Consider the following 282,360-nt stretch of genomic DNA (forward strand, 5'->3'; position numbering starts at 1 on the left):
AATTTTCAAGCTAATACTGTTTCTGTTGTTCATATCTCTGCATTCTCTATAGAACACATCGCACTCTACTTGAAGGACCTTATCTAAAATATTCCTGGCAACGCTGGACTAAACAGCTAAAATCTGAGTCTGAGCCACATGCATACTTACCAGCAGCTGTTCTTGCCAATCAAATTCCGAATTTCTCTACGGCTACTGGCATTCCCATTCAAAGGAAACTATGCCATTGTGCCTGTCAATATAATCATAGAATTTACAATGTAATGAAACATTCAAACGAGCCTACACAAATCATTTATGTAACAAATAATATTTGTTTAATTGTATGATAAACTACTATATACGACACAGTAAAATACTGTTACGGTAACATAACAGTTTGTTCATTGGCAAGTGAATGGCATAGACTGCTGTGTCGACACATATTTTATTAATACATTTTGTGTAATACAAAGGCAAAGTAAAATAAATGTACCTTTATATTTAGTATATATCCATTATTGTATTACACTGGGGAAGGGCATAACAACAGACAAACATGTCATTGCAATAGAAATGGGGGGGGGGGGGGGGTCTCGCGTAAAGGTTGATTAACCTAGGGCAAAATAGGTGGTATCACAGCTGCTATGGATCTAGTAGGGGGTCCAGACCTTAATAATCTAGAAAGATTAGGGTAGATCCAGCGCTTTATAAATTGCATAGTGTTAGAGTTCTTCACAGTGTAAATGCGTAAACCATAAGTGGAAAACAAATCCTCAAATAGGGTATATGCAGACAAATAATTATGTAAATGCCTTACAATATCCCACATGGTCTAGATGCTGTCCAGTGGTGGAATAGTTGTCCGCCTATCTGTCCCAAGGAAACTAATATAGGTGGAATATTACTAGTAAATGTATCCAGATTACGGCAAAAATAAGGAAGTATCATGTACTCCAGGGATCATTATTTTTGCCATATTCAGGATACATCTACTAAGAATATCACCTACAGTGACTTATGATATTAGTGTCCTTGGGACAGATAGGCAGACACCTCTCCACCACTAGAGAGCATCCTACATTCTAGTTTGTATTGGGAATCCCAACACTTTATGGTGCAAATAATATGGTATATGTATGAACAGCTTCTTATTATGCCATTGGTTAGGTTGGGTTCCATTACTTAGTGCACAGAGTTCTGACTCTGCAATGAGAGAGAGAGGTTTTAGGTGCAAAAATGAAATGCTTAGCAGGTTATTGAAAATTGTAGACTAATTTTTAGCAGTGTAAAATTATAATCGGTAGGCCTAGACCGGACCATTGATTTAGACCATAATTGCCTACAACCCTGAAATATCTGTGAGACTCACAAGTTAAGGGGAGACCTCCTGTGCTCCCAAGAGATCTAACAATTCTTTGGGAAGGTGGTCATGGATATGCCTTGATGAATCACAAATCACATTATCAAGCTCCATCCAACTCAGTGAACACTAGAGATGTTCACTGACCCCCGTGTTTTGGTTTTGGATTTACTTCGTGTTTTGGTTTTGGCAAAACCGCCATTGTATGTTTTGGTTTTGGATTCCAATTTTTTTTTCTAAAATCCCTGTTTTTTTCTAAAATGACATAATTTGGCTCTTTTCTTGTTTCTACATTATTATTAACCTCAATAACATTAATTTCCAGTCATTTCCAGTCAATTTCTTTCAAGTGACAAGAACACTGCTACCCCTCCTTTTTCTGTATGAGCAATGGCACTGAGCAATGGCACTGGAAACAGGAGAGTGACAAGAACACTTCTACCCCTGGTTCTGTGTGAGCAATGGCACTGAGCAATGTCACTGGAGACTGGAGAGAGACAAGAACACTGCTACCCATGTTTCTGTGTGAGCAATGGCACTGGATCTCCTGGGAAGGGAGGTACTTATGGAATCCAAAACCCGCGAGATCCGACAATGCAACAATGACGTTTTGCCTCGATTCAGGTCCGAGGACACTCGAAAGTACCGAGCCAGCTTGCGAGCCTTTTCAGATCCTCTAAGTTCGGGTGGGTTTGGTTTTCAGAAAACCGAGCCCAAGCATCTCTAGTGAACACCTAGTGAACAAGGGTGGTATGAGACAAATAATGTCCTCATAGGCTTTGTCCCCTCTACCTGATAAAATAAATTCCATCATCAAGCTCTAGCTCATATTCGTGAACTGAGCTGATGCATCACCATATGCATTGACTTTCCCACTTGACCAAAACTGCATCATCAAGCCCCAGCCATTGTCTCTGCAGAGGAAACTGCAAAAAAGTGCTGTAACTCTTCTCAATCAGATGCAATTTAAGTGTATAATTGTTAGTAAATATAGTGAAACAATCAGATACAGTAAGGAATAAACGAAATCCCTGTAGGGACTATGGCTTACAGCCAGGGCCGGTGCTAGGGTCCATGGCGCCCTAGGCATTTTGTCAAAATCGGCGCCCCCCCCCCCGCAAAAATCGGTGGCCCTCCTCCCTCTTCACCCCGTCTTTCCTTACCTTGCCTCACCACCGCCGCCTCTCTGCTCCGTCTCCTCCCCTCCACTCACTGACACTGTCGGGCCGTGATGATGCTGTCACGGCCCGACAGTCAGTGAGTGGAGGGGAGGAGACGGAGCAGAGAGGTGGCGGAGGTGAGCAATAGCCTCTTCCCCCCTCCCCGTGGATGTATCTGAATGCTGTGCGGCAGCCGTGACAGGTATGGTCAGCGGTCGCCTCACAGTTTTAAAGTAATTTTCATTCTGTGGCGCCCTTCAGAGCCCGGCGCCCTAGGCAAGTGCCTAACCTTGCCTAATGGGAGCGCCGGGCCTGCTTACAGCACGTTTTGCACAGTTTATTGTATAACAGTTTTCATAATTGCCCCCATTGTTTAACTATGGGAAGAAAGGACACCCTCCTGCAATGCTTTTGTGGGCTTTCACTTATGAACAGACTGTTTAATGACATCCCCTAGAGAAATGAAATTTGAACATATTTCATTAACCATATACATTTTTTTCTAGCGTATTGTAGATTCTATTATAACTATGTAGAAAAATCAGTGTTCAGTGTTTCTTTATATCTATACGTAGTTGATGCCCCCCAAACTTTTTGCCAGTAGCAGCTTCCTAATTTTGCCTCTAGGTACATCCCTGATTTGCGCCAGGCACTCGGATAATAGCAGCCAGCAGGACACTGAGCCGCATGACGGTAATGCAGCATGCATTACTGGTGTTACCACTGACTGACTGCAATCCAGACAGCGCGCCCTATGCAGGACAGACGTGTGAAGTCATATCGTCTGTGACATCAGCGCTATCTTGTAAGGAGCTCTGATGACTACTTGGAAGTGACACCAGTGAGGAGGTGGGAGTCGGCTCCCGTGTCTTCATCCACCTGCTCCATCCTCACCCCCCTCCTCTGCCTGGAATCCTCTGCTCTGGCACACAAGGGGGTTTGTCCTGCTTGAAAGCAGCGCTCCGCCTGGTCACAACTTCACTCCCTGCCTTATCTCCGTGTCTGTGTGACAGCAGCGGGCAAGACTTGGGAGGTGCAGTTGTCCAAGTGACCTTGCACAGGACTCTGCCGGTGTTGGAAGGAAGGGAAGCCCTGTTCTTGTCCATCTACTACCTCCACACCCTCAGCAGAATCTGCAGCATGCCTGCAGCATGGGGAGCGCTGATCTGCCTCTCCTATCTAAGCTTTATTTCTAGGGACAGAGTCAGTGGCTTTAATCTGGATGTGACACACACGTTGATCAAGGATGGAGACAAAGGCAGTTTATTTGGATTCTCCGTAGCCCTTCACAAGCAGCTCAATCCGGAACCCATGAGCTGGTGAGTACATCAACCTGTCTTCTTTGGCACATCAAAGTTTTTCAATTACAAAAGGGTCAGTTGGATCTTTTTTTTTTTACTATTGGATATGTCACTGGGACAGTAATTAATCATTACCACAAGAGACGCAACACAGCCTGTGTAATCACCCCGTTCTATGGTACATATAGAAGCTGCAAGAACAAATACATTCTCAGTGTGACATGACACAGTTCCGTTAATGTCGTTATTACTTTAGGCAAGTATGTTCAGAAAATTCCCTTTCTCACCAAAATATACCCTTTATCAGTGCCAAAAACTGCTCACCTTCTCCCCTTCTCTGGTTTATTTTAGTGCTGTGGTGTTTAGAAATAGAGTTTCAGTCAAATGCACAAGAGAATAATTTGAACTTATCAACTTAATTTTAACATGTATGATTTTCACTGGTAAATTAACAATTGATTGTGGGACAAGGGATTATTGGCATGGTTCTCAGGAAACTATTAATTATTTAGTTTCTGAAGGATTGTGATGTAAGAGTAATGATCTGGCTAAAGGAGCTCTGATCTTGGTATGTATTGGTCTATGTGAGAGATGGAGTGTATTGTACAATAGATATATTCACATAGGAGGAAGGTCTCTGAAGATAACCGTAAAAATGGAAAAAATGCGTTAGCTTTCCTTTATTTTGGCCACGTTGGAAAGTCCACAGAAATTATGTCTGGGTCACTGTGAGGCCACTTGTTCAAAAACCAGTTGCGTTTTTGTACTGCAAAGGTTCTTAGTCATTTTTCTTCCGGGGTCCAGATTATGGACATGAATAAGTTTTGCAACCTATGGTTCATTTTTAATAGAAACATAAATGCTTTGTTTGCTATGTACAATTTAGGTGTATAATTGTTAGTAAATATAGTGAAACAATAATTTTAAAATATGATTAATAACCAGCTTGCATAGAGAGTGTTTGACCATATGTACGGTAAAAACAGGTACCACTCAGTGTTTTTAAAAATGGGTACCAGACACTCACAATATAGGTAAAGCCTGCTGTGGTCCTATCTTTCTCTTTTCACAAGTAATAAAGGAATAAGGTCCAGTGAGTATATGTATGGTAGCACCTTGTTTTTTTTTAAGTGTATGTTCACTGTAAATGTGTTCTATGTCATGTGTTCCATTCCTCAGCAGTTACTGTGTATGTCCTGTTCCCAAGGAGAGCTTTCAGTAGCCAGAGAGGGATGAGGGTTCCTTTACACCAAGGGGTTTAGACAAAGGCTTTTATGGATTCATCTGATTTCCAACCATTAACTGTGCTATTGTCCCAGTTTTTACCCCTGTTTATCTTTATGGTTCTACTCCCAGACTTAGCAGAGCAGATAAGGGGAGTCAGGGTGGGCACATAGCCCTCAGCACATCCCCTAGCGATAAGGGTGCCCAATAGCGGCCCTAACTTCGGAAACTTGAATCTAGCTGGACCAATGGAGGTGTGGGAAATGCCCCCCCTCTATAAAGTGATACATTGGACACAAGCGAGATTCTGTCTGGAGTTTTTGGTTCCCAGAAACCCATGTTAGGGGTGGGCTAGCGTAAGCCTAAAACAGACCAAGCTTGCTGGAGTGAGCATGCCAAATGCACAAAGTCTTGGCTTTACATCTGATTGGCTGGTAGGAAAACAATACAGTTGGGAAGAGAAAGAATATGTGAACTGGGGCACTCAGAGAGCAAAAGGAACAAATATTCATAAAACTTTCATCCTCTATTAGATATCAAGACAATTAGCGAAATATTAAAACAAAAACACAAAATGAAATAATGAATGTACTGGAATTAATGTACACATACTGTTAAAACTAGCAACAAAATGCTAGACTGTGCCATTTTTGGGTTACAATCTTAAAAGTCAGTGAATATTGTGTTGGTTGTAATAGATTTTATTTAATATATAGGTAACGAATTTGTAACAGCCAATCATCTATTTTCATAACGTAGATTGATGCCTCTTTTCAAATGCAAGTCATCTCTTTTACTTGCAAAGTAATGAGATCTAATTAGTGGGGAAGATCTTATAAAGTGTTAACTAATGATGTCACTGCAATGTGAATAAAGAGGTATTGTGCCACATTAGCTACTAATGTCAATAAAAAACCCCACTATTGCTTAAAGTCTCCCTCTCAAAAAATTGCCTATTCAGTTTGGATAATAATATTGTTACACTCAGAAAATATTATGCTGATTATACCGCTGTTGCATCTGATGTCTGACATGCGGAATCATAGCTGAGAATGTCTATATCATTAGTGAGTGATATCATACTTAGAGACTTGTAGTGGATTAATACGATGACTACAAGTCTAGTTAGGCATCTCAAGCCTATCTCGTGAGGTAACTTAAGGTAGTGCCAAGTTAGTATCTATAAACCACTATGCTACTTAAAGTCTCCCTCTCAATAACTTTCCTATTCATTTAAGATAATAATCTTGTTACGCTTGGAAAATATAGCGCTGATTACACCGTTGTAGCATCTGATGCCTGACATGCGGAATCATAGCTGAGAATATCTATATCATTAGTGAGTAATATCATGCTCAGAGACTTGAAATGGATGAATACGCTAACTACAAGTTTGGTTAGGCATCTCAAGCATATCTCGCGAGATAACTTAAGGTAATACTGAATTTGTATCTAGTTATTTAAATCGCTAATCTGATCTGTAGCTAAATATTCAATTAGAGTAGAGGCACCCAGGCACAGAAACGCCAACGCGCGTTTCGCTAATGAGCTTTTTCACAGGCAAAAGGCTGGTAGGAAAGCAGGGGAGGTGTGAGCCCCAGATTCATTGGGCCTGAATACTGGAAGAAAGTGCCTGCTGGTGTTCACAGATCCAGCAGCACAATTTTGTGGTGGGCAGATACTGCCTGAATAAACTCTTTATTTTTACTTAGCTTCTGCCTGAGCTGTGATTTCATAATTGTACAGAGGAACCAAGATCCCCTATCTTCACAGTCCCTAGCAAGAGGTGTAGCCGGGCTGGGTGGCCAGTCAATAATATACTTAGAGGACATCTGCCTAGTTAAGACCTGGAACAATCCTCTCCCCCTGGATATCATCACACTCACTTACAAAACATTATTGGGGAATGAATAACATACCCAAGTTCCGTAGTGGAATGCATAACATAACCATTGAAGGCAAAGCACTTCTTGATATCAGAATCAAAGTGTACAACTATCTTGCTCTGACAAGATATGGCATGTAAACCATATGGATGGACAGTGTGCTGAAACAATGACTTATCTTCAAAACAATGTGCAGTATGCTTGATTAGTGTTCTTAGGTTTGAGTTTGCAATCCTTACAAAGATACATGGCCAAACGTTATTTTAATAAAATAACCTGCTCAGCAGCAAAGACTGATTCATTATTATTTTCAAAGCAAAAAAATTGTACTTTGGAAAAACCATGTTGCACTGCAGAAGGGGAACACATTTAAAATGTTTGGACAATTTAGATTAGTTTGATGTAGGACCTTTGCAATTATCACTATAGATGATATAAATGGTTTACCTGAAAGCTCCATTTGAATAAGTGATTGTCAGGTTCACCAGTTCATCATTCATTTCCACTGTGAGGATTGTTTAGATGTGAATCCACACTGACTTAACCTGATCACGTTTTTAGCATTTTTCCAACAAGAATTAAGTATTTGCTACTCCAGGTCTAAGCAGCCTGTACTCCTTGCATGTTGATATTTCAAAAATCTGTTGCAACCATATGATAAATAGATGCACGTAACACATATACGTAATGTATACTGCTTATAGAGTGACAGATATCAGGCTAGTGATGTCAGAATATTTAAAGTAAACTTATTGAAGTTTAACTTTTTACATAGCAGTCACTATGAGTTGACGCTATGATTCTCTATAAACATTTATCTTCCAGCTATTCAGTGTAGTGCAGGGTGAGGAGATTGTTATAATGGGACCAGGCAAAAGATATGTGTGGAGAGGACAGGATATGGTGCTAGTCATATAATTCCGTTGTTGGTTTGTTCACTTTGCCTGATCCATTCATTCACATGCAAGTTATGTATAGTACATATGTGAGAGTATATACATCAGCGGTTCCCAAAGTGTGCGCCGCGGCTCCCTGGGGTGCCGAGGCACTGTCACAAGGGTGCCGCGAACGCCCTCCAAAAAAAGAAGGAAAGAAAAAAAACAAAAAACAAACTTACCCATCCAGTGCCTGGATCCTCCTCACTGCTCTCACTGACTGCCGGGCGTGACGTCATCACGTCCGACAGTGTCAGTGAGAAGCAGCAGCAGAGAGGACAGAAGACAGCGGAACATGAAGAAAGAAGGTAAGTAAAGGGACAGAGAGAGACATGCTGAAGAACGGTCAACGAGAACTCAAGACTGATTGTTTGATAATCTATTTAGATGCACCTATAACCTGTAGCAGCCATTTAGTGTAGTGATTCAACAACCATGAAACTGTAGCCTATCAATGTACGGTCAACTGTTTTACTTGTGAATATTTTGCCGTCTCGTGCTTCAGTAGTGTCAAAACTTCCTAGTAAAATCGACAGGCGGCAGTCTCATAAATCAACCAATAAAACGATTGCCTCCACTGTTCATAGGAGTCATATGAAATCTACTGTACATGTGCCTATCACAAACAATGTCAGAACCATGTTCAACAGAGTGCAATGGGTGGACCAAACATACACTACAGTCTTTAAAGGCTTACTTAACATTTGAAATAAAAAAGAAACAGGATTGTGGAAAAAGAAAGCAACAGCCGCTACAAGATGGCACTTCCCATGTAATGTGAAGGAGCTAGCAATAATACCTGCTGAAGAATCTGTGCAGAGGGGGAAGGTTTTAAAAACAAAACAAAAAAAAGTGCACTTTTGCAACAGTTACAATTATTGTGCTGGAGGAAGACGTTAAATTAAGTTTGTTTCATGTTTGAACTGAGGTGATCTGGTGCTCAATTTTGTCTGCACTGCACCACACACTAGTGTCAATTACACATCACGTCTGTGGTAAACACCTGTGTATTCAAGGGGGGGGGGGGCAGTAGACCTCTGGTGTTGGTTGCCCGTCCCCACCAGTAAACCCGGGCACCAATGAGCACTTGAAAGGGGGGACAGAGAGATGCTGAAGGGGGGGGACAGAAAGAGATGCTGAAGGGGGGGACAGAAAGAGATGCTGAAGGGGGGGGGGGGGGCAGTGAGATGCTGAAGGGGGGGACAGTGAGATGTTGAAGGGGGGGAACAGAGTGAGAGCAGGCGAAGAGGGGGCACAGAGTGAGAGCAGACGAAGAGGGGGATACAGGGTGTGAGATGGCGAAGAGGGGGACACAGGGTGTGAGATGGCGAAGGGGATACAGAGTGATATGATGAAGGGGTACAATGTGATGGTGAAGGGGTCTAAATACATCTTACGTCATTTTGACGTAACTACTTAAAAAACGTGACTATCGGGGAATTATTTTTGCTTAGAGGTGCCGTGGAAAAATTATGGTGACCCTAGGGGTGCCTCGAACTGAGAAAGTTTGGGAACCACTGATATACATCTCAAAGTCGTTTTTATGAAAGTAAGTTCTATCTAGATGAGACTCTGAAATAAACTGTAGTAACTTTTTCAAATAATACCAACACGTTTGATGTATGAATGTTTGTTTCATATGGAGGTGATTTTTTTTGGAGGACCTTGTTCCCACTGGCCTCTACTCTCCGCACATCACATGCAGCCCTGTCTTCACTTACACAGTCACAAAATTGGATGGGTCATTGTCTCTCACAAGATGAGATAATCTACTGAAATACTCTGTGTTGCTGTGCACGTTCCAACGAGCTAACCGGTTAGAGAATGCTTTTCACCTACACACTTCAAAACTTGGGGCACAGACAGATAAGGGATGAAGAATGATAACACAAATATGCTATAATCCTAGTGAAGCCATAAAACAGTACATGTAAGAAAGCATGGCTGTATCAGCCAAGTTTCTGTAATGTTCCATTTGCTTACCCTGGCCTATGTAATCTACAGTAAATTCTCAGACAAGAATCAAGTAGATGAAATGGGAGCTGCCCTTTTAAAGGAAAGTGTTTTCCACATGTCTTTTACTGAATGCAGCAATAGAGCTTTGGATTTATCGAAAATGGCAACATATTTGAAATGCTGAGCGCATAGAGAATACCAAGTTCCTGGTAAGGGTGAATATCTTGTTTTAGTCTATACTATAAACCATTGAGCTTTGTTAACATACTGTACGCTATCTATATATATATAGTGCACCAGGAACCTCCCCTGCCGGTATGAAAACCTATAAACTATGTAGTCATACTGATAAGACAGTTGTTTAATGTCTATAAAGAGGATTAGGTGTATCAGAATAAATGAAATCATTTGCAAAACATCTTTATTTTAGAACATTGTTAGTGTGGTGTATTGTCAGACTCAGTGGTTTAACAACAGGAGTAGCAGCAGTAGCAATCTCATGGGGATTGATGGGGTTGGTTGTGACCCCAGTATGTTACACAAGGTTAGAGCTGGTTGCATTTTTCCCTCTTTGGCAACTGAGGACTCGCCAGCAAAGTCTGTTTAGCAGTTATATTAGGCTTTCTAAAGGGTATCCTCTGTGCGATGACATCACTGCTCAGCACTCCTGGAGGTATATTTACTAAACTGCGGGTGTGAAAAAGTGGAGATGTTACCTATAGGAACCAATCAGATTCTAGCTGTTATTTTGTAGAATGTACTAAATGATAGCTAGAATCTGATTGGTTGCTATAGGCAACATCTCCACTTGTCCAAATGCGCAGTTTAGTAAATATACCCCCTGGAATTCAGAACTAGAGTGTCTCTTATACCTATTAAAGAGGCCGTGCTTCCATATAACCAAGGGACCCAAGCTTAGATTCTGTACCAATTGCCTATAGCTACGTCACTGATCAAAATAATACATCTGTAGATATGGCAATTTTTTTCGTGAAGAACATTGATTTGGTTTCATCTGTACATATATTACAGTCATAATAGTTCCTGGCCCACTTCAAGCTTCTGATTTCAAGAACAACTCTCTGATGCATTGATTTAGCAACATCCCGGAACCAATTAGCTGCTAAACAGTTACTCATGTACAGTGTATACTGAATAGGAAGCCAGGGGTAAGATCAGAGGGTACAAGCCGGTTATAATTTCGTACAAAGACTCCTGGTGATGAACATGCACTTCAGTAAATTAAGTAAAAGCCAAATGTAGTCAATAGTGCAGACAGTGTTTTCCATTAATATTACTCATGGTGACATGAGCGAAACTGTATGTGCTGCATGCTGACTTCAGTATACCTTTTAGTCTAACAATATAAATATCATTAGTGGAAATGGAACCCAGAATAGGTCAGCACGCTGACTATGTTACTATGTCTGTACTGGCGACACAGTGTGTTGCTGTCCAGCTGTCTGAAAGTGAGCTCTGAAAAAATGCACCTTTAATATGCTTCTCTATTGAAAGCCACAGAAAGGTTAAAGAGCATTAATATTAAAGGGCATCTTGCTAAATCTTTGCTCATATTGCTGTAAATACACTACAGTATATTTTGTACAACTCTCCTTGCTTAAGAAACCAAAGGTCATTCTTCTTCACGTCTGAGAGATAATTAATAAAGCCAAGCATGTGTAATAGTATTTTTCATGATAAATTGACCACTGAGGGTTCTGTTCTATTGGAATGTATGACTGATATTTAATTTAACATTGCCCATGGAAGCTACAAGGCAGCTCTGATACATGTTAAATCATGCAAACAGGCAGCAAAATAAGGCTCCCTGCGAATAGAAATTCTGAATTGTATGTTGTATGGAGCAATTATAGACAAGAATAATTTAAACAAACCCTGCATATAAATAATGCATATGTTCCTTCTAAATGTGTGTATTCATAATATTATGTCTTGAGATTATAAAGGCAAACCATAAACATTGATTAGCTTCATGACATAGAATTGTTTTGTCTTCAGCATGGAAGGTTCTTTTAAACAGCTTGCCTGTTGAAACATTATCATTGTCTGTTCTCTGGTATTTTGTTGTTGAATGTGCAGATCATTTTGGGGTTGATTTATTAAAGGGTGAAAAATCCTGTTTTTTCCAGTTCACTATATACAACAAAAGGTTGCTGTCAGTGATGTATATATATATATATTTACCTTCTTTTACGGGAGGTGATGTGACAGGTTCATAGGGGGGCGTAGTGATGCCATTGTGATATTCATGGCATTGCATAGTGGGCAGCGAGGCTTTTTGACACAATCACGTCATTACACCCTGCCTCCACCAAGATCCGGGATGATGCGTACTCTTCCTGGAGTCCGGGATGACTCCCCAAAATTCGTGAACTTCCCAAAAAATATGGGAGAGCAAACAAGTATGATATATATATGTGTGTGACGTTTTCTACTGTAAAATACTAGTAATAGTGTAGGTTGTTCTTTTGAACAAAATTTAAAAATAGAAAGCCATCGTAATTATGTATTCCTTAACGCTAATAAGTGGTTGAAGTGGGCTTTTATACAGTGGTATTCCATACCGCCATTTCTCCTACTGCCTTCATTGTAAACCTATCAAATTATATTCACTCATATTTTCCATACTGCCACTTCTAAATTGCCACTTCCACCACTGATGCTAATCATGAAGTTAAGCAGGGGCTCCCTGGCAAATGTTACCCTGGGAGGGGCTATTGGTGGGGGCTACTAGGAACATTTTAAAAGGCAAAAATGAAGGCAGTTCAGTGATTCCCCAAACCTATCCTGTAACTGCAAAACACTGTTTCAGCAAACTATCAATATAATTGCTAGTTTGTTGAAGTTCCCAAATAATATTTATAGCTACTGCAAGAAAGATACAGCACAATTAGCATTATCATTAAAGTTTAATGTTCATATAGGTGATTGCCAAAATTGTAATTATTTATTTACATGGACTGGACTACAGTGCAGAAAATGCATTATTATGTATAGTGGTATTGGCTCACACTGTGGGGTTGTACACTGGTGGGCGCCACAGAATTAAAATTACTTTAAAACTGCGGCGGCCGCTCACCATACCTTCCATGCCGCCGCACAGCTTCAGATAAATCCACGGGGAGGGGGGAGGAGGGGCTATGAATCGTCACCGCCGCCCTCCCCTCCAACAGCTGATGGGGCGCTCCGTCTCCTCCCCGTCTCCTCCCCTCCACTCACTGACTGTCGGGCGTGACATCATCATCACGGCCCGACAGTGTCAGTAAGGGACGGGACCCGGCAGAGAGGAGCAGCTTTATGGAGCCAAGTTAAGGTAAGACGGGGTGGGGGGGGGGGGGCAGATTTTGAATGTGTGCCTAGGGCGCCAAGGACCCTAGCACCGGCCCTGGTTGTACAGCATATTCTGTGTATAATGAAGTGACCAGTAAATGTATTTGTGCAGAGATCATGGGATGGATTTCACATGTTTGGTTTGATGAGGAGTTATACTTATCTTTATTGTAATAATAAGGGTTGCGGTAATGTTATCTGTTTAGTCAACTTTGTTCCTGTCTAGCTTTGGGAATGTTATAATAAAACATAACCATTACATTCTGTATACCATTCCTTAACGCCACAAGTACTAGATACAGCGATATCACCTTCCTGTAATTGATAAAAATGAATTCTTTTCCATTATATTTCTAAACCCAATATCCAGGATTGTGCATGCAACTAAAGTTAAAGAAATGTACAAATTGGTTGTAAGTACAGCTTTGTTCACTCATTAAACATTGAGGGCCTGATTCATCTTCACATGCTTTCCGCATGCTCAGAAACGGACCTTACGCCAATGAACACAATTGCATACAGTTCATGTCCGCATGCAAATGACACCACTGCCTTTGACTTGGAGGGCGGAACGGGAATGGAAAGGGCAAATAAATGTAGGCAATGTACAGTGGGTGTGCCGAGGGCATGCAGTACAGTACGCATCAAGAACATCCTGATTTACATACTTATGTGTAAGGGAAACAGTGCGCATCAAGGTATCTTTAACACGCAGCCAACTGGCAGAAACTTGGCTGCATGTTAAAGATACCTTGATGCGCACTGTTTCCCTTACTAAATTCAAGTGAATTTTATCTGTTGTTCATTAAATGTTTTATACTGGAATACTACACTATTGGGGAACCTTTGTCTTTTCTTGTCTTCCACATCTATATGAATTACATGTTGGATCCTGTGAAAACATATGAGAATATACCGAACGATCACTTGGATTTTCTCAGACGATCTAGAGAGACTGAACATTGGGACTGTTAGCATTTTACACTGTGACTATGAACAATTTTATTATGCTCCGTATGCTGTGATTCATGCATGTTTAATTTATGTTTTGATACTCAGAAACCTATGATTCCACTACCTCCCCTTTTGCGCCTTATTCTAATTTTCTGTGTTATTTATTGCAATTTTGGAAGTTAAGTAAGTATTTCCAAGAGAATTGGGCTGCATTCCCTACCCCCTTCCCCCCTCACATTGGAGCGCAGGAAGGACACTTTATCTCATTGTATACATAGTAACATAGTTGATGAGGTTGAAAAAAGACACCTGTCCATCAAGTTCAACCTAGTTTGGATCTACTGCGATCCATCACTTATATTTGAAATTGATCCAGAGTAAGCAATCGCCAATCTGTTTCAATTATGAAAATCCCCCCAGACTCAATATTGCAGTCCTATTTTTACCCTATATTCACTACTATCCTTCATTTTAATTAATGGTCGTATCCCTGGGTACACTTTTCCGCTAAAAATTTGTCTAACTCTTTATTAAACATATCTATTGAATCTGCCTTCACAACCTTCCCTGGCAGTGAATTCCATATCTTTACTGCCCTTACTGTAAAGAACCCCTTCCTTTGCTGGTTGTGAAACATCTTCTCCTCTAACCTAAGGGGGTGATCGCGAGTCTTGTGTATAGTCCTTGGGGTAAAAAGTTCCCATGAAAGTTTTCTGTATAGATTCTTGTTTGGGCTTGCAGAAGAGTACAGAGAGGGCCTTGGGAGCTAATGGACTGGCATTCAACGGTCTTCCTCAACTCCAGCCTTCATGGCTGGTGCACCCCCTGCACCTGCAGTAGTTCCACCACTACTAGTAAACTTTGTGTTTGCCGGTAGCCGCTTTTAGTAAATAAAGTTTTAGAATGGCGGTGGTGAGAGGGGTGGAGGCCCATCAATATTTTGCTATGTGCCCATTATTTTCTAGTTACACCCCTGCCAGTTACACACCAACTAACGTGTACTTAATATGTATCCACATTTGCATGGCTGATCCGGCAGCACTAGATCTTGCAGAATTAAGAACATCCACTCCTATCCAATATGTGTTTTTTGCCAGGAGGTCTTTCGTGCAGACTCCCCCAGGCTGCGACTATCCCTACTTGGGGTCCCTGAGGCATCATACCCCCTCCCACTAAACATTTATTATTCCCAGCAGGATGGAAGTATGACATGCACTACGCTCTGTCACAAATATCTCTAAGAGAGGACTGTGTCAGTGTGTGAGAACGCCTGTATGCCTGAGAAACTAGCTGTGCATGTAATGTGATACGTGGGATAGTGATATAGAAAATGATTTGCGACTGTCCAGTGTATTAGTAGTTCCATGTTTTGCTTCTCTCATTTACACAGAGTACAGAACATAATGTCACACCACTGCCACTGTGCAATCTGCCTGTCATGGATAATGGAACAACATGCAATGTGCACCGTATGATACGGGTCATTAAACTTAGTGGTTTGTACGGTTACTGATTGCCCAGTTCTGTCTGCTGGCAGAATAAAGCTCTTTTCAGATGGCATTGCTCTTTGTCTGTAGTATAAGAACTTTTAGCTGCATTAATCAGCTGATTCAGCTCATACATAGGCCCCTATTTATGTAGCACCGCATAATATGAAAGATACTCAATACTTTCAATACTTACCACAAAGATAAGGATTTATCAATCTTTCATATTTATCAAAAAACCTACACAGTAACAGCAGTTCCGATAAACTGCTATTCCTGTGAAGTAAAAACCGTACTTATCACTTCCTCTTCATGCAAGCATTCGGGATTGCGATCTTGTTTCCTCTTTTCATCCCCTGTGTGCATGCGTCGACCGAAAAGCTTGGGCATGTGCACAGAGAACCTACTGTAGGGCACTAAATGAACTTGAATCATGTGAAAAGGAGGAATATTGTTTGATAAATAGGCCCCTTTAAGCTTTAAACTTATCGTTGTTTGTTGTGCGCTAAGAAACGCAAGTGGAAATACCGGTTAAATTTTACATTTGTTTATTAATTGCATTTGTACTCAGATTTCGCAGGCATGCTGTCTGCTCTCCTGGAACATTCAGGAGTACTCTCCGAAATTTGGGAGAGACAGGCCAGCTTCCCAGATCCCACTTCACTTCCTTGTGGTGGGTGGGGCCTTGATGATGCCAATCACGTCATTAGGACCCACCACTGCTACTTATGGACGCGATTATCGCACAGCGGCAGACGTGGCCTCATGATGCGAATCCCCCCCCCCCCCCTGAAGGGGAGATCAAAAAAGTTAGCATGTATTTTTGTATTCAGTAGGTAATTGGAGATCAAACATGTTTCTGGGATTTACTTGGGCTTGGGATTCACAGATGGATTCTATAGTTACTTGCCAAACAGGGCCTGTTAGCATCTCACACATTTTCTATTGTTTTGAGCATGATTTTATCAGCACATTGGTAGATCACACTATCATGTATATTCATACCCAGTGAAGCGCTGGCAGTGATTTACACGGGAGGCAGACACAACTAAGTGGCCGTGATCCACTAACTAAATTGATATCTATGTTCTTTTTATCCAGCTGAATTTAAATGTACTATTTTGGCACAGTTCTCCTATCTGCATTGATAGTATATTGGGTTTCCCCTATTTATAATGTAGCATGTTACATTTTTGTTCAGTTAAACATAATGAAAGCAAAAAAATAAAAAACACATCTTCTTTTTGGATACATTTTTCATGCTCTGATGAGAATATATGTGAAATGCAGCATCCGAGTTGTCTGCTCCCAAGCCTTCAGTATAAAGTACAACCCCCATGCTTATTGTATATACTATATACTTGCCTACTTTTGGCAAATGTAGTCTGGGTGAGGGGCGTGACTAGAGGGCGGGAGGGGGTGGGGCGTGGCCAAACGTGCCCCACAACGGAAATGCCGTTTTGTCGCGGGGGGTGGGGGGTGGGGCGGGGCCAAAATGACACGATTCACCGCGAATCGCGTCATTTGGGCTAGGCAGTTGCGGGATGCGGGAGACTTGCCTGCTTTCCCGGGAGTCCGTGAGACTGACCCGAATTTCGTGAGTCTCCCGGACATTCCAGGAGAGTTGGCAAGTATGATATACTACTACACTCCTGTCCACAGTACAGCTCTCATGCTGACAGTCAGGGCCGTGAGGCCCCCAATGTGAGCCACCCGCCGCCCCCCCAAGCGCTTACCTGTCAGTTCAGTCCTCCGTCCCCGGCGCGCTGTAAGCTCCTTACTGAGGAGATCTCGCGAGAGTTCACTCGCGAGATCTCCGCAGTAAACAGATTACTGATTACTAAGCGCCGGGGACGGAGGACTGAACTGACTGTGCTCAGCAGCATTGATTGGGCTGGGGGCGCCCCCGCCCCCGGACCGATCAATAATGCTGCTGAAAACTTTGAAGGGCCCCCTGGATGCCCGAGGCCCCTGTGCTATAGCCCAGTTAGACCTCGGGTTAATCTGGCCCTGCTGACAGTATACTGTTACTGCACCTATGCCCACACTTCCGTTCAGCAATAGTGCCAAGACAGAGGGCCCATTATTACACAATCCCACACAGCACTGCACACATACAACATGCATATATATCATCTACTTTTGCCTCAGTCATTTCTCCTACAATGCCTTTACTTTCCAGAATGAAGGTTGCTCTGTCTTCTCTTCTAGAGTAATAACAGGAAAATAAACCAGACTGAAAAAAGTAGGTATTGAAGACCCTGCTTCTAAAATGCATAGTACAGTATAACACCAGGACAAAGCCTCTCTCTAGCTCCTGAGCCAATCTTTAATACTGTGTCTTTGTTTTAAAATATACGTGGGATTGAATTTACATTGTGGCTTTTGTTTAATATGCCTAAGGGTACCATAGAAGAGGCACTGTGTATTTCACATGATCTTCTACAGGTGAGGAAATCTCTAAAATCTATAAGTCAATACCTGCTCACATGTAAATGCAAAACTACATGTACACATTGTGGGCCTAATTCATTAAGGCACGCAAAACGAACGTAAATTGCGTTTCTTTTAAGCGCCCATAAATCGGCATATGCACGCCCGTATCCAACAAGGAGCAGGTCTAAAGAAACATCTGTTGTTTAAAACGGGTCTAGGTCTGCTCTGCTCTAACAGACAATACACTGCAGGAGACCTTCAAGATATATGTGGAAAAAGAACACTCAGGGAAAAAATTATATTAATGTCACTTGTTAATAATATAGGGCCTGATTCATTAAGGAACTTAAATTAAGAAGTTTCTTATTTAAGTCCCCTGGACAAAACCATGTTACAATGCAAGGGGTGAAAATTAGTTTTCTGTTTTGCACATAAGTTAAATACTGACTGTTTTTTCATGTAGCACACAAATATCAACTTTAAATTTCAGTGTACAAATAAGCTATCAAGTATTTGTGTGCTACATGAAAAAACAGTCAGTATATAACTTATGTGCAAAACAGAAAGCTAGTTTGCACCCCTTGCATTGTAACATGGTTTTGTCCAGGAGGCTGAAATAAGAAACTTCTTAATTTAATTTCCTTAATGAATCAGGCCAATAGTCATTAATTTCAAACCATTGAAAAAAATAAATAAATCTATTTTTCCCCCCATAAAATACATTTATTAGGATGTTATGAATGTCTACTGTACATTACAGTTGCTCCTGATTGCATATACCTGTTCTAGCATACATACACCGCCGTCATCACTAGTAATCAGCACTTACACCCGACCTGTAGCTGGTGGAAGTGATACGACCGAACGACACGTATTTATAGATGCCCAAAGCTTGAATCAGACATTTCTGAGTGCGCTAGAGCTTGGCACACTCTTACTGTACATTAACTACATGAATACGCCCATTCCACCCCTGAAAGCGTAGGCTGCCGTAAGTATTAATGATGTACAGTAGAGGTAATGGTTTTCAGTGCATTATAATTTATGAACATCACTGGAGATTAAGAGCCTCATTTAGAGACGGACGCAATGTGCGTCTAAGACATGGAGGAGTGGGAGTGTGCCGCAGCTTGGTAGGATATTACGAGTAGCATGTAACCCCAGTTGCATCCCACTCGTAATACCCTACCAAGCTGCGAGCAGTTCCTGCAGCTAGCCAACTGCTTCCACCACCTAATTCCTGCCGCACAGTTTTAGCCCTTTTTTGACGTGTGTTGCGTGTGTGCCTTACTGCGACTAGGATTTATTTACATGGTCACACCTTCACAATTCCGCGTTATACCCTTTCTCTCGTAGTAAGCCGCAAACTGTCGCAAGTGTTAATTGCGTCCAAGATGCAGGCGGATATGGTGCTTGCTGCACATGCGTGATAGTGTTTTTTTGGTGGATGCGCCTAAAACGGACTTTGTGTCCGACTCTAAATGAGGCCATAAGTCAGTGCTGCAGCAGGGAACAAATTACGCTACACTAAACATTAATATAGTATTTCATTTATCTAGTGCATACTGACAGCCACATTCTGATCTCTATCTTGTGGTACTTGCTTTTATTCATTCAGGCTAAATCAGAAATATATACAGATAGCCCAGTGACAAAGTTTAAGGTACTGCTTCATCGGGCCGGTCTCAAGGGATCTGCACAATGCATGACCTGGCTGGCTGGTTCACTCATGCACAGTGGCATTCAGTCCTACTCTGTAAAATAAATAAATAAAAAAGTAGATGAAAAAAAATTGTAAAAAAATAGATTGAAAATATATAAAAAAAATAAAGATTTCTTTTAATTTATTTTCTTCTGTTATCACCATCCCGATATGGCAATAACAGAAGTAGGATTGTGGCGGCACTTGTGAAATAGGCTGCCCCGTGCAAAGAATACGGAACATGTCGTTGAAGAGATTTTGCAAATCTTGGTTGGGCTATCACTGCTGATAACACTGCTTCTGCCTGTAGTGACCACTTGAATTTAGAGTAAAACACCAACCATTTTCGTCAGAGATAGGGCTTTTACCCTATAATAAATAGACCCCTTAGTAACCAGATATTCTTATTTACTATTAGTGATGTGTCACAGCTCCATATTGTTTGCCTATTTATTCACTGTCAGTCAGTGTTAGAGTATGCGTTTGTGTTCTGTCTGACTGTACTTAATATACGATTGTATTGCTATATAGATATAAAGTCATGGGGAAGCCATCACCAGCGAAATCTGGCAAGTGTCACTACCGGCGATAACTGTGGGCCTGATTCATTAAGGAACTTAAATTAAGAAGTTTCTTATTTAAGTCCCCTGGACAAAACCATGTTACAATGCAAGGGGTGAAAATTAGTTTTCTGTTTTGCACATAAGTTAAATACTGGCTGTTTTTGCATGTAGCACACAAATATCAACTTTAAATTTCAGTGTACAAATAAGCTATCAAGTATTTGTGTGTTACATGAAAAAACAGACAGTATTTAACTTATGTACAATACAGAATACTAATTTTCACCCCTTGCATTGTAACATGGTTTTGTCCAGGAGACTTATATAAGAAACTTCTTAATTTAAGTTCCCTAATGAATCGCGCCCCGTGTTATGATCTGCTGTAACACTTTGTTTTATATAGCAAAGTGACAATTCTTTTATTCTATAGTTCCCAATGTACATGAGTATTAATACAATGAGTTAAGTCTCCTGTAGATAAAGAATTAAAATAAAAAATAAAGAAAACACAGGTGCTTGCAGGGCGTGGGAGTCCGACAGTTAGTTTAATGCATCTTTTTAATTGAAATAATTTCCAGAAACATTCTTTTGGGGGAGCGGCTTTGACTCTCCCCTATTTGGGTTGAGCCGAGGCCTTGCTGTGGTTTCACTCCTCTTAGAATGCAAGATCCTTGCAGACAATGAATGGAAAAAAATTAAGTGTTTAACCCATTTTAAGATGATTTATGGTTTAGCCAGAAGACAACTCCTGCTTCTGTATGGAAGATTATTTTAGCATTTCATGGATAGAATAGACAGAAACATGTTTATGTTGATTTACTAAAGACTTTTACATTCCTATTCTGTAAAATTGTCAAAATAAATAAAAATATAGTGCAAACCTAACCCGGTGTTTAAAGTTACCAGCGCATCCACCTGGGGGCTATAAAATGAATCAATGGATTTCTTTTCATGGTATTTCAGCTCCACTCCATAATGGTAAATCTAAGTATGTGCAAATATGTTAGTATAGATCTAATTGTACCAATACAGTGATCTTTGTTTTATAAAACATGCACAATGTGTATTGTTTTTTTTAAATGTTATATGTTCTTGTTTGATCCCATTTTTATTATTTATCTTGAAAAAGAACCACGTAAGAACCTAGCTGTCACACAGGGAAGAACAATTGGTAGTGCAGTGACCTTTCCCCTCTCGGCCCCCATGAGAGCACAGTGAGCTGCTGGTACTTAATATTTATGCATGAAAACGTTCCTGTTTCCTTTCACCCCACTAAGAGATGCCTGGTGGCTCTTTAGAAAGCTGGCAGTGTGAAACATGATTCAGGTTGTTAGATTATCCTTGTGATGGCCGAGTAAATCAACATGTAGTTGAAAAGGTGTGGTAAACAGCAAAATAGCAGAATAAAGCCGAAATATACCATGATGACAATAGCAACTATAAAGGCTGGGGGCACAAGTGGTACATGTATTACAATGTAAAGAAGTAAGTGTATACACATATACATGACACATATCGAACACCTGAAACGATAAACGAGTATCTAACAATGTTGGAAGAGAACATCTTGGTGGTCCATGGTGGATGGATAGGTTCCATTAGATTCCACAGATTGATTCCATGTCAGAGTGAAGAAGATACATAATTTTTTCATATGGAAAATACAAATAATGTTATCAAGTATCTTTGGTGATGCTCCAACGACACCTTTCTGAGCCAGTGCCAGGGCCGTCTTTCCCATTGGGCACAATGGGCAGGTGCCCGGGGGCCCTGCAGCCCAGGGGGGCCCGTCGGAGGCAGCACAAAAAAAAAACCTGAAAAAAAAGAAGAAGAAAATATTTACCTTGCTGTCAGCTGGCGATCCGGTCCCTCCCTGGTCTCCTCCTCCGTGCGGCGCTGGCAGTGCATGTCGGGCGTGACATCATCACGCCCGCCCGACATCCATTGCGGAGCGCGACGGAGGAGGAGACCAGGGAGGGAGCTGGATCGCCAGCTGACAGCAAGGTAAATATTTTCTTCTTCTTTTTTTTCAGGTTTTTGTTTGTGCTGCCTCCGACGGGCCCCCCTGGGCTGCAGGGCCCATATATATAGCCACTTTTTTATATATATATATATATATATATATATATATATATATATATGTATATATAGGGGCCCCGGTGCACTGCTTTGCCCGGGGGCCCAAAAGGTTGTTAAGAGGGCCCTGGCCAGTGCTCAGGTTTGTAGTAAGCCTGTTAATTACTCTTCCCACCTCCTTCTTTAGCCTCCTGCCCACCGACTCCGCTCCTGCTTTTCACTGCTTCTTTGCTAAGCTCTTACCTGTTGCTGTGCCCACACTCCTGGGCACACCATGCTTCCCGCTGTCCTGACTTTCCCTCACCCTCACCCTTTCCTTAGCTGTGCTCTGAGCTCCCTGAGTTATTGTGATGCTTGTTTATTATACTGTATGTCATACCTTGTACTGTCCTATTGTTTGTTCCTGTACGGCGCTGCAGACACTTTGTGGCGCCTTACAAATAAAAATATTTTTAATAACAATAATAATAATAATAATATTATCTGCTTCAGTGTAAATAGTCCCAGTTTGAACATGTAACAAGTTAAAGTGTTAAAATTATGGCATCTCTGATCTAGAAGCCCACTATCCAGAAAGTCCAAAAACTAAAAAGGAAAAGAAAAGTAAATCATTGCCGCTGTTCAGTGAGAAAGTTATGTAAGCATATGTGATCATGAATTGCCTCCTCTGACTCACTGCTAAACAATGTAATGAGGATAGGAATGGTCCAGGCAGTGCGGGGAAAAACAAAGGGAAATTTTTAAATGCAATTTAGTAGAGTTCAGGCATGGTGCTTCAAATTAAGGAACATAACCTATCTGGAAAACTGCAACTCACAAGGATCCCATACCCTGTATCTGTATGTAATGTAATAAACTTTACATGATAATAAAACTGTAAATTTTGCTGATGCCACAGGTAAAGAAACTTGTGTTGTAAAGGCAGTAGACACAGTCTGGATAGTGTGGCCTCATTCAGAGTTAAGCATACTTGCCAACTTTTGGCAAGCTAATTCCGGGAGATCCCAGGCAGGGGGGCGTGGTTGGAGGGCGGGAGGGGCAGAGCGCCGTAATTCGCGTCATTTTGGCTCCGCCCACTCTACAAAATTACCTTTTTTCCGCATGGATGGGGCCAAAATGTGGCGATTCACCGCAAATTGCGACATTTTGAGGAGCATGTTGCCATATGCGGGATATTTGCCTGCTCTCTCGGGAGACTTATCCGAATTTCGGGAGTCTCCCAGACATTCCGGGAGAGTTGGCAAGTATGGCGTTAAGAGTAAATGCAGCTAGATGGTGCCATTATGTACCTTGGCAAAACTAAGTTGCGCTGCAAAGGAGGGGGGTGCTTTATAATGTGCGGACATATTTAGAGATGGGAGGGGGCGCACCATAGCTCAATTATAAATCAGTGTGTGAAAATAAAGCTGCTCATTTATTTGTTACATGCAAAAGCAGGCACCATTTTCCCTGCATGTAAGGAATGGCATCTGCACCCCTTACATCGCAACATGGTCTGTCCAGGTGCAAGGTTGTAACTTTCAATTGTTTTTGTTCCTAACTGTAAGGGATCTATTTATTATAGGGAGAGAAGCCCTATCTGCCCAGATGGAACCAAAACTGGTCAGCGAAGGGGTAAGATTACCCTTACCACTGCCAGCCAGTATCCTTCCGGTGCTATGACAATATGTTATATAATAAGAAAATTGCTGTGATAAACAGTGGTAGAAAATCCTTGTTATCTCCACATCATGGTAAATAAGGCCGTAAACGAGATCCTGTATATTTAGGAGGTGTGAAATATTTCTAGACGCAGAACTGTAGTACAGTTAGGTGCTTATTGACTTATCGATCACTGGATTGGAGTAGAAGGATATGTATCTATCATAGGACTGGACTGTAAATGGAGGAGTAACCAGCAAGAAGAGGTGAAAAGGGTCTATTTGTAATATATAGGTTTAATTGTACATGTATCTAGGTTGCCCTTAATTCTATTCTACGAATTGTTGATGACTCGTTGGAGGTATAATACTTTTGGGACTAACCGATTTAGTGTGAAAATATTTATTAACATAATCTCATTAAAATCAATATACAACAATAACAATATCTGATTAATCAACACATCATATTTTATTTCTGGATATTGGTCAAGGTTAATCAAGGCAATTCCCTATTTTAGAGCGTTAGATATAAGAGATTAAAACGGAATATAAGTGATTAAAACATAAATACCCCAATTCTCTAAAATTTAGTCCACAATGATAAAACGTTTTTCCATGAAATCCATATAGTGTATAAAATCCAAGTGGTATTGTCCACAATCTCAACTCACTAAGCCAGTCTTTGAAGATAATGGACAATACTGCCTAGCTGTATTGCTTTGTTTTGGACTCAAGGGAGGGAAAAGAGTGCAGTCCTACAATCCTGCAATCTGTAGACGCAAAACTGCCCATCCCACATCCAATCTGTATGCAAAGCCTGTTGCATACATTTAAAAACATCTCCATAATATGCACATGTATCACACAAGACACTGCAAAAGCTTTAATTCATGCTCTCATCATCTCCTGCACTGACTGCTGCAATTCCCCGCTTACTGGATTTCTCCTAACCAGACGTTCATCCCTACAGTCTGTCTTGAATATAGCAGCTGGACTCATTTTACTCACAAAACATTCTGCTATTACTGCTCTCCCAGTCTTTACATTGGTTGTCTATATTGTAATCCAGAGTAAAATATTTCTACTAATATACAAGGGCATTAACAAAACTGCACAAACATACATCTCTTCACCTGTCCCAAAATATCTCCTAACTTCACCCCTCCTCTCTGCCCAACATATGCACCTCTCATCCAAACTCGTTACCTGCTGCCATTCCCTGTACAAGACTTTTCAGGCTGCACCTATTCCCTCTCTCGTACAAGACCGTCCCGTAGCGGCCAAGCCTTCAAGTGTCCAATAAAACCTCTCCTTTCTACGTAAGCTTGTCACATTCCTTCAGGAGTCACCAACCTCCCTGGGTTACTTTACCAGATTACCCCCCACCCCTCTACACAGTTTAACATACATTTATTTCTATACTCATCCTGCTGGCTCCCAAAGCAACATTGCTGTGTGACTGAATCTTGTAGCCACAATAAGCACCTTTTCCCATTGCAATCTGGCTGGTCCAATATGTAATTTGTGGCACTTAATCTCATGTACTAAACGTCTGTTTTTCTTCAGACTGTAAGCAGGGCCCCTTACCGCTTTGTTTATTAATAACCAATCTAATTTTATTAGTGTTGTTACTGTTTATTACATATAAAGAACAGTAGAGTGTGCAGGTGGTATATAAATAAATATTCATAAAGATGTAGCTATGTAAATAAAAGGTTAATTGCTTTGATTAGTGGGGATTCCCGTTCACCACTAACCAAAGCTGGTCTCATACATAATAGATGATTCATGATTTGCTGAAACTGGAAACCCATCAATAAGAGATGTTTAATAAACAGAAGTGTTCATGAGGAAAAAGCAGCGTAATCTGTGCTCCTCATCCATCCATTAAACACCATCTGGTAATGCCCCAGCTAGATAATATCCCAGGTGCAGACAGAAGCAAATCCTGCTTAATTACCATTTTCATGTGGCATACATCATACTCTGTCAGCATTGTGGTATTGATAACAGAAGTAGCAGGAGCATTTCATTTTCCAGCAGTGCAACAGTGCAGCCGTCTCTACATGATGAGCGGTCGTCGGAGCCCTATAATGAGCTCTGCTATGGCCATCTCACTAGTTATAGGGGCCCATTTATGAAAAGCCCCTTCTCTGGCCATAACTGGTGTTTTTGCCAGAGATAGGGCTTCTCCCTATACATGAAGGGCTACCGCTCTCCTGTACCCTCCGCCAGTAAGGAGATTCACCGGCTATCTCCAGCGATAGCCTTCCCTGTGCAAATCATTGGGAAGCCTTTTTAACAAGGATAGCAGCGGTACAAGTACCATTGAGTGAAATATTTTTAAATATTTATTTTTTTTATCATTTTTTTCAGTAGAACTGAAAGCACAAGTCAGGGCTTCCCGTTGACTGAGCACTGACCGCTGGCACAGGGCAGCTGGGTATCATTCAGCTGCTTCAGTGATATTTCATAATAAATTTCGGATAATAGATTTACTATCGCTGGTGATAGAAAATCTATGTTATTGCCGCACATTGATAAACAGGGGCCATAGGCACTTTAATCAACAGTCAGCATCTAATCAGGAAATTAGCTGGATGCTCAATTTCATTTATGTTGCTAAACCACAAACAATGTGACTGCCAGGTGACATATATGGGAGCTTTGAGCTAGCTCCTTGGGTACCTATATGTGGGGGAGGAGGTCAATCTAGCGCTGAGCTGACGTTGTCACACGTTGGTCAGGAGGTTGGAGATCGTGTTAGAATGCAGAGTCTACTGCAGAAAATGGGATAGTTGGCAAGTCTGTGTACTGTAACTGCCTGGGAACCTCATCTACATACCATATATTAACTGTATGGGAATCCACCTATATGCCATTTACTGTAACTGCCAGGGAACCATCTGTATGTCATATACTGTAACTGCCAGGGAAGCTCATCAGTATGCCATATACTGTAACTACCAGGGAACCCATCTGTATGTCATATACTGTAACTACCAGGGAACCCATCTGTATGTCATATACTGTAGCTGCCAGGGAAGCTCATCTACATACCATATATTAACTGTATGGGAATGCACCTATATGTCATTTACTGTAACTGCCAGGGAACCATCTGTATGTCATATACTGTAACTATCAGGGAACCTCATCAGTATGTCATATACTGTAACTGCCTGGGAACCCAGCTGTATGTCATATACTGTAACTACCAGGGAACCCATCTGTATGTCATATGCTGTAACTGCCAGGGAACCTCATCAGTATGTCATATACTATAACCGCCAGGGAACACCCTGTGTGTTCTTATGTACTGTAACTGCATGGAAACCCCACCTGTATGCCATATACTATAACTACCTGCTAACCCCACCTGTATGCCATATACTATAACTACCTGCTAACCCCACCTGTATGCCATATACTATAACTACCTGCTAACCCCACCTGTATGCCATATACTATAACTACCTGCTAACCCCACCTGTATGCCATATACTATAACTACCTGCTAACCCCATCTGTATGTCATATACTATAACTACCTGCTAACCCCACCTGTATGCCATATACTATAACTACCTGCTAACCCCACCTGTATGTCATATACTATAACTACCTGCTAACCCCATCTGTATGTCATATACTATAACTACCTGCTAACCCCACCTGTATGCCATATACTATAACTACCTGCTAACCCCATCTGTATGTCATATACTATAACTACCTGCTAACCCCACCTGTATGCCATATACTATAACTACCTGCTAACCCCATCTGTATGTCATATACTGGAACTGCCAGCGAACCTCATCTGTAAATGCCTAGGAACCCCATCCGTACATTTATGTACTGTAGCCTCCTGGAAGTTTTATATATATATATATATATATATATATATATATATATATATATATAGTATTCCTCCCACACTCTGAAAACATGCTGGTAGGTTAATTGGCTGCTAACAAATTGACCTTAGTCTGTGTCTGTCTGTGTGCGTTAGGGAATTTATACTGTAAGCCCCAATGGGGCAGGGACTGATGTGAGTGAGTTCTCTGTACAGCGCTGCGGAATTGGTGGTGCTATATAAATAAATGATGATGATGATAGTATTCAGGTGCTTGAAACTCATAAATAACATGTGTACATTACCCTGTTGCCTTCCTCGGTACTTCACTTGTATGGATAGTACAATAAATAGATACCAGGTGAGGCGGCACTCAAGGAGTTAAGACAAATAGTAGTTTGTATCAAAAGGGTGTATTTAATCCATTCCAACACTGGAATGGATTAAATACACCCTCATATATATATATATATATATATATATATATATATATATATATATATATATTTGTGTGTATATGCCATACAATGTAAATGCCTGATGTGTTGAACAGGTTAAGGTAGATATACTGTTTATGCATGACCTGCAGCTAGACACTATGGCTAAGAATAAAGAGCTGCCAATTATGTCTGGGTTCTAGATCACAGGTTTTTAAGATCTGTCTCTGGAAGTTTTTATCTCTCTTTTATACTTGACAGCATCGGTTATCTTCAGTGAGCTGGAGGTAAATTTCAGTCCATTATTTAATTATATGGGCTGCATTCAGTTGGAATTTTTCGAAGATGAATTATAAAAATACAATGGTGCTGAATTATAATTTCACCCAGTTCTCTTGCAATTGTGTCAGTTTTAGTTTCTTAGAAATCCAATATACAGTGTATACAGTGCCGAGCTATAATGGAATATATTATTAACATTGGCAATGCAATTCATTCCAGATGTTATTTATTGGTTTCCCTTAGGCATGACAGCCGTATAAGTTCTCCTGTATATAATAGGGGTAAAGTAGATCGGAAGAGGTATTCTGTCACTGTCAGCAGTGAAGTCTCCTCAGCTGTGTCTGTGCCAAGTGGTCTATAGAAAAGCAGAGATCTCAAAACTTATCGTAGACAGAAGACTTCTCCAGGGATCCTGTAAAAAAATACCCTATTTAATTATGGACTACACCCCCACACACACACCTCCTCCCTACGCATTGTATTCCAGTCTCTCTCTACAAGCAGCCCTTGAGGGTGTACAGATATGAAGCTGGCAGCACAAAGAATTTGGGGAATCTGTGGCACTGTAGTGCTGTGGCATTTGTTTGGCAGAAAACACTGAGGCTTTCAGAATAATTCTTTTGTTGAGTTTCAGAATAATTCTTTTGTTATGTGAGACACCTACACTAGGATTGTTTCCAGTGAGATCTGCCAGAAGCAAGTGTGAACGTGTACACTTGCTGAAACTCTAAAACCGTAACTGCCACATCAAAATACAGTATGTAAAATGAATATTTTTTTCTTGAAAATCATTTAAATGAAAACTAAATCTAAAATGTAAGTTGATTTATATAATCTCTTGTTTATATTTCATACCATCACTTTCCGGAGATGTGGGGGGGGGGTCTGTAAAGAAGAGGTGACTGCAACTTTTTGACGCGGGCGTTATGATGATGATGCTGACAGACGATGAGATAGCAGGGGTTTCAAAATGCACTTCCCTAAGCCTTTAGGACACTGTCCCAACCTGGTTCTCCCTCTACTTATCAAACCGCTCCTTCACTTTGTTTTTCTGCATCCACGTCCTCTCTGCTTCCTCAGTTGGATTACCACATGGCTCAGTCTTAGGCCCTTTGCTCTTCTATCTATCCCTTGAAGAACTAATAAGCTATTTTGGGTTTAAATATCACTATGTGGGTCACACCCAAATTTATATATCATCTCCAGATCTTTCTCCATCTTTGTTGACCCACATTAATGAATCTGTTTCAACCATTTCATCTTAGTTGTTTTCACCTAAACCACCTCAACCTCAGTCTTTCACAAACTGAGTTAATAATCTTCCACGAGTCAACAAAAGCTCTTCTGTTCTCTATTTCTGTAGCTAACACAACAATAGACATTAATCCTCAAGCTTGCTGCCCAGGTGTCATCCTTCACTGTCCCTTGTTCTCCGCATCCAATCTGTTTCCAAATTCTGCTACATACATTTAAGAAATGGCTCCAGAGGATGCATATTTCTCACTCAAGAAACTGCAAAAACTTTAATTCTTGGAATCACAATCTCCAAGGGGCAGACCTAGACTTTATTTTTAGGGGTGGGGGACAATTTAGCATAGTCACGCCCCCTTCTTTCTGATTGGCTGGTCCCAATTTGCCCAGCCCCTAGCCCCGATTGTCCACGCCCCTTTGATCGACATCTTGCCAATTTAAAATGTATGTTTGTGCTGCTAGGTTACATGATTTTCAGGCCACACTCACTCTGTTGAATTTCCTCCTTTTGTGGCAAAGTTATACGTAAATAGATTTGCATCACAATAAGCCATTGATATAGGTGCAAAGATCCATTCATACATCCTTGGAGTTAGTTACATTGTTCCATGGAATGCCATTCTGCTCTATATTTGAATATTTGCATTGCATGGAATTTTTAGTTTATATGTATAGAGCTGAGATGACAGCGTTTAATTCACTGACCAGGAAGACGTCCAAATACCAATTCTCCTCATCAAAACACACAATATTTTTTTTAACAAATGCAGAATGATGCGAATTTTCCTTGGAAAGTTTTAAAATTCTGCTCATTACTAATCATAAGCCTAAATAGCAGTGTCCATTACCCAGAACATTATTATTATTATCATTTATTTGTTAGGCGCCACAAGATTTCCGCAGCGCCGTACACAGTACAAACAGTAGACTATACAGGGTGAAACAGTACAGAACAAGAAACAAAAATACCAATACTTCAGAAACTCCAGGCAGGCTGCTGCAATAAGCATGGAGCAGAAGAACAGGTGAGGAGACAGGAGGGAAGAGGGCCCTGCTCATTCGAGCTTACATCCTAAGGGAGGGTTGACAGACCAGGCACAAGAGGAGCCGGTTGAGGCAATGGGAGAGAGGGGAGAATGAGCGGAGGAAATAGGGGTTAAGTGGATGGGGGGTAGGCTTTGAGAAAGAGGTGAGTTTTAAATGCACGTTTGAAGGAGCAGTGCACGTTTGAAGGAGCAAACGTACAAAGAACATGCCACAACTATAACTCCACAGGAGCCCAGGCTTTGTTGGATTTTCTATACTAAAGCTGATATGTATCAAATTGCATTGGCAAGTTAGTATGTTTAGGTCAGATATTTTTAATGGAAGCAAATTGTTTAAACGGAGAATGCATAATTTATGGCTACTAAATTAACACCATTTAAGTTACTTAGGGCTAGATTTACTATTGTCATTTTGTAGAATGTACTAAATAAATGAAAGCTAGAATCTGATTGGTTGCTATAGGCAACATCCCCACATTTTTAAACCCGCAGCTTAGTAAATCTAGCCCTTAGAGTCTTTGCTAAGAACAGCACAACAACATTGATTACATGATTAGCTATCAATAATACACAATAATAATTTAATTTGACATTTTATTATCTGTTTAGATTGACCAGCTTATCTAATATTAATACATTCATTCAAGTACATGATCATTAACCAGTGCTGAGCAACTTTATATAATCAAGGTAAACAGAAGTGGACCTTGTTCGCTTAACAGTGCTGATTAGCATTTTCAGAGAAAAGCCAAATATAACTGCTTCTCCTACAAATATCCGTAACTACCAAATTTCCCTGTTTTGGAGAGACGGACTCAATTCACCAGTAAACTTTCCCTACATAGTAACCTTTGTTATGGATCTGATGTATTATTATTGTTATTATTATTATTATTATTATTATTATCTTTTATTCATAAGGCCACAAAAGGTCCACAGCGCCGTACATGACATATACAGAAGACAGTGATCCATAGCACATTATGTGACAAACAAAATACAAAGACCATATATTATGAATAAACAAATATACATATAAGACGGTAATGCAGATCAAATTATTTACGGGACAGTGAGTGAGAGTGCTGGTAGTGACCAGCGTGAAGTAGGCCTGAGCTTAAGAAAACAGGGGTAGGGAAGCAGCCTAAGAGGTACAGAGAGAGTGATGGAATAGTAGAAGGAGAACACAAGGAGAGCCTACATTCTAAAGGAAAGAGGAAGACACAAATAGCGGTGTATAGATTGGGGGAGTGGGGGTGAAAGCCATGATAAGGGAGTTAGGAGGAAGGCTGATAGGCTTGAATAAAGAAATGAGTCTTAAGAACACGCTTGTATAGATCTATATGATTAAACACTAACTATGGAGGTTATTGATAACGTGCAACTGCTGCCCACTGCAAACCGTGTATTACAATTTTAACTACAACAAACTTCAAGGTACATACTCGGCTTTTAGGAGACGCCTCTGCAACCTAGAATTGTGCCTGAAACTGTCTAAATAAAAGTGTAGCACGAGACTCGAATACCAGCTCTGAGTTGGTGCTCCTCCTCGTTATCTAATGTCATCTCACTCCAAAACGGAAAGCTCATGTCTACACTGGGTGTACCTACACTATACTTTTTTTTAGGAATATCTTCACTTCACCCAACTCTTTACCTCTACCTGTGAAAACTTCTGTCCCTCTGCACGCACACTCTCCTTCTCCACAAGCCCATTTGCTGGGCACAAATCTAGGCACTCTTGCATGCCTTTATCTGTGCAAGAAATGGTTTATCTATTGCAGCTTCTTCAGCCTTGTGCCCCATACCTGGATATCTTTATTCTTTCCTGTTCACATTCCCATCAATTTATCTCCACCCAGTGTTGCTTACATTATTTAATTGTGCCTTTGCCACAAATAAAATTCTCACTCTTAAACATAGTTGCCTACTCTCACGGAATGTCCGGAAGAGTCCCAAATGTCTGGGAGTTCTCCCGGGTGAGCGGGGCAACCTCCTGAATCCTTTCACTTTCTTAGTGACTTGAGCCAGGGGCCAGTCCTTAGTGACACGATTCAACAGATAATCGCCTCCTCCTGGCCCTGTTGCAATAGCCCGAAAAATGTGTCATTTTGGAGAGGGAGTGGGGCCTAATGCGCTATTAAGTTAGACCCACCCCCATACCATGTCACTGAGATCTCCCCTTATGGAGGGGGGATCTCAAAACTAGGCAAATATGTTCTTAAAGGAAAAGTCAATTTTTTTTTAAATATATTTCTCTACCCAGTTATTGGTGCTTAACTGTTTTAAACCTTTGTTCATTCCTATGTCGTGATATCTAAAGGCAACAAAACTATACTAGGATGCTTGAAAGATAAATAGACTGAAAATTTCCCATATAAAATAACATTTCACAGAGGTGGGCAGATGGACTTTACTTTACACACTAGAATAGTTATTTTGATTATGAGTTCTCCAGAACTGATTCACCTGCCCAATCTAAATAAGAGAACATATGTTGTATTTAAAACCATGTAGCCATGTTGTACATTAAATACATGTATTGTGTGTGAGATCAATTTGATATGTAAGGTCACATTCCTTTTCTCTCTCTCTTCCATTGTTGTTCTGACTTGTATAGTTTGTCTCCAAGCTCTCTGTTTCCACAATTAAATCTCTGTGCATTTTGCCATGATACCCAATTAAATTGCAATGAGCCAGATATAGTAGATTGTGTGATTTGCTTGTCTGGTGTGCTAGACAGGAGCTTATGAGAAGTAACTTTCAGTTTTCCTTAAATGGTCAGTAGATTTCAGAAATAATTTTGTGCAAATAACCAAAATTTTCTGCATCTTTGCACTTGTACATTTGTATAACTCAGTAATACCAAATCTCAGTAGAACACAGAACAAAAACTTTGTATATGTTCTAATGACACTCTAGGTCAGTGGTGTCAAACTCGCGGCCTGCGGGCCGCATGCAATTCAAATCCCTATTTTTTCCGCCCCACCCGAGCTGCCGGGCCAGAAATAAAAAAAGTACCTGACACAGCGGCATCCTGCGCCCTCCTCCCTTCGCACTGAATGTCCGGAGTGATGACGTTTCCAGTGAGGAGTGCACAGAGAGGAGCTGCAACGGACGAGACGGGAGATAGAGACCTAAAAGTAGAAATCTGAAGAAAGATGGCAATAGAAAAGTAATTGAAGGGCAACAAAAGCATAACGGAGTGCACAGGGTGAAACAGGAGACTGATGTAGGAGAGCAAAATCAGCATAATGGAGGGCGCAGTGTGAAACGGGAGACAGTTGAAGGGGAGCAAAAGCAGCATGAAGGGTGCAGTGTGATGATAAAGGGGGCTCAGTGTAATGAAAGGGGGTGACAAAATTGCATATAAAACTTTTTCTTTTTCTTGCATCCCGCACAATATAAGACTTTGATTATTTGGCCAAATTGGGGTTTTGAGTTTGACATGCCAGATCTAAGTACCAGATGGTAATGATCACATGTGTCAGCAATATAGCCTCAAACATACCAGACAGATTCATTAAAGTACAGTGTAAGTGTCATAATGATTGTTTTAGGACTTGTGTGCTTTGTACAGTAGATTGCATAGTATGTTATTTATTAATTAACTTATTGTTGTGATAGGTGTCATTTTGACAGTTTTAGTTCACAGATGGGAACCTTGATCCCAAAATGCTTAGCAACCCAGATATGATATAACAGTGCTATCTGAATGACCCTCTTCTCTTCAAGTTATGCTAGGTGGTATTATATTTGCATGGTCTCTGCATTGCCCTCCTCTCCTGTCCTTGTATTATCCTGTCTGAGTACATTAGTGAGTAACATAAATACTCAGTGTCCTCCTTTTTTGGTAAAGTTCCCCACCAAGTTATTTGTAGTGAATTCCAGTTTATTTTTACCATCCCTCTATCTCTGTACATCTCCCTGCCCCCATACATTTATGGAATTGTCTGTTAACCACTAGACAGTCTGAGCACACAAAAACACAGGTATTCACAGGGCATGCTGGAAAATCAAGGGGATTGATAAGTCCAGGCAATATCATATATCTAGTATTTACAGTTATCAACATGATAAATGTGATGCAGATACTTTTGTATCATGTTGTTATGTCATTTGTTTCAAATATTATGTAAAGATACAAAGAAGGAATTATTCCTGAATATAACATTGTTTCTTCCAGAAGAGTCTAAGTAAAAAATAGATAGAACATTTCAGACAACATCTAGTATAATTGCTTTGCTGACTGAGATAAGGCCATTGTTATAGCCTGCACTTATTCCATTCAGAGGCTATTATCTATACTACAAAATAGCAATGATGTGGTATTCAAACCTATTAAGTGATGATATATATTTCACAAAAATCAGCATACAGTGAAACAACTGATATATTACTACCTGACCACAAGTAGCAAATTAGTTGTGGACTTATAAAAAATATAATATTATGATTACTGTGGGATAATACATGTACACGGACATATTAAGACAGACAGCATCATCTTTGATATTTTAACAATAAGAAGAAATTACTTATAGCTTCCCAGAATGCACTTATAACTGGACAAGCACTCCGGATCTATGTAAGAGCTTACAATGTTCAAGTCCGTTTGTAGTCCTGTTCCTGTAAGGGTTTCTCCACTTAAATTTAAAATGAACAATGCACTGCCTGTGCCAAGAGTACAGTAAAGTGATAGTGGTTAACTAGGACTGCTCCCGATACTGCATTCAACACCGATACCTCTCCTGGTGATTTTGTTATCTACAAAGAAAGCTACCAAAAACACACTTTTGTGGATTGCATTTACCCACCTTAAATCACCCTCAAAATCATTGCTTTTAATAAAGGATTTTTTCACTTGTTAATTTTGAATGTGAGAGTGCAGCCCTCTTTATTGATGACAAACTGTTTTTGGAGAAGCACCCAAGTCTGCACTTCATAAAGTGAGTGCATTGTCTCTCTCACTCTCTCTCTCTCTCTCTCTCTCTCTCTCTCTGCGGCTGAGGCAAATCAGCAAAGAGATGCAAATACATCTGCCATATGTTTTGAAAATACAGACGGATGATGATGACGGTAACTAGTACTAGATACCCACTTCTGATTGGCTGATTCTGATTGGCTGATAGGTACTTTCTTCCGGTGGTAGTCATATTTCTGATAGAAGAAATACTGACACTTATTCCGCCGACATGAAAACGCAGACAGGCTAATTGCCAATATTTCAATTTCCCTGGCACTGATAAAATACTAGCATTGTGATTGTCAATAGGGAAAATGCTGACAGTCACAATGCTGACATTAAATCGGCAATGCCACCACAGTAAACAGCCTTAAAAATAAATAAATAAATGTTAAAAAATGCGTTACCCCCCCCCCCCCCCCCCCCCATCCAGTCATATTAACCTTAGAGCTGGTTGGAGGAAAATTGAGGGGACAAACAGCGTGGGGTCCCCCCGATTCTCCTCCAACCAGTCCTAGTCTTAGCCAGGAGGGTTGGTGGCCATGATGCCAACCAGCCCCAGGCGAGTCTGCATGGGGCTGGATTCCCAAGGGAGTTGGGGTCTGCAAAAAAAATGCGGACCCCCTCCCTTGGGGTACCCAGCCCCGTGCTGATAGCACTAGGGCTCTTACCACACCCATGGGTAGTGGGTGTGTGGTAATAAATGGTTAATAATCTTAGTGCTGCCAACCTAGTGCTGGTTGGAGGAAAATGTGTGGGGGGCGACAAACAGAGTGGGGTCAGGATAAGTGTTGGTATATTTTCCGTCGGGATTTCGTACCCAACTTTCTTCATGTTTCTAGGAGTTTTGTGAGCATTTTTTTGTAAATTGTTAAAAAAAAATTTGGCTACATTTATTCACGTGAGAAGGATTATTATGTCTGCAGTAGTGAATGTGTTTTTCACTTTTAAAATAAATGTTAACAAACTTTTCTTGTGCTTATGACTGGTTATGTGCATGCGTATGTGGGTGTATTTATGCCTGATGTTAATCTGGAGCATATGCTACAAGTGTAGAGATGGATGCATCTTGTGATGCCTGAGGCTCAACATATAGATGTAAATACGGTATTTTTATAGGCAGCCTTCCCGAGCATAAATTACCAACATAACTTAATAAAACGGGCTGTAAACTAGTTAAACGTAGCTGTTGGACTGATGTGTGCCCTGTTCACTGCAGGAGAAGGCGATCCCATTGTGTTTACTCCCTCGCAGATGATGGAGATGGCTCTCTGGCTGTATTAATTTTATTTTAATGCGAAAAGTTCTGCTTTACACAGACTCTGCTTGTACAGGTGCAGTAGGCTAATACCATGCAGCATACTAGTGCCAGCTAATGACAAGCAGGAAACCAGCACCCATTGGAAGAAACAAGTAGAGCAGCCTTAAAAGAGCTGCTCTTACCTGCTGCTGCTCCATGTTGGTGATAGGCTGGGAGTGCAGAGTATGTCACACACAAGAGAAAAACATGCTGCCCTGCTCCTGCTCCACACAAGGCAAGAAGTGGTGGTGGGGAAGCCCCTGTGTTGTGCAGGGGCGGATCTAGAAAAGTATCCTACCCGGGGCGATTTAGGGGGGGGGCGATTTAGGCTCCGCCCCCTTTTTGAATTCAAGGCTGCCGGCGGCTGCACAATATGTGCAGGTCCGCTCGGCAGTGACAATGTGCTGCCCGGCTGCTCTGATTGTGTTTTAAACACAATCAGAGCAGCCGGGCAGCAGACTGTCACTGCCGAGCGGACCTGCACATATTGTGCAGCCGCCGGCAGCAAGCCCCTGCTAGGGGGGGCGATCGCCCCCCCCCCCCCTGGATCCGCCACTGGTGTTGTGGTGCTGACAGGAAAGGGGGTTGTCGTCTAGGGCGCCAAGAGAACATGCGCAAGTCCTACTGAGGGCTATGTGTGTTCTGTCCCTTATGTTGAATATTAAAAAGAGGGGCTGTATGTGACAGGAATAGTGGAAAATGATACAAGACATTCCTCCCATATTTCTCTCTTAATGCTTTTAGAGTTCCAGGACATATGTTTTGTCACTGCATTGAAAGGATGTTCTGTTCATTTTGACAACCTCAATAGCTGAAAATGGAGTCCTGGAGCGAGTGGATGTTTTGTGATGGCCAGCCACGCATTAGGTCAGTCCAGATTTTGGCTGTCAAACCAATTGCCTACAGTTGTCAGGCCCTGTAGAGATTGAGGCTTGAGGAAACTCTTTACTCTCAGCTTGGGTAGAAGAGTGTATTCTGACACAAAAGGTGAGAAGCAGGGTCTGATTAAGGGTTCTGGCCGCCCTAGGCTGATACGCCCGCAGCGCACCACTTCCCCCCGAGTATATAGATATACAGGAATACTCCTGAATATGAATGTTCAGGAATATTCTCCAGAATTCAAATTTAGACAGATTGTTGCGTTGTCTCTTACCCGTTCTTGCTCTTCTCTCTTGCAGCTTTGTTGTCCTCTCGCTTGCTTCTAGAAAGTTGGCGTCCTGTTTTGAAAATGCAAAGATTTATTATAATGGAAAATGTTAACATATCCTAAATGATTGGGACCTTTAGTTAAAACACTCTATTATGGCCAGCTAAAACTACCTCATTGTACAGGCATATATGAGCAGTATCTGAACATTTGTGGTCAATCAAATACAAACCTCTACCAGCCCCATCTCACTAATATGTAGTATTCTAGTGATCGCAGAGACCACAGAAAGCATCCACGTAACTGCCACACAATCCTGAGATTATGCCCCCTAAAGCTGCTCTATTTTTTTAAATACCCCCTGCAGCCATTTTCACTACCCCCCTGCAGCCATTACTTCCCCTGCAGCCATTTACATTAGCTCCCACAGTGCACCCATTCCCCTTGCAACCATTTTCCTTATCCCCTACCACAGCCATTTTCCTTAACCCCCCTGCAGCAAGTTTCCTTTCCTACCTTCATACTTTCCCCCTCTTGCTGCCATTTTCCTTACCTTTCCCCCCTGCAGTCATTTTCCTTAACATCCCCTGCAGCCATTTACCTTAAACCCCCCTGCAGCCATTTTCCTTACCTCCCACCCTGCATTCATACCCCCGTAGCCATTTTCTTTACCTCGCCCCAGCTATTTTCCTCACCTCCCACCTCTGCATCCATTTGCTTACCTCCCCCCTGCAGCTATGTTCCTCACCCCCTCTGCAGCTATTTCCCCCCCAGTCACATCACAACCCCCCAGTCACATATATCAGCCCCACTCTGTACTCCTTCACACATATCAACCTCTCTCCCTCCCTATAGATTTGTATGGCAGTCCCCCCCTCCCTCCCTATAGATTTGTATGGCAGTCCCCCCCTCCCTCCCTATAGATTTGTATGGCAGTCCACCCCTCCCTCCCTATAGATTTGTATGGCAGTCCCCCCTCCCTCCCTATAGATTTGTATGGCAGTCCCCCCCTCCCTCCCTATAGATTTTTAAGGCAGTCCCCCCCTCCCTTCCTATAGATTTGTATGGCAGCCACCTCACTTACCCCGCTCCTCAGACCAGCAGACAGGAAGTGAAGACTTCCTGCTTCCTGTCTGCTGCACAGTATTGTGGGAGCCCATACAGCATGACTGTGACTCTTGTGAACTTGCAGAAATGAGTCTTACATTTCTATGTCTCTATTTTTAAATCTAGCGTGTATATATACAGTACATATGATGCAAAAATGCATAAGTCAGTCATTATCAACTAGGAAACTTGCACCAGGCTATGGGTCCACAAAGATATGTTTCTTAAGAGGCGTATCTTAGAAATACATGTGACTCAAAATTGGGCACATCTCTAATTATTATATAATAAGTGTCAATTTTCATTAAATTACACATGGATCATTTCACTTAATAAGTATATTAACTGAAGAAAAATATACTGAGCATGCATAATTAATTTCGGCAGAATATAATACTGGATAATTAAACGAAAGTAAACAAGCCAGTACAAAACCATGGCACAAGACTAGTGAAAGCATTTGGCGTAAAATAAGGAATGAAATAGAGTAAGATTTTATATACTATATCAGCACATTAAACCCCCATATATAATTTATAAAATGAAAAGGCATAAAAAATAATCATGTAAGAAAAATAACATAATCACATATTCATCCAGGTTCAATAGAGAGGATCTCCTAGCCTACTTAGCCTTAGCTTCCTCAGGGAAACATATATATCCCACTTGTAAAAGGAGTATATCTGCAGCTCCTCCTGATGTGTAAGAAAACAGCACGGCGCCTTCACTGTGTAAATAATATACTGTAAGCAAGAGTGACACTCACTGCCTATAGGTTGGAACCAATGCCAGAGGTGATGCATGCAAAACAAAGCTAAGGTTTAGAGGCCACAATAATAAAAGTAGTTTTGTGTGTGTGTATATATATATATATACATATATATATATATATATATATATATATATATATATATATATACATCAATAATTGTGAATTGTGACTTTAATTATGGTGAAATTTTAAATTTATTTAGTTGTCCTGGTTGTTTTGTATTTATCTTTATATAATTGGTTATTTTATATTGCAAAACTAAACATGGTTTAATAATGTTTTAGCATACAGATAAAACTTTCTGCCAGTGTTCTGATGGACAGATGTGTTTAAAAAAGAAAAAAAAGTTTATTCTACCTGTATTCTTGAAAACCACTGAATACAGGTGTGTTTTACATTCATAATTTGACTTCATAAACTGGACATCAGATCTGTTGCTGGTAAATAAAAAACATGTGCTCATATATTTGTTTACTTCTGCCAAATTTATCCTACTATCATTCTGATTAAATTTGCGCATGACCTTGCTTCTTTCTCAGGACCTACTTGAAAATGAGATGCAGATGTCCAGAGTGTGTTTGTAGTAGTTACATGTTTTAAAATATCATAGATATATTTACTGCATTTACAATTGGCTACTTTCACTAAGAAACTTATATGTACTGTACATGACATATCCTATATGTTTTCTATTGTTATACCCCATTCATACTGCACCAAAAACCTGGGTTTTTGCAGAGGCACGCTGAAAAACCCGGGTCTTGGTGCAGTATGAATAGTCCAACCACAAAATCCCGGGTCTAAAATCCTGGGACTTAGACCCGGGATTTTGCGAGGGGTAATTCCCGGGTTGGACCCCGCTCGCCTGCAGTATGAATGGTGCAACCCGTGTAATTCCCGGGTCTCACCATTCATACTGTAAAAAAAAAAAAAAATGGCAAAGTGTAAAAAAATGATTTTAATTAATAAAAAATACATAACAAATGCTTACTTAACTTATTTTCAGCCAGCGGTGTCTCCGGGGGACCTCTGGGTACTAAAATGACGTCATTTCTAATGGACTAGAAATGATGTCATTTTAGTACCCAGAGGTCCCCCTGACAGCCGGCAACGCACCGGAGACACCGCTGGCATTTGTTATGTATTTTTTTTTAATTAAAACATTTTTTTACACTTTTTTTTTTTCTAAAACCCGGGTCGGGCAGGTGCAGTATGAACCCGCCCGACCCGGGAATCTTCTTATCTATACTGCCCAGTGCCCCGGCAATATCCCGGGTTAACAACCCGGGATATTGCCAGGGCGGCAGTATGAAAGTGGTATTACTGATATTGTTGTTGATATTTTATTTAAGTTGTTTGTGAAGGTGTACAATGTTACCATTTTACTTACTAATTCTACGGTGTTGTATTATATTGCATAAGAAATAAAAGTAACTAGCAATAGTTGTCATGTTTAAAAACATTGGCATTGAGTCACATGGCCGATTACCCAGAAGCCCTTACTTTGATAGGGGAGGTTTATTTATATATTAATATATGTCAGTGTAGCCTGGTGTCCTACCTGTATCTTTTCATTACTCTAGTGAGGATGCTCTAATGGCTGGACACATGATAACTAGTACAACTTATCCTGCACTGACAAAGCCAAACAAGGTCGCAATGTGTTTTGACATATACCTTCGGCCAGTGATGGGCCACCTGCTACAGTTTGGGGGCCGCATGATTGGCCCTCTAACTTTCAAAAGGGCCACACCTTACTCTTAGTAATAAATTGAAACTATACATTTAATCAAAGAAAGAGATACCTATCTGTACTAACATATCAGCAGGTGTTTTAATATAATCAAGTACTACGAGCTTTAGTAAACAAATCTAACAATTCAGTGTGACTTCTGCAGAAAGGTTTCCAACAATCTACCTGTTATTCTTGTTGTTATTACTGTGTCCCATGATAGATGTCTGTTCACATGTAGAACCAAAAATAGACAACAATTTTGCAGAACTTTGGTCTACATGTGAAACTGCCATCAGAATAGTAATGTTATTGCTGCATTACTGACTGGTGAGGCACATAAAGCTCCCTTGCAGCATGCAGTCTTTCTTCCTTATTCCAGGACAGGACAGATGGTTGAATGAAGCGTGATTTGCACATTCCACTTTCCATTTAATTCAGTCATATTTTGCATGCTTTTATTTCCAAGAACTACATACACACAAGACCTCTAAATTACTACCTTGTTCCCTCATCTCAGAGCATCCAGACACCAAATACTATTATGTTTTGGTCCTCTCTTTATGCACCTGAAACCATCTTAATATTGCATTGCATGATATAAAACTGCAATGTTTCAGGCTGGTCGGCACTCTTATTGTGTGTGTGTATATATATATATATATATATATCTACTATATGAAAGCCTAGTGGCGTGTGTCTGTGTGTGAAAAAACAAAACAAGCTGCAGCGCCACCTGCTGGGCGAAGTTATACACTGACCTACTAAGTTCTTAGTGTGTGTGGAAAAAAAACTCAGAAAGGGCAGAAATTTGCTGCAGCGCCACCTGCTGGACGGAGTTATTCACTGACCTACTAAATTCTTAGTGTGTGTGGAAAAAAAAAACTCTGAAAGGGCTGAAATTTGGTATACTAAGATGTTTTTAATTTGTTAATTTAATTTGTTAATTGTTAAAAGTGTTTATAAAGATTTAAAAAATATATATATATATATTTCTTGAAGAAGAAGTGACAGTTGGGAGTGGTTGGTGGTTGCCGGGGATGACAGTGGGGAGTGGTTGGTGGTTGCCGGGGGTGACAGTTGAGAGTGGTTGGTGGTTGCCGGGGGTGACAGTGGGAGTGGTTGGTGGTTGACGGGGGTGACAGAGCGAGAGGAGTGTTATACTCAGGACCGCTGAGAGAGATCCCTGTGTCTGGATAGACATCTGGATAGATGTGGCGATACAGATGAAGGATGAGGTGATGGAGAAAAATGATGAGGTGGTGACATGTGGACAAAACCACGTTAAAAAAGGGCGCTTGCGTCGGGAAGTAACGCTCTTCCCCTGAGGAGGCCTGGGCTATGGCCCAAATGCATGACAAGAACCTTTTTAACACCTTAAGTAGCTTGATTTGACTAGAATGCATGAGTATCATGCACGGGTTAACTTGTATATATATCTACTATATAAATGCCTAGTGGCGTGTGTGGAAAAAAAAAACCAAGCTGCAGAGCCACCTGCTGGGCAGAGTTATACACTGACCTATATATTTCTTGAAGGAGAAGTGACAGTTGGGAGTGGTTGGTGGTTGCCGGGGGTGACAGTGGGGAGTTTTTAACACCTTAAGTAGCTTGATGAAGTATGTGGCGATGAAGATGAAGAATGAGGTGATGGAGAAGAATGATGAGGTGGTGACATGTGGATAAAACCACGTTAAAAAAGGGCGCTTGCATCGGGAAGTAACGCTCTTCCCCTGAGGAGGCCTGGGCTAGGCCCAAATGCATGACAAGAACCTTTTTAACACCTTAAGTAGCTTGATTTGACTAGAATGCATGAGTATCATGCACCGGTTAACTTGTATATATATACTTGCCTACTCTCCCGGCCGGAATTTCCATCACCGGGATCTCCCAGAGTACAGATTTAAAAAGTAGGCAAGTATGTATAAATATAGAACATCTTATAAGATTTATGCTGGTTTATACCTGGGTATTGCTAACTATTGAAACATTGTTGCGATCAAAAAGTCAACAATGTGTGTATAGGTAGAGCTGACATTTTATAAACCTGTCTCTTATTAAACTAGAACTCCCAGCATGTAGTGCCTAGGGTTAAATGGTAACAATCAAATGTCATCTCATTATTAAAGTCTTGTAGTAATCCTTATAATATTGTGCGATCACTGTGAGAAAAGTTCTGCAGATGGGAAGCAGCATGTACTTCCCTGGTAGATCTTGAAACATCTGTGCAGGGATAGAGTATCTGGGAATAGAGTGTGTGTGCTGTGGAGGAAGTGCTCCCTGGCTGTCCCTAGAGGTGTCTTATTGAGCTGTTCTCATGCACAACTCTTTTTCATAGTAATAGAATATGTTAAGCTATTCATTTTGTTATCATTTCCAGAGAGTGGTAAGAGACTGCTCTGATCATTGTAGCAGCATATATAATTATTCTTGTGGCTTTTCTTGAATGCCCATGTAACTATGCCTCTATATCATGTTAGGTTCTATCTATGTGCCGTGGTGAGATTGAATTACAACCTACTATACAACCTATGCGCAACCAATATATGTGCTCAGTGCAAAGTCTTGCACTTCCTATCTAGGCTTATATGTTCCCAAGCCCCTCTCCACCGCAGGATTTCTACAGGTTTCCCCATGCTTGATTTCAGAAAAAGAGCAAAAAAACGAAAAAATTAGAAAAGTACAATTTATATAAATGTAATAACATATGTAATATATGTATATAATATAGTAAAAAGGGCACTCAACTCAATATTATATTATAGCAATATATAGTCCATAATGACCTCTTAAGACATCCTTTGTACAAGGCAGCTGCCTTCCTTCAAGATATCGGGTGATAAATCCGACCAAATAACATTATCTAGAAAACAGAAAAAGAAGTGTAGTATTTTCTGGGGAATTACACACAAAAAAAGGTGATATTATTCTGCGTATCAAATATATGAATAAAGAAGGCACATCTGTAGAGCAATCACAAATTCTTCAGGGTAGGTCATGTTCTTACACCACGGTCCAAAGTGGCAGTAGGGATATAGGGAGAAAACCAAAGATAGTTTAATATATTTTGTATGTATATAGTGAGAGGTTATTTCACCCAATAATATATGTGCGTACCAGCTATAAAAGAACAAATGTTTATCTGTACTGTATCACCTTGCTTGTAACACACTTGGTCCACTTTGTTGTTCTCCAAAACATAGAGATATAGGGCCTGATTCATTAAGGAAAGCAAAGCAAGAAAATCAGTAACTTTGAACCTTATTGTAATGCAAGGGGTGCTGTGACTGGATCATTTATAAGTAACTTATGGTATAAAGTTATTTAAAGGAAATAGAGCAGGGCTCTTATTTATATAATTGCAAATACACTTATTTTTGATATTGTGTATATATTGGTAAAGAAAATCTTTATTTCTGAGACTAGGGAAGAGACTCGTTTGTTTTAACCTTGCTAGAGGAAATGAATGATACTGAGGTATATATCTGATACAATAAGCCTTTGTGGAGGAAGTCTTTTGTGTATTGTGATGTGGGGAAATGACTTTTTGGTGGTTTTTTGACTTTCTTTGGGAATGTGTATTCTGCCACTGTCTGAAGAAAGGACCCATGTTAATCTCATGTTAATTAGACCTTTTGATGTGTGAGGGTCCAGCACCTGAAGGCACAGGAAGGTTTAATTAAGACTTGAGACTATATTTTCTACGTCTAAAACCGAGATGCAGGAAATCACAGCAAGTTTTAGAATATCACAGATTAGAGTAAATATTGTTAGCTTTGCGTTGCATGTAAATCCATGTTTGGGTAAACAAATTGCATCATGATTCTAAAAATTGCTTAGACCTCAGTGGGCTGGCTTACCCTGTTAGGCTGTGTTCAAATCTATATAAAAACAATGTCTTGTATTGAAAATTGTTCTTGTTACCGCCATCCAGAACATGGTTCTGGATGGCGGTAAAGGAGTCCAGTGGTGGCAGCATTTGTAAGCCTCTCCTACTGCAGTGAGAGGGCGCATTTGGGATAATGACAGGGAAAGGTGGCAAAGTAAGCCCAGCCGGTTCCCAGCAACAACAGACAGGGTGGCATAGGCGGACCATCCTGTCACAGGTGCAAATTAGTTTATCATTTTGCACATAAGGAAAATACTTACTGTTTTTTTTTTCCTGTAGGAAGCAAATACTTGATAGCTTTATTTTTACACTAATATTAAACGATGATCTAGGACACGCTCTATCTCAATTATACATCTGTCCTCACATTTTAAATTTACCTCCCCTCCAATACAACATGGTTTTGCCAAGGCCCAAAGTTACTCTTTTTTCTGCTTTCCTTTCCTTAATGAATAAAGCCCATAGAGACCATATAGTGTAGCATATTTTGTGCAAACACATTTTAATATAAATTTCACACTCACAATGTACAATAAATTAAAAAGCTGAAGACCTGACAGCCTTGTCAGGATTTATCCGGGTATCCCTATTGTCCCTTATTGTCCCTTTTCAAAAGGACAGGAAACATGCGATGGAAGCAATGATCTTCATAGGCAGAGAGAAGTGAGTAAATCCACTGGATAATGTAAGGTTAATGGCGAATGGCCTTATACAAAAATTGGAGTAATAGTTTGTTGTAGGCCGTCAACACAATTGCACCGACATATATTTCCTTACTTGTCTCAAAATATCTCCCTACTCGACACCTCCGTTCTGCACAAGATCTGCGTCTCTCTTCCACTCTCATCACATCCTCCCATTCTCAGTTACAGGACTTTTTTTGGGCTGCACCCACTTTGTGGAATTCCCTCCCTCGCACAGTAAGACTTTCCTCTAGTCTCCAAACATTCAAGCGTTCTCTGAAAACCCACCTCTTCAGACAAGCTTATGATATTCCTCAACCACCATCTTAATCTCCCCTATTACCACCCCTATTGTGTAGAACACAGCTAACACAAGACAACAAACCTCTGACCAACACTGGTACACACACAGCCCACTCAGTACTTTTACCTTTGCATTCTAGCTGGTCCAGTGTGCAATATGATGTAGCACATGCCCTTGTGTTTCAAACTCCCATTGTACCATAGATTGTAAGCTTGCGAGCAGGGTTCTCTTACCTCTCTGTCTGTATGTATTACCCAGTATTGTTTTATTAATGTTTGTTCCCAATTGTAAAGCGCTACAGAATTTGCTGGCGTTATATAAATAAATGATGATGATGATGATGATGATGTATTGGTGGGGTCCTCTCTCAACAACTTCTATGTGTCATTTTCTCCTAGTAGTCTGAGCGCTTCTTGTAAGTATTTATCTTTTTCCATGACCACTATACCACCCCATTATTTGCAGGCTTGATGACAATTTGTTTGTTGTCACTCAATTCGAGGAGTGCTTCCCTCTCATTCTTATTAAGAACATACATACATACATACAACAAACTATTACACTAATTTTTGAGTAAGGGTAAAGAGGAGGGGATTATCTCCAAAAAAGAACATGAATTTCTCTACACCACGAACCCAAGACTGCCAGTATTCTACTTTCTCCCCAAAGTCCATAATCACTTACCAATCCACCGGGGAGACCTATAGTATTGGGCATAGGATATTTAACATCCAATCTGTCTGAATACATTGATGCATTTTTACAACCATTAGTGGCTAACCAGAGGAGCTACCTAAGGGACACCACACAAGTACTCAATGTTTTGGACAATATACAATGGAAGGCTATATTATTATGATGTGCGATGTCACATCACTGTACAAGGTGATTCAGCATGATCAGGGATGCTCCCACATCACCAGCATATTGAGAACGGAATCACAAAAACTTAGACATGAACAATTTCACTTCCTAGTGGAAGCCATGAGATTTGTCTTGAACCGCAATTATTTTTGGGTCGAGGGGGTGTTCTACAGACAGGTTTGCGGGACTGCTATGGGAACAAAATTCGCTCCGAGTTACGCAAACCTGTTTGTGGCACACTGGGAGAACCTCAGAATCAACCTTAAGTTCACCACCTCCATTAGCAAAGAAAGGATTGAGTTTTTGGATTTGAAAATCACTATTCAAGACTGCAGTCTTCACACAAAGACTTTTATGAAGGAAGTGGATTGCAGTAATCACATTCTAGCAACTAGCAATCATCACCCCCAGTGGCTTAAGAGCATACCGGGGGGTCAATTCAAAAGACTATGAAGAAACTGTACAAATATTCAGGATTTTGAAGAACAGGCAGCTAATCTTAGTGCTAAGTTTGAGGAAAAAGACTACAATCCCTCTACAGTTATGGAAGCCATTAAAACAGCAAGGGAAACAGATAGGAACCTCCTACTCAAAACTAAAGGAAAGATTCCCCAGAATACACAGGAACAGGCCAACGAAAGATTTATTACACAATATAGTGTTCACGCCAAAAAAATCAGTAATATTATCTCTAAATATTGGCCAATGCTCTTAAAAGACGAAAAACTGACAGGTCTTATTCCAACTAGACCCAAAATTACTTTTAAAAGGTCACGTAACACCTGGATGAACAATAACATAGGAGGTTTCTGTTTCTGCAACAAATGTTCCACATATAAGAATACACATGTACACACTACTAAACCTGTTGTGGAATTTGTATCTAACCACAACGGCAAAAACTTTAGTATTAAGGAGAAGATCACGTGTGAAACTACTGGTGTCATTTATCTCCTACAATGCACTTGTAACAAGCAATACGTAGGGAGAACGACCAGGAGCTTAAAGATCAGACATTGTAAGAACATTAAAATTATTTTCTCTATTATCATCCATCTTTATTGTTTTATGGCTGTGAAATGGTATCCAGATTTGTCGCTTTCAACTGGAACATATACTAACAATGTAATACTCTTTGTGAGGAATATCATGATTTGAAAGCCTTAGTGTATCGGATATGCCCATATGATTGTGTATATGGTGGTTACTGAACAACATAAACATTAGTTGCAGCGGCACTTATCGGATCGCCACGCAGATTAACACTCCCTTTTTCTAACAAGCAATCAATCAGGGACCGGAAGGAGGGATATTTAAATCGACAATGCTGACCGAACATTCACACTTATTTATCCCTGAGGAAGCCTCTATTCCAGTGGTTCCCAAACTTTTGCAGTTCGCGGCACCCTTAGAGTCTCCATAAGTTTTTCAAGGCACCCCTCCAAAATAATTACTGAGCAGTTCTGTTTTAGAAGTAGTTGGGTCAAAAAAATTTAATAAATATTTAGGTCAGGACAGAAATACTTATTAAATTGTATGCAAAAATAATACACATAAATCCAAGGGAAAATAATATTTTTATATATTTTTTCAATTATATTTCTGTCAAAGAATAATTGACAGCTAACTCACACTGCACCCTCCTTCATCTCCATACACTCTATCCCTTCTGCATCCAGGGACACTGCCCCCTCTGCATCCAGTCACTCTGCCCCCTCTGCATCCTCTCACTCTGCCCCCTCTGCATCCTCTTACTCTGCCCCCTCTGCATCCACTCACTCTGCCCCCTCTGCATCCACTCACTCTGCCCCCTCTGCATCCACTCATGCTGCTCCTTTTGCATCCACTCACTCTGCCTCCTCTGCATCCACTCACTCTGCCCCCTCTGCATCAAGTCACTCTGCCCCCTCTGCATCCAGTCACGCTGCCCCTTCTCACGGTGCCCCCTCTGCCCTCTCTCACGCTGCCTCCTTTGCCCTCTCTCACGCTGCCTCCTCTGCCCTCTCTCATGCTGTCTCCTCTACCCTCTCTCACACTGCCTCCTCTGCCCTCTCTCACGCTGTCTCCTCTGCCCTCTCTCACGCTGCCCCCTCTGCCGCGGCCAGCCAAAGAAAAACCCCCCAAAAAAACTTACCAATCTGCGCGGCGCCCGGGACTGAGCATTCTCCTCCCTCCCGCAGCTGTCAGCTGTGGCAGAGAGGAGGATGCTGGGTCCCGGGTGTCGTGCGGATTGGTAAGTTTTTTTTTTTTCTTTTCTGGCTTGCCCGCAATACCCCTGTGACACGGCGCACACTTTGGGAACCGCTGCTCTATTTATTTAGGTGAAACGTGTTGCATATTATCCTGCATATACCCACATGCTCTATTTGTTTAATATGAACAAAAATATAATTAATATTACAGTTACTCACCCAATGTTTCACATCACTCTCAGCAGCTAAGTAGCACAGAAAACTAACTTTTATTGCGTTTTCTTTTTCCTAAGGTCACAGAAAAAACAACATGAAAAACTAGATTTTTCCAGCGGTTTTAAAAAAAGACTTAAAAAGACTTCTAAAAAGACTTACTAAAGGCCAAACTGTTGTTAAAGCGGCCAGAATGAACATTTTTTTAAAAAACCACCACTTTACAGATCGCCATCCCGATTTTAACAATGATGAATGTACAAACAGCTGGATTTACTAAACTGGGGAATGCAAAACTGCCATCCAAACAACCAAAACTAAAGAGGTGGTTGTGAGAGACGAGATTGCTCAAACTGCTGCTGTCAGAGCAAGGAGGAAGCACCACTGACATATATATTATGGGGGCAATCATTATTTATTGATTAAGGGGCAAAATTAATTTATAATTAACTTATGGGGCAAATTTTATTTTTCATTATGTTATGGAGACAACATAATTGTATTATATTATGGGGGAAATATGAGCATATAATTATATTAACTGGGCAATACTATTTGATTGCTAATGGGGACAATAATTATTTATGATGCACACATGTGACACTACATAGTGGCCCCATGATATAATAATAGTGCAGCTACTCAGATGGCAGGAGTTGTTGGAATGATAATTAATTATATAAATAATAATAGACGCCCTTCGATAGAGCAGAACACACCCCTTGGCCAGGACAGGAAACACCCACTTTGGTGATGCTTCATGCGGCTCAAAGGTGTCCATTACATAATCTCCCTGAAATAATTTTTCAAAAGTACGTAAGTATGGGACAAAGTGCTTTCGTTTTTTTAATGTATGCCCTAACTGGGAGGTACCTAGAAGCTTTTTCCTCCTTGTAACCGACAGTACTTTACTGATTCAAGTGTGTCTATTGGGGGTTTGTGGGCAATAAAAACACCACACTCATCTCATTAAAGAAATATTCCCAAATTACTGTCTTTCAATGGCTTGTTTCCCAGTCAACTGCTCAGGGAAGTAAGGGGAAAGGTCTGGAGACTCATTTATTTGTCTGGTCTCTCAGTTGTAATATTTCAGTTCCATTGTTTTCATTTACCCACATCTGCAGGCCAATCTTTATGTGTGTACCTTAAAATACACACAAATCAGTTTACATATCCCATGAACTGGCCAGAGTAAATGCTCTGTTGTTATGGAAATAGATTTGACCTGACTTGTTCTGGCTCAGTTATAAGACTATTTACACTGTCACACAAATCTTTATAGAGTGCATGTTTACTAAAAAGTACTGTTCTGTGCATATGCATCAGCCCATTTTCCAATGTTTGTGTTTCATCAAAGAAGATAAGAATAAATGGGAAAAACTAAACTGTTGTGAGATTAAAACGGCTGGTAATCAAAAGGTACAAACACAGAGAAAAAAATCCCCCAGCACACTGCTATAACCAGCAAAGGAGCTGCTATTTCTACTTGTACATAAAAATGCAGAATTCTTAGTTGCACACATTTGCAAATGTATGGTAAGCCACCCGCCACGTCACGGCGCTTCTGCTAATATATATATATATATATATATATATGTGTGTGTATGTGTGTGTGTGTTATAAATAAATAGCTAGCTTACCAAGAGGTACCCCTAACTCCTCCAAATGGCATCACAGCAACAGCACTCCCCATCAGCTACTGATGCCATTTTATGTACAACTAGAAATAGCAGCTCCTTTGCGGGTTACAGCAGTGTGTCTGTATTTTGTCTCTGTATTTGTTCCTGTCAAGCACCTGCTATGAACCTATAAATTGATTGAGCAACTTACACTTCTGTTTTGTTTGTTTGAGAGGCATGTTGATATCAGTAGCTGATGGAGAGTGCAGTTGCTGTGTTGCCATGTGGAGGAGTTTGGGGTACCTCTTGGTAAATTATCTCTCAATTTAAAAACACATATATGTATGGGCCAAAAATAGGGACTCTCACTGTTTAAAGTTAGGACCACTCTATTAGCAGAAGCGCCGTGACGTGGTGGGTGGCAAACGTGTGCAACTGAGAATTCTGCATTTTTATGTATAAGTAGAAATGGCAGCTCCTTTGCTGGTTATAGCAGTGCGCTGGGGGATTTTTGTCTCTGTATTTGTTCCTTTGTGGATAAGCCCACCCTTTCCAGCACCTGCTATGAACCTATAAATTAGTTGAGCAACTGTTTTGATAATCAAAAGGTGTAGGATCCTTTAAACCAGGAAGTCATAATGAGGAAAACATAAATTAGGAGTCTAATACTTTCTCTTTAAATGTAAATGTTTTCAATCTAATAATAAATGTGCACTGATCATGCCAGGAAGTCCCAATCTGCACCCATTTCCTTCCTTTAATTGCCATCAAGCACAGTTGTGTTTTGGGTAAATAGAAAACACAGTGAAAGATTTCTGGTTATGGACATTAGGTTCATATTACGAGCGGTTACTGTAGACTTTAGTTTTCAATTTAAAGAGTAAATAATCCTGACGAGTCTCCTTTATTTCAATCACTGTTATCATTAGTAAAGCCAGCTGAATATACAGTTGCCATGGTTGTATTTAGTTTAAGGGTCATCACTGAAACAGGGGCAGCAAAAACATAGCATTATATTTATGTCATTTACATTTGTTTTTGTCCTTTTTATTACATGATTTTCACCAACCACCTATAAGTAACAGTAGTGGAAGAGCCGGTTTTGGAAATAAAGATAAGAGCATGTTAATATGTATGTTACTACGCGTGTCTTGTGACTATAAGCTTATTGTGGCAACTACTGTATTGTATGTGTTTTGTTAAGTTATGAATAAAGTTTAGCATGAATTGTGGGTGCACAGTTACTAACCTGAGGCATGCCCATGGCACCGTCATCTCTAAGTGGTCCTGAGTCGGTGTCCAATTCATTTACTAACCATATGGTAAGATACATTTGTAATAACTTTGTTTATTTTTTCTAAAGAGCTTTTCATCCTTGAGAACAATTTTTCTGCAATTAATTTACTAAATATAATTTTTAAGATAATAAAACTTATCTCTTGTCAAAACGTACTATAATTGTGTTTTTAAGGCTATGACTGATGCATGTAAAACAATAACCTATAGTGTACAATTTCCTACTTATGTGGCTAATTGGCTCACTATCCTCATGGTATTACTAGATGCATGTGAATACCCAGATCTCCTGAATGCACAATGTATCAATCCTTGTTTTGCTGTAATTTGCCCCTGGGGCTGTCACTTTGGTGTTAGTGATTTCTTATTAACATGGGGATAAGCTGTTGTCAATCATAGTCATATACCATTGCCCCTGTGCGCTACATTACTAGACTGCGTATAGAGAGGAGTAAACTGAGGACCGGCTGATCACATAATATCCAATGGAGTAAACTTGACAATTAATAATTAATATAAACATAAACACTTTTGCATACACTCATCTACACACAGGCACAAGTTGGCAGACTTTCAAATATGAATGAACAGAAAGAAAATCTATACACAGCTGCAAACAACACAAAGCACTAAAACGCTGTAAAATAAATTATGCATTTTACAAGGTTGGATTTCGGAGTCAAGCAGATAATTTTGTGGAGCTAGTAGCAGAGATTGTTCATGTGTCAAACTGAAAGAAGTTTAGTTCAGTAAAAAGGGAGCTACAGTATGTGATTAAATTTGGGGGTCTTTTATGACCTTGTGGATGCACTTTACAGGCTTAAATCTATAAAAGATATACTTAAATGTTTTTTGTTGTAATAAGATGAATCTTAGTCATGTCACTTTGGACAGGTGTACATAGGATCGGATATAGATATAATAAAATTGTATTATGACTATGTCCAGTGGTCATGTTATGGTGAGTAATTATGTCCTGTGTCTGTATTGTGTTTCACACACAACAAGAACAGATGCAGAGTGTCATTAAAATTGTTGTAAATTCTGATAGCTAGCCCCTTACCCCTCAGCGCCATCACTCATTATTGATGAACTGAAGTTTGATGAATATTGATCACCCGCACAATTGCTGCCTCTGATGCATATAGGCAATGGGTATACATGATAGGAAATAGCAATAATGGAATAAGACAGGGTCAGACACAATATCATGCTATAGGTACAGAAATGTACAGCTGTCACATCCAGCATCACTTAGTAACTACCACAGCCCTGCTGTTCACATCTGTGTTGTAATGCTACAATTACAGCAATTTTAATTACTGGGATTTCCCCTCAGCAAGATCCTAAGTGGCTAATCACTGATGTTGTTCATTTGATTATCTTTAATTACTACATTTCTATTCCTAATGTGTATTCCCCCGGCAGTGTCCATATATCACTGTTTGTCTGCATCTTTGTTTCTCCACAGTTACAAACCTAAAGGCCTTTGCACAATGTTTCCCAGATTTTTGGTGCTTAAGGCACACCCACAAACAGCTATTTGAGAATTGGACACGGTCCTAAGTGCATAGCTAGCATATCAGGTAGTAGGGATAGCTATTATTTATTTTATCTCTGCCACATTATACTGTATACCTTCATGTTAAATAAAAAAAAATGTCTCCCTGTACCACAATTCTTTCCTGACATTCAGAATAATTAGCCTTATTCTTTCCGTGGCCTTCTCCTTCTGATAATAAAATAAATCCCTTCCCATATATGTGAACATTACAATGTTCTCTACGGAATTACTTGTCATTTAGCAATGATATGTTTGTCTTCCAAGCTGACTATGTGCTGTAGTAGTCCAGAGAGGATTCAAGTTTAATTTATTTCTCAGGCTACAGACACTAGCAGAATGGCACCTGGAGCCCACACTCAAAGACACTCTGCATACATTGATGCACGTCTATATTTTGCTGGAACTGGTCCAGTAAATTCCCTATTTTGACAGGATTCCGCATCCAGTTGGAAATGCGCAGAGTGAAAACTTCAGTTCTTTACTATCACTTTACAACCATCCCATTATGTATTTATACTTTGTGTATTATGCTAAAATACTGCTCGTTCTAAGCCAATTTATGTTTTAAATTAATCATGAATGTGAGTGGGCATCTGGGCTGTCTTACATTATTATTACATTGCTAATTATTGTACACCATCTGGGCTGACTTTATTGCATATGCTACTATTGACTGGCTTATATTACATTGTTAGTTTGAAATACTCCTAAAATATGCCTTTCCCATATAGAATGTGCCTGGATGACCTAAAATGTGATATAATATAGGTCATATTAATAAACATACTTATTAGACAAATATCACACTTTCTGTCTTTCTGTCTTTTTTTAAAAAAAATTATTTAGCTTTCAAATTACAGTCTGTATCTGAACTTGCGTCTGTTATTACATCGACATAGTGTTAAGTTGGCCTATTCCTCTTTGTTCCAACTCATTAATATTTTTACCTGTCTTACATGTACTGATCTCTTAACTTCATGGCACAACATATCTAATGGCTTAAGATTAGGGCTGTGAACTCAATTCAGTGCGAGGTCTCGTAGGAGTCTTGGTAATGTGTGTTTGTGTGTCCTTCTGTACCTAAAACATCTCTGAATTTTACTCACTCCTCAGAGAGGTAATACGCAAAAATCGGTGGTTTTAATTACCGTGCTACCAGGAGTGTATGCAGTCTACGATGGAACTTTGTACTGAATTGAATTTCCCCATGTAACTCTGAAATATGAAATTTCAGCCATTCTGCAGTAAATTTATTTGTGTGTTTTGGATTATTTAGGCCATTCTTCTTTAGAATTTGCTTGCACAATACAGAATTGATTGTTATCACAATAACTGGGAGCTGTCTCTGTCCTGAAACTGTTCAGCAACTCCAAACTATAATACTCTCACCTACATGCACAGTTAGCAAGAGGTTCTTTTGTTAATAAAACATTTACCATTAACAATCAAAGGTTCAAGTGTTGTCTCATGACAACAGAACATCATTCCTCTGTATACAGAGCCAGATTAAGTGGGGTTTCCATAAGTGGGTAGTAGCACAGGAGAAGCCTTATAGGAAGTACTGAGAGACGAGGTGAGACACAGGTCAGAGGTAGATCTAAGAGGGCGAGAGTATTTTGATATGAGATTTGAGATGTATGAAGGCGTGACGTAGTTGAGGACTTTGTAGGTAAGGGTGAGTAATTTGAATTGGATTCTGGAAGACACAGGGAGCCAGTGTAGGGATATGCAAAATGATGTGGCAAATATGGAGAAAGATCAACCTTGCAGCAGCAGTTAAGATGGATTGAAGTAGAGATAGAGGAAAAGATAGGTAGGGGGAATACCAGATAGCAGGAGGTTGCAGTAGTCAAAACGGGAGATGATGACAGAATGAATTAGATTTCTTGTAGCATATTTGGCAAGAAAAGCTCATATTTTGGCAATGTTCCTCTTCCTTTCTCCCCTTTATCACATATGGGGCAGGGGGCAGAACTACTCGTACCCACAAGTCCATTATACCTATAAAACTTCCCTAGCTGTAATCATTACCCTATGCTTCATAGATTAATTTTTATTGGATGAGAACTCCTGAGAAGAGACATTGGTATTGTATTTTATTTATTTGTGCTCTATCTACCTGAATTTGTATTGGTGGAAGCGTCTTTTTATAGTGGGTTGATAACCTTTCATCATGAGGCTTGACAAAGGTCTTCAGAAATCTTTTCATCAGGACAGTTGGCCCAAAATTGCAGCATATGTATATTTGCACCCAAAGGAGTGTGATGCTCAACAGTAATTTAATAGAAACTGATTATATTATCCATCATGCTGAAAAATGTGGCCGGTATAAGCTAGAATTGATGTGACCGCTCATCCCAAGTGCCAAAAAGCTGGATCTCTCTCCATAATGGCCACACACTCAGCTGCACAGGAAATGTAAATAGAATGTCCAATCTGAAGTTCTGTCAAGGTATGGAAACATTGACATGCATAACGTCAGATTGGGGGGGGATAGGGGGGGATCACGCTCCTGAATAAGGAGGGGCAGAGACAGCACCAGGAACTGAACAAAATGAAAACTGTTTCTACAATGCGATATCACCTAGTAATATTGCATTATCACAGGAAATCAGTGACCCCACATCACTAGAGATTTCATCCAGCCTGGGCCTAGCTCTTCCAGGAAAGGTATTACAGTTACGGCTATCTGCTATCCAGCTGGCATTGGATTATTTGGTAATAAAAAAAAAAAAGGGAAGACTAATTGGAATCTCTGACTCTGGCCTTATTAAAAATATCCATAGTGAATAAAAATAGGTAAAATTTAAAAAATAAATAAATCCATGTACCAATCCAATCCTTTTCCAATCTGAGACCTTTAAGTACACATATTTGATATCACTATACTAGGCAAATATATATAATGGTAATTATCAAGGGTTGTTCTGAATATGTAAAAGTAACAGTCGTTAAAAATGTTCAAATATATATTTTTATGAGATGCCTGCCTAGCTTATGGACGTAAAATTAAAAAACTTCTATTCTATGTCAATGTTACCTGCAATCCCCCCTCCCCACCCCAAATAAATAGATACAAAATAATTTGCCTTATTACAATAAAGAAAAAGTAACATCTGTTAAAAACGCAGCAGGGCAAGACCGTGAAAAATGGGTGTGGTCACAGAGGGGAAAACCACCTCCAGTCTTGAAGGGATTAATAGATGAGATTATTTTATCAGCTTTAATACTGTTTCTAAGAAAGGTGTGAATTTTAGATTGCGTTCAATAAAGACATGATTTTTTTTAATACAGTTTTAGGTCAATCTTATGCAGGAATACAGAACGTTTTTCTGGGCTTACAAACCTTATCTCAATACTGTATGAGGATCAGATCATATATATCTACATATATTTCACGTTTTCTCAGCTCCGTCCTTCCTCCTTGCTCTATCCCCCTCCGCTGTCATACATACTGACATTGTGTTACAGCTGTGCACCTGTACAGATCAGTCTCTGCTGCTCCCCTAATGAATTACCCCACCCTATTTTCCCATCTTCAAGTGACAGACGGGGCTGGGTTTCCAAGTCATTGTACCAATATTACTGTAATACTGCAGACAGTACTTTCCCTTCTGCAAGTGCATCCTCTGCTTCCTAGCTGTCTCTTTGAAGACTCTCCTGCTGTTTACTGTATCTAAGTGCCCACAAGTACAATACATGTGATTGATAATCTTTGTTAATTCATGCTAAAATGTTTGTTAGTTTAAGAAATGTAACCAGACGACTTCTATGTAAATATTACTTTAAAATGTCTGATGCGTTTTTGTTTTTATTGTAATGTGATAAATACTATTTCATGTATTTAAGACAAAATGGATCTGTGTAAAATTTTAATGTGCACCATTTTTCCCCTAAAAGCTCAGTACTGAGTTGTTAAATGTCTACTTATTGATTATGATAAACTCATTTTGGGATGTTTGAGGCCGCATCAGGAACAATTAAGTTTACTGTAGTTTGTGCCCAGGGATGTCATTATGAATATTATAACTTCATTGATATAATGTTTGGTAATATACTCAGACTAGCACACATTGAGTGCAAAAAAAGATAAAGTGAAGAAATTGTTCTAAGTTTTTAATATCTAATGAAGCCAATGTTCTTGTCTCCAGATAAATGACTAGATTATAGAAATAGAGCCCTGGTAATGTCATCGGGGTGACTAGTCCTAGCAACCAATCTTCTAGGTCTTTCGATCTTAATTATACCTAGTGGCAGAATTACCTCTTCATATTTATATAAAATTATATAAAATTATAGGAAGCCATGTATTGTGATATTGCTTGGGATAGAGGCCAGAGAAAAGCAGCATACGTGGGAGCCCTGACTTGAGATGTGATTATGAGGACTCTTGTAGATGAGAACAATCATATAACGAAGGGTTAATGCGATACCAGCATTCAACAAATAGAAGGTTGAAGTTGTAGCATCTGTTGTTGTGCTGCACAGCTGTTGGTAGCTGTCTTCATGTCAGCAGTCCAGCTCTGTGTGTCAGCACTCGCTCAGTACACTGGCATCCATGCCTAATGCGCCCCGTGACCATGGCACAAAGGTGCTGCTGTGTTCTGGAGATGTTGTCAGTGGGTGTCAGGCCTGAGTCACTTGGATGGTTAGTAATGGTCACACTTTCACATGCTCTTATTCATAGTTTTATATGCTTCTAAAATATTTAAATACCTCCCTTCTTAAATCTCAGGAGCACTCTGGATTACTGTAGACTGTTATGTTTTATTTTGATCCCTTACTTCCTAGGCATCTTCAGATTTTGCAGGAAAGTCTGTTCCTATGAACGCTTTCTCATGGGAGCAGCATACTCATTTTTTTTTTTTACACACCATTTAAAGACTTTTTTTTACATGGCTCGGAGAAAGCTTAAATGCATTATAAGTAGCCAAAGTCTGTTGGTAATGGTTCATTACCATTGGTTCAATTACCCTGTGTTGTAAATATGAATATGCAGCTCAGAACTTGTTTTTTAATCACTCAATTAACAACACTCTTTTTACACTGTTTTTGTATTTTACTTAGGAAATGTTGTTGTTTTTTTTCATTTCACCCTATGCAACAAAAGGGTCACTTCCGGCAATAACTTGGTTATTACAAGCAATAACCTCCGCTGGCGGTAACATTCGTCAGCTTTCATCGTAGATGACTTCCCAATGCCTTTGCCTGAGTGAGCCTATTTTAAAAGAATTGCAGCAGTACACTTACCTATTCTGGTGTCGATCTCAGGCAGGGCCCTCTTAAAAACATCTTGGGCCCCCGGGCACAGCAGTGCACCGGGGCCCCTATATATACAAATAACAAAAAAATGATTATATATATATATGGGCCCTGCAGCCCAGGGGGGCCCGTCGGAGGCAGCTAAAAAAAAAAAAACCTGTAAAAAAAGAAGAAAATATTTACCTTGTGGTCAGCTGGCGATCCGGCTCCCTCCCTGGTGTCCTACTCCGTCGCGCTCCGCAATGGATGTCGGGCAGGCGTGATGACGTCACGCCCGACATGCACTGCCAGTGCGACGGAGGAGGAGACCATGGAGGGAGCCGGATTGCCAGCAAGGTAAGTATTTTCTTTTTTTTTGTCAGGTTTTTTTTTTTTTTGCTGCCTCCGACGGGCCCCACTGGGCTACAGGGCCCCCGGGCACCTGCCCATTGTGCCCAATGGGAAAGACGGCCCAGGGTGGCAATAATAGATAAAAACAATTTAAAAATTGGTTAATGTGTTCAGTTTTTTAATAATATTTTTGTTTTTAAAAATAGTATCTATTTTTTTACATTAAAAAAATATTAATGTAACAGAAAACACAAATCTTTCAGTTCCACTGTGCATGTGCCAGACAGTCAGCCTCCTCATGTAGACCCCGGCAAATTAGCATTGTCTTGATGCAGGGTAATTTCCTGCCCCTTCATGTTGTGTGCTGATTCAGTTGAAACATTATAAAATAGCGATATAATATTATAGATTATGGAGTACAAAGCATACTTGCCAACTCTCCCGGAATGTCCGGAAGACTCCCGAAATTCGGGTCAGTCTCATGGACTCCCTGGAGAGCTGGCAAATCTCCCGCATCCTGCAATTGCGGGGCTAAAATTCCGCAATTTGGCCGTGCCCCGCCCCTATCGCCCTCTGGACACGCCCCTCTCCCGGATACACCTTGCCAAAAGTAGGCAAGTATGGTACAAAGTACTCCAAAGTATTATCCTAAAGACAGGTTAAGGCCAGATTTCCATTCCTCATATTTCATAGAATAGTCCCTTATATTCATATAAGTATTGTCCATACTTTCTTATTAAAAGTTAATTTTAATAAAACAACTGCAGAAGTAATGTAGAGTAATGGCATTACAACACGGGTGACAGTACAGAGCTGAGATCTGAAAATAGTAGCCTGCTATTTGTTACTTCAAGATTAATATTTGTCTTCTCCATTATATCCTGGCATGTCCCTAACATTGGCTGCTACTTTTAGGCAGCCCTGTGCTGACCCTGTCAGTTTTGAGGCAGCTCTTGTCTGCCCTACTGGGTGTGTGCCTAGTTGTAGCTGGCTTGTGTGTGAGACTCTTGAGTGAGTGTTACATGTGTAGCGTACAGGAACTGCTGGCAGACAAGTTATGGTGAAAATGTCATCTATTAGTGAAGCTTAGCTTGTGTATAGGAAATAGTCTGTTATTGCTCCTTGAATAATGTAGTAGAGTTGACTATTTAACCCTTCTGTATCTCAGTAGTTTTGCAGTACTTGTTTCCTTAGATGTACACAAAAAGCTTATGCTTGATTGCTAAATAATAATTATCCATGAAACATTGCAATGATTTAATGACATTTCGTGTTCTGGTCTTAGACTGGCTGACACATATCACATAATAAAACAGCATATTGCAGTAGGGGTGCTGGCAGCGGTTTAGTATAAAGTGTGTTTTTTCCCCCCATTACATAGGTACATGAGCTGCTAAAGTTAAACAAAATATTGAAGTCCCTCACCCTTATCAATATCACCCTACAATCCATTCCAACGTTCACTACTCACGAGGAGGTTAATGGGGCTCTAATTTTATATATTTTTTTTCTTCTTTGTATTCGTTTAATAGAAATATTAAGGGATAAAAAATATTTTGTTATAGGACTTCATCTAGCTTATTTGATGGTTCTAATAACAGTAAATATGTTTCTAAAGCTCACCATTCAGAACAGTTTCCATTGTGCCCTATCCCTTTATCACCTAGCAGAGCTCTCCTGAGCATTCTATTGATGTGTGATAGTCCTCTAATAATACAATTGGTGGTACGTGTGGCCTGTTGACAAGACATATGTGTTATATAATTGGGGGTGGGATATGACCTCATTGGGGCATTGTCTATTCCAAAAGGGACCAAAAATATGACAGAGCAAGGAAAGAGGTAGTAGATACAATATCCTGAGTTGGTTCATAATCTGCATAGAGGGATAACATGACTATATGTTTAACATATACTTCCATCTGTGCTAGATACAATTAAGCAAGTACAAGTATTAAATCTTGTTTAGGCTGCTTGAAGCTTCTTATAATAGGACAGCAATACATTTTCTGGATTTAAATTTTTCCCTAGACCAGGCCTGGCCAACCTGTGGCTCTCCAGATGAAACTACAAGCCCCAGGATGCTGGGACTTGTAGTTTTACAACACTTGAAGAGCCATAGGTTAGCCAGGCCTGCCCTAGACCACAAGGTGATAAATTACATGCTTACAACAAGTTTGATCATTGTGCTGTATGGAAATATAAGGGACCTGCTGAGCCATTTGTATGGTTGAATGAGACTTTAAATTATTTTACTAAATTCTTCATCAATAAATCTCTCTGCTCTCTTTTCACCTATCAAAATCCTCACTAGCTATTCACTTGGAAGTATCCACATCTATATTCAGAGATAGGTACTACAAATCTTTACATTCGTAGTCATATTGACACTGCCTAAATTATTTCAGCAAATCGCCCTTCCTTTTGTTTCGTCCTTATGTAAGTCTACATCCAGCAGAAGTTATAGACTGTAGAGGCAATAGTTTTCATTGCATTATGGGAAATAACGTCAATGCTGCTGTAGGGGACAATGGTTCCACACTGAACATTAATAATAATAATGTTACATTTGCCTAGTGCATACTGACAGCCACATTGTGATTTAAATATTTATCCTCTCAGTCCAAAGTAGCAATATTTACAGATTTCCCAGTATGTATGTAATGGTAATTAGATTAATAGTTATGGCTGACAATATTCATTGTAAGAAAGCATTTAGGCTGGTTACCCACTAGCATTAGGATAATACCAGTGACACAGGTGGCCTGATACATTAAGGCACGCAAAACGAAAATAAATTCTGTTGCTTAAAAAAAAACAAACGCATGTAAATCGTGCATACGCAGGTCTGTCCATATTCAACACGGAGTGGATGTAAAGACACATATATTGTTAAATATAGGTGTGCTCTGCTCTAACCGACAATACACTGCAGTATATGTCCAATATGTGTGTAGAATATATAGTCTCAAAAGAACGCACAGAAAAATAAATTCAATTAATGTCACCTGTTAATAATATAGTCATTAATGACAAAACATTACCCCCCCCCCCCCATAAAATACATTTATTAGGATGTTATGAATGTCTACTGTAAATGAAATGTATTTCAGCAGTTGCTCCTGAATGCAAACACATGTTCTAGCATACATACACAGCCGTCATCACTAGTTAGTAATCAGCACTTATACCCGACCTGTAGCTGGTGCAAGTGATACAACAGAAAAACGCATGCCTTTGAGATGCCCAAAGCTTGATTGGACGCTGATGTGTGTGCACTTGAGCTTAGCACGCCCTTACTGTACATTGACTATATGCATGCACCCAGTCCGCTCACTGTTTCATCCTTGAAATCGTAGGCTGTAGTGAGGGTCCTTTGGGATTGAAGATAACTTGGATGTTGATGCGTTCCCTGGCGTATCTTCCAGCTCTGGGCATGCGCAGAGTGATTGAACGCTAAATACGGCATATATCATCATTTACGTTCGTTAATGAGCCAGCATGTGAAATGCGGTTGTGGTAACCAGTGCTTGCACTTGTGGTCAATGAGGTGGTGTCAGTTGAGAACACTTCAGTGAACACAAGTAAGTAAAGCAGGCAGGGTCCAAACGACACTTCTGTACCGCTACTTCTCCTGTCTCCATGGGGGTATGAGGTCATTGGAACCAATAGATTCCATCACCATACACACATTTCCACGCTTTACAAAATGCTAGTGAAAGCATCATTTTCATACAGGGAGACTTAGGGAGCCATCAATTTTGGTGGCGTAGGGCAGCACAGCCTATGTGTAAATATCCCTAATTGCCAGACTTTACATTTTATATTACATTTGTGTAGCTACTTCCAGACGCAATGCAGTATGTTAAAATAAATATAACAAATATATAATATTACTAATATAAGTCCTTGTGCTTCCTTCTTTTCAGGCTTTTGGTTGGGGCTCCACAGGCATTAGCATTACCAAATCAGTTTTCAAATCGGACAGGTGGTTTATATGGATGTCCCTTGACTGCAGAGGCTAAAGACTGTGAACGACTTGACATCGATGATGGAGGTACAGAACATTAGACTTTATGCTCTTTTTACTGGTTTACCTGCATTTCTTTATCTTTAAATAAAGCTCTATTATCTTATATCTTCAACATTGTGTAACCATTGGGGTAATTTGCTAAGGGCAGCAGAGGGCAGATTAGTGGGATTACCTGCATAATTTAGTGATGTCCCTTGTGTTTTTCCCAGTTACAGGGTTTATTGTGCTTGATCTTGTTATGTGTAAGTATTTTCTACCTATCCCCCACATTAAATTAACCTTACTGTCATTAGCATATCTACAGGTCCGAGAGCACGAATACAGATTTTGGGCAAGGGCCCTTGACACTAGACTCCAATATTTCTACCCTGTGCATATCAATAGTTATCAATAGTTTCACTTTGTCTCCAGTATTTTATTATTTTCATATTTTCACTTTTCTATTTTACTACTTTCACCTTTTGATTTCGATTTTTTTTATCTACCCTAAACTAAAGTAAGTGATATCTCCCTAATTACCAGCACAATAGTAATAGTAATCTGACAATTCATTTACTACCAGATCCATTTTAATGGACCTGCTATGTCTGTCTATGATTTCATTCTCTGAGGGATTATGTCACAATGTGATGTCACAGGAATGACCTATGATAATGGTCAGTGCTTTTGCATTATGAGATAGACCTGAGAAAATATTTACTAAGGGATGATCAGCTCTCAGTGTGAGTTAATTCTACCCTCTTATCACTTTATTCTCACACACAACTAGTTTTTTTTTTAATCACGCTTATTATATTCAGATTTTGGGCACGGCAATGGGGAACAGATGCACCCCAAGCTTCGCCATCCTATACATGGCATTGCTTGAGGAGCAGCTCATATGGAGGTGAACCTGGTCCTGTATGAACACTATATAGAGGACCTATTTTTCATTTAGAATGGTGATGAACAATCTATTTAGATTTTGTTAGACACATTACTCTTATTTCCTTTAGTCTCACCTTCATTAGTTCACATCTCTCTACACAAATGAACTACCTGGATAAAACTCTAGAAGAATGTCAATACTAACAACTACCTACACTACCATAGTAACCATCACAAGAGTTGGTTAAATAATATACGTAAGGGACAACTGTGTCATTAGCAGACTTTGCACCACTCGGGATACTTTTTTTGGAGCAGGCTTCAGATTTGATTGAAGCATTTAGAAATAAACAATATCCAGAATTGATCCTAAATAACTTGAATCTTTGGACATAAATATAGATATTTTTTGGTAACTAATAGTAAAACCCCTAAAGATGAGGGTCTAACCTTGATAGATCAGTCTTCTTGAAGATGTGTCCTTTATCTCAAGGTACAACAATTTGTCCTGTATGGTGAAAAATATAATTAGGATAAATTATTTTACTCTGATTTTGGACCCTATACTTAGGTCTAGTTTGACTGTCCAACCTTCCATCATCTTCAAGAAGGCTAGGACTTTGCAAAGCCTATTAATAATGGACTGTATTGTAATGACATGTAAAGCTACCTGGCTCAAGAGAAGCCAGCAGGATGTTATAGATGCAGTCATTTGGCTGTATTACCTGCTCTTTTTTAAACAACATTGTGAATTAACTTTTGAATCACATATCGCAAAACAATATGGTAAATGCAAACTTACATTAACTTTAACACAAGATGTGTAATGTATATACTGCAATGCCCAAGTAATCAAAAGTATGTAGGACGTACTACTCAAGCCCTTAAGACACAGTTCTTGGAACATAGATGTAAGCTTTTGAACAAAAATGTTAACCATAGTGTCCCCCGACAGTGGGGATTGAGCACATCCCACTTACCCAGTGGGGAAGGGGGATACAATCTGCAAGCTCTGTATGACCAAGGCCTTTGGGATACATAGTCTGAGAAGTTTGTATCCAGAGGCCTCAATGAAACAATTGACTTGAATTTTGGATAGGGGTCATTAGTGCAATACAATTAGGGGTCTCTGGCCTATGTTCTCTCCACTATTTTGCAATTCTATAAATGTAGAGATACTATCAGCGTTTGATTCTTGTGTTTGCAGAACTTTTGCCAAGTGTCTGTATGTAGTACTATGTGACATTTACGATGTATGTATTAATCTGTATAAATGCAATATACAGTACTGTGCAAAAGTTTTAGGCAGGTGTGGAAAAAATGCAGCAAAGTAAGAATGCTTTCAAAAATAAAAGTATTAATTTTTATCAATTAACAAAATGCAAAGTGAATGAACAGAAGAGAAATCTAAATCAAATCAGTACTTGGTGTGAACTTCACAATGCTTCCATGTTGCCTGCAGACACTCATTATTATACCACTCTCCAGGCCTATGGCAAACAAACTGCCTTCTGTTAAAGCCAAATATTTAAAATTTTGACTCATAAGTCCAGAGCACCTGCTGCCATTTTTCTACACCCAAGTTCCTATGTTTTCGTGCTTAGTTGAGTTGCTTGGCCTTGTTTCCACGTCGAAGGTTGACTTTTTGGACGCAATTCTTCCATGAAGACTATGTCTAGTCAGACTTCTACGAACAGTAGATGGGTATACCTGGGTCTCACTGTTTTTTTTCTAGTTCTGAGCCGAAGGGCTGGAGAGTGGTACAACAATAAATGTCTGCAGGCAACAGCGAAGCATTGTGGAGGTTCCTTGCAAGTTTGGGGCTGCATTACAGCATATGGAGGTGGGGATTTGGTCAGGATTAATGGTGTCCTCAGTGCTGAGAAATAGGTGCTTATCCATCATGCAATACCATCAGGGAGGTGTCTGATTGGCTCCAAATTTATTCTGCAGCAGGAGAACAACCCCAAATATACGGCCAATCTCATTAAGAGCTATCTTCATTGTAAAGCAGAACAAAGAGTCCTGGAAGTGATGATATGGCCCCCACAGAGCCCTGGTCTCAATATCATCGAATCTGTCTTGGATTACATGAAGGATTTGAGCAAGCCTACATCCACGGAAGATCTGTGGTTAGTTCTCCATGATGTTTGGAACAATCTCCCTGCCAAGTTCCTTCAAAAACTGTGTGCAAGTGTACCTAGAAGAATTGATGCATTGATGCTGCTTTGAAAGAAAAGGGTGGTCACACCAAATATTGATTTGATTTACATTTCTCTTCTGTTTATTAACTTTGCATTTTGTTAATTGATAAAAATAAACTGTTAACACTTCTAATTTTTAAAGCATTTTTACTTTGCAGCATTTTTTTCACACCTGCCTAAAACATTTGCACAGTATTGTATATTTACATTACCCGGCACCCACCATTGATGGAAAGTGTTGTGCGGTTTCTCTTGCTTATATATATATTTATTCAATCTGTCTGTGATTTTCTGCAATAACTACTATTAACAGATAAAGGTATTGTGACAAGAATTTGCATAACAGTGCACCTAGTTTAAAGCTAAACAGGTGGAGGACATATGTGTGATTTATACTTACATGTTTTGTAGTGGTTTAGAGGAATCTTTTTTCACAGCTACCAGCTAGCTGTTAGGGTGTGTCTGCAGTGTGAGCACTCAAGCAGAGCACCTGATGAGAACTCCTTTTTAAAGGCAGGATGGGTGTGTCTATTAGGCTAGAGCTGTGGGAGGAGTATAAACTATTTAAACTTATCTTTTTCATTGTTTATGTGTAACAGGACAGATAATGGCCGGTGTCTAGGGAGCTGGTCTCTGTTTATTTAACATTAGGGTCACGAGAAAGTATGTTGAACTTTATATTGTTAATTACTTTGCCATCCTGACAATAAAGCAAACTATAAAGCAAGAAGTTGGTCGTGTGTGCATCACCAGAAGGATGCCATTGCCACAGTATATATTGATAATTGTACTGCTCAATGCGAGTTACTGTTCACTACTCTATGTTATAAACTATATTTTTTTCCCCCATAATTTTGCTCATCTTTCATCTTATGCAATCTACACTGGATTTGTTGTGGGACGCCTGGCGCGGTAGCCGATGCTTTAGTATGAAATATGCTTTGGAATGTTGGAGCTTTGCCATGAAATCTGCGGGAATTCTGTAAAACCCCTGTACTTTACAACAGACAGCAAAATAATGTGTGCAAGGATACCAAGTAGGGAATAATGCTTGCTGCTGTACATACCTTTTAATTCTATTTATATATAAATAATGTAAATGATGAAATATGAAGAAGCTCAAATGACTGGGTCCTACAGCTTCAGTTATGCTTCATCCCAAATCAGTCGCTGCAACAAACTTTGCAAATCTGACAATGGTGTCTAATTATTTGTAGATTCTTTTATCCCCTGCATCTGCCAAATCCAATTGCCTCTTGAAGAAATCAATATGCAGCCAGGCTAGGGAAACCTATCAGGTACTTTTTACTATTTAAGACCTTTCATTAGCTGCCTGGAAGCTGCAGCCTCACCACATTGATGACATTGCAGTATTTTTGTAATATTTAAAATTCTCCCCCACATACACTCAATTTGTTTACATTTCTTTTTAAAAATAAAGGCATTACTAATCATTAAATATAGTTAATTATGCAGTGATACCTAAGTAGATCCTTTCCCAGCAGCCTCGCTGAAACTGGGGCTCATACCAAACACAATGAAGCTGCTATTCCTACTTTATTAATGTTTTAAAATATATAACAAATGTGACACAGATGGTAAAAAAAAGAAAAATTGAAAGGAAAACATGATAATGATGATGATGATGATGATAATGAGGATTCAGCTGCAAGACCGCAGTGATAGAAAACCAGCCCTATCTGTCACAGCTGGATTAAGGCTTTGGGGGCAGGGGGCATGTAAGACAAGTGGGCCTCTATCCACATAAGGATAATGTTGCTCATATACAAACATTTCCCCCCTCATATATCTCACATTGCACCCTCATGCCCCTCTCATTGCCTAATTGCTCCACCCCTTCCCCCCATGTCTTGGGTCCCTGTTTGGAAAATATATAGTTACTATTCCCCTCCTGGAAAGCAGACCAATGACTAAACACTAGGCCACCCTAACCTCAACCAGACCGACATTAAAAAAATAGCACCCACCTTTAATAATTAAGCCTCCATCCCACCAAACTTAAATTAATAGTGTTTATGTTTAATACATAAGCCTTCTTCCCCCAACCCAGCCCCAACATTAAAAGCATTCACTGTACATATATCTCCCCCCCCCCACACACACACACAATGGCCCTGACATTAAACTAACAGCATTCCCATTTAATATGTAGATCTGTTTTCAACTCACCTGCCCCAACATTATATTAATAGAATCAATAAAATAAAATAAATAACTATCAGTCTCATATTTGTTAGATTGGGCATGCCCCCCACCCTATATTTGCCACCAGAATAGTCATGTCAAACCCATTTTTTACAGATCGGGCACCAGAATAGTCATATAAAACCCCGCTATATTATTTATAGATTAGGAGCCAGAATAGCCATTTCTACCCCCCCCCCCCTCCATATAGTTTTTGTAGACTAGGAGGTAGAATATACATGCGAACCCTCCAATCCCTTCTTATAGTTTTCATACATTTGACACAGGATTTTTTTGGACAACAGCTCCCCCCCATGCAATTTTACTGATAATGTGCTGAAAATATAATTTTTTTAATCGAAAAAAAAAGAAAAAATATGAATGGCTTTTAGGAAATTGCACCTATATCCCCGCCCAGTCCTCTTACCTGCTTTTTCTTCTTCCCTCTGCTTCTCTTCATCCTCTTCTCTGCTGTTGGCAGCAGTTAGCTTCTCTGCACTGACTGTGTGATGATGTCATGACATCACGTGCACAGCTTCGGAGACCGGTGCACCCGGGGCAGCCAGGTATGAGTGAGGCAAACAAAAGCCTTGCTACCTGAGCTGAGGCACTAGTTGCACCGCCCTTGGTGCCGACATGCATTGGGGGGCCCCCTAAGAGAAGGGGGCCTGGGGCATTTGCCCATGATGCTCCCCATTAATCCGGCTCTGCTATCAGCATTTTTTAATATATGGGCCCATTACAGTTGAATGTCAGTTTTTTGTGATGTGCTGTGCATGCACCATAAGTGATAAGTGCATGCACATATGTCCATATATAGATTATTAAATTCTGTTGACTTGCGCCTCCTCCTTACACTTGGAAAGGTGGAACATGGGCAGACATGGGCAGGCAATCATAAACTGAGTACAGGAAGGGCTGGTTCATGTAACTGCAACACAATTAGATGTGGACGCATCTGCAAGCGATATTGCATTTAGAAGCTTTATTTTTTGCAGGTATCGGAGACCTTGTGCAGTGGTACATAAAGACTATATTGGCTATCAGCAGCACTATTTAGCCGCTCCTGATTGGCTGATTGTATATTGATTCCTGATGCTGATTGTACTTAAAACATTATAATCGTAGCACAAATGCCATGTAATATTCATGGTGGCACTTCAGTTGTGCATTCTTAGTCCCTCCTTCATGTACTCATCTAAAACCATTCTTCTTTTGACAGCCAAATGTATGCTACGGGCGACAACCAGGTCTTTTTTGCTAGCACATTGCGCACAGAAGATGTTAATTGGACCATAGCAAATGTCCAATAGAGAGAACCTACAGAATCTAGCAATGGTCAGAGTGTTGTGTAGTTTTGTTGTTCAATACATTGATGTTTTGGTTGTTGTCATTTTCGTGTATGCTTTATTTTACTTTATGTAGAAACCAAAATTCAGTAAAAGTTTGTGAATGTCATAGAGTGCCTTTGGAATATGTAACTTTTCCCACAATTATGTTATAAAGTGCAAACAAACACATCCGTCTGATGCATTGCAGGAAAACATACTGAAAGTCACAAAGTGGAGTGAGAGCTGAGGATAAAATAATAAAATGATGTCCTTGATACATTATGCCTATTCACTTGTTTTCATAGGCCTACATTCACTGCCTTTCTAAATGAAATCTTTGTATCTCTAATCAGTGGACAGGAATCGGGAGAGTAAAGAAAACCAATGGCTCGGGGTCACCGTGAAGAGTCAGGGTCCTGGGGGAAAGATTGTGGTAAGTTGCATTGTTTTGTGCTATATTAGACAGATTAGATCATTTGAGAATCAACCAATCTTATTTTACAAACTGATGGAATTTATGATTTCTCGTACTGTACCTCACTACTCTGACTTTTTTGAAGGGACAAACACTTTTTTTGATTCTATATTTTTAGCTCCTCTTTTAGATCTGTTATATAGATCTAATAAGTAACTCCATCCACTGTGCCTCGAAAATATCTGATTACTTCTAAATATTTAATAGCATCCGTCCTGTATATTGAGCGCCTTGTGTTTGTAGTGGTGTGCATAGTGAGATGTGTTTTAAAATAATTTGTGTTTGAAAGTCAGCCAAGGTAAGCCTACTTGGCAATTTGAACTGTTTAGTATGAGACAGTAATCAATGAGCTTGTTAGAGAAGTTCAGCATACACAAACTAATGCTTCACTCTGTGATTATTCAGGTTAATTAGAAGAAAAGACAGAGAAATGTTTCAGGTAGAAATTCCAAGTCTGTTCTATTATCCCAAAACCTTCTGTTGTTTCCTGAGAATTAAAAAATGACCATTACACACTATACTGTCTCAGAGAACCTTGGAGCACTACAATACTCAAACATTCCATATTTACTAAATTTCATAATGGTGTAATTTTTTTTAATTTTAAATAATCCTTTCAATAAATCTCATCTTCTAAAACCTACAGAATAAGTCTAAATTCAAAAAATTGTATCTGACACGTAAAAAAAGATTTTATTATGTTGTTTTTTTATACTGGAAAACAGACAGCTTCTGGGACACAGAGTTCCCGGTAAAAAATCATTAAAATGTGGAATTGTCCCTGGAAATCTATAAATTATGCATAGCCCCATACTATAGTACAAATATAGGCTACGTGTGTGCTTCTAGCTTTGTTTTCTGTCTTTTACTAGAAAATAGAAATGAGGAAAATTTTAAAGACTGTTCAATCATTTCACATTTGGACACAAGTTTTGAATGTTGTTCTGGTGGAATTTGTCCTTGAGTATTCCCAATATTAACCCAACCACACAACAGATTGAATGGACCATTGTCATGCCAGCTCTATTCAGAAGCCATTAATTCTGTACAAATGCAGAGCAGAGCAGCACGGAATGGCAAGAAAAAGCAGAATTGAAATATTGCATGGCTGGAAGTACACACCTCTGCAAAACTTACTGTGCCACCACGGAACTCAACTTACATGACATTTCTCCATGATTCTTCTGATCTATACTTTTTAGCCATTGGTTTCTATTACCAGGCAGAGTTATTTGTTTCCATTGCCCTGGGTTACGGAATAGCCCCTCTGCGCTCTCTGGAGACAACAGCTTGCTGGATCCCACAGTGAAATAAACTCTGCTTGCTCTTAGATAGACATGCCAGAGAAGCAAAGAAGGAAGCTTAAATAAACCCAACGTATTCAGTAAAAGGAATGCACATACAATCCAGTAAATTAAAGTTATGAGAAAACCCTCTTTAACATTTTCTGATTAGTGCAAAAACTACCTGTCTAATTTTTTCCCCCTCCACCTCTCCCCTTTGCTGGCGCTGTTCTGGTGGCAATTTATGCAAATGAGAGTGAGAGTACCGTCTTCTGTAGAAGAGGAAAGAGGAAGTAACATGGTAACTTGTTCCTTTACGTTTTGAAAAGTCTACTATATACAACTTTTTGTTTGATGTAGTTTTTTTTTACTTTAGTAATAAAGCACTCATTTATATGAATAACATAAAATATGTGCTTGAATCCAAGTAGTCCAAGATTAGGACAACTTGATATAAAATCTATAAACGGTTTTGTCTTGATCAATTGTTTGCATTAGATCTTCCTACTAGCTGCTTATACTGGTCTGGATACTTGAACGTGTCGTTGTCAGTTTTTTGTACTCATACACTGTATGAACTAGGCTCAAATATGTTTTTTTAACTGGTACTCCACCTGCATAAAGTCATCTGTAGCACAGAGCAGTGACTCAGAATTACTGGTGTGGATGCCCATGCAGACAAACATGAGTCAGAATATCCGTTAACACTGAAATTCCAACCTAATTCTACATTCCAGGAAGGAGACACCATCCAACATTTACAAGGCTAGCTATACATGAATGCATGGTACTGCTGAGTGCCTGTACTAACTGTACTGCACAAACTGTAATGCTCTATTATGGTTCCATATGTTTTTTTATAAACTTGCACTTTAGTCTAGAAGAGGAACATGATTTATCTCCTCTTTGCACATACTCAGTAATCTTGTTTTGCTAAATGCAGGTACCTAACAGTGTCAGATGAGGCATTTGTTATTAGAATCATGTTGTCACACAACTGGAATACATTCTTATGTTTTGTTAGGATGATATCCATCTGTGGAAAGAGGAAGAATTGGTTGAGCTGTGATCTACTTTATTAAATGGATGCATATAACACACATACTCTCCTGTCTCCGTGGGAACCATGTATATAATTAATGCTTACACTGTTCAGAGTGAGGGGTGAGATGGAAGATGTTGGGATTCAGGTTGCCTTGGCAATGATGTGACCTTTGCGGTGTCAGCACAGCAGGAGAGTATTGGATGCTGTTTGAATTTTTAGATGTCATTAATATGTAGCTGCATGATGCTTAATAGTCTGTCCTCATGGTGTTCTGGAGAAAAGTATTGATCTGGTTACTGCTTAAAGTATTCTTTTACATTACAGCTAGGGATGAGCAGAATTTAACAAAAAGTTATGCAAAATATTCGCCATGTTCCACACTTGGCTGTGATTTGTCAAACGTTTCACTGGTGGAATCTGGTCTTAGATCTTCCCAGCCCCATCCCAAGTACACCAGACAGCAGAATAAAGTGACTGTCATCACCCCCGTTCTATTCGTTCTGAGGAATATCTGTAAATAAGAGCAGAATTGCGTTCCGTGGCATGTTGAAGTAAAAACGACACTCGGAGATTGTATCACTGGAACTTCACACCTCAGAGAAACTGCCTGTTCTGCTAGAAAATTCGATTTGCCCAAAATTTCTCTCATCTCTAATTACAATGTCTTCTTAAACTGTCAAGGTCCTGGAATACCACAGGCTGACACTGATAAGGCCACATTTAGTCTTGCTTATTTTTCATACCTCCCTTCCAGGAGATGCAGAGGGTGGGTATCATCATTATCATCACTATTTATTTATATAGCGCCACTAATTCCACAGCATTGTACAGAGAACTCATTCACATCAGTCCTTGTCCCATTGGAGCTTACAGTCTAAATTCTCTAACATACACAGAAAGAGACACTAGGGTCAATTTGATCGCAGCCAAATAACCGTTTAGTATTTTTTTGGAGTGTGGGAGGAAACCGGAGCACCCAGGGGAAACCCACGCAAACACAGGGAGAACATACAAACTCTACACAGATAAGGCCATGGTCGGGATTTGAACTCATGACCCCAGTGCTGTGAGGTAGAAATGCTAACCACTTAGTCACTGCGCTGCCCATTTGGAAATAAGAGGTGGGTATGACTTCATGACACATATCAAGTGGGCGTAGCAATGTGTATGATGTATTCCTTTAGTGCAGGGTATAGCCAAGATACTTATTTATTTCTATTATCACCAGGTACTTGCTTTCTGGGAGTAAAATTACGAATCTTCCATAAACGACAACAGAATCTTACCTCCTTTTGGTCATGAAAATGGTTGCCATTATTAAACTGCAGCAAATTATCATTTTTATTGAGTTTAACGTGTTATGCAAAATATATATTAGTAAAAGGAAAGTTTATTTTAGTGCAATGTAGGTGCTATGTCTACCTGAGGCTCATCATGCTTTAAAGAGCAGAAGGTGTGCATATAGATTAATTTAGAGAATGTCTTATTCTGGTCATACACATGTACATTTTGTCTAATGGTTTTTAAAAAAATTGTACCAGATTTGTACCATTACAAAGTGTATGGCCCCATACTAACCGATTGGATTAGATTTGTATAACCTCTTGCACTACATATGGATTTCTGATTTCTAGAGTGGGGAGTCATCAGTGTGTTCAGTACCATGAAGACCAGCAATCGCGAATATATTTATTATATACAATCAGTTTACATTGTAATCCGATTGTATTAAATTATTGCAACCAGATTGCTCAATACTCAGATTGGATTGCATCCGATTGGACGGTACCATCTGCTGCCATCATTAATCCTTCTGCTTCCTTACTACTCCAATATTCATTCTTTGAGGGAACCAAATTCATCACTAGTGACAAAGATGAGAATACTAATAATAAAATACAAATGTCATTATCCTTAGAGCCATTCCATTAATCTTTGTTCTTTCCGTTAAGTCAGTAATGTTATTGCTAAGAATTCCAGAGCTAAAGTAAAATTAATTAATATAAACAAACATCCCTGCCACACGCCTCATATAAGAGAAGAGGAGCTGCAGTTTATTACTGTATAAACATTTTGGCATTTTATTTCAGTATTATAATATTTATAGAAGGCAAGGCAAGCCAAACTAGTCTGAGATTTAAAAAGCATATTTCCATTCTCGTCCGTCAAACAGTTTTTCTCCATGTGAAGTCATAGCCAGGGCCCGGCCTGCGTTATTTTTAGATTGACCAACTGTATTGCATAGTTTACAAGTGCTGTCAGGTCTCAGGCTCCTTAACTAGATTTACTTGACCTGGATAAATAACCTCCCGAATTATTGTTTTTAATTGTATTACATGTGTCCCTGCCCAATATTTTGTAATTACGCTCCATTTAATGCTTGTTAGTGATATTTTGTAATTCTGTCAAGCAGCTACTGAATATAGTCTGGGAAAATATATTAGCATAGTTGCTAGAGAGTCATAAAGCAGATTAGATCTTGCAACATTTATTGAAAAGATTAATCTAGAAATAGCAATGCCCCATTCATCTAATCCAGCAGCTTCTTATGTCTGGTAGGGTACATTTATGTCTCCTGAACTGAAGTATTCTTCCTGACTGAAAGTGTAATATAGTATGCTCATAATTTGTAGACACATCGGGGTAGCTATATTTTTTTATATTTTTATTTATTGCTTTCTTTTATTACCCTGATGTCATTTATTTAGGGCGCTAGAAAGATCATTAAACCTAAAATGGATGTTAGCATTAAAAAGACAACTACTGTATTAGGAACAGTCCCATAAATACAGATGGGATGATGGTAGCCTTTTTGAAATAAATATTATTGACAGCGGAGAACAAATACCTTGTAATGCAATGTTGTAGTGCTTTAATGAAATCACCACTCACATTACCCTGGTTGTTATAATTGTGTTATTTATTCATTAAATATTTTATTAATTTAACCTCTCAATTCATGTTGATGTTGTTGTTCTTTGATTTGGGATGAGAGGGCAGGGAGGGTGGGGAAATTTCACCCAGGATCTCCTGAAAATACTACATTCTACAGACTAGTACTCAGTATTGTCAAGCCTACATATTTATAATGACTGTGTACTGTCAGTTCTCTCCCTCACTCACATAATGACATACATGTAACTCATTAAGAATTGACATCTAACTGACATATCCATTTTAACATTAATCTTACCTAAATTAAATATTTTCACTAACTGCCCCAAGTAAGTGGCGGTCCTGGAAGACTTTAACTACAACTGCCCCTATTTGTCTGTGTTGGAATTATGAGCAGCTAGATCATAATTGGCTACTCTCCCGGAATTTCCGTGAGGCACCCGATTTTTGGGGATTCCTCCCAGACTCCCAGGAGAGCAGGCATTCTCCTGGACATAATGTAGACGGGGGTTATTGACGTGAATTTTAGCATTTCTTAGCAGGGGTGGGGCTACGGTGATGAAATACCGTCGCCACAACCCCTACTAACCCTGTCACATGACCTCTGCTCCAGGATCTCCCAGAGCAGAGGTTTGAAAGTTGGCAGGTATGAGCTAGATATGAATTTATGAAATGTGATATCAGGGATGATTGTCCTTATTTTTCAACATTGACCAACTGTACAATAACATTCCTTATGTTTTATTCTTATATTTATTTTTTTTGTGTGGTCTATAAGTTGACATTTATTGAAGAAGAGTATTTAAAGCTCTGTTTTTTAAAATCAAGTTTTTGATGTCAATGAAAAAAGAACTAAATCTAACAATGGTTGTAGTGAACATATGGGACTTACAGTTATAAGGACTAACCAATAGCATAATTGTGGGGAATAAGGCCTGATCATAGCTGCATTGTAAATATGTAATATCGAATGAATCCATTGATAAATTGAGCTACTAAGGTGTAAAATGCGAAGTCAGAAGGTCTGGTGTGTGTTTACTTGGTGACTCTATGTTAAAAAATAACAGCACCACTTTCAGGGGAAGCTGAGCAGCCAAAGGCCCTTTGGTCAGCTACATCTTGACATAGGAGAGTTTTTTGACACCTAAAGAAACATTGGACAGACGGGAGGGAGACATTCACAGGTTGTGGCCTTACACAAGGAAACCACGTGATGAATTGATATTTTTTGTGTAAGCAAATATAGTTCAGTTTCCAAAATAAAACTTAAAATCAACAAAAGTAGTGATCAACCACATATTCATAAATAGCATGAGGAAGGGCAGCCCATAGAGATGACACTGAAATCCAAAAAAGCTTAATAGTTTTCCAAGAGAAGTGGTGTAGATAGAGAATTTAAGAGGACCTAGGACTGAACCTAGATATGTTGTTAGTAACGGAACTACTGCTGGAACTGCCCATGCAGCTGCTATGAAGCCCAGTGGTAGGGGGTGTACAGCTATACTGCTCTATCCACAAATGGAACATTTGAGCATTCCGTTTTAGAATTGAAAGTCTAGATATGATTTTACTGTGCCAACTCCTGCACATGCTTAGAAAATCAGTGTGGGGGCCTCTAAAGCACATGACACATGTCGCCAACCTCCCCCCAAAAGATTTTTTACTATGGGGCCTGGTGGTTTTGTGTTATGCCCCTTTATGCTTGTGAGCACACAACTGCAATTGTTGGTATAGCATAGTAGAAAAGTGCTATGTAGCAAAACCAAAAGTAAAAATATATTTTTATTATAATGTTCAGTAAAAATACATTTCTATTACTTTATAACATTAAACAGTCTTCACGCAAAATTCTCAAACTTCTGTGAAAAAGTAGCTATCTATCCAGAGCTCTGCTGAACCCCAGACAGTTCGGTATTCCAAGTGAGACTGCAGGGCCCTGTTTTGTGCACTAACTTGCGTTTTCCAGTAATATCCTAATACCTCAAGCAAAGATTTGTCATCAAGGTTGACAAAAATGTGCCTGACCTTTTAATATTAATATAGGCTATTTTACTAAATTTAGGTATAGTTTGGTACATTCACTAAAAGTCAGACACGGATGACTAAGATATGTAAAAAAAATGCACTTTTACTTGCATCCATAGCTGCACACCGCCTTAATCTGGGATTCAAATGATGATAAAACACAGTATATATTATATATATATATATATATATATATATATATAGATATATATATATATATATATACACACACAAAATATATATATATATATATATATATATATATATATACACAAGTTAACCCGTGCATTCTAGTCAAATCAAGCTACTTAAGGTGTTAAAAAGGTTCTTGTCATGCATTTGGGCCATAGCCATAGCCCAGGCCTCCTCAGGGGAAGAGCGTTACTTCCCGACGTAAGCGCCCTTTTTTAACGTGGTTTTGTCCACATGTCACCACCTCATCATTCTTCTCCATCACCTCATCCTTCATTTTCATCGCCACATCTATCCAGATGTCTATCCAGACACAGGGATCTCTCTCAGCGGTCCTGAGTATCACACTCCTCTCGCTCTGTCACCCCCGGCAACCACCAACCACTCCCCACTGTCACCCCCGGCAACCACCAACCACTCCCAACTGTCACTTCTCCTTTAAGAAATATATATATTTTTTTTTAAAATCTTTATAAACACTTTTAACAATTAACAAATTAAATTAACAAATTAAAAACATCTTAGTATACCAAATTTCAGCCCTTTCTGAATTTTTTTTTCCACACACACTAAGAATTTAGTAGGTCAGTGTATAACTCCGCCCAGCAGGTGGCGCTGCAGCTTGGTTTCATTTTTTACACACACTCACACACACACACAGACTAACACACGCCACTAGACATTTATATTATAGATATATATATATATATATATATATATATATATATATATATATATATATATATTATAGCTACAAACAACCCAAATGACTAGACTAATGATATAGAGTTTATGATATTGTAAATGAGGTCTAGCTTATCCATACAGATCTTTGCATGAAACATTAAAGGGGGACAGTTGGGAAGTCATAATGAACTGTGTACTTTTGGTCCAAAGGAGAGAGAGAGCTCAAATTAAACTCTTAAAAACTGATAATTAAACCATGTGATGATCACAAGGGTTGTTCACATAGTCACTTGGGACAACCGAGGCTTAATGCTTGCACACCATGGATGCAGCTCTCATTTTTATATCTGCCTGCAGGTTAACTGCAATAACAAGGGCAGGGGCTATGCGAAATGAACAGGATTCTCCCTTAGACACAAATCTGATTTTCTTCTGTTTCATTTCAGATTCTGAAGTTACCTTAATACATAAACTATATTTTTGTAGTTCATACATTAGGCATCTGAATTTAGGACTGTTTGAATTTCATTTTTTGTCTTATACAAGGTCTGATGAAGACAATCTACAACTAAAATCTATTCAGATAGCCAATAAGTGGTATCATTTTAATTATGCTTCTTTCTGTCTTCATCGGTGGTTTATATACTTGAATATTTCACAAACACGTTAACACAAACAGATATTTAGAGGAGACATGTTCTTTGCACAACGAATATGCATATATACATTTTACTGTTAATTTAAAGACAATTATGTGTTATCATTATTTACCGTATACAGGGAGCCTCCCTAGCTTCTCCACCTCTTATAATGCATCCTCTATCTTCTCTCTAATTAGACATGCGCTCATCTATATGAGTCCCGACAGAGGGTGAAGCAGATCTCGGAAACAAGAGACGTTATTGGCCGCTGCTTTGTGCTAAGTGAAGATCTGACCATCAGTGAAGACCTGGATGGAGGAGAGTGGAAATTCTGTGAGGGGCGACCACAAAGTCATGAGATGTTTGGGTTCTGCCAACAAGGGATGTCAGCTGGATTCACCTCAGACAACCATTACATCATGTTTGGGGCCCCTGGGACCTACAACTGGAAAGGTAACTATTGGACTGTTATTGGTCACACTTATGGACTTGTGAAGTTATATCTCATTGTAATGTTCAATTTACTGTTGAAGTAATGGATTTTCTTCAGGGTTATCTGTTTCTGAACTCCAGTCAGAATTTTATTACATTGTCATCAGTAATTGTGATGGGACACATAATTCATTTTGAAGGTCCCAGCAGTGCCCTTAACAAGTCAATCTATGTCTGTTCTAAAGGCAGAGCTTTAAAGTGGACTTGTCGGCTAAATTTGATATGCTTTATCAGTTTGTTTTTCTTTGGCCACATCCGTAGGAATAGAATTGTGTGTGATTGTGTATATAATACACATTACAGAAGGAGAAAATAAAATGTGGAACAGGGGAACGGTCATCACAAATATAGGAGACACATTCCAGGGGATTTTGGTAAACAGTTCCTCCATAAATAAGAGGTTGTTTTTAAATAAATAAGTAAAAGTAACAATGACATAAAGTATTTTGTAAAGCTGGGTACACACTACAGAAATTTCAACCAACATTTTATGCCGAGCGATTTTACATGCGACTGATGGTCCGATCGCTCGGTCCATGGACTGCATACACACTAGCCTTGTTTAGGACGATAAAGGGAAGAGCGGTCGTCCCTTTAGCGACTTTTTCAGCCATGTTGTCGCGAGCGATGACTGTAATTTCGTACTCACTGTTGTGGATCAGTCGGAAGTTTATACACACTACACAGCGGAAATGAGATTGGAACAAAAATATTAAACGGTACGACCAACCAAATGAGGCGACAATCGTCCATTTGGGCAGACTTTCAACCATCGTGTCACTGCACACACTGACCCGACTTTTGAACGAGCGGTCGTATGTCGGCTGATTTAGCCGATTATTGAATGAAAACTGTGTAGTGTGTACCCAGCTTGAGATATTATTACAAAAGATTTTTAGTTAAATCCTCAGGTTATCTCATTTTATAGCCTTCTTCATCTCCCCTCTCTCTGTATGGAAAACACATCCAAATAGGATCTCATTAACTGGAACTTCAAAGATGCCTTAATTATGTTAAATAGGTCAGATAAGCATATATAGTGTGACCCCGGCATTTTCTCTGAAATAAATGTGTAGACTATTGTCCTCTCAGTGTGAATGGGTACGGAAGGCTAAAGTTACAAGACATGTATAGAGTAAAACAATAGAAAAGCACAAAAATATATTTTACTTAATTGGAATTAACTTTAAATAAAAGGTCTCTCTAATTGCCAGTAAGTGTCATTTACAAAACCACGCCTGGTTTTTGGCAAAAACTTTTTGCACATGACTATAGGGGTGCAATATTTAGCAATTTCTGATGAGAGGAGTTGGGAATATGGATGGTTCATTACTCTAAGAGCATGAAAGAACCTTGTTATGTACCCACGCGCAAAAACAGGATTTAAATTTGTGAGACAGCAGAATGGTATGGGCCAACTAGTTCCTTGTCTGCCCTATTTTTTTATTCATTTTGGTCCAGGTAATGCTGTTTCTAAGACAAGGTATATTGCCTTTTAAAATTAATTTTGATAAATGCCCATTATTCATATTACTCTAAGAACAAGTATAGTAAAAATGTATCATTGTTAATATGTATTAAATATGAATACCTTAGGGGACAATTAAGTAAAGTGATTATTTCATCAATTGACATGATTGAACTGGCCTCAAAGGGTCTTGTTGAATCAGTACAAAAATTTGAAGATTCGTATGAATTTCTTGAAATTTAGACTGAAAATGTAGCTAAATTCAAGCAAATTAAACAGGTTTGCTCCGTTTCGACCATGTTTAAGCTGATTTACACATGTGTGAACTGACATGAAAACATTCCAGCTTAAATAGATAAATTTGAATTGTTTTCAAGTGCAAAATGCGAACTTTGAATAGTAGTGTTTCCTGTCCGAATGAAAAAAAAATGTAATAATTTTTTATTTTTTTTAACAATAAAAAAAATTTTTTTTTAAAAAAATGTATTTACAAATGTTATTTAAATAAATTTTCAAATAAAAAATATTTAAAAATACTAATCTTAATGTAAATAGGAGGACATAAATGACAAATGCGAATTGCTGAAATGAAAACCTCAAACGCAAACTGTGAATGAATAAATGAATGTTAGCTCAAAATCTGTAACCGCAAAATCATATTGAGGTCTGTTAAAGATTGTGGACAGCCAACTAGTGAAATTCAATCTAATTTTAAGCCAGTTAGAATGTTTTGAGCATCTCTACTAAATAAACTCAAATGCTGCTGGAGAATTGTAGCGTGTAGTTAATTTTATGCTATTTATCATTACACTAAAAAAAATTGCATTTTAACGTACCTCCCACCATTTGGAAATGTCGGGATAGGAGGCGTGGCCATGTCATGATGGGGGCATAGCCACACCTAGCACTTTTGCCTACTTCCTTTGAAGTGATAAGTTACCCTATACTTTCCTCCCCTGCCTCCAAACACCTTCATTGCCATGCACACCAGTGCACCCATTCACCAGGCAATACCTCCTAAATTTCCCACCTGCGAAACAAAGCTGCCCCGATCGGAATGGCAGATCAGAGCCATCAGATTGGGAATGTCCTGTCTAAATTGGGACTGAGTGCTGACAAGCTCCTCACGTCCCCCATAAGCACAGGGTCTGGGGCACGTTATTAAAGTGACGGCCCTGTCTACAGAGCTGGATTAAGGTTCTGGGGGGCCCGGGGCACTTAAGATAGGGGGGCCCCATATTGTCGAATATGATATTCATTTTAAACAAATAAACAGGCAATGCTATGTGCACTACTGTTAGATGCACACAACTCTGCCTTCACAAGCATAACAGTGTGAAGTAGGACATACCTCCCAACTGTCCTTGTAGTCAGACCAAATCCTGACTAAGTGAGACAGTCCCCCAAATTCTGGACAGTCCCACCATATTGAGAACAGTTGGAAGATGGTCCTGGTCTCTCCTACCTGCTGTTGTCACTTTCACTACCTGTGGCTGCTGGTGTCTTAAGCTCAGTTGCTGCTTGTGTAGATTCTGGGATGTCGGGGCCCTATTTTGAAACAAAAACAGGTACATAAAGTTTAGGAGTCCCCAAAGAGTCCTGTTAATAAATCAATAGCACCCCCTTTAATAATTAGGCCTCCCTCCCTGCAACCAGCCCCAAATTTGGAATTAAATTAAATTAATACTATTCACTTTTAATAATAGAACTATTTTCCCCAAGCAACCCCGACATTAAATTAATAGCGTACACATTTAATAAACTTATTTCCCTCCCCACCAAACAGCCTGGTATAAATGAATAGCATTTACATGTAATAAATAAACCTATTTTTCAAAACCATTGCCAACATTTTATAATTCATATTCACATTTAATAAATAGCACTCCTTCTCCCCAAACTCAAGCACACATTAAATACCTCAGAATCACTCCACAAATAATTAACAAAATAACCTTACTATATGTAAGTATATATTGGTTATCCCTAACAGCCTAGTCCAGCTAAGCACTAGCAGGCCTGATTTGTTGCAAGGCAACAGAGCTAGCATGGAGGCATATTACATTTTGTACATTATACGTTTCCATATAAAGTAAGTGTATATCCACTTTAGGAGAGCTAACAGAATGAGTGGCCATAATTTTGTCATTTTTCCCATAATGCCCACTTTTAGAAATGCTACTTCCCTGGGGCATGGAGAGAGGGTCCACAATAAATAGACAATCTAGGTCTGAGCACATCGTACTCCTCTGTTCTCCGCTTATATCCCCAACATCCCACTCCTCAATCCTCTTCTTCATCTTAATCCTCTATCTTCCCTCTCACTCCTCATTCTCCACCTACTTAGCATCTTCAATCCCCTTCTCATCAGCGTTGGTTTCCCTTCCTGGGTTGTCACTCTGCAACCCCCTCTATTTGTATAATCACCCCCTCTCCTTGTCCATAATCACCCCCTCTCCTTGTCCATAAATCACCCCCTCTCCTTGTCCATAAATCACCCCCTCTCCTTGTCCATAAATCACCCCCTCTCCTTGTCCATAAATCACCCCCTCCTTGTCCACAATTATCCCCTTCATTTTCATAATCACCTCCTCCTCTGGCTGAAACACACACAGTCACACACACACACAGAAAGTCTCACACACACAGTCACACACACAGAAAGTCTCACACACACACAGTCACACAAACACACACACACACAGAAAGTCTCACACACACACAGTCACACAAACACACACACACAGAAAGTCTCACACACACACAAAGTCTCTCACACACACACACAGCAGATCTTAACTTACCTTATCCCCCACAGACAGGCAGGGCAGCTCTTCTCTGCTCCTCCTCACACTGTCATCTACACGCAGCTAAGGAAGCCCAGAACACTCAAAAAAAAAAAAGCAAAAGCTTACCTGTGCTTATAGTGCCGACAGAGCACTTAAAAATGGAACCCTGTGCTGCCCCCTGTAGACTGACATTTGGGGGCAGCAAAAAGAGCTACAGCTGGTCCGGGGGGCCCCCTGAGAGAGGGGGGCCCGGGGCACGTGCCCCCCCCTTAATCCGGCCCTGCCTGTCTATATGTGAGACAAAGGCCAGAAGACAATTGTTCCTTTATGGATCAAAGTGTAGTACTAAACACCTTCATCATGTCCAGAGTCTGAAATTCTTTGTAAGTTTCTGTTATGTTCCATTCCATTAGTATTCTCTTGGTCTCCATTGGTACAAATGGCATTGTATATACATTAACTGATGTGGTATAATTATACAGTCATGATCACAGCTAACAATCATTCCAAATATGTTCCCATATTTATCCATGAAATATTATAGGATGACTTCACATCAGGAATTTTATTTTCCTCTATCAATACGCTGGCTGTCGCCACAACATGGATTTAGTCCTGCAGTTAAAACCATACTGGAAAATGCAGATGTATTGAAATCAATAGCATCTTATAGTTACCTAGCACAAAGAGCATCTTCATTTGTAGCTGTTTTTTTGCTGCATGTCAGTCCTCAAAATCACCATGTTCAGCATTGATTTTCAGCTAAGCAAATATTTCTTATAAATCGCTCATGTAAATAATAATAATAAACACTGTGGGGCATATTCAATTAAGTTTCCGGCTCACGGGAAAGCGCCAGAAAGGGACGCAAAGTCAATCCACGTTACCGCAATAACGTGGTTTTTCGTGCGCACCCCATAGGGTTGCGTAGGAGAATCCGCGCTATTGCGGTACTGTATTACCGGCAATACTGCGCAGGTTCCATGGTAACGCGCTTTACCGCGGACCGGGAACCTAATTGAATTTGCCTCTTTGATTTTTTACCTCTGTGGAAAATTGCAGCTGTAAAATCACCAATGCCATGGTTAATGTTCAATGGCCACTAAGAGCAAGTATGTACATTAATATTATTATTATTATTATTATTATTATCATCTTTAATTTAATATATTGCTTCATATACTGTTGCTTTGTATCTCATTAATGTAAATACCTTGTTGTTTTTACAGGATTGGTTCAGTATGACGTCTGTGCTGTGTGTATGTTCTACTGACGATTTAACATATGTATGAAGAAAAGTGAAAGGACATTATGATTGCAATTTTTGTACATGAAACTGAGTGTGTGTATAGAGATACTGTAAGTTTGTGTAAGTTTTTTTAATGTTTTCCACCCGCACAGAGCTATTGTTGTTGTCTGGTGCTAAGCTTTCATCTCACACTCACTTTACCTCCCAGGTGAGCTTCGGGTTGAGCTCTTTAATCAGAGTGCTCTGGATCTAGGTACTTACGATGACGGCCCATATGAAGTTGCTGGAGAGAACAGCCAGAAACCCGAGCTGATTCCACTGCCATACAACAGTTATCTGGGTACGGGGTCGTGGCTGGTTGCTGGAGAGAGAATGGGAGGGAAAGAGGATCAGCCCAAAAATAATGTCTTTTTAGCCCTGTGTGTACTAAAACTATTTTTTACTCTGCAAATATAGATAATTACTGCAGCAGTTCCTATACATGCACACTATATTTACACCCTCATTTCAAGTTTCTATCAATAAATATATAGGCATAGATTGCTGTGTGCAAATATTGTTATTATTTTATTTATTTTACTCTTATGTTTAATATGAATGGTAGTTGCTGTGCTGAGGTTACAATGAATTACTGTCAGTAAACTCATTGGAAGAATGCCCCTAGAAGACAAGTTATCATGAAATATGGTTCAAAAAACATCTGTCAGACATGATGACACCCATGTTTTATTGTACAAACAATTATAAAATGATTTTAGAATATTCTGTCCCTTACATTTTGATTAACTAACTCTAGAGTTGTCTAAAATATTGGTATAACATCTCTTTGCTGGCAATGAGATGTTACTGCACTCTGTTGTTTTTTTAAGGTGGTGGATTCAATTGGCCGCTTTACTCATGAAAGTAACGCGGCCCACACTCTAGTACCATTACTACGATGATGATGATGATAGTGTAAAAGTGTTCATTATAACCATTAGTATGGTAATTTCAATGCTGAATTTTTTGCTTGCAGCTCTGAGAGCTGCGAGTAGAAACCCACATTAAAATGATAGTACTATCGGTAATAGTGAGCGGGCCGCATTACTTTCACTAGTAACGCGGCCAATTGAATTCCCCCCCTTAGTGTCCATTGGTGTGCTGGAGGGAATTGCTGAATTAATGTATAATTTTTGCAGTAGAACCTGCAGGACAATTCACTAAACCAGGGCTACAGTGACTATAAGAGGTCAATAATTTGGCATAATATATATTACGGTCTCTTCCTCTTTCATCTTTTCTCTCTCAGCTTCTTGGGCCATGACGCAATTTTCCTTTGTACTTTCTAACTTGTTCTCCCTTCTCTTTCTCTCCCTCCCCCCCCCCCCCACCCTCTGTCTCTCTTGCTGGGGGATTCATGGTCACGGCACAGGACTCTTGTTTGTCACAAACATTGATAGTTCAGACCCGGATCAGCTGGTGTATAAAACGCTGGAGCCCAGGGAAGAGGGAGCCAGGCTGGGCTCTGATGTAGCTCTCAATAGCTATTTAGGTTTGTAATCTGCATACCTGTGTGTGGGCCAGGTTCAGCTCCTCCCTCCTGCATGTTCCTGTCATCCATCACTGTATGTCCTACCATCTGGCTGTGGTGACCTGCATATCATACGCTCTGCACGTGCATGTTATTGTTGCCTGGAAATCTTAGGCATGGTTTATCTTTTTGCTTTATTATTTCTGATTGGTTGCTCTTTGCTGTTTTATTGACATTTCAAATATTTTGTGGAAGCATGTCTGTAGATAGTCATAAATCATTATGTAACACAATGGGAGGGGGAGATATTTAGGAAGACTGGTAAACTGTGCAAAAAATGCAGCCGCTTCTACATTTGCTGTAAATTTTCAAACAGTTTTTCGAAAAATAATTCAAATTTGATTGGTTGCTATGGGTCACGGTGCATGTTTAGCTGTGTTCCAGTTTTCACTAATGTCCCCTAACTATATTTAGTTTACTAATTGCATTTATGTGGAAACATATAATGTATAATAGTGGTATAAATCTCTACCATTCCTTGATTTAGTTCATTCTGAAACATAATTATCTAATCTGTGTAGTATAACTGTACATTTGTCATCTGTGTGGCTCTGTCTTGTCTGTGCATCTGCTATCTGAACTTTGCCAGTCATCTATCTTGGCTGTCACTATTGCATGTGCCTAAACCAAAACAATATAAGTCTTTATATATATGCCACTGTGTCCTATGTCCCAGTGATACTCAAAGTTTCTCTATTTTCACAAACATTTAATGAAAAGGAAATTAAAAAGCTAATAATAATGCATATTGTAAATTCTGTGCTTTAAAATGTTACATTTTGTCTGTACTTGGAAAATATATTTAAGCTGTACTGCGTTCTCATAATCATTATTATTGTTATTATTAGTAGTAGAAGTAGTGATAATATAATAAGTAGTACTACTAGTAATATTTGCAATTGACTTTGAGTATCACAGGCAGCCGGTATGAAATCTGAACATTTATAATCTGCTCTTCCTACTCTTGAGATTGCATAGGTTTTGCTACTCTGTGCTAACCCTATACCCTTGGCACTATACTTTTCCGCTATATATCCCTGCTGGCTGTTGCTTTGCAAATGACAACACTGCACATGCTGTACAATAAACATCATCCACCTTTATAGGAGCCCTCCGGGATTTAGAAGTATCATTAGGAGTATTATTTACTCCTAAAGCGTACACATTCTTTGCAGCAGACATATGTAAAAAAACGTTAAAAAACTTGAACACAGGTCACCAGTAATACAAGATGCTTTGAATGAGATCCAACATGTAAGACATAAAATGTATTATCTTTTTGTCACTAGGAGATTTATAAACACTAGAGATGCATAGGCTCTGATCCCCGAGAACCGAACCCACCCGAACGCTTGGTACTTTCGCGCGCCCTCGGAATTGAAAATGAGGCAAAACATCATTGTTACGTCATCGGATCCCGCAAGTTTTGGATTCTATAAGTACCGCCCTCCGCGGCGATCCAGCGCCTTTTCAAAAAGGGGACACAGAAAGGGTAGCACAGTTCTTGGCAGTCTCTAGTGCAGTTGGGCAGCATCATAGGTAGAAAAGAAAGAGGAGGGGTAGCAGTGTTCTTCAAAGTCTCCAGTGACATTTAGGAGAGCTCCATTGCTCCATTGCTAATTATCATTGCTGAAATAGAAATAATAAGGCTTCCAGGCTTGGTCTTCTAAATCTGCAGTCACATTGTACTGTGTTATATAGGTAACACACAAAGAGGAGAGCCATAAAATACAGAATGGTATGAGAGGCAAGTTCTGGGCACAATGTCCTTAAGTTCATGTTCCAAGGCCTACCAAGCGGTAAATTAGAGTGCAGGGAGGAGGAGGAGGAGGCTACTGTCAACACACGCGATTATGAAGTAGAAAATATTTTTTTTGAATTTAGAAGGAGCCTGAAATGGGAAAATTATGAAAAGAGTAGCATGGTTCCCAGATATTTTGGAAACTATCAACATGGTCATGGAGTAAGCTGGTAATATACTCCATGGAGACTATATACCAAATACGTGACCTAGCATGGATTCTTCCATTCTTTAGATATCTGGAGTGACACTGCAATGCAAATGTGTTGAATTGACTTGTCATTTGGCTAGGAGAGTGTTTTTATGGGATAGCAAAGTAACATAACAAGGGAATCTAGAGCTATATGAAAGCCTACAACCCTTTTTTATCAAGTCAACAACTTGGTTCCAGAAAGCGGAGATGTCGGGACATTGCCACCATATATGATAGAAGAATCTCACATTCCTGCATTGTCTCCACCAGGTTGTAGGGAATATCTTGTGAAGTTTTGATGGGACCATGTACCACCTAGGTGTTTATTGCAGTCTTAGCAATGTGTTGTTTGATGAGCGACTATCCCTCCCAATACAAAGTCCAAATTCTCCCATGCTACTTCAAATGGTTCCAAAGGCTGATCCGTGGGAGTAAAATTATATAACAGGGAAACAAATACCTTTAATTTGGATATACTGAAAATAAGGGAGTGAGGGATCCAATAGTTCTTACACAGATCAGGAAACGAGGTGGGACCAAATTCTGATATGAGAATTGAGTGATTATCAGGATAAGGCAAATTTTGTGGTGTTCCCCATTGGGAAAAGAGGGTGCTTCCAGATTGAAGTGAGGGAGAAGGGATGTATGCCTTAGCCATTTTATCCAATAAATCTAATGTAAACTGTATGCTGGGGAAGGAATATCCTGAGACTGGTCTATCACCCCTGGGTAGCCATGGGAGGAAATTTAGAGCATGCGTCAGAATATCTAAGTAATCTTGCCAGGAAATTATGTGGCTTAGTTGAACCACATGATAGTATTGCGCAAAGATGGTGGTGGATATGGGGAGGCAAGACCACTTGACCCTACGTTTCTTGCCATTTTATATAAATTTGCTGAAATGTGTGAGCAACGGGGTGAGCAATGACCCAGGGACCAACAGAGGAAGGGTTTGAAGTGAATATAGAATCTTAGGGAGGACGTTCATTTTAATAACGCTAGTCCTGCAGAACTGAGGGCTCCAAGTGACAGTATCCTGTTTGATTGAGTTTAAAAGCTAGGAGGTAATTTGCTTGGAATAATTTATTATAATCTTTTGTGATTTGGATTCTCAGATATCGGAGTAATAAGGGTCTCCATTGAAAATTGAAACTCTAGGGTCTTAGCAGCATTGATAGGTATGTTGAGGGCCAGGGCTTCAGATTTTGAATTGTTAATTTTGTAACCTGATAATTTATCAAAGGTTTCCAGACATTTGACAGGATTAGGAAGGGACATCTGGGGTTTGGAGAGAGTCAGTAAAATGTCCTTGGCAAATAATGACAGTTTATATTGAGTGGGTCCAATTTGTGTCCCTTTCACATATGGATTCAGCCAGATTGTAGCAGCAAAGGGTTCGATGCATAATGCTTATAATAGTGGAGAGAGAGGACATCGCTGCCTGTGGCCATTGTTTAATGTAAATACAGATGAAATAAGTCAAAACCATTGACGAAGGGTTGTAGTAGAGTGCCTGAATGGGACATAAAAAAATTGTCATCAAAGCCTACATGTTTTAACGTTTGAAACATAAAAGTCCAAAAAAGCCTGTCAAAGGCCTTATCAGCATCAAAGGCAAAATGATAGAGGGAATTTTACATATCTTGATATATGTTATGAGAGTATCGTTCTCCTGGTGTTATCTAAAGATTGTCTAGTGGGTCAAATAATTGTTAAAACGTTAATCAGTGTTTAAAAGCGGTATAGGTCTATAACGTGTGCAATTTGGATGAGTCCTTGTTCGGTTTAAGGATAACTATTCCAGTGAACCTTGTAGAGTCTTGGTGAAATTTGCCCGATTTATAACATACATTTTTTATGTCTTCTGATGTGAACTTATATTGTACATATGGTTGTGCGTATACTGCAGTCTGTTCTCTGTCTACATATGGCAAGTAACATTTAGGCAGAGTGTATTTACACACAGATTCAAATGGAAACATTGTTTGAGTTACTTCTGGATTTGAATACAGACGGAACTATGCACAAGTTCCATTATTTCTTTCTTAAAAAGCAACTGACATGCAAGTTGCATTCAGACTTAAATCAGGCCCATAGTGTCATGTATTGCATTCAGTGCACATCAAAAGTACAAGGCTGATAGGAGTGATGTGCAAATATTATCTAACAGGGGAGGTAACTAGGTAATATTGAAGACCTCTAGTTTAACACTGTTAAGATAGAATATTCTGTAGCTCAATTTCCATTTTTCATTCCTTAAGCTGTATACTAAATATTTTAGCTAAAGCTATAAGGAGCATATTTATTTTTTTATGAATAATGGTCCTATTTATCAGTGTGTGGTGATAGGCTGATTCACCTATTGCTGCAATCAATAATCAATAAATTATCACCGGCGCAGCTGAGCGATACTCCACTGCCTCCGAAATTCTGGCCTGCAATAGTAAGAGTTAACTTACTGCTTCATCAAGCCAGTCTCCATGGATATGTGCATGCGTGACCCAGCTAGCCGGGTTCATGCATTCGCAGTGGAAATGAAACACCAGACTCAGTGAACGGGAAAAAAAGACACAAAATATAAGTAAATAAAAATGTATTTTAAAGTTTTCAATATAGAAAAATACTTTATTCAAAAAATAAAGCATTTGTCTTTTGTTATCGGCATCTTGAATTAGTGTTTCACTGAACATTTAGCCACTCTTTGGGGGGTTTAGCCTGCAGCTATTGCTGAATTAGCTGTCTCACAACAAATACAAAATGGTTCAGAGGATACCTTCTAAGTGGCAATGTACAAGACTTCCAGGCATTATCCGTTCATTGACAGGGATAGAAAACAAGTAAACAAAGGTAGGGAAGGAAATTTAGATTTCCTATGCCTGGCCGAATCAAATATTGTGGTGAGTTTCTCTTGACTAAAAGAGCTTTGCTTAAATGTTCAACAACAATTAGGACTTGGTTCAAAGGAAGACCATAACCCAACTAGCAATACCACAGATACCCCAAACACCAATAATTTCTATTAGAAACTAAAATAGAGGTCTTGATTAGTTCTCACGGTATCCTCCAGGAGACTGTTCAAACTAAAGACATGGAAATACAGATTATGCATAAAAACATTTCTGCCTTAGAAGAAAGACCAACGTACAATAAGCTGCTTATTGGGAGAGTTACAGACTCTCTTCTACAGGGAGGTCTTTCCTGTGTATCTGCAACAACTTTTACAATCTCTTACAGAGCCGTAACTTAGAATGCTAGCGCCCTGGGCGAGAAAGACAAATGCCGCCCCCTAACCCTCAATATTAACCGAATTAACCTAAAATATTCCTAAACTGCGCCCCCCCCTTCAGCGTTGCGCCCTGGGCGGTCGCCCCTGTCGCACAGCCCTAGTTACGGCCCTGATCTCTTATACCTAATGCATCTTCATTGGATCTGACAACTTTAACTTCCTTAAACTAGGGACATGCCAGAAAAACTGATAAGGGATGTTGTTTTGAGATTACACTACTATAACGCTATACAAAGGCAACTAATAGGAACCCATCAGTTTTCACAAGAAAACATAAGGACATTAAGGTCTTTACTGAACTGTCACCAGCTTTGCTTGTATGTTGGCACAGTGCATTATGTTCAATAGCATCCTGCACCAGAACTCTGTCCCATACAGGGCTTCCCACTTCATTTTTTATTAACAGGATCAGGATCTCATATGTTATCTCTACACTGAAATTTGGTTTCCAGATTTTGAAATTATGAAATCTAGTAACTAATTTTACATTGCACTTCAGGAGATCTTAACAGGATGGAAACTTAAATGTACACAGACTACAGCAAAACACGACAATCAAGTGAAGATAGATATAATCAAAGCCACGTGCCTTGATGCAAAAAATGGCAGCTACAGCTGTTTTACAAGTACCCAAGAAGTTATGCCTTATCCTATAACTCTTGCAGCTCATTCATATTCTAATCACCTACCTAATTAGAAAATAGGCCCTGCATTGTGCTATCTTTGTTGCTGGCTATAACCTAATCCTATAACATGGATGGATTTACCCTCAGCTTACGTGGGGCTTGATTGAGGAAGGTAGATCAGGTAGACATAGATATATCTCTTAACTAGAGGTATTGTGCAGTATAATTTAACTAGTTCAATCATTGTTAAGACAATATATAAAATGTATTGTGAAGAGTTGACATATTTTACCTACTGCTTGACGTATTTGGTGGTCAGGGAAGCTTACTTTTGCTTGCAATAATATCTTAGGTCTCCAGGACAACCCACCAATCTCTCCACCCATTATGGTTTGGCCATCAGCTATGGTTCTGTTTGGTAGTCAGAGAAGCTGTTCTTGCATGTGAGAAGCTCCCGGGTCTCCTGTGTAACCACCTCTACTCTTCTGGTTAGGCCATCATCTATGGTTCACGTTGAGGCAATGTGGGACAATGACCCTACCTCCTGTATACTTTTTTGATCTTGTCTCTCCTCTTTTCTTTACTTCCTACTCATCTTATTTTGTTATTATTCTAGCTCCTCCAGGCTGGGCTGTATTTTTTTTCAGATTTACTTACAAGCAGAACATTTGCGAAACTCCCCCTGTAAGAAAGATATACACAAATGTAACTGAGTAGTATTTAAGACATGTTGCTTAAATTAATATCCCTCAATACTCAATTCATGTATATACATTTTACTGACTTCTTCCTATGCTAGCTGGAGCCCTTGGAACTCAGGACTCCTCCAATTGTACTCACAGCCCCATCCTCCCCACCCCATAGGCCAAAAGCAAAGGGGGGTGGGGGAGCAAGCGGGAGAGCAAGCGGGAGAACCAATCACATCTAACACATTCTTTCACCAGCATTTTAAAGTGGGTCATGGAACTAATTTGCTAGTTCTGTATTAAAGAACCCGAAAAGTCCTGAGAAAAGTGGCTGCATAGAGCAACCGCAAGGGCTCCAGCTAGTTTAGTTTGATTGCAGCTTTAAATGGTCAGACCAAATTTCCCATAGCTGTCTCTGGCCTTCCTGAGTATTCTGATATCCAGCTCCATGGACACTACAAGACTCCCACACTCTGAGACACCAAACAACAAAAATGATACATAAACACTTCTTAATGAGCATATCCAAGGGCATGAGGTCAAGTTCACTATGGTGCGCACATCAAGCTGTCCTCTATGACCATTTTCTATATTAGCTTAGCTCAAAAAGAGAAATACTTGACTACATTACCCTCTTGTAACCAAATATATGAGTTAGAAACACTTAATAAAAAGAAAAGTAAAGTATAGCTTGTACTAAACGACCGGGGGATCTATAATGGAAACTATTTATTATAGCATGCAAGAAGCAAAGCAGAGGAAATTACAATTTAAAAGGTAATTAAGTTGACAGATTTGTTTGTTAGTAATCAGCAGAGTGCGGAAACCCAACTCCAGTATATCCTAGATTCCTCTGTATATAAAATGAAATTATTAATCCTAAGAAAATAGCAAACACTATTGCTAAGTATTATGAACAAATGTAAGTCTCAGAGATGATGGAAACACTCTTCAATCTATCCCAGAACTCTTATGAAATGTCCTAGCCCCATTTAAGCTGAAGGTACTCTTACATCCAGAAGCCCTGAACGTCCCATGTACCACTCAAAAGATAATTGGGGCCATTGGAAGCTTGAAAAAGCACCTTACCCATACTGCTACTTTAACTTATATTATAAAACCTTTCCATCTATATTAATAGAATGTATTCTAAGTATGCATTACTACATGAGAAAATGCATTACCCTCTGAAATGCTAGAAGAACGTATATTGGCCGTACCCAAGCCCGGTAAAGATTAATCTGATTGTACTAACTATAGGTCAATTGCAATATTAACACAGATCTAAAAATAAAGTCAGCTACAAAACGTGATCAATTTATTATACATCTACCAACTAAACCAAACTTTTATTACTATTGGTTTTCATCTGAAGGTTTGCATATGATAACACCAGAACACTGAATTTATTTTGGCATATCAAAAAACTTCATTGGAAATATATGGAAATGTCTGCAGGTTTGGGTTTTCTAGTTCCTTACTTACATCTATCCTATCACTGGACTCTTACCCATGTGCCACAGTAGCAAACTCCTTTTAAATCACAAATGTGCCCTATACCCCATTATCTTTGCAATAACCCTTAGCTGAAGTAATCAGGACCCAACAAAGCAAAACTAGGATTCAATTTGGCAACTTCCAACACAAAGGCATCCTTTTACCAGTACTCTCATGTCTGTCTTAATAATTCTAAAATATCTTACTATAAATTGAATACAAACGAAATGTAGGCCCTTCCCATTAACCTAGGATCTGAGTTATTGGACTCACTAAAAAAAACTTTCCTACTTATGGAAACATGATTTTCTTCAATATCAAGGAAACAATTACCTCAATTATATTACATTTTACCTTAACTTTCCACAACTTCTTAAAATTTTGAAAGACCTTCCAACATGTGCTTACCTCAGTTCTTGCACTTGAACGCAATGCCAGTTTGCATACCTAATGTATACCTATATAGCTGCTCAAAAACCTCTTACTAAATGTATTAGTTTAAATACCGAGCCGAGAGTTTCTGTACATGTTATGCAAAAGAGTAAGCAAACAGACAGTTCCAAACTTGAAAGCCTATCATACGGCGGTTATACCAGACCAAATTTCTGAGTGGAATAAGGCCGGGTAACATAAGCAAATGGTAAAGATGGAACAAGAGATGTTCCAGAGATGTAAACTACTTGGCACACTTTGGTTTGCAAAAAACAAAACCAACACCATTAGCTATCTTCATTCTGGTTTTGCCCTGTAAGGTCTGGGTTAACTATGCAAGATCTATATGACACATCTCGCTCCATCCCCTCTATTGCCAGTTACATTTATTTCAACTAATCCCTAATTTCTCTTTCATTAACTGAATAGCTAATCAAGCAACAATTCTTAGACCTGTTCACTAATGAAAAGCGCCATAGTTTTATAAATTTAAAGTTTATATACATAATATTCCAAGATAAGATTATATACATTGTTATGTGCGTATTATCGCTAACCAATAACGATTGTCGAACCTTGAGTTGTGTTTCCAAAGCACAAAGATTTATTCGCAGATAAAAGAATAAATATGCTCAAGCGAAGTAATAGTAAATACAGCCGTTACTTATCGCAGGCGCTCTGGATCCAGTGCAGTCATTCAATCCTGAAGTCTGGGGACAAGATGTCTGCACTCTGGATCACAAGCTGCTGCTTATATACACAATCAAATACAGTAATACAATGAAGATGGTATAGCTTGCATCTATTGGTCCGGGTCTCAGGAATGTCCAAGGGGTCGTCAATCATTGGCTGGTTCATCCTAAGGAATCCAGAGGAGGGGGTCATCTCTGCAGGGGGTATGCTCTGCTCTTCCCGCCAGGATTCCTTAGTCTTAAGTAGTTCATAATTCCCTATCATTCATAACTTGCATATGCACTCTGCGATTCCCTCGCAGAGTGAACCAAACAGTAGGATATGTAACAAGGTTCATTATGATACCACTCATGAGGTTATTCCTTTAACCCGTTCCGTGTATTTCACTAATAGACATGTAACTCTGATATAACATATAAATACTACTATATTTCGACATAACTGACTATGTGTTGCAACTACCATTAATGTGTACTATTTTATAAGTATGCGTGTTTGTGCGAATGTATGGTAAAAGACCAATTACTGTTGCTGCCACATGCAGTGGATGCGTACACCCTTTCACGCCGTAGCGTGCCCTTGTATGTCATAGCGTACCGTACGCATCTTTTCAGACAAAGACAACCAAGTTTGCTCGACTTTAATTGAAATGACTTTATCCAATTTGCTGACTTCGACAACATGTTTACAGAATTGTACATATTCTTACATATTTGCAACTTTTCAGCTTAGGTATCTAACTTTAATTAAAGGTGATAATGCTTTGGGGCAACGAAAGCACGTGGTGGGCAACAATAGTCTGTTAACACAAGTAAGATATCCAAATGTATGAATTAAGTTGCAACTTTGTATAAACTCATACTATTGGTTTATGGGAGCGGTTAAACTGCATAAGATGTATCCTGCTTTATGACCGTAATATTGAAGGAATCATGGTCGGTTGGCAGAGCTATGTCATATTGTATAGGAATGTCCAAAAATTAAATGGACAAATTTCTTTACTTTTTTTCAAATATGTTTTCATTCAAGTACATTTATTTATTTTTCCAGAATATAGAGTCCTAAACATGACCTAGGATTACATATCTTCAGGTGACCAATATCTCATGAACCAAACATTGATAGTCACCATATATGTCATTTTAAGAAATTGGAAGCAAACTCCGCTTGATATGAGTTTAGTTAAGGAAATACTGAGTCAGACCAGCTGGAACATTTACATGCAGGGACGCCAAGAGGAATTTTAGGCCCCAGTGCAGCCTGTTCTAGCCCCCCTCCATCCCACAGGCTGCGTGCGCTATCCAGGGGCTGTGACTGAATGTACCCTCCCTAGGCTGCACATAAAGCTTTGAAAGATAATGGCGCTGCTCACACAACCATGAAGGGATGGGACCATTGAGATGAATAGAAAGAAATGGGTCTGTGCAGTCATTTTGCCCTGATCCTGCTAAGTCGAGGCCATGGATCGGCAATTGTACTAGAGCCAAATCCGTCTCTACCACTATCCGCACACCACTGGACCCACAAGGGAGAACCAGGCCCAAATACTTTGTACCCGCTCCTTTTCTCTCTGTATCCCTGATCACATGCATTGGTGTCAATTATCTTACCGGAGCTTGAAGATCAGTGGGATAAATGTATAATATTGAATTGTGAATAAGATAAAGTAGGCTAAAACTGGTACAGCTAATATGTGGTCTCAGTCCTTCTCTTGGATCTATTTATACAAGACTGCGGCTTCCCAGCTTAGAAGGAGACGTTTTTCTTTATATCTTCTTTTTCACTACTTTGTATAGCTTATTTTCCAACTCTTCTTACATTTCCCTGCTCTACTGTAGGAACTGTTTCCCGATCTATACTGTCCAGTTGTTCCTATAATCTTGGTCCTATTTCCCAAAAAATACAAAAAGAAAAATCTGTCGGCATGGAGGTGCAAATATACTCATATGCTCTAGAGTTAGATGTCTAAATCTCTGCACTTGTTTTATACAACTGCAATTGTCCTGTTTTTAGTGTATTTTCGGTGTGTTTATTCTTGACAATAATAAGATTTAAACCAAATAGGAATTCATAGCCACTGTTGTTGGTTTTTGAATAGAATCTTTATTTTTATGCAATGAAATACTTGATCTAGATCAGGACTGTCCAACTGGCAGTACCTGGGCCAGATGAAGTCCTTGAACGTTTTTTGCTCTCCCAGCCAACAACCTCCAGAGACTTCATGGCGTGACATGATGTATATAATAGTGCATAGTTTTAACCTAAATCTAGCTCCGAGCCTGGAAGTAGTAAGACAGCACTAATCTTCAAGATCTCATTTACCATCGGTTACATGGCTCTCAGTTCCACCACTATAATGACTTGGACAGAATATACAACTGCTGTTCACTCTGCCGTGATCAGGCATTCTAGAAAATGTCATTGTGTGTAAGGTGTAAGTACACAACAAATGTAATGCCAAGGGCTTCTAATTCTCCCAGTTTCTCCAGGACAGTGTTAGGATATCCTTATATTCGATAATTTAACCTCAAGTTCAGATTCCGGATGTTCCTTACTTACAGGAAAAGTGGGAATACATTCCTGCAACTGTGGCTTTATTTGGAAAACAAAAGAAAGCATAATGTAACCTTTGTGGCCTAAACAAATGTTGTGTCACATGGGGATCTCAGTTCTTAATTTCAAAATCACAGATATAGTTTTGCCCAATAACTTTTTTCGCAGCAGTCTGGCTGAAAGGAATTTGTCGAGGGATGAAAATTCAGTCCTTTGGGAAGCAGTTCTTGCCATTTCACAATGGTGGGAGCTCATTGTAATGTGGCTCATTATTGACTAGACTCCAATGCCCCCTACAGAACACTGCTCCTTCTTATGAAATTCTTCCCAACTTAAATACTATAAAAACAACAATTGGCATATTGTATTTATTAGGAAGATGTAATTTGTGATAATGGTAATCGACCTACATGTCTGCTACATGCGGTTTTAAGAGCATATATAAATAAAGCTAAATGAGAAGGGACTGTCATTCATTGTACATTTAACATTAAGATGAAACATTACCTCCTGCATACAGTATATAGTTACTTATATTATCCTTTGTTTAGAAAGCATCAACATATTAAGCAATACTTTATATTGAAGGCACAAACAAATGACATGCCATGATATAAAATGGAAAATAAAGATGACCCTGCTTACAATCTATGAGGTGGGGAATACTTGGTGCATTTCTACATTCAGCTTTATCTCTCAATTTGATTTAATGTTTTATTAACACCTCTGGAAATATATTAGTTATCTTATTGCTAAGAAAGGTGGATGAAGTAATTAATAATTTCATGTCTATCATCACTGTTTAACTATGTGCACAGGTTCAACCAGTACTGGCTGTAAGCATCCCATCATGTCACTTGTGGACTGCATTCATACATACAACAAACGTGATGGGACTATACAACCAGAACCAGAGGAGCCTGGTGATTGTGTCCTAGTATCCCAGTCTAACACTTCATTCCATCCACTCACCTCCGCTGCATCACCTGCTTTCTAGTCAGTGGGCCAGACAGTGAGGGGAAGCTGATCCATGCCTAACAGATGGCCATCATCCTGCGCTGACCACTTACAGATTTAATGTCGGCAATGTGGCTAAAAGCCAGTGGGACACCACAGATTGGATTTAAATGTCCATAAGTCCGGCTTTGGGCTTTGATGGTCAACGTACACCAGGGTTTCTCAGTCTGTGGCATGTGTAGCCCCATGAGCATTTAAGACAAATTAGCACAATACTTCAGCTAGTTTAATGGATTTAAATAACAGTATAGTAGTAAATAGTAGTATAATATATATTACAGTAATGTATACTATATTATAATATATTACTCTCTCTCTCTCTCTCTACCTCTCTCTCTCTCTCTGTATATATATATATATATATATTAGAATAATATGAAATGATTGAGAAACTCTGGTGTACACAGACATTTTCACTCACCTAAGTGAGTGAGAAGACACATATTTAGCTGTGAAAGATCCATTAGGCAATCCAACAGCCAGTAGTTGTACCGCTATAGATACTATGATAATCTAGAATACCTAATCCAGTCTTTAATCTTGTCCATCTGTACTGTGGCTTATTACTCTATATGGGTCTCCCAGTGATCTATAACCCTCAATGCTTTGTCTTTCCTCTAACATCTTCTCCTATGTGTTACTTTTCCATATGTCTTGGTACTGTTGATCATAAGGAAATTGCTGACACTTAACCTGCATCCTCCAGGTTTCTCAGTGGACTCAGGGTGGGGGGTGACAGGGCGGAACAAGCTGAGCTTTGTAAGCGGGGCCCCCCGGGCAAATCACACAGGTGCTGTGGTCATTCTGCGTCGAGACATTGGAAGCCAACTCGTTCCAGAGCTAACTCTTTGGGGAGAGACTCTAGCCTCGTCCTTTGGGTATTCTGTAGCGATGGAGGATCTCAATAATGATGGGTAAGTCACAAAAAATGGAACAGTAACAATCTCAAAAACTTTATTACATGTGTGAATGTTAAAAACAAAAACGTTAGGATTAACAAACCACAGCTGCATGCTATGTTTTATTTACATTTCAGAACTATGCTGTGCATTTCAGAATTTATTTTTTGTTCCAGATGATTGTCCCTTGTTTTTGCTCTCGATTTGTTTTTGATTGTTGTAGAAAAATGTTCTTATACATTTTCAGTTATTTATACAATTTTATATTATTATAACCTTTGATTGATAAGGTATCACACTGCTGTGTAGTGCCAAACAGTGGGGAAACCAGAACATACATAAAACAGGGACATACAAGCGAGACAAAATAAGTGTAGATGTGAAAACTAAGGTTGTGTCCTCCTAATGAGAGCGTTTATAATCTATTGGGATAAGAGCATGGTTGAGATAACTTGAGCATGGCTTAGAGGGGCGATTGGGACTATTGTGTGTATTAGTGTGAGTGTGCCAGTGTAGGGAGACAAGTGTGAGTGTTAGATTAAAGTTAGCTCTAATAAAGACGTGGTTTTCAGATAGAGTCTAAAGATTTGAAGGCCGTGGAAGAGTCTGATCTGGAGTGGTAGGTAGTTCCACAGGTGGGTAGTGGAATGGGACAATTCTTGTGAGAAGTCAGACACAAGGTGAGATGTAGGTGTGAGGTAGAGCTAAGAGTTTGTGAAGAAGATTATTGTGAGATGAGGTTTGAGATGTATGAAAGGGTGGTAATGGTGAGAGTTTGTAGGTAAGGGTGATTCATTTAAATTAGACTCTGAAGGATATAGGGAGCCGGTGTAGGGATTTGAAGGAAACACAACATATAAGGATGATTTGTGAGTAGGAGGAATTGATGAGTGCAGGATAACGAAGAGGGAAATACTAAGGAGGAAATAATGATGGGGGAGGGTGAAATAGGATGCTGGAGAGAGAAGAGGAGTTTGGGGAGAAGTGTGATAAAAATGAGTAGAAGAAATAAAGAATGTAAATTCAGTGATGCATTGCTGATATGAGAGATGTGGATAGATGTGGATTAGTTGGGATCAATATTGAGAGAATGTGGAGGAATAGTAGATCAAGGTAGTGCGAGGCAATGGATGAGGAAGAGGATGGCTGAGGTAGCGGAGTAGGCAGACTCAGTGAGAATTGGACTCAGTGGGTCCAGCAGCCCAACAGTGACAGTGACAGCAATTACCGTTGAACTCAGTGGATCCAACAGCTGAATCCAGTAGATCCTTGAAAGAGACTTTTTTTTTTTAATGATACTCTTCAGAGCTAGTGTCATTTAGCACTGATTTCCACAAATTGTAAATGCTTTATATTTGTAAGAATAATATTATAGGGTAGGGGATAGAGCTGAACTAATACACAGTTATGAGTAATTGCCATCCACAAGCCACATTTCTGTTGCCTATAGTCTATATATTTAACACTAACCCTATCACTTCTTATGCCCCTGTTCAGCTTAGTATACTGCATTTATTATAACCAGCTGTTTGTAAGCGTCTTTATACTAAAGCTGTGAACATTCTGATTAAATACTAATGATACTAAACTGAATTATAGTACATGTGCATTTTTCTGTTTTCTTATTTATCTATTTATCTATTATTTATCTATTTCCTATTGTCCTTTTCTTTGTCTTTCTGCAAATATTCTTATTTCTGTTCCTCAAATGTCTTATCTTCTTTATTTAGTTTTCTTATCTGTTTTATTTAGTTGGACAGACCTGTTGGTGGGTGCCCCTAATTTCTTCTCGCGCAAGGAAGAGATTGGCGGTGCCGTCTATGTGTACATAAATAAAGCTGGAAATCTGAACAGCTCCCTTCCTATACGATTGAATGGAACAGATGGATCCATGTTTGGGTTAACTGTCATCAGTTTAGGAGACATCAACCAGGATGGATTCAAAGGTCCGAATTAACTGCGATACACTGAGCTTACCTCTTATACTCATGTATTTATGGTAGTCATATGTTTTTAGCAGGAATATGTCTGAACAAACTGACCCTGATATTTAGGGAAAGATTCAATTAAGAGCTAGGTCCCATTGGAGTCTCACGTGATGTGCTCCTGCGGGCATTTCCTGGTGTTATTGTATATATAACACGAGGTGCGAGCAAAAATAAGCATATTTGAACATCCCATGGAGTCTCACCACGCTCTTAATTAGATCTGTCCCATACAGTTAGGTAACCTGTGGCTCAACAGCTGCTTTGAAACGTCACATACTAGTATTCTCTAGTAGCCTGTGGATAGCAGGACAATCTAGGATTTGTAGCTCACTTAACATTGCTCCACAAAGAACAAAATCATATATAACAAATATAAAAATATTTAATATAATAAATATAAAATGTTTTTAAAATCAGAATCGAAAATATAAATGTTAGTGGTAGACATGGGCTCCTTGTGGAAATACATTATGTAGTTATAGTTTTTCAATATATGTTCTCTATTGACATTTTATTAAACAATAGTATCTACTTTAAAAAAAAAAAGTATAAATGAGAGAGAAGATAGTTGAATTTAAATAATCACCTAATAAGTGCGGTAGCACAGTTTAATGTAAGTATGATGCGTGCAGAGGCGAAACTAGTGAGCTGTGGACCCCAGTGTGGGGAGGAAGGAACAGTGGCCCCTGACCTTCTGCATCTGCCATGGAATGGTAGTTCCGCCACTGGGTGTTTTTTCTTTTAGCCTAAAAATTAAACAGCCATATTAAGAAATTGCCATGATATATGTTTGTTCATTATCGTTTGTAAAACAAAAGCAACTTTTTTAGGCTTCAGTAAGAAAAAAATCAAGGTCAGTAAATACTGACTTAAAAAAAAAAAAATAAAGTTGTTCAGTAAAAAATATTTTGGCAACTCTGCCATGGTGTGTACAAGTGATGAATTACTTTAAGTTAATTGTTCATTTGTCACTGTTACTATGACACAGTAAAATAGAGTATAAAAGTAAACATTGAAGTACAAATACTTGTAGGGAAAGTAACAAAGTATTCCATATAAGTCACCGGGATGATCAGTGTTCTGTCTCTGGCATCAACTGACCTGAACGAAGGTTAATGACTTCTTTTCAGCTAATCTACCGAACCAGCAGGCTTTTGTCAATAGTGAGAGGTAGCTCCCACAGCATTAAAAGAGGATATATACAGCAAAAAATAGTTTGGAGATAAGTAAGAATAATTACCTATATCATGTGTTACTAGTATGATCACTGACATCAGGATGCATGTGGCAGTCATTTATTAAAACTTCTATATTTTACTATTAGATTTACAGCAGAGAAATAACATGAAAACACATGGGCTATAAGGGAAGGATAATTAGAATATATAGGAGGGCTGAAACTTTACAATACTGGAAAGAAAGCATAACTTTGGTAAAGCAAAGAGCTGCAGTACTGATAACAGCTAATGCAAATGTAAATGATAATATTTTATATTTGTCAGTTATGGTAAGAGGCCAATGATCATAGCACATTTGTACTTCACAGAAGTTAGTGTACATATCTATATATTGGGATGTGAATTTTTCTTTTCCATAGTCAGTATCTCAACAAATTACAAAAAACTCTTTCTCAAGCTTATAGCAATAACTCTGCTTATAAAAGGATAAATCAATTTAGGGCATGCCCTATGCAATGGTAACTAGAGTAACAGGTGCAGTCTTTTCAATGACAGCTTGTCTAAAAATTTAATTTGTTTGTGAAATTCACACTGTTGCTGTGGTAGTCATCTTCACGAATGTGAAAACACCGACACTGAAGAATCCTATAAAAAACACAAGGACTTTGACACCGACAGGGATATAATCCAGACTTACCTGAAAAGCGCCATCTGACGTTTCCGAACACAGCACCACAGCTAGCAGTGTCTTCGGATTCAGTGCCTGTCAGCATGGCGCTGTGTTTGAAAATGTCAGATGTCGCTTTTCAGGTAAGTCTTGATTATATCCCTGTAGGTGTCAAAGTCCTCGTTTTTTTTGCAGATTTCTTCGCTGTCAGTGTTTTCACCTTTGTGAAAACGTACCCAACCCCACTGTTGTACAGAACCAACAGAATAGAAGAAACATAAGCACTAGGGTGATGGTTCTATTTATACTATTTTTGGTTTAAGAAATACCAAAGAGGCTGACCAAATCAGTAGATGTGTCGGTAGCTTAACACTCATATAAATGTATTTTATTTAAGGTCTTGTATAGTGATCAGGTTCAGCATAAATGCATACATTTTCATTTTCACTATTTTTTTATTGTATACTTTGTTACATAACTGGAAAAAAAAGAAATTCAACTCATTATGTGCTTGGAATAGCTTACCTCCCGTCCTTAGTCAAATGCTTGCTTAGCCATATGTAAGTGTAGCCTTAAAATGGGTACATGTGTACAGAGTAGGGGGATAAGGTCAAGTCAGATGGGTTCATGTCAAATGTTTCACACAGAATACATGAAACAATATTATTGTGCCTTTTTTAACTTTTATTTCGTTTTATTTATTGCCTTCTATGACACCTAATGGAACAATAATACAATCAATTTCTCCTACCTGTACTTCAATATGCTGGACTGTGATACCATATACTGTTATGTCATGTACCACTGTGTGCTACTCTGTAAAATCAAACAGTAGCTGAGTTTCCGTATGCCCTATTGCAAATGTTATCACTTGGCACGTCAATTGCGCTGTTTGTTTTTCTTTGTTTATAATTTCACTTTAACTTTATGGTTGTTGCACAGGGCCAAATATATATGTGAAATTCTAATTGTGGTGAGACTATAATGTTTTGTGTTATCACAGATTTTGCAGTTGGAGCACCATTTGATGGAAACGGAAAGGTGTTCATATACCATGGAAGTCAAAAAGGATTAGTCACCAAACCTGCACAGGTAACCTGGAAGAAATAGACAGATTTATAACGTGTTTATTCTCTATTGTCATACTATGTAAACCAGTAGAAATGGTTCAGGATCGATTTGGTCATGGAAACACCAATAATGGATACAGAAATTTAATGTGGTGGCACAGTCTTTGGCATTGCTGTCTTACAGCACTGGGACCATGTTGCTCAGTTCCTACCAAGGTGCCAACTGCATAGCGTTTGCATGTTCTCCTCGTGTTTGCATTGGTTTCCACCTATGGCCTAGACACACACCATTTAATTATCTCCTATATAAACTGGTCTTGGTACGGAAATTAGATTGTGTTTTACATTGTGTAGTTGTTTCAAATATATATGATCGTATTTATAAAAAATATGTTAATTTAAGACAAATGCACCTTGTTGTAAAGATATTCAGTTATTTTCTTTCAATACTTAAAATGTGCAGTTTGTGATTGAACTCTTGTTTGTAACATTCAGTAGCCAATCTCAGTGTATTGTAAAATACTGTACACTTTTCATCTCTGTCTCTGAACATAGAAAGTATTTTCTGCAATCATTGGTGCTGGCTTTTGGGGAGGGATACATCAAAACTTCATTCATAAGGAATTAAAGCAAACTTATATATATTCTTTACAAGTACATATAAATATGTGTTTTCTCTAGTTTAGGAAGTATTTTTATTCAAAATATCCTTACAAAATAACTTACAAGGAATATATGGAGGCAGCTAAGGGTAGTGGTCATCGGGATGGTGACTTTTGCTAAATATTGTTACATTTATTTAGTTACCTGGAAACAACTCCCTCTTCAGTTCTGTTATTCACTGCAAAATTTAAGATGAGTTGTTAGTCCCTATCCTAGTTGCTTGTTTGTTTATATAACCCATTCTGTGTAAATACTTCCTCTCCTGACATGTTATCTGCCTCTGCCTCTAAGGTTCTGGATGGAGTGAGTGTTGGTGTCAGTACTTTTGGCTATTCGCTGTCTGGGGGCCTCGATATTGATGGAAACTCATACCCGGACCTTGTGGTGGGATCTCTAGCTGACACAGTGGTTCTCTACAGGTGAGGTTCAATAAATCATTCAGGGTATTAAAAATGTATGTATTAAGTTTAATGAATACTATACTCCTGAATGAATTAATTATATTATTCATTATTGAGATATTCTATATGCAGGTTTCTGAAAAGTATTGATATATACCGTATATACTGGTGTATAAGCCGAGTTTTTCAGCACATTTTTGTATGCAGAAAAAGCCCACTCGGCTTATACACGGGTGAACTTACCTGGTGTCCAGTCCCTCGGCTGTTAACTTCTGCAGTGGAACGCATGTGCGTTCCACCAACTTGCGTTCCAAATGCCGAACTTCCTGTTGTTGGAACGCACATGCGATCCACTGCGGGGTAACAAAAATCTCCCTCTCTCTCTCTCTCTCTCCCTCTCTCTCTCTCTCTCTCTCTCTCTCCCCTCTCTTTTTTTTTTTTTTTTAGGAATGACACCTGTGAAAACTGATTTCTTTTACAACTCTCTCTCATATATACAGGGATGCCACCTGTGAAATCTATACTTCATTTTACAACTCTCTCTCATATATACAGGGATGCCACCTGTGAAAACTATACTTCATTTTACAACTCTCTCTCATATATACAGGGATGCCACCTGTGAAAACTGTACTTTTCATTTTTTACAAATCCATCAATTTACATCACAAAAGAGCACGCTAGGGTATTGCTTACATTATTTTTGATTTATTTAGGTTAGGTTGTACCCAATGATTTTATAATCATTTATGAATGTTCCTTGTCATGTGCTGTTATTTATGGTTTGGCTAAAAATTATTTCATAGATTTAACCTATCATTTTTATTTAGGTTTTTGTGGTTAAATTAGCGCGGTTTACCACCCTAGGCTTATACTCGAGTCAATAAGTTTTCCCAGTTTTTTGTAGTAAAATTAGGTGCCTCGGCTTATATTCGGGTCGACTTATACTCGAGTATATACGGTACTTATTGTGCTATATACTTGCAGTTATTTTGGTAATGTCTCTTGTGAGAATACCGGGTTCATGTTTATCTCTTTCATCATACCAGCTGGTTGATTTGCGAGTAGGCAGCTTTATGTACAAGTCTGGTACACCTGATACCCCTACTGGGTACAAAATCACTTAGTAAAACAGTTGGACAAAGCCAAATAGACTTATTGGACATAATATACATCACAGATTACCACTTTCATGGAGTACGGACCAGGGACGTCTCTGCACTCAGAGTCTACTAATCAACCCTATCATAAAGGAGTGTATAGTCAGTCACCATTCTCCAGAAGGCAGCAGACTAGCCACATAATTCCTCCCCTGTTGTCAAGGTTGGGATGTTTTGGCAGATGCACAAAGTGACAAAGGCTGTAACCCCAAATCATTACAGTCCCAAGTAAAAGACTCCTGTTACCTTGGAAAGGCCTCTTTGAAATACCTCATATTTTCATTATGCTAGATACACACAGATATGTAGTATTAAGGACAAGCGTTGACAACTGTCTTTTTGTTTTGTAAGCATATATGGGCATATATTGCCACGCAACTGGTACCATATATAATATGGGATATACCGAGCGTGGGCTTGTATTTTTTTCTCAGATTACACTGGTACCTAGAAAAACAAACCTGGTGAAAATTTAAGTACAGTTGCAATGATATAACATTAAAACAAACGTTAGCAGTGCCGTATAATCAAACTTATATTGGCTAGAGGGAATGCAAAGTAGACTTAACCTGGCATCCTGCCCTCGCCACATCTGTGTTCTAGTGTTTTAAGTTGGTACCTTAATAACGAGCTGTAACTCTATTTTGCCGTTTTAATGATCAAAAGTGCTTTGTTTCTATACCTGACACAATACTAGATATTAAAAGATCCAGACTTCTGCTGAAACCAGACATTTGTTTTATTGTCCTCAGATCCCGCACTGTTATCCGTGTCCATAAAGATGTAACTGTAACTCCACAAAACATAGATCTGGAGCAGCAAAGCTGCAAGCATGGACCTGGAATATGGTGAGAAATATATACATTTTATCTATAGCTAGGTGTAAGACAAATACATTATTTGGCAGTGCAGAATAGTTACAGGAATGGATAATATTTACCTGAGCTCAAGTAGGACAATAGCATCACAATAGGTGCCATGTGATATAGCAGCAAACACACATGCACACATAGCTATCTTGCGGAACCAATATTTTGTTGAATATTACATCCTGTAGCAGCTACAAAATAAGCTGGCGCCAACACTCTAAAAATTATCTTGCCGGCGGCTGCAGGACAATATATGGTTAGTTCATACTTGCCAACTTGCTCCGGGAGCCTGCCGGGGGAGGTGGGCGTGATGGGGGCAGGGCTCCAAAATTCACGTCATTTTGGCCCCACGCCCATGATGGCCAAACGCCACGATTCCCTGTGAATCACAGCGTTTTGGACCGAATGTGAAGTGGGCAGAATTCTGCCAGATGCGGAAGATTGCCACACTCTCCCGGGAGTCCGTGAGACTCTCGCAAAATGCGGGAGGTAGGGGGTTGCAAATGCCTCATGAGCAGAGTTACGTTACAGATGGAAAAGAGTTTACTGTAATAATTTTATCTCAGTAAATTTCTTTTTTTTGTGTTGCAGTTGTGTATTGATTAGTTCCATATATATATATAATATATATATCTATATATATATAGATATATAGATATATATATATATATATATATATATATATATATATATATATATTCAGTGAGAACTGCAAACAGACCTTTCTGTCTCATTTCAGTGTGGAATTTAGAGTATGTTTCAGCTATAGCGCCTTCCCGACAACCTACAACCCAAAAATCAGTAAGTAAAAATCTGGAGCTTAAATACTTTTCTGATTTTTAGCATGAAAGTTGTTTATTTTAATAACCTGCATTTGTGCATTATTTTCTTGTATAGGTTCCAGTATCATGTTAACGGCTGGCTGGAAGTGGATGTTGCACTTTAATTGTTTAATTATTAATTTTCTCATTACAGTTTTAAGGTGTGTTTTTGAGGCTGAAACAGTTAAGAGACAACAAGGAAAGTCCAGTCGGATATATTTTGTAAACCGCCAACTAGCGGATCCGGAACACCAGTTCAGTAGCACAGTGGAGCTTCGCCAACAGTCCTCCAGCCGCTGCATTACTGCTACATTCCAACTACAGGTGACCTGAAGCCTACAGGCACACTTAGTTCTATGCATGCTTATAGGACATACATTGTGGTACAGTATAAAAGGCTGGTTGTGTGGTTGTGTTGTTTTTGTAGTATTTAAATGGGACAATTTACTCTTTTTCTAAAAAGGAATTATCAAAAGAAATTATAATGTATTTCAATTCACTAATTGCTTAATGAATATTTAGAGGTAAAATATGCAATTCTGCTTAATTACATTTATTGATATTATGGAGCTGCAAGTGTGGTTGCTTAGCTAAGACATAGGTCACGTGTTTCGTGGCGGTTTTAGTGCTCCAGACCACCATATTTACTACAGGGCAGTTTGAGGCTGCGATGTAAAATGTCTGGCGATGTGTGGTTGTTTGAAAACGGCTAAACCGCTAGCGGTTTAGTGAAATCCGCAGACAGTTTGGTCAAAACCGGCATTAAAACCACCAGAAAAAGACAGATATTTCTATACCTGCTTCTGATTAGTTTGATAGCTCAAACATTTATTATAACATTTACAATATTATTGTATTATCATATTATGGTGGCACTATGTAAATAATTCTTTCCCCCATTAACAATCAAATAATATTGCTCCCCTAATATAATGAAAAATAAAATTTGCCGCATAAGTTAATTTTAAATTATATTGCCCCTTAATCAATAAATAATGATTACCCCCATAATTTATATGTCAATTGTGCCTCCTCTTATGTTCTGAATGGCAACATAGCTCTAACAGCAGCAGTTTGAGCAATCTCACCCCTCACAACCACCTCTTTTCTCTTTTTTATGGCTGTTTTGCTGGCGGTTTACCTGGGGGATTGTCAAACTGCAGCTCAGTAAATTTGGCTGTTTGTATTTTGATCATGTTAAAAATCAGGATGGCAATTTGTAAAGTGGTGCTTCGTGCAAATGTGTTTTTCAGCTGTTTTATTGGTGGTTTGGCCTTTAGCAAATCTGGTGGTTTCTAAACTGCCAGAATTTTTTTTTTAAAACTGGCGGTTTCATCGTTTTTTTATTAAATCTAGTTCATAGACTTCAAAGGGAATTGCCTCTACTGGTCAGATTGTCTGGCAAAAAGGTAGAAAAAAACATCTGTTAGACATGTAAATACCCTTAGTATAAACATAAAGAAACTCCCTGGCGCTAAAAGTCCTGTGTTTCTAAGAACCCTATGTTTTGGGAGCTTGGGTGCTTGGGTGCTGGGGTGCTTGATCAGTGCACTGATCTATTGTGTATTATTTATTTTGATTAAATATTTGTATTGTATGCAGTTCTCGATTTGTCATATACAAGTTTAGTACACCTTTAGCGCCGGGGAGTTTCTTTATGTTCACTATTTCTTTTCTATTAAAGGATTAGGGATCTCCTCTTCTTCTCTTTTTTCTGGCAGCTGTACATCTTTCACAGAGAGCGCTGATATTTCTTTCCTTATGTAAATACCCTTGTTTGACTCAAGAACTCTATTAACAGACAAGTTCAATTATGAAATGCAGATATATTGACACACCGAGCTAAGTCCTTTGCACAAATGTCACCTAGTGCATAACAAGGTGCACACGCACATTCCCATTTTGGAACTGCTCCAGTAAACCATTTGCTTGGTGTCTTGCTGGTTTGTGCGTCTAACGGGCAACACACATGATGGAAAGAGTAAACATGGCACTTCAAAGCCCAGGCATATTATCACTTTAGCACTGCCTGCTTCATTCAATTCAACTTTTCTATTTTCTCCTAAATGCTGCTCAGTTTAGCCTAATTTATGGCTTAAATTAAACATGAGTGAGGGAACATCAGGGGGTAAATGTATCAAGCTGAGAGTTTTCCGGCGGGTTTGAAAAACCAATCAGATTCTAGCTATAATTTCTTTAGTACATTCTACAAAATGACAGCTAGAATCTGATTGGTTGCTATTGGCACCATGTCCACTTTATAAACCCGCCGGAAAACTTTCAGCTTGATACATTTACCCCCAGGTCTTTACTATATAGTAGTATTGTATATTTCATATTTTTTACTACATTAGTTGGACTGTGCCTATAAATGCAGGTTTATGTATAAAGTTTGCTGGAAGGTGCTAAAGATGTCCCATTGAAAGTACAAGCTGACACATGGTTTTCACCACTATTTCACGTGTAAAACCTAACTATTTTGCGGATAGGAAAAGGTTGTGTAGCCACCTGAAAACCCGGGACCAATCTTCATAACTGCACCCTTTCCTCTCCTCTAATCTCATTTAAATACCTTGTACCACAAAATGATTTATCATTTTTTTCAAGTTGGCATAAAGTGAGGCACATGATTGTACATGCAAACACATTTTAACCCCACATGCAGTACCATTTTAACTCTTTGCATGCTGTGTAACATCTGAGACATTGGCTCGAGAATAACCAAATTACACAAATTATGCCATTTGCACTCCAGGCCTGCTGTTTGCACTAACAAAATGAACTTTATTGTTTTTAATGAATGTAATGCACTTAATGTCCCTAGGTTAATAGTAATGATTTTATACGATGGCACCACCACAAATGAATGTGCATATTTGTTGTATATTTTCTCTTGTACATGCGTGAAGGGTTTCTTGTAGCTTTATAATTTTAGACTCTATCTCTGCCAAGACTTTATACTATGACCTGTTTGTGGCCAGTGGTCCTTCCTATGACTTCCACTGGTTACTAGGAGAAACTATACAATTTCACATGGTAGCACATCATATTCTGATGTCAAAAGATTTGAAAGACCCAGCGTGAATGATAATGGTAGCCATATTGAGAGACTCCTTTACTCCTCTGCTCATGCACATTCACTGGGGAATCAACATAATGCATGAGAACATATGCAGACACTATCAAGTAACAGAGGTATAACCTATAGTTATATATTTGTACATAAGTAGATTTGACATGTTTTGTTGTCATATACTTCATATTGACTCTCCCTAACGTGTACTGTGTGTAACTGTTCTTGGTTCAGATTAAAGAACACTTGTTATATTTTACTACTTCCTGTTTACTGATTTGTACACTCATTAACAGGAAGACATTAAAGACAAACTTCGATCAATCCCAGTTACTCTGACATACAACATACTTGAAGCACGGCACAGGAGGCAATCTTCAGTGGAATCGCTGCCCCCTCTGATGCCTATTCTTAGCGAAGAGGAACCTAATGTTTACAACACAGAGGTGAGCAAATGGTGTGGCCATTATGCAAAATTGCATAAATTATGTATAATATAATTTTTCCATTTTCCCATTCATGACAGTAGACACCAGTGGGACTGTGAAATGGCTGATGGCTCATGCACAAGCTCCTTTGTGTGTGCCAATTTATGTGCAATGATGCCACACATGTAAGCACTAAGGATGCTGGGAGGTCTGAGAGGCTTTATAAGCCCAGACTGTTCTCCATAGCGCTCTCTTCTTCTTTGCCATCCAGACAGCTGAGATGTTAGTATCTCTACATACTTCCCCAATAATTTCTTCCCCATCCCCTTTCCACCTCTTAACTCTACTTTCTTCCCTACTAGTGCACATGGCTGCATTTGGGAGCATATGACTACACATGATTCATTTGGGAAGCAGTGTGGAGTGCGTGTTTGATACATTGTACTTGGAATGATGTAGTGATACTGTGTGCTTATACTTGGAGTATTGGTAGTATAACTGTGCAATTGTTCTTTAAGTATATAGTTGTACTGTGCATAAGAATGAGAGTTAGACTGGGAATTGTAATGGAATCTGGGATATCCATACACATATGCACAGACATCGACTCTAGATAGGGCTCACAGAGATGCAAACTCAAATGGCATGAAGATGGTTAATTGAATATTGCACGTGAAATGATTCTCAGTGATACCACTCACCAAAAACTAACAGATAAGCTGCAAATCGAAGCATGAATTTTTATAGGGAGTCATAGAAACACCTGGTAGAGTAAAGGGACCATGACTTTTGTCACCAAGAAAGAATAATAATACCATCATCTGCTTGATCCTCATTTATCTTCAAGACATCAGAGGGTAAAGCTCCAGTTTAAGGAGACCATAATCACTGCTATAATGTTTAGTATTCCAGATAATAAGGAAGTTTTCAGGACTTGAAGCTCAACTTTATTCAGTGAACTATCTATCATATTAACAAAATAAAATTGTGTGGGAGAATCCTCACTTTATAAATATAATTTCAGTAACTCATTGGTGTATGAAAAGATTATGATCATTTGAACTCTCATCTTATATTGGAAAGAGAGTAGAGCTTATTGAAGAGCTCCCACTTACTATCTGTTGGAAAACCAGCCCTGGTCCGGAGAAGGTTTGTTGTATTACTTTGCAATGGGTCTAGCCCAGTGGATCCCAAATTTTCTTAGTTTGAGGCGCCCTTATTGTCTCCATAATTTTTTCAAGGCACCCCTAAGCCAAAATAATTACCAAGTAGTCACCCGCCTTGCTTAACACCAGCCATGGCCACGGTACCCCAGGGAGATCGCCGCGGCACCCCAGGGAGCCACGGCACCCAGTTTGGGAACCACTGGTCTAGCCGCTTTAGGCTGGCATAATTAGTCAGTTGCTCCACAATACTAAAATGAGACTCGTTGATTGTAGTTGTTACTCCTCGCACAACCAACTAAGAATGTTCCTGTTGCTTTGGCTCTAATAAATATTTTGACTTCACAGTATACCAGTTATATGCTTGCACAGAAACTCAAAAGCAATAGAACTATCAATAGCCATTAGCGCTCTTAATTGATTTATAGTGGTTAATACCTTTTCGATTACATGATGGCAGACGAAAATAATTTGTAGAATGTAGACTGATTTCCTGATGAAACATTACTATATCTTCTTCAATATCTTCTGTAAGAGTCATTAAAATGAATGTCATCAAACAACCCCAGATCTTGACTTGGTAGTCAACCAACCATGTGTGTTCCTGTATAATAATAACTGCAAAACTGAAAAAACAAATATGACTATGTTATAACTATGATGCAATACACCAGACAGACGACATTGTATCAGTTTTCACTGGAAATAACTTATTTCATTCTGTCAGCTCTAGAATATCATGAAGCAATTATGACATTCTAGCACAAAGAAAGAATGACAACTGACATGAAAAATGTATTTATAAAAGTACTTTAAAATTATTGAAATTTATTTTACTAAGCTTTGATTGATGATGTCTGGATCAGCGCAGGGATCCCTAATTCTTGACCAAAATTTAGATCGCACTCCTCTATCAATAAGGCACAATATATTTCTTAATTTACCGGAGTTTGACCCAAACAATTTTTTCAACGTGCACATCCTAATATACCTTCTCATATACCCTCTACAGTAGACAACAGTTGTGCCCTACCTAAGTATAAAATATTTGTATATATATATATATATATATATATATATATATATATATATATATAGTGACAAATGGACTGGTTTGCCACAGGCCTCTAAGAGGAGTTAGGTTTTGATCTGACTTTCTGCAAGGCTAAGCTGCAGACAGAATTATATATTCCCTGATCTGTGCACTGGGGCACAGTCATGTTGAAATAGAAAAGAGCCTTCCCCAAACTGTTGCCACAAAGTTGGAAGCTTAACATTGTTCAAAATGACTTGGTGTGCTGAAGAATTAAGCTTGTCCTTCAGTGTAAATAAGCGGCCTAGCCCAAACCCTGAAAAACAGCCCCATACCATTATTCCTCCTCCACCAAATTTCACAGTTGGCATAATGTGGTCAGCCAGGTAACGTTCTCCCAGCATCCGCCAACCCAGACTCGCCGATCTGACTGCCAAACAGAGAAGCGTGATTCGTCACTCCACAGAACACTTTTCTACTGCTCCACAGTCCAGTGTCAGTGTGCTTTACACCAGTCCATCCAACGCTTGCCATTGGTTTTGGTCATGTGACGCTTGCATTCAGCTGCTCGGCCATGGAAACCCATTCCATTAAGTTTCCGCCACACAGTTTGCTTACATTAATGCCAGTGGAAGTTAGTAACTCTTCAGCTATGGAATCAGCAGAGCGTTAGCGAGTTTTACACACCATGCGCCTTAGCAGTCGTTGACCCCGCTCTGTGATTTTACATGGTCTTCCGCTTCGTGGCCATGTTCCTGTTGTTTTTAAATTCCTAATAATATCACTTAAAGGATGAAATTTCTTGAACCGTCTTATTGCAAAGGTGGCATCCTATCACAGTACCACACTTGACATCACTGAGCTCTTCAGAAAAACCCATTTTGTATCACAAATGTTTGCAAACGGAGACTGCGTGGCTAGGTACACCACAGGCAACGGGTCTGAATGAAACAGCTCAATTCTATAATTAACACGTGTGGCCAAATACCTTTGTCCATATAGTGTATCTAACTGTATAAAACAATCAGTAAAATGCACACTGTTCTTAAAAGCCCAGTATTCCATTCTCAGAGGGTTTCCTGCAATCATTGTATGGTACAGGCATCACCCACGAATTTATTATCAGTCACATATAGATTAATGAGGGCACTCTATGAGAAGTACGCTAATAGTTATCATACAAAGACATTTGGTAGATTGGCAACTGAACTGAGGCAAAGAAAAAATGGGTGAAATGTAATATTATGAGATTGATGTATCTTGATGAGCAGTGATGTCATGCAGGTGCCAGGGCACATGCCTGTGGCTATAAAATCTGGTAAGTGAATAGCCATCTTGCCATATTATTGAGTCAATCTGACTAGTATCCTTCTTAGCCGTTTCTTTGTGCATCTGACCTGGCCTCCATTTGACTAAAGCTTGATCACTGCCTGCCATACTGATCCAGCTATTTGTGTTGCCATTGAGTTTGTACACTGAACACTGCTCCAGATATTGTGACTATTACCATCAGTGCTTTGTTCGTATTAGCTTGCTTATTGCCCTGGAACCTGTGGGTGAAAAAACTGTATTACTGACTCCTGACCATGCTGTTACTGAAGCAGTTTGTGTCTTCATCTCACCGGCCATTCATCACTTGCATGGTGCTGTTGTCAGTGCTTTATCCTTGCTGAGAATCGGCTTCAACTCATCATCATTGCAGCTTCAAGGTTCAATAAGTCCAATGATATATTTATTGTTTAATATGGAAGCAAGCTCCTAATTTAATCTGCCAACTCTCATTTGTTTGCACTGCAGTTGCTCTGGGGCTGTAATCTGGCTGAAGATTAGATTTTCAGTTTGATATATGTGTGAACATTGCTAATATTATTGGTCTGGAAAACCGGGTCTGCTACTCTAGTTTGTATACTAGGCCTCAGTTGGAGCTTTTCCCAGAACCCACCTTTGAACTGTGCCTGAAAATTTCTTTCTGCCCTTTGCTTCTCTTTTTGAACAAGTTAAGTAATTTTAGAAAATAAATATTATTGAGTATATGATAAATTGACTACTGTATTTCCAGATCATATTTACATCATTAAACCATATTTGCTTTTCTGTTCTATCCACTATAGATTGTGAAGTGCATTGTTGTATCTACAGTGCCTGATAATAGGTATTAGTGATTACCAACCACTGAGGTCTGATCCTGTATGTATCTACTGACATTGCAGAAACAAATGAAGTTTTTACATCAGAGATGAAAATCCCTTGATCTGTATTGATCTTTTGTCCCCCAGTATGTTATCAGGCAACTCATTAACTAGTATATCTGGAGTGAAAATATGGTCTCTTTCCTATTAACATTTGTATATGACACGGTGAGGGTGGGCCTATCTACGTCAAAAAGAGGAAATTAGAACATGGGGAAGTGTTCCAGTCATTAAATGGGTTTCCTTTGACTGAAAACCTTGTAATTTCCTATGCAATAGGTTCTGGTACCTCTTATTCCCAACCTTTATCTTTGCTAAATGTCTTTTGGGAGGGAACTTAAAGTTTAACATTTGATTTTGTGTCCGTTTTTATTTTTTCTCTAACAACACAATTGCATTGTGCACCATCACATTTATTATGTTCCAAATCACCTAATTGGCTCAACAATATACTGTAGTTTCCCTATGTATAGCACTAAACATTAGTGAACAAAGGTGCTTTATAATGAGTTGGAGCATATTTTAGGACTTTTTCATGTGAAAATAAATGGCGTCATATCAGGTCTATCCCATTTTAATAGATTGCACATATCACTCTCACTTGTCAGTTTCTTCAGCTTAATGCTGCCACACATCCGCATTCTCTCACATATTGTATACTTTTCCCAATTGAGTGCTACTGACTTATGTTAGTGAGTTCAGTGAGGTTAGTGTTTAGATCATTAATACACAGTTTTCACCTATGTAAATGTACCCTAAGATCTGTGGTAGTGCTCTATAGGGCCAATTCAATTCGGCCACGTTATCCTAGGAATAACGCAGCCTGTGCACTATTATCGTTACTACAGTAAAAGTGCGCAGTATTACCGTAATTTTAGCGCTCCAGGATAAACTTACCGTATTAACGGTAATACAATTAGCGGTGTGTTATTCCTACACTAATGTGGCCAAATTGAATTCCCCCATGTGTTAATCTTCTCTTATGAAAATAATATCCATTTACTTCAATATCTCCTAAATGCCATACGCAACACCCATGTTAATAAATCCCTTCTTAGTTTTTGTTTGTGTTTCACTAATTTGAGTGGACTATTGAAATGAATGGGAACAGCCCCATACATGCATAAAAGATGTTTCATTTGTTGTTGTTGTTTTACTCATCTCACTGGTTTTGAGACAGAATCGAGTGTATGAAACCAGTAAGTTTATTTTTAGTAGATTTCCCCCATAATGTGACAAATTGCGTTCCAAATACTGAAAAGAGAGAGAGAAAAGGGACTCTAGTTCAGGTTTATAGATCCCCAAGACATATGCACAGAGACAATCTCTTTGTCCACAAAGTTTTTACCGTATTCCAGCACAAACAGTAATGCGTTTTGGATTGGTGCATTTAGATGAGGAGCATTTTTTTTTATCAAGGACCACATTGTAAAAATTGTATTCATTTGAAAGGGCCACAATAAAACTTAACCCAAAAATGTAAAATACGTAAACATACGTCTCAACATTGTTAAAAGTCCCTGTGGGGATAGATGCGTGTGCACTGTTGTGACCATTCCATGTAGGGGGTGTAGTAACATCACATAGGAAGCAACCCATGCTCTTCCCCTGTAACACTTTTAGCCTTCCTCATCTCTGTAAGACATTTCTTACCCACCTATTTTCTGCAATACATCATCAACACATGTTGAAGATGAAGATAATGATGATACTCGCCCACACCTTTGTAGTAACACATTCTTTACCCACCTTCTAACAACCCCCCTTACACAAACACACACACACTTCTTTAATAGCACATTCCCCCCATTCAGTTCTGTAGTAATGTATTCCTCCTCTTCCTCTGTAGTAACACATTTCTTTTCTATCCTTCACCTGTAACACACACTTCACTCTCTTGCAAGCCATTTCTTCTTCATCCCACGCATATCACATTCTCCTTCACATTATTGTCCTGTGTGATAGCAAACCTTAGTCTCACTCACCCAAGCTCCACAGTTGTACAGGGGTCAGTCTGGCAGTGTATCACAATACAGCCAGACATATCTCACCATTGAGGTATCTATCCACCCCCACAGCAGCTGTGAGGGTGCATAGATACAGGGGACACTGGACATTGGGACAGAAGAGTTACAGTACTATTTCTGTTCAAGTGTCCCAGGTTCCTCTGTATTCTGTTCTGCCTCTTACGGCCTGCAAAACATGGCCTTGTCGGCTTCAGGCAGCCTGTGGGCGATTAGTTGTGCATCAGAGGTCCAAGCAGTCTAGACAGCTTACGTCACATCAAAAGTCCAGCATCCTACAAAATTACATTGTATATGCATAGAAAAGATCACACAATGAACAATAATTATCACATCATAAAAGCTTTACTGAACAATTTATGATTAAATCAAGTTCTGATCCCCTCAGTTTCCAATATGATCTTTTACTTGAAACGACATGTTGTGCTGTGCTTTATTACTTTTAGAGAATGAAGATTACAGTATATTAAAACAGCAAATAAACAGTTAAGTGTTTAAAGTATATTGAGTTATGAACTGTTATTGTCATTAAATTGCATGTCATATAGCATTGGAAAGTTAATCTCTCCTATTTTCAGAATTGTGTTAATAATTTGATCAGCTTAATCAAGTTGTATTCCGCAAACCTTAGTTAGTTGTATGACAGATTGTGCATCCCTATTTTATTGTAATTTGTATTAGCAGTTTATTTATTTTATGCAATTAAAAAATGATAAAATATGGTTTTTATGCTTCTAATCAGGTGAACTTCCTTAGAGAAGGTTGCGGAGAAGACAAAATTTGTCATAGTAACCTGCAGTTGAACTACACTTTCTGCTCTCGAGTCGGTAAAACTGACCAGTTTATACCACTACCTGTGTAAGTACAATGACTGAATTCATTATCAACTCACAACACAGTATAATTGCTTAGAGTCCTTAGACCATAAGAAGCACTTTTTTTAATTTTCAAAAAAGTCCCAAAATGTTTTCCAGTATCTAGTGGTCCTGATATCTGAACCAATGTCGCCAAAGTCTTTCCCTTCTGGCCAGTCCTACACTAAATATAAGCATGAATTAATTCTGACCATTAACATGCTAATCGCTAGGCTTTTAATCTGGGTTGAGGCTTACGTGCACACAGCTTTTAAAGACAAGTCCTTCCCCAAGCAGTAGCAGCTTTTGGACACCTAGGGGATCACCTGACACAAGTTGGATTTAAATAATGTACGGAACAAGAAATGTGGTGCAATATATATACTAAATGAAGTTTGTTGTGAATTGTCTATTTTGGCGGTACAGTAGGATATTGTCATTAATACAGAATAAATCTTTCTTCTCTATTATGATTTGTTATCAGCACTTTCTATCACTTATCTACCTCTTTTCTACCTTTGTCTATTAGTCTTTCTCTATTTTTCATAAAAACAACTATTTCTATGTAAATATTTAAACAGGAAATATAGTATTAAAATGTAAAAATCTAAATAATAATGACAATTAAATATTTTGTAAATGTAGGAGAAAGCAGTGACTGTCGGAGTAGCTGTTGTTAAACACAAAATTAAAACCATATGGTTTCCGTTTTTTTCATTTTCCTACTGTAAATAAGCATTTTAAGCCCTTTAATATTATTGTAATAAAGCCAACTGCTATAATGTCCTATTCATATAATTACCAGCTCTATCTTGTCCCTTGTAGCACAGGTGAGGAGCTAATTTTCAGGCTAGGTTGAGTTCATCTACCAGAAGTACTCTGTATGCAGAAAGAATATCTTAATAATATACCCAGTGTTGGAAGTGGGCTGGTATATGTTGGTACGCCATACCGCCTCTTCTCCTACTGCTTTCATTGTAAAACTCTCACTTCCATTCACTTTTAATGTCCATACCGTTAGCATCACATCCCTCTGCATACTGTAGAGAATATGTATGTGGACCTTTTAAATGATCACGTACCATATGGCACCAACAATGTACTAGACACCTCACCACTCAGCAATAGGTAGATTTAATGTAGCACAGCATTAAAAATAATCCTTTACTGAAACCTAATACATATATTAAAAATTGTATACAAAAAAAAAGCTCTCAGTGAAACAAAATAAATCTCTGGAGGATGTTAAACTATATCAACCGCAGCTGATGTATTTTTGGGGCAGAGATTGTCCTTACTAATTGCGTAGATAGAATAACCAATAGAAGCAGTATATATGCAAAATCAATTAACAGAAGCAAAAATCAATTGAAAACAAACATTATCACAATAACATCATGACAATTATAAGATCATAACAATGCTGGCTAATGTACAGACAAAAAAAATAAAAAGATAAAAACAATATGTTACTATACTCATACTGTAAACTATCTATACTGTAAACTGTAAACTATTTATATATATATACACATATATATATATATATATATATATATATATATATATATATATATATATATATATTCACTATACAATGCTGCCCAGCATGGTGTTGAATGATAACAAAATGTATTAAATTATTATGCAATAAATTCAATGTAATAGGACAAATGTCTTGAATTCTATGTTGTAAAGTGTGCCCTCGTGTGGACTATAATTGTTTCAAACTTTGTCTAACTGGAATTCTAGAGAGAACAAGGTTCCGGTGTTTTCACTGACTGACCAGAAGGACATTGTGCTGAAGATCACAGTTAATAATTTTCCATCGGACCCGGTTAATCCACATCTTAACGGAGATGACGCTCATGAAGCTCAACTCACTGCAACCTTCCCTGACACAATGTCCTACTCTGCTGTCCGTCCAGCTGTCTTACCAATGGTATGAAAAATATCTAAAATACATGTATTGCTGAATGTCTGCCTCTGAAGTTTGAAAATAGTTTCAAATAAATAATACATGTGGATTGTGGGAGAATTAGAGTGAAAACTCTCTGGTTCAATATATACGACCTAGTGGAAGCTCTTTATATTGTGGAGTGTCTCGCAATAATTGTAATAACTGTTTAATTACTTTTTAATGTATTGATTCTCAGTGGTTGAGACAATGTATAGCTCACAATTTAAGAACTCAGTGATTCTATGTATTCTTCACCTCCAGGACAAGTCAGTGGTTTGTCATTCCAATGATAATGCATCCCAGGCTGTATGTGAACTTGGCAACCCCATGAAGAGAAATGCTGAGGTATCTGTGTCCTGCTTCTATTTTTCTTATTCTTTATTTATAAAGATACATATTGTGGAGGACTTACAATATATGGGGTTAGTTATGGTGCAAAAAAATATTTTTAATTGGCAAATATATTAGAATAGATGAATAGATAAAAAATGCAGCCAAAGCGGTTTTTTATCTGGTCTGCAAAACTGAGAGTGTTTAAAAAAAAAAAAAATACATATATATATATATATATATATATATATATATATATATATATATATATATATATATATATATTCATCCATTATAGCTTGTTTAAATATTCTGCCTGTAATAATCAAACCTTTTTTTAATCAATTCTGCCACTTGATGTGGTGCTGTCTATAATATTACCACCAATGCGTTGTAAAGGGCATTTAACAACTAATAAACAGTGGTCCGTTCATTGATCTGTAGGAGTCAATGGTCAGTTCAATGACCTTTGTGTTTACATTAAGAACCTTTACAAATACAGCTCCTGTTTTTTGGCTTGTTGACATATGTCCTTTGCTGACCACCCAACAATTATTTGTTAATCTAAAATGGACATTTACATATATTCATTTCAAGCTATCCCCATTCATTCACCAAATTAAAGTGGAAGAATGCAAGAATGAGACCATTGCTGTGTTTTATTGTTCAGCACTGTGAATGCTATTATGCCCATTGCAATGTCCTCAGTACAGTTTTGACCATTTTGACCAAAAGGTGGTTAATAGTAGCTCTTGTATCAATAATGTTACTAGGTCCTAGTGATTCAATAGGCTGCATTCTTAGGAAAATTTGCCCACAAAGTAGTGATGGGTTCACAATAATTATTCCAAGTTACCGATCTCCTGGAAGGTATTAAAAGATGAGAAAAATGTGGAAGCTGTATTTATTAAGGTAGCGACCTCAGCTAACCTTGGAACAGATTTATATAAGACCTAAACAAAAGGAAAGCCAGTGTCAATGCCAGTTTCTTTGTCATTAGGGTATGGATACCTAAGCTTTGTCTTTCAGACTCTAGTTTATATTTTATTTTTAGGATTTTCCAGCTAGACACACCCTTCATCACAGACTGTCTCTTTGTCTACCTGCTGTTAACTCTCTTTGATTTATAACTTGTATTTGTGTTTCAGGTAATATTCTATATGGTTATCAGTACCCAGGGAATCACTATTGAGACTACAGAATTAGAGGTCAAAGTTGAACTGGCCACGTACGTTTTTATCTACAGTATGATATAATTTAAAATGTGTAAAATCAACCAATTGAATGTGTAGTTCATAAACACCACCAAACATTGCTTATGATTTCAGCAAAATGACTTCATTCAGTTAATCATAACGGACATTATGTAAATGAACGTGAGGGATTTGTTTCTAACATTTTCAAAAACAAATGTAAATACATGGGTGGACACATAAAATCTTTATCAAATCATAATGACACAAAAGAAATAAAATAGAGTATAGTTACAGCTAGTAATAGCTAGAATTCAAGTTGTCATATATGACCAATAAGAAGGGAAACCAAAGCCCCCAGTGCTATAGTTGTCAATTTAGTCTCACAGGAAGGAAAATTCTTTCCTAGCCCCAAACACCCAATCAGATAAATATCCTGGATCAATCATCCCCATTATGTCCTCTACTATTTATTTACAGACACCACTTCTTGTAACAAAATCATCCAATGCATTTTAAATTCCATTTGTCAATTTACCATCACCACCACATGTTGAAAGGAATTCCACAGCTTAACCCACCCTTCCAGAGGTTACCCACCCTTACAGTAAAGAACCCTTTTCTATGCACATGACAAAACCATCATTCTTCCATTCACAATTGATTACTTCTTTTCCTCTGTATGGTCCGTGGTTCAAAACAAGTTCATTACTCAAATGTTTGTATTGACTTTGAATATATTTCTACATATATAGTAGGTCATCTCTAACGCACATTTTTAAACAATCCTAGCCTCTCTATATAATTTAACCCTTCCATTCCCTTTATTGAAGTTGCCCGACTCATTCCCTAGTTCACCTAAATGTACCTCATATTCAATATGTAGTCTAATTAATGGTGTATGTAATGGTAATACTGTGTTTGCATCTCCCTATTTATGCATCCCAGATCTTATTTGTCTTTGCAGCTGCTGCCTGTGTGCTTCTACTCCGCTTTCTGTCAATTAGTATTCCTACATCCTTTTCAAGCTCAGTTTTCCCCATTTGTATCCCATTTAATGTTTAAATTGCAAACTTATTACAATGGCTGGGTTAATAACTCTATATTTATCTATTTTAAATTTCTTCTGCTATGTTGTGGCTCACTTGTTATTGTGTCTAATTTTTCTGTAGCAACTTACTACCCTCCTCTGTTTTAATAAACTTGTATATCTTAGTGCCATCACCAAAAATGGACAATTTACTTTCTATTCCATCTACAAGGCCATTATAAGAAAATATTAAAAAGGACAGGGCCCTATACTGATATGTGTGGTACACCACTAATAATTTTAGCTAAGTCTAAATACGTTCCATTTATAACTACCCATTGTCTTCTATACTTCAATCAGTTCTGTACCCATGTAATACATTTTCCCCTTGACCTCTCATCTTATGAATCAGATTTATGTGGAACAGTACTGAATGCTTTTGCAAAATCCAAATATATTACATCAATTGAACTACCAAGATCCAGTTTGAAATCTACCTCCCATGACTATGAACCATATACAGTATGTTAGGCATGACCGGTCTTTATGAAACCATGCTGACATTGCTGTGTTATGAAAATATTTTCAGTATGAATTTCCCGATTATGAGGAGTCCATAAATATAAGAAATAGTGGTCTATCAAATACCAAAAATTAGATCCTTTAACATATGTGGAATAGTCTGGGCCAGGTGCTTTATCTGTCTTGATCTTGTTGATACATAACTGCACCTCTGTTTGTAAAAGTTTAATAGTGTACTTAGGGTTTTGCTCCACTACTTATTCCCCAGTATGTTTTTCCCCTTTATACATAAAATAAAAGTAAATAAAAATAAAAACAACCCTATACTTTTTAGTTGACCACTGCTATACTGCTATACTTTATTTATGCTATCCTCATTTATGACCAAGCTAGTTTTCAGGATTTAGGATGGATCTGATCTAAATACATTATGCCAGTGGTTCCCAAACTGTGTGCCGTGGCTCCCTGGGGTGCCGTGGCAATCTTACAGGGGTGCCTTGGCCAGGGCCAGTGGTAAGCAAGGTGGGGGGCTACTTGGTAATTATTATGGCTTAGGGGTGCCTTGAAAAATTTATGGAGACACCTAACGGTGCCTCAAACTCAGAAAGTTTGGGATCCACTGCATTATGCATTATAGTCATATGTGTTTAGTAACAATTTATTTGATTTAATTAAATTTAAATATTTAATTACAATTACTAAATACTTACCAGTATAATATATAATGTATTTAGACAGGATACATTTTAATTACAATTATTTTTAAACCAATACATTGTGTTAGTCCATTTGTTGTTAAATACATATCTTACTGGCAGCCAGTGTTGTTTTAGGGAGTGCAAAACCTGTTTACACATAATTTAGAATGGGTATAAAAAAAAATTTTTTAAAGTCTGTCATATTAGGAAAATAGGCAAAAATGATTTTTTTTTCATAATTCTGCTCTTTTTTAAAAAATATTTTGCACAAAGCCCATTACTTTACCTAAAATATAATCACAGTTTGTTTTAATTTTTACTGGGTCTTCCTTGACCACCATTGCAGGTTCAATGTCAACTGGATCTAATAGCACTGCATCTGTTAGATCCAGTTTATGTGGATCTAATAGTTCTGGCAGGCAGGAGAGCCCTGATATTGGTATATCTAGGGACTGCCCTAGGTTGAGGGAAGTATGGTGCGAGCACATCACATGACATAAATGTGCTTGTGTGCATCAGCCCTTAGGTTTGATAGCCTTGGACTGTTTAGTAGTTTTGGCTGCAATATTCTTCTCCATTTCAAGATGCAGAAAATAAAGTCAGCATTTAGTCCTTGTAAACCATATAATGTTTACTTTTGTTGTTAAAGAAATAGTGTAGCACTAATAAGGTTATGTCTTTGTAGGATAAGCGAGCAAATAAACCTGCCTACTGTGCTTGCCAAAGCCAAAGTGATTATTGAACTGCCGCTGGCCGTCTCTGGGTGAGTAGACTGGCTGTGCTCCTATTTCTTGGGCAGATATCGGTTATATTTATATTGACAGAGGCACTGCTGTATGGTTCAGTGGGGAAATCATGTAAAGCTGACATGGATGTTACCTGGTTCTCTTGCAGGGAAGCAAAGCCAAACCGACTGTTTTATAGCGGGGAGGTAATGGGAGAATCAGCAATGAAAGATGAAGAAGATGTGGGAAGCCCTGTGGATATCGAAGTGACCGTTTGTACCTTTTTTTTTTTTTAAAAAGTTTTATTTTGAGAAGGTCAATAATGAGCATCAGTCAAAGACAAAATCTGTTACAATCAAGCATATTCAGGGACTAATACAATCATTGTACATCATAATGAGAAGAGTCTTGATATTGACCAAATTTTAACTATAAGAATAGAAGAAAGAATAGACAGAAAAGGGAGGCTAGTCAGAGAAATGTGGGCAAGATATAGGAGGCGGTGTGCGTTTGTACCTTTTTAATATCTCTCAGTTACATTAGTAACATTAGTTAATCAGCATTAACTCCAGACTCAGTAATTACACATATTGCTAATTCACACTTAAACTAATTGACATGTAGGGGCCTTAGTTTTAGAAATGTAATTCTTATGTCACTGCTTCACTTATGCAACTGCTTTGCTTAAATGATTGTGAAGCATCTTTACATTCAGTTATCACCCATACATCTCTAGTCCATCCTATTCCTTAATATATATTCCTTGGCCAATCTTTCCCTGGCACTCAAACAATATTAGGTCCTGCTGCCCACTACACCATCTATATGCTGCCTTATATAGCCTGACAATCACGTTCACAATACTCACTCACCTTACTAACCTGTATGATCACCTTGGATGATTGCTTGGAGTTTCTGAAGTACTGGTACTTTGTGTTTATTGTCCTGTACTGTTTTACCCTGTATAGTCTACTGTTTGTACCATGTACGGCGCTGCGGAAACCTTGTGGCGCCTAACAAATAAACGATAATAATAATAATAATAATCACCTGCATACGTCATTCACTCTTTGTTTCACCACTGAAATGTCCCTCACCTGTTCTTACTAGTTCTAGTGCTTAAATACCACTAACCCACTTAAATGAATCATGAGAGTTAGGTGACATTATATTTATTAAAACTGGCATTTTTGTATAGGATATTTTATTAAAATAGAAATGAGTTTTCCAATAAAAGTGCACCTGGAAATTGCAAAAAGTGTTCCACATTAATGCACATATTCGCACTCAGCAAAGAACACACTGATCTGTAAGCTCTTCCATCAAGAGATTCAATTTTTGCACCAATGCAGACGTCACCATCTTGACCCCCAATTTCAAAAACAGCTTTTACACTGTTCTTTTGCAAAATACTTGTACAGTTTCCCAGCTATGTGCCTCTAACCTTGCATCACTACTTCACCATATAACGCATGTAACCACCCAAACTCTACTCGTCTGCCTGCCAGATTAACATCCTTCCACATTTATTTTCTAAATGCAAATTGCTGACTTAATTTGTGTAAAACACAATTAACTAATTCAGCTTATGTTAGATCAATGGAAAAAATAAGTGTAAAAGTAGAAGCAGACTACTGTTAGTGCTCAGGTTGGCAGGTATGCATTCCAATAACCTATATCCACTAAAGTTGTCTATACGCTCGTGACCCGCTTTGTTACACTTGTCCCACTAACCCACCCAACAACATGCTTGCTCTTTAAACATACTTACATGTCATGTTTCTATCATCAATATACTGTATGCTAATTACTCTCATAAGCTGTCTAAGTATATCTGTTGACAATTTTCAAAATGTTTATTTAATAAAATGATATTTCTAGCTGAAATGATACGGTGTGTTTGTATATTAATATGTAGGATATGTTCTTCAGGTATCAAACAGAGGGAAGTCTTTGCGTACTCTGGGTTCTGCATACCTGAACCTGATGTGGCCACATGAAATGGCCAACGGCAAATGGCTGCTGTACCCAATGAAGATTCAGTTGAAGGAGAAGGAGCACTCTGGTCATAGCATGGAGTGCAGTCCTATCAACGCAATCAACCCCCTCAGACTGGTTGGTGGAGTCTCTCTTTGTTCTTACTCCCTATATAGATGATCACTTACATTCTACTTAAACCACACCCTTCTCTTCTAGGACACAGTGACAGCAAACACAAAGTCCTTGACGCAAGTTCAGAGTAAAAGTTCGGCAAGCCGGTGGCCCCTTGCGTATCCAGCAAAGAAGAAGGATGTAGTTTTGGTAATTCTCACCACTATACATTGTGATATAATAGAAAAGTTCAGGGGAAATCACAGGTATAATATTATTGTTTGCCCTTGTGATCATGGTAAATACTTACCAAGCTGTTCATTACCCACAGAGACCATATTGATTAACTTTGAACACTGTGCATAGACACGATAACACAATACTCTCATTTTACCAGTAACTCTGCAGCACAGGAAACTATAATAAACTATACAAAAAGAAAATAATTTATAGAAATAGAACAAGGACCTACGAGGTTGACAGAAATGTGGTGGACATGAGACAGAGCTTAGAGGGGGTTCTGCTCCTGAGAGTTTACATTCTATGTTACATGTAAAAAAATTAAATTAAGGGATATTTACATTGTTCATTGTAAATGTGTTACAATGAAGATGTATAGTTATATAAAAAGTAGGTTATACATATATCCTTATATCCAAATTGAAAGCAAAAGAGGCATAGTTGATACATCCTAACGAAATGAACAAATATGGATTGTTGTATGGTCCTATTAGTCCACTTTGTTGTGCTGGCTGAGCAGTGGAACAGTTGCAAATCATATGATGTCATGCTGTGGGCAGGGGTCTGTGTATTAACCGTGAACAGAAAGGTGGACTAGAGGCGTGCAGTATATTCTGTTTTTAAACTCACCAGGATGAAATCGATTTTGACTTCAATTAAATCAAATCTAGGAACTGTATAAATTGTTCAGCAGAACAAGAGAAGAAATTTGGGGGCTGATGCTGAGTTGGGCATACACCAATTTGCCTAGAGTAAAATGTGCAAATTTGTACTCTGCATGCCCACAAACAAAATATATGCCTACGTCTGTATTCAGATTTGGTACTTGCATGCTTGGAGAGCTGGGGTTGGGGATGGAAGGGGCATGCAAATGCAGACTGAGTACAGCAATGTGTGTTTGTGTCTTTTTTCAATGCTACTATTACACGTGTCAGTGCTAAACATGGTGTTTGTTTCTTTTTCAGGACTGTGCTCATGGCACTGCTCATTGTACAATATTCCAATGTCCTTTGTATAGTTTTGACCGGCAGGTGGTGCTAAATGTTCATGGTCGACTTTGGAATAGCAGCTTTTTAGAGGTGATTACCCTTATAAACTCATCCATTATTTGTCCACTATTTCTGATTTTGAATATTTTCTGCTACTTTTCTCATTTAATCTTTGTTTTTGGTATAGGATTACCCATCTGGTAGTTCCATAGAGGTGATAATCAGAGCAAACATTACTGTGAAGTCCAGTATTAAAAATCTGGTTTTGAGAGATGCTACAACACAGGTACTTGACACCTTACTGTTATCATTATCATCATCGTCATAGTTTATTTGTAAGGCACCACAAAACTCCTCACTGCTGGACATTTGGTACAAGTCATACATATGAACAAATCATACATAAAAACAGATCACAAGGTTGATGAAGAATGTGAGGACATGAGACAGAGGGTCGAAAGGGCCCTGTTTGCAAGAGATTGCAGTCTAGAGGGAGAAGTTAGCGCTGAGACAATAGGATCTAGCAGCACTCTGAGTAGAGATTGGGGCAGTAGTTTGTAACCAGGTGGAGAAGTATCAGGTAGGGGTAGAGTAGGATATAGTGAAGAGGTTGGTTTTGAGAGAGTGCTTGAAAGAATGAATGCTGGTATAGAGTATGGTCAGGCAGGGTAAGGAGTTCCTTCAGTGGATAGCAGCACAGGAGAAGATTTGGAGTCAGAGGTGGTAATCAGAGAGCAGATAGGCACAGTTCAGATAGAGCTCTAAGATGGCATAAGGGAGAGTATCTCATGACGAGGTCAGACTTGTATGTGGGTAAGTGTTGGTGAAGCCTTTGAAGATAAGTGAAAGTAGTTTTAAATGGATTCTGAATAGAACAAGGAGCAGGTGAAAGAATTGACAGAGTGGTACAGTGGATGTGGAGCAACAAGAAAGAAGGATCAGTCTCGGTGCAGCATTTAGGAGAAATTGTAGTGGGAATAGATTGGTGAGGTGAATGCCAGTTAGAAGGAGGTTTAAGTAGTGTAAATGGGAGATAGTGAGAGAATGGACAAGGATTTTAGTAACATCCAGCATGAGAAAAAGGAATATCCTGACAATTGTTTTGATGGTGCAGGCGACATGAGAGCATAAGAAATTGCATATGTGGATTACGGATGAGGGTGGAGTGGAAGATGACACTATGATAGCGAATATAGGGGTCACTAGAGCGCAAGTTGTTATCAGCAGGGAGGAGACTTAAAGGGGGGAAGTGACACTTGGAGATGGGAAGATGATGAGCTCAGTTTTGGACATATTGAGCTTTATGCAGTATTGGAACATCTAAGGGGAGATGGAGGAGAAGCAGTTGCACACATGTGATAAAAAAGAGTAGAGACTTTGGCTTCATCTACATAGAGGTGGAAGTGGAGGCTGAAGGAGAGTTATTAGTTAACTGAGAGAAGAGGTATAAAGAGAAAAGCAAGGGACAAGAACAGAACCTTGAGGGACTTCTACAGATAGAAGAAAAGGAAAGGATGTGCCAGGAGACCCTGAAAGTTAGGAAGGTTGGAAGTGAAGCAAGAGAAAACAGGGGAGCAAAGACTAAGGGCATGCAGGATGTGCAGGAGAAGAAAGAAGTCGATGGTGTAGAAATCAGCAGAGAGGTCAAGGAGAAGGAGTAGGGAGAAGTGACACCTTAACTTAGCTGTGAGTAGATCATTGATCACTTTTGTGAGGGCAGTCGTGGTGAAGTGAGGAGGGCGGAAGTCCAATAGCAGAGGGTCGATGAGAGAGTGGGTGGAATGAGTGCGTTAGGCATTTGTACAAAAGTCGCTCAGTTTGGAAGCAAAAGGAATAGAGTAATTAAGCGGTAGTTGAAGAGTGAGGTAGGGTTGAGAGATGATTTATTTTGGATAGGAAATATTAGCACATATTTGAAGATAGAAGGAAACAATAACTGTGAAAAGGGACGGGTTGAAAAGGTAAACAAGGTGATAGCAAGTGTTAGGGGAGAGAGTGGAGGAATTGGCAGGGTGTGAGGTCAAGGGATCAGGTTGAGATGGATGAGAAAGGAGTGCAAAGACCTTGTCCTCAGTAATGAAAGAGAAAGAACTGAGAGTTAGGTCCAGGAGTGGTGGAGAAGGAAGGTGCAGGGTTCTGGATGTAGCGAGAGATGTTTTTGTCTTATCAATTCTCAGCCTTTTGTTAACCTTAACTATTATTACTTGCCTTGTGCAGCACATATCTTCATTATTCCATATATATCTATAGCCCCCTCATTACAATAAAGGCTATATTAGTGGCCAACCAAAGACATAAAGGTATAATTAACCCTATCATTTTTGCAGCCCTATCACTATTTAACTATTTTAATTCTCTTTGTGGTGATCTCTGCAGATTTCTGTGATGCTGTACTCCGACCTTGATGTTGTGGCTTATGGGGGTATTCCCTGGTGGATTATTCTCATTGCCGTACTGGCTGGCATACTGCTGCTCTTACTCTTAGTTTGGATCCTGTGGAAGGTAAGCATTGGCCCTTGATGTTGCTGCTGTTAAGAAAGCTATGCTAAATTTTCCATCTCATTTCTCATCTCAATGACTTACCATATTTTGTTTAAGGAAAACGGCATGTTACAAATCCTACTCTACACAATGCCAGGACTCATGTGTATGAAGTTGACACCCTCGACCAAGGCTTGGCAGCTGCGTAGCGCACAAGGCTAAAGAAGGCACCACATGAGTGGATGAGAGTAGTCACTCAAATCACCTCATTAGATACCCTTTTTAGCCAGGTACATCTCTCAGTTGCCAGCCATATACGGCTAATCACAATACAAATGTGATTCGGCCGGTTGTAGCCAATCTCTTTGATATTATGAGACAAAATTCTGGAGGGTCAATGAGCCTCTGTAGGATCTACCTGTCGCTTTACAGTGAAGATATTAAAGATCATAATTCTCTACTGCTAGTCAGCACTTGCATTGATGTCACCATACAGTTCCACAATGCATTAGTGATCGCTTAATAGAGATGTCTATTTCTGTGCTAATTATTCTGTATTTAGGTTATATGTATCTAATCTGACATCCAGCATATTTCGTTATTACATTTCTTTTATTAATTTTGTTTTCCATCCCTTGTTTTTGTATTATAGAAATGTAATAGATTATTCTCCTCCTATTCACTCTGACGCTGGACTCAGTGCATCCATTTAACTACTTACTCTTTTTAAACTTTATTGCAACAACTTAGTCTGAGCACTTTTTACAACTCTTAGTTCACTGCTTTCTTCAACTGTTACTTCCAGTGTGGTTTCTTCAAGAGGGAGTCTGCAGAGTCTAAGTATACCACAAACTACTATCGGGCACACCTGGGGGTACAGCCCTCTGAGGCAGATAGGCAAGCCGAGGAGGAGGACTAGCTGGTAACACCCAGCACTTGTGTGTTGTGAATTGTTGCATAGTGCTCCACACCCCAAGCCTAATCAACCTTGGTGTTTAAAATTAACCCATTGCATTGTGATTGGCTTTGTATATTAGTATTTTTAATGAATGGGGTAGGTCAGTTTTCATTGGACAAACATATTGATTAATATTTTGTAATGCAACTGGCAAATGTAGAATATGCCTCTAATGTTTGCTTAAATGAACTTTAGTGCATGATGTTTGGCAGCTAAATGCTAAAGTATAGATGGGTTCGCTTAAGAAGCATGTTTGGCTAGTTGTTCCTCTATCGTAAACCTAAACCAGTGGATACATAATAATAATATCAGCCCCTCCTTCCTATATGAGTTTTAGTGGCATATTTATTAAGCTATCTAGCCTGTTTAATACCATGAAGCAATCTTTTACTGGCATGATCTTTGTTTACACCCCTCTTCTGGTTAATCACATTGAATTCGATGCAAAATATTCAGTATAACTTGTCTTTTTTTTAATGGCGTGAAATTGAGATTTCACTGAAAACTATGCCCACCTATCAACCATTGCTTTCAATAGAGCTAGAGCTTTCATTATTTCCATTGATACAGTACTTTATTACCTGTTAAATTCCACATTCCCAGCACTGTAGTTCTGTTTTTCTTAAATGTGCCTTTTTAAGGCTATTTCTACCCACAAAGTTATTTTTACATCACCAGCCTACCGCCACCTAGCAAATGTGTGGTGGACCCCCACAGTTTGGGAGTACTCAGCCTACCAGTGCTGCATCCAGAGGTTAAGTAAGGCTTCTCTCTATGCAGGACTTCTTTTACAGCTCACGCTTTGTTGATGTGGAGAGAAGACCCGATGCAGCACTGCCAGGGCTGGACACTAGTGAATTATGGGGATCCCTAGCATAATTAGATTATTACATTATTTAGATACATTTTATCCATTTACCTGCTGTAATAGAAATAAGTTATATATTTAATGCAGCCTATATATAATACTGGTAAAGATTGTCCAAGGATTAAAATGCTATATACAGAGGCGTATCACTCTGGACCTCACAATAAAATTTTCCAATGGGGCATTGGCTGTCCCCCACTTATCTCTGGGCCCTAAAGGTGCAACAAGAGTAGTTTCACCAGATGTGTAGACTTTTTTGGAGCATTGTTGCCAACTGTTAGTAAATTTTCTGTAAATAATCAGTAAAAAAAAATCTAAATCAGTATAAATACATGACATTCTGACAGTGCTAACACCACTTGTTTAAGTCTGAGTAGGGTTTTGAGTCCCTTGCTTTTATTCCATGGACCCATTTATCTTTGGTATGCTACTACTTTTCGTAGATATTTTAGAATGACAAGAATGTTTTTTCATTTTTCTAAAGTTAGAGATAAAAACAATATTTTCTAGGGTTGTAGCCCTGGTTTAGAGATTCTGAGCCTGATTCAAGTTCGAACACATCTTGCATGTTAGTTGCATTTGAAAAAAGAGCACCGTCCGGATTCAAACCCAAGCGTGTACCAAGATGTGTTATCCATTTGAATCTGGATGTAAGTACGCTCTGTCTAAACTGAACTTGCCTTACGTAGACAGACAGGACAGACTGCAGTATACAAACAAACGTATGTAAGGTCACATCAGAGGGCATACAAAAATTGTGTATTATAAAATAAACAAGCAACTCTTAACAGTATAATCATTAATAAAAATATTCATTTAACTTTTTTCTTAACATTAAATACATAAATAAAGATGCTTTTAATGTGCACTATACATACAATGCCTTTTACTAGGTTATCTTACTTGTATACACATGTTCTGTGCTATCTAGTGGTATCCATACATGTAGTTTGTAAAGCAAAAGCAATACCATTCCAGTCATCACTATCAGTCAGCACTTACACCTGCCAATTAGTTGGTGCAAATGGTACTGCTGAACCCAAGCACCCTTACGAGAAACCCAGGATATGAATCGGCAGCATCTGCATCAGAACGCCCATACTGTACATGGCCTACGTTAGTCGACCCCTTCCCTCCCCCCGTCCCGCCCCTCCCCTCATGTCATAGGATGATGTAATTGTCATTTGCGTCCAGACATGAATTGCGTTCATTTGCGTAAGGTGAGTTTCTGATCTTGTGCAGACGTGCGTTCAAACGTGAACAAGGCCCTCTTAGACTGAACCCAGTTACAGTGGAAAAGGCATATTTGTATTGCATTCTCAAAAACGACCCATGGGTTGGCCTTCACTTCTCAAGGAGCAGTAGTGGAATTTGGCACTAAATGCTAGCTGTGAGAGATGTTTCAAATATAAGAACTTGTAGGGAATATTTATGAAAAGTATGGCGAAGAAAAGAGTGGTATTGCCTATATCATCCATACAATGTAATTTTGCTAGTACACATTAGAAAACATAAGACAACATCTAATTTGTGGGACGGATTTTACAAATAATCACCAATATTCACTAATCTTATCAAACAGAAACTCTCCACACTTAAATATGTTTTAATTTGCAAAGATGTTTTGCTAGTTAAAGGACAGAAAAGTTCACTTATAAAGTGCAAAACATGTATGTTTGCCGATATTTACTGTCTGCGCAAATGAGCCTACTTCTTCTCCTAGTTCTTCATAGGTAAACGTTAACATTCAGTTTTGGGAACTGGTCCCGGAAAATCAGCCTGCACCTAATTTCACAAGTTTTGAAGTCTGCCAGGAGTGGGGTGGGGTGGAGTGAGAACATAATTTCTACATTAATCTTACAACCACTCTAACACATTCCCCTTCATTCATTTCAATTGTTTTCTTCAAAAACACTGCTTGATTCGGCTTTATTTATAACTTTATAATTATAAATTAATTAATTAATGTCTTGCTTAAATAATCATTAGAGTGAGTACACATTGGAACTGCCTTTTTTAAATGTGCCACTTTTATTTGTGGGAAAGTTTTTGTTATATTGGTTGAAATATACTTTCTCATATGAAGTGTAAGGTGTAAATGGTATTCTATTGAAAATATAGGACAACTCCAGCAAAGAAAAAGATCTAATTGGTTCACCGTAGGTCTAATTGAATGATAAAATGAGTATATTAAAGTATAGGGATAAAATATACATTTTTAAATTTGATCAGTAGCGCAACTGTAATATGGGGTGTGTAAGGCCCCACTAAATAAAGGCAAACTATAAACAAAGAAAAAAATGATTACAGCGCTCCAAATGGTCAAAATATAATTATGCCAAACACTGTGCTGAAAAGGTATATTAGATAGAATATATTTATATATAAACAGTATCACATCTAAATAGATGAAAGAGTATCTTAAAAATACACATATAACCCACATAAAAAAAATGACTGAATGTGAGCTCAAGATGATAAAAAGGAACACAAGTGTAAGTTGTAATAACAACGCTGTTCCAATAACTTTGAAAAATGATAAAACTCAAGAACTCATTTTATTTTGTAATCTCCAAGATCACTAATGAGAGTTCAACGAAGAATATGACATGTAGAGACTCTTAGGGAAAGTTGTGGCGTGCTGATGTAAATAGATAAAATAAAGTTTTTCGATATTATCCAAAGGTGCACCTTGTGTGATGAGTGATCGAAAGTACTTAAATATGATATAATAATCCAATGAAGAACTTGAATTACCTGACATGCAGTTAATCTGTCCGGACACTTGCTGCAGCAAGTCATAGATAATGTTCCAGTCAGCAAATGAGATGTTTTGTTTCCTTGAAATTTGTGCACAATATAAAGAATATTTGGGCCACTTCACCCGATTGATGTTGTAATTCCGTAATTAGAACTCCTTGCACGCTTTCAGCAAAGTGATTTTTTTCTAAGAGTCCCAGTCAGTCATTGAAATTAATGAAAATAAAATTAACTTCCGATTTAGTGGAGCAGCGTGTAGATTGTTAACCTGACGCGTTTCATTACCTACACGATAATTTCCTCAGAGGAAAAATACTACAGCAAAACTTTGTGTAAAGTCCAGCTCACAATGAGAAAATGAAAATGAAAAATACAGCAACAATTTGTGTAAAGTCCAGCTCACAATGAAAAACCACCTCTCCAGGGTGTTCCTCTAATACTCATTGTCCTAATTGGAACCCTTTACCAGCTAGGTGAAAAATAAACTCATAGCCTAATGGTGTGGGGTGTGTTCAACTCCTTGTTACCTACTGCTCCTGAGTACCTGTAAATTAAAGTCCTTTGACGAGGGGTAAAATTGCTGTGCAGCCTCCCCAAAACCTGATGCTCCCTAAATGTGCCTTCTCCACCTATTGAATCTTATTCAAATTGTCTACGCCTGCAAATAGAAATCATATTTATTTGCATTTGGGTGCATAACTTGACCATTTCTGGTGCCCCAACCAACATTCAGCAAGGAATGCCCAATTCACCAGATATACCTATCAAGAGATGTTATATTTTAGCACCCCTGCAGGCCCTGCCTTTTTTTCATAAAAAAATCCATTTAGTTTCGAAATAAAAAGGTGTATTTGCTCAAATGGTATAAGCAATGCCCATGTTTTGCACTTTTGTACATGACCTTTAGTATATTTTTTTTACTATTTAATGGGAACTTTATTTTCTGTGCATGATCAAATATAGCTATCAGCATGTCATTTTGCAAAAAGTAGCATAAACACTAATCCCACCACAATACTAGTGAGACTAATTAGTATATTTGTGGATTAGAATGCATTACATTATATAGTGGGGGCAGTGTGGTATGCTGTTTTCTATTGTAATATTTTGTTCTGGAAGATAGGTAGTACAACACCACATAATGTTCTATATCTCATCTTGTACATCCTGCTATACCGTGTGACAGAAGTGTAACTAGGACTTTTTTGTGCTGTATGTATGATTTTGTAATTACACCCAACCCTCTGCAACAAAATTTAGGTACCCCCCTTTTAACAATACCACACCCCCTCTTCACCATGCCCTACCCTTTCACTATGCTAGACCACACAAGGCATATAACATTTGTAAACTTACTAGAGGAGCAGCATAGTTATCTATATCTACAGAGCAAAACAGATACCAAGCCACGTTGCACAGATCCCATTGTCATGTTTTATTTATTTTTATTTTAACTCTGCTCCCTACCCTACTTGATCCATTATTCAATATGATATTGCTACTCCCTCCAACTTGTCTGTACCCTGGACTCTTGTCCTCCTTTACTCCTGTGCCCTATGTGGTCACTCATAGCAAGCCCGCTATGCAATGTGGAGAATGAAGTGGGGGTGCTGTTTGCTGCATTCTCTAATACCCTGCAAGTCTCTTGACTCATTAATCAAGCAGGATGCTTTTATCACTTTTTCCTCATCTAATGACTTTTTGTTCTCTTCTCAGTGTGGGTTTTTTAAGAGGAAGCATTACCCGGATGAGAAGTTGCCACAGTACCATGCTGTGAAGATCCCACGGGAAGAGCGCCCCATGGTCCTGGAAGAGAAGACAGGGACCATTAAAAAGAAAGACTGGGTGACAAACTGGACTGAGGATGGGCCTATAAACAATTCTTCCTAACCTCTTCTGCATTATTTCCTCACGGACTCTGATCCTTCCTGTGAGCTGACCTTATAATGGGAAGGCTGGATCCTTTGGTTTTGGGTGGTTTCTTATATTTGGTTTTATGCTGTTTTGTATATAGAGAAATTTCCATTTTTGGGGACATTACAGCCTCGGCTTGATCTCTGCTGCTTAAATCGTTCAGCTCCATCAGCCACCTCAGTGGCATCAGCACATTACAGCCTCTGGAGTGAAGTTAAGGGAAATACAGCTAGTGTCTTCAAATAATAATGTTAGCCTCCCAGTAAGATTATGAAAAGCACTGTGGGTCCTCCTGAAAATGAAGATCACTATTAATGGATCCGTCCCTGCAGTCAATGACACTGATACTGTAGCATCACTGGTTCCCTGCAAGCCTAGAGCCCTGGAGACTTTCAGGATTGTATAGATGGGTCGCTGGACATTCAAATTAAATAATAAGACTTTATCCACTACAATAGGAACTTGATATTATATTATGTATATAAGTATTTGTGAGAGTGTGAACATTGGCTTATAAACTTCATATCCAGCTTCTACAGCATAAATATATATTAAATCTCAAGTGTGAATGGTTTTAGCATCATGAGACAGTGCCAGTCATAGAGAATGGTTACATGTATGGAAGTAATTACCCCTAAATCAGCATCTATTTTATATGAGTGTTTAGGGGTGTTATGTTGACATGACAGTGTAAATTGGTAGTGTAAATGTTTCATCCAGCAATCCAAGTAATATGTCTGCCCTCTTTTAACAATCAGGTGTGATTGCTGTTCTAGACAGGAAAACCCCAAAAAAGAAAACAATTAATTTATTTAGACCACTTTAATCATTGTTGGTTTATTAAAGTGATAATAGAATGTGTGAACACTTACATTATTCCAACCTGTATTATTATTTCCCATGTGTGTACATGGTAACATCCATTGATTTTAATGTCTTTAGTTGGAACTATAAGGACCAACACTGATGATGTCAGACACAAGTACATGTCTATAGAATAACTGATAAACATAGACCTAACACATCTTTGGTTACGGTGCTATTTATTACCTTATAAAAGGTGGCTTATATTGCTATATTTATTAATATAGACAAACTCACAGTTCGTAAACACAAAAATGAACCCATAATTGCTGTTCAAAATACAGTATATTCTCTCATGTTTTCTCCAAGAGCATGGCGCAATTCACATATTATCGCACTCCTTCCAATGTAAGGCTGCAGAACTCTTCCATCTTATTAAATGGAAATTATAGAGGAGGCATTTCTTGCTTGTCTTTTACTTTTAAAAGCTGCCTGTTATTAATAATGTAATGTGTGGTAGTATTATGCAGTCTACTGTTATTCCAAATGAAAATGCCAAAATAATAAAGCAAAGAAAAATATTGAAAAATGTTCAGCAGAAAAGTAATTGCTCCATATATGTCAAAGAAAATAGATTATGCCAATTCAACTAAGTGAATCTAATTGGCTCATTCCAAGGTTACTATAAAAAAAGGTGACATATGCAGAATAGAAGAATGAAAATAACTATAATGGAAAAATATTTTGCATAAAAGCATTACATATTTCACCTTTACTTTTTCTTACACATCTATAATAAATGAAACTTGGACGATAACATCAAAGGCCAGTCTTTCATCTGTCTTTAGACAGGTGTGGTTACCAAATAAGAGGCTATTCTAGTTTCCCAGAAGAATACACAATATGTTGAGAGGACAGAAATGACTACATTGAATCTAGCACTATTATTTGCAATATAACTAGAGTATACATTACATAATAACCACATACAGTAAAGAGGAGTTGCACCATTTCAATGGTTCATAGATCCCACTAGAAAACAGTGGTACTAAAGAAGCTGAAGCATAGAAGTTAAAGGTACTATTGACAGCATTTTATTACAGTACATTTCAATGAAGCATTTTATATATTGTATTTTGTACGCATGCTTATGGACTGAAATGCAAGTGGCTGCAAATAGAGGAGCACATAACTTTAAATCCTATCTAGCTCACATGTGGATAATGGCTTATTCTAAGTTGCTATAATATGCCATTAATTAAATTTAAATAAAAAACACATGAGAACTAGCAGTCAATTATGAAGTTGTTTCTGTCTGATATGCAAGCTGCATGTAATGTCTGCATAGAGTATGTACGCCATAGTCAGGATATGTTTGGAGAGAGTAGAGATGAGGAGGTTAAGTTGGGCTGTGGATGAAGTGTCAGGAAGAGGAAAGTGGAAAGAAGCTGTTATGATTCAGATAAGGAAATGTGGGGGAGTTTTAGGGAGTAAGTAGGGTTCACATACATCTCAGTTTTCCCAGGAATATTTTCCACAAGCAATGCTTAATGTGTTACAATTGAGATTTGTAATGCACCCAGATCACCACAATGAGTGAGAGAAGGGTACTATAATTGTTTTATTGGCACCCAAATAAAAGTAAGGTGTGGCTTTTATATAGTGTCAGGGAGTCCCAGCTTTGTGCAGGAGCCCTAAGGATGAGAGAAGGTGTGTATGCAATGAGCCCTACCTGAACAAGTAGCTTTCTTTATTCATATTGTACTTCAAAGCAGAAGTGACTAACAATGTAAATCCATTTCATCAGAGAATAGAACAAGCCTACTGGAAGTCAACTGTGCCTTGAATTTTAAAACCGATGTCTCTTCCAGATGCTGCATCACAGGTGATGATTGTGTTGTGTCCTTTTCTCATCTTCTAATGTATTTGTCATCTGAACAAGGTGCTGTTGCCATTACACTGGATGTGATATATATGATAGTTACCTACTATAATGTGTATTCATTATTTTGACAACAATATTTTTTGTCATGACAAAAGCTTAGAAAATGGTTAAATTAATAAATATATTTATACAATAATATTGTTGAGCATTGATTTGAACATTTTCTTTTTATTGGGTTTAAATTGTATTCACGTGCCCGTCCTTTTGCGGTGCCACCAATGATGCTGGGGCAACAGCACACGTGAACAGGCTGAGATAGCATGGTAAGTATAAGTTCCATGGATTGCTCCTCCTTCTGTTTTTATGGGAACAAAAAGAAGGGGATTTAGGTGCTCCAGCACTCATCTGCTATGAAAGAATAACTGTTAATAATTATCTACATTATGTACAATGTCAGTAACAGTAACCATAGAAAACTGTTAAATCAATGAACAATATCCAGAAAAGGACATCATTTCCAGGGCTATGCTTATTAAAATCTTTCCTTCCTTTGAATTTAAATAGAACATAAAACACTTTGAAAGGTACGTTTAACACCTTTGTACAATGTGTTCTCAAACTGCCATGATGATCCTACCTACATACCTCCCTACAGAGCCGTAACTTGGAATTCTAGCGCCTGGGGCGAGAAAGACAAATGCTGCCCCCCTAGCCCTCAATTTTAACTAAATTAACCTAAAATATTCCTAAATTGCGCCTGCCTTCAGCATTGCACCCTGGGCGGTCGTTCCCTGTCGCACAGCTCTAGTTACAGCCCTGCCTCCCTACGCTTGTTCTAATTAGGATGAAAAGAGGGCATGGTTATGCTACATGGGGATGGCCTCATCAGGATGGGGTTTAACATGTCCTCCAGGGGCATGCCACACAATTTTGAAATGCCCCTTTCCCCTTTAAACATCCTTTTAATGCCACGTGTGTTTGTTACCCACAGCGATTATGGGCCGCCCGTTAGCAGCACACATCTACAACTGTTGTGGAATCTGCCCAAAAGTCCTGATTTGCAGAATGGCAGGACAGTCCCCTCAAATCAGGACTGTACAACCTAAATCAGGACACTTGGGAGATTTGTCTCTAAATATGAAATACTTGTCTCTGGAAAAATGATTTGGTCTTCATAAAAATAGAAAATAAAGTCACTGCTATGGGTGGAGATGAGCAAATCTCAAAAGATAAATAAAACATTAGGATAGAGCTAAACTGAGTTGCAATAAATACAATTAATGAGACAAAAATCTAAAATGTGTTATTGTGATATTAGAGATCAAAAGTAATGTGATATATTTAACTGGCCAAAGATAGATATATTTAATCAGTTCAGTAACAAACCTAAAGGAAAAAAATCGTACTAAATGACAGGAAGCTGAAAAATAATAGGCACTCAAAGTGCAAGAAAACCTGACGTTTTGGCGTGGACGGGTTAATCAAAACAAAACCTCCGGGTCTATCTAAAATGGACTAACATCCCTAAAAATTATCTCTCACTCTCAATATTAAACACCAAGTACTGCCACCACTAAGATTTAGGTCAAGAACTGACACTTGCTTCACCAAAGCTGGGTACACACTACAGAATTTTCCACCAACTTTTTAGAAACTTTTTACAGTCATGTTGTCGTGAGCAATGATTGTAATTTCGTACTCACTGTCATGGATTGGTCGGAAACTTATACACATTACACAACAGAAAGGAGATTTAAACGAAAATATTGAACGGTACGACCAACCAAATGAGGCGACAATCATCCATTTGGGCAGACTTTCAACCACCGTGACACTGACCCGACTTTCGAACGAGCGGTCGTATGTCGACTGGTTGAGCCGATTATTGGACAAAACCCCTATAATGTGTACCCAGCTTTACACCCTGACTGATCCCAAACTCAAATCAAAATCTGATTTAATAAGAGTTACTGTAAATTAAACATAAATGTAGTGTCATAAAAACCAATCCTATCTGATATTTGATTTTTCTTTAGAAGAACATTAAATGTGATTTATTATGACAAAAATCACAAGGATTATTGAATAAAAATTGTGATAACAAATTGACATGCATGTATATAAATGCAAACCAGCTTCTTTAAAATTAAATAAAAATAAAATGTAGCTCTGGGTTATCATAACTCACTTCTGGAACATATCAGAGATAATTCCACTAAACATGTTTGATTTTCCACACACATGCATATGAAACATGATTACTTTTAATGGAGAAATACATCCCTTAGGGATAAATCATTGATATGTTATGTTGTTACTTTTGTTGGTTACAAATGTATACAGAGGTCTTCTCAAACATGGATTATGGAAAGTATTTCTTTGATCCATTATGCTTCCCACAAGGATTATAGAGTGAACTTGGAGTGACCCAAATAGACATTTTAGCCAACTTTTCCTTAGAACTCTCAAGTGGGCAATAAAATGGGTTGATTGTAATCAAGTTGCCAGTAAACTAATGTTCTCCCTCTAGACCCTCTTCAGCATAGCATACACCACTCCCTAACCCCGCCCCCCCTAACCCCGCCCCCCACTCCTTCTCTGTTCTGATCCCAAATCCTCTTGATCCTCAACCTCTCCCCATATTGTTGGTAAAATTTGCATCGCTATCTAACATATTCATGTTTTGTGATTGTAGTTACAGACTAACTTCTCAGTTTGGTTGAATGTTTGTTTGGTGAGAATGTAACTTTCACTTATTTTGTTTGTAATGTCTTTTTTTAGGTTACATTTATTAATTAATCTACTATTGTAAACTGATCTTTGGCTCATCACTTGTGACATACAGTAGAGTAACTTTATACATCAATTGACCAGATCAAGGTTTGTGAAATAGTAAAAAAAATATATATATTAGCTGATGATAGGCTAACAGAACCATAAAGAGAGCATTATCTGGAACTTCTAACTCACCCACATCTATTTCACAATAGGTTCTATCTACAGACCCCCTGGATACAGCAATGGGTATTCTGCGTGTGCCAACCATTGCTACCCTGTACCCCAGGTGGTGGAAGGATACCTTTGTTTTTATTAATCATAATTCTTTCTTTGTGATTATAGTCTCTCTTGGTATTTACATACAGATGTGTTCATTAGAGATGCTTGAACCATTTTGAAAACAGGTTGAAAATCCTAGGACACTACAACTTTTGCAAGTTTGAAAGATTTTTACATGGTCCAAGCAGGTACAAGCTTTTTCTATGTTTACCAAGCCTGTTTTCAATTGACCAGTCCTGGTGGGCATCCGCTAAGCCCATTTGACATTAATTATGATAGTGTTTGATGTCCCTCAACATTAACAACACATATGTGTTACACATTAGATCATGCTTACCAAGTTTTCCTCATTAGCTTCAGGGAGATCCCGGGAGAGGGGGGTGTGCAGGGGTGGGTCTTGATGAATCCCATCATTTTCACCCCGTCCCCTAAATGATTGTCACAATTTTGGCCAATTACAGGAGGGGCGGGGCTAAGATGACGCAATATTTATGCCATTAAGCCCCACCCCCGCCACTTATCTCCCAGAAATGCGGGAGTCTCCCGGACATTTCGGCAGAGTAGGCAACTATGCGTTAAAGAAAAGCAGCTGATGAATCTCTAGAGACTGAAGTGCCTTTTACATTTCTGTCTCCATTACTGAAGTCATGTTGTCTTACCTGTCAGTCTTTGATTAAAGCTTGGTCTCTATGAAAATGGCCACCTCCATAGGGATCAATACATGGACATAGGACACAATTTTTGAACGGTGTCAACATGCCACAGATGGCAAAGCCAACCACGTCTTGTACTGGCTCAGCATCAGGGAGAATGCCAGACTCTTCAGGGAGTGAGGGAGATCACCCCTATTTCAGGGAGTCTCCCTGACATTCAGGGAGAGTTGGCAAGTGTGCATTAGATCATGAAACACTTCGATGTATGTGTGACTTATTCAAACTGCAAATGAACTGGCTCCAAATCACGAGCAAACTACAATCAAGACTAGGATACCAAAAAAAATGATCTGACATATTCATTTCTACGCCTACGACATATCTGTCCGGACTAAACTATTTTTTGAGAACAGGCTAAGGAATTTGATGAACACTTTGAATTCTATCGAGCTAGTGTTACCTATACCCATCTATATACTGCATTATATTTTATCATTTTAATATTTTAGGATTTGTCAGTTCTTCCATTTGCAATTTAGATTAATTTAGTAAGCATTAAGGTTGAATCAGAAAGTCTGATTGTGTGATACAAGTATGCCAAATATTGGCTCTATCTTTGATGTCCTTTATTACTAGAAATGGGTGTATCTATTAAGGAGATTTCTCAATTCCGCCAAATTTGAGAATTCACCAATGGGATATAAATTTGCAAATCAATCTCAGTTCTCCAAAAACTTGCCAAATGAATAATGACCACTGGGGATTCTGCCAATCACAGTGCACAGGATTTTCAGAGCCAATCAGCAAGCATCATCATTAATTAAAGGACCGTCTGACACTCATTGTTCCTGGATTTTATTAGGAGGAAAAGTCACTTTACTACATAACTGTATATACTGTAGTATTTCCTGTCATTAGCTGTCTAGGTGGAGAAATATTCAGGCCACTGTGATCTTAACCAGTATATTTTTATAAGCACACTAACAGTCACTTTTCATTAGATCCATTACCTATACAGGTAGAAATACACAGGCAATTCAGTCTAATATCAACTATTGTATTTGTTAATACACCACAAGTAGAATTGGCGAAATCTTTGCAGCATATGAAAGGTAGTAATATGCTTCTGCATTGCCAAGAAAGTCTTTCTTAAACTCCTCAGTCATTCATACAGCAAAAAAGGGTATATAACACAGAAAAAAATGTAAATGTGTCTATATATTAATAACAACCTCTTGTCTGTGGCGACTATGAAATTCAGCAAATTGTCACCAAAAATTAACATAATTCTATATTGATGATAATGATACATATTTTTTTTTAAAGGCAAAACACTGCCTTTTAAGCCATTGCCGCTTTAAATTTTCACTGCAAACTTGCCGAATAGCGGTGACTTGCAAAAATCAGACGTTCATACATTTACCCCCTGGTCTGTGATTTCCACTGATATTCAGCAGCTTCTGCTTGCTCTCCTTGTTCCAGCCTACGCACAGTCCACCTTTCGTTATGTAATGTGGTCATGGCAATAAAATATATTAGATAAACACATGCCATCTAATAAATGAGACATTGACTTTTACATGGTTTGTATTGGCCTGGCATTGTCCCCAGAACCTTGAAAGGGAATTTCTTATGGGATAGCTGCATGTTTGAATAGTCATTTCCCCATCACACAGTGCACCTTTGTTATATTTATTTATTTATAAGGTGCCACAGATTCCGTAGTGCCGGACAATCACACAAAAACAGATAGGACATAATTAATACAGGAAACAGATAACAAATCATTGTTGAGATGTTCCTTTTTCTTAAATCTCAGAAATAAATCCTGGACAACACAATTCTTGAAGGGTTGAGAAAGGAGGACAACCACTTTAATGCCTTCACTTTTTTCTTTGAGTGCTATTATTTGTGTATATAAAAATATGGGTAATAATAATAATAATAATAATAATATAACGTTCTAGCATTTTTGATTGCCCCACTCTTCCTGACTAATTGTGGTGGTTGGGTTGTCTCTGTGCTATACTGTACACAAAGAAGACATGTGCATGGTCTTCATCACTCCTACTTCCTAAAAATATGTGACATAACTAAATTATAATAACATATCATAAAGTCATAAGTTAATATTTCAAGGCTGGATAAACTATTACTTCTGTTGCTGCCGCATGCAGTCTGTGACTTCCCATCAGCTCTGCACAGTCACTGTGCTTCGTGTGATGATGTATGGCATGCCGATGTCACCATAGCAACCAATGCAGCAAACTCACTAAAATCTATCTCTAGGTCATGGTTTGCATCCAAGTCTGTGAAAATTGCATCAAGTGTTTTGGTATCTTGGACTTGCTGTGGAAGAAATAAAACAGAGCAACATTTATTATTGAGAAGTCATTAAAGCATTTGAAGACATGTATATAAGTGGAAATATAAGGCAAAGAGAGAACACAGATTTATAGCTGATTTTTTTCAATAATGTTATGTGTGTGTTAATAAGTGTACATAGTAATTAGGATTTTACTCAGGTTATATTTTTAATTCTAGATTTATTAACACTGCATGTAAGATAAACTTTAAAAGTTATTACACAACAATGAAAACACATTATCATATTTCTCTACTGTACCTGACTAGCTGAAGAAATATTATACTTTTTGTATTATAGTACATTGTTGTTATGTTATTATGTTGACACATTGTATATCATTGTCATATATTCCTGACTGAGTGACCTCTTATCTCAAGTGCATAAAGACCTAATACTCACCTTCACAAACGTGGACATTTGAGTGTTGATCAACTTTTTCAGATCTTTTTTCCTCAACTTGCAGTTCTCTCCAGAATAGGAATGGAAGACCCTTATGATATTCACCATTGAGTTTTCCAGCTCTGTCAGCTCTTGCCTACCAGACACAGCATAAAAATTAAATTTGATGAGGATCCTAATCTGGGAAGAAAACACTCATATGATTTTAAAGCAAGCATCTCTTTAGCTGACCTGGAAAATGGTATCCCAAAAAGCTGATCTTATCTAATATAAAAGTAAAATATGGGAATGTGGGAAAGAAAAACCTATTGATCTCTGAAGCTTTGCAGCTGAAAACCTAAGTAATTATCTTTATTCCAATACCTAAGATATTGTCTCCATCTTTACTGTTTTAATCCATATCTTCAAATTATATGCTATTCTTTCCCCCTGAAAAACAAACAATGCTGACACATACCACACTGAAATCTTCTCATCACAAGCATTAGTTTCTACTAGGCGTTAAAGCAGTTCTAAAAGCAGTCCAGCAAGTCATTACTAAAGAAAGGAGTGAAAGACCCACTATGACTGGCTGAGGAGGGAACTTCAGCAGTACAAACAATGTGTATTTGTAGGTTATGCCACTGTAGTTAAAGTGGTAAGCACCTACCTGTCCACTCCCGATTGGGGCTAGGTTGTATGTTTTCTTTAAGCAAGTGTGTGACGATTATGTACTATATCTAATGACTGATTGTTCTTTTCTGTTGAATTCATGTATGACAATGTGAATATTTTAGGTAACAGCACTGGGCTGGTTATCCCTAGAAGGGGGGCCCGCTCGTTTGTTTTGCCGGAACCCACTCCCTAGGGAATCCAGGCCAGTACTGAACAGTCTGGGGTTGGTTATCATTATGGCAGGGGGACCTCTGGCTTGAGTCCCCCTGCTATAGTGCCACCCACCCTGGCTGGTTTGCCTAGTGCTGGTTGCATGAAAACCGGGGGGGACCCCACGCATATTTTTTCAAGCAACCAGCAGTAGGCTGACAGCACTACGGTTAATAGGGGTGGGACTGGGGGAACCCACGTTTTTTTGTTTTTGTTTTTTTTTACATTTCTCTATTTTTAAACTTTTGACAGCTGCCGGACCTCCGGCTATATAGACAGACAGTGTGACAGTAATATGTTTACTAATCACGCAGTTTGGAAACACGGGAGAGTTAGCTGAACACGGGGGTGTTTGAAATCGCAGTAAATCGCCAGAGATGACCAGCAATTTTTAAGATCAGAATAAAAATCGCAGTTTAATACATCTGGCGACTTGGGGACTAAAATCGCGGGTTTTCACCCGCAATTTGCCACGATTTAAAATCGCTGAAAAATAAAAAATTGGACCTTGATACATTTACCCCCAGGTCACTGATCTTCAATTGAAAAACCAGTTACAGCAAACTCGATATCAACCAGTAGAAGACAGCTTTTAATAGTTAATAATGTCCACAAGAAGTGTCAGGATCTGCCTTCAACCTGTACTGCAGCAGTGCATTAGCATGCTGCCTTGTCTCTGCAGCTCCTGTCTCCTGGATTACATTAGACTTGGTGTTTTATATGTGCCCTGCAGTTCCTCTGACTCACCAGAGGTGCTGCTACAGAACCCTTGTCTCTTCCCTCTGTAGCAGGGGTTAACCTGCTGCTCCTATTAATTAATGCACCTGTTCTTTCCCTTTTTATTACTGCCTCCCTCAGTTCACCTTTGCTGTTCCGGATGTTGTTGTTCTCATTTGTTACTGCTGTATCTTCTGCTGTTCCCTGGGACTACTGCAAGCTGCTAGTCATTATCCCTGTTCCAGGTTTCTTTCCACTCAGCCTGTTCACCTGCAACAGCTATAATCTCTGCTGTTACCTCCTTTCAGTCTCATCTTGATATCCATTGTTCAGTGTCTGCAATATTCGTTTTGTACCTTTTTCTGCACTATCTGGATCATATCTGCTCAATAAATCTTATTATGCTTTCACCATACTTTGGGCTCCATTGTTGTTATTTTCAGCTTTCAGTTTGACAGTATGACCAGCCCAAAAATCAGCTTAGGAGCCATGTGAATGATTCTGCTTCAGATTTTTATTTCAGGGACTCGTATTGCAATTGTTTCCATTTGCTGCTGAATCAGTGCAAACAGCACCTGTTAATAATGCTACTACAAATTTGCAGTTAACCAAGAACTACTGTGTAACAAACTTCAGGTTAGCAGGTGGTCCACGCCTCTATCTGACCGAAGAGGAGCGGTGGCGCAGAAGGACTAACATATTATGTCTCTACTGAGCCAGTAATGTACACTTCTTACAAGACTGTTCACTCCGCAGACCATGATAGCCTACAGAACCGTCTTCTGTTTACTCCCCTCATTCCGGATTTGTTTGCACATCGCTTCCCATTTCAGTCTCCTGTTTCAAGGCGCCAGCTTCTGCCGCCTGTCCTGAGCTGCCAGCTTGTGCTTCCTGTCCTGAGGTGCTAGCTTATGTTGCCTGTCCTGAGGTGCCAGCTTCTGTTGCCTGTCCCACCCTGTCAGCCTCTGCATCCAGTTCCACTCTGTCAGCCTCTGCCTTCAGTCGTGTGCTCAACCAGGGCCTTCCTCCAAGTGTGCTCAACCCGGGTCTTACTCCAAGTGTGCTCAACCTGGGCCTTCCTCCAAGTGTGCTCAACCCAGGCCTTCCTCCAAGCATGCTCAACCCGGGCCTTCTTTCAAGTGTGCTCAATCCGGGCCTTCCTCCAAGTGTGCCAAGTCTGTTCCGACTCCTGCCAAGGGTATCCAGTTTGAGCCATCACCTACCTTTCATGGGAACCTTTTTCAACTCAGTGCCCTTCTGAGGGTTTATGCTTCATATTTTCCCTCCGTACCTAGCCTTGTCAACAACCCAAGAAGGGGGTTTTATTGTATAGAGTGGGTGTTGTTCAAGAGAAAAATGAAATGTTGACCAACTGTTAACACCGCAGGTACACGTTCCTTTAGTTTTGAAAGGTGCATACACGCATCTTTGTGGGGTAGTTTGGAAGAAGAGAATACAAGGAGAAAGAGTGTTACTACGGTTTTACGGACCGTGAATATGTATGGCATTAAAAAGGTAATGCCTGTCCTGCCCAGTATGTCAGAAAACTTCTACAAAACCTGATTACAGGGCCCCCTTGATTCCTATTCTGGTGGTTCAAGTTCCCTTTGAGCGGATAAGTATGGACGTCGTGGGTCCATTGGAAAAATCAGCTCAGAGGCACCAGTATGTCTTTGTGATTCTTGATTATGCCCCATACTATCCCGAAGCCATATCAAGTCAAGTACTATAGCTAGGAGCTACCACTTCTTTATATAAGGTTGGGAATTAAGTCAATTAATCGGTGTAAAAGCCGCCTGCACCTCGTTCTATCACCAGATGGGCTGGTGGAGCGCTTTAACCGCTCTTTGAAACAGATGAGAAGGGCAGTGAATGGCATAAAGAAAAGACTGGGATACTCGCCACTCATTTCTAAAGTTCACAATGCGGGCAGTACCACAAGCCTCAATGCTGTTTAGTCCATTTGAGCTGTTGTATGGAAGACAGCCTAGGGACATTGTAGACATCCTCAATGAGGGTTGGAAACAACAAAAACCAGAGGTGCCAAATATAGTTCAATTTGTTACACACTTACATAGGATGATGAGACATATAGGTCCTCTGGTGAGACAACACTTCAAAAAATGTAGTAAGGTTTCAATCTTGAGATATTGCCATGGTAAAGGCTGAAGACAATAGTCATCCTTGGCTAGACGCTTGAGGATAACAGAGTAGGAGAGGCAAGTATGGTGACAAGCGCAGAAATGACAGCCCCCTCCCGCTCCATCTTAACCCTCAGTAGTGCTCATTCATAGCTCCATTCTGCTATACAATTTTAATTTCAATGAAAACAAAATGAGTGACTAAGATTGCTGTGACCCTTTTAAAAAGCCAAGTGGAGCTGAGATTCGAAGGTGAAGGAAGACGTATTTTAAATTAAGGTTGTGTCCATTTTTACCTACTGTATATTATCCTGTGTGACTGGATCACTATTAAATAACGTTTGGTAAAAATTTTGTTAAAGCGAATGGCGCAGGGCACTTATTTATGTAATTGCATTTGCACTTATTTTTTTATATTATTTATATTGTGGGATAGGTAATTGTTATTTCTGAGACCAGGGAAGAAATTTGTCTCTTGTCTAACCTTGCTATAGGATATGCCTATTTCTGATGCACATATCTGATACAATGAGCCTGTGTTTACCAAGCCTCTGATGTATTGTGGTTTGGGAAACTGGCTTGTTGTGTGCCTTTTTGTTGTTCTGTGTGAATATGAATTCTGAACGGTCACGTGTTAATTACATCTTTTGATGCGTGAGGTTTAACTTGGAGACAGGAAGGTTTAATTAAAAACGTACTGACACATTTCCTGCATCTCAAAGATGCAGGAAATCACAGCAAGATTTTTAAGAATTTCATAGCTAAGTATAAATACTAGTGGTTTTGCAATGCATGTAAATTCATGTTTGTTTCAATAGAGTATATCCTGATTCTAAAAATAGACTTTTTCTAAACTGTATAAAAGATGAGCTCTGTGAGCATGTAATCATTCTGATGTTCCATCTGACCTGTCCACTGATACCCTAAATCAGTGAGACTGTCCATGTCAGGACACTTAAGCAATAAAACATCACTCTGCTTCAAAGACCTGCTTGACAACTTCTTCAATATCGCTGTAATCCTGTGACCTGCCGATTAGACCCTAAAATCTAATTTGTTCTCCGGCTGATTCTGAGGTTTGGACCCAAGCTTTCCCAGTACCAACACTCTGCCTGCTACCTACAGCTCTGGTCAGTGTGATAGGCCAGGGGGGATCCATCCACAACAACCCGGATCCCTTGTAAGAGTTCCGGAGTTACCAGTCCAAGTACAGGTGTACACTAGCAGTGACAGTTACCCAGAAGGAACGTGGTTCTGAGCGCCATAAAGGAGTTCAGTGGTGGCAGCAGGCCCCTCCCACTGCGGCGGGAGGGGAGTGATAACGAAAGGGAACAGTGGCAAAGTAAGCCCAGCCAGTTCCCAGCAACAACAGACAGGGTGGCATAAGCACTGGGGTCATGAGTTCAATTCCTGACCATGATCTTATCTGTGAGGAGTTTGTATGTTCTCCCCGTGTTTGCGTGGGTTTCCTCTGGGTGCTCCAGTTTCCTCCCACACTCCAAAAACATAATGGTAGGTTAATTGGCTGCTAACAAAATTGACCCTAGTCTCTCTCTCTCTGTGTGTGTGTGTGTGTGTGTGTGTGTGTGTGTGTGTGTGTGTGTTAGGGAATTTAGACTGTAAGCCCCAATGGGGCAGGGACTGATGTGAATGAGTTCTCTGTACAGCGCTGCGGAATCAGTGGCGCTATATAAATAAATGGTGATGATGATGATAAGCGGTTCATCCTGTCACACCCTGGCATGGAAGATGAGCTGCTTATACGAGTCTTAGCATAGGGCAGCCTGAACCCTTAATCAAGCCCTGTTGCTGTCTCCAACTGATCACTAAAACAAAACGAAAATAGCTCTAGTGGAACGCATTCCATACTTCTCGCTGGATTTTCCATTAAACTTCTGATCAGAAGCGCCAGACCGAGCAGAGACTGTCTTGGGACATTCCTACAGCAAGTGTTTGGGTTAATACCCAATTTTGAATGATCACAGTTGCTTAATTGGAACAAACACTTTTTTTTTACCATTATCGGACAGTTGCTGTTCTCAATTGAATCTATTAATTTTTATGGTTTTATTTGTTTATTTAAAGTGTTTGTACAATAAATTACCTTTTATAATTACCCATTGGGTATTTATCCATACAGTCATTTTACAGTTACAATTGAATATAGAACAAGGATGCCAAGTTCACTGTCACGGTATCAACGAGGAATAACTAGATCCTGGCAGTTCAGCTGGGATTAGCATGACCTCAGCTAGAGGCTCGGAATCTAACAAATGGAAGGTGTTCACCAGGGATTTCCGCAATCCCTGGCGAATATGGACTTCGCTGCTTCCACTTGCAGGTCACGACCCCCTAGAGAAGTTCCCAATGAACCGCGAGAGAGTGAGCGAAGGATTTGACAGGTAGTAGCCCACGGGAGATGTAGAAGAGGTAGGCCACCTGGAGATCTGTAGCCGTTACCACTGACAAATGGAGTATAGTGATGATCTGCGGAATTACCACTAGGGAGTGGATTGCATCGATGATCCGCGGAGTTACAACTAAGAAGAGGATGGTAGCGATGGTCAGGGGAGTTATCACTAGGAAGTGGATTGTAGCAATGATCTGCAGCATTACCACTAAGGAGTGCTTTGTAGTGATGATCTGCAGAGTTACCACTAGGGAGTGGTTTGTAGCGGTGATCTGCAGCGTTGCCACTAAAGAGTGGTTTGTAGCGATGATCTTCAGCATTGCCACTAGAGAGTGGTTTGTAGTGATGATCTGCAGTGTTGCCACTAGAGAGTGGATTGTAACATGATCTGCAGACAATAATCCCAGGAAGCGCAGGATCTCTTGGACGCTGAATTATAGGAACCCAGAAGAACACAGGAACCAAGAGGAGCAGGAATGCCGTAGATCAGGAGCTGCTTCCAGTACAGAAGGTTGAAGCTGACTGAAAGAACCAGCCCAGAATCAAGAGTAGTGAGGCTAGATATAGGGCTGGTTTACTACGGCAGCCAATAGTCAGGCAGAGCAAAGGGAGATAAGCTGGTGGTTCTGCGCATGCACAGAACTGCTGACAGTGGAAGAACCTGCCGGCAAAGTCAACGCTGGAGAGGGCGTCTGGACAGCCGCAGCAGATGACCAGGTACGGCAGGCTGATGGGGACGGAGTGGGAGAGCAACGGGTGAGTGCGCCGGCTCCCGGGCAAACGTCGCGGGATACTGGCGTGTGACATTCACTATCATTATAGTGGGATTAAGCTATATATAAGAATATTTTATTTACATTGTTTATACCTGGGCCGAATTTATTCCAAGTTACAGTGTGGTTAAGATATATATAGGATTACCGATTTTTTTTGAATATGTCCTGGGGTGCATGCTTCTTTAGTTCAATCTTTCCATTTATAAGCCTGCATTAGACATTGTTTCAAACACAAGCGCTGAATCTTCTTTTTTGACCTTTATAACAGTCTTGCGTCTCTGTACTACAGCAAAAGCCAGTAAGCGGAGTTCCATGGGATCAAACGGTAGCGAATCCAATAGTTCAGAGCCAAGTCGGTACACGTTGTGGCAAAAAGTCAGTAGGCAGGTTTCCAAAAGGTTAAACGGCATTGAGCCCAATTGTCCAGAGCTATGTCAGTACACAGCGTAGCAAAGTCAGTAAGCAGGATTCCAGGGGGATTAAACAGTAACAAGTCCTGAAACTACAAAGGAATTGCACAGAAGAATATAACAAATACAGAGGCGGGATAGTAACACATTTACCTAGCAATGTTTGCATGACTTTGGGTCCCATTTATAGTACCTGTAGGTGCATCTTGATGACTTCAGAGGAAACTTTCAGAATGAAGTTCTACACATGTATAGAACCGCTGTCAGTGGTTGCTAGGCAACACAGAAAACCAGGCGCAACATCCGACAGAGAGCCTGAACAAAACAGACGAAGGGAGCAGGGCCGGATTTCCCGCTAGGTACCCTAGGCAACTGCCTAGGGCCCAGCATTACCTAGAGGGCCCTGTCAGAGCCGACGGTGAGCGGGGTAGGCAAGGCAGAGGGGCGCTCCCCTCCGCCTGCCATCCCCCTCTGTCCGCCGGCATAACGGCGAAAATAAAGATGTAAAAAAAAAAAAGAAGTCAGCTGACCGGCGGGACCCGGCAGTCTCCTCTCCTACTAAAAATGACGTTGGGCGTGATGACGTCACTCCCGACGTGATTTTCAGCAAGAAGTCGGCGAGGAGCACTTGCTGAGCAGAGAGGAGGAGCAGCGGCAGCGCGACTTCGGACTATAGAAGGTAAGTTAACTAACGGAGGGGCCATGTCAGAGAAGTTTGAAACAGGTATTAAGGGAGGGGGCATGATGGCAATATTAAGTATATGAAGGGGTATGATGGCAATATTAAGTATATGAGGGGGCATGATGGCAATATTAAATATATGAGGGGGCATGATGGCAATATTAAATATATGAGGGGGCATGATGGCAATATTAAGTATATGAGGGGGCATGATGGCAATAATAAGTATATGAGGGGGCATGATGGCAATAATAAGTATATGAGGGGGCATGATGGCAATAATAAGTAGCAGAGGGGCATGATGACAGAAATGTGGAACAGGCCGTGTGAGGGTAAATAAACAAGGGGAGCAAAAATATGGAGGGCACAGTGTGCCGATTAAAGGGCAAAAGCATGATGGAGGGCACAGTGTGATGATGAAGGGAGTACAGTGTACTAAAGGGGAAACAGTGTGAAGGAGGAGCAAAAGTGATGAAGTAGGGGACATTTTTTTCTCTTCTGTACTTCAACTTATTTGCCCAAATACATTTTTTGTAGGAGGGAGCTGTGAGAGCTTACACAGGCCCAGTGTGCTTGGACTGGGCGTGCAGGAACTGAAGTGACATCATACAGAGGATCAAGGTACAGTGCGCAGAGTTGGACTAATAATATCAACCTGCAGGGACTGAAATAACCTTTCTTTTCATCAGCAAATGTGAGTAATGAAAAGTTATTATTCTAAACGATTATTGTAAAAATCCTATTATTAAAATGTAATTTTCTCTATTGTAATAATGTGCACTCTTCAGTCTGTGACAGAAGCTTTGGGCAAGTGGTAAATAGCAGGTACATAAGTCCCAGGTTCCTGTCGGTTGTACTTTAAAACAGACTGATCAAGAGATGGGAGGTGTCTGTGAAAAGGCAGCTGGGATATGCATCCAGTGTCTTAGACCTGGGGAGGAGATGAGCTGCCTCCTCAGACACTCTGCTGCAGTGAGCAATAATAAGTTGTAGTTCTGAAAAAGGGTCTTTCTAAATGTATTGTCTAGTAGCCAGACGGCTAGGATTTTGATTATATTCTGTTTTGTTTACAAGCTGGTGAATAAACTGTCTGTGGTTGCTATGGTGAAACGTCTGGACTTGTGTGGTTTACTGCTGCTGCTCACCCAGGAGATAGTACCTATTCCGCTGATTACACTATAAGTCATGGGGGGAGCATGTCTTCTCTGGGAGTGTGCGTTACACACAGTAGTAAATTATATTTACAATCACATGCAAATGATTTGGTTAAGTGTGTATAAGGTTGCTGACCTCTGCATGTTATATGATCACTGACTTTACACCTACTGGGTTAAATCTTGTATAAATATCACATGCAAATAAATGGATAAAATTCTACCATACATTAAAGTATTGACACGTGACATGATGAATACTACAAGAATATGCAAACACAAATGGGAGGTTCAAACATGTCCATATGCTTATTGCTTTTTCTGCATGGGAAAGACAGTAGGTTATAAATAGACCTATGTGGCGGAGCTTCCTTCAGTTTGGATATGGTTCATAGTCCTTTTTTACGATTATATGTATTTCTGTATCTGTAGAGAAATCTGTATGTGAAAGAACAAATAATGTATTTATGTTTCAAGGTGGTGATTGGTCTTTTTTAGGGGCTTGTAGTTAGTCAACAGCTGCAGTCAGCTGTTAGAGAAAGTGCAGAACTGATTTTGGAAATGATAATATGTTTAACATAGTTGATTAGTGTTGTCCCAAAACCTTCAGTATGTAATTTCTTGTATATTTAGGAATGAATGTTGCCATGCCAATTTTATTTAGGGGCAATTGTGTAGGATTATTGACTTTTCTGTTTTTGTTTGGATGTAGCTTAATACACAATGATGACATTTTCAGCAGGAAAATAGAATGTAAGGTATCGTATAGGTAATACAATTGCTATTAACTTTTCTTATTCTGTAGAAAAACTACAAACTTTGAATAGAAGATTGTTTGCATTGTGTTTTATGTCAAGTGTATAGTTACAAAAAAAGCTTGGGGTAAGAATTCTTAGCATTTAAAGCTATATACAACATTATTTGCACTCTGTTTTATGTAAGGATTTAATTAAAAGTTATTATTTATTGGTATACCATTGTCTGCACTATCTTTTCTAGTACCTATTAAAAGTTAATATTGTTTCATGGAGGGGCACCAAACCAGTATCCTCCCTAGGGCCCTATGAGGTCTAAATCCGGCTCTGGAAGGGAGAAGAGCGGTAGCAGCAGGCAAGCCGTGAGAAGAGGCTTGCCCTGACAGGTAAGGTACGGCATGTCCAGAGCGGGGTCGGACATTACTGTAGTCCCCACCGGTGGTGACAGATGTCCTGTCTACTGCTGGACACACCACAGTGCCTCCACCTTACTGGCCATTGAACTGCAGATTGATGTGATTACACAACTAGTATGAGGGTATACATGGCAGTTAAATATGTAAATGAATGTCCTTTGTAATTTAACATTTTGGCTTCTGTAGAACCACAGAGTCTATATGTGATACTCATAACAATGAGTTCAGGATGACAGAGAAGTGTTAGTCACATGTGAGTGAGGGAAAATGTTATTTACATACAAGAATTAGGGGGAAAAAGCAACCAGCTGAAAGTCCTAATTGCAATCTCTTGGAACTAGATTTATGTACACAACCAAATATTTTTATTCCACAGCCATAAAACTAACATCAATTACTCATATTTTTTTTTAATTTGTTATTAAACTGAACTTAGCCTGCAGAATATCAGCATAATGTTTATCTCTACAGTTGCTGGCATTTAGATTAAAACCATTTAGAGAAGGGTGCCCAGACATTTGTGACATGGGATCTACTTTTTGTACAATATGTGTATGTTGATATACCCACTCATTTAATAGGCTTAAAGCCCTAAATCAGGAAAGTCCTGGGGGTATATTTAACAAGCGGCGGTTTCTACAAACTGCTGATTCTCGACGATTTGCCGTTTTTGTTTAGAATGGCATTCTTATGAAAGACAAAGTTCATGAGATTTTAAAAGAGCTTAAAATACTCTGTTTGCTCAATTATAATGCTTTTCAATTGGAAAACATTTTATTGAGCGATTTGGACACTTGTCCAAGACAGTAATGTCAGCATTTTAAAAACCATTTCAGCAATATACATGCTCAGTCCATTTTACTCATAGAAATAATTAAAAAGCATTAGTGTGACGCCACCCTATTAATCCACAATACTAAACATCCAGAATTGACTTAACCCTTATTACAGGAATATGCCAGGCTTCTTACCAAGTTCCATTTAATTATTGTGACAAGTAATATAATGTCACAATTTTCATTGTGTTACCAAAGCACACAGTATTAAATATTAACATATCTGTAACCAATGATATGAATTGTTTAGTAAAAACAAAAACAGTATTTGTACATATTTGCAAGATGCAATAGTTGGTGAACTTTGATATTTAGCAACATAAAACAGAATTAATTCATAGACAAGCAGATTTCAAGAGTTACATTATACATTCTGACAAAAACACAAGAGCATCAAATACAATTTCAACTTAATTAAAATATTGACTGTTAGCACTTAAAACAGTTTTCTCTATGATTGTGAGAACAAAATATTATATATATATATATATATATATATATATATATTTTTATATATATATATATATATATATATATATATATATATATATATATATATATTAAATACAACATTACCCATCTGGTAGATTTGCAGTGCAGGTACTTTCTGGATTCTGTGTTTTATTCATATTTAGCTGGAGCTTGTATCAGTGCTGTTCACCTTGTACACAGCACCTTGCAATGAAGAAACTATTCTACTCCACTGTCCATTAGTATATACTACCTGTTTGCTTAATCGATAACCATTTAACCACAGTTCCTTCCTGCCAATAAACTACAGAGGAATATAAAGGTTACAAGATCTTAAATGCATAAAGGATGCTAATGTAAAAGCAGCATTTATTATGAAGCCTAATGTATTTTTATATGGAATTTACTTACATTACTGATGTTGAAACATAAACTGGGTGCTTTGTCCACTGCTAAGGGTGGAGTCACGCTAGCAATTATTCTGAAGCAACTATGTCAGTGAAAATCACAGCTGAAAGTCGCTTCAAATATGTTCCCAGAGACATGCAATAAATATCAATGGATAGTGTCACAACGAGGATTTTATTTAGTGATCTAACCCAGCAAATAAAATGTTACTGGAAAATGCAGCTTTATTGAAATCAATAGTATCTGATACAGATAGTGTATTCCCTGTTAAGCAGTTTGTTCTTTGTGTGTCAAACCTCAAAATCACCATAAAACCCAATGTGGGCACCGGTGCATATGGCATTAGACAAGCGGGGCTTTGTCACACATCATAGAACTCACTTTAGGGCTCTGATGGATTCCAATTTGGTGCCACTATTGCCTGTGATACCTGCAGTGGAACAGCTAAACTGCATTGTTAGGACTTGAAGGAGACACACCCTGCTGTGCATCTCTGGTGTATCTTGCTGGGCATACCACAGAGCATCCCGCTGGGCACATCCAATGCATCTGTGTGTGCACATGCAGGCATCTTGTTGGGCATATCACAAGGGTGAAAGGAGAGAGTGGTGCACATGTCTCATTGTAATTATTGATCTAATTACCATGAGTATCTGCTCTACTTTCTCCCTGACTCCCCCTTTGGGATGACTGTGGCAGACAACCCAACAAAGCGACTGTGATGAGGCACATATGGAGGAGATAGTGGAGTATTGTGCTTTATGATATGCCTATCATTATAAATATATGCCTTTTATCATTGTACCAGGCAAGTATTATCTTTTTTTGACATAGTATGCTAGTCATTGCTGTACAGAGCATGTATGCTTTATTTAAGTAGATGTTTGTGTAACAAAAGACAGAAACAATCATTAATAAAATCATACCAACCCATGACTCCCTGAAAAATGTTTGCTTTGTATGCTGCTCTACATCCCGTTCACACTAATTTGGCCTCCCAAAGTTTGTCCAGCAACATTGCATTGATTTTTAGCTATTTAATACTTATTTTCAAGTATTTGCTGATTCATAAACGTTATTAACATTGGTTTATATGCTGAACATTTCTCATCTGCATTTTTTTTCCAGCAGATAAGAAATTCGGATTTGAAAATGCTGGCTCACTTGCTAGATAATAGAGATCAGTGGTTCAGATTCAGAGAAATCCGACAGATCTGTGATTCAGTTTTGAGTAACTTGGTTTTGTGCACCAATTTCCAACATGAAAACAAAGCAAAACATAATTTCCTGGAAAATATTGATTCAAAACTCACAAGAGTTTTGGATCGATATCTTCTATAAATATAGCCCTCCCTCGATTTCTCCTGTGCCATTTTAGAACAGCGAGTGTGCAGGGAGGTGGTTAGCTGTAGTGCTCTGCTCTGAAAATAGCTCTCAGGGTCAAAAACACAGAAAACATTAGAATTGTGTGATTATTTTAAAGCAGTTCTGTAGAGATCAGTCAGAATAGTTTGCTGATCAATTGGTTTTAATTTCAATCTGTCAGGGAGTTTAGACGGAGTAGCGGCTACTGGTTGTTATTAATGCATATATAATATAATTAGTAAATAGTCGGAGTTAGATCTCATTCTGAACTAAGAAGTATATTTAGTGGAGAAAAACAGTGTACTTTTCCTGTATGACTATTAGCAGCAGAATAAAAAAAAAACCGATTTATTTATTTTACCATTTTAAGTTTTCTAGCGAAAGTAATCTTGTGTGGGGCAGTGAAATCTGAAGTAATTTGGAAAATAACTGGGTGTTTGTGTGTGAGTGACAATGCAGTTGCACACCACCCCCAGAAGTGCTATATAGTCTACTATTTTCTTTTTTTCAATGCTTGTCAATTTTTAAGGGTCATTCAGTGAAATCTAGATTTTATAAAAAGGGTGTTTGCAAGTGAGGGTTTTTTCTGGCTAGTTTCAACATTCAGTGAACGCATGTAGAACATTGCAGCAGCTGCAAAACAATGTCTTCTGCCATGCCACCAACTAAAGTAAGCCCATTAGATAAATTAAACAAAATTTTAATGTAAGAGATAAAATGTTGAAATGCTATGCACACACTAAATTTTAATTTGGAACGTTAGATAATATGCATCATGGAGAGTGAAGAAGCATTATCAATCAGATGTCATTAGATGAACAGAGGCTTCAGTAGATATTTAGACACGTAGATACCCAATTGTAAAGCACTACGTAATTTGCTGTCACTATATAAATAAATTATGATTATAGACAAAAGGTGGCCTGCACTCATTCCAAAAACTTCAAAGACTAGTACTATGAACTTCTCGAATGGCAAAGCAATCATCATTAGCCAAGGTCGGAGCTTTCAATACCTTGCCACTATATAAATAAATGATGATGCTGATAGACGAAGGTGGTCTACACCCATACTACAAAAATTCAAAGACTATGCAATTATAGTCATTTTATCGCTCACCAAATAAACATTGTCCAATGCAATTATTGTGGTTCCAAAGCCACAAGTGTAAGTGTGAATCTAAATGTGTGTGTTATTAACCTGTGTGATTGCGTCGTAACACGTGGTGTATCAATTGCAATCGCACAGTAAAACAGTATTAATCAATTTGGTTTACATCATCCAATTACTTGACTTCCACAATGCACACAACACATTTTGAATGTTACAAGGTATAGATCATAGACAGTGAAGCTACTGTAACAGGCAAAGGTTTTTGGATGGACAGTGGTATGAATGAATAGAGTTAGACATTTATAAAAGTAAGTAGATGCAAATGTCCTGCACCCATATGAAAAACTTAAAAAATTAGTACTATGCACTTCTTGATAGACAGAGCATTCATAGTTAGTCAATAACAGAGCTATGAGTAACTTAGATCTGTGATGTAATGCCGCCCTAGTGAATCAAACAAGGGAACTCTCATATATATATGCCATGTATATCTACATCCAATTAATATGTCCAGTTTGAGATTAAAATGTCAATCTCGATTCATACTTTTGGCTAAGTTCAAGTGTAGTATCTGACCTAGTATGCTCGGTTAGGGACAACCTGAATGTGCGGGTCCCCCTAGTCTGATGCCGGAAGGCCATGGTGTTTGGAGCCCAAAGTTCCTCTGGGGAACAGGGCCCATAGGTTACCTGAAAATACAGTGGTGGTGAGACTGGAATCCACACCTTACACAACCCCGGGGTAAAGGCGACTGCCCGAGACTTGCTGCAGAGATGGTCCCCAAGATCCATGTAAATAAATATGGAATATATATAAATAATCTTTATATGTTCTATTAGTGAAGTGTAAGAAAAATGTAAAACAGACAGGCCAATAGTTGCCCTTCCCACACAAATAAGCATGTATAATACTCACATTGATGCAGATTTGGTTGTCCAAAACGTCTTGACAATGCAATTGAAGGTCCATATTCTGAGAAATTAATAGGGCAGATTTTGGCCCTGGCAAAGAATATATGAAGAGAAGGAGATATGATGGCTGACGATTTACGCTAAGTGAAGGAGTTAGAGAACCGTATAGACTGATTTTTGGAATTGAATAGGAAAAAGCAAATGCAACAATGGCAAAATTACAAAAAGCTTCATTAAGACAGCTCGCTGCAGACAAAACCAAAGCACAAACACGTTTTAGAATCAAAACCACATACAAATCCAAAACACGGGGGTCAACGCACATCTGTACTAAATAATCCATATATTTAATACAGATTATAGCAAGATTTGGTTTTATCAGGAAGTGGGTCTATTGAGAAAATGGGGGTGTGGTTGGGTGGATTGGGACAGAGTTTAGGACTTTAAATGTTGGCATTTATGATAATCTATTTTGAATTGTGGAATTCAAAATAGATAAAATGTCTTGCTGACTGCAAACAAAAGGGACAGAGAACCGGTTTAGATCATGGGCAGAAAATAAATGTTGAATAGCTTGCACCATAGAGGAAGAAATGACATACAGTGCACAACAGACTGCAATTTCCATCAATAGCAATTACACATCAGACAAGGACCTGGTTACTTGTGCTAGCAAAAAACTAGTACTGTTATTTTCCATTAGTTAGAACATGAAGTGGGTGTAGTATTGAGTGGCTAATGATTGCATGTAGCAGCAAACAGCAAAGTGTCTCTGGGGAATTTACTAACGCTGGCAACAATTATACATAGGCTTTTCCTCATTTTAAAACAAACAATTCAAAGAAAGACAGAAATCTTTGAATATAACAAACAAGGATGGTGCTACTAAATGAAGAACATATCCCCATCCACTTCCATTTACAATATTTGCAATGCATAATATTCTGTAGCTGTTAATATCACTCATTCTAACTGCAATATTGCATGGTCTTGTTCCTGTTTTCTTCTCTGGCGTTTGCACAGCCATATATTGCAACTAAAATAGCACATACTCGCCTACACTCCCGGAAATTCCGGGAGCCTCCCGAATCTCTGGGAGTCCTCTCGGACTCCTGGAAGAGTAGGCAAACCTCCCGGATCCTAAAAATGCCGAAATTCACAGCATTGAATATCGGGGACGGGTCTTAATCGCGTCATTATGCCCCGCCTCCTGCTATTCAATTCTGTGAATTTTGGGATTTTATAGTGGGGGCAGAGCTATGGTGATGCAAAGACATCACCATGCCCCCTCCTACCCCTGTCACAAGACCAGACTTCTAGGATATCCCGGACGACAGAGTCACAAAGTGTGCAAGTATGAAATAACATTCCACATACAAATTACAAATAACATTTGTGACACATCAGAGTTGTGTGCACTTTAAAAGATTTACAAATATTCTCATTTTAAGCATTGTTAGATTCACCAATTAGGTGACTACAACTAATTTAGACATTTGCAGAGAGAAACAAAACATTTTTTTCATTATTAGTTTTGATTTTGGTGCCCCCGAAATTTGCTGTCTAAGGGCTACATTTACTAAGCTGCGGGTTTGAAAAAGTGGGGATGTTGCCTATAGCAACCAATCAGATTCTAGCTGTCATTTTGTAGAATGTACTAAATAAATGACAGCTAGAATCTGATTGGTTGCTATAGGCAACATCCCCACTTTTTCAAACCCGCAGCTTAGTAAATCTAGCCCTAAGACTCATTTAGGAAATAATTCAGGATTAACTAGACCACCATTATTGTAGAATTTATTCCCAGTTAAATAAAGGAAATATCAACTGAACGGTCTTAAAACTCTTTCTGGACCAGGCTTTCTCCTTTGTACCAAGCTGTATGCTATTTGTTCTGCCCTATACTAATCTCTCTCCTTTCTACCTGCTCTCCCCTCAGTCTGATTCTCTCTCCTATGTATCAGGATTTCTGTGTTTACTTTAAATGTTTGCAATTTTGATAATCTATATTACTATCTGTGTAATATCACAATTGACATAAGAACATTTCTTGCTGAATGCATACAAGGGTAAATAGAGTCAGGTTCATTCATAGCCAGGAAAGAAACATTGAATTACTTATACCACTGCAAGAATTGCCATGCAATATACAACAGACTCCAATTTCTGGTAATGCAGGGAAATAAGTTGTGCTGATAACCCAGTTGAAGTAGCAGGTTTAAACACAATAGCAAAGCCCAAAAACAGGCCAAGGTCAGGGATTTCAGAAGTCCACGATGTCTGGTAACTAGGAAATCAGAATAAAAAAGAAACCGAAGGAATTTTAGGTGCACTGAAGCTCACTATAACATCATAAATCATGCAGTGGAATCAAATCAAAATAGAACTTTTATTATTACATTAAAACAGCGAGATATGTAACATATTAAAATGCAATGTATTAAAACTAGCTGAATGCTAAATTGCCTTAGTTTTGTGTGTATATATATATATATATATATATATATATATATACACACTGGGAATAGCACAGAGTCAGGGAAATAGCTCCAAATTGTTACTTGTGAGGGGCAACCTGCCCTGTAATTAGATCCAGAGGTATGCAGGTAAAGATCTGGTAGGTGAGGGGCAATCGTAGCTCCTAAGTTAGAGCACCACCACAAAATCCAGACATATGCTGGAAAGCTGAGCAGCCCACGGCCACAATCGCATATGGGAGGTTAATTGCTCTCTACCTGTCCAATGCTTCACTAGCTCTGGGCATAATGAGCAAACCCTATCAGTCTGTGCAAAGTTTTTCCTTCTAAATTTAAATCAATAGGCAAAAGCATCCAGCGAGACGTCGACGCGCGTTTCGCTGAGTATGCTTAGTCTTAGGAAATCAGCCTGGAATTCCAGCAACAGGTATAGCCATTGCAGCACATGCTGACTACAATAACTTCACATGGAACTAATACAACAGACCCCTATTTAAAGGGTAACAATCAGCAAAGATCAGATACAGCTTGAGAGTAATAAGCACAAACTGAGCACGCTTCAGAACTTTGAAAAACTGATTTCTGGAGAAAACACACTGAGCATGGAACAGAACACTGAAAGCTTGGCCTTTTTTTTTTTAAGAGTGTCGGATCGTGACACTATGCCCCTCTTAATAAGCAGCTTCCAGATACTCTCAGACTCCTCAGGGTTCTTGTAGTGTTCACTCTGGTGGGGTGCAGATGAGGCCTTTTACTTTGCGGCTTTCATTTTAGAAGAAGTAAATTGTAAACCTGACATATGTATGTATCAGAGACAGGAGCATTTGCCAATATAGACCTTGGTACAGAAGTTGATGTGGACTCCAGTGTATAAACAGGAACTGCAAAAAAGTCATAGTGTGGGCTGACTGACAACAGACTAAATCTCTTAAGAACAGCATTCAAGGCAGTGGATGTCATCAGACTCAATGAGGGGTGTTGCCCATGCTTGTGCTTCCCCTCTAAAACCTAGCAGTATTGCACCAACTTTGGCATGAAGATAGGCATACAATGTAGATGCTGCACAGAAGTCATCAAAACATTGTAGCGTTAAAGTATAAAATTGTGAAATGTTCCCAGGGCTGCCAAGAGGAATTCCGGGCCTCGGTACAACAACTTCATGGGGCGCCCCTTATAGTTGAGCATGTAAAAATAAAATCCCAGCAATAAATTAATAGTATTTACATTTCATAAATATACCTATTTCCCGCAACCATCACGGTCATTAAATACATAGTCACATTTAATAAAGAGACCTCATTTTCCATAAACTCACCCTTACCTTCAATAGCCCCCAAACCACCCCATCTTAAATTAATAGTCCCCACTATTAAATTGCTCCATCATCACCCCACAAACAAAACTGCACCCATTAATTAGCCACCACCTACCTCACACTACATTGCCACAAGCCCCCTGTGCCATCACACACATACACATTACCACAAAGCCCCTGTGCCATCACACACACATTACCACAAGCCCTCTGTGCCATCACACACACATTACCACAAGCCCTCTGTGCCATCACACACACATTACTGTGACCCTTCATCACCACGCTGTGCCCCCTTATGATCACACAGCACCCTCCATGCTGCTTTTCCCCCTTCAGCTGGCCCCCCTTCATCCCACTGTGCTATGCTGCTCCCCGCCCCTTCATCACTGTGCCAAACTGCCACCCTCTCCTTCATCACTCTGCCATACTGCCCCCCTTATCACTCTGTTCCATACTCCTCGTCCATCACTTTGTGTCATGCTGCCCCCCTTCATTACTCTATGCTATGCTGCCCCCCTCCCCTTCATCACACTGTGCCATGCTGCTCCCCCCTCTCATTCATCACTGTGTCAACTTGCCACCCCCCCAGTCTCCTTCATCACTCGGTGCCTTTGTTTCCCTCATCTTTCCTCCATTCCTTTACTTACCTTTGTAATGATTTCTTTCTTCTCTTCTCTCTTCTGTCTTCTTGCTGGATCCTCTCTGCGCCGCTCCTCACTGACACCACTCCTCCCCCTTCACCCCGCAGAACAAAAAAAAAAAGGTTTAAAACAAACCCAAAAAAACCCAAACAGCAGTGAGGGCCCGGCCGGGCCCCCTGGCATGCCCGGGTAATTAGTTCCCGCCCCCCTCGACTGCCCTGAATGTTCCATCCTAATAATAGAACTCTGAAGATTTAGAGGTAAGCGTTTCTGGAACCTCAGGACATAAGACAGTCATCATTGGAACCTTGGGAGACAAGGCAGTAATTTCTGTAACCCCAGGATATGAGGCAGTCATCTCTGGGGCCTCACCATATGAACCAAAAAAGAGAGATATCACCGCACTAGGGGCTAGATTTACTAAGCTGCGGGTTTGAGAAAGTGGGGATGTTGCCTATGGCAACCAATCAGATTCTAGCTGTCATTTTGTAGAAGATACTAAATAAATGAAAGCTAGAATCTGATAGGTTGCTATAGGCAACATCCCCACTTTTTCAAACCCGCAGCTTAGTAAATCTAGCCCTAGGTCTTTACATCGTTATGAATTATTCAAACGGGTTGTGCACCCAAAACATGGAAGAAAGCATAAACTCAAGGAAAAAAAAAGGAATATGTATAATATGGTGAATACATGATAGAGTATATTTAAAATTCATTGCATTATTGTATTCATTTAAAACAATTCCCATTTATTCCTACATAATGGTTAGTAGTGAAATATTTAAAAACATAGAGAATGAAAAGGTGTAAATAAGAATGAGAAACCCAATTAAAATTATATAGACTACCAAACCTCACTATGTGATATACCGTATTTCCCCATGTATATGACACTCCACTGTATAAGACGCACCTATATAGACAACGCTATAGTCAATTCTGCCTTACCCTGTCACAAGGTCCTGAAAAGACATCCGGTCATCGCGAAGAGGACCTTAAGCGGCTTTCCAGCATCAGGATCAGAGGGACAGAAGAAAGAAGACTTTACCGGACAGAGGAATCATCTGACAGGGTAAGTGCTACTACCCCTGTATAAGACGCACCCAGTTTTTAGACCCAAAATTTTGGGGAAAAAGGTGCGTCTTACACATGGGGAAATACGGTTATAATCAATCAAATATGATATAATATTAGTTGTTACATATCTATTTGTTATAAATTGTAATAAAGATGTACAACCACCTATTGTGTATTAGATTGACAGTGAGTTTTATTATAAAGATTAATTATGTACATAATTTAGCAACAATGCGCTTTGCTGGATATCAAGTCTCTATTACAATTATCATCAATCAAATAATACAGTTTTGAAAGCATGGATAAAAATTCCATACAATTCTTATGACTGACAGTCATAGCATTAATACAACATAACTCCCCTTCCATTTGGAGATATTGATTGTATCACTGAATCACAATATAATAACATTAGTGAAATCAAAAACACATAAATATAATAGGCTTTTTCCAACTAATTAACCAAAGTATAATGTAGTAGGGTTATTTTCCCATAAGATTTTACAGTGGAACACGCCATGGTGCACAATAATTTTCATTGTAAATTAGGCATGCTTATTGTTGACTAGGTGTAACAATAACATCTTAATACATTATAGTCAACAGACACCTCTAATTTTAATATATAAACAATATCCCATATTGATGCCTACTTTCGCTACGATATAATAAAGGTAGCAATTGTTACCTGATAATATAAATAATTAGCATCATATAATGTGTGGATTGTTAAACCCTTAGTATGATACTTAAACTATCTGTAATAAATAACAGTCTAAGTTGTTAAGATTAGATGTGTCTGTTAATAGTGTGTTTTATCCTCTTAATTGCCAACAGCAGTGCTATTATGACATAACAGGCATCCATATAGATGCCCATAAATGCTGTAGCATGCTGCAGACTGCAACTGGTAATTGAATAATTAAATAAACGTTATCACTTATTCGCAGAGTGCCGCCTATTATACATATTCCTTTTTTTCCTTGAGTTTATGCCTCACCATATGAAGCAGTCATCTTTAGAATCTTAGGACACAAGACAGTCATCTCTGTAACCTCGGGACACAAACCAGTCATCTCTGGAACCTCATGAGCCAGTCATCCCTGGATCCTCATACACATGCCAGTCATCTCTAGAACCTCATGCAAGACACTGGCTGTAATCTCAGACAAGGCAACCATCTCTGAGAACTTGAGCAAGACAGTCATCTTGTATACTTCGGGCAGGGCAGTCATCTTGGGGACCTTTGGTGGCCCAGAGTGGCAGTTTTGGCGGTAGGTTTGAATGAAAGGGCAGGTTTGCCTGAATGTACAAAGGCAAGGGTAGAAAGTTTATCCTCAGACACGGAGGCCAGAGCAGAAGATTCGTCCTCAAGCCCAGGGGTCAGGGCAAAAGTATTGTTCTCAGGACTGAGAACGAGAACAAGCATCATGTAGCCTAGCAATGGGACACGGCTGCCATTGCGCATGCGCCTGACAGTACCAACGCTATTTCTCGGAGGCAGCAGTCAGGGTTTTCCTAAACTCAGTCATGAGATGGGGGTCACTGAGATCTTCTCTAATGACCCAAGATCTTTTCTCGGGCCCATAACCTCTCCAATTAACTAAAAATTGAACCTTGCCTCTGAGGATCTGTGTATTTAGAATATGTTCTACTTCGAACTCTTCGCCCTAGATGGTTTTGGTAAGAGGAGGTGGAGAAGATCTATTAGTGAATTTGTTAGGAACGAGCGGATTCAACAAAGAAATTTATAATTTACAGCATTAATTAGGTAGGTGATAGGGAATGGGCCGATATAACGAGATGCAAATTTCATGGTCGGCACCTTGAGCTTGAAGTTGCGGGTAGAAAGCCATATTTTATCACCCACACGGAGTACAGGGAGGTTTCTCTGATGGCGGTCTGCAAAATGTTTATAATGGTCAGAGGACTGCTGTAATTTGGTTTGTACTTGGGATCAAATCTGAGAAAACTTGTGGACCATGTTCTGAGTGACAGGTAAGGAGGAGTCGGGTAGCTCCGAGAAGGTAGGTAAAATCATATGTCTTCAAAAGATGGTAAAGAAGGGGGAAATCCAGAGTATTCATGCAAATGACTGTTGTGCGAAAACTCCGCCCAGGGAAGAAAATCAATCCAGGAGGATTGTTGTTTGGAGCAGTAACATCGAAGATACGACTCTAGGCCCTGGTTAACTTGCTCCATTTGGCCATTAGTCTGAGGGTGTTACCTGGATGAAAACTTTAGACTGATCCCAAGAAGGACCTCCAGAATCTGGAAACAAATTGTACCCAACAATCTGAGATAATCTCATGAGGGCAGCCGTGGACGCGAAAGATGTGTTTTATAAATAGAAGCGCCAGCTCAGAGGTGGATGATAAACCCTTGAGAGGTACAAAGTGAGCGCATTTGGAAACCAGTCGACCATCACCCAAATAGAATTATATTCATGGCTGTATGAGAGGTCTGTGATAAAACCCATGCAAATACTGGTCCAAGGACACTCTGGCACAGGAAAAGAAAGGAGGAGACCGGCAGGTGAACGCCTGAACTTTTTGTGTTGGGCACAAACTTCACAGGCTTGGACATACTTGTGAACTTCAGAAACCAGAGAGGGCCACCAATAGAGCCAGGAAACAAGAACCACTGTCTTTTCAATGCCCACCTGTCTGGCAAATTTAGAACTGTGGCCCATTTCAGAAGTTTGGTGCTTGGTGAATGTCAACAAAGGAGCAACCAATAGGAGTCCTGCTTGTAGGTTGAGTCAAGGCCAGAATCTTAAAAGGGCTAATGATGGGCTTGGATGCCAGAGAGGAATTAGAATCAGAGAGATCAAAAGATCTGGAGATGGCATCTGAGTGAAATTCTTGGAGCCTGGCCGGAAGGTCAGGATTAACTGGAACCTGCTGAAGAACAGTGACCAGCGAGCTTGCCGAGGATTTAGACACTGAGTGGACTGTAGATAGTTGAGATTTTTATGGTCAGTAAATAATGTAACAGGAAAATGGGGTCCCTCCAGCAAATAGCGCCATTCTTCAATGGCAACTTTAATTACCAAGAGTTCCTTATCTCCGATGCTGTAGTTGTAGTTTGCAAAATTAATTCATAATATAGCAAAAATGTATGATGATACTGTTAGGTACATGGTTCAAGAGCTACAAGCATACAAGAAAGAACTAGTGTAGCACTTGATGGTAATCAATTATTGTGTCACTTTAGCCACTCAGCTTGGAGTTAAATGTTGTATCTATATAACCAATAATGCTGACAATCCCAAAGAAATTATTGAACATAAGATGGATGAGATCCTGCAATTGAAATGGGTATTTAGAAAATGCATAATGCCTTTTTGACCTGACTTGGGGAGAAAGTAATGGGATGGTCTCATGGTTGAATCCAGTAAATTGGTTCTCAGGATTTGGTGAATGGCTAAAAGAACTGGTTTCTGCACTAGGAAAGAATTTGATCCTTATCTTAGTATTTTACTAATCATCTACATGTTCTGTAAATGTGTTCCTCTGGTAATCAAGTATGGTAATGTCACAATCTGAATCTGAAATATAGGATTCCCAGGTCTGTCTAACTTGGCACTACTCTACCCAGAGGCGCGGAGTCTAACGGGACAGGATGTCTTCACCCCCCACAAAAAGATATGGGCTTTGCAGTCACTGCACTGCAGGTCACAACCCTTAGGGAGAGCATTAGACGACACCCGTATGGAGAAGACAGGAGTAGAAGAAACTCTGCAGTGAGAAAATCGCAGAGGTGAACAGACTTGAGGAGATAGCTGTGGGTGAGTGGTACTGAACAGTAACTGAGAAATCACTGGAACAGTGGACTGAACATGAGTAGGTGATGTCAGTGGATGAGGAGCACCGAACAGCAATTGGGGTATCACTGGAACAGTGGGCTGAACTCGAGGAAATTAAATCTGTTGATGAGTAGCACTGAACAACAACTGAGGAATCACTGGAACAGCAGACTGAACACAAGGAAGTGATATCCAAGGATGAGTAGCACTGAACTGGATCCCTAGGGGGAGTCTTGCTGCAGGAACCTGGGTGGGAGGAAGGGTTTAAAATTTGGGATGATGAGAATGTAGCCCATAGACCACAGAGGATAAAGTTGCAGATGTGGACTCATGAAACTCAGAGTAATAGATCGGCCCAGTTATCTTGGTTGGCAGGGAGCAAAAAAAAGAAAAATATGATGACCAGCGAGCCTGGCGCAGATTAAGGCACTCGGCCAACTGCAGGTACAGATTTTTATGGTCCGTAAAGATGGTGACTGGATATCGGGCTCCTTCATGAAGATAAGAGAGAGCCATCTTCGTGGTCAATAGCTCCTTACCCCAAATGTTATAGTTGCGCTCTGCGGGTAAGAACTTGCGGGCATAGAAAGTGCAAGATAGGAGATGGATCTTTGCGAGAGCACCACTCCCACGCTTACAGCGGAGGCATCAACCTCTAAGAAAAAAGGTAGGGAAGCATCCAGTTGTCGGAGAATAGGAGCCAGGGAAAAAGCTTCCTTAAGAAAAGTGAAAGCCTCCAGCACCTCTGGGGACCAATCCTTGGTATTAGCTCCCTTTCGAGTAAGGGCAGAAATGGGAGCGATGACGGTGGAATAATTCTAAATGAACTGTCTATAATAATTTGCAAAGCCCCAAAAACGCTGAATTGATTTGAGGCCAGATGGAAATGGCCAGTCCAAGATAGCTCGAATCTTCTAGGGGTCCATTTGTAGACCAAAGCCTGAGACGATGTAACCAAGGAATGGTATAGATGGAGCTTAAAAGGAACATTTTTCCAGTTTGCAGTAAAGCTGGTTCTTACAGAGTCTGGAAAGGACCTCTGAGACATGGATATAGTGAGAGGCAACATCTTGAGAAAAAATAAGAATGTCATTGAGGTATACTACTACACAAGAGTAGAACAGATCCGTGAAGATCTTGTTGACAAAACTCTGAAAGACAACAGGGGCATTACAGAGCCTGAAGGGCATTACTAGATACTCATAGTGACCATCGCGGGTGTTAAAGGCGGTCTTCCACTTATCACCAATTCTGATGATGTTGTAAGCCCCTCGCAGGTCTAACTTGGTGAAAATCTTGGATCCTTTAATGCAATCAAAAAAGTTCTGTAATCAATGGGATGGGATAGCGATTCTTTATGGTAATTGCGTTGAGACCGTGGTAAACATTGTAGGGCCGCAGGACCCGTCATTTTCCTTTACAAAAAAGGAACCTGCTTCAGCAGGAGAAACAGAGGGTCGAATGAAGCCACATTGTAGGTTCTCCTGGATGTAATCAGCCATGGCTTGTGTCTCTGACAGTGAAAGAGGATAAACTCAAACCAATAAACTCGCCGTTCCAGGGAAACACTGGAACAGCGAGCTGAACACAAGGAGGTGATGGTTGAGGATGATAGGCACTGAACAGCAACCAGGAAATCACTGGCTGAAGCAGCAGCCCTGTCTGTACACTGTCTGGGCTTGACACACAAATAACAGGCATCTGACTGCAGGATCGGATCCCTTAAATACCCTGCTAACAAGAAAGGCACCAATAGTAAAGAAGAGGAGGCTTTAAAGGATCGGGTCTGCACATGCTCAGTCCCAAATCCAAGATGACCTTCACCATCGGACGAACGCGGCGCTCAGCGCCGAGAGGGATCCCTGCATGGTGCATGTTAAGTGTGCCGGGACCTGAATGCGGACCCAGCGTGTGATAGTTAAAGGGGTAAAAACTAGAGATGAGCGCACTCGGATTTATGAAATCCGAGCCCACCCGAACGTTGCCGATCCGAGTCGGATCCGAGACAGATCCGGGTATTGGCGCCAAATTCAAATCTGAAACCGAGGCTCTGGCTCATAATCCCGTTGTCGGATCTCGCGATACTCGGATTCTATAAATTCCCCGCTAGTCGCCGCCATCTTCACTCGGGCATTGATCAGGGTAGAGGGAGGGTGTGTTAGGTGGTCCTCTGTCCTGCTATATCTCGTGCTGTTCAGTTCAGTGCTGTGCTGTGCTGTGCTGTGCTGTGCTGTGTCCTGTGCTCTGTCCTTCTGAGGTCAGTGGTGCTGCTGGGTCCTGTGCTGTGTCCTGTTCAGTCCAGTGGTGCTGTGTCCTGTGCTCTGTGCTTCTAAGGGCATAGTTATTTCCCCAATATTCCCCTGTGTTTAAAAAAATAAAAAAAAGTTATTTAAAAAAATACCAAAAACTAATTTAATTTTTTTTTAATTACCACAAAATTTGCACAACCAATCCTGCAGTATAAGCCCATTGGTACTGCAATATTACAAAGTTCACACATTCTGCAGTATCAGTCCAGTGGTGCTGTGTCCTGTGCTCTGTCCTTCTGAGGTCAGTGGTGCTGCTGGGTCCTGTGCTGTGTCCTGTTCAGTCCAGTGGTGCTGTGTCCTGTGCTCTGTGCTTCTAAGGCCATAGTTATTTCCCCATTATTCCCAAGTTTTTAAAAAATAAAAAAAAAGTTATAAAAAATATTAAAATAAAAAATTTAAAAAAAAAAGTAATTATAACCAAATTTGCAAAACCAATCCAGCAGTATAAGTCCATTGGTACTGCAATATTACCAAGTTCACACATTCTGCAGTATCTTGTGCTACATATAATGGAGACCAAAAATTTGGAGGATAAAGTAGGGAAAGATCAAGACCCACTTCCTCCTAATGCTGAAGCTGCTGCCACTAGTCATGACATAGACGATGAAATGCCATCAACGTCGTCTTCCAAGCCCGATGCCCAATCTCGTAGTACCGGGCATGTAAAATCCAAAAAGCCCAAGTTAAGAAAAAGTAGCAAAAAGAGAAACTTAAAATCATCTGAGGAGAAACGTAAAGTTGCCAATATGCCATTTACGACACGGAGTGGCAAGGAACGGCTTAGGCCCTGGCCCGTGTTCATGACTACTGGTTCAGCTTCACCCACGGATCTTATCCCTCCTCCTCCTCCCCCCCCCTACAAAAAATTGAAGAGAGTTATGCTGTCAGCAACAAAACAGCAAACAACTCTGCCTTCTAAAGAGAAATTATCACAAATCCTCAAGGCGAGTCCAAGGGTGTTGGTGGTTGTCAAGCCTGACCTTCCCATCACTGTACGGGAAGAGGTGGCTCGGGAGGAGCCTATTGATGATGTAGCTGGCGCTGTGGAGGAACTTGATGATGAGGATGGTGATGTGGTTATTGTAAATGAGGCACCAGGGGGGGAAACAGCTGATGTCCATGGGATGAAAAAGCCCATCGTCATGCCTGCTCAGAAGACCAAAAAATGCACCTCTTCGGTCTGGAGTTATTTTTATCCAAATCCAGACAACCAATGTATGGCCATATGTAGCTTATGTAAAGCTCAAATAAGCAGGGGTAAGGATCTTGCCCACCTAGGAACATCCTCCCTTATACGTCACCTGAATAACCTTCATAGTTCAGTGGTTAGTTCAGGAACTGGGGCTAGGACCCTCATCGGTACAGGGACACCTAAATCCCGTGGTCCAGTTGGATACACACCAGCAACACCCTCCTCGTCAACTTCCTCCACAATCTCCATCAGATTCAGTCCTGCAGCCCAAGTCAGCAGCCAGACTGAGTCCTCCTCAATACGGGATTCATCCGAGGAATCCTGCAGCGGTACGCCTACTACTGCCACTGCTGCTGTTGCTGCTGTTAGTCGGTCATCTTCCCAGAGGGGAAGTCGTAAGACCGCTAAGTCTTTCACAAAACAATTGACCGTCCAACAGTCGTTTGCCATGACCACAAAATACGATATTAGTCACCCTATTGCAAAGCGTATAACTGCGGCTGTAACTGCAATGTTGTTGTTAGACGTGCGCCCGGTGTCCGCCATCAGTGGAGTGGGATTTAGAGGGTTGATGGAGGTATTGTGTCCCCGGTACCAAATCCCGTCGAGATTCCACTTCACTAGGCAGGCGATACCAAAAATGTACAGAGAAGTACGATCAAGTGTCCTCAGTGCTCTAAAAAATGCTGTTGTACCCACTGTCCACTTAACCACGGACATGTGGACAAGTGGTTCTGGGCAAACGAAGGACTATATGACTGTGACAGCCCACTGGGTAGATGCAACCCCTTCCGCAGCAACAGCAACAGCTGCATCAGTAGCAGCATCTACAAAATGGCTGCTCGTGCAAAGGCAGGCAACATTGTGTATTACAGGCTTTAATAAGAGGCACAACGCTGACAACATATTAGAGAAACTGAGGGAAATTATCTCCCAGTGGCTTACCCCACTTAGACTCTCATGGGGATTTGTGGTGTCAGACAATGCCAGTAACATTGTGCGGGCATTAAATATGGGCAATTTTCAGCACGTCCCATGTTTTGCCCACACCATTAATTTGGTGGTGCAGCATTACCTCAAGAGTGACAGGGGTGTGCAGGAGATGCTTGCGGTGGCGCGCAAAATTGCTGGACACTTTCGGCATTCAGCCAGTGCCTACCGCAGACTAGAGGCACATCAAAAAAGCATGAACCTGCCCTGCCATCACCTCAAACAAGAGGTTGTGATGCGCTGGAACTCCACCCTGTATATGCTGCAGAGGATGGAGGAGCAGCAAAAGGCCATTCAGGCCTACACAGCCACCTACGACATAGACAAAGGAGTGGGGATGCGCCTCAGTCAAGCGCAGTGGAGACTGATTTCCGTGTTGTGCAAGGTTCTGCAGCCATTTGAACTTGCCACACGAGAAGTCAGTTCCGACACTGCCAGCTTGAGTCAGGTCATTCCCCTGATCAGGCTGTTGCAGAAGCAGCTGGAGAAAGTGAGGGAGGAGCTGGTAAGCCATTGCGATTACACCAAGCATGTAGCTCTTGTGGATGTAGCCCTTCGTACGCTTTGCCAGGATCCGAGGGTGGTCACTCTTTTAAAGTCAGAGGAATACATTCTGGCCACCGTGCTCGATCCTCGGTTTAAAGCGTATGTTGTGTCTCTGTTTCCGGCGGACAGAAGTCTACAGCAGTGCAAAGACCTGCTGGTCAGGAGATTGTCCTCTGAAGAGGACCATAACATGCCAACAGCTCCACCCTCATTTTCTTCCACATCTATGGCTGCGAGGAAAAAGCTCAGTTTTCCCAAAAGAGGCGCTGGCGGGGATGCTGATAACATCTGGTCCGGACTGAAGGACCTGCCAACCATTGCAGACATGTCTACTCTCGCTGCATTGGATGCTGTCACAATAGAAAAAATTGTGGATGATTACTTTGCTGACACCATCCAAGTAGACATGTCAGACAGTCCATATTGTTACTGGCAGGAAAAAAAGGCAGTTTGGAAGCCCCTGTACAAACTGGCTCTATTTTACCTGAGTTGTCCCCCCTCCAGTGTGTACTCCGAAAGAGTTTTTAGTGCAGCGGGGAACCTGGTCAGTGAGCGGCGAAGGAGGTTGCTTCCTCATAACGATAAAAAAATGATGTTTATAAAAATGAATAATCAATTCCTCAATGAAGTACAGCACTGCCCTCCAGATAGTACAGAGGGACCTGTGGTTGTGGAGTCCAGCGGGGACGAATTGATAATGTGTGATGAGGAGAAAGTACACACTGTAGGGGGAGAGGAATCAGAGGTTGAGGATGAGGACGACATCTTGCCTCAGTAGAGCCTGTTTAGTCTGTACAGGGAGAGATGAATAGCTTTTTTGGTGTGGGGGCCCAAACAAACCAATCATTTCAGCCAAAGTTGTTTGGTAGGCCCTGTCGCTGAAATGATTGGTTTGTTAAAGTGTGCATGTCCTATTTCAACAACATAAGGGTGGGTGTGAGGGCCCAAGGACAATTCCATCTTGGAACTTTGTTTTTGCATTATATGACCAATCAACAGTCGTTTGCCATGTTCAAAAAGTAAAACCAAATTTAAACAAATTCAAGAAATTAAACCAAAAGTAAAATGCCCTGTCATAATTTAAAACAAGAGGTATTGACGTGCTCTAAAACTACTGTATTGTTGTTTATATTTTATAAACACTACACTTGAAAGCTTGAGTCTTTCAATAAAAAAGTAACTGTCCATTGCACGAATATTTGCAACAGGGACAATTTTAGGGTTAAGAAAGTCAACTAATAACACTTCGACGCTGTCTGTCTTTATAAACACTACACTTGGAAGTTGGAGGAGGTATTGTGGCCCCGGCACCAAATTTACTACCGGGGCCACTCCACTGTGCAGTCCATATTTAGGTGTATCAGATATTAAACAACGGTGACAGTTGATGCACAATTTTTTAATTATATTGTTGGCGCTGTAAAAAATTGTGTTCCGGGCACACCACACTACGCAGTCCATACCCTTTTTTGGTGGAATTCTGACCCGTGAAGGGTTTTTTAATTATATTGTGGCCTCGGTACCAAATTGTATACCGGGGCCACCACACTACGCAGTCAAGATAGATAGATGCGTATCATAGATAAAGTACATTCAGTGGTGTGGGGCAAATTGAAAAATATTCAAAATGCACTGACATTATCAAAAACAAGAGGTTTTCACACGCTGAAACTCCAACATGTATATGATGGAGAGGATGGAGGAGCAGCCGTATGTGCAGTGTAATGCAGACCTGTTGAAGGTTTTTTATATATTTTATTGTGGTGCCCAGTGCCCACTACTCTACGCAGTCCAGATACTATTTTTGGGTGTAATTCAGACCTGTTGAAGGTTTTCTATATATTATATTGTGGTGGCCAGTGGCCAGTCCTCTACGCAGTCCAGATACTATTTTTGGGTGTAATTCAGACCTGTTGAAGGTTTTCTATATATTTTTTATTGTGGTGCCCAGTGCCCACTACTCTACGCAGTCCAGATACTATTTTTGGGTGTAATTCAGACCTGTTGAAGGTTTTCTATATATTATATTGTGGTGGCCAGTGGCCAGTCCTCTACGCAGTCCAGATACTATTTTTGGGTGTAATTCAGACCAGTTGATGGGTTTTTAATTGTATTGTGGGGAACACTCCTCTACGCAGTCCAGAAAGATACCTCGTTGCAACGTTTTGTACTAAAAAAAAAAAATTATTGTGAGGTGTTAGGTGTTCAGAATAGCCTTTATATTAGTGGAAATTATTGTTATTGAATGTTATTGAGGTTAATAATAGCGTAGGAGTGAAAATAAGCCCAAAAACATGATTTTTACACTTTTTAGTTTTTTTTCAAAAAAAATCCGAATCCAAAACCTTAAATCCGAACCAAAACGTTTCGGCAGGTGTTTTGCAAAACAAATCCGAACCCAAAACATCGAGAAAATCCGGATCCAAAACACAAAACACGAGACCTCAAAAGTCGCCGGTGCACATCCCTAGTAAAAACAAATGAGTATGAACTGGTATATACTGAAATGGTTTTAGTAAAAGCATACAACACAGAACTGGACAATCTGCAATATGATCCCACTTGGGAAAGGGTATTATGATAGTGTCATAAACTATCAATGGGTGGACTGTTAAAGTCAAATTATTAAAATTGCATGAAAAATCAAACTGAATCAATGTATATTTATGATTATGCCGTGTACTATGCGATCGCAATTAAACGTACACATTTGTGGTTAGTTGCTATGATATTGTACACGTTGCGATAACATCCAATTTATTAATATTATTGTTTCATTGTGTATAAAATCAGACTTTATATAACATGAAGTACACTTATGTAATTCTTTAATGGTGGGAGCCTGAGGAGAAATACTTAACCAGTATATCGTGTGTGGCTGGAGAGATGAGGAGTAGGTCACATACACATTTACCGTGGAGAAAGTACCAAGCCTCAAGAACAAAGAACTGAAGAGCTGACTTATAGTGAACTGTGTTATTGGACAGCCCCTGGCCTTTGACCTATAGGAATGTGACCAGTGTAACTGTGACTGAAACTCCTGTTATACAATTGACCCCCCTGCATCATCTTGTATATACATAACTCAGATCTGCCTGTTGGATAACAGAACGTTCATTATTGAAGCTTGTACTGGCTGCACGTGCGCTTTACCCTCAGGTTTTGCAGTATTTTTTTAATGTTATTTCTGTACTTGATTTCTAAATGTTACTCTAGTTTTAATAAATCTCTTTTTGTACTTTGGAACCACCACCGGATCGGACATCCACTCATTTACCTTTAATAGTACACTCTTGCTATACATTACTTGCTAGGCACATGCATATGTGCAGTATAAAGTCCCATCAGAGCATGCAAACATATAAATTAATTTATGACTCTTAATACTATAATCTTTAATAAAATAATATTTTACTTTTTTTTGGGGGGGGGAGGGGGTATTTTTTTTACATGAAATACATAAATGTTCTGGCATGCATGAGTGTAATCATCACTATCAGCCAGCACTTACACCTGCGCTGCAACTGTCCAGGCTTAAAAACATGTACTGTGTAAAGAGATGCCCTGAACTTGAATCGGCCACATGTGTGTGCCCTTAACCTCGGCACGCCCTTATTGTACATTGCATTCATCTGACCCACCCCACAGCCATTCGCCCTTCAAGTTGTAGGCAGCTGGAAGAGTCAGTTGCATGCAGACATGAATTGCATGTAATCACGTAAGTCCAGTTCTGGCGCATGTGCAGAGCAATTTCAGGCAAGATGGTCTAGGAGCATCCGTAGATGTTGTGGACAAATCAGGTCCACAGTGTTCATGAAGCTATGGAGAGCATGAGTGAGTAATATCTGACAAGATTATTAGAGGAAAGCAATTATAAACAATATGCATGGTAATCCTGTCTTAACACGTCCTGATTCGGAAGATCACAGCGGCTTAGGCGAAGATGAGAATATGGGTGTTATTATGTCCCCGTGTCTTGTGCAGCCTATTGTACTGTGTCCTAATGTTTCTCACCTCTTTATCGGCACACTTTAAGAAAGTAGACCTCTGGGCAGAACTCAAACCCCCAAGTACTGGCAGGATGATGATACTCATAGAAGTGTCATGGTGAAGAGTCCAGTTCACCTCATCTCTGGAGAACAATTTCCTTTAATGTTCTTTGATGTAGACCCAGTAACCTGGCTCCATTGAGTCTGCTAGGCTCTTTTCTTGAGTCTCACAGATGTGTGAGTGAAAAGACTTGACACGTTTTAATTTTACAATAGACCAAAAAAAGCTCATAAATTAGTTGCAGTTCAAAATAAAACAAAGAAACTGGTATAGATTATGCTAATCGTATAACATACTTAATATTTTGTTGGAACTCAGTCCAGTATTTCTATTAACAAAGGATCTCATTGTCATTAAGACTATCAGTAATACTTCAAGCCACTAAACACAACAGGCCACTTAACTCTGTTTCTGCACATATTTTCTTATTTTTTATACCTAACATATTTTCAAATGATTTGTACTCAAATGTGTTAAGGATATATCTGAAAGACACTGCTATATCCTTTGTTAAATTATTCTTGTTTGCAAAATGAATGTAGTCACAGTAAACATGTTGTTATACATAATAGACAGTGAAGACATAACATACCATTACAATACTATACTTGTCCAATGTTAGAATGCCCTTGCCTCCCCCATCTTGCCTCTCAAAGGGCACAGGCGAATATCCATGCTCCCACTTTCTGAGCATACACAGAAAGATTTCACCTAAAATATGCTGCTCAAACTTGTGAACATCCTGCTCTGCATCCCCCCCCCCTATTTGTTTCCCTCTCTCTCCCATTTCCCACTATGCACCAAGGAACTTCTGCTGTAAAAGAGAGAGGAAAACATGGAAAGAGTGGCTGCTGCATGTCCTGAAGCTGGCAAGAGTCCTGAAGCTGGTCAGAGGAGAAGAGAGCCTGCATAGTACTTATCTACTGGAGCTCAAGGACATAACTACCATATGTGCAGGGGGTGCAGCTGCTATCACAACAGATGGGGGCCCACTTTCCCTACCAAAGCCCAAGTGTGTGTGTAGGTTTTTCACAATTGGGCACTATATGTGGGCCCTTACAAAAAATTTCTGTGGGACCCAAAATATCTAGTTACACCCCTGCTGGGGCTACAGGGAAAGACAGATCACACTGTCAGTATGAGTACTGTGTATGTGAGAGTCTTAAAGCCAGAGCACAGAGTAAAGAGACTTTACAAAATATAGGGGGAGAGTAAAATTGCCTCCGGAACAGTCCGTAAAGACACTCCAAAGTGATATCAGCAAGAAATCACTCATTTTTCCTACAACACCCAATGATTGGAGATTCCTTACCGTAATTGGGTGCAATGTGCACAGCCGGACATAACTGTGATATTTCTTGGCATATCTTGTTGAATTAACCCTCCCCCATAGAGATTGTAAGGGCATTACACCTATAGACAGAGTCACCAGTTTCACAGAGCAGGCTACCATACTAATAGATAGAGCAGCAACACTTACAGACAAGGCTGCAAGTCTAGTCACCAAGGTTGCCAATCAGGCTGAACTGCAAAATTGTTACATTTAGCTGTAAGACTATCAGAGGGAAGTGTAAATCCCAGAGGGGAATCTGCCATAGACAGGGAATAACTTGCCAAGGATCCTGTACAAGCTGGCAGAGAACCAGGGGGAGTCCCTCTCCAGCCCTGAAGAAAAGAGCGCGCAAGACACTAACCCTGAGAAAAAGAGAAAGCAATGTATCAGCTCAGAGGAACAGTGAGAATCCAGACACATCCCAGACATCCAGCGAGAGTCCAAGAGAGTTCCAGTTGTCTCCTGCTTGTTCTGTCTTTTGCCATTAATCCAGATTGCTGCTGCTACTATTGCTTTTGCTAAAAAAAAGGGGGAAAGATAGGGGGAAGGGATAAAGAAAATGTGTATAAAGGGCACTCTTCTACTAAACGTAATGGAATAAGTTTCAGTTAAGATTAGTATCTTTATTACATGAATTCAATTAGCGAAATATTAAAAACACTGGGTGAATGAACATAATGACCAATAACACTAGGTGAACATTCTGTTAAGAAGTATTGGGTTAACCAGCGATTCACTACCAGGAGCCAATACATAGGCTTTGAGAGGATGTACATAGAGTAGTAGGACAATATACATAGGGCTAGATTTACTAACAGGCGTGATGCATGGCGGCTTGAAGCCGCCATGCATCGCAGCGGTTTTCCGGCGGGTTTGCATTGCAAACAGCCGGATTTACTAATGGGCGCATATCAGCTTCAATTTGAAGCCGCCGGCGATGTCACGGCGGGATGTAATGCTCAAAGGCGGTTTTTTTGAAAATTACACCTGTCTCCTGGCCTGTTACTATTGGCTATTTTCAAAGTCAGGAGATTTGACATCACAAGCCCTATATAAACCACTGGCCTGACACTTTTTCTTTGATAGGGGTTTGAGGAGTTTTGTGAGAGGAGTTTGGAGGATAGTGGTTTGGTGAGAGTTGGTGAGAGTTGGTGAGAGTTGGAGTTTGGTGGATTGGTGGAGCGATATCTGATTGAAGTGTGAGTAGTCCTGTGGTATTTTTCTGTTTTGTACATTTATTTTCTCTTTTATTTTCTGTATTGTTTTTTTGGTATTTGACTTGTCCTTTGTCTGTGTTACTTGTGTGTGACTGTGTTGAGAGTGTGTCTGTACTTAGTGTAGTTTGTCTTTTGTGTTTGTAAGTCTTTCTGTGTTTTGTGTGTTTGACATTTATTGGTCATTATGTCCAGAGATAGGAGGGGAGAACAGGCTGAGGAGAGGGAGATGGAGGTTGAGGGGTCAGAGGAGGGAGAGGGAGAGGTTGAGGAGACAGGTCAGGGCAGGAAGACCAAGACAGGGAGGAATGTGCGCTTCTCACATGATGAGAATTGTGTGTTGGTGCACAATATCGTTCCCTGTTATGAGGTCATACTAGGCAACCTGGCAGCCCGGACTCCTCTAAGGCGGCGTCACCAATTGTGGGGGCGTGTCTGTGATGCCGTGAACGCAGTGGGCCCACTAAAGAGGACAGTGGCGCACTGCCGCAAGCGGTTTTCTGATATAAAAAGGAGGCTGAAAGAGAAGATGGCCCAGGAAAAGAGGGCAACCAGGCGCACGGGTGGTGGCCCCCCTCTTCGTATTGAGTACACAACGTACGAGGAGGAGCTGCGACAGATAATGCCGGCAGAGATTGTCGAGGGGATAAACGTCCAAGACACGGATTCGCCCTCTTTTGGACAAGTAGTTGGTGAGTTATTTGCATATTTTACTCTAACAGTATTTAATATTTTTTTTTATTTTTAAAACTGCTTTTCTCTTTGCAAAACTGCTTTTCTCTTTTTAAAACTGCTTTTCTCTTTTTAAAACTGCTTTTCTCTTTGCAAAACTGCTTTTCTCTTTGCAAAACTGCTTTTCTCTTTTTAAAACTGCTTTTCTCTTTGCAAAACTGCTTTTCTCTTTGCAAACGTTTTTTCTTATTTGTTTTTGTTTTTTTTTGTTTTTCAAAGTGTATTTTTGACTCTAATAGTTTGTAAAGGGTTTTTTTTCTCATAGAAAAAAAAATACAAAAATTGCAAACACATTTGTGCAATAAACAGTATATTTGGAAATTGTTTTTTTCTGGAAATACATTGTATGCTTTTTCTAATACATTCAGAATCGCCAGGACCGCAGTTCAGTCTCAGTGCCAGACCTACACCTCCACCTTCAGCGAGAGATTCGGGCACAGACGAGCAAGCAGGTGCGTGATTTCTGTTTAGGAGAGAAATAATGGAGTTACTTGATTTTCTGTGCAAATGTTGCTGTCAATGTTTTTTTTTTTTCTTTTTATTGTTTGCAATGAGAAGTTAGGGCTACATTTTACTAAACTGATATGTTGCCTATAGAAACCCATCAGAATATACCTTTACTTTATTTATTGCATTCAACAAAATGACAGCTAAAATCTGATTGGTTGCTATAGGCAACATCTCCACTTTTTATAGCATGCAGTTTAGTCAAAATAACCCAGCATGTACTACACAGTCCAAATGATAATGGGTATTAAAAGGATAATAAGTGCATCCGTAAGCAGGTAGCATAGGACTAGAAATCAGGAATGCAAACATTGTGAAAGAATCTGTAGTTGCTAAAGAATATTCTTTCCTATACAGTGTTCAGAATTCAATATACAAACATATTATATACTATATACTTACCGTCATTTTTCATACACAGGGCCCTCTTCATACCAGCCACCTCAGGCGGAGTCCCTGAAAATGTCCCCTGAGCCAGAGGATCAAACGACCATCACCCTGGTAACAGTGGATGCCCCTGTGTCTGGCCTCCAGGAAGTTTCACCTGGCCCTGCTGAACCATCACACCACCAACCTGCACCTGAAACTATGGACCCAGCCAGAGAAATGGCGCTGTCTATTGGCGCATTCCAGCAGCAACAGACATTGTTCATGGACAGGCAAACTCGCCACATGTCACAAATTGCGGCCCAGTTGAGGCGGATACACCGGTCCAATAGTCAACTCCCTGCTGGAATCAACCGTCTGGCAACAGCTTTAGAACAGACCAATGTGCAGCTGGCCCAAATGACTGGGGCTGTGGAGGCCTTACATTCCACAGTACGTGAGGGGAATGCCAATGTGACCCGGCTGGCAGGGCAACTACATTCAGAAATTGTAGCCCGTTTACCGGCACCTATGTCTTCCGCCACCACCAGTACCGCTAGTACGCCTAGCACATCTGTACAGAGTACTCCTCCAAGGAGAGGTGCTCGCACCAGGGGTGGGCGAGGGAGGGGAGAGAGTGGCACCAAGCATTGTGATATACCTGCAAAAAGGCGTCGCTAGTGCTATAATTATTATTGCTTCATGTTTTCACAAGTTTGCGTAAGCATTATACGTTATTATTTATTGTGTTCTGCAATAAATACAGTTAAATTTCTATGGTGTCAGTGTTTCTTTTCTGCTAATTAAACAACAGTATACTGATGTTTTAAAAACTATGCACTAATTTCACTTAAACATTGACCTCTGACTGTCACATTCCAGGGATGTTCATATTTACCACATGAGGAGTACACACTATTCTGTTTTTAAAGGTTCCAATTTACAAAACATTTAAAATAAAATACTAAAATTGCACTCACATAAAACACATTTTTGAGCAAAAAATGTTTTTCATACTATGTACTTACACGTAAAGTAGTTTGCAATTAGACGGTCTCTAATCTCCCTTCCGCCCTCTGTGCTCTGCACATCACCAGATGTGACACGTACCCCTTCTTCTTCACTGTCTACTGCAATAATCGGTGGGGTAAGTTGATGTATTGCTAGATTATGTATCAAACAGCCAGCCAGGATAATATCAAACCCCTTTTCAGGTGCATACATAGCCACCCAACCAGATTATTCTAGTAACCTGAACCTAGTTTACCAAAGTACAAAGGTACGCTATAACACCCCTCTACTAAATCAGTAAATAAATTGCATGGTGGGAAGACACAAGAGAAAAAGAAACCAAAACAACACTGCAATTACAAGACACTGGCCTTTTAACATATACAATCCCAAAGTAAAAAACTTTGTACATGAAATGGCCCTTTTCCTTCTATTCTGATTGCCCAAATACCTGAAACAGCACACTGTTTGAGCAATCTCGCCACTCACAAGCAGCGCTTTCATTTTGGTCTATTGAATGGCGGTTTTCCGGCGGTTTTATAAACCCCCTAATAGTAAATACGGCTGTTTGTATGTTGAACATTGTTGAAACCGTCATGGCACTTTATACAGAGGCGGGTTTGGAAACATCATTTTTGGCCGTTTGGACGGCGGGTTTAGCCTTAGTAAATCCGGCGATGGCTAAACCGCCGCCAAACCCGCCGAAAGTCGGCGGGTTTACAAACACGCCTGATAGTAAATCTAGCCCATAGTGTCCTATTGTCTATACACACTAACATACCAGGACAAAAGGTTTTGATTTCACATTCAATGGGACCTCTATGTCTATCCATATTGTGAACAACAGATGTATATAGTGAACGTGATAACATTATTATACCAATGTGTTAGTATTTATAGTTAGTAAGAATACAGTGAGACAGCACAGTAGTATTACTACTTCTTAACAGAATGTTCACCTAGTGTTATTGGTCATTATGTTCATTCACCCAGTGTTTTTAATATTTTGCTAATTGAATTCATGTAATAAAGATACTAATCTTAACTGAAACTTATTCCATTACGTTTAGTAAAAGAGTGCCCTTTATACATATTTTCTTTATCCCTTCCCCCTATCTTTCCCCCTTTTTTTAGAAGATATGTTCATACTGTGTAGGAGCACCTCCCCATGATGAAATAAGAAGATTTCTTGAATGATTCTATTTGGGGTTAACCTTGGTGCGGTGAAGAGTGTTTTGTACTATTGCTTTTGCCCTCTTAACATTGCCATTTGTTGTGGAGAGACACAGGAGGACACAGCGGCTAAACCACACTGCCCAGGGGCAAACGCAGGATTTGTAGAGGGGGGTTTCCACACCACGCCACCAGTGGGCGTGACCAACATGCATGGGGGTGTGGCTATAATTTTAGACAGTGCTTGGCTGCTCTTCCTATCCCTATAATATACATGAGCAATACGGCATGCACTACTGTTAGGTGCACGCAGCTGTGGAGACGCCGGCTCCACACACGGGCCGCGGGCCAATCACGGCGCCCGGCCACGGACCAATCACGGCTCCCGGCCGTGATGAGGTCATAGGGAAGCGCCTGGCCCGGAGATATCGTCGGCGGCCACGTGGGAAGCATCCTGTTCGGCAGGAAGTGAAGCGGGAGGAAGGACGTCCGGATGCAGCAGCAGCACCCACAGCAGCAGCAGCACCCACGGTAGCAGCAGCAGCACCCTCAGCAGCAGCAGCACCCACAGCAGCAGCAGCACCCACAGCAGCAGCAGCACCCTCAGCAGCAGCAGCACCCACAGCAGCAGCAGCACCCACGGTAGCAGCAGCAGCAGCAGCACCCACAGTAGCAGCAGCAGCAGCAGCAGCACCCACGGTAGCAGCAGCAGCAGCACCCACGGTAGCAGCGGTAGCAGGACCGAAGAGGAGTTACGCTGACGTCGCGAGCGGAGGACCTAGACCAGGTAAGACCCCAGTGGGGACCACCCCTCCCGGGCCCACGCCCGCAGGCTATCGGACACTCTTTACCCGGGCCCAGGGCCTTCTGCCGGCGTCCATTAAGTCTGTCTTTGTTCCCTCTCTCCCTTTTCCTAACCGTATCACCCTTGGGGCAGAGTAGGACAGGAACACACACACTCTGCTTTGATATTATACTTTCCCGTGTTAATAGTGTCCTGGGTATTGTACTGTGCAATTGAGTATTGTATTGTGAGTATTGTACTGTCAATTGAGTATTGTATTGGGGGGTATTGTACGGTGTAGTGGGTGGTTGGGGTGTGTTGTGTCTCCCTGCAGGGGTCGGGAAGTGGTGTGTTGGGACTGATCGCCGGGTGGACTCAACTCGTCCCCGAGCCGTGCGTACGGCCTGGGAAGGGCAAGTAGGCAAGCTACATCCCACCCCAGGGAGAAGGACCGAGGAGGGTCTCCCGAGCCGGTAGGTATTGTCTATCCCCTTTCCCTTCCCCCTTCCGTGTAGACCCTGGTGGGGCAGATCCTTGGACGGCGGTGTGGCACGACTTCTTCGCGGGCTGGGAGAGATCAAGGTCTCCCTCGGTGCCTTGGAAGTAGTGTAGCACAGCCCTTCTGAGTTCCGAGGGCGGTTCGGGCGTTCCGCGGTTCCACTGGGGCAGTGCAGCCCTGCCCTGGTGAGTTCCGGGGTTGGTCACGGCCGTCCACGGTTCCATTGGGGTGTCTGGCCTGAGTTCCGGCAAGGTTGCCTGACGGTTCCAGGGCAGACGGTGCCTCGCGGGGTAGGACGGAGTCCGCCCGCACGCCGGCAGGAGACTGACGGTTCTGGGTGGGGACTGTGATACCTCGCGGCGCACCGCCGGCGGAGTGAGTCTTGTCCCCACACTTGTGGCCCTCTCCAGAGGGGAGTAGGGAGTTCGGGCAAGAACGTTCTCTACCCCGAACTCTTGGAGCCGCGTGGCTTGGCCAGAATAAAACGGAGAGTCGCCAAGCGGGGCTGAGTAACCCTCTAGTCCTGGGCGGCATTCCGGACACCCCCTCCCACTTCCCCCATTGTTTTCGTGCCTCTGTTCCTCTCGCACGCAGGAAGGACCGTGACTGCAGCAGAATCCTCCTGCACTTGACGGGTTCCGCCCATAGCGACCCTCGGGATCAGGTGAGAACCTTTCCTCATTACAGGGGACCCTTCGAGACGTTCTTCGGGAGTATCGCTCTCACATTTGGCGTAGTCGGCATGATCCCGACAGGTAACTATGGAGCCCACGGGCAACAACAACGCTCCAGAGGGCCGGCCGTCTGGAAGGCCGGCGAGCGAGGAGGATCTGCCTAGTGCTGCCGGGAACGTCCCACGCGACGTGGAACCGGTAGGGGAGCCGGCGGAGCGCTCCCGAGTTGTAGCGATAGGGGCAGCTCTTTCTCACGTACCGAAGTTCGATGGTACGAACATAACGTTAGCCGACTGGAAGATGCAGTTACGAATGGTCATCCGGCTATATGGCGTGCCCCCAGACATGCAAGCGGAAGTGGCCGTGCTCGCCTTGGAGGGAGATGCCCGCCAGGCCGCACTTCTATGCGAGCCTGAACCGCGAAAGACTTTGGCGGATGTGTTGAGGGTCTTAAGCAATGTGTACGGGGACAAGTCTACCACCGCGACCCTGCGCAAACGTTTTTTTACCCGATTTCAGCGAGAGGAGGAGACCATCCCCAAATTCGCTATAGCCCTCCAAGGCCTGCTGGCGAATTTGAAGAAAAAGGACACTAAGGTATTGGGAGAAACAGATACCGTACTACGGGATCAATTTATCAATGGCTTACGTAGTGAGCACCTGCGAACCTATATGCAGGACCGATTGGAATTGTTGCCGAGCATGACCTTCCATCAAGCACAAACCACGGTCATCGCCCGGGACGACAATACAGGCAGCGGCCCGAGCACCGTGGCCATGCAGCAGGTCCGCGTCCCCATCCCAGCGTCCGCCGCACCATGGGAAAGCTGCATCCGAGACCTGACGGACGTAATTCTACAGATGAAGGAGGACATGGGACGGATGCAGAAGCGGATCGAGGGAATACCATCCGGCCGCGGGGATAGAGAGTATCCACGGAATGAACCAAGGGACGCCCCCCGGCGACGCCCAGCGGACGGGCCCCGGTGTTGGGAATGTGGGCAGGTGGGACATCTGGCCCGTAATTGCCCCAACGCCGCACCCAGGCCGACTTTAAACTAGAAACCCTTGCGGTAGTGGGACCCACCGCAAGGGAAGCCGACTCAGAACGACTGATTGTTAATTCGGCTGAATTAGTAGGAGAGTGTCCCGTAGTTGTGGCTCGCTTCCAGGGTCACAACCAGCGTTGCCTATTAGACCCCGGGTCCCAGGTCACCACGATGACGGCGGCCTGTTTTCAAAAAAACTATCAACATCTACAACAGGCCCAGACGGGGGACTGGATTCATCTCACGGCCGCCAATAATCTACCCATCCCTGTGGTGGGAGTCGTGTGGATGGAGGTGGAGCTCTACGGGCGCCCGTTGGGGAAGCAGGGCATTGTGGTCATAGACAGCCCGGAACTACGACATGGCCCCGTGATTCTGGGGATGAACATCCTCCGAGGATTAGACAATATGCTGTGGTCCGAGAGGGGTCCGGCTTACTGGAAGAAACTGGGGGTCCAACGACCGGTACAACAGGCGCTACAGCAGGTGAACCGCCTGCGAGTCCCAACATTTCCCCAAGGCCGTCCTGCTCCCCTGGGATCCATCCGCACGAACTATCGGCAGGAGGTGGTCGTTCCCCCTCGGCAGGAGCTCCTGTTGTGGATGAGGGTGGGGACCAAGCAGAGGCTCGAAGGCTGGGAGGTGCTCCTCGAACCGGTATCCTCGGGTGGGACGGAGGAGAGCAACCAGAGGATGCCCATGGTTGGCCGCGCACTGGTCAGGATACGGGAAGGACGAGTCCCCGTTCGTTTCTGCAATATGGGCGACCAACTACAGAAAATACCGCCCAACACCCTGCTGGCCCTGCTCCACCCAACCGCCGGAGAAGAGGTGGAAACCACTCAAGATGTGTCGTTGTTCCCCGACCCCCAAAGACCTTGGACCACCGCTAGACGCCAGAATATGCGCCACCCTCCTTGCCAACCAGATGCCAGACTGGGCCGCAGAACAACAACGGGACCCCGGTATACGCCAGGTCTTCCAGTGGTGCCAGCAGGGACACTGGCCCTCGAAGGGGGAGAGGAAGCGCCTGCCGGTGAGCGAACAGAAACTCGTGGAGCATTGGAACCAGCTGGCGGTGCACGAGGGCGTGCTGCGACGCCGCGCCTATTTGGAACACGAACTACGGCCGGTGTGGCAGATTGTGGTGCCAGCCGAAACCACGCGGCGCCTGGCCGAGGAGGCCCATGTTCGAGGCGCCCACCTGGGGGCCATGAAAACAACCCAATGGCTAAGACAGGGGTTCTATTGGCCAGGGCTGCCAACGTTAGTGGAACAAGTGTGCCGTGAATGCCGAAGATGTGGCGTGACCAAACCCACCCAACAACGGGTGCCCGCCCACACCATCTCGTCGGGACGGCCCCTGGAGCTCCTCATGATCGACTACGTGGCTATCGGAGAGTCTACCCGCGGACATCAGTATGCATTGGTCATGACCGATCATTTTACCAAGTTCACCGTCGTGACCCCTACCCGGGACCAGACGGCTGAGTCCGCCGTCACGGCCGTCGTGGAAGACTTCATCAGGAAGTACGGCTGCCCGGAGCGAATCCACTCCGACCAGGGAGCCTGTTTCCAGGGGCGCATCATGCAAGGACTCTGCGACATGTATGGGATACGCCGGTCTAGGACTACCCCCTACCACCCCCAAGGGAATGGCGGGTGTGAGCGCTTCAATCGGACCCTAATCCAGATGCTGCGAACCCTCGAAAAGGAACAGCGGACCCACTGGCCAGCCGCGGTGCCGGATCTTACATGGGCTTACAACAACCGAGTACATAGCACCACCGGGTACACACCCTATTTCTTAATGTTTGGCCGAGCAGGGAAGGACATGCAAGAGCTGGCTCTGGGACCCGCAGAGGAGGAGCAATGGACATGTCCTGCCTGGGTCATGGAGCAACGGCGGCGGCTGAAGATCGCATGCAGCCTTGCCAAACACAACATCGAAGCCAAGATCCATGATGGCGCCCAGCGAAAGGCACCCCCGGACTTCACAGAAGGGCAGCGCGTCATCGTCCACGTGTCTAAACCGGCAGACAAGCTACAAGAGAGATGGGAAACCGCCCCCTATGTGGTCCGGCGGCGGTTGAGTCCAGAAAGCCCCGCCTACGAGGTTGAGTCCACCAAGGTACCCGGACTCACGAAAATACTACACCGAGACAAGCTGAGGCCCTGCCTGTTCCACCAGGCCCCAGCAGAGGACCCGGTCCCGGAAGTCCTGGGACCCGCACCATCCCCAGGGGGCGAAACCGAGAAAGGGTGGGTGGAGGCACCCCGACCAGCTTTGCCGGGCTCCCCCCGAGATAAAAGATCGGATGACCTCGCAGAAGCACCCGGAAACGTAGGATGGGAGGCGACAACCCTACAAACCCTGTCCCTTCCTCTCCGCTAAGACTCATGGCGCCTCGGCAGTCACAGAGGAGCAATCGAGGCGTTCCGGCCCCACGATTCGCCGATCCGCATTTCGATTGGTCCCAAGCCGTCATTGCAGGGACTGCAACGGGAAACGTAGGGGGATGTGTGGAGACGCCGGCTCCACACACGGGCCGCGGGCCAATCACGGCGCCCGGCCACGGACCAATCATGGCTCCCGGCCGTGATGAGGTCATAGGGAAGCGCCTGGCCCGGAGATATCGTCGGCGGCCACGTGGGAAGCATCCTGTTCGGCGGGAAGTGAAGCGGGAGGAAGGACGTCCGGACGCAGCAGCAGCACCCACAGCAGCAGCAGCACCCACAGTAGCAGCAGCAGCACCCTCAGCAGCAGCAGCACCCACAGCAGCAGCAGCACCCTCAGCAGCAGCAGCACCCTCAGCAGCAGCAGCACCCACAGCAGCAGCAGCAGCACCCACGGTAGCAGCAGCAGCAGCACCCACAGTAGCAGCAGCAGCAGCAGCACCCACGGTAGCAGCAGCACCCACGGTAGCAGCGGTAGCAGGACCGAAGAGGAGTTACGCTGACGTCGCGAGCGGAGGACCTAGACCAGGTAAGACCCCAGTGGGGACCACCCCTCCCGGGCCCACGCCCGCAGGCTATCGGACACTCTTTACCCGGGCCCAGGGCCTTCTGCCGGCGTCCATTAAGTCTGTCTTTGTTCCCTCTCTCTCTTTTCCTAACCGTATCACCCTTGGGGCAGAGTAGGACAGGAACACACACACTCTGCTTTGATATTATACTTTCCCGTGTTAATAGTGTCCTGGGTATTGTACTGTGCAATTGAGTATTGTATTGTGAGTATTGTACTGTCAATTGAGTATTGTATTGGGGGGTATTGTACGGTGTAGTGGGTGGTTGGGGTGTGTTGTGTCTCCCTGCAGGGGTCGGGAAGTGGTGTGTTGGGACTGATCGCCGGGTGGACTCAACTCGTCCCCGAGCCGTGCGTACGGCCTGGGAAGGGCAAGTAGGCAAGCTACATCCCACCACAGGGAGAAGGACCGAGGAGGGTCTCCCGAGCCGGTAAGTATTGTCTATCCCCTTTCCCTTCCCCCTTCCGTGTAGACCCTGGTGGGGCAGATCCTTGGACGGCGGTGTGGCACGACTTCTTCGCGGGCTGGGAGAGATCAAGGTCTCCCTCGGTGCCTTGGAAGTAGTGTAGCACAGCCCTTCTGAGTTCCGAGGGCGGTTCGGGCGTTCCGCGGTTCCACTGGGGCAGTGCAGCCCTGCCCTGGTGAGTTCCGGGGTTGGTCACGGCCGTCCACGGTTCCATTGGGGTGTCTGGCCTGAGTTCCGGCAAGGTTGCCTGACGGTTCCAGGGCAGACGGTGCCTCGCGGGGTAGGACGGAGTCCGCCCGCACGCCGGCAGGAGACTGACGGTTCTGGGTGGGGACTGTGATACCTCGCGGCGCACCGCCGGCGGAGTGAGTCTTGTCCCCACACTTGTGGCCCTCTCCAGAGGGGAGTAGGGAGTTCGGGCGAGAACGTTCTCTACCCCGAACTCTTGGAGCCGCGTGGCTTGGCCAGAATAAAACGGAGAGTCGCCAAGCGGGGCTGAGTAACCCTCTAGTCCTGGGCGGCATTCCGGACACCCCCTCCCACTTCCCCCATTGTTTTCGTGCCTCTGTTCCTCTCGCACGCAGGAAGGACCGTGACTGCAGCAGAAGCCTCCTGCACTTGACGGGTTCCGCCCATAGCGACCCTCGGGATCAGGTGAGAACCTTTCCTCATTACAGGGGACCCTTCGAGACGTTCTTCGGGAGTATCGCTCTCACACAGCTCTCCCTTTTCAAGCAGAGCTGTGTGGTAGTGGGTTGCTTTGTATTTACTGGGAGAAAAGGGGATTATGCTAGTCAAGATCTAGGAATATTCTAATTCCACTGATGTAGCACGGTGACTAAGTGGTTAGCACTTCTGCCTCACAGCACTGGGGTCATGAGTTCGATTCCCGACCATGGCCTTATCTGTGTGGAGTTTGTATGTTCTCCCCGTGTCCCTCCGGGTGCTCCGGTTTCCTCCCACACTCCAAAAACATACTGGTAGGTTAATTGGCTGCTATCAAATTGACCCTAGTCTCTATCTCTCTGTGTCTATATTAGGGAATTTACACTGTAAGCTCCAATGGGGCAGGGACTGATGTGAATGAGTTCTCTGTACAGCACTGTGGAATTAGTGGCGCTATATAAATAAATGATGATGATGAAGTCCTGGGGGCATCCGAGTACCTGTGAGTGCATCTTATTCTATGGGAAAGGCAGCTGCTATAGGTGAAGACCTCTACCACCAGTTCTAAAAGCTTATGTCAGTGACTGGAGAGCTGTTATAGTGTAATTATTATTTTATTGCATTATGCATGCCTATTGTGTTCAAGCATTACCTTATCATATTTTATTGTGATTGTCATTTGATATTGACATTGGACTATATTACATTGTATTGTTCAGCTAACATTATTCTACAAGAGTTTGTATTACCACTATCTTCCACTTACATTATTTACTGCACCTTTTCCATCATTATTGTACATAGATTAAATCATTTAATATATATCACCCACCACACATCAGATGAGAGACCAAGAGGTTATCAAGCCTTTTCCTTAATAAATGTGTCAAGTGACTTATCCTCTTTACCTATGTGTGTGTGTGTTTAACGAGTTAACCTCTGCTGGACCCTGCAAGAATCCCCAATTTGTAGAGACTAGTATGGAGGCAAGGGGCTAGATTTACTAAGCTGCGGGTTTGAAAAGGTGTGGATGTTGCCTATAGCAACCAATCAGATTCTAGCTTTCATTTATTTAGTACCTTCTACAAAATGACAGCTAGAATCTGATTGGTTGCTATAGGCAACATCATCACTTTTTCAAACCCGCAGCTTAGTAAATCTAGCCCAAGGTGTTAAGAAGGAAATAAGGGAAAGTTGAGATGACCCTACTGTGTGGTAGGCCACCACTCTCCCTCCAAGTGCATTGAGTCACCTGGCGTCACAGGCTACACACAGTAAAGGTAATGTAGCCAACAGCAACTGATCAGTATCTAGCAGTAATTTTCTATTAGTGCTACAGCCTGTTTTGTTTACACTGCAGTCCATAAATATCTCCTACGCATATAGTACTTATCTAAGCTACCATCCATTGTATTGTTTCCAAATCTGAATAATTCAAATACAGAGGTATTTATGAAAACCGGTCCAAAAGAAATATGTAATGCTGCCCAAATAAGTATCAATATGTGTGACCAAACTTATTGCGGACTACATCAGCCCCTTTACAATGTCTCCCTAACTGTACAAAGACTTTAACTGTTCTACCTCTAGTGATTTCCGGAACTGCTTCCGGTTTACCGGACGTGACGTCACGGACCCGATTGGGAGGCTTGTACAGACGGTGGGATAATGGTAGACTAATCGGTAGGCCATTTACATTCAGAGGGGATGGATTCCCTGCTGGCGTGCGCCAGTCGCTCCGAGGATGAGGATTCGTCTGCCGGACATAAGAGGAGCCTCTCGCAGGGATCCGGCCTTATACCCAAGAGGAGGAGCTCATCCAGGTGACGCACAGTGCAGCCCTGTGCCCAGGCGCACTTACTGTAAACAGAAGCTGTGGGTGGCCAGCCAGCTGTCGTGGAACCATAAGTCCCAGCATGCTGTCATCTATGGCTGGGACTTGTCTTGCCTGACATAGAGTATAGCATAGATCGATGGGCATGCAATGTTTGTAACTACTTGTCTTTTGTTTACAACATTTTATTATTTGATATGTTATCTCGGTAGTTATAGACCGTTCTTTCTGTCAGTGTATGTAGCGTGGCTACGAAGTTTATGTCCTCTGTCGGACACGTGACTACAGTGCTCCATCCGTGTTTGTTATGCTTTAATATAAACTAACATACATGATTTTACTAAAAATATTTAGGGATAGAATAGTTTTAAAATGTTGCTAGTGGCACAATTGGTTTGTCATTTGAACATGAAGACCATTATTTCCCAGGCCTGAAATGTATTCATGTTTGTATATTTTTAAAATCTGACATCTCTTTCCTAGGCAAATCATTTTATTAGATTTTTATTAATGGCCTCTTCCACTAGATCTGTAAATGCTTTGCCAGGTCAGCTTGTGAAAATAACACCCATTCTATGCCGTATTCATACTTGCATTTGTTTTGTGTTTTGTGTGTGTGTCACAGTGCTTGCTCCATTTCGTTGTGTTCAACGCATGTCCCCCTCATCTGGAAAAGTTATTTTGTGACTATGGCAGTGCTTGGTGTATGTACCCACAATGGGTTAATGAGACAGTTACACTAGAGTTATGTTACATTTTTCTCAATTAAGTTAATGATAATGTTGTTGTGTGCTACAAGTTGAAACCCCATTCATATGAATCTTTAAACTTAATGGAGCGTCACATAATTTGTCAATTTGTTTTGGGGTTTTCTCCTGCATCACTAGAGATTCTTCTGTCTGTCACTGTCAGGGCTCCTAGTGAGCAGTTTGCCTCATCTCCTATGTTTTTAGTTTTTCATGGATTACAATTTTTCTCAATAAATTGCTGAATGAGGGTTTGGGAGTTGATATAACGTGTGTATTATTTACGTATACACTTACCATTTATTAAATGATGATGATTTCAGTATAATAATGCAGAGTTTGAGGGGCCCCTTGTCATTATATTGGGTCCACTGAGGTGGTAAAGTTGCCACTGCAGTGTCGTTAGTCCTCTTTCCCTGGCCCGCTCATCCCGGTGATCAGGAAGAGCCCTAGCGCTTTTCAGTGCGGTGCTGGTTTTCTCTTGTGGAGAGGTGCCTGTTTGTGGTCTTGTTAATAGTGGCAAGGAGCCCAGGTTGCCTAACATTTTGGCCAGTTGCAATTTGTCTTTTTTATTGTTGTTGTATGGTGCATTCCCATTCATTTCAATGGAGTTTTGCACCCACAGGAAACCTTAATGGAATGAATATACTATTGAAATGTAAAATAGGGCAAAGCTCAATGCAAATGCTTCAAGTTCATGTGAACCGCATATTAAATGCTTATGGAGCGCATGTTTATATACATTTTCAAATGTGGTTTACACTTTTATTTTTTTACAAGTTAACCCGTGCATGATATTCATGCATTCTAGTCAAATCAAGCTACTTAAGGTGTTAAAAAGGTTCTTGTCATGCATTTGGGCCTAGCCCAGGCCTCCTCAGGGGAAGAGCGTTACTTCCCGACGCAAGCGCCCTTTTTTAACGTGGTTTTGTCCACATGTCACCACCTCATCATTTTTCTCCATCGCCACATCCTTCATCAAGCTATTTAAGGTGTTAAAAACTCCCCACTGTTACCCCCAGCAACCACCAACCACTCCCAACTGTAACTTCTCCTTCAAGAAATATGTCAGTGTATAACTCTGCCCAGCAGGTGGCGCTGCAGCTTGTTTTTTTTTTTGTTTTTTTCCCCCACACACGCCACTAGGCATTTATATAGTAGATGCTAACAACTCCAGTGGGTCTAAGACACAAGTGCTGTCTTCTGTGACTTTAAACAATTAGCAAATATGTGTTTTGTAATAGCCCTAATTTGTGTTATTGGGAAAGGATTATCACACGTGAATTGTGCAGTATAAATAAAACCTTTTAGTCCCCAGCACTGTTACAGTGGGTACTATTTAAAACAGGTTCTGACTTCTACACCTCTCCAGTGCAGCATTTTATAATGCTGTACTCTTACAGCAACAGGAGCCACACTTATATAGAGAAACTTGCAATATCGCCCAGGTTTCTATTGACTGTAGTTGTGGCTCTGTTCACCGTAATAGCACAGTGTTATAGATAGCCAGCTTCAAGTGAGAAATCTGGAGGGAGATTAGAGTGGACATCGGGGGGGATATGCTTTGGTCGCCAGGATTCATGTCTTACTTGACATCGTGACCTGTCAGTCAAGATTTTTTACAGCCCTGAGCCTTTATGTTTTTGATATCTGAACAGAAGAAAGAATGGAAATACTTATTTTCCAATTTACCAAAGCAAATGACAGAACTAGAGATTGGGGGAAATGGTATATACATTACTCTTTACTTGTCCCTGTTTCGTCATACACTTTGGTAAATCAACTATGGGCAGTCTACCTGTGTCTTTTTGTAGGGATCAGTGCTTTCTATAGAAATACACATCACTCCTCCTTTCACCTGTCAAAAAATATAACAATGGGAACAGAAACTCATATGAATGTAGCCTTTAGCAGATGGGACGTTGTGCTTTTCAATGTATAATCTAATTTCAATTTTCTCTTCCTTCCATTGGCAGGTTTATTAAACGGAAGAAATTTGATGATGAATTGGTGGAGAGCAGTCTTGCTAAGTCCACCAGTCGCACACGTGGCCCTAGTGGGGGAGAACCAGGACGATTTTCAGGAAGTGAGCCTTCATCCAGTGAGAAGAAAAAGGTAGGAATCGTGTTTTTCTTTCTTTAATTGAAAAATTAAATACTTTAGTGGCATGGGTGTCCATTCACACTCCATGAACCATTTTCTGCTTTCACACACGTCCTTGTGTACACATTACTTTGTTAACATGGTTATCAATTTTCCATATTTTTTTTAAATGTTCCATTGACGTCAGCATTTGGAGTGTGTGGTATGTTAAAATTTTGTCTATAGATGTTACATTAAGAATGTGATACAGTGGATCTTCATTTTATTCTTTTAGAGACTTCTTACAATACAATTGTATTTAAATTACAGTCTCCCTAATTTGGGTAATGCAATATCACTTAAATACAACTTCAAGGTAACTCTTTAAATAGTTTAGTTGTTGTGCAAATAAAGGAGTGTTAAGAGAAGAAGATCAAAGATTGTTGAAGGATTACAAATTAATTGCTACCTAAAGGATAACTTTGAATGGGTTTATTGTAGAAATTGTACTTTGACAATGGATGAGTCAGGTTCCTTGATGACTGTAAAAGGTTCAAAACTACACTTCTCTCTCCTCTTACTACCCGGCCACTTTAAAATGTGAATGGAGCGTCCACCTGGCATTGATGCAGGCTTAAAAGAATGTAGTGTGTTTAAGCATAACTCCTCAACTCCTTGAACAGATCTCAAAGTACTTCTTTGAGATTTGATTAGAATAATTGGACCTGATTTAGAGTTGCATGTACAAAGGTCCATTTTGTTAGCAGCCAATTACTTACTAGTATGTTTTTGGACTGTGGGAGAAAGCCAGAGCACCTGGAGGAGATTTAATTTCGGGTGTAGGCAGTGTAAAGAGCTCTGAAACTGTTACAGAACATCTGGTATTGAAAGGAGTAGCAAACACAATTAGCTTGCCCAAAGCCTGTACAGAGAGCATAATACTATATATGTTTCCCCCTGCACTATGCACAAGCAGTTACTGTTCTTGTCATGCATTTGGGCCTAGCCCAGGCCTCCTCAGGGGAAGATCGTTACTTCCCGACGCAAGCGCCCTTTTTAATGTGTGTTCATGAGGTAAAATTACCTCACGAAAATGAGTTTGACCCCTCAACTCGTAAATTTAGCCTTTACTACCCCTCCCACGGGGGGAAGGGGGGATGATGGAAGTTAACTGACTTAACTATTCTATTTTTTTTGTCAAATAATGTCAGTATACCAAATTTCAGGTCAATTGGATGAGTCCTTTCTGAGAAAATAGTTTTTTACACACACACACACACACACACTAACGCACGCCTCTACACATGTGTGTTCATGAGGTAAAATTACCTCACGAAAATGAGTTTGAGCCCTACCAAATTTCAGCCCTTTTTGAATTTTTTTTCCCACACACACTAAGAATTTAGTAGGTCAGTGTATAACTCTGCCCAGCAGGTGGCGCTGCAACTTGGTTTTTTTTTTCCACACGCAGACAGACAGACGCCACTAAGCATTTATATATATATATATATAATATTTATTTATTTTATTTTTAGGTGAGGTAGCCATCTTGTGCACTCTCACTTGCTGTGCTTTATAATCGTTCATATCAGTCCCTGCCTCATTGGAGCTTATGGCCTAAATTCCAAACCACATACTTGCACAAACGGGTTTACTTTTGTCAGGATTTAATTCACTTACCAGTATGTTCTTTGACTGTGGGAGTTTACTTTGGATATTCAGGTTTCCTATGGCAAACAGGTGCAGTCAGTAATTATTAGAAACAATACAATTGTCATTATTTCAAACAATGCTTCTTTGTTATATCTTCTTTTATGTTGTCTTCATTCTTTTTCATTTCTCCTTTTAAACATTTAGTGGTGCACTGTATGTGTAGCTGAAATTAATCCATTGTTTCATATTCTAGCAAATCTGCAAGGCGGTCCCTACACCGGCTCCACCATCTCCTGCTCCCAGCCCTTGTATCACTAAACGGATAAAGAAGAGTAAACAGCCGCTGCAGGTCACAAAGGATTTGGGGAGATGGAAACCTGCTGATGATCTCCTTCTTATAAACACAGTGTTACAGGTTTGTTTATAGCGTATTATAACCATAGTATAGTCCATCTTTTTTTATAGCTTTAAGACCTGTTCCATAACCTGATATTTACACTCCTATTGGTGTAATAACAGTCCATGACTATGTCACTTTGGTTTTTAGACTAACGATCTGCAGGCTGTGTACCTTGGAGTCAAGTTTAGCTGTCGTTTCACTCTTAATGAAATACAAGAGCGCTGGTATGCTCTGCTCTACGACCCTGTCATCTCCAAGTGAGTAATGTGAGACATCTACCAAAAGGAAATACGCACTCTAGACAATGTAAATACTGCTGAATGGGATTCTACATATGCATAATGACACTATGTTTTTTGTTTTCTTTTAAGGCTAGCATGCCAAGCAATCCGACAGTTACATCCAGAGGCAATAGCTGCCATCCAGAGCAAGGTGCTGTTTAGTAAAGCTGAGGAACAGTTGCTAAGTACAGTGAGTTCTGTAAGTAAGAATTATTATTATTAATTTCTAAGGAGCCACAAGATTTCCGCAGTGCCGTACAGAGAATGTTGTGACTTATACATGTGCTATGAGCTTATGACTTGTTCTTTTGATGGGGATTTCTTTACAGAGCTCTCAGCCCAGCCTGGAGACTTTTCAAGATTTACTGAACAACCATCCAGAGGTGTTCTATATGTCGCGCACAGCCAAGTCTCTGCAGGTCCACTGGCAGCTTATGAAGCAGTATTATCTTCTGGATGACCAGACAGGTATCCATCTCATGTCCCTGCTCCTTGTATGACTCCTGTGCAGTGAAATGGAGGCCCGTGGCTAATCTGTCTCTTCTTAATATCTTAGTACAACCATTACCCAAGGGGGATCAGGTCCTAAACTTTTCTGATGCAGAAGATATGCTAGATGACAGCAAACTTAGGTATGGTTGACGTTGTTTGTGAATTTGAACTAGATGTGTTTTCTTGTCCCCACACCTTGTTATACTGACTGCACATAAAAGGGGGATATGGGGATGTTTTCCTGGTAATCGTTAGAACCGAGCGTGCAGTATGTCTGGGACTATGCTGACCTTGACACAAGGCTTGTGAAGACCGTTCCACAGTTTACTATAGAAAAGAGGATGTTGCTCATTGCACCATTTATTTTTCAACTATATTTTGCAAAATGAAAACAAACATCTGGATGCTATGGGCATTTGTTTGCAAAAATAACTGGTGGTTACTATAAAGCTAGATCGAACAATATAATACGGGACTAGGTTATGAACCCCGTGATTGGTGTATATTACATAGGTTCCCTTTAAGATCTTTCATTATGCTCATTAACAACCCAAATTAACTTTATTGGGAAAGAGACAATTCACTTTTGATCTGACCTAAGAACACGGGGCAATAGGTATTAACCCTGCAAGCAGCATATAACATATATCGTCATCATCATCACCATTTATTTATATAGCGCCACTGATTCCGCAGCGCTGTACAGAGAACTCATTCACATCAGTCCCTGCCCCATTGGAGCTTACAGTCTAAATTTCCTAACATACACACAGATAGACAGACAGAGAGACGAGGGTCAATTTTTGATAGCAGCCAATTAACCTACTAGTATATTTTTGGAGTGTGGGAGTAAACCGGAGCACCCGGAGGAAACCCACGCAAACACGGGGAGAACATACAAACTCCACACAGATAAGGCTATGGTCGGGAATTGAACTCATGACCCCAGCGCTGTGAGACAGAAGTGCTAACCTCTTCGCCACCGTGCTGCCCATATATGCTCCTCTTATGACAATTTATATTGGCCAATAACTATTATCAATTAAGGAACTAAATGGTCCGCAATACCCAGCTGCTGTTTAATCATCAGCTAGTCTTACTAACATTTAGGTTCGTTGGATAAGAGACAACTCCCTTTAGTTTTTGTCCGGAGAATACGGGGCAAGGGTATGAACCCCGCAAGCGGCAGATTACATACCCTCTGAGATCTGACCATTTATATCAGTTAATGCTGTCAATAATCTGAGATCTGTGTTTGGAGTATATATAATTTCTCTCAATTACACAAATCCATATCTAGTGGTTATTACTAAATTCTGAGGCAATACACAGCCGCAGCTATATTGTTTAATGCGCAGTTCTGCATACACAATATAATGTTAACGCAGAGGAGATACCGCTGAAATTCAGCATAGGCTTTCTTATAACTTTGCAGCTGTTCCAGATTTGATATATTTCAAGCTCCTACTTTAGGGCACTTATTTTAATACACATTTGGTTTTGTGTGGGTCTGATTATTCACCTATGTTTGTTTTATATGTAGTTTTATATTTCATTTTCTATTTGACCTGGAGTTCAATTTTTAATATTGTTTAGTAAAGGTTAAGTTTTAATTTTAACCCATCACTATAGACTGGAGTGCTCATATTTCTTCTCTGCCCTTTTGGATTTTTTTCCAAAATCTCTTCATTTTAAAAAAGCAGGTTTCAGAGCTGTCCATCTTTTTCCAGCGCAAGTTGGCAAGTATGTCGGAAATCCAGAACTTCCTGCAGGGTGTGCTGTATGTGCAACACTCTTTTGTGCATCTGGTTGGACCTTAGTCTGGTACTTCAGGTCCTTAATAGAGAGTCTTTTGAACCATTGGAATCTGCAGATCTCAGTTGTCACCTGGAAGATGGTGTTTTTACTTGCTGTCTCATCGACGTTTTGGGTATCAGAGTTAGGGGCCTTGCTCTGTGCTCAACCCTTTTTGGTGTTTTATCCGGACCAGGCAATGCTTTGCACTAAATCCTCTTTTGTCCCTCGGATAGCATCTCTGTTTCATTTAAACCCGGGAGATTGTGGTTCCGACCTTTTTATTTCTGTGTTCAGTCTTCTGATCATTCCTTGTAGCTTTTGGATGTGGTCTTAGATGTTGTGTGCTGTATGATGCGCACAAGTGTGGTTGGCAGGCTTCTAGACTGTTGCTTGCACAATGGATTACTTCCACTATTCGTTTGGCTTACCAAGTCGAATACTACCTGGTCGTTTGTCCACACCTTTTGTCAAGTTCTACAAGTTGCAGGGCGTTGTATCTCAGGATAGCTTTGGGCGTAAGGGTTTGCACGCAGCCGTTTCAGCAATTCCTTCCTTAGGGGCAGCTTTAGAATGTCCCCAATGTGTTCCATTGTCCCCCAATAGGGCGACGAGAAAATAGGATTTTTGTTGCTCACCGTAAAATCCGTATCTTAGTCCATTCGGGGACACTGTGCTTCCATCCTTTGCTCTGATTGTTTGCTTGTTGTCTGTTTTGCCCTCTCTTTTGGTCTTAAATTATTATTATTAATTGTTAAACTGAAGGATAGTTCCTATAGGAGGGGCATAGTAGTGGTGGAATTATCCTCCCAACACTTTAAATTAAAAGTGCCCCTGACTCCAGGACCACCTACTATACCCCAATGTGTCAGTGTCCCCCAATGAGCTAAGAGAAACTGATTTTATGGTAACAAAAAAAAAACCAAAAAATTCTTATGTATTCTGTAAAAGCTGTTGTGATGGCTTTCTTCATATGCATTGATATTTATTTATTTGTAGGGATACACGGGATGAAGTTCTAGAACATGGTGAGTTCTTTCTTCAGTGCCTGAAATAGTGTTTCCCCCTCGGTTAGTTGAGTTTTCTGTATTTATTCTGCTTCTTTTCCACAGAACTGACTGTCGCTGACCGCCGTCAGAAACGGGAGATACGGCAGCTGGAACAGGAGTTGCATCGGTGGCAAGTGTTAGTGGACAGTATAACAGGTCAGCATTTTTTTTTTTAAGTAACCCTTGTTTTGTCTTTTTACTCAAGGGTTATTGTCTTGATTAGACTGTAGGGAAATTTTGCTGCCTTTTAACTATGTAAAGTGATAGTGTGCCCAGGAACCATAAGTGACTGTTCCTAACTGGAACCTCATGGACAGCAAGGTTCCTATTATAGGACTGTGCAGATCATCAGGAGCTTGACGTAACTGAATTATTTTGGAAGAAGTGATCGTAAGGGGATCAAGTTATCTATTTTTTAGCTGTGAAATGGATGAGAGCAGAGAAACCGTGTTGTGTACATTCAGGTACAGGACTTTGTTATAGTATTTGCCTAAATTGTGGTTACTCCTGTAGGAATGAGCTCTCCAGACTTTGATACACAGACATTGGCGGTGTTACGGGGACGCATGGTGCGATATCTCATGAGGTCTCGAGAGGTAAAATAACTAATGTGGTAAGAGAGGGCAAGGACTTGTTTTATAATACTCTATTATTGTTTCTTCTATCCATCTACAAATAATTGTTTGTTTTTTATTTCTTTACCAGATAACTCTTGGTAGAGCTACCAAGGACAATCAGATTGACGTGGACCTGTCGCTAGAGGGCCCAGCTTGGAAAATTTCTCGTAAACAAGGTTAGTAATACTTGGACAATCCTGGCCAACCTGTGGCTCTCCAGATGTTGTGACTCTACAAGCTGCATCATGCTTTGCCAGTAGTTACCCAGCTGATGGCTGTGAGGTTATGCTGGGAAATGTAGTTCCACAACAGCTGGAGAACGAAGGGTTGCCTGTTTTAGGATAACATTTCTCTAGGCTCCCTGCATGGATAATTATAACCTTTACTGCCATATAGCCTTTACCTGTGTTTGATTTTGTATATATTGTAAAATATTAAATGTTGCTCTTCAATCATACAGAAGTAGTCGGTTTTGTTCTAGAATGTGAAAGTTGGGATAATATACCCTGCTAATGCCCTCAATAAACAAATGTACATTTTCAACTGTAAACTCTCACTTGAAGAGTGATGTATTTATTGTATACACATATGATGTGTACCAATATGTCTAAATATGGTACCTCGATTAAAAAAAATCTTTTATTTTCTTGTTTGCTTGCATATGTTTTAAAACAAAGGTAATAAACTGGCCTTAGTATGTTTGTCTGAACTTTATGGGGGGGGGGGTAAAGATGGCCTAAAACAGACATCGGGCAAATTAGACACAAATCTAGCAATTAGCCTGAACCTCCATATCTGTACATCTGTCTAGCATAAGATTCTTAACAGGTCAGTTTCCTATGGCTTAGCAATAAACAAACTATAATAATGCAATGGGCCTCATAAGTATTAGGAGAAGAAAAGAGATTTCGAGAGTGTACTGATCAAAAACATAAGTTCAGTTGCTTATAGATTTGATGGTGTCACAGCAAAATAAAGTTGTCACTTCTTCAAGAAGTTTGGCAACCACTAATGTAGACAATGGCAGACTCTGCAGAATTCTTTAAATGTATATAGTCCAATGGTAAGTATACATGTGTGATCTCTAACCAAACTATTTAGTTTGGTAATGGATATTTGTGGCTCTGTGATTAGCAAAGTCATGAAAAGACAAAGAGAAATCAAAGTGCATGTATTAGAAAAGATATTTGTTTGACTCCTTTATACAATATGGTGTCTGTTGACTTGTGCTTGGTTTGAATTGTGTGTTAATGTGTTTAACTGAAAAAATTCAACAAAACCATCAGCCTTTTTCACATTGAATTTATTTTCCACAATGAAGGTGTCATTAAGCTGAAGAACAATGGTGACTTTTTCATAGCAAATGAAGGCAGACGAGCGCTCTATATTGATGGTCGGCCTGTGCTGCCAGGGAGCAAGTGGAAGCTGAGTCACAACTCTGTGGTAGAGGTAAGTCCGTGATAAGGAACACTATGTTTTACAATGTGTATTTACTATACTTCAGTATATTGTTTATACTGTGATCTATGTATTTGGGATTTTTAAATAAAACTCTTTTCTTATAGGGATTTGTACCAGAATCTAGTTTATTAATGCAGTTATGTTGGGCAGAATGTACTGACATTATTTAGTGATATGGGATGTACACTGTGCGGTGTTCACCTCCTTTAGATTGGCTCCATTCATCTATATTCTCCCCTGTTTTCAGCCCCCGCACTGAAGCACTGGTTAGGTTGGGATACACAAAAACAATGTACAAAGGGGCGTGCCACTAATTGGATTGCTGACTGCCTGAGAGCTGGCAGGTCCCAAAATTAAGGGACTTTCAGGGGCACAACAGGTTCTTTTTATTCTGTACCACAGAGAGTAGATGTTCTGCTGACATCTTGTAAGAGTTGTACACACCTACACAAGAATACTGTCAAATTGAGAGTGAGTCTAACAACTCTTCCCTATGTAGATCTGGTATTCAGCTTCATGACACAGATGTGCACTATGTTAGCTTTTTTTTTTTTTTTTTTTTTACAAAAGACTTTCATTTTTCTATCACTCCCTGCTGATTGGGGACTAAATGCAATAAACTGCATTGCAAGAGCTATTTTTGTCAAACCTAGGGCATTATTACCCTATTCACATAAAGTACTGGAACTGCACATAATTTCACTTAGGTATCATGTACAATTATATTGTGGTTATACAAATAGCCCCTTATTTGGCAGTTACATGGAAATGTGCCTGGCAGAGCAATATATTTCCACCCCTCTGGTTGGTGCTTGGAAGATCTGTTTGTAAAAGATTAGTAATGAAGCGTCCACTTTAGGCAAGCTGGGGGTATTAATATTGCACCCAATCAGATGTTTGCTTGCACTGAATTGAGTGCTTGTTTATTGCTTTATATCCTGGTTTTCATGGAACAGTCCTGTGTTTCCCAGTAGGAGGAGATGTGATATTGTATGGTCTGGGCAGATCAGGAGTTTGGTTAATGTGTCCTGAATTGTTAGGATAATAAGTTGTATAATAGCTGCTTCATGGAAACACAGCAGATTATTTACACATCCCAATAAAGGTCATCTTTGGACTGCATTTCGCAACATGTCTGATAATGGTCTGATTTATTTTGATTATTATTAAGCATGAGGGAGTTATTTTGTGACTACACATTGTGATACTGGGACAGTTTTCTGATCATGCAACATGTGTTGCCAGTACAATATGTTTAGTGGTCAGATGGAAGCAACCATCCATTCATGATGTATATCTCCATATTCTTGCTATAGATATCTGGACTTCGCTTTGTGTTTCTTATCAATCAAGATCTCATAGCTCTCATTAAAGCGGAAGCTGCCAAGATGACTCAGTCCTGAAGAAATTGGTTTCTTAACCTCTGAAAAATCAGCAGATCCAACAGCCTAAAAACATAGAAGCCACTAGAATAGCTTGTCTGTCCTCTCCTACATACTGCTGTGACATACAATCTCAGAATCCCTCGCCATTGGCTGTGACAGTTGAACAGGTAATCGGAGACATAACTTGCTCATAAGGGATTTTCCTATCAGGCTTTAAAATAAAAAATATGCCATGTCCCTGTGTCTTATCTGCTGACCAAGAACATTATTTGTTATAAACCGTAGGGTATTTTCTGTTAATATTTTTTTGGTTGTTTTTGTTATCAATGTAAGTATTCCTGAACATTACTTATATTAAATGTGTTTTGTAAGGAAACTGCTGTTTGTTTTTTAATCAAATCATTGATGCCAGACATGCTTTCGTGTATTGCCGTTAAATATTTACATTTAAAATGAATTGGCCATAGGTAGTAATAAAAAAAAATACCGGTTAGTGGAAAGACTGTTCACAGAATAGTGGCTTATGATTGGTCCTCACCCTCTGTCATCATTTAAAGATGTGATCTTTATTTACCTGTTCTGTATTACATTTTCTTGAGGCCCTGCAGGTTCTGTATGTAGCAACCCCTGGGTTTCCGGCAATGTGGAAGGGCCACCTTAGACAAAATGTTTCCTAGGTGGTAATGCAGGTTTCAGATTAGGTTTTGATGTTCATTTGATTTATAGCCATTTTTGTCCAGGGAGAAATTAATCTTTAAATCTTTTTTTCACCTCATAAACGGATATAGCCCAATAACGTTTATTTTTACACACCAAGCTAAAGAATATATGGAGTGTAGCTTTCAATTAAGAGCCCCAGCCTTCCTACCATTGATCCTTGCAAGTACAAGCACAGTTCATAAATAATTTTGTAACCATTCCATTAAAATAAATCACACATCAATACTTGTCATTAAACAGAAGAGCTGGAAAAAATTCCATGCATGCTATAGTGTCATCCACGCAGAATAAAGGATAGAGGAAAAGACATTCATGTAGTGTAATCCGTTGGATGTACCACTAGCGTTGAATTGTTTAAACATATTTGGTGCCCAGTTTGAACAAGGTAAAATGTGATGAGAGATTAAAATTGTTCTATAAGCTGAAATATATCTCCAGTGTGTTTTTCAGCTCCTGCTACATGCAGTTAGAATTGGTTGTGACGTTTGTGTTCAGTGTAGCTCTTGGCCAACTAATGCGTTCTTCATCCGTAGAAATCGGCCAGTCTCACTAAAGGTGGCCTATAGCTGCTGCAATCTGTGTGTGTGTATGAGGGCTATTTTTGTGTTCACTGATGGCAGTCTATATAGAGAGTGACACCACCGGCTGTGGTGTAATATACATCCATCTTCAACAGGAAAGTAAGAAGAAAACCTTTACACTTTTGGGTCATTTACGGTGCATCTGGAAAGTATTCACAGCGCTTCACTTTTTCCACATTTTGTTATGTTACAGCCTTGTTCCAAAATGGAATAAATTCCTTTTTTCCCTCAAAATTCTACACACAATATCCCATAATGACCATGTGAAAAAAGTTTGAGATTCTTGCAAATTTATTAAAAATAAAAAACTAAGAAATCACATGTACAAAAGTATTCGCAGCCTTTGCCACTAAGCTCAGAATTGAGTGCATGCTGTTTCCACTGATCATCCTTGAGATGTTCCTACAGCTTAATTGGATTCTACCTGTGGTAAATTCAGTTGATTGGACATGATTTGCAAAGGCACACACCTGTCTATATAGGGTCCCACACTTGACAGTGCATCTCAGAGCACAAACCAAGCATGAAGTCAAAGGAATTGTCTGTAGACCTCCGAGACTGGATTGTCTCGAGGCACGAATCTGGGGAAGTGTACAGAAAAATATCTGCTTCTTTTGAAGGTCCCAATGAGCACAGTGGCCTCCATCATCCGTAAATGGAAGAAGTTCGGAACCACAAGGACTCTTCTTAGAGCTGGCCGGCCGTCTAAACTGAGCGATCGGGGAAGAAGGGCCCTATTCAGGGATGTGACCAAGAACCCGGTGGTCACTCTGTCAGAGCTACAGCATTCCTCTGTGGAGAGAGGAAAACCTTCCGGAAGGACAACCATCTCTGTAGCAATCCACCAATCGGGCCTGTATGGTAGAGTGGGCAGACAGAAGACACTCCTTAGTAAAAAGCACCTGGCAGGCCGCCTGAAGTTTGCCAAAATGCACCTGAAGGACTCTCGGACCATGATAAACAAAATTCTCTGGTCTGGTGAGACAAAGATCTCTGCCGTGAATGCCAGGTGTCATGTTTAGACTAAACCAGGTATCGCCCATCACCAGGCCAATACCATCCCAGGGAAGCATGGTGGTGGTGGTATCATCATGCTGTGAGGATGTTTTTCAGCGGCAGGAACTGGGAGACTAGTCAGGATCGATGGAAAGAAGAATCCAGCAATGTATCCTGGATGAAAACCTGTTCTTGACCTCAGACTGGGGCGACGGTTTATCATTCAGCAGAACAATGACCCTAAGCACACAGCCAAGATATAAAAGGAGTGGCTTCAGGACAACTCTGAATGTCCTTAAGTGGCACAGCCAGAGCCCAGACTTCTGATTGAACATCTCTGGAGAGATCTGAAAATGGCTGTGCACCGACGCTTCCCATCCAACCTGATGGAGCTTGAGAGGTGCTGCAAAGAGGAATGGGTGAAACTGCCCAAAGATAGGTGTGCCAAGCTTGTGGCATCATATGCAAAAAGACTTGAGACTGTAATTGCTGCCAAAGGTGCATCAACAAAGTATTGAGCAAAGGCTGTGAATACTTGCGTACATGTGATTTTAGGTTTTTATTTTTAATAAATTTGCAAGAATCTCAAACTTTTTTCACATTGTCATTATGGAGTTTTGTGTGTAAAATTTTGAGGGGAAAAAAGGAATTTATTCCATTTTGGAATAAGGCTGCAACATAACAAAATGTGGAAAAAGTGAAGTGCTGTGAATACTTTCCGGATGCAGTGTGTGTATATATAAGTAATACAGTATTGCATCTGGGCTGCTGTACTACACGTAGCTCAGTTTCTCCTTTTCATACATCCTTGGGTAGAACTTTGCATATCTTCATAGATGATTGTGTAAGGTGCTTTTTGTTTGCAATTTTGCATATCTATTCATGAATTTTACACTTTTATTCTTTAGGCAAACAACTTTTGTTTCTTACAATCATTGTAATACTTATCTGCTCCAGCATCACACCCCTGTTCCTTCCACCCTAGACCAGCATTCTGGGTCTGTGTTGCTTCCTCGGTGTGGAAGGATAAAGTGCATTTCTACAGAGTGAGCGTCTGTAGTACCGCGGGGCTCTTCTGCAGCCACTGTAGAAGGACCTGGCTGGCTATAGTCTCTCTGTTCAAATCCTGTGCAGTGCAGCCATAGTGGAGTAGGGGGAGCCCAAAGCCAAGATATATGTCCCTCAGAGCAGGCTGGGGAAGTGTTGTGTATGTAGCAGACCTGAGAAGCTTTTTCTACTCGTGGAGAATGAAAAAGTGAGGGACATGTACTTGTTGCATCCGCTGGAGAATGTACACTGCCCCCACAGTGTGTATGGAAATCTCCATGGCAGCAGGATGAAGGACTGCACGGCATGAGAGATAAATGAACTGCATGACTGAGGGACTGCAGACCCTCCCTTAGCTCCTGCACTTGGCAGGACAGATCAGACACCTGTGTGGGGAATAAATGCATTTGATGAGGAATGTCTTTGTAGTCTGCCTCATGCTATTTTAGATCTTGTTCATATACTTTCCAGGTGAATTTGACTATAGAAGCTGGGTCACTGGCAACTGTCTGTAGTGTGAACCTGCTGTTTCCCTGCATTCTTCATTAAGTCTTTCTTGACCTAACTGAAACTTTTCACTTTTTCATACACAACTTAGTACCCCTTAAATATTTTGTTCCAATAATCTTACTTTTGTATTCTAGTGTTAACAAGTGCCTGGGCGCAATATTTAAACATAAAATATGGACTAAACATATTTTATTAGATATGAATAATTCCACCAATTAGTGCACTACTCACCGCTTGACTTAGGCGATCCATGCTTTCAGTAGCTCTTGGTTCTGATGTCAGGAACACATGATCTGCAGATATGATTAATTGCTATATTACTATGAAAAATAATGTATTTCTTGCATGTGTGGGTAGGAGATGCATTACAAACCTATTCAGTAGTTGTCACTAGAGATGAGCTCCAACATGCATGAGTTTATAGCTTCATCCTGTCAACAATGTCCTGGGCCTCCAATTAATGTGATAGTTTGACAGGAAGGTAACTAGGTGGGTTTGTCATATGTCATTGCCTGTTTGTTACAAGGTATGACAAGTATGTTTTTGATGTGCCTACTTAAGCACTGCTGTTTTAATCTGCTCTTAGGGCTCCACTGGCCCCTTTTCAGCAATATTATAGGAGTGATCCAATTAGCCGTGAGATTCTGTTGTAGCATCACACATTTTGTTTTCACGTGATGTTTAAGTAATGATTTTTGTTCAATTTTTGCTCACATCTCATAGGGGAGCCATCAAAAATGAGCAAAGTTATAATTAACATTATTTGTTTTGTGTGCATATACTTTATGTATGGAGCCTCTATGGAATCTTGCAGCTAGTTGAATCGGTCCCTCAGTCTCTGACACACAGGACCACCATTGAAGTTATTTGGGTGGTTGACCTCAGCAGTGTTTCTGTTCCTAATGCAATCATTTTGGCACATTCTACCAAGCCACCTATTAAAGAAACCCAAAAAATCCTCTCTGGTTGGGAATATAACATTAAAGTTGGGATTACCTGGAGCATTTGGCAGAGTGTTGCAGTTTGAAAATGTGAACTTCTGCTGGCCTAGACCAGTTGTTTCTTCAATCCCATCTACAACCCTGTCGGTAAGAGCAACAATTTGTAATTATTAGGTACATATACAGTATCAGAACTGAATGACTTATGTATCTTGTGGCTCCTTACCTAGGACTTAAGTCTGATGGTCTAGTGCAGGGCACAAGTGGTATGTGTTCAGTGGGGCACATTCTCTGAGGTGTGTGTCTGGGGGTCACTTCCCGAGATCTATTTTGAGGACTGCAGTTAGAAAATCGTGATGGGGATGGGTGTAGGTAGGGAGATGTTTTTGGAGTAAGCAGGGGAGCATTTAGATTTGGGGAGACTTGGTCTGGTGGATCTTCTTTCCTAGGCGTATGGGTTTGAGTCTAAAACATACAGAATGTCATAACAATGTTATTTCTGTTCTACAGAGGAATAGTCACAAGGTGAGACTAAACACTCATTTCACATCACAGTCCACCCCTCCACTGTATTTGAACTATTCACTCCTGAGCACTATACATAGCACTTTGTAACTTAGTCACATCAATTATTAGATAAAATTCTTTCAATGGTTGTTGCATGCTAATACCATACAAATGTTTTACTTTGATACATGGTCATTTAACCACTGGGTGGCACTGCTGTCCATTATAGATATTATGGGACTTGTTTAGAGTTGGATATGAGACCATTTTTTGTGTAAGGTACGCATACATCTGTATATACTAGACTTATGTCGTCTTATACCTAAAGAGGCGGAACAGTGGCATGCAAAGCAAGTTGTGTACAGTAAGTACCTGTTCATGTAGTTTTATAATTAACAAGTAGTATTTATATGTATTTGGAAGCGGCAGAGATTGGGCATTTTAATGAGCTGTCTTTACACCAATCAGTTTATAGGAAAGTACATTTTTATTTCACTCCTACCAATATAGTAAAAAGAAGAAGAATCTGCTCTTTGACACTATCTGGGTTGCAAGAGATGCATTAAAGTCAAGATATCTATTCTTGACTACAAACAAATACAAAAAGCAAATCATGCACTCATTTACTTTGTAAATAAACAAAATCCCTGTCTTTGTAATGGTCAATAATTGTGGTTGGATTGAATAATGGTATCAGAGCTACAAATTTAGACAATGAGCGCATAACTGGCTTTATTTTGTACTTCAACCAATGTTCTAAAAACTTTAAATGTATAAATGTGACTCATGGAAATATGAGACATCTTTGGCTAGCTACACTCTGGAGAATTTTCATCCAATAATTGTGCAAATCAGCTGACATCTGACTGTTTGGTCATTGTGTGATCTAAAGTCATCCCACAGTGCCCATCATCGTTTAATTTGCTTGGTCGTACTGTTTCATATTTTCCGATCAATCACCTTCCGGTCCTGCAATGTGTATGAATTCACACAACTGTCAGCCAATAGTGGATCTCACAGTGGCAGGTCTTATTCACCCATTCATACTTGCCTACTCTTCCAGAATTCTTGGGAGGCTCCCGAATTTCGGGAGTTCTCCCGGAAGAGTAGGCAAACCTCCCGGATTCTCCAAAATTCACTGCATTGAATGGTGGGGGCGGGGTTTCATTGTGTCAATAAGCCCCGCCGTGAATTTCAGCATTTTATAGTGGGGATGGGGCTAAGGTGATGCGATAACATCACCACGTCCCCTCCTATCCCCTGTCACATGACTTCTCCCCCGGGGGGGGAGAAGTTTTTAAAGTTGGCATGTATGCAGTCACCTTGTCTGCCTGCTGCTGATCTTGTCCCACTGTCTTTATCATGATCCACATTAACTGTCTGCGGCTGTCAGTGGTGCCAGTGGTGCAGAATGCGTCCCGCACTCTCTCCCTGGCCAAAGAGACTGCTGTTAATGGAGCGGGCTGCTCCCCCCTCTCTTCCGGCCATCGCATGTCCCTTTAGCCCTCTGTGTGCTTCTCTTCCTCTGGGACGGGTGCGTGAAAACTTGAATGCATTGCAAAGTACAGTCTTTAGGAGAGCGTTAGTGAGGGCACACAGGGTTAATTATGGAGAGGTTATGCAGACAGATACCGGACAGCTTGCATGTAGGGGAAGGTGACCCAGCTGTTGTGCTGTGGGTGTAAAGCTGAGTGTCCAGTCTGTCCCTGAGCAGTGAAAGTGACCGGTTCCGGCGATAGTTATGACGGATGATGAGCACAGATCTGCAGGGAATTGGCTATAGTGTGTTCGCATATATCAACATGCTGATCGGGCCTTTTTTTCTCGTCTGTCGTTGCTAAATCGTTAATCGTTACCCTTTCCTGTAGTGTGTGTACCTAGCCTTACTCTCTCTGCTTATTGTAGTCAGGACTATAACCACAATGGGGAGTATTTTGTGGAGAAAAATGTAAGTTAAATCTATTAAGGGGGTGGTCTTTTTTGTATGCACATTTCCATCTTGGTATGTAAACCTGCACATGGTGGCGCTTCCACAAGTGGAAAGTGGGTGGTTTTTATTACACATTCAGAGCATTTCCGCAAAGTTAAATGACCTGTGTCTCTGCATGTTTTCTGGTTACTAATGACCCTTACTGAATTCAGCCTTTTTACTTTTGCATTTAAGAACTCAATTCATTACGTAAAATCTAATATTGGCTTAAGTTTACTATGGTATTATTAAATATGTTGTATGTTTTACCTGTGATATGTTGTTCACCCAATCTGTGTTCTACACTTCCCTCCTTCATGCTTTTAATGCTCCTCTATGTACATCCCAGTGCATGTGAACAGTGCTTGCTTGGAGAGGTATATGGATAACAGTTGTACCTTTCAGGTGCGCAGAAGTAAGTTACTGGAGGTTAGCATAGGGCTTTTCGAGGCTTCAGAAGGGAGGGATTAGGAACTTAAATTGGCCCCAGAAAAATTCTGAAAGTAGCCTATTGTAGGCATGACCAAATCAACTGTAGGTGGTGCTACCACACTATTCGTCCTAGTCCCATCGGTGGTAGACCAGGCCAATTACAAATGCAATGAGAGGTGAGGTCTCACAGTAGGCGGAGCGAACATAAGTAGACTAAGCATTACACTGGTAGGCAGAGCCAGCACACGAGTGGGTGCAGTACACACATTGGTTATGTGAGTGGTGTAGCTTAATCCAAAGGCAGAGAGTTAGCACAGATAATCATCAATATCAACATTTATTTACATAGAGCCAGCAGATTTTGTGGAGCGAAATCCTTGATGTTGCAGGAAGCCCAATCACCCTCAGATAGATCACCTATCATAACCTATAGACCTGGATCTAAGATACCAAGGCGGATGCTTTGTCTAGGAGCTTCGTTCCTCACCAACTACCTGCTGGAGAACCGCAGTTTATTATTCCATCTTCCATTATTCACGCTGGTTTGACTCAAGATCTAGGTAACACCATTCGTCAATTCCAGAAGTTAGCCCCTTCTGAAACGCCTGAAGGGTGCTTATCTGTGCCGGTTCATCTGCAAAGAGCAGTCCTTTCTGAGGCCCATGAGAACAAGTCTGCCGAGCATGCGGGTATCTCTGAGCGTGCAAAAATCTCAAGGGTTAGTGTGGTGGCCTTCCTTGTCCTCAGATGTCGAGAGTTTTGGCCTTTCCTGTGAAGATTGTGCAAAAAACAAAACTTCCAGAACCTGTCCTTCAGGTCTGCTTATGCCCTTGTCTACTCCTATGAAACCCTGGATGCATTTGTCAATGGATTTTATTGTTGATCTGCCATATTCTTCAGGAAACAACACTATTTGGGTAATAGTGGACCGTTTCAGTAAGATGTCACATTTTATCCCACTGACTAAGCTCGCCGGTGTACAGAGTCTGGCTGCTTTCTTTATACAACATGTTTTCCGTCTTCATGGTTTACCTATTGATATTGTCTCTGACTGCGACTCTCAATTTGTTGCCCAATTTTGGAAATCCTTCTGTAGCCTCCTTGGCATTAACATCAGTCTCTCATCAGCCTATCATCCTCAGTCCAATGGACAGACTGAAAGAGTTAACCAATCTTTGGAACAATTTATCTGCTTTTATACCACCGAATTTCAAGACAATTGGTCATCTTTGCTCCCGTGGGCGGAGTTCGCATATAACTTGTCACTCCTCCACTCAAACTTCTCCATTTTTCTACAATTTTGGTTTTCATCCTAGATCCAATTCCTTGTCCTTTCTCAATCATTCTGGCCTCCCGGAGATACGTTCCACAGCTTTGCATCTCAGGACTGTATGGAAGAAAGTCCACACTGCTTTACTACGGGCCTCTTTCTAGTCTAAAAAATTTGCAGACCGCTATCTAAACAATTGTTCTTTTAGAGTGGGTCAAAAGGTCTGGCTCTCCACTCATAAAATCAGGCTCAAACAACCCTGTAAAAAACTTGGCCCTAGATTCATAGGACCATTTTCTACTGTTAAACAGGTCAATCCTGTTGCCTTCAATTTAAAGCTTCCTCGTTCACTTAAGCTTCCAAACACTTTCCATTGTTCTCGCCTGAAAAATGCTATCCCTGCATGCAAGTCTAGGCTCCGCTACTTACGTAAATCTCAACCTGTCAACTTGGAGGATCATCAGGAATTTGTGGTGGAAAAAACTTTTGACTCTAAAAATGTCCAGTGGTAAATCCATTTCTTGGTTCAGTGGAAAGATTGTGGCCTGGAGGGACGATCTTGGGTTCCGTGGTAGCGTTTACATGCCTGCAAGCTCATTAGAGAATTTTTCAAACAATTTCCTAATCAACCTGGAGTTCGGGGTTGCTTAACCCCTCCTCAAGGGCCGAGGGTACTGTTACGAGCCGCCGCGGCTTGCTTCTCACTGCCCCTCGTCCCAGCCGTTGTCATGATGACCGGGACATCACTTCCGCCTCTACCCGGCCGTTGCCAGGGCAACGGTCAGACGCTCCTTCTGCCCCTAGCGCGTCCCGGAAGGCAAACACAGCCAGGTGCGTGTGTAAGTAATCTATATAGTTAACTCTTCAACCTGAAGATGGTTTCCTTACTACTCCAGATGAATGAGCACCAGGGGAAATGCAGATCACGTAGTAGTGGTAATTAACAATCACCTCCAGTAGCCTTCAGTACTCCTGTAGGCTACGTAAGCCCTTTAGGACCAATACTCTGTTAGTGAATGACATTGCTGCATGAAGTACTATTTAGCAGTGTCATTCACAGACACAATACAGGCCCTACAGGACTATATTGTGCCCTAAGACCAATAGTGTCAGTGAATGATGTGGATACACAGGCCACATCAAGCTCCAGCACTGAGCCATGGGCAAGGCTGGATACCTGTACAAAACATTTAGTGAGGGCCTGTCCTGGGGGCTATATGTCCCCTGGTCTAGTCTGCCCAGGTGGCCCCATGATATCATGGGGACAATCGCCTACAGGGAAAAATCCCAGTAAGGTATTCAGTCAATAAGCCCCTGGGCTTCAGGAACCGGGCAGAATGAGTAAACGGTACAGCACAGGTAAGACATAAAATTTAAATTGAAAGTGGATCTGTCATCTACACCTAGAGCAAGTGTCCTGTTTTTGGGCTTAACCTTTGTGCAGTTCATCAATTTGCCAGGGACATCACCTTTATCTATATTCACAGTTTACTACTCCACTGCCCACTAATTAACACTCCTTGACTCCTATCTTAAATGTTATTCAATTAGCAGGTGATATGTCACCAAATCCAGGTCCCCCCACATTCCCCATTAATGTCATTCTGATTCAGAACACTATATCCACTCTCTAGGCCCCTACACAAGCTAGGAACCCACTGTGCCTATTGACCCATTTGCTCCTATTGTCTCTCATTACCCCTCCCTATAGAATGCTCTCACCGGCAGGGGCTACGCTATGTCTCCTGGTTGTCCCTGTCATGCTTTATGCTGAATTATTTCTCTATCCAATTTGCTGTCTTATTTGCATCCATACATTTATGTTTTTAGTTATCTTTGCCCATACATGTTTACTGTTCTCATTTTTTTTTTCTTTTACATGACTTGCTTTAATCGGACATAGCTGCGTGTGGTCGAGCTTGGCACGCCCTTGCTGTACACTAGGTGCATATGCCCATTCTCCTCCCCATTCCACCATTGAAATCGTAGTCTGTAGTAAGGGTCCTTTGTGCTCAAAGATGAATTGGATGTTGCTGCATTCACTGGGGTATGATACGGTGCTGGGCATGTGCATATGATTTTACAGAAATATGGCACATATCGGCATTTATGTTCCTTAATGAATCATGCACACAGTGTTCAAGTTATGCACATCGGGTAAATGTGGTGGTATTTTGTTAATGTAGTGGGAGCTATTAATTTAATATGGGATCTTTATTCATTAAATGTGGTGTCTACTAGTTTAATGATGAGGGAAAGAACACCTAATAAATGTGTGTGACAGGATGGACCGCCTATGCCATCCTGTCTGTTGCTGCTGGGAACCGGCTGGGCTTACTTTGCCACTGTTCCCTTTCGTCATCCCAAAGGTGCCCTCTTGCCGCAGTAGGAAGGGCTTACAAATGCTGCCACCACTGGACTCCTTACTGGCATCCAGTACTGGGTTTCTTATGGGTAACTGATGCTGCGAGTGTACCACAATACTGGTATAACTGGGCTGGTACTCTTAAACTCTTACTATGGATCAGGGTTGCCCTGGCCTATCACACTGACCAGATCTGCAGGGTAGCAAGCGGAGCAGTGGTACCAGAAAAGCTGAGTCCAAACCTCACAAACAGCTGGTAACAGATTAGATTTTGGTCTTAAGCTGCAGGTCACAGGATTTTCAGCATGGAAGATATTTTCAAGCAGGTTTTTGAAGCACGTGATGTTTATTTGCAGTCACACTGATTTGGAGGTACCAGTGCTAAGGTCAGATGAAAACAGAACAACAACTTTTAATACAAAACAGTGCTGTTTTTATGCACGTTTGTGCGCAGCCTCACTGGATAAGCCAGCCCCCTTGAGGTCTGAGTTATTTTTAGAATCAGGATGCAATTTGTTTATCCAAACATGGATTTACATGCAATTCAAAGCTAACAATATTTACACTTATCTGTGATATCCTATAACTTGCTGTGATTTCCTGCATCATTTGCTGTTTACAATGTTCAGAAAGGTTTGAACACTCTGGACAAAAGGCCACACAGTAATGACCCCCTGCAGGGCCTTTGGCCAGAGCAGGCATTTGACACTTCATCAAAAAAAATTTTTTAGCATTTTCTGCTATCAGACTCCCTCCCCACATATGCCTAATTTGAGATTTCCTCTAGCAGCCTTACAAACCCAAACAATGACACTTACATACAAAACATCCCAATGTAACATGATAAGTGCATTTCAAATTATACATTGGTGCCTGCACCTCTGATTGAAATAAATTCTTACAATAAATTATTTCCACCTGATCCAGCAACAAATAAGTTATTTATCAGTGATCAAGTCACTGGGCATGCTATTTAATGTTGTGGCTAATTGTCGGTTGTGGCAGTTTATTGAATATGGATATTACTGATTTATTGAATTAGCGTGTATCGTTTTAAAACTGTTCCAGTGTCACACATACAGCAATAATTGTAAGAACTGACTATTCTATTATAACATCACAGATAAAAAAAAACATTTCATGCTACTCTAGCAATACTTTCCTCTTTTCTACCCTCCACTTTAAAATAGACAAGAACAGTTATATTGTGATTCTTTGTTATTCTGTCTAGATATTGATTGTTATTACATACCTCAGGCTCACATCTGCTGTCTCCCAAGTTGTAACTGAGCTGGTGTGTGATCTGACTTGTGAATTTATGTGCATATTCCGGATAGAGTGACAGTGTGTCACGCAGTCCCTTCAGACTGATCCCCTGAAGGTCACAGTATGTCAGACCTTTGACGTCCGCATTTGTTTTAATCACAGTGTCCTCAAAAGAGACCTCACAGCCAATCAAGTCACCTTTCCCTATAGATAAAGATACACAGAATGAATTGTATCACTGAAGAAAGCAGCCCTACCAGGTAATTAACAAGGAAAGAGGGAGATTTTGTAGTGTATTACTGTATACAAATACAAATCACACCTCATGTGAGATTCAACATATTCACATATTCAATATTGGTCATAGCCCACCGTATCTGCAAAGACAAGTGACCAGTATATTATATTGTATATGCTGCTCCACAATGTCATGATGAATAATTTATGAAGAGGACAATATTTTAAATATAGAAATTCTGTGGTTTGTTACAAATACTGTTACAATGATGTAAAATACCTAATACACATATTATATATGTATATACACTGCACTCAGCGGCACTACAGTAACCCACCCTGGTTCATGAAGGAATATATATTTCATGGTCACTTGTCTTGCAGGTTGTATTGATGTCCCTCAATACAACTTGTCATGACAAATTCAAGCCTCACGCTGGTATTTATAAACTGCAATAAATTGTTGTCACTCTTAACACACACATCACCATCATCACCATCATCATTATCACCACCACCACCACCACAGTCCAAGCAATAGGGAGCCTGCAGGAGCAATATGATGCCCGAGAGTCTTCCAAAAATATGGGTAACTTGGCTGTGCTGTACTTATGTTCTGTCCTTGCATTCAGTGGTGGTGAAAACTTCAGTTTGGACTTGTATACTCCTCTATTTGTTATATAATAGTATGTGTAATGTACGTTGTTAAACATGTATACGTTTCCATCCCATTCCTTCAGGTAAGGCAAGTAGTGTTCCTGGTCACATCCCCAGTGTACATCTCCCAACTGTCTTGTTGTATGCAGGAAAGCGACAATTGATGGCGCTGTTCCGCCGTTCCACGAGTGTCGTAGCCACGCCCTTGTGTTGAATGAACACATCCTTCTCGTGCAATCTGAACAGTATGGGTTGGGAGAGGCCAATGTGTGGTGAAAATTGTAAAAATTAAATCGGGATTAGCCAGAAATAAAATAAGAATAGTTGTATGATTAGATTTAGCTATAAATCTGTGCAGCTAATGGCAATGTGGATGGTACTAACATAAAATTGATGACCTTGTACTGTAAGAACCTATAGGCATCATAAGCATTATGTTACAAGTTATGAATCCAGCGTTGAGCCAGGGGATAGCGATTGCATATATTTACTACCATATGCTATACTGAAATATCCATGTGACTCAGTGCTGTTCTATGATATTATATACTGCACCCACACACAGCCTGGAAAACTATACACTGCTCTGTGATACAAGTGCTGTGATGTCCTGCTCTTAGAATTGGTGTTGTGCCAATAAGTAACAAAACATTAGTGATAATAAGATGGGTGCCACAGAGCATGCATCACAGCCTCCCATCTCACCGCACACCTAGTATAGCTAACACGACTCCATCCTTGAGGACTTCCATGGATCCTGAGCACACACAGTATAGGGCTTCCAGAGCATCCCCCTGTCGTATTAGATACTCCCCAGGTGTGCAGAATGATGGTCTAATGTTCAGTGACAGGGATCGCAGGCAACCACGGCTTGCAAGGGTAAACAGGGGCATTTGGAGCAGCTCTTTGTTGAGGTGCATGGCAATGTCTGCTCGTAGTTCATCTGGAAGGCTGTGCAAAAGCTGTATAGTGTGAGAGGACACTACAGTTAAATGGCTAAAATTCAACCTGACCAAATATGAAAAGGCTTCTTCTGACATTCATAAATAGATTTTAAATAAATATCATTATTTTAATAAGATAAAAAAAATGTCTAATCCTTATACCCATGTCTTACCTCATTAGTATCAATACCATTGTTCACTGCCCATGTAGTCTGGACATACTCTAACATGCGCTGTTTTAGAGGTTTGGGGATCCCATGGATACGAATATAATCCCGTAGATCCCGAGTGCGGCTGTGATATAGGAATCTCCTCGCATACAGGCGCTGGATAATTGCTGTCACATTTCCGAACACCAAAGCGTGCATCAAGGCTGGGGGAAAAGGTGAAGACACGTCATGAGCTATTTAATAACAAAGTACAAATGTGATATGTTCCCTAGCAGGTAATCAGCAATTACCTATCATACAGCTAGTGCAAGTTAGACAGTGAAAACAGACATCCCATTGCCACAGATGGGAGCCTATGACCCGGAAATTGCGATAGTGGTTTTTTTTTCTTGCTGAACATGTAATTAGCATCAGGTTGAAAGGGGTGAATAGAGGGTGGCAGGGTTCAATGTGACAGGTACTGAATAATGTAATACCTCTCATGATAAGCCTCACCCCACCAAGTGTTGTTAATTGAGTGTCTGCTCTTCTTTGACAAGTGTAAAACAGTACCATACTCTCTGGATTAGAAGTTCCTACCAATACTGAATGGTTGCTATGGTCAGGGCTGGCACCTCCACTAGGCAGCCTAACGTGAGCACCTAGGTTGCGAGGGTTCAGGGGGCACCTAAAACATTGAATAAATGACATAATGTCACTCATTTAGTGTTTTTATTGTCCTTGCATTGTCCCCAAAATATGTGTCGGACTCTGACATGGAGGAGCAGCAGCCAACAACTGCTTCACCTCCATGTCTGTGATGGACTAGGAGTTTATCACTGGACTAGAATATCACAGCCCCACAATCCCAGTCTGACACAGGAGCAGAGGATGGCACATCCCTCACCCCCATTTGCTCCACACAAGGTAAGAAGCATGTGGAGAAAGCACCTGAGGAGGGGTGGGTGTGAGATTAAGGAGAGCACCTGAGGTGCTTCAACAAGCTCTGGTTATGGTTTACTGCACATCTGCAGTATAATCATTGTGATCTGTGGCGGGACAATGAAGCATTATGGCATCTTGTGACGGCCCTGAAAAAGTGATTAGGTGTGAAAAAAATGTAAAACTGTGCTTCTTCTAAAGTAGCTATTTTGGCCAAAATATCAGTAGCATTGCATTATTTCAAAGTGAGGAAAGTTATATCATGGCTGAAAAGGCATATATTACTTACACCACAGTCCACATGAGGTATTGAAGCACAATGATAATGTCATGACAAAAATCCACTATATGGACAAAAGTATTTGGCCACACCTGTTAATTATTGAATTGAGGTGTTTCAATCAAACCCGTTGCCAGAGGTGTATAAAATCAAGCACCTGGCTATGCAGGCTCCATTTGTAAACATTTGTGATACAAAATGGGTCGTTCTGAAGAGCTCAGTGACTTCAAGCGAGGTACTGTGATAGGATGCCACCTTTGCAATAAAACGGTTCGTCAGATTTCATCCCTGCTGGATATTCCACAATCAAATGTAAGTGATATTATTAGAAAGTGGAGGTGTTTAGGAACAACAGCAACTCAGCCACGAAGCAGAAGACCACATAAAATCACAGAGCGGGGTCAACGACTGCTAAAGCTCATGGTGCGTAAAGTCACCAACGCTCTGCTGATTCCATAGGTGAAGAGTTCTGAACTTCCACTGGCATTAATGTAAGACAAAAACTGTGCGGCTAAGTTTCCATAGCTGAGCAGCTGCACGCAAGCCTCACATCACCAAGACCAAGCAAAGCGTCTAATGGAGAGGTGTAAAGCACACTGACACTGGACTGTGGAGCAATGGAAACATGTTCTGTGGAGTGATGAATCACGCTTGTCTGTTTGGCAGTCAGATAGTTGAGTCTGGGTTTGGTGGATGCCGAGAGAACTTTACCTGCCTGACTGCATTATGCCAACTGTGAAGTTTGATGGAGGAGAGATAATGGTATGGGGCTGTTTTTCAGGGTTTGAGCTAGGCCTCTTCTCTCCAGTGAAGGACAATCTTAATGCTTCAGCACACCAAGTCATTTTGGACAATGCTATGCTTCCAACTTTGTGGCAACTCTTTGGGGAAGGCCCTTTTCTATTACAACATGATTTTACCCCAGGGCACAAAGCAAGGACTACAAAGACCTGGTTTGAGGAGTTTGGTGTGGAAGAACTTGACTGGCCCGTATGGAGCCCTGACTTCAACCCCATGAAATACCTTTGGGATGAACTAGAACGGAGATTGTGAGTCAGGCCTTCTCGTCCAACATCGGTACCTGACCTCAGAAATGCTCTACAGAACAAATGGGCACAAATTCCAACAGAAGCACTCCAGCATCTTATGGAAAGTCTTCCAAGAAGAGTGGAAGCTGTTATTGGTGCAAAAGGGGGATCAACTCCATATTAAAGTATATGTATTTGAATACAATGTCATTACAGTCCCTGTTGGTGTAATGGTCAAGCGTCCAAATACTTTTGTCCATATAGTGTATATCTGGTGAAAGGTAAGGGCTTGGCTTTTGCAAATAAAGGGTAAGCCTGTCTGGCACCAAAAGACTATGTCCTCAGTGGGTCCTTCATTGTCATGATTCCATTTCACTGCACATGTTTAAATTAACTGGTGCTTGTTTGTACAGCCTCACCAGTTAGTCTGAATGTTCAGTGAATAGCTGGAAATTCTGGTTCCAGATGGAGTAAAAGGGCCATTATCCATGCAAGGTTTATCCTAGGCTCATCTCCTTCACTAGTCTGGCCATTGTCCCCTCTGTTTCCTAGGTATTGTGTCCTCAGACCAACAGTGAGGCTCTGGAGCCAAGTTAGCAGAGAGCAAGGAGGTCTTGTCAGGACTAGGCCCAAACCAATTAGGTCAGACAATAGGAATCTTTTACCAGGGAAACCTAGCCCGTTAACCAGAAAGCAAATGGTAGTCCCCGATTAGGAGTCAGTCTTGGTTGGGTGGTCCTTAAGTGAAAGCCATGGGGACATTTACAGAGTAGAATCCTCAGGACAGTCCTCCCTTCTTTGGATATGGTCACAATAATTTTACTGTGGAAATGTGTCATGAAATCATAACAGGGAGATAACAGAGGTGTCTGTCCCTGGTAACATCCTCAGAACAGAATGGAACAAAACATAAACATCTTAATTTTGTGTACTGGGCTTACATTTCCTTAGATTTCTATCCCACATCCCAAGTCACTGACTTGTGTCAATAAATCTATTAAATTGACCTGTTAGCAGGAATATGTGCTACAACAGCCTGTTTTAATGTATTATTTCCACTTTGTCTTCCTTTGTTAGACCTATTTGCAATGTATGGCTGTCAGTAAAGAGGCTGCTGCTTATAGGTTATATATGTTGGTTATATGTTTTATAGATTACAGTTTTAGAGGCTGCTATTAATATACTGATTGGGACTCAATCCACCAGCCAGCACACGTAGACACATACTCCCACACACGCCGTCTCCATAGAAATGTCCCACACATGTACAGCTCAGAAATCTGCCCAGCACTGAAACCTTCTAATTAACAAGGAAGAAGAGTGGAAATAATAACCAGTAAAAAAAAAAAACTAAAGAGATCTGAATCACATTTCCTGCACAAGTTAAAAAATACCTTCTACCTAAACTCAAGGTTTTATCTATACAGAATTAGGCTTACGTTTATGGGAAAACATGGAGATCAAGACCTAGGGATTAATATAGAACCCACCCACTGATGTTTAAGTGAATTATACTCAAATGAGAAAAATAATGTGTGCAATGCATTTCTGTGCAGCTTCTGGTGGTGCGTCATGGTTGGAGTGAGAAAAAAAGCATTGGAAGTTGGAGACACGAAACATGAACCATGTCCACTCGATGACTGTGAATCATGAAGTACAGAAGGATGCAAATCATTATACTGTGACTACTATGCTTATTTAGAGTGTAGGGTATGCGTTTTCTCGAAACATACTGTATCATGTCCATGACAAAAAAAATCCAAATTGTCTCATCTGTCCCCCCCAAAATATTGCTTAATGTATCACCCAAGAGGTCTTTGGCAGGTGGCTTGATATGAGCAACAATTTTATTGTTGGAGACCCTCATCTCCCCATTTATATCCACCCATGCATGTCACGCTGTATTCCCTTGTGTGATTTTATGAATGATGACTTTAGAGAATGCAAGGAAGCACTACAGACCACTAGATGTTAACATGGTGATCATTGAGGCCTTCCTCTTGGGTATTGAAATTTCCCATTTTATATACAGTCTCAAGGTTAGGAGTGCAAAGTTTATATATATATATATATATATATATATATATATATATATATATATATATATATATATATAAAATCATGCAGGCAACAGTTATATCAGCTCTGTGCTCTTCCTCCCACATAATTATCTTCCCAAAAATATAAAATTAAATATTTGTGACAGTAGTCAGAAATGATTGCAGTGGTGCCGGGGAGTGTCATTACAACAAGGACAAGGCTGTTGAGAAGACCTACTGGAATACCATCTCAGTTAAGCTTCTGGACCCAGTGAGTTTAATTGTCATTACTGTTGCCCCACCAGTTGTTATTCCGCTACCTTTCTTATCATGTGCTCCCCACACCTCTTAGATTGTAAGCTCATTTAGGCAGGCCATCTTTGCTTTCTCTTTCATTTTATTGTATGTAAATTGTGTCAGGTCATGAAAAAGAGACCATATAGGTTTCAAAGTGTTACTACCATTTATGAAATAAATTAGCCTTATATTTTTCTGCATTCTCTGAGTGCCATCTGTTTTGTCCTTCCTATATTTTTTTGACTCGGGCACCAAATATTTACTTATATGGGGTGAGTGTCCATTGTTTTCTGAGGGAGAGAGGGAGAAAGAGAGAATAATGGGCACTCACCCTACATGAATTAGAAATCCTGCTGCCAGGATCAAAGTAATATTAGAAGGCAAATATAACACAGCATTCAAGATATGTAAAATGGCAAAGATATTTATAATAATAACTAAATACTATATTGGAATAAATATCCTTGCTTTTTTCCATATCTCGAGAGCAGTCTTATATATTTTCCATATATATAATAATCAAAACCTATGACATTTAGGAAATGTCTTGAATTATGTTTTCTGGAGCATGTCAGGAGCAGAAGTTTAAAGTAAACTCCGGACAACAATTCCACACTGTAGTAGTATTCTTTGTTTCCAGACCAATATGACCTACAACTTACATGACCTTTTATAATAAGAACTATTCTAATTTCAACCTCTCAGAGCTACAAAAATATACCCATCTCAGGCGCTCCTGTACATTTTCCATGTTGTGTATGCCAACACTGGAAAATGGAATAGAAGGTATGAAATAAATATAGTAACATAGTAAAGGGATGCATTGTAAAGGGAAACTTCCCTTTACAATGCAGCGCCGCTTTAAATTTAATCGCCGAAGACGCTGAACACGCCGGAGTTGAAGAATCCGGACATTAATACATTTACCCCCTGATCACTAACTAACCAGGACTTCCATGTGTTCTGTTTTTTCCACCTAAAATCTTTATCATGTAATGGTTATTTTTACATAATTCAGTCTCCTGATGCACCCAAATTAACACAAGTTAGATAATATTATTATTAAATTGCTTACTTTACCTGGTTTGGACCAATGAAAATAAGTATGGGAGGAGTTTTAAGGCTGGAACAAAATTCAAGTCACATGGATGTCCCAGTTTTACATTTTTAAAATGATGGGTATCCTATTCTTAACAAAGAATTAGCTCATCTGAGCAGTGATTTTAATTTCAGAATCCTAGCACAGTGTGTTCATACAGCTAAACTGGTTGGATTATCAGTGATTGGCTACTAATCTCTTCTTACCATGTGGCCATGAAGTCATTCATATGCTGTGTAGGCTGATTTCTTTGATGTGGAAAACAGTGTATTGGGGGCATGGGATCTGATAGTCCATGCCAAAGAAATGTGGGAATGTGCACCAAGATGACCACATGAAAAGAGCCAGGTCTGGATGCTTTCTAGGGCCTGGGACCCACTTTAGACTTCCTAGTAATACAATGTAGATAGCAGAGGCAATAAAAAAGCTGCTATCAGAGATCCCTAGTGAATGGAGACCCCTGGTTTGAAATAGGGATATTTTCTCCTTCCCTTTTCCTATTTGATGAAAATACAAATGTATTAAAAAAAATGCAACCATGAGCAGAACCGTTAGACGGCATAATTTGTACTAAGGAAAACAATAGAAAATGATTACTTTGTCTACAGCTTTTGTGATATAGTTGCAAATACATCCCTTATGTAAATGATTACTCCGGGCCCACTAGTTGCACCGGTGCTCCGGGCCCACTAGTTGCACCGGTGCTCCGGGCCCACTAGTTGCACCGGTGCTCCGGGCCCACTAGTTGCACCGGTGCTCCGGGCCCACTAGTTGCACCGGTGCTCCGGGCCCACTAGTTGCACCGGTGCTCCGGGCCCACTAGTTGCACCTGTGCTCCGGGCCCACTAGTTGCACCGGTGCTCCGGGCCCACTAGTTGCACCGGTGCTCCGGGCCCACTAGTTGCACCGGTGCTCCGGGCCCACTAGTTGCACCGGTGCTCCGGGCCCACTAGTTGCACCGGTGCTCCGGGCCCACTAGTTGCACCGGTGCTCCGGGCCCACTAGTTGCACCGGTGCTCCGGGCCCACTAGTTGCACCGGTGCTCCGGGCCCACTAGTTGCACCGGTGCTCCGGGCCCACTAGTTGCACCGGTGCTCTTGAGCCATTAATGTCATAAAAGGGCTGTCGATGTAGATAATAATTCTTTCAGAGGTGAACGTGTATTTCAGGGCTCAACCAAATTTTTTACTCTGTTATATTGATTTATGTGAGTAATGAACAATTCTGTAGTGGGCAATCTATGCATGGCAAAACTGAATATGGGTGTACCTCCTATTAGCATGATACAGATGGAGAAGATTTTCTCAGTGTCGGTGTTAGCGGATACATTCCCAAAGCCAACACTGGTTAGGCTGCTGAGTGCAAAGTACAAAGATGTGAGATACGAGCTTCTGGGGGATGGTCCTCCTAGTAACACCAGGCTTGTCTCATTGGAAGTCTCCTCACTGTAATTGTTCTGCGGGGACAAATGTCGGCTAATGTTTTTTCTTCCTATGTAATAAGGGGTTTCCAAACGCCGTGCCAGTTCTTGAAGCCAACCTGAAAAGAACATGGAATGTTGTAGCTACAAGTATTAGAACTGTCATCACTCTGATTTCTTTACCCACAGAACTCTACTAGGTAAAATAATTTCAAATGGCTAGTAATGCATATATTTAATTGTCCTTTAAGTACTTGACAAATACAACAAAATGCTATATGAACAGATTCATACAGGTCACGAAAAGAAATATACCATACAATAAAATCTTATAAATGATTTTAAATAGAAATATAAAGTGATTTTAAAAAGCCTGCATTAAAATTATATTGGTTTATGTGGACTTACCAATCTCTGGCACTTCCGATTGGCTGCTTTCAATTTCTTGTTGACCAATGAAATACCAGATACAGGCAACCCAGTGTGCGAGGAGAGCAAAGACAACCATCAGGAGGCTGAGAACAACTGCACTGTACTGAGTATACCAGTCCAATCGTGGGAGGAGCCGCAGCAGCCGCAGTAGGCGTACAGTCTTCAGGAGGTGAGCCGCAAAGTACTTTCATTAGGCAAAAACAAAAATGAAATGTAGGAAAATAAAATAAAACATTCACTGTATGCTGCAGGCAAGACGTAAACAGGCATTTATTTAAAAGGAGAGCTATAATAAAATGTTTTCCTATACAAAGGGATATATAATAATATTTTCCAATATATGTATATAAAAGTTTATCTGCACCATTTCTAACACCATTGTTCTTTTTAAACTGAAATCCAGGGAAGTAAAATTGTAGACTAATATTAGGGAGTTTTCATGATTTTAGTCTGCGTCCTAGCGCTACAGTATTTTTAACATGCCATCTCCAAAAATGGCATGAATATGTTATAGATAATATACAATGACTGGGTTTGGTCCCTACCTTGTTTCTGATTGTTCTACAACACCAATAAGGTGGAGAGTGGCCTCCTTCCTTTTGTACCAGTTCCAAAGCATAACTGGTAAATCTATTTTTTTTTTACAAAAGTGTGCTGTTCCAGATGTTAGTGCTGGAAGCATTATGTGACAAAAGGTGGTTAACAAGGACCATTTATAAAGGTTAAGATCACCCTCATCCGCTTTCATGCAGTACAGAGAATGTCCCATTGTTCTTAATATCCTGGTGAAGAAACATATGTAATACACTGTTTGTTCATTCTCTTGTACATGACTTTAGGGACTATGAGCCGATACCAGGTGAAGTATAAAACAACCAGTTTTAAAATATCATACACTGATATAAAACACACAATTACACCATATCATGTACTGATAAAAAATACATCATTAGTCCATATCATAAACCGATATAAAATTCACAATTATACATATAAAATACACCATTGCACATATCATACACTGATATAAATACACCATATCATACATAGATACAAAATTGACTTATGCTAGATCATATGCCAACATAAAAATAGATCAGTAAACATACACACATAGAAAATAGACCATTACACCATATTATTGATTAACATAAAACAGATTGTAATATGGTATTATATGTTAAAGCAGAACGTTATACAGTGCATATATTGATATACAACAATGAATCATACACAGGATGCGGAGAGAAATAAATGAGATAATACAAGTCAACAGATATTGTAGAGCCTGAAAAGTGTGCACTCACTATATTGACTTTAAAGCTGTACAACAGATCCACAGGGAGGGCAGCCAGAAGATCCAACAGGAACCATGTCCTGATATAATGGAGGAAGATGAGACGTGAAGAGAAAACCACCTGTCCGGACTGACTGACAAACGTTGTGCGGAAATTCAAAATTATATCTGTTCATTAATGGAAGACCAGACTGTTAGAAATGGTGCTGTATGTAAAATTACATCAATAAACATCTCTAGAAGACCAGTAGCTGGACCTGTAGAATACTCCATTATACTGACCTGTAATCCAAACATGACGTTTTTAGGACAATTGCCCTTTGGCACTTGCCCACAGCTCTGCAGACTCTAGGTGCGAGGCACACCACATACCCTAATTTCCACTCTCATGCTCTCCCTGACAATTCTCATCTAAAGAAAATCCGTCACCTCACTCCTTTCCTGCAGCCCAAGGTTTTTTTCTTTCTCTTCAGCCTTATGCTGCAAGGGAGGTTACAGTTAGGATAACTCTAATATTCAATCCCCACAGTTGTAGCATAACAGCCACTTAACCCTTACTCAAATAAGTCTCTTACTGTTTTGAGAATGAATACATTGGGATGCAACTGGCTCAGAAATAATTATTTAGATAAGCAATCTGACACTTAAACTTTTGAGCACATGTACAGAAGACATATAATGGCATTACTATTTTGACAGATGTGGCGTTTTAAAAAAACATTGTTACCCCCCACTTGTCTCTAGAGAGGAGAGTCCAACATTTTGGTATGAAAATAATCTAAAATTCAATATTAAAGAATGAATCATGCTTCATGCATTAAAAACTATGACAGATTATCACCTTAATGGATATTTTTGTTTACAACACCATCACATTTTTGGTCTCTTACAGAAGCAAGTCTAGAACTTTCATAGCCATTGTGTGTTTTTGTAAGACCAGCTCTAGTAGGCTGAATAACTGAGAAACCTGCCGTGAAATAACGCTGTAGACTGCAGGTCTATAAATCCTATAATCACCTAGTATGAAGAGGATTTCCACAGCAAGATCACATGCGCTGGGCGGGCTGCGTGGACCTTGGGTACCTTCCTCTTTCCCCGTGCTTAAGCAGACACTGTATGGAACGGTCACTGCTACATAGAGGGTGGCAAGAAGAATCAGGCAGTCCCAGCAGGCTTTGAAATGTCCATAATGCAGGAGTATTAAAGGAGATTTACGCATAGAGACAACTTTATATTCTGGAACCCGAGGCTTCTCTCCAAAAACACTCTGAGGAAAGAGAATGTAGTAAAGGAGACCTTTTGATTAAGGTTCATTATACAGGGTTATACAGTCGTAGGTTAGCAATGTTCTGTAAGAACTAATCATACTTCTATATTATTGATGAAAAGTTTTAACTTGTGTTGTTATAGTCCTTATACATACACATGGACATGTTGCTTGATGTAAGTTAAAGTGGCTACCAAGAGCCTGCATCAAAACTGGTGCAAAATAAACCATGAATCATGGATAGTATCCAGAGGGTCTATATCTCCCTTCTGATGTGTCAATTCACTAATCATTCATTTAGATTTGAAGACTGTATTTACCTTTCCAAGTTTAGCTTTGGCTTTATTTGGTCTCTGCAGATGCCCTGAAAGGTGGTAAAGAACGGCACGGCTTCGTCTACGATTGGCATTAAACCCTTTTCCTGTAGCACGAGTATGCAGCTCTCCCCTCCCTGCCAAGAGAAGATGCTGCCATCAACCAAGATTATTTTATACTCCTGCATTTTAAAGAATGTAAAGTAGAGATTTCTCAACATTCAGAAAAACTCTTCTTGTACCTGTCTCTTTCCAGCTGTCTGTTCCAGCACGGGACTTGGCATCTGTGATGTCTTTGTATGAAACTAAAAACAGAACCACCTCCCCTTTCTCATTTTTGATGGGTACAACATCCAGCAAGCACCAGAATTGTGAACCTGCAAAATAGAAAGTCAACTGAAACAATGTATCACATATGAATATTTACAGTGGTTCCTGCACTTTACAGTGGAAGCGGGGGGAGCCAACATTCATTAGAAGGCAGACTATTACTCAACAGGGAATGGGTTACATCTTTGAAGCACTTCGTGCTTCTTGTCAGTGATGTAACTGGTTCCCGGTGAATGAGTCAGTTGAATATTCATGAATTCCAGCCCACAAAATGTGTAAATAAATGATGATGATGATGATGATGATGATGATGATGATGATGATGATGATGTATATGAGACCGTTCCTTGACATTCAACATTAAAAAAAAAAAAGTTTCTAACCCGCACTAGATATTAGAACATTCTTTATAGGCGATAATATATAATTCAGTAGATCTATTCCTAAACCAGTTTCTTTAGCTACATTATTGCACCCTTAGACTTTCAAAACTGGATTCAAAAGAGTGAAAGAAAAGAGTATAAAATTATTGGGGCACTTCTGGATATTGTATAAAAGGTTGTGATACATATCTTCGTCAGTGACATTTATATGGTCGACACTATAGTATTGACAGGGTTTTAAAGATGACAATACTAACATTGACAATATTATTAGGTCGACAATTAAAATGTAGACAGTATTATTAGGTTGACAAATAAAATGTAGAGTATGTAGAAAATGTAGAAATGTAATTAGGTTGACAAATAAAATGTAGACAGTATTATTATGTTGACAATTTTAATGTAGGCAGTATTATTAGGTTCACAATTGAAATGTAGACAATTGAAATTATGCCGACAATTATATCCCTAACCCTAACTCTAACCATATAAAACTGTCTACATTTTAATTGTCGACCAAATATTATGTGGAGTTTTGGTCCATGACAGAAATGTATGTTGGTAAATATAAAAACATCACATCAAAGTCGGTTATCAGACTGTCATTTATATCTCAAAACAGTAAGGTTACCCCAAGGTTACATTTAATTTTATATTTTGAGTTTTTATTCACAATAGTTAGATGGTCTTCATATGATACCCGTATCCTGTGACTAATGATCATCATTGTTCTTACATAAGCTTTTTCCATAGGTTGATTCTTCACAATTTCAAGCTATAGTTTTTCCTGTGTGAAAATTATATATTTGACCATAAAATGACCACTTCCTTGTTAAGAGCTTATAAAGGTTAAAAATATGTTACACAGTAGGATTAGTACTTCCTTATTTATAGATGTTGTAATGTGAATTGAAAGCAAAATACAATTGTTTCACATGTGGCTTGCTGCTAAACACATATCTTGACAGATTACATATTGATTTCAACCTTGCAGTGTATTTTACTGCTTGATATAATAAAAAGGAACATATTTGATATTTCCCCTTGTGTACCACTGTTTTATTTTTATACAGTAATCACTTCATACCATAGTCAGCCTACATTGAGCAGATGGGCACATATTTGTTCAAATTTTGCAGGGCACTACCTATGAATGTATTCCAGTTTATGAAATGCAAGTCCTTTGTTAATTAACTTTATCAAGCCTAGATGAGGGAGTAGAAGGCAGCCACCAATCTTTGGTCAAAGTCCATCTAACGTATAAAACTAAAAAAACTGAATGTGATTAGATAAGTTGAACTCATCTATCAGACCTAACAGGCATAGACAAGGATTAAATGATAAATTGTTATCCAAGATACTTTTAAGAAATTCCATATCATATCATATATTCCCACACATGATGATTAAATGAGTCCTCTCTTGGAATCTCTCACTATTGGGGGATGAGTTTTTGAAATGTTATTTTGTCTTCATCATTCATTTTTTCTATTGAAATTTTTCAAAGACATATAACTAGATAGAAATTCAGGGGGGAGGGTACAATGGGGATTCCCCACACATAGGGAAATTACTCCATATGGGCATCACAATCAATCACAAAAGGATACTGATGCACAATACAAAAAGTACTATAACAACATGATATAAGGGAGGGCTATAACACCAATGTTTAGCCAACCCAGAAGTGGAAAAAAAACCAAAAAGAACTGACAATCAATGCTGAGGGGATTCAAGTAAAGCAAAGGGCGAGTGGGGTCAAGGGGAGGTAGAATCTATCTGAGCCAAGCCTGCTCGGTCTGTGGTGTACCAGTGCCTTTTAAACCATTTCATAATAGGAGCTGGAGCAGATGTGGAATCGGGCATATCAATGGTCTCCATGTCAAGATTATACTGGATATTCAAAACAATTTTAGATCGGAGGTGGGGCTGTGGACTTTCAGTTTTGGGCTATTGTCACAATTAAAATATATCCCAGGACATATCAATCATGCTGTGGGACAGAGGCCGGATAATTGCGAAGGAGTTCCAGGGCAGGATCCGGAGCAACAGTATTCCCAAGCACAGTCGATATAAAATTTAAAAAATTATCTCCAAAGTGATTGAATTAGCCGGCAGGACCAAAGAACATGGAATATATCAGCAACTTGTGTACATTGCTGACCAACAAAATTTCGATTGGGCAGGCCAGACGGTGTGCTATCAAGCGGCACCAAGATATAATGGATTAAGGAGTTTGACCTGTATTTCGATATGATTGATACATTTAGACATACGATGAACAGTAACATATATTTTCTTACATTGTTGAGGCAAGAAGGTCTGGTGAAGATCTGCCTCCCTATGCAACTTGGAAGAAACCTTGGGAGACAGGGCCAGAGAGTGAATATTCTGATACCAAAATCAGTGGAGCAGGGGGTAAACATAGAGGGTGGGGAGTCCTGAAAGCAGCTGTAACCCAGTGCCTGATTTGAATGTATTTATACATATCTGAGTAGAATATCAAGCAGTCCTGGAGGAGAGAAAAATAGAGGAGGAAATCCTAGGCAAGAATATTCTTAAGAGAAATCATCCCCAAGACATGGCATGAAGACAGGTTCAAATAAGTTATAATCTTGGACAATGCTTGAAGGGACAGGTTACAAGTGGGGTGCACCCATTCTTTTCGTGACCTGATTAGCTTATCCTAGATCTGTAAAGCGTCCAAAACAGAGAGAAGGCTATGAGTAGAAAGAGGATAGTCTGGGCATAGGCTTCGGGATTGTAATAATTTGAGTCCCCAGCATTTTAGCCGGATAGCTGTCGCCACTCAAAATGCCATTGTACAGTTTAGTTAAGATAAATGCCAATTCATTCATGAAAGTGGTAAAGAAAGCATTAATATAGCCATCCGGACCAGGAGCCTTGTCTCTAGAAAAGTGCTTGATAACTTCTTCAACTTTTCGCTGGGACCAGGGGAGATTGAGGGATGCTAAACTCTCACCATTCAGGGAGGGGAGGTGTAAATGGTTAAGGAATGTGAAAATCGACTTTGCAGTCAGTTGGTGGGGGGGCAATATCATCCCGCTGATTATACAGATTGGCAAAAAACTGTGCAGAAAGGATTGCAATATCTGCAGGATTGTGGGACTTATTGTCATGTGGGAGTCAAGGAGCACTTTAATCCTATTCCAGACTTGCCTACTCCATAGATTATTTTGAATAACCTTTGCATCATTTAATAGAGTCTATGGGTGAATTTTATTTGCGTTAGTTCATTACGGGCACATACGTTACATTTTTTTTTAAGAGCTAATATTTCCTCCCAGTCTATCTCCTCCTCAAAAATGAATTGAGTGGTAGATATTATTTAGTTAAAAGGTCTATATCCTGATAGGGTTATTTTAAACTGTGTCTTGATCACGTGTTTGAGTTGTACATATTAATAAGTAGTTGCATGCAGCTTCATTTTCATTGTCAAGCTCCTCTAATGGGTGCAGTCTCCCTTCTCTGTATATTTGATCAATGTTGAAAATACAGCATATTTCCACTGTGTTTGGGAGGGGAGAGATGTCAGTTCAGGAAACCCTTCCTTGTCCCACAAGGTAGTGAATGTTGCGATTTGATGAACTCTGCAGGCTACTTTATGAGCTTCCTACAAATTACAGATGTGCTAATTTGGTGTTTCAATTGTTTTTGTAATAGGACGCTGGGATTGCATGAAATGAAGAGGTCGCCTAGACCGCAAGGTTTTAGGGGGCTTTATAAACATGTAGTTTCATTTTGGAAGTAGTATCCTTTTCGTTAAGCTTATTCTTCCAATTAGTGATAGAAGGAGTTTATCCCAAGTAGTTACTTTACATTTAATGTACTCTATTATTGGGCTTAAGTTACACTTGATATATTATTTTGGATCCCTATTTACTTAGATCCTTAAGTATCTTAATTAGTTTTGCCACTTTAATTGACAAGGGCAATTACGCAAATGAAAGGTATCCTAGATATATGTGGAAAATTACCAACTTGTCCCAATTGTGAGTCCTAACAATTTCCCTTATAAATCAATAGTGTTTCACATGTCCTATAATGAGTTCTGTGGATGAGCAAGATATACTAACATGTCATCAACATAGAGACTTTTTTTGCACCCCTCCTTTTTTACGAACCATTATTTTGGGATCACTATGCAGTATTTATGCGGTTCAATAGTTATTGCTTGCAGTGCTGGTGATAAAGGGCCCCTACCCAAAGACATACAGCAGATATTTGAACACCTGTTTTAACTGTAGCCCTTTGAGATGTGTACAACACTTTCAACCAGAATGTTGATCCACTACCCTTCTCCTGCATACAGGACACATAGCCATAGGAAGTCCTATTCAAGTCAAAAGACTAAACGGCATCCAGAGAGGCAACAATTTGTGAGCTGCCATGCTGGGCTTCTATATTAGTATATAACCTTCTGATGTTAGTGACAGTAGATAGACCAGGCATAAACATGGCTTTATCCTTGTGTATGAAGTGATTAATAACAATCTTAATCTATGCAGAGAGCTAACAATTTAAATACAATTTTGGTGTCCACATTTATTAGTAAAATGGGATGATTGTACTCCTGTTTGGTTGGATCCTTTCTTGGTTTCAAGATCACAACTAAGCAATTAATGATTCTTCATCCATTTCAATAACAATGTGTATCATTTTTAGATGTACAAACCCCCTTTCCCTGGAATGTACTCTGCACAGGAATAGTGTATATGCTAATGTGAGGGAGGAAATGTCTCCTGGGTGTTAATTATGGCTTGTCCAAAAATAGTCCAAAAGTTTTAACCTTCCATAACTTCTCAGACATATCCCAGAGACATAACTCTTCAATAAACCAGTCATAACCTCCCGCACATTTATATATAAAATATGATGGAATTACAACAATATCAAATATCATTCCGAAAGATAAGTCACAACTACTGTGGTTGTGCCCCTAAGTACAGAGTGGCACAGTTGGTTCTCTATAGTAGCATTCAAGTCACCTGTTATGGGCAAAGGGGGAAAATTGTGCCAATTTCAAAAATAGTTACATGATAAGTTCTATGTTAAATGGGGAAGGAGAGTTCACAATGATCAAATGTTCCTGCTGTATTAGGGTGGGGTATGGTTTAACGTTGCTAACAAAAACGACAGTGAGTATAATGAAAAAAAATTAACAAAACTGACTTGCCCGACAGTCAATAAATGCAGACTGACCTTCATAATGACAAAAGAAGTCCCCGACAGTCTGCTGAGAAATCGCAACCACCAGTAATGACGGCGGGGTGTTTTGACATCATTTGAAATGGTGACCGCTATATCAGTATTTTTAAAGCAGCAATGCCGAGTCCTTAACCCTAACCCTAGAGGTTAGGGTTAGGGTTAAGGTTTAGCTGGGGTTTTACAGCTTGTCTTGGGGTTCCCTTTTAACGTTGGTAACCGGTTATTACTGACCACTCCTACTGGTGCTACTTGGACATCAGGCACTCACTGACTGTAAATGCCAACTGACCACCAGTTGTAGGAATGTAGTCGCTGCCACCACCAGGCTCCTACACTGTCCAGCGCCCTCTGGCATCCCGGCGGTCACCTTGACGACCGGGACGTCACTTCCGACTAAGACCCGACCGTTGCCAAGGCAATGGTCAGACGCCTCTTGCTCAGCGCCGCGTCCCGGCAATGTAGGAGGCCGGGGGCTCGCGCGCACAGTGCCCTCCAGCTAACTAGTCCAGCCTGTGGCTAATTTAGTTAAGTATACTGCCGCTGTGTATGTTTCAGGGACAAGCCCTGATTGGTTGGTCTGGGTATAAAAAGCTTAGCCTCCCTGCCGGTTATAGCTGACCTGCTCTGCTCCTTGCTCCTGTTCTTTGGATATCTTGTTGGATTGCCCGTGTATGACCCCTTGCCTGGATTTGGACCATGCCTGTGTTTCTTGTGACCCTGACCTCTGGCGTGTTTACCAACCTTCCTGTCTGCTCGTGACCCTTGACTTCAGCCTGTTTATTGGAATTGCTATCTTCTGCCGGCCTTTGACCCTTGCCTGGACTTCATTTTGCTTACCTGGGTTCTCCCCAGCCGGTACACACTTCACGACCCTCTGTCAGTCTGCAGCCCAGTCTGTCCCCACCACTAGGGGCTCCAGTGAACACCTGACTGGCAGAGTAGATTCCGGGTTCTGCTGTACCGGCTAGAGGGGTTCCGAACATACACTGGCACCTTTAAACTCTTACTTTTGGGTGTTTGTTAAAACTGATGCAGCACCTCTTTGCTTGTGGCTATAGCTTCTACTTCCTAATAGCTTGATTTGGATCAGGACTGTCGAGTAGCATACAGAGCATTGACTCAGGGCCCTGGATTCAACACAGTAGTTTTTATTGCTCAGAAACTTACAAGGATGTGATACTGATGATTCATCCTGAAGTACAAAATGGTACAAACATAATACAGCAACATGTGCTCTATATATAGAGCCAAGTCCACCTCTGCCATAAATACAAATAAGCACGTAAAATACTGTACCAAACCTAGTGGATGTTTGAGGGAGGACAATCTGGGAGTAGGTGTAGACTGCACTGACTCAACCAATCAAGACTAGATTTGAATGGGCCAAAGGGCAGGGAAGCTGTGCTTTGTGCAGCTCATTTCTTCCCTGGCTAGCCATAAATAACAGGAGAGCTTCAAAAACAGTGATTATTACATAATAATGTTTAGCATTAGAGAATAGCTATGATCGCATGGATCAGTCGGAGGAGGGAGCCTTCTAAAAGGACGATTCCTTGTGTGCAGTGGCAGGACAGGGGAAGACAGATTCCCCTTCGCAGGTGTTATGCCCCGGGGTTTCCAGTCCTCCGAGTGCCCCTTCAGTTCATTCCCTGGGCTATTGGACTACACACCTTCCTTTTCTTCAATCAGTGTCTCTAATCCTGTTTTCCCACCCTCTTGCACCTAGTATGGCTATTGATATCTGTGTTGTGATTTGTATTGCTGTGTGTTTATTGTATTGTTCTGTAATGCTATGCACTGAATTGTTGTATGCCCTCTGTACAGCACTGCTAACCCTTTGTGGTGCCCTATATATACACAGGATAATAATAATAACTACAACAACAACAACAACAACAACAACAACAACATTGAATCTAATGATATGTAAGGTAATCAGGTAAAAAATAAAAAAATAAATCCACACTTACAAGTTTGATAGATTTTTGCTTTAAAAACAGAAGTATTTAAGAAATGTACATACACAAATAGGCATTAAGCACAGGTATATTTTTTCTAAATATTAATAGCAATTATATTTATTTGGACCTTGAACAATCACTTTACACAATGAATTTACACATTTACTCACCATTTTTCCTATAAAGCAGCAACTCAGCCTTAAGCTCTTGTTTATCACTCAGTGCTTTCTGGATGCACTGCTGGATATGTTCCCCGGTGTCTGCACCATACAAAAAGGTACAAGTGCAAGACCTCTGCATGACCTCTGCACGGGAAAAGCCAGTGAGCTCACAAAACCCATCTGAGCAATACACCACAGGGTAGGAGTGAGGCAGCTGAGCATTGCCAAGGACAAAGTTGCTGTCTGTAAAGACAAAAAAGGGGAGAGAGAGAAGAGAGCAAGTTGAAAAAGGAGAGTAGAGAGGGGGTTGAGAAAGAGATGCAAGTGAAAAAGAAGAAGAAAGAGAAAACCATGAGAATGGCAAAAGGGAGAAGAGTAAGAGTAAGGGTAGAAGGACAGGAGGGAGAGTAAGGGAAAGTATAGAGGGACAGAAGGGAGAGTAAGAGTAATAGAAAGTCAAGAAGGACAGGAGGAGTATGAGTAAGAGAAAGGGTAGAGGCAGAATAAAACAGACAGGATAGAGATGGGGGATACAATAAAGAGAGGGAAGAGGGATGAGAAATTTGAGCAGGTAAAGTGAACACTTAAAACCGAAGACAGGGAGATTTACATAACTCCATAATTATTTTACATCACTTTAATTAACTGAAGTTAAGATGAAGATCTAAGGTCTAATCTAGTATTCATATTGTATGATTTCAACCTACCATAGAGAAGGATAAATTGGCCAATAAGATGGAGGCTGTCCCGACAAATATTTACATAGGTCATTTAATAAAAAACTGAACATTATGGTACCCACACAATTTGCAAGGAGGCTGTTCAGTAAGACAGCTGACTTACTGATTCAGTGAACAATTAGTATGTAAAATAAAAGTAATTGTCTGATATACATACTTCAAGACATGCTTGTGTTTAGCATAGGACATAGAGCACGACTTTTAGAATTAAAAACTGAAATCTCAAATATCTGTATGTAAACCTCAACTAATAAATATAGATTCAAGATACACCAATCAGCAAACACAATCGATTACTCAAAAAATATATTCTAATAAAATCACTGGATCTTGAGATGCTGTCATTTTTTGTTTGATGAGTTACTGTGTTTATTTTCATTTATCAAATTACTATCAAGTAACTTGCTTTGGCTACTGCTGCTCCAAGTCCCCATCAACTTGATAAATATCCTCTACATATTGTTTGTGCTCAAGATTTTTATATCAACTACAAGGTTAATATAACACTAAATCACGCAAGACATTTATTATCCTTATAGAAGGATGGGGGTCTTCAGGAAAAAGTATTGATTTTCCCTGTGCAGCCAATTTACAGGTTCATATTCTTTAACTCTATCTTTCTTCTTTCCACCAATATTATACTTTCCATAAAGTCTGATCCTGGTAATCAAAATAATGTAGTAGCAGTTTTGGATTGAGGAGCAAGGGTTTGGGGTCATTGTGCGACAACGAGAGGCTCCATTTTTTTTTCTTGTGTAATGGTCATATGTATAGTGGGGTCTGTATTATCCCTATACCTGCCAACATATATCAGAGGAAAGCAACATACAGCTCTAGCAATTGTGGAACTACAAGTCTCAACAGGTCATGCCGTTTGTCCTTAAATTTTCCTTTGTCTGTGTTCTATTCACAATGTGCTGAGTAGAGTACATACAGTGTACTTGGGAGCTTTACTGAAGCAGATATCAGAGTAGGATCTTTTCTATTTTCTTCCGTTCCTGTTCTGTTATAAAGCACAGTGTTCAGTCAGTCTGTTATACCACAGATATCACTGATCTCTATGCAAGCATTAGTCTCTCCTTCATTCTCCTGGCAGGAAAATAGCGTAGGGACGTGGTCTAAATGTACAACAGCCTATTCTAGGTAGGTTTCATCACATTATGCATTGATGTCTAAATTGGAGCATATCTTAGATTTGCTGTCCTTTATGTCTGGAGATGTAAGTGTAACACACCCCCCTAATAAGACCTGGACCCATCCCCAGATTCGCTTCTTAAGAGGCATATCTTTAGCGGATATCGGAGGTATAGATATGTGATGATGATATCAGTATCACTATCTAGCCGCTTCTGATTGGCTCCTTACATATTGACCCCTCCAGTTAATGGATGTCAATTAATAACATTGTGACGATATTATGTAAAGTTGCATTAATCTATTTGCATTTCTTATTTGTCCTTTCTTATTTTGTACTACTGCAGGAAAGAAGATTTAAATTGGCTTTACGAGCTGGTAAACAACAGACAATATTCTCTCTTGTGTATATGACACTTCATCACAATATGTTATGTAATGCAACTTTCAAATTTTTAACTGTAGCCCCAGTGCTTTTGAGTCTTTGTGTGCATGCACCATACTTGCCAACATAAGCAAGTTGTTTCCCGGGAGGTCCGGGGGACAGATGGGTGTATGGGGGCGGGGCTCAAAGAATCACATTATTAGCCCCACCCCAAAACTATTTTGGACCAATAAAAACAGGGGGCGGGCCATGTGCAGCACCACTAAGCCCCGCCCACTCTATTTAATTTACAGGATTCAGGAGAATTGCCTGCTCTCCCAGGAGTCCGGGAGGACCCCCAGAAATTCGGGAGCATGCACTGAAGTGGGCACCTCCCAGAAGCCCACAGGAGCAGGAAAGGAGGAACTAGGGTGAAAAATAAGCAAAAAGCGCAGAGCAGCAAGGGCATGAAGCCAGCAACAGGAGAGACAGGAAGAAGAGAGCAGGATGTGTGTGGGAGAGCAGCACAGCATGACACCCAGAGAGGTGGAGACATCAGTGTGGAGATTGGAGGAAGGGCTGAGACCCCAACATGATAACCAATGTGGAGGCAAACTGCTTGGTCCACCAGTGGGAAAAAATGATAGTGGAGAGAGAAAAACCTCAGACGAGGTCCCCAGCCTGCTGGCAGTGTATTCAATTGCTTATTCACTGAGCAAGAGTTGGCATTAAGAGGAAAGACTAGTTAAATATGAGCTCATGCAAACTGTCATTGTGCCAGTTGAATTGCTTCAATATTAGTGCAGAATTATATGTGGAGTTGAGGTAAAAGAATTTCTGTAGAATTATAGTCCAGCACATCAAAGCATGTGCGTCAAGAGGTCTGTTAGTTATTGTGAACCAGTATTACAGTTTTCCTTGTTCTTAAATGTGGATAGAACAGTCTACATTTTAAAGAGGGTGTCAAATTATTCTTGTAGGACTGTCAATGTTACATTGAAGTGTACAAGCTGCTACAGACAGAGACTGTTACAATTAACTGTGCTGTTTCACTAAATAATTCCTAGTTTTTAAATACTGTTCTATTCAATTTACTCTTATAGGACCTCAATATATTCATGTACTATCCACCCCCAAAAGAAAGTACTCCAACGTGCTTATTGTGTTTTATAGAGTGTGATTGGTGTAAATGTATGACCTATCAGTGCCTAGCAGAAAGTGAGGTCATTGGCTATGCATGCTGGGAAGTTCCTGTTCTGTGTTCTGCATTCTAGTTAGGTCTTTCCACACCCACATCTACAACTGGCATTTATGGTGCGTAGCTGCAGGGACACATTAATTTATTCTTAGAGTATTGTTTCTTATTTGCTATTTAAGTTTGAGTCTGACCTAGAGTCATATTTACATGTTCTGTTAGATTAATTCCAAAGTTTATATTTTAAGAGAGCGGTTTAAGTTGAATGCCTCAGAGGTACCTCTTGCATTATATCTATAAGTTCTCAAAAATTGCTATTCTGACTCAGTTGTCATTGTGTTTATTGCATCTTGTTGCCATATTTGACCCTGGCTTCGTCATATTGTTCCAGAGCTGTTATTTGCTGTTAAATTTTGCATCTATATTTCTATTTTTGATTTAAAAAAGTTAATGTTTGCCATTGCTCGTTTTGCACTAAATAAAATGTGCTAGGTCGTTTCAGCGCCCAATCTATTGTGTCTGATTGAAGTTGTTGTAAGGGTCGGTTTGGTGCTAGGAAGGATTTTCTTGAATGGATCCCTGGCCATCAGAACCCATACATCACTAAGTGCAGTGAGGATTCATATGGAAACACTGTCAGAAGGTCAAAGGTGAGAAAGAAGACACATATAGCCACGCATAACACCTCGCTACTACAGAACAGGCGTGTGATCATGTGTTACATAACTAATACACTTTCATACTGCTGCCCTGGCAATATCCCGGGTATATGAACCCGAGATATTGCAGGGGAAGCAGAGGCTCTTACCTGTCAAATTCCCGGGTAGACCCTGTTCATACTGAACACAGGTCTACCCTGGTCTCCATGGCAACATCACAAGAGGAGCTTTAATATTGTGTCTGGTGAGACCTGGGTTTGAAAACCCAGTTCTCACCATTCATAGTGCGGGCGACCCGGATCGGACCCATGAATTACCCCACCAAAAGTCTCGGGTCTAATTCCTGGGTCAGCCGACCCGGCAATTAGACCTGGAGTCATTCATACTGCAGCCTCCCGAGCTCCGGCGAAACCTGGGTCAAGGCTGCAGTATGAAAGGGGTGTTACACTATCAAGCTGCATCTCTATGCCATTGTTAAACGTAAGCAGTCACATATGTCAATCTAAAATTTACTTAATGTAGAAATACTGCTTTGTTTGGATGTATTGTGAGTGTCTTGAAATTAGAGATGTTCACTGACCCCCGTGTTCTGGTTTTGGTTTTGCATCTGGATTAATTTTGTGTTTTGGTTTTGGCAAAACCGCCCTTGCGTGTTTTGGTTTTGGATGCCGATTTTTTTTTTGCTAAAATCACATATTTTTGCTTCCCCCCCCTAAATTATTATTAACCTCAATAACACTCATTGCAAGTCATTTGCAGTCAATTTTGACCACCTCACAGGTCACAATATTATTTTCATATAGTTTCAAACAGAGCCTGCAGCGACCTGGCTGGATGCCAAGCGACAGAGCAATGACACAAACACACGGCAGTTCATAGCACATCTAGGGAACATTGGCACAGATCAGTGGCAGAAAAGAAAAGTGGTGCAAGACTGAATTGTCCTTGGGTCATGAAATCAGTTATGTTTCATTTAAACATTCCACCCATTCCTCAGATAACTGTGGTAATTCTGCAGCAAATATATGGCAACGAGCGCTGCTCCCCCTGGGATGCGTGCTTTTATCAGTCCCAGACCAATCCAGGGTGCCAGACAATGCACTAAAAAGAGCCATTGTAATTCACAGCAAAAAGCAAGTTCATCACTGAGCTTCGAATCAGTACCAATTCCCCAAAAATTCTAATATATTTAGGTACCTTTAGGACGTAAAGATTACAAACACTTTGTACAATACTGATGAAACAGCAGCAAAGTGGAAGGTAATACATATACACGTCTATTTAGACATCAATGCTTACATTACTGTGGCTTTACAAACGCTACAAATTGCTAGACAACTGTTGTCAGGATTTGGGTACAAATAATTCCACACATAAGAGGTGGATTTTTTGGTCTTATGCTGAGGCATAACAATGGCCTTCTTCTGATCAGGTGCAAGAACTGCTTCCACTGGGGCAGGACTTACACAAACATCATCCTCATCAACACGCTCATTAGCGCCCTCATCAGCTACACAAATATCCCCCATATTCCTATTGCAATTACAACGTGGCATCCTCAATTTGTGTATCACCGGCTACACTTGAGCTGTTCATGCACACATCTGCAGAAATGCTGAAAGGGGCTTTCTGTATGGGTACACTATCTACACTATCAGACAGGTCAGGATTACACATAGCACTCGTGGATAGACTCTCCTCAGGGATTTGTGTCATTTCTGAATCTGAACATACATTTTCCTCTAATGCCTTACTGTTTTCTTCCAGCTTGGCTTTTACACGTAAAAGTATTTGGACACCACTTTTGGAGTCTGAATGACAAGGTCTTGCTTTGTCATGACTGACCTTACAAAAAGATGCCTCAGTGACAATTGCAGAACTAGCACTTATAGAGAAAGGCAAAGGCCTCATTCATTCCTTGCCACTGCGTGTGTAGAATATAATGTTGTCAATTTTATTTTTTTCTGCAGATAACTTTTTTTTTTCTTGACCAAGGTAAAGGGTGTTTTTTTACATTTTTGTTTCCCTGACTTAAAAACACTATGCACATTAAAATAGGCTTTAGCAGATGACGTAGAGAGATTACTATCATCATGACTAGTGCCAGCAGCTGCTTGGTGCTCCTGGTCTTCTGTGTACTCCTGTGAATCCATTTTGATAACACAGTACAATGTGACTGCAGATTAAGAACACCACTGCCAGCCCTATTATTTCTATTTCAGCAATGACAATTAGCAATGGAGCTCTCCTCTTTATATGTTACCTATATAACACAGTACAATATTACTGCAGATTTAGAAGACCAAGTCTGCCAGACCTATTATTTCTATTTCAGCAATGGCAATTAGCAATGGAGCTCTTCTGAATGTCATTGGAGACTTTGAAGAACACTGCTATCCCTCCTCTTTCTTTTCAACCTATGCTACGCTGCCCAACTGCACTAGAGACTGACAAGAACTGTGCAACCCCTTCTGTGTTCCTCTGTGAAATGGTGCTGGATCACCATGGAGGGCGGTACTTATAGAATCCAAAAATCGCGAGATCCGAGATCTGACGATGTAACAATGACACTTTGCCTCATTTTCAATTCCAAGGGTGCACGAAAGTACTGAGCAGACTCAGCTCGGTGCTCAAATCTGCTAAGTTCGGGTGTGTTCGGTTCTCAGGGAACCGAGCCTGAGCATCTCTACTTGAAATATGTGCACATCAACATACACATGTAAGTCAGCAACTTTTGTGGCAGAATTTGTGCTTACAGGACTTTTTTGGGGCTGCACCCACTTTGTGGAGTTCACTCCCTCATAGAATAAGACTTTCCTTTAGTCTTCACATCTTCAAGCGTTCACTGAAAACCCACCTCTTCAGACAAGCTTATACTATTCCTCTACCACTCTCTTAACCCTCCCTAATTTACCCTATTACCACCCTCTACACAGCTAACACAAGACAACAACCCTCTGACCAACATAGTTGTGTGACTGAGCACACAGCTCACTAAATACTTTTAAACTTTGCATTCTAGCTTGACAAATCTGCAGTATGATGTAGTATGTGCCCTTGTGCATCAAACCATTGTCTCATCAGGGCCGTAACTAGGGCTGTGCGACAGGGGTGATCGCCCAGGGCGCAATGCTGAAGGGGGGCACAATTTAGGAATATTTTAGTTTAAAATTGAGTTCTAGGGGGGCGGCATTTGTCTTTCTCGCCCCAAGCGCTAGAATTCTAAGTTACGACTCTGTGTCTCATAGATTGTAAGCTTGCGAGCAGGGCTCTCTTACCTCTCTGTATTACCCAGTATTGTTTTATTATTTAATACTGTTTTTTAAAGCAGTACGGAATCTGCTGGCGCTATATAAATAAATGTTGATGATGATAATGTTCAGGGAGCAAAATGCGTCAAAATATAAATGAGCCACTTTTATACAATTTTGCAAATGTCCCTAAATAAGAAGGATTTACAAAAATTCAAATGTTTTTAATGACGACACATGCCTACTCTAATGCATACTTGCCAACTTATGGCAAGTATGACTCGGGAGCTGCCAGGGGCAGATCAGTGTGCAGGGGGTGGGGCTCCGAAAATTGCATCATTGCATCAATGGCCGTGCCCCCGTCATGGAATGACGCAACAGCGTCATTTTACAGAGGGGGCGGGGCCAAATCCCGTGATTCCCGGTGAATCGCGACATTTTGGATTTATTTCTGCCCGCTTCACTAGGAAGTGGGCAGATGCGGGTGACTATCATACTCTCCCGGGAGTCCTACCCAGAATTCGGGAGTCTCCCAGACATTCCAGGAGTGTTGGCAAGTATGCTCTAATGCAAATGCATCAATTTTTACAGGGAAGCACAAGGATTTGCAGGCCAAGTCAATTGCGTCCTTAGCAGTGCAAAGGCTTTGCTGTAAAAAAATACTTCCACTTGCACACGGACGTATTTACATGTTTAGTTTGCTCTATGTCAGTAAGTTATCCCAACTGCATTCATACTAGCATGTGCCTTTCTCTGTTGTTTCCCTGGAAGTTAAATCCATGGCTTAAAAGTCAATGTGGTTGTTTACATTCAGCATCTCCTGCCTATTGCTTGTATTCCTAAATCATTTTTCTTGTTGTTGACTTGTTCTACAACGCAATCCTTCATCTAAATAACATGTATTGATGTGCCCCTGGGGGAGTGAGAGAGTTCTCACAGAGTATTATTACTGCTGGCGCTCAGCCCTTCTCATCACCTCTAGTTACACAGAGGGAGGACAGAAAAACACACAGGGTTTAAAGTGTCTCTGCTCTGCATGAGCTGCCACAGACCTGTGATTATACTATACTCCAATCTCAGTAAAGCTAGTTAACTACAGACCTTGTCTTACCGACAGTTGTGCGAAAAATCAAAGCTGAAGCGTATAATTAAGGCGTTGCTGTATGTACCGTATGGCTGTCTTGTTTTTGTTTCAGGGATTTTAGGGGCTTATGCAGGTTTTAGCTTTATTACATCAGCTTTTTTTGTTAAAGGTCTATATTTTAAGATGCATATATTTTGTACACATGTATATATCCAGTATAGTAAAATAATTAAAGGAAGTGTGTATATTTTGTTAAAGTGTACATGGGATCAACAACTTGAGAACTTGCCACCTTGCTATAAAGAAGCCTCATTGCTAACCCACAAATTACTGACTTGACACAGCAGGTGCCCTTGTCTTGGTGTCTACTTGGCCGGCAAAGCAGATGTCAATCAATTAAAATGAGTGGGTGTAACACTGATTTATGGTTTATGTTATGGCCTGTTTAATATGGTCAGTAAAAAGGGAGATTCTTATTTTAATTCATATACTACAGTTGATAATAAAGATGACTTGTAAATCAGTGATGTTAGTTTTTATCTTCCAGTGGAAATAAACCATATACTGTAATAAGGCTGTTTATGTGCTGGAGAATTACAGCAACCTGTACTAGAAGCGTACGAATGGAGCCGGATTAAAGGGGGTACACAGAGGACATATACCTCAGCCCCCCTCTCTAAGGGGGTCTCCGCGCCTACCGCCGCAGGCAGTTATATGCAGCTTTCTCATAAAACCAAGTAGCTGTTTGATTCCATTTTCAAATGCGCGTATCACTGGGTTCTTGTTGTCTATGTCACCATAGAAGGTAACTGGCAGCAGGTCAGTGCTTCTCTTTCTAGACTCAATGCGCAAAATGGTCTTGTAAGCACCAGCTACAGCTGCCAGGAAACTGTATCCATAGCAACCCCGCACACAGCGAAATATATAATAACCAGCTTCACCAACTCCTCAGAGCGCTCTATTTGAGCGTTCTGAGGAGACGCCAGGCAGCCCCACAACCAATAGGAGAGATATGGAGGGGGCAATGGGAGAGTTATGGAGGGGGCAACGGGAGAGGTATGGAGGGGGCAACGGGAGAGGTATTGGGTTTTTTCTCCCTCTATGCCCTTAATTTTAGATCCTACCCTTACTTAAGTGCCTTGGGCTCCCCAAAGCCTTAATCCAGCCCTGGGTAAGGCGAATTTGGTATGCAAAACATATTGTAGAATGGGAACTATTGCAGTTGGTAGACAGGATTTTCCTAGGCAACATTCCTTTATACGTATGCATAGCATACGTATAAAATACACAAAGCATAGCATATATAAATCATGCCCAGCCTACTCTACAAGGTAAATCGTACAAAAAATATGCAGTTTTAAAAAGCAAATATTTCTACTATTAGACATTAATACATAAAACCAGGGCCAACATGCTTCTTTTTGGTGCATTTAGATATTTCTTTCTATCCAAGCTATCTTATAGAGTGGATAGTTGATTTTCAAGATATTGAAATAATAGATAAAATCTTGAAGGGACTGCGTGAATCATTAACAAAGTGTGGAGGGAGGCTCACTTAAATCTGTTAGCTAGCGCAAAGTATGTGTTTAATATAAAATATTAAAATCCCCTTCAGGGTATTCTTGTACTATTCAAAATGTAAGGAAGGCAAATAAGTATTGTCTTTGGAACTGTCCACTAATGTCAGGATAAATTAAAACATACTAAGTAATTACAAACACCAGCTCTGTTGCTGCAAAGGAGGAGAGGAAATGGATGTTCTATAATAAATATGTCTTCATCTTGGTTTGCTGACTGCTAGAAGGTCTATGTTGGATGAATATATATCAATTTATCAACATATGGCAACAGATGTTAAAGAGGGCAATGCTAAAAGAGATATTTGTTATAAGTTAGACACCTAACACAAGGAACTAAAAAAAAAAAAAAAGGGAATCACGTGGGGAGAGGGGCAGATATTGGGTGACAGTAGGATGGTAGTGGGAATCACGTGGAGAGAGGGGCGGATATTGGGTGACAGTAGGATGGTAGTGAGAATCACGTGGGGAGAGAGGCAGATATTGGGTGACAGTAGGATGGTAGTGGGAATCACGTGGGGAGAGGAGCAGATATTGGGTGACAGTAGGATGGTAGAGGGAATCATGTGGGGAGAGAGGCAGATATTGGGTGACAGTAGGATGATAGTGAGAATCACGTGGTGAGAGGGGCAGATATTGGGCGACAGTAGGATGGTAGAGGGAATCACTTGGGGAAAGGGGCAGATATTGGGTGACAGTAGGATCGTAGTGGGAATCACGTGGGGAGAGAGGCAGATATTGGTAGTGGGAATCACGTGGGGAGAGAGGCAGATATTGGGTGACAGTAGGATGGTAGAGGGAATCACTTGGTGAGAGGGGCAGATATTGGGTTACAGTAGGACGGTAGAGGGAATCACGTGGGGAGAGGGGCAGATATTGGGCGACAGTAGGATGGAAGAGGGAATCACGTGGGGGAGAAGAGCAGATATTGGGTGACAGTAGGATGGTAGTGAGAATCACGTGGGGAGAGAGGCAGATATTGGGTGACAGTAGGATGGTAGTGGGAATCACGTGGGGGAGAGGAGCAGATATTGGGTGACAGTAGGATGGTAGTGTTAAGATAATATGGCGTCACAAATGTATACTGTTCATTTAATAGAGTGCAAGCTCTATTTAACACGAGGTAATAAGCGATTTCATTGAGCTTGTGATTTCACTGCTTATTTGATTTCAAGTGCTGTTTTGTTTAAAGTGTGGAGTTAGATCCAGTAAGGAGTTGAATCCAGGAAGGGGTTTAATCAGGTAAGTGGCTAGCAAAGGTTAGTACTCTCAAGTTCACTGTAGGCTATAAGAAGTTAGGTTAGCCATAATAAGATGAGTGGTAGCAGGCTTGATTATCTCACTCAATGCATATCTTGTCATATGTATGCACACTTGGAGCAAGTGTTCCAAGGTTTATACCTCTGTGAGAAATGTGAGCAATTGGTCTCTTTGGAAGCCCAGGTAACTGATCTAAAGCAGACCATTGCAACATTGAGAGACATTGCCAACCTGGAGCAGAGTTTACAGCTCACCGTTAATGCGTTAGCTGAGCAGGGTGGAGCAGAGATAGAGGAGGATGCACAGGTAGGCAGCTGGGTAACAGTTAGTAGGGGTAGCAGAGGGAGAAAGAGGCAGGCCAGTTCTGAGCTAAGCAATCCCAGCAGATTTGCCAGATTGGATGAAGATACTGTGGAAGGCAGTTCAGAATTGGTAGAGTTGGATGAGACTGCATCCTCTAGCAACCAGGGGAATGGTCTCTCCAGCATAGAGGGGACCTAAGTTTCTCAGAGACCCAGGCAGATTGTGGTGGTAGGGGATTCAATTATTAGGAAGGTAGACAGGGCAATCTGTTACCGGGACCGTGCATGCCGAACAGTGTGTTGTCTCCCGGGTGCTCGGGCTCGGCATATTGCGGATCGGGTGGACAGATTGTTGGGAGGGGCTGGGAATGACCCAGCGGTTTTTGTGCATGTTGGCACCAATGACTGAGTTAGAGGAAGAAGGGGTGTCCTAAAGAATGATTTCAGGGACATAGGTCGCAAACTTAAGGCAAGGACATCCAAGGTAGTATTTTTGGAAATACTACCTGTGCCATGCGCTATTCCAGGGAGGCAGCGGGAGATTAGGGAGGTTAATGCGTGGCTAAAAGATTGGTGTAGGAAGGAGGGTTTTGGATTCTTAGAGCACTGGGCTGATTTCTCGGTCAGTTGCCATTTTTATTGTCGTGATGGATTGCACCTGAATGAGGAGGGGGCTGCAGTGCTAGGGGAGAGGATGGTTAGAAGGTTGGAGGAGATTTTAAACTTGGCTCCGGGGGGGAGGGGCAAGCAAGTATTTATGGGATAGACATTGAGAGTAGTAAGGAGGAATTTAACAAGAGTCAAGGGGGTGGAGAGGGGGGAAAGGGAAGCATAGCCGATAAGGAGAGGCCCTTTTTAAATCAAAAATAAATACCTAAGGGAGGCAATAGACTTAAGTGTATGCTTGCAAATGCAAGAAGCCTAACAGGTAAAATGGGGGAGTTAGAACTAGTAGCAATGAATGAGCAGTATGATATTATAGGTATTACGGAGACCTGGTGGGATGATACACATGACTGGGCAGTCAACTTGGAAGACTATTCTCTCTTCAGGAGGGATAGGGTAAATAAAAGGGGAGGAGGAGTATGTCTTTATATTAAGCCAGAATTAAAACCAAGTATTCAGGAAGTTATATACGAGAATATTGGTGATAATATAGAGGCTTTGTGGGTGGAAATATCCAGCGGAGGAAAAAGTTCAGAGAAGTTGCTGATAGGGATATACTATAAACCGCCAGATATTAGTACGCATGAGGAAGCCCAACTTCTACAGCAAATTGAAAAGGCTACACAACTAGGACAAATTTTAATTATGGGGGATTTTAATTATCCGGACATTGATTGGAGTACTGAGACCTGCGGTACAGCTAGGGGAAATAGGTTTCTGAGCACGCTAAAAGACCATTACATGTCCCAATTAGTAGAGGAACCAACTAGGAACCAGACTATACTGGACCTAGTAATAACAAACAATGTAGACGTAATATCAAATATTCAAGTAAAGGAGCACTTGGGAAACAGTGATCATAATATTGTCTCATTTGAAATTAAATTCCAGAAGCAACGGTATAAGGGATCAACTAGGACTTTAAACTTTAGAAAGGCAAATTTTAATATGCTAAAGGAGTCTATAAAGAGCATAGACTGGGACAAAGCCTTTGAAGGAAAAAATACGGAAGAAAAGTGGGCTGTCTTTAAAATGTTGTTGGAAACATACACGTATAAGTTCATTCCTATGGGAAATAAATGTAAAAGAATTAAGTCTAAACCAATGTGGCTAAATAAAAAGGTAAGGGAAGAAATGCAAAGGAAGAAGCGTGCATTTAAATTGTTTAAGTCTGAAGGGTCAGAGGAGTCCTTCCGTAGGTACAGGGAATGTAATAAAACATGCAAAAAGGAAATTAGATTGGCTAAATTAGAAAATGAAAGGTACGTTGCAAAAGAAAGTAAGACAAACCCCAAAAAGTTTTTTTAAGTATATAAATGGCAAAAGGATTAAAAAAGATAATATAGGACCCCTAAGAAGTGAGATGGGTGAATTGATAAATGATACTAAGGAAAAAGCAGAGGTATTAAACACTTTCTTTTCTTCAGTATTTACCAGAGAGGAACAAATGGCAGGAGTAATACATACAAATGGAAATGAAACCATGCCATTAATTAATATTTGGTTGTCAGAGGAAGAAGTCCAAAGGCGACTGAAGAATATTAAGATAAATAAAGCTCCAGGTCCAGATGGCATATACCCAAGGGTCCTTATGGAGTTAAACTCGGAAATAGCTAGACCGCTATTCTTAATTTTCAGAGATTCAATCTCATCAGGCTCAGTACCAAGGGATTGGCGAATAGCAGATGTGGTGCCGTTGTTTAAAACGGGGTTGAGATCACAACCAGAGAATTATAGACCTGTAAGCCTGACATCAATAGTGGGGAAACTACTGGAAGGTATTTTAAGGGACAGTATTCAGGATTACTTGGTACGCAATAAAATTATTAGTGGGAATCAACATGGATTTGTGAGGGATAGGTCATGTCAAACTAATCTAATTAGTTTCTACGAGGAAGTTAGTGGGAACTTAGACCAGGGCAGGACAGTAGATGTGGTCTACTTAGATTTTGAAAAGGCCTTTGATACAGTGCCACACAAGAGGTTGATTTACAAAATAAGGGAACTGGGTCTAGGAATCAAAATTTGTACTTGGATCGAAAACTGGTTAGAGAATAGGGAACAGAGAGTTGTGATAAATGGAACATTTTCTTATTGGTCAAAAGTCTTAAGTGGAGTACCTCAAGGTTCCGTGCTGGGGCCACTGCTTTTTATAATATTTATTAATGACCTTGGTGATGGTTTAGAGAGTAAAGTTTCTATTTTTGCAGATGACACTAAACTCTGTAAGGTAATAAAATCAGAGCAAGATGTAGCTTCTCTACAGAGGGAATTAAATAAACTGGAGGATTGGGCGGCCAAATGGAATATGAGGTTTAACACAGATAAATGTAAGGTTATGCATTCAGGGATCAAAAACAAATCACACAATCTATAAATTAAATGGAATTAATTTAGAAGAATCTATAATGTAAAAGGATTTGGGAGTGCTCGTAGACAGTAGACTTAGCAATAGTGCTCAATGTCAAGCAGCAGCTGCAAGGGCAAACAAAGTATTGGCATGCATAAAAAGGGGCATAGATGCAAGGGAAGACAGTGTAATTTTGCCACTGTATAAACCGTTGGTAAGACCTCATCTTGAATATGCAGTACAGTTCTGGGCACCTAAGAAGTGAGATGGGTGAGATTTTCTATAAAAAAGATAATTTGGAACTAGAAAGGGTTCAGAGAAGGGTGACAAAATTGATAAAGGGTATGGAGTCATTAAGTTATGAGGAAAGGTTAGCCAGTTTAGGCATGTTTACTTTAGAAAAGAGGCGTCTAAGGGAAGATATGATTACTATGTACAAATACATTAGGGGTCAATACAGAGAGCTTTCATGGGAACTTTTTACTCCAAGGACTATACACAGGACACGTGGTCATCCCCTAAGGTTAGAGGAGAGGAAATTTCACAACCAGCAAAGGAAGGGGTTCTTTACAGTAAGGGCAGTCAAGATATGGAATTCATTGCCAGGGAAGGTTGTGATGGCAGATTCAATAGATATGTTTAAGAAAGGGTTAGACAAATTTGGTGTATCCAGGGATACGACCGTTAATTAAAATGAAGGATAGTAGTGGATATAGGGTAAAAATAGGACTGCAATATTGAGTCTGGGGGGATTTTCACAATTGAAACAGATTGGCGGTTGCTTACTCTGGATTAATTTCAAATATAATAGCAGGATCGCAGGAGATCCAAAATAGCTTTACTTTTATACTGAAATTTAAAGTTGATCTAGGACATGCCCTATCCAAACTATAAACCTGTCCGCACATTTTAAATTTACCTACCCCTCCAATGCAACATGGTTTTGCCCAGGTGCAAAGTTATTCCTTTTTTATGCTTTGCTCGCCTTAATGACTCAGGTCCTTGGTGTCTACATATCAGGGACAGGCTGGGCTGGGGGACAGGGGGGCATGTTGCACCCCGGACCTGTGTCCCATATCGGCTACCTTTGGCTGGGTCACCTGCATTATTTTCCCTTTAAAATGTTCCTAATAGGCTGCCGAGTCGAGTCTTGCCCCCTATCCCAGGCTAAAATTTACCAGCCGTCCCCAGCTGCCTATACTTTTAATTGGAGACCAAAATGCAGGAACTCTAAAAACATATTAAGCAAGCAAGTAGAAAACATTTGTGCTTTTAATTAGTGTAATCTACATCACTTAAAGCTGATTTAAATGTCTTGTCTAATGACGCAAAAGCTCAGTTTGCATATTGACATTTTAGTATCTAGTTTACATTGTCAGCCACAGCAATGAAGCACCTTTCCATTGATTTGGAAACTCAAAATCACTTTTGTTTCTGTATCTTATACCAACCGAGACACATTTTCATGTTCACAAATACCAGTAAAATAAGATATTGCGGATAGGACAATAAAGACAGTGCCATTGTCCCTTTACTCTCATCATCATCATCATCAACATTTATTTATACTCTCCTTTGAGATCTAAATGAAGTTTGAATGATCCAGTTTCCTCTCACACTCCAAAAACATACTGGTGGGTTAATTGGCTGCTGACAAAGTGTAAGAGTGTGTGTGTGTGTGTGTGTGTGTTAAGGCTGTAAGCACCATGGGGCAGGGACTGATGTTAATGACTACATAGCCTTTGTACAATGCTGCGCAATTTGGTGGCAATATATGAATAAATTATATTATCATCATCATCAAGAACAATAATAGTGTTTTAGTAGAAAAAAGGGAAAAATTGCAATTGAATTTAGGGGGTTCTCCAAAAGAGATAAGAAGCAGGCCTTTGAAGTAAATTTATGGTGGTTATTTCACCATCATGAACATATCCAACTAGGCCTATCCCACAAATGGTCATGCAGAGCATGACCTTTCTAAGTATAAAGATGTGCACTCCTTGTTATGTGATACAAGGTATAATATATTTAAAACACCCATCCAAGAGTAAACCGTTATCAAAATGCTTTCTTGTATATTATACTATACATGATTAAATTCAACACTTCTTAACGAAGTTATATGGTTACAGAAATCATCATTCCTTTTGCACCTTATGTAATTAAGAAGGTTGTACAATATCACCATATCATATTGGAAAGCGAAATTTTACATCATGTACAGATAATAACTTGTACATAAATTATCTTTAAGCATGTAGTGCAAGTATTAGCACATACAGTGACTGAGATAGTGAAAAGATACAAATAATCCGATTATTACTTACGTGTTCCATCAAACCTGGTCGCTATGGTATCTAGGAAGGTATTCTGAGGTGCAAGAAGTCCTCTCATGGCTGGCATCATGCTACTTCTCACTGTTCTCACTACACAAGCTCAGGCTGAAACAGAAAACATACAGTTCTATCACTAATATGCAAGTCTGCCTGACATGAGCTGCAAGAAGTGCTTATCTCTCTTGGAAAGGGCAGACAGGCAATGATTTTTGTAAGGGGACCGTTTAGAATAACAATTTATGCATTGCCTGCAGTGGGTAGACAGTTATCACTGGGTAATGGTGCGGTGCACATTGCAAGAAATCTTTCCTGTAGTTTTACAATCACACTGCTGTTATGTAACTAATCTGTCTGCCATATAACAGACTATTAACTGCTAGGCAGTAACAACACAAGTCAAAGAGAACAATTATCCATATGTATTTGTGGGTAACCCACTCCACTAAAGCTGCAAATAATTGAATTGATCCAAAAAAGTTAAAATGTCTCTGTCATTTAGCTTTAATATCTTCAATAAATGCTAACAAACTGATTTTTTACAAAGCACATGCATATACAGATTTGTAATTTGTATAAAATATATTACCGAGCCTTAAAAGCAATTTGTGCAGTAGATACAACGAAATAATGTATGATGTAATAAGCACTTAGAATTAAATGTCCCTGTTCGATGGTTTATTAATTTAAAGAAATAATATGTAATTAATTCTATACATAGTCAGATCTGTACATTTAATAAGTGTCTTGTAGGATATAGGAAATACAAGTGTGAGTAAACCTTTTACCATAAGGGGAATTTACATATTTCTTATATTTAAGGCATGAGTAAATCTGGAAGTGTAAACTGAGCATCTAGACATATACAGATGCGACATACACACATCACCTGCATCTTCTCACCTGATGTCCATCTTTCCCCAGAGGTCCAGTAACAGATGTATAACAAGGAGGAGGGTCAGCGAGAGACACCTGTGGCAATAATCAGAAAATTCTTCTTCTCAAAGAGTTATTCCCAACCTGTCCCACCTGAACTTCATCATCCAAAATCCACATCTCCCTGCTCTCTGTTTCTGTGTCTGCTTAACAGCTTCTTCTAAACTGCTTGGAACAGATATGCCTTTTTTTTTTTCGGCTTGAAGTTTCCATAGCTACTCTCGACACACCCGCTCTTCTTCTTAAAGGGACAATGCTTTCCTCACCACTTCAATTAATTGCTGCACTCATGTTAGCATAGCTTTCACAGTAGACACAAAGGTCTGCTCCCATTCTTCCTACTTATGTTCCATTTGTGGTAGTCTGGGCGGATTCATTTCATTGATGTGGAAGGCATTCTTAGCATCAATTAAATAATTGAGTACAGCTTACTTACTCATCAAGTAATTGAAAAGAAAGGGAGCAGATCATTGTGTCGTGGAAGAAATGGGTTATGTTAGAAGGTGTGTAGAGAAGCATTAACTTCTCTGTTAGCAAATGTTTTGCTGGCAAAGTGTACCTTGTAAAATAATCCAATGTATTCTGTACCATTTTTCCGAAAAAATTTCCCCATTGACTAAACATGGACTGAATTGAATCACTGATAATTAATGTGTGTTTTTACATCAATTTCCTAAATCTTTTCTAGTTCTTTTTAAGAAAGATATGTTAATCATTTTTCAATAGTAGAGACAATGGAAGGGATACAGAATATAGGGGGGAGTACAGCGCAGTTCTTAGGATCATAAAGAGAAAATAGGGGGTCGGGAATACAGCGAAGTTCTTAAGATTATAAAGTAACAATCAAAATCATCAAGGTCATACCGAAGTCAAAGACATAAACAAAGAACTTATATAGCCAGAGAAAATGAAAGAGACGCATGTGTATTGTTCATAATTGGAGGACACTCTATAAGGAACAAAATAAGCATGGAAAAAGATATGCTGCTCAAGGGAGGAGGGGGGGGGGGGCTGTTAGGATGTGTACACGGGAGGATAAAAGAGTGAGGGTACGAATGACTGGTTGGCAGTAGTGTTGGAGAGATTTAGACAAATCATGGGGTAGGGTGCTATATATGGGCCAGTGTGCCATTATCTCCATTCCAGATTAATTATATGTGGAACAAAGTGGGAAAAATTGTAAAATGGATGATTTTCATTGATTTTTTTGCTACTAACAAGGGAAGCTGTATAATTTGGGTTCAGACCAAAATATGTTAGTGTGTAATTTATACGTCAGTTACGACTTACCTGTGTTTTTCAATGCCATCTGTGTGAACAGAAGATGCATGCCGGCAATATGTTAAGAATGATTTTTATTTAAATCTTGTTCCATACTCAACTAGTCTTTATCCCTTCACCAGTTGTTTGGTTACTTTGAACTTAAATAACACAATAAAGTAATGTGTAATCCAACTCTTTCCTTATGTTAAAAACTTGTCCATTTTTGTGATTTCCTTGACCCCACGATAGTCAATGTAGGGTCTTGGGGAACCGTCTTTCTTCAATACAAAAGAATCCAGTATCAGCCGGGGACCTGGATTCCATGATAAACGATGCTGTATATAGTTGGTCCTGGCCATTGTCTCAGTCTCTAACAGTGGGTATTTCCTACCCCTTGGTGACATGGTGCTAGGCAGCAAGTCAATTGGGTAGTCCTATTCTCTCTAGGTAGCTAGTGTCTCTACATGCTTTTTGTCAAAGACCCTGCTGAAACTTTGGTACTTTTCAGGTAGCCTCTTTGGTCCAGACTTAGTCTAATTTGTTTGGGTAGTAGCACATACCATTGGTTGTAGTCAAGTCATCTGGCATGACTTGTCTGACTCCTATATCTTTTAGCCCTCCAACCGATCACTTGGTTGTGCATGTAGAACCAACATCTTTGTCTGGACAAATGGCCAGCATTCAACTCGAAGTATGGGCTCCACAATTATCTGTTCATGCTATTTGGCCTGTGCAATGCTACAGCCATCTTCCAAGCATATATGAATTCCCTATTTAGGGATCTACTGGCGATGTCAGTCATCATCTACTTGAATGATATCCTCATTTTCTCCAACATGCTTGAGAAACATTACAGCCATGTGAACAGTATTGCAGGTGCTCCAGATAAATCATCTATTTGCTAAAATGGAGAAGTGTCCCTTCAAACAGTCCAGAGTAAGCTTCCAGGGTCACTGTCAGGATTTCCCAGGTATGACCACGGAGAGAGCGTAAGTGGTTAAAGTGGCTTTATTAAGAACACATAACAAACCACCACGGATTGTGGCACAGATATACTGAAATGGGAAGACAGAGCAACAGTTCAATGGGATTAACAATTTAACAGAACTTGGTAATGCAGACTGGAGAGGACAACATGGTAATGCAGACTGGAGAGGACAACATGGTAATGCAGACTGGAGAGGACAACATGGTAATGCAGACTGGAGAGGACAACTTGGTAATGCAGACTGGAGAGGACAACTTGGTAATGCAGACTGGAGAGGACAACTTGGTAATGCAGACTGGAGAGGACAACTTGGTAATGCAGACTGGAGAGGACAACTTGGTAATGCAGACTGGAGAGGACAACTTGGTAATGCAGACTGGAGAGGACAACTTGGTAATGCAGACTGGAGAGGACAACTTGGTAATGCAGACTGGAGAGGACAACTTGGTAATGCAGACTGGATAAGACAACTTGGTAATGCAGACTGGAGAGGACAACTTGGTAATGCAGACTGGAGAGGACAACATGGTAATGCAGACTGGAGAGGACAACATGGTAATGCAGACTGGAGAGGACAACATGGTAATGCAGACTGGAGAGGACAACATGGTAATGCAGACTGGAGAGGACAACATGGTAATGCAGACTGGAGAGGACAACATGGTAATGCAGACTGGAGAGGACAACATGGTAATGCAGACTGGAGAGGACAACTTGGTAATGCAGACTGGAGAGGACAACTTGGTAATGCAGACTGGAGAGGACAACTTGGTAATGCAGACTGGAGAGGACAACTTGGTAATGCAGACTGGAACAAACAACTTGGTAATGCAGACTGGAACTGACAACTTGATAATGCAGACTGGAACAAAGCACATGGAATTGCAGACTGGAACAAACAACTTGATAATGCAGACTGGAACAAAGCACATGGAAATGCAGACTGGAACAAACAACTTGATAATGCAGACTGGAACAAAGCACATGGAAATGCTCACAGGAGTGACCTGATGATCTGGCCCAGACTGTTTGAAGCAGGCAGGTATAAATAGGCCTCATGCAGCTGAAACCACTCCCAGTGATCAAGGAGAATAATCAAGTAGCACAGTGGCCCCTTTGGTGGGCAGTGGTACTACAAGTGGAAAGCATAACAAATCCAATAGAGTTACTGCAGACAGCAGCTGCAGAGTGCAAGTTGTGACAGTACCCCCTCCTTAAAGGGTGGATTCCAGACTCCCAAATACTAGAAATGGTCAGAAAAGTCAGAGTCATAGTCCAGAATTGGGCATGTATTTGAGAAGTCTTCATGCAAGGACGGAAAGGGTATAGAAACCACGCCACAAGGGAGTTGAGATCCAGGAGATTCTTTCTTCTTCTTCCTCTTCACTCTCTTTTTATGGTTTTTAGAGGGTTGCTGGAAATGGAGTGAAGAAAACGATAATCTCAAAGTGGGAGTAGCTGTAGATAGAACATGAGGCATAGATGAAGCACTGGGAGTGAGATTGGCAAGTGTTGGTGTAAATTCTTTGATCGGCCTCAGTAAAAAGCTGTAAATCAGACAGAATGGGATCTTGGGTTTCAATTAAGGGCTCTGCCCATTCCAGCGCTTCCCCTGTAAAGTTGGCCAACATGTAAAACACTTGCTTTTGTTGAGTATCAAGGAGGTTGGTTACAGAGGGAAAATAGGATATACAGAATTTAATAAGAGCATGAAATTGCTGAATATCCCCATTGAAGGTAGGTGGTTGGAAGACTTGAACAGGAGGTGAATTCGAATTAGCATGAGACTCGGCCAGCTCGGGTTGAACATACATCCCTGGGGACTTGGGTAGGACCCCCTTGGCAGAAGACAATCCATACTTGGCAGATGACTTGTCAGGGCGCCCGGATTGGGCGGCAGACTTGACAGGGACAGCACTGAGAGAAGCCTCGGAGGGGACAGCGCTGTGAGAAGCCTCTGAGCGGACAGCGCTGTGAGAAGCCTCAGAGCAGACAGCGCTGTGAGAAGCCTCAGAGCAGACAGCGCTGTGAGAAGCCTCAGAGCAGACAGCGCTGTGAGAAGCCTCAGAGCAGACAGCGCTGTGAGAAGCCTCAGAGCAGACAGCGCTGTGAGAAGCCTCAGAGCAGACAGCGCTGTGAGAAGCCTCAGAGCAGACAGCGCTGTGAGAAGCCTCAGAGCAGACAGCGCTGTGAGAAGCCTCAGAACAGACAGCGCTGTGAGAAGCCTCAGAACAGACAGCGCTGTGAGAAGCCTCAGAGCAGACAGCGCTGTGAGAAGCCTCAGAGCAGACAGCGCTGTGAGAAGCCTTAGAGCAGACAGCGCTGTGAGAAGCCTCAGAGCAGACAGCACCAAGTGGTAACTCGGGCTGAACCGCATAGAGTGGCAACTCGGGCTGAACCGCATGGACAGGCAACTCGAGCTGAATCGCATAGAGTGGCAACTCGGGCTGGACCACATAGAGTGGCAACTCGGGCTGGACCGCATAGAGTGGCAACTCGGGCTGGACCGCATAGAGTGGCAACTCGGGCTGGACCGCATAGAGTGGCAACTCGGGCTGGACCGCATAGAGTGGCAACTCGGGCTGGACCGCATAGAGTGGCAACTCTGGAGTGGGCTGGAGGGACAGGGCCCCCTCTGGAGCAGACTGTAAGGGGAGCGCCCCTTCTGGAGCAGACTGTAAGGGCAGCGCCCCCTCTGGAGCAGACTGTAAGGGCAGTGCCCCCTCTGGAGCAGACTGTAAGGGCAGCGCCCCCTCTGGAGCAGACTGTAAGGGCAGCGCCCCCTCTGGAGAGGTCTTTAAGGGCAGCGCCCCCTCTGGAGCAAACTTTAAGGGCAGCGCCCCCTCTGGGTTGAACTGGGGAACCCGGGTTCTCATGGGAGCAGATAACGTGTCTAGAATGGAGACAGAAGCTTGTAACTCAGAGCTAGAGATAGAAGTTGAAGATGGTCGGAGTCTACGGAGCGGGCAATCCTGTAAAAAATGTACATCACTGGCACAGTAAAGGCACAGTTTGTTGGTCCTCCTGCGCCATCGCTCCTCTTCGGTCAGGTGAGGGCGTGGAGCACCTGAAAACCTGGAATTTGTTACAGGAATATTGGGAGGTACTGCTTGCAGAGAGTCAAAGGCAGACAAATTTGGTAATGAAATGTTAGCAGCATAGTTAGACTCCTTACAGCAGGATGTATTAGAGGTGGAAACTGGAAGTTGCTTAAGCACTTGGTTCAGCAAGGAAGATACTTGCGCTATTTGAGTGCGAAGTTGAAGAATGTCCACTTGGAGCAACTGGAACAGGGAATTTTCGGAGGAAATAGCAGCCATGGTCTTAATGTTGAAAACGGAATGGGTCACTTCCCTGGAAATCCTTTCCAAAAGAGATGAAAGCCATGCAGCAGCAGGCTTGGTTTTGGGGCCAGATCATACTGTCAGGATTTCCCAGGTATGACCACGGAGAGAGCGTAAGTGGTTAAAGTGGCTTTATTAAGAACACATAACAAAAGATATACTGAAATGGGAAGACAGAGCAACAGTTCAATGGGATTAACAATTTAACAGAACTTGGTAATGCAGACTGGAGATGTCAACTTGGTAATGCAGACTGGAGATGACAACTTGGTAATGCAGACTGGAGATGACAACTTGGTAATGCAGACTGGAGATGTCAACTTGGTAATGCAGACTGGAGAGGACAACTTGGTAATGCAGACTGGAGAGGACAACATGGTAATGCAGACTGGAGAGGACAACATGGTAATGCAGACTGGAGAGGACAACATGGTAATGCAGACTGGAGAGGACAACTTGGTAATGCAGACTGGAGAGGACAACTTGGTAATGCAGACTGGAGAGGACAACTTGGTAATGCAGACTGGAGAGGACAACTTGGTAATGCAGACTGGAGAGGACAACTTGGTAATGCAGACTGGAGAGGACAACTTGGTAATGCAGACTGGAGAGGACAACTTGGTAATGCAGACTGGAGAGGACAACTTGGTAATGCAGACTGGAGAGGACAACTTGGTAATGCAGACTGGAGAGGACAACTTGGTAATGCAGACTGGAGAGGACAACTTGGTAATGCAGACTGGAGAGGACAACTTGGTAATGCAGACTGGAGTGGACAACTTGGTAATGCAGACTGGAGAGGTCAACTTGGTAATGCAGACTGGAGAGGACAACTTGGTAATGCAGACTGGAGAGGACAACTTGGTAATGCAGACTGGAGAGGACAACTTGGTAATGCAGACTGGAGATGACAACTTGGTAATGCAGACTGGAACTGACAACTTGGTAATGCAGACTGGAACAAACAACTTGATAATGCAGACTGGAACAAAGCACATGGAAATGCTCACAGGAGTGACCTGATGATCTGGCCCAGACTGTTTGAAGCAGGCAGGTATAAATAGGCCTCATGCAGCTGAAACCACTCCCAGTGATCAAGGAGAATAATCAAGTAGCACAGTGGCCCCTTTGGTGGGCAGTGGTACTACAAGTGGAAAGCATAACAAATCCAATAGTTACTTCAGACAGCAGCTGCAGAGTGCAAGTCGTGACAGTCACATCATGGGGTGTAGCAAAAACTACAGACATATTAGCTGCAATTTCTCAATAATTTTTTAGCCCGATTACTGCCTTGACCAAACAGGGGACTCCTAAGGATGCATGGTCTCCTCAGTCACACCTCTTCACCTCAGAGCCCATCCTCCAGTATCCTGACCACAGAAGGGCCTATACACTTGCAGTTAACAAATCTGAGAGAGGAGTAGGAGCTGTGCTCTCCCAGACTGACAACAAGGACATTTTTCACACCTGCATCTCCTTTTCAAAAAGGTGCAGCACCACCAAGGTCAAATAGAACCGAGAGTTACTGGTCATCACCATGACTGTCACTAAATGAAGGTACCTTCTGGAGGGTGTAGGATTCCCTCTCATTATCTTCACTGACCACAAAAACATGCAGTTTATTTATGGAGTGAAGTGGTTGAAATCTTCACAGGCACAGTCGGTGCTCTTCCTAACAAGATTTGACTTCATGATAGCATACCTGCCTGGATGCAGCAACGTCAAGGAAGATACACTCTCTCAGCAGTTCTCTCCTGAATTATCCAAAATAGAGGGTGAAGCCATTAAACTTCCAAGCTTGAATCTGGGAGCGATCATCTTTTCCGTAGTTGCTGGACAGGATCCAGGTCTAAAGGGCAGCACTAAGGTACCTGAAGGAGAGAAAACAGTTTTTCCTGGCTTCCAGCTGGAGGTCCTTCAATAGGGACATGATTCACAATTAGCAGGGCATCTCAGCATCAGGAAACCAATCAATTTGGTCCTCCGGCAATTCAATCCTGCACTACCTGTGCATACACTATGGTGCAAAGTTCTGATGCCCCTGTCCATTCTGCAGAGGTCATGGACCGATGCCTCCATGGGCTTCACTGACCTTCCAGCTCCCATGGTAACACCACCAGCCTAGAGGTAGTGGATCAATTATTTAAGCTGCTGGCAATCCAACTCTCCTAGAAGACCATCAAAGAGGTGATCTCTCCAGTCCATGTCTAAGTTTTGTAAAAGCAAGGGTCCGAGAATTTTAATTCACTTCACGTCCCAGTACTACCACCCAGTTAAACGGACAGATGGAGAGTACTAACGAATCTCTCAAACAGTTTTTACCATGCTCTGCCTTGGATGCCTAGGATTACTGGTCAAAATTGCTTGTATGTGTTATGAATCCTAGTGCATTCACGAAGCAGCAATGGAAGTATAAAGCAAAATGTCTCTATTCAGGCAAATACATAAACAAGGATAACTCAGATCCACGGATAAGAACAGGTTCCAAATAGTGATATTCATGTACTGCGTGCCAAATTCTTCAGGCTGCAACCTGCCAAGCTTGGAAGATGTCTACTTCTAAACATGAGGATCTGCCATAATATCAGCTACAGATGTCAGGTGGCACACTGCTACGACGTTTGGTGAGGGCTATATATAAGGATCTAAGCCAAAATGTGTTTATGTCCATCTCCAAAATGAATGACAGGACAAAAAAAAGGAAAGTGAAAAAAGTGCAGAGTGGTAAGAGCAAATGGTCAATAAAGAAATAATGCCCAAAGGCCCAGCCCTACCATTGGTTGGTATAAACATGTTTCTTGCTCTTCTTTCAGGAGAGAAATAAATAAAAGGTGTTTAGGTTAAAAATTGCCATAGACAACAAGCTGCATCCTAGCTGCGAGATTAGTAAACACATCACTGTTACACTGCCCTGTCTATACAGTCACAGGTCCCAGGGGCTGTCAAAAGTGAAAAAGTAGATAGATGTTGTAAACTTAAATGCGTGGGGTTCCCATGTCTGAGCACTATTAACCACACTTGCCAACTTTTCCTCGTTGGCTTCAGGGAGATTCCGGGGAAAGTGGGTCTGCATGGGCGGAGCTTGATGAATCACATCATTTGGGGCTAAGATGACATGATATTTGCATCATTAAGACCCCCCGCCACTTATCTATTGCAGGGGCAAAAATAGGGAGGTTGCCCTGCTATCCCGGGAGCCTGGAAGGTCTCCCTTGAAATGCAGGAGTCTCCCGGACATTCCAGGAGAGTAGGCAACTATGTGTTAAATAAAAGCAGCTAATGAATCTCTAGAGACTGAAGTGTCTTTTACATTTCTGTCTCCATTACTAAAGTCATGTTGTCTTAAATTAAATCTTGGTCTTCAAGAAAATGGCCACCTCCATAGGCATCAATACATGGACATAGGACACAATTTCTGAACTGTGTCATCATGCCACAGATGGCGAAGCCAACCACGTCTTGTACTGGCTCAGCATCAGGGAGAATACCAAACTCTTCAGGGAGTGAGGGAGATCACCCCTATTTCAGGGAGTCTCCCTGACACAGGGAGACTCCCTGAAATATGGGCGATATTATGGCAGACGGATCCCTGCGACAGGGATCCGTCTGCCATAATAACAAACCAACCCCAGGCTGTTCAGCGCTGGACTGGATTCCCTAGGGAGTGGGATCCGCACAAAAAAAACCATACAGGCCCCTCTAGGAATAACCAGCCCAGTGCTGAAAGCATTAGGGCTATTCCTACACCCCTGGGCGGTGGGTGTAGGGTAATATCGGCGATTATGGAGTTAAAAAAACAAACAGCCACCATTTTGTTTTGTGGAACTGCAAATCCCATGCCAGGGTGCCATAAACAGTCTAGGCATGCTCTTGCTTGTATAATGACAGACACCAGCATACCCATGGCAGCCAGGTCATGCTGTCACTTGGAGAACCACAAGTGCCAACATGACCTGACACCCATGGCTTGCTGAGACCTGTAGTTTCACAATAAAAATGTTAAAAAAAAAACCACCACACCCTCATTTAAACCACACAATTTTAAGAAAAATAGAAAAAACAATAAAAACATAACACAACCTCTTTTTTAACCACATAAATTTAATAAAAATAATAAAACCCAAAATACTCACCAATTGGACTTCTTCTTTTGTCAACAGTTTTTAATCCAAATGTGCTTGAAAGTCATGTCCTTAAATATTTGTACATCCAAATGTCCATACTTGAAAATATCCCAAAGAATTGTAGATCCAAATGTCCATGCTTGTAAATATCTTCTGTTATTTTGGTCATCAAGAACCCTTGTTGCCTGCAGTCTCTTTTTATCTTCAAGCCACAAGGGCCCCCATAATTATAGATCCAAATCCGGAACATGCCTGAATAAAAAAATAAACCCAGTATAAAAACTACGCAACTTCTGCTTGTACACTGTACAAACAGACTAGAGATGGGCAGGCTCGGTTCCCCAAGAACCGAACCCGCCCGAACTTCAGGTATCTGAGTACCGAGCTGAGTCGGCTCGGTACTCTCCCGCCGATTCGGAATTCAAAACAAGGCAAAACGTCATTGTGATGTCGTCGGATCTCGGAGCTCGGTTCTCGCGATGTTTTAAATGCATAAATAGCCACCTCCACAGCGATCCAGCGTCATTTGAGAGAGGGAGAGAGAAGGGCTAGGATGCAGGATTAGAACAGGGAGAGAGCACTTATTAGAGCAGTTATTAGAGCCAGTTATTAGAGCAGGAAGAGAGGGGTATAGAGGAGGCATTTTTCCAAACATTACAAACTGTTTGGGGTGTTATATTACCTCCTAAAGAAACTATTTTCTGCCTGCAGAAATTGTAATATACTGGAACTATATCCTTCAGAATTAGCACTACAAGTGTTTGGGGTGTGACATATTACCATGTTCTAAAAAAATCTATTTTCTGGTGTTGAAATTATTATATACTAGCACTATATATTTCTGAATTTACACTACAATTGCTTGGGGTGTAAGATATTCCCCTGTTCTGAAAAAAACTATTTTCTGGTGTTGAAATAATTATATACCAGCACTATATCCTTCTGAATTTGCACTACAAGTGTTTGAGGTGTGACATATTCCTCCGTTAAAAAAAATCTATTTTCTCGTGTTGAAATTATTATACACCAGCACTATATATTTCTGAATTTGCACTACAAGTGCTTGGGGTGTGAGATATTCCCCTCTTTGACAAAAGCAATTTTCTGGTGCTGAAATTATTATATACCAGCACTATATATTTCTGAATTTGCACTACAGGTGCTTGGGATGTCAGATATTTCCCTGTTCTAAAAAGCTATTTTCTGGTGTTGAAATAATTATATACCAGCACTATATCCTTCTGAATTTGCACTACAAGTGTTTTGGGTCTCCTTAAAATGGATTCACAGCAGTCCACATATGAGCAGGATCAGCAAGCAGCTGCTGGCACCAGTCCTGATGGTAGTCTTCCCTGTACGTCATCTGGTAAAGCCTATGTAAAAGTACATGGTCTTTTTAAGTCAGGGAAAAAACACACAAATAAAACCCTTTACAGTGTTGAAGAGAAAAAGAGCTGTAACTGATGAAAAGCTAATTGCTGAGAAAAAAAAAATGGCAAGATGCCATTCTGCACACGCAGTGGCTAAGAAATAATGAGGCCTTCGCCTTTCTCTATTAGTGCGAGATCTAAAAATGTTACTGAGCCTTCTTCTTGTAAGGTCACTTGTGACCAAGCAAGACCAGGAAATTTGGAGTCCAATAGTGGTGCACAACTACTGTTACGTGTGAAAGCCGAGCTGCAAGAAAACAGTAAGGCATTAGAGGAAAATGTATGCTCAGAATCAGAAATTACACCAATCCCTAAGGAGAGTCCATCCACGAGTGGTATGTCTAATCGTGAGCATTCTGATAGTGTACCAACAAAGAAGGGCCCTTTTAGCATTTCTGCTGATGTGTGCCTGAACAGCCCAAGTGTAGCCGGTGATACAGCAAGTGAGGATGACACTTTGGAATTAGAAAAGAATGAGAGGGAGATTTGTGTAGCCGACGAGGGCGCTAATGAGGATGTTGATGAGGATGAGGTTGTTTGTGTAAGTCCTGCACCAGTGGCAGCAGTGTGGCACCAGTGGCAGCAGTTCTGGCTCGTGAGGTTCTGGCACCAAATTGCACTTTCCAAAGAGAAGCAGGGATGATGCAGGTGCAGACCACAACAGTTTGACATCTGGGCTAGTTTGAAAGATTTTACCAAAAAATGTGTGACCTTGCCCATAACTCCAACCAATCCTACTATTAACATGCAAAGGATGGTGGAGGATTATTTCCAAGAGTTAATTCATATGGAAATGTCAGACAGTCCCTTTCCATACTGGGGCATTTCTATTTAACGTACAGACTTTGAAGGCTGCTTCTTTCTCTATTTAACTATAAATGTAGGGTGTAAAATACAGACAGACACCCAACTGCCTTTTTTGCTATGAATGTCAATAGCTCTTTTTAGAACGTTGCCTGCCACCCTGGATTGGTGTGTGTAACTGTAGAATTAAGGAGGGCCTAGCAGGGATTAAACAGTATTTTTCATAATTTGCACTAATAAAGTTTGGATGTAATATACACCCAAACACAAAAGCTGCTTTGGGCATTTCAATTGATTGTACAGTCTTTGCAGGCTGATTTTTTTTCTATTTAACTATAAGTGTAGGGTGTAATATACAGTTAGACACCCAACTGCCTTTTTTGCTATGGATTTCAATAGCTCTTTTTAGACCGTTGGCTGCCACCCTGGATTGGCGTGTGTCTGATAAAAGCACACATCCTGGGGGGGCAGCCCTCGTTGACATTTATTAGCTGCAGAATTACCTCACTTATCCAAGAAACAGGTGGAGCACTAAATTATGTTATTTTAGCCCAAAAAAAATGGAATTTTTTAACAAATTGCAAAACAAAACCAAACAAAACCAAAACACGCAAGGGTGGTTTTGCCAAAACCAAAACCAAAACAAATACACAAAGGTAATCCAGATCCAAAACCTAAACCAAAACCAAAACACGGGGATCAGTGAGCATCTCTAAAACAGACCGACGCTAATGAATAGAATACATCCGCGAGTTGTATTTATACTCTAAGGGGGATTCCCATGAGAGCTTGGGAAAACTTACGTCACCCAGTTTTTATGCATATTGCACATTGGACTGATTTACTGCTAGTATTGTACAAGAAAATCCTATTTTATTGTACTGTAATTTGTAACAACGTTATCAGCTGCAGCAAACAGAAACAATTACATCCAGCATACAGAAGAAGAGCAGTGCTCATAGCACATAAGTGCAGCATGGACATACTTCCATACTTTTTGGACCTCCCCTAACCTACCACATCATTCTCACAGGTGTCCCTGATAATAACACAGGTTGTCAGCACCCCTTAATGCTTACCGCTCCAACTCTGTCAGCCTGACTGTGACCAGCCTGCACTGCACATTGTTACGGTCAGGCCATGATAAGTTTTCGGATGCTGACAGACATTTGACAGTCAGGGTAGTTAATTTAGCAACAAGTGACTTACATGTGTCACTTTCGTGCGAGTCAAAGTGTGTCCATAAAAGCACTTTCAAGTAATGGTGCATCTGGAAGGTACAAAATACATCCTATTTAAGTAAATAAGATAATAGGATAGTATATAATAGAATATTTAAGCACATTTTTTAAGTATATGGACAAGTCTAGGGACAAGTTTGGGTTTCTGGCACCTCTAACCAGCAGGAGTATTAAAGTCTATTTACAGGAAGAAAAATGCTGTGCATCTACCTCTAAAATAGGGAATTCCTCCCCAAATGTGCCCCGCCCCCACTCATTTAAATAATTCAGTACAGCAAAATTAATTTTTCCAGTTCAGTGCAAACTTAGGCATGCTCGTGCCGAACCTAACACAGCTGATGATTGATTGCTGTGATGACATTGATGGTTCGGGAGAACAGCACACCTCAAAGCTATATTTTATTAGAGATAAGCGGGCTCAGATTTCAGATATCCGAGCCCGCTCATCTCTAATAAAATATAGCTTTGACGATCCTAGCCGGATCCAAGACAGATCCGGGTATTACCGCCAATTGCAAAACTGAAACCGAGGCTCTGAGTCATAATCCCGCTGTCGGATCTCGCGATACTCGGATCCTATAAATTCCCCGCTAGTCGCCGCCATCTTCACTCGGGCATTGATCAGGGTAGAGGGAGGTTGTGTTAGGTGGTCCTCTGTCCTGCTATATCTCGTGCTGTGCTGTGCTGTTCAGTTCTGTGCTGTGCTGTGTTCTGCTCAGTCCAGTGGTGCTGTGTCCTGTGCTCTGTCCTTCTGAGTTCAGTGGTGCTGCTGGGTCCTGTGCTGTGTCCTGTTCAGTCCAGTGGTGCTGTGTCCTGTGCTCTGTCCTTCTAAGGGCATTGTTATTTCCCCATTATTCCCAAACTATAAAAAATGTCAAAAAAAGTTATAAAAAAAATTACAAAAAAATAAATTATAAAAAAAATAAAAAAATATCCCAAAACAATCCTGCAGTATAAGTCCATTGGTATACTGCTATATTACAAAGTTCACTGATTCTGCAGTATAAGTCCAGTGGTACTGCTATATTACAAAGTTCACTGATTCAGCAGTATAAGTCCAGTGGTACTGATATATTACAAAGTTCACTGATTCAGCAGTATAAGTCCAGTGGTACTGATATATTACTAAGTTCACTGATTCAGCAGTATAAGTCCAGTGGTACTGATATACAAAGTTCACTGATTCAGCAGTATAAGTCCAGTGGTACTCTCCTGTGCCGCATATAATTTTTAAAGGCTTTGCCGAGTGTGTGTGGCTTAGGGGTACGCTCTCTTGTGCTACATATAATGGAAAACAAAAATTTGGAGGATAAAGTAGGGAAAGATCAAGACCCACTTCCTCCTAATGCTGAAGCTGCTGCCACTAGTCTTGACATAGACGATGAAATGCCATCAACGTCGTCTGGCAAGCCCGATGCCCAATCTCCTAGTACAGGGCATGTAAAATCCAAATTGCCCTAGTTCTCAAAAAATAGCAAAAAGAGAAACTTAAAATCATCTGAGGAGAAACGTAAAGTTGTCAATATGCCATTTACGACACGTAGTGGCAAGGAACGGCTTAGGCCCTGGCCCGTGTTCATGACTAGTGGTCCAGCTTCACCCAAGGATCTAAGCCCTCCTCCTCCCCCCCCTACAAAAAATTTAAGAGAGTTATGCTGCCAGCAACAACAATAAAACAGCAAAGAACTCTGCCTTCTAAACAGATGACATCACAAATCCCCAAGGAGAGTCCAAGGGTGTTGGTGGTTGTGAAGCCTGACCTTCCCATCACATTTCTTTGTATATTTGAATTTCTAGTTCTACAGTCTATGCAGGCTGCTTTTTTTATATTCAACTACAAGTGTAGAGCGGGGGGGGCATAGATAGCCACCAAAGTAACGTGGTCCATTTAATTTCACTTTCTAGCTCCACAGTCTGTGCAGCCTGCTTTTTTTTATCTTCAAAGTATTTACAAGCCTTGCAATCTAAATTAACTAGAGGTAGTGACGTGCTAGAACTCCACCCTCTATATGCTGCAGAGGATGGAGGAGCATCAAAGGGCCATTCAAGCCTACACAGCCACCTACGACATTGGAAAAGGAGTGGGGATGCGCCTGAGTCAAGCGCACTGGAGAATGATTTCCGTGTTGTGCAAGGTTCTGCAGCCATTTGAACTTGCCACACGAGAAGTCAGTTCCGACACTGCCAGCTTGAGTCAGGTGATTCCCCTGATCAGGCTTTTGCAGAAGCAGCTAGAGAAAGTGAGGGAGAAGCTGGTACACCATTGCGATTCCACCAAGCATGTAGCTCTTGTGGATGAAGCCATTTGTACGCTTTGCCAGGATCCGAGGGTGGTCAGTCTTTTAAAGTCAGAGGAATACATTCTGCCCACCGTTCTCGATCCTCGGTTTAAAGCGTATGTTGTGTCTCTGTTTCCGGCGGACACAAGTCTACAGCGCTGCAAAGACTTGCTGGTCAAGAGATTGTCCTCTGAAGAGGACCGTGACATGCCACCAGCTCCACCTTCATTTTCATCACTGTTTGTGCAGTTCCAAAAAAGAGGAACTGCCATTTCTATTGCTACCTTCTTTCTTTCTCTATTTAAAAAATAAATAAAAATAACTGCCATTTCTAGTACTACCTTCTTTCTTTCTATATGTAAAAAAAACCCCCAAAAACTGCCATTTCTAGTACTACTTTTTTTCTTTCTCTATTTAAAAGAAACTAAATAACTGCCATTTCTAGTACTACCTTCTTTCTTTCTATATTTAAAACAAAAAAAAAATGCCATTTCTAGTACTACTTTCTTTCTTTCTCTATTTAAAAGAAACTAAATAACTGCTTTTCTAGTACTACCTTCTTTCTTTCTATATTTAAAACAAAAAAAAAATGCCATTTCTAGTACTACTTTCTTTCTTTCTCTATTTAAAAGAAACTAAATAACTGCTTTTCTAGTACTACCTTCTTTCTTTCTATATTTAAAACAAAAAAAAAAAACCTGTCATTTCTATTACTACGTTAATTGTTTGTGCAGTCACAAAAAAGAGGAACTGCGCCCTTAACTGCTATGTCGGTTTTAGACGTCCATCCGGTGTCCGCCATCTGTTCCCTGGAATTGAGACCAGCTGAGTTTTTTTTTATTATATTGTGGCCCCGGTATCAAATTGGGTACCGGGGCCACTCCACTACGCAGTCCAGATACTTGTTTGGTGGAATTCAGACCAGTTGAGTTTTTTTTAATTATATTGTGGGGACCACTCCTCTACGCAGTACAGGTACAATTTTTGGTGGGATTCAGACCATTTGAGGGTTTTTAAATTATATTGTGGTGACCACTCCTCTACGCAGTCCAGGTACAATTTTTGGTGTAATTAAGAGCAGTTGATGGTTTTCTTATTATATTGTGGTGACCACTCCTCTACGCAGTCCATATACAATTTTTGGTGTAATTAAGACCAGTTGATGCCGGTTTTCTTATTATATTGTGGGGACCACTCCTCTACGCAGTCCAGGTACAATTTTTGGAGGGATTCAGACCATTTGAGGGTTTTTAAATTATATCGTGGTGACCACTCCTCTATGCAGTCCAGGTACAATTTTTGGAGGGATTCAGACCATTTGAGGGTTTTTAAATTATATTGTGGTGACCACTCCTCTACGCAGTCCAGGTACAATTTTTGGTGGGATTCAGACCATTTGAGGGTTTTTAAATTATATTGTGGTGACCACTCCTCTACGCTGTCCAGGTACAATTTTTGGTGTAATTAAGAGCAGTTGATGGTTTTCCTATTATATTGTGGTGACAACTCCTCTACGCAGTCCAGGTACAATTTTTGGTGTAATTAAGACCAGTTGATGGTTTTCTTATTAAATTTTAGGGACCACTCCTCTACGCAGTCCAGATACAATTTTTGGTGTAATTAAGACCAGTTGATGGTTATCTTATTATATTGTGGTGACCACTCCTCTACGCAGTCCAGGTACAATTTTTGGTGTAATTAAGACCAGTTGATGGTTATCTTATTATATTGTGGTGACCACTCCTCTACGCAGTCCAGGTACAATTTTTGGTGTAATTAAGACCAGTTGATGGTTTTCTTATTATATTGTAGGGACCACTCCTCTACGCAGTCCAGATACAATTTTTGGTGTAATTAAGACCAGTTGATGCCGGTTTTCTTAATATATTGTGGTGACCACTCCTCTACGCAGTCCAGGTACAATTTTTGGTGGGATTCAGACCATTTGAGGGTTTTTAAATTATATTGTGGTGACCACTCCTCTACGCAGTCCAGGTACAATTTTTGGTGTAATTAAGAGCAGTTGATACCGGTTTTCTTATTATATTGTGGGGACCACTCCTCTATGCAGTCCAGAAAGATACCTCGTTGCAACGTTTTGGACTAATAACAATATTGTGAGGTGTTCAGAATACACTGTAAATTAGTGGAAATGATTGTTATTGAATGTTATTGAGGTTAATAATAGCGTAGGAGTGAAAATAAGCCCAAAAACTTGATTTTTGAACTTTTTATGCTTTTTTCAAAAAAAATCCGAATCCAAAACCTTAAATCCGAACCAAAACCTTTCGGCAGGTGTTTTGCGAAACAAATCCGAACCCAAAACCTCAAGCAAATCCGAATCCAAAACACAAAACACGAGACACCAAAAGTCGCCGCTGCACATCCCTATATTTTATCTTAACTTAGTGAACTCAGGGCCGTCTTTCCCATAGGGCACAATGGGCAGGTGCCCGGGGGCTCTGCAGCAAAGGGGGGCCCGTCGGAGGAAGCCAAAAAAAACCAAACCTGAACGTCATCACGCCCGCCCGACATCCATTGCGGAGCGCGACGGAGGAGGAGACCAGGGAGGGAGCCAGATCGCCAGCTGACAGCACGGTAAGTATTTTCTTCTTTTCTTTTTCCAGGTTTTTTTTTTTTTTGCTTCCTCCGACGGGCCCATATATATAATCATTTTATTTATTTATTTTGTATATATAGGGGCCCCGGTGCACTGCTGTACCCGGGGGCCCAAGATGGTCTTAAGAGGGCCCTGAGTGAACTCCCCCCAATACTAAATTTTATGTTTTGAGTGGAGTTGAAGTCATAACATAATGGACGACACAAGTGCTCTGGGCTTCCCGTCCCCTCTGAGGCCGCCCCCTTCAGGCTGGAAGTGTGGCGCTGGGTTGTGACATGTTAACAAGCTGCCAGCTGCTGCCCCTCTATATCAGGGCTGGTGCTCAGTGTGGAGGCATTGCAGGGAAAATTAAAACATTAAATGAGTAACACTGTGACATGGTTGCAGGTGCCCCCTAAACCTTGACGCCTATGTTCGCCTACTGGTAGTGCCGGTCCTGCCTAACATGTAATTTGTTTATAAACTCTGTGTACAAATGCCTTGTAGATCTCCATCTGAATCCAAAGCTTTAGGGCTAAATTAGATTAGTAATAGATCATTCAATGTGTTTTATTTAAAAAATGGTAATCTGTTTGGAAAGGAAAAATCACTTGTGATTATTCAGTGATTCTTTTCCTTTAACAAAACTTATAACTTTCCCAAGCCTGTCTATAATGAGAGAATCAGAGAAAGCAAATGTCTTAGAAGATTGCTATAAATAGATTTCTATATATAAGCTGTTATATACAGATCAAAATGTTTTCATGATAATCTGACTGCACCAGCCACAGATTGATGAAAACCTACTGTACTAAAATATGTTGGTTAGAGATTCTCAAAATAAAGTAAATACATTAATATTGTAGTGAAGAATTATCATGTTTAGCAGTGATGGCATAATGCTAGTATATGTGTGCAGAGGGATGTGATGCAGAGGGATGAAGTATCTTTGCAGAATGCTAATGTCCAAACTTCTCAAACGGCAAAAGTAGAACATACAGTTTGCAATAAAATGACATACAATTTCTGTGTTCAATGAGGTGTGGAGCACAGACTAGATCAGTGCCAGGTACCTATTGGTGCTTGATTTGCATAAATTTAAATGCCTGTGAAATCACATGTCAAACGCAAGCACCTTAACATGTGTGGGTAAATGTATCAAATAGGGATTTTTATAAATCGCCGATATCCAGCGACTTTGCATGGCAAATTTAAAGCCGCAATGGCTTTAAAGGTAAGTTTTGTCTTTAAAGCTATTGCCGTTTTAAATTTACCATGCTTATTGCAAAAATCCCTATTTGATACATTTACCCCCTGGAGTGGTTATGAGGACATTGGAGACAACAGTATCAATTTTCAGACATGATTTTAGCTTTACACCACATTAAATTGATGCCAGTGGTTATGAGGGTTTTCACCTACACATATACGGTCATAGCTAGTAAAGCGCTAGAACACAACATAATATGCTGGGTGCTTGATAATATAGGAACCAAACAGACATTTTTGGGGACAAATGCATCTTTTCTGTACACACCTGTACATTAGCACAAAAAAAAGGAAAGGTTGGAAAGAACTAATGATAATATACTCCTTCGGACATATGGGTCATGCAGCTGTCGTGTAGCAAAGTGTCCCTAGATAATACAGTCAAATGACAATTTAGCTCTTCCTACTGTTCAGGAGCTACACTGGTGACATGTCTCCAAAGACCAAACAACCTGGACTGGGGCACCAATCGTCTAACCTCTTAAGAAGACTTGAGTTTCACTCACACTCCCAAGATAGCATTGGGCTTCGGAACGCTGATGAGGCCCATCTCTCTTTTAGAGCTTACCTTATCCCTGATGATACTGCCAGGGCCGGTGCTAGGGTCCACGGCGCCCTAGGCATTTTTAAAAAAGCGGCGCCCTCCCCTCCCCGCGCAAAAATCGCCACCCCCCCCCCCGCAAAAATCGCCGCCCGCCGCCCCTTACCTTGTCTCACCACCGCCGCATCTCTGCTCCATCTCCTCCCCTCCACTCACTGACACTAGTAAGTGGAGGGGAGGAGACGGAGCAGAGAGACGGCGGTGGTGACAAAATAGCGTCTTCCCCCCCTCCCCGTCCATCTGAATGCTGTGCGGCGGCCGTGACAGGTATGGTCAGCGCAGTTTTAAAGTATTTTAGAATACTGTGGCGCCCTCCAGAGCCCGGCGCCCTAAGCAAGTGCCTAACCTTGCCTAATGGGAGCGCCGGGCCTGGATACTGCTCACACTAATGCACCCTCACAACTGTTCCAATCTCGAATCTGAGCTACACACACTCTTGTTTCAACTGTGCCCTTTTCCACTTTGAATGTAAGCTAGTATGTAGGGCCCTACATACTCTTTGTTTTCATGGCTGCATTTATTTTGTCTACTTTGTATGCCCTTGTTTTATGTATGTCCGGTTTTCCGTACTATATGGTGCTGCGGAGCACTGCAGCACCTTACAAATTTACGATCATAATAATATTAGATTGATGAGGATCTACATAAAGTATTGGGCATTTGATGACTTGTTTACTTGAGCTATTTGGTGACATTGTACCTCACCACCCTACTGAATGTTGGGAACTGGATCATACTCATAGGGTATGATGCCGTTTTTCCAGAATGGGTAAATGTGCAAGCGATATGACTATTAGGATGAACTTGTATCACTCTATGGAGACTATAATGGCAGCAATGCAGTCTAAGGCTAAATAACGCTCAGGGAGTCCTAAGTATACTTTTACTCAGACTTAGCACCTTCCACTACAGTGAGTAGGCAAGCTTTGAAAACTTTGCCTGAAATCTTGTGTTCCCACTTAGTTATATACAGATGGGTGTTCCCCTTCAAACTCTTAGTGGATGCAGTGGCCAAGTTATCTCTTCTAAGAGCCAAATTAACTTTTTCACACTCTGTTCCTCCCTATCTGGTCTGGGAACCTCTCAGTTCATGATGGTGTGGAAAAATGAAATTGTAAAAAAAAAAGTGTCAGCTACAGTTTTACAGTTGGATGTCTTTGTCAATTTAAAAAACCTGATTTCTCACCAAAGAAACTTAAAAAGATTATATAAAAATTCTTAAATGCCTACAGAGTGGATGAACCAATGTCTCTGGCATCCCCTTAAGTAATCTATGTGGTATAACGATATAGTGTGTTATGCCCCTGCTTAGGAATCAACCATCCTTTTATTGAAAAAAAACATGAAATTCACTGAGACCCCCTATTGTGATAAGAGAGATTCAATGTAATCTCATCAATTGAACCTCAGGGTATACATTCCATAAAGATGTCCTGCAGGACATGCACCTGTTCTCTTAGAGTAATAATTAACTGCTTCACAAAATACTACACAAAACAAATGTGATGGCAAGAAAATGATACTATCAAAACTCTAATCTCTAATAGATTCTTCTTGCAAACTATCCATCTTCGGATCAATCTGCTCACAGAATGG

General features: G+C 40.5%; 3 protein-coding genes and 1 long non-coding RNA gene across 9 annotated transcripts; 2 read left to right on the forward strand and 2 right to left on the reverse strand.

Moving 5' to 3' along the window:
* The first annotated feature begins 3,217 nt into the window (after positions 1 to 3,217).
* ITGA7 (integrin subunit alpha 7) lies at positions 3,218 to 142,489 on the forward strand. 5 transcript variants are annotated; one of them, XM_075199607.1, is made up of 26 exons: positions 3,218 to 3,821; positions 64,060 to 64,187; positions 71,124 to 71,203; positions 80,211 to 80,466; positions 86,220 to 86,351; positions 101,072 to 101,279; positions 103,017 to 103,210; positions 106,101 to 106,189; positions 107,122 to 107,249; positions 109,144 to 109,239; positions 110,000 to 110,061; positions 110,236 to 110,405; positions 113,451 to 113,600; positions 120,734 to 120,849; positions 122,598 to 122,787; positions 123,067 to 123,150; positions 124,284 to 124,363; positions 127,264 to 127,341; positions 127,473 to 127,575; positions 129,236 to 129,418; positions 129,500 to 129,604; positions 130,600 to 130,713; positions 130,811 to 130,909; positions 133,000 to 133,125; positions 133,910 to 134,026; positions 139,407 to 139,496. In XM_075199607.1, the coding sequence occupies exons 1-25, from the start codon at positions 3,643 to 3,645 to the stop codon at positions 134,021 to 134,023; spliced, it is 3,264 nt and encodes a 1,087-aa protein (XP_075055708.1). In that variant the 5' UTR covers positions 3,218 to 3,642; the 3' UTR covers positions 134,024 to 134,026; positions 139,407 to 139,496. The 5 variants fall into 5 exon arrangements, with proteins under 5 accessions (XP_075055708.1, XP_075055711.1, XP_075055707.1 ...); XM_075199610.1 differs by lacking the exon at positions 133,910 to 134,026 and adding an exon at positions 87,423 to 87,542 and having other exon boundaries at positions 3,219 to 3,821; positions 139,407 to 142,489; XM_075199606.1 differs by lacking the exons at positions 86,220 to 86,351; positions 133,910 to 134,026 and adding an exon at positions 87,423 to 87,542 and having other exon boundaries at positions 3,219 to 3,821; positions 139,407 to 142,489.
* Positions 83,438 to 84,893, reverse strand: LOC142141281 (uncharacterized). Its single transcript, XR_012688640.1, has 2 exons — positions 84,778 to 84,893; positions 83,438 to 83,521 (listed from the first exon to the last, which is right to left on the reverse strand). It is a non-coding gene; the product is annotated as an uncharacterized LOC142141281 (long non-coding RNA).
* Positions 142,490 to 197,713: 55,224 nt separating the features above from the next.
* Positions 197,714 to 210,277, forward strand: MCRS1 (microspherule protein 1). 2 transcript variants are annotated; one of them, XM_075199611.1, is made up of 13 exons: positions 197,714 to 197,930; positions 200,664 to 200,802; positions 202,676 to 202,837; positions 202,970 to 203,079; positions 203,194 to 203,302; positions 203,433 to 203,571; positions 203,660 to 203,735; positions 206,389 to 206,417; positions 206,502 to 206,594; positions 206,952 to 207,034; positions 207,144 to 207,231; positions 208,377 to 208,504; positions 209,833 to 210,277. In XM_075199611.1, exons 1-13 carry the CDS (start codon positions 197,815 to 197,817, stop codon positions 209,917 to 209,919), a joined length of 1,359 nt encoding a protein of 452 aa, XP_075055712.1. In that variant the 5' UTR covers positions 197,714 to 197,814; the 3' UTR covers positions 209,920 to 210,277. The 2 variants fall into 2 exon arrangements, with proteins under 2 accessions (XP_075055712.1, XP_075055713.1); XM_075199612.1 differs by lacking the exon at positions 197,714 to 197,930 and adding an exon at positions 197,971 to 198,093.
* A 2,552-nt stretch (positions 210,278 to 212,829) lies between these two features.
* KCNH3 (potassium voltage-gated channel subfamily H member 3) lies at positions 212,830 to 259,966 on the reverse strand. Its single transcript, XM_075199614.1, has 15 exons — positions 259,881 to 259,966; positions 242,981 to 243,214; positions 235,150 to 235,284; positions 234,914 to 235,044; positions 234,344 to 234,593; positions 233,337 to 233,494; positions 232,006 to 232,213; positions 231,447 to 231,716; positions 224,517 to 224,716; positions 224,112 to 224,361; positions 222,492 to 222,709; positions 214,923 to 215,161; positions 214,752 to 214,837; positions 213,987 to 214,048; positions 212,830 to 213,631 (listed from the first exon to the last, which is right to left on the reverse strand). The coding sequence occupies exons 1-15, from the start codon at positions 259,957 to 259,959 to the stop codon at positions 213,158 to 213,160; spliced, it is 2,994 nt and encodes a 997-aa protein (XP_075055715.1). The 5' UTR covers positions 259,960 to 259,966; the 3' UTR covers positions 212,830 to 213,157.
* Between the last annotated feature and the right edge of the window lie 22,394 nt (positions 259,967 to 282,360).

Source organism: Mixophyes fleayi, chromosome 2 (assembly GCF_038048845.1).
Source record: "Mixophyes fleayi isolate aMixFle1 chromosome 2, aMixFle1.hap1, whole genome shotgun sequence".
NCBI lineage: Eukaryota > Metazoa > Chordata > Amphibia > Anura > Limnodynastidae > Mixophyes > Mixophyes fleayi.

Bases quoted from the DNA above. Each gene is read 5' to 3' on its own strand.
- ITGA7 (XM_075199610.1), top strand. From the start codon at position 3,643: ATGCCTGCAGCATGGGGAGCGCTGATCTGCCTCTCCTATCTAAGCTTT. The intron at 87,543-101,071 runs GTTTGTAATCTG...TGCATCCTCCAG, and splicing joins AGCTCTCAATAGCTATTTAG to GTTTCTCAGTGGACTCAGGG. The intron at 127,342-127,472 runs GTGAGTAGACTG...GTTCTCTTGCAG, and splicing joins CTGCCGCTGGCCGTCTCTGG to GGAAGCAAAGCCAAACCGAC.
- MCRS1 (XM_075199611.1), top strand. From the start codon at position 197,815: ATGGATTCCCTGCTGGCGTGCGCCAGTCGCTCCGAGGATGAGGATTCG. The intron at 200,803-202,675 runs GTAGGAATCGTG...TTCATATTCTAG, and splicing joins CATCCAGTGAGAAGAAAAAG to CAAATCTGCAAGGCGGTCCC. The intron at 203,736-206,388 runs GTATGGTTGACG...ATTTATTTGTAG, and splicing joins CTAGATGACAGCAAACTTAG to GGATACACGGGATGAAGTTC.
- KCNH3 (XM_075199614.1), bottom strand. From the start codon at position 259,959: ATGATGCCAGCCATGAGAGGACTTCTTGCACCTCAGAATACCTTCCTA. The intron at 231,717-232,005 runs GTAAGTCCACAT...TGTTCTTTTCAG, and splicing joins ATCGGAAGTGCCAGAGATTG to GTTGGCTTCAAGAACTGGCA. The intron at 214,838-214,922 runs GTAAGGAGCCAC...TCTTACCGACAG, and splicing joins CCATCAGACTTAAGTCCTAG to GGTTGTAGATGGGATTGAAG.